The sequence below is a fragment of the Silene latifolia genome, chromosome X (genome assembly GCF_048544455.1).
Source record: "Silene latifolia isolate original U9 population chromosome X, ASM4854445v1, whole genome shotgun sequence".
Classification (NCBI taxonomy): Eukaryota; Viridiplantae; Streptophyta; class Magnoliopsida; order Caryophyllales; family Caryophyllaceae; genus Silene; species Silene latifolia.
Genome location: NC_133537.1, coordinates 341,025,912 through 341,258,450, shown reverse-complemented (window position 1 = coordinate 341,258,450; position 232,539 = coordinate 341,025,912). Strand labels below are relative to the sequence as shown.

Here is a 232,539-nt window from a genome sequence, read left to right as displayed (position 1 = left end):
GAATTTCTCGATTAGCTCTGCGTCGGCCGGACCGACACACTTCAAGAGTGGTCTTATTACGGATCTCCTATACAGTTCCCCTTCGAATACCAGGTACCTTGCGGCGATCCTTTTTATTTTGGCCGAGGGATTGCGGCCCTCCGGCAATTCACCTGTAAGCTTGTATCTCATTATAGGGGTCATCCACGTTGTCTCGGTCTCTACGTTACCCACCATGCCGACGGTCTCAGTGATGCTTTTCGCATTCCTGATATCTACCAGCACGGTTCGGCTGACATTCTTGATGGTTGAGCTGGCCAGTTTAGAGAGAGCGTCGGCCCGGTTGTTTTCGGATCTGGGAACACACTGGATTTGGAAGGATTTCAATTTTGCTACGTCGGCTTTTACCCTCTCCAGGTACCTTACCATTCCGTCGTCCCGAGCCTCATACTCCCCTCTGATTTGGTTGGTAACCAACAGCGAGTCAGTCTTCAACACGATGTGTTCTGCTCCGGCAGCCCTAGCTAGCTCGACTCCGGTTATCACCGCCTCGTATTCGGACTCATTGTTCGAGGCCGAGAAGGTGAATTTCAGGGCGTACTCAAACTCGTCCCCGTTTGGGCTGATGATAAGGATGCCGGCTCCTGAGCTATTCGTCGTGGAGGAGCCGTCGGTGTAGACCTCCCATATGCCAGGGTTTGGCTCTTCCTGATATGTGCACTCGGCCAGGAAATCTGCGAGCGCTTGCCCCTTTATCGAAGGCCTTGGTTTGTACTGAATGCCGAAGCCAGAAAGTTCCACTGCCCATTTGATGAGCCTGCCGGATTGCTCGAATTTTTCCAAGGCTTTCTCCAACGGCTGATCGGTCAGGACCGTCACGGGGTGTGCGTCGAAGTAGGGTTTTAACTTCCTTGTGGCAATGACAACGGCAAAGGCTGCTTTTTCAATTAGTGGGTAATTTTTCTCGGCGGGCAACAGTGTATGGCTGACGAAGTAGATTGGGTGTTGCTGTTTGTCTTCTTCCCTGATGATCACGGCGCTGACCGTGGCCGATGTAACTGCTATGTATAGGTATAGCGTCTCCCCATGTCGGCACAGGACAGAGTTGGGAGAGTCGAAGGTGAGCTTTTAGTTGTTTGAAAGCTGTGCTCTGTTCCTCCCCCCAGGTGAAGTCTTTATTCCCCTTCAACACTTTGAAGAATGGGGTGCTCTTGTCGGCGGACCGGGAGATGAAACGGGCGAGAGCCGCCATCCTCCCGGTCGACATCATAACCTCTTTTCGATTCCTTGGTTCCGCAGTCTAGGATTGCTCGGACTTTGTCTGGGTTGGCATCTATGCCTCTGGCACTGACAAGTACACCAAGAAATTTACCTGCCCGGACACCGAAGTTGCATTTCATCGGGTTGAGCTTCATCTTGTATTTCCTTAGCGAACAAAATGTTTCGTGTAAGTCGGCCAGATGCTCGCTGTCGGATTTGCTTTTTACAATAGCATCGTCGACGTAAGCCTCAATGTTTCGCCCTTTTTGGTTTTGGAACACTTTGTCCACCAGCCTCGTGTACGTTGCTCCGGCGTTCTTCAAACCAAACGGCATCATTTTGTACATGTATGTGCCGTTGGCGGTGATAAATGCACATTTAGGCATGTCTTCTTCTTCCATAAACACTTGGTGATATCCCGAGAAGGCGTCCGATGAGGCTCGATGGTGTAGCCCGCCGTGGCGTCGATCAAACTATCTATTCGAGGCAAGGGATAACAATCTTTGGGGCATGCTTTATTAAGGTTTGTAAAGTCCACACACATTCTCCATGCCCCCGATGACTTCTTCACCATTACAACGTTGGCTAACCACTCGGGATAGGTACAAGGCATGATAAAACCTGCCTCTAGTAATTTATCTACTTCGGCTTTGATGGCGTCGTCCTTCTCGGCGGAGGAGTTCCTCATTCTTTGCTTGACTGGGCGAGCGGCGGGGAGCACGTTCAGCTTGTGAACAATCACCTCCCGGCTCACGCCTGGCATTTCGGCCGCCGAGTATGCGAAAACATCTTTATTTTTCCTCAGCAGATCCAGGAGGTCGGTTCTGAATTTTGGTTCCAGGTTGACACCGATGGTTATGGTGCGGCCTGGGTCAATCTCTACCTCCTCGGTCTCTGCTTTTCGACCATGCCGATGGTCCGGTCGTTCCGGATCCGGGGTGTCTTTGTCCGGAAGGTTTTTAGTTCGAAGCGACGGCTCTCACCCTCACCGAGATACCGATTGCCCCATAGTCCTGGGCTTCGCACTCGCCCTTGATCTGGTTGGTCACTAAAAGTGAGTCCGTCATCACTACGATACGCTCTGCTCCGGCGGCTTTAGCTAGCTTAACTCCGGTTATTACCGCCTCGTATTTGGATTCACTGTTCGAGGCCAATGAGGTAAGCTTCAGGGCGTGCTCAAACACGTCTCCGTTTGGGCTGATAATAACGATGTCGCCCTTCGAGCTATTAGCGTGAACCTCCCATAAATCGGGGTCTTCGTTTTTCGAGGTGAGCTTCTGCGCTTCCCCCCGGTCCGAGACATATATCAGTGTTAGGGCCCTGATGGATACCACAGCGTCGATCTCGCTCAAAGTGATCCGGCCTACGAGAACGTTGTGGGCGGACACGCCGTCGATGACTATGAATTCAGACATAACGCTTTTGGCTGTATTCCCCTCGCCAAACTTCACCGGCAATCTAACCGACCCCAGGGGTACCAGACCGTCCCCAGAAAAGCTGTACAATGGGTCGGTGCAGGGGTTCAGATCTTCGATCCTCAGTCCGAGGCCGAGAAAGCATTCTCTGTACATAACGTTTGTGTAGGCGCCCGTGTCAATCAGGCATCGCTTCACCAAATGGTTGGCTATGTCCAGGCGGACTGTAAGTGGGCTGCTATGAAAAGCGGCGACTCCATCGTAATCTGCTTGTCCAATGGTCATGTCGGGATCTTTGGAAGCGGGGTTCTTTGTGTTGGGCACAAAGTTGATGGCCGGATGAGGCTCATCCTGGGGCCGTTTGTGCTCATGAGCGGACCCGCTGCTTTTGCTGTCTCTGATGACGACGTTGACTACTCCTAACCGCTCAGCGGTGGACTTGCTGTTCGATCCGCCGGTGTCTGGTTTTCGGCCTTTGGCAACATATTTGCCGAGGCTCCCCTTTCGGATCAATTCCTCAATGGCATCCTTCAGGTGTCGGCAATCGTTGGTAAGGTGTCCGGTGTGGCCGTGGTACTTGCAGTACTGGCTCGTGTCACCGTCACTCCTCGGCCTAGGGGGTCTCTCCCATTTCTGGCCCTCGTTCTTACTCAAAGCGAAAACTTCGGCGGCTGATATAACCAGAGGGGTGTGATTTTCGTACTGTTTTTTGTAGTACGTTCCCGAGCTCCCCCGGGTATCCGCCGGGCTGTGTTTCCAGGCAGGCTTGTCTGACCGTGTCCTATCATTCTTACGGCGTCTTTCATCGGACCGTGACCTGTTGTTGCCACGGCGTCTTTCCCCTGGGCGCTCGGCTTCGCTGGGGCCTACCCAGGCCTTGTGATAGTCTTCTACTTTGATGGCCTGGTCGGCCAACTTCCTGGCGGCGTCCATGCTCAGGCCTCCGCACTTGATGAGCTCATTTTTTAAATCTCCCTTCGGGAGGCCCTTCATCAGCGCGAAGGCCGCCAGCTCGGGATTGATTTCTCGAATCTGCTGGACCTTTTCGTCAAACCTCTTCACGTAGCTCCGGAGAGACTCGCCCCCCTCCTGTCGGATAGTCAGGAGGTCAGATGTCTCTACGGCCCTTCTCTTGTTGCAGGAGTACTGGGCTAGGAAAGCGCCTTTCAGGTCGGCGTAATAATACACCGAGCCGTCAGGAAGCCCTTTGTACCAACTCTGAGCCATCCCATGCAAAGTTGTTGGGAAAATTCGGCACCAGACCTCGTCGGGCTGCTCCCATACCGACATGTAAGACTCGAAAGCCTCAGCGTGGTCGACTGGGTCGCCATCTCCTTTGTACGACGGGTGGCGGCTTGAGCTTGTTCGGCACCGGGACTCTAAGACGTAGGCGTTGAGGGGCTGTCTAACCATATGTCGAACGACACGCGGCGATCGGCTCCTTGCGTCCCTAACCTGGCTTCTTCCCACGTGACGGGAGGGGCTCCTTCTTCGACTCGGGCTTCTTCTCCAACTCTGCTGAGTCGGACTTCTCTGGCTCCTCCGGGGTGAGCCTCGTTCGTGTGGCGGGGACGCTGTCCTCCCACGAGTGCGGGAAGGACTTAGGTCTACCGCGCCCACTTTGGGCTCCCCCGGCGTCTTGACTGGGTCGGCTTCTCCTAGTGCTCCGTTCAAATTTTTCGGAGTCACATTTTGGGCCCTGGTCTCCCGGACAGTTTCCGCCGCTCTTGTCGGCGTGACAGTGTGAGCGGGCGTATTACTAATTAGGTCCAGGAGCATTTTCAGCTTTGCTATGTCAACCATACGTCCCATGATGGTGACCTGGTTGGCTGGCAGCGGCGTGTCGGGTATTGGTGGCATCCCGAACTCCGGTTGGATTACACCGCCGGTGGCGGGCTGTATGACTCCAGAATTGTTGAAAGTATCATCTTGGTAAAATGCGGTTTCGTCAGTTACGACTGCATCTTGTTGTTTCGACATTTTCTTAGCTTTTTGGGTGGGTTCTTGTTGGTTTTTTTTTTTTTTTTTTTTTTTTTTTGGGAATGAATGTGACTAGCTTCTAGTGTCGCTTCCCACAGACGGCGCCAATTGTTCCGGGTGTAATTCCAGAGCAAGTATCGTTACCACCCGTGGCTTGTAGAGTAATGTCTTTGGTTGGATTCTTCTTGTCCTTATCGTTCCTCTCGGCCTCCTCCAACAAATGAACGAACGAGGGCTTGGCTTTGTGCCAAGCGTACTCACTCCGACGCTCAAGTCAGTAAACTCAAAGGATTAAGTTGTGTTGCTTGGCTAGGTATGTATTGTAGAGAGATGAGGGAGATATTACCAGATGAATAGTGTATTTAGGTTAAGTTGTGGGATCCTTTCCTCAATGAAGGTTGAGGAGTATATATAGGCTTTCACCTTTTGTCACGTAGTGACCAAGTGGCCAAGTGGTGATCGGTGGAAAGACCGTTCTACCCTCAGCCGATGGACCTACGGCGGGCCGGCCGAGGGTCTTGGATGTGAGTACGCGGATATGTGCCCCTGCTGGCGGGTTGCCATGCCGATACCCTGGCTAGCAGGCCGATGGGCTGCATCGGCTAGGCGGTCTAAGTCGTTGACTTGCTGTGGATATCTTTGACCTCGTTCAATATGTTGACTTGGTCAGCGGTGCAGAATATGCCCCATCAGAAATATTATGGTTTAAAAATATAACGCAATAAAAAAACAATTTTTAAAATATAATTTATTTTTAAAAAAATAGGTAATCCTCTCAAATCTATACAGAAAGTCGTTCCACCGAGGATTTACTTGGAGCAAAGGCGAGGTCGAAAAGTGGCAATGATAGGCTACCGAGTAATTTCTACTTCCATGTGCAATCTGCAAATAAATCCATAATAAAATTTCAAAATTTAAAAATCAGAAAATAACAACGACTGTCGACTGGTGACGTAATCAGAGAAGCCGTGAAAGAGCAATCTCCTCCGAAACCCGAATCTGCAATTAAGTATAAAAGTTACAATTCATAATAGGAATAACGAACATCCATGCAAAATAGAATATTAGTTTACATAACCAACATGTGAGTCAGGTCGGGTTAGACGCATGTGCAGTTTGGTTAGATTAGACCCATTAAACTAGGGTTAGGTCAGACTCATTGGGATCGAGTCGGGTCGGGTTAATTCACGTTTTTCGGGACAAGTAAAACCGAATATTATTTAATTTTATAAAACAAATTAAAAAATAACTTTTTTTAATGATTTCAATCAAATAAAATTAGAAGTAAAAACCCGAATATGCAATTAAGTATAAAAGTTACAATTCAGAATAGGAATAACGAACATCCATGCAAAATAGAATATTAGTTTACATAACCAACATGTGAGTCAGGTCGGGTCACAGCCATGTGGGTTGGGTCGGGTCGGGTCAGACGCATGTGCAATTGGGTTAGATTAGACCCATTAAACTAGGGTTAGGTCAGACTCATTGGGATCGAGTCGGGTCGGATTAATTCACGTTTTTCGGGACAAGTAAAACCGAATATTATTTAATTTTATAAAACAAATTAAAAAATAACTTTTTTTTAATGATTTTAATCAAATAAAATTAGAAGTAAAATATCCTATTTGTTTAAATGAATTAATTAAAAAGTCCACATGTGAAAAAATTCAATAATATCACCCTAGATCTATTTATTGTGTGCATTAAAATTAATAGAAAAATTAATACAAGTCGCAAAATTTGATATAAATTAAGAATCAACAATAATACATCAGATCTGAATATTGAGAGCATTAATCCATAAAATTTAAAAAAGTATAATTTTTTTTTTGTTTTAATTAAATTAACAATAAAATTAAAATGTGTATGTATATAATAGATATATGATTTTTTTTACTTGGTAAAAAAAGGCACAAATAGGATTATACATCCAGTTGTACCATAAGCAAGGTATAAGAATCCGAGCTTATATGTATTTTTTCTGAGCTAATTCAAAATTTATGGTTTTAATGTGTAAATAGACGAGTTCAATACTTTTTAATAAAGCTCATATTATTTAACATAAAGCTCGGATACTTTATCACAAAACTCAGATTCTACACCGTACAACATATACAACTGGTTGTATAATTCATGAATTGAAAAAAAGGACCCTCTCTATTTAGTAAAAAATAAGACCCTATTTTGAAGGAGTTATGTCTAAAATATACATTGCATGCCGGAATAGATCGTTATTTTCAACTAAAGTGATGGTAAATTTACAGATCCTTACTTGCATGTCATTCAAATATTAAAATTCATGTGAACAAATAATTAAAAAACGAAAAAGTTCAAAGATCTTAACACTAAGAATAATAATTACTCAGATCATTTTCAATCGTAAAATGGCATAAAATTTAAAAAAAAAACATCAAAAAATACAACTATATCCACTTTGCGTGTTATTAAGAATACAAATAGGCCGAGTATAAGATTTTACCGTCATCGTCTTCATCTCGATTTGATTGCACATCTTTTTTTTTTTCCTGCTTCATCTTTATCCCTTCATACATGGTTTGCGTTTTGTGAACAAAACCATGGAATACATCTGATTATATTGTTTAAAACAAAGTAATGATGTTTTTATGAGGATTTGTTGTGGGATGATACAAGAGCCGGATATTGAAGGGATGAGAAAAGAGGCCGACTAAGTTGACGATGGATGAATTGATCAGATTTGCGGAGTGTGTGAGTATGAGTGAGGCGGCGGAGATTGAGAGGATGAGTAGGGTTTGATTGAGAGGATGAGTGGATGACTGTTACGGAGAAGCGTTTGGCATATGAGCCTTTATATAAGACGAAAACGGAATGGGCATGATTAATGGATTGATTGTAGGTTCCTTTGTCAGAGCAATTCAAATAATCAGACCTCCGAACACGCATTTCCGCCCCAAAAATATTCATCTCAAAGCCATAATTTTTTACTTAAAACACTAAGTTGTCAAACTAAAAACGATAGTTATCAAACTAAAAATCACATCTTACAAAAATAGAGTAGAACTTTAAATGTAAAGAACTTAAAATCTGAAGTCTTCATTATAATACTTAAAATTTTCAAGATAAATTCATGAGTTTAAAAGATTAAACTTATTAAATTACAAGATTTGTGTGCAAAATTTGAAATAATTTAAAACCCAATTTTCAACTTAAATTCAAGGTTCTCTACATAAACCATGACTTTTCACTTGAAAACAAAATATAAGTTCTCAATATAAAAACACAAGTATTCAAGTTAAAACAATAGGTTGAAACTTGAAAGTATGATTGAAATTTAATTTTAAATTCTGGAATTTTAAGATCAATACAAATCCGGTAGTTGGCAGCACCGGCAGCGGCTAATCAACCTTCTTTAATCTTGGTTTTAATCGTTGGGTGGGAGTAGAGAAAGGGCATAGTAGGTGGCGACAACCGCAACAATGGTGAATTGGGACGGACATAACAATCGCGAATGAAGGCGACGAGGAGGTAGATTGTAAAGGGGGCAAATTAGGTGGTGATGGTGAGGACGTGGGCTGCAGAGGCGGCGCGAAATCGGCGTTGACAATGACGTGAGTTGGAGTTGTGGTTGAAGGGGTGGTTGGCAGTAGAACTCTGAAGTATGCTTATTGGATGTTTTTTGTTTTTCGTTTTTATATAACCATTTTTTATTGGGCTCTTCTCTTTTATTGGGCCCGTCCTATGCTATAGGACGGTCCTATAGGAGAGTTACTGCAGATTAAATCATGTTAGCATATTTCGTTTATTAATTTAATCGGGCTTTTTTACCAATATTAACATATATTCGGGTTATAATTTTTTTTTTTCATGCAAATCATCATTTAATTTTGATTATTATAGTTGATTCGAGCAACCAAATAAGACCGGTGATTGGTGACACAACTCAATACCCGTGCAATTTTGCACGGGTTGAAAACTAGTTTAGTTTAGTTCAAGTATTCCGTTAAAGAACATGGAACTCCTCTCCAAATATCTCAACCACAAAAAATATCTAAAAAGAACGACCACCTTAAAGAGGGAAAATCATAAAAATTAAAAAATGATTACATCTCAATTTCATTTTTCATTTCCCCCAAATTGATCCTCGTACAAACCCTAAAATCACACACACTTGACATCATTTGCATAAATCTCTCAACTTTCCGATTTAATACAATCTAATTCTTCCCCAATTTTCAATCGAAAATCCAAAATTAACGATGCTCTCGAATTACAACAATTCTTAGCAGTGACAATTCAAATAATGGTAAACACAGCTAAAAAAACCCCCAATTCAATTACCAATTGTATATGGAACAACAATTATGCCGGAGTTTCGAAAAGGTGAAAATCGTCGTCGTATTTCACCAGCAAAGAACCCTAGAAATCAGAATAAAGCTACTGTAGTTGCCGGGAATTGTATTCGTACACGCGCTGCCGCAGCTCGTGAAGCCGCCGCCGTTGCAGCTGTCCCCGCCGTCGCCGGAGATCGGGGAAGGAAAAGAGTAGAGGTGAAGAAGGGGAAGAGGAAGGTGAGTGAAGTTCCGGTGATTGTTATTTCGGAGGAAAAGAGTTCGTCGAAAGCGGCGGATTTCGACGAGGAGGAGGAAGAAGAGGAAGAGGAAGAGGAAGAGGAAGAGGAGGAAGATATGTTGGGGGATGATAGTGGTGGATTGAGTGCTAATAAGGTTACTGGTCATGATGATGATGGCGGTAAATCTCCGTTTCCTGAAAGGGTAAGAGAATAGAGATTGTGTTAATTTGTGTAGTTTTATACTTTTATTAGTTTATTTTGATTTGATTGTTTATTAGACTTTAGCGGAACCAGGATTTGTAGTTACTAGAGGCGAGAATTAGTAAATGCAATAAGGGAAACTAGAAAAAAATCGGAAATTTAGATTAAAGTTTCAATTTTGATGCTGTTTTGGAGGCATCCGCTACTACCAGCCCCCTCAGTTCTGCAATTGGGTTTAGTAATTGACTAATTGTGGTAGTTTGGTTAGGTTTGTTAGTATGGTTGTTTGATTTGATTGATTGTTAGGTTTGGCGGAACTAAGATTTGTAGTTAGGAGGGGCGAGAATTTTCCGGGATGAATTAGTGATGCAATAAGGAAATCCGGAAACTGTGTACAAGTAGAAAAAGTTAGCTCAAAGTAGCAATTTTTTTGGTTGTTTAGGGGTGATCGTCCCTATTAGCCTCATTAGTAATGGTGGTAGTTTGTGTAGGTTTATTAGTGTGCAATTCCATTTTTTTTTCCAAATTCTTTTATTTTACCCTTGTTTTCTCCCCCTTATCCTTAATTTTCACTTTTAAAGTACATGATCGCCCTCTATAAAACAAAAAAGGTATTATTTTCGCACAAAATTTGATAGTAAAATATGGATGTTCTGAAAAATCAGCGCGCCTCGTGTGCAGAAGGCGTGCGCCTTCGCCTCCCGCCTCAGTCCCTTGGGACTCCATCACCTCAGTGCGCTTTGCGCCTTCTCAAACTAAGATGTGGATATTGGTGAATTAGGTCAATGATATACGTGAATTTTGTATGGTTATTTCAGGTTCAAGTGGGGAGCTCTCCTGTGTATAGGGTGGAGAGGAAATTGGGGAAAGGTGGGTTTGGACAGGTGTTTGTCGGCCGGCGTTTGAGTGGCGGGAATGATCGGACTAGTGGTCCAGGGGCTACAGAGGTAATCTACTTTGTGTGTATAAATGATGCGAAACTATGATTGATATGTTAATTGGTTTATGCATTGCCTGTCAGTGTACGTGGCCATTTGGGTGGATTTTGATGTGTGTTAATGAAGATTGTGTATTTTTTGAAAGTGTCATTGCTGAACATCTTGAATAAAATATTATCAGTTTGACGGTCATTTCTGAGTTATTGGATGCCTTTGTGCTGTGATTGTGATATAACCGCAGTCTCTAGTTTATCAACATTACAAATGCGGGTGTGTTTGTTGATTGTCGACTTGAGTTAGATGCAAGGCTTTTACTAATTTGAGAATAAAAGTGGACATTGATGATTGATGTCAGGTTTGTTTGCTTGTTGTCAACGTGAGTGTTAAAAAATGTTGTGAAAGATACATCCCTATATGTGTGTCATACTTATCTGTGATTGACGTGGCTAGTGGCATGCCTTAATAGACATTATACTTGCTGAAAGGTATTACTGTCCAGCAACTCGAATTCAATGTTCTGAGCCTAATGTCTCACATTCGCGTCCACAGTGTTATTTATTGTAGTTTGCGTGTATTTTTGTGGATATTATTCATGCTCGCAACTTCTATTGCTCAGGAAGTTGGAATGAATACAAGATCTGTATTCAGAGTGCAAGATTCTAAACTGCTAGAGTTCTGTCTGTCTTCTGTTATTATAAGTCAATAGGTTGATTCATTACCCTTCATATAACATGTTCTTATTTCTGTTAAAGGTGGCTTTGAAGTTCGAGCATAAGAATAGCAAAGGGTGTAACTACGGTCCTCCGTACGAGTGGCAAGTGTACAAGTATGTGTCCCTGTGTTTTTTTTAATATGCTGTTTTCTTTTTAAAACAACAGTTCCGACTTCGAATGACTCCAATTATTAGACTCATAGTGACAAAAGTTTCTAAGAGTATACATTTCTCATTATGTCCTCACATATTGGGATATGTAATATCCAATTGAGTGTCTTAAAATGTGGAGAATAACATGAACATAACAGAAAAAGTACTAGGATTTATAGATTTATTGTTTTGTGGGTTTTAAGTGCTGTACTGTGCTTTGATTATGCTTGCAGCACCCTTGGTGGTAGTCATGGAGTACCCAAGGTGCATTACAAAGGAAAGCAAGGAGACTACTATGTTATGGTACCATCACTTTATCTTGCTCATGTAGGTTTGTTGGTATGATCAATGTTGACCTTACCAATACAAGTCCCTGTCTGCAGGTTATGGACATGCTTGGACCAAGCTTATGGGATGTATGGAATACTTCTGGCCAAACGTTAGTACTCTACATCTGTACACATGAAGAGTGCATCATTGCTTTTACTTTATATTAACATCATATTTAGGCCTTCAATGTTTAGAAATCTGTATTGCTGCTGCGTGGTAGAGTGTACATCATTATGCTTATGATGATGGTGTGAAACACTTGGATTTGTCTACTGAATTTAGTTGTTTTGGTAAAATGTTGGCCGTTTGGTTTCAATATTTGAGTATGGCTCATGTTTGATCAACTTTATTCTTTCCTACTCTCGGCAACCATCAAATGTGTTCAAATTTACTGTTAGTCAATATGGTACACTCATAGCTTCGTGGAGGGTGGTAGACTGGTAGTTCACGAGATTTCTAGCATTGTCGTCAGGTTAGTTTGTAATGATGATAAAAAAGTTATATGGCTAGCTAGAAGGAAAAGCTGTTTTATTGGCTTGAAATGACAGTTGCAATAACGTCATTCATTTATGCTTTGTGATGAGTGCCTGGAATTTTTCGGGATAATACATTTTGGGAACAGCAGTCTCTTCTATAAACCTCAGTTGGTTGGTGGGGATTGCTAATTGTAGAATGGAAGTTCGGTCTCAACCCAATCATTTTTACTGTATTGGGGGGTTTGCTTGGCTTCATGCTCTCAACATTCCAACACATTTTCTCATCAGCTCATGATGAGGAACAACTTTTTGTTTGAGAACATGAATATTAGTGAATTTTTTGTATGTTCTAGATACCAGGTTTGATTTTGAGTATTTCTATTTGAATCAATTCTTACTTTTGATGTGCCTGCAGGATGTCAGTTGAAATGGTCTCCTGTATTGCTGTTGAATCTTTATCAATCCTTGAGAAGATGCATGCTAGAGGGTACTGTGTTTGTAATATTTGCAAACAATAAAAAGCTGTTTCATTCCAATCCCATCTTGTCAGCGAATTTGATTCTGCTACTTGAGCTTGTGTGAGACAAGATAATTGATTATGTCATGTTTTATGTCGATGTCAGTTATGTACATGGAGACGTGAAACCAGAGAACTTTTTACTTGGTCAGCCATCCACTGCTCAGGAGAAGAAATTGTATCTTGTTGACCTTGGATTAGGTAATTTGTCATCTGTGGACACTCTTTTGATGATTTTTGTTCACAAGTATTTTTTTGATCTATTTAGCATTTTCAACTTGTTGCAGCGACCAAGTGGAGGGATACCTCAAGTGGGAAACATGTGGATTATGATCAGCGTCCTGATATGTTCAGGTTAGCAAAATTCGTTTTCACTCATATTTGTAATCAATGCATCATTGGTTGTTATTGAATTGTGTCGTCTTTTACACAATACCTCAATGTAAAAATGAACAGGGGAACCGTTCGTTATGCAAGTGTGCATGCCCATCTTGGTAGAACTGCAAGCAGAAGAGATGACTTAGAATCTCTTGCATATACACTTATTTTTCTTTTGAAAGGCAGATTGCCCTGGCAAGGCTATCAGGTATTTTTTGATTACTGTGGTTTTTAGTGCCTTAACGACCATTATTTATAAAAGGGCCGTTGCATAATTTTCATTATTGCTTTTCAGGGTGACAACAAATCTTTCCTGGTCTGTAAGAAAAAGATGGGAACATCTCCAGATGTGATGTGCTGTTTCTGTCCACCGCCTCTTAAACAATTTGTTGAAGAAATTGTGAATATGAAGTTTGATGAAGAGCCCAACTATTCCAAGCTAATATCTGTGTTTGATGGATTGATTGGACCAAACCCATCCATACGACCAATAAATACTGATGGTGCTCAGAAGGTATTATTGTTCCTAGACAGAGATTTGTCTTAATTTCTGTTTTTTTTGGCCAATGTTCGTTTATACTTACTATTTAAGTTATGTTAGATTATCTACCAAGTTGGACAAAAACGTGGAAGGTTAAACGTCGATGAAGATGATGATGGGCAGCAGAAGAAGAAGGTCCGACTAGGAGTTCCGGCTACGCAATGGGTTTCTGTTTATAATGCTCGGACACCTATGAAGCAGAGGTACATTTGTTTTATGGTTATAGTAATCCGGAATCTGTAATTAAGCATCTACACATACCTATTAATCTAAATCTAATTCTGTGTTCAATTTCTTTGTCCATGTTGTGGTTTCTCTGTTCTTTTTCTTTGTTAATTTATTGTCATTTATTAGAAAAGTTTAAGTTCATCCGTGTGGTGAACTGAAGATAGGCATACAAAACCTTAAAGTGCAAATTTTGGTGTTTTTATACATCTTGATAATCCTTCTATCCTTCATTCTGTGTAGGTACCATTACAATGTTGCTGATGCTAGATTGGAACAACACGTGGAGAGAGGGAACACTGATGGTTTACTCATAAGCTCTGTTTCTTCGTGCTCCAATCTTTGGGCTTTGATCATGGATGGTGGAACTGGCTTTAGCCACCAAATTTATGAGTTATCACCCCATTTCTTGCATAAGGTGGGTGCTGTTATGTGATGTATATTTTTCAAATTAAGCTTTTGTTAAGTTAATTATTTTCTGAACAGTTTGATGGTTGATATCTCTTAGGAGTGGATCATGGAACAATGGGAAAAGAATTTCTACATCAGTTCTGTTGCTGGAGCTACCAATGGAAGCTCTCTTGTGGTGATGTCTAAAGGTTTGCTATAGAAGCATACTTTTGATCTTGATGAAATTATAGTACTTCTCAGAGGCTCGCTTGGAATGGGAGTAACCGAGTAATTATTACTGGAGTAATAGAGCTTAAATGAACTAAAAAATGGAGGAAAGTGATGGAGGTTGGAGATAGAAATGGGGGAAGATAGTGTAATGGTCCCTCCATTAAGGGGGTAATAATTACCCACCTCCCCTAGGGGTGGGCACCGGTCCAAAACCGGACCGGACCGGAACCGGAATCGTCAAAATTCATGGTCCGGGACCGGATTACAAAAATTCCGGACCGGAAAAATTCCGGTCCAAGACCGGACCGGACCGGTTGGACCGGAATTACCCACCTTTTCAAATTCCGGTCCAAAAATTCCGGTCCATTGGACCGGATCGGACCAGTTGGACCGGAATAAAAATACAATTTTAAGAAAAAAATGCAAATAACAATAATTCCGGGCATTCCGGTTCAAACCGGTCCCGGACCGGACCGGACCGGACCGGAAACCGGAATCTTGGAAAATGGTGGACCGGAGACCGGATCGGAATTTTTAATTCCGGTTCCGGTCCACTAGATTCCGGTCCGGACCGGTCCATTTTTCCGGTTCGGACCAGATTATGCCCACCCCTACTCCTAAGTAATGCAATACCTTCATATGGAGGTTATAGTTCCTCCCTCACCTCCTCTTTCCACCCTCCACGACCACCAATCTCCTTCCATTTCTTCTTGTTTTAGCCTCTATTACTCCAGACCTCCAGTAGTAATTACTCTCGTTCCAAGCGAGCCCTCAGACTTAGTTGTTTCTGCCTGTGTTGCTATTACTTAATTAATTCATGTTGTCTCTAAATTTTTCTGTGTATAAATGTTAGTTAGTACTGTAGAAAGGAGGGTGCTGTGGTGTCTATGTTTGTTCTTGTTTGTGGTTTCTTGTAGATATGGTTACGAGCAAGGATTTGATTTTTGGACGTTTAAGGCTCAATCTTTATGTTTTCTCTCTAAGTAGAACTTCAAATATCTGAAAAATTTTCTTTTGATGTTTGCCGTGTTCTGTGGAGCGATTGAGATTTTTACCGTGTGATACTTGTAATGTATGAATGCTGGTGGACATAACCTATTTGCCGAGCACCTGATGTCTGAAGGTACACGTGACTTCTGTTGATCACCAGGTTGCCTGATGTATATGGTCTGATATCACTCAGTTACTGTAGCCACGTACTAGACTAGTTGTAGTACTAGGATCTTTCCAGATTCATTAAATGGATAATACTTCCCTCTTGAGGGATGAAATTGAGACTTAACACATGAAGCTAGCAAAAATGTGACATTTTATTATCTCTCTTCTGTTGTTCTTGGCTTAACTTTTTCCCTCACTGTCTTGGGCTTATCATGTAGAGCTTATGTTGCCTGATTGACTAGGCTTGTGTTTTTTTGGGTGCGTGTTTATGATATGCTGCCCTTGGTGCTAATGTTGTTAGATTTTAATAAAGTGACTTCTAAATGGGCTTGCTTTCTGATTGCTGTATCATTTTCTCCCTTAGAGTTGCAATGCGCTCGACAAACCTGCCTTGTGCCTTTTCTGTTTGCACTGAATCACTGTTTGAATTCCAATAACTTTGTAGGTACTCAGTACACTCAACAGTCATACAAAGTGAGTGATGCCTTCCCCTTCAAGTGGATAAATAAGAAGTGGAGGGAAGGTTTTCATGTCACATCTATGGCTACTGCTGGATCAAGATGGGGTGTTGTCATGTCTCGTAACGCTGGTTACAGTGATCAGGTTGATTTCTGGAACTTGGAAGTGACGTATCTTTACATGTTCGCATGTGATCTGTTCTTTCCTTTTATTCCCTGAGCAGATGACGGTTGCATATATTATTCACGTCACGCGACCCCAATCATCTTGGGGTTAAGTCTGTGGTCTATGTCACTTTTCCTTCCGTAAAAGAGTCAATTTTTCTGGCCGATTTTCTAAATTTCCTTCAAAAACAAATTTCGTTCTTATTTTGCCGCTACCCTAAATTTCTTTTATCTCCAATCCACCCAACCACCCACATCCCACTCAGTCACCCTAGGCGTCATTGCCTCCACCCCAGCCCAATATGTACTGTCAACCACCTACTCACCCCACACCCAAACCACTAGTGCTCCAGCACCAGCCGCCATAAACTCCTCCCATACTCGCAAATATCGAACCCCACCCTTCAAAACATCCTGCCTCATCCCCGATAAACTTTCCCCCACCCTTGAAAATCTACAAATGATGATTTTCAAGGGTTGGGGAGGGGATGCACCAGAGGATTGTTCTGGAGTGATGTTTGTTTTTGTTTGAGGTGGGAGGTGGTTTCCAAGGATTTGGGTGGTTGGTGGTCTGAGGCAATACAGGTTGGAGGTGTAACTCACCCTTTTTTCCCAGTCGGGATTGGCTTTTGGTAGTGTTTACTAACGGTGGTAGTTTTGAATTTATAAGTGTAGTTAATTTGAAAGATTTATAAGAGTAGTACCTGTTCAAAATTCAAAAATATAGTATATGATGTGTTTTGCTTGCATACTCCGTAATATTTTCATTGCTTCGTTCAATGTGAAAATATTTTTGTGGGGTATTCGGAATCTATTCCTCGGACCACATATTGTTGCATTAGTGATTGATCTGCTATTCTGTTTTTAATGCAAAGGTGATATGATCAGCTGCTAAGGTCCTCTTTTTTGGCGTTTCCGTCGTTTTCTCTGTAGGTCGTGGAACTAGATTTTCTCTATCCAAGTGAAGGTATTCACAAGCGCTGGGACAGTGGCTACCGAATAACATCAACTGCGGCTAATCTTGATCAAACCGCATTAGTCCTGAGTGTGCCAAAGCGCCGACCAGGTGATGAGACTCAAGAAACTTTGAGAACCTCACAATTTCCAAGCACCCATGTTAAGGTAAGTGTTTTCCCAATCCACATTCAGTCCCCGACCTTGAACGAATTTAAGGATCTAAATAATTAGTTTATTTTTTCTTCCTATTGGAGACATGATGAGTTGATGATCGTCTCATAAGTCATAAGATTATGGGAGACTTGAAATCGGTTCTGAAATGTTGTGGGTGGTGTGAATAATGCATGAATGAAACATTTCTGAACCCTTTTTTTTACGATGCAGGATAAATGGGCAAAAAATCTGTACCTGGCATGCTTGTGCTATGGAAGAACAGTGTCATAAACCTGTATTACATACGAAAGGTATCTAAATATCATGTAACATATCATGTAGCAGGTTGTAACCGATGATATGCAAAATCAGAACACAATATAGGCATTCCCTCGCCTTGTAGGCACAATCTTCATTTATGGAATAGAACCAATAGCTTAATTGCTCCCATAAGGGAGCTTTTGTTTCCCAGTAGTAATTCGGGAAAATGTTCCTGTAAAGTATTGTATTGCCATTTGTTGGCGCTCTTTGTCGAATATTTATGCAGTGGATTGATTTCAGATTATGTAGTGGATTAAACATCAACTGTGTCAAGTTGCCGCTTTTCATACTCCAGCAGTTGAGAACTGACGTTACTGGTCGGGGCACATTTTTCAATGGTAACAGTTTCATAAAATTAAACTGTGATGGTACACACTGATAGCCGTCCAATCTATTGGCATGGAATATCGGTGAGTACACATTGAAAATAATGACGTTTCAGAATGCAACCGATGGATTTGCTAAAACTATTCTGATTTCTTTTTTTTTTTTTTTTTTTTTTTTTTTTTTTTTTTTTTTTTGATTTCTGAGTAGACAGATAACTGAGATGTGTAATAATAATTTTAATAAAATAAAGCAGTTATTATTATTATTATTATTATTATTATTTATTTTATTTATTTTTATAAAAGGATGCACGCAGCTTTTATTAAAAGAAAAATAAAAGTTTACATGAAATTCTTCTTATTATTATTATTATTATTATTAAATTCTTTAAAATTTGTTGGAAATCAAGTACAGATTAAAACTGGGAAATAAAGACCGTCTGTGTAACAATGAGACCTGAGTTATCTGAAATTGAACCCAATAGATAGAAAAAATCCGAGGCCAAATTGACGATCATTGATGATCTGTTTTGATTCGATAATGACTTCCCTTGTTGATAAGGCGGACAATTAATAACACCGGCACAACATAACTTGATAGTTTTAACTTAAAAGCAAATATAGATAAACCTGACTCGATAATATTTTGAACAAAACCCGATCCAAATGAAACAAATTGAATCCATCTTAATAACGTCCCTACCAGATGCCGAACTTAACTAAAAACCGATGCTCCATATTAGCCTGTCAAAACCCGATTGTAATATGTCCGGATAAAAAAACCGACCCGAATGACTTGATCGCCACCTGCACCTATAGAGCCAAACGAAGAAAAAAAAAAAGAACTTTTGAGGAGTAGATAGATAAACGAACAGAGTAGTAAAGTTGGGAGACGGGTGGTGGTGATGCAATAGCTCTTGATTTAGTAATTACACTTCAATGGGGGTTTTGCCTTATCTTTCTTCCTCCTTTTGCTCACCCCTTCTATCTTCTCCTTCTCATTGTATGTCTCTCCTTCTCTCTTTTATGTTTCCTCACTTACCCTTTTCACTATTTTCTCCTTTTTCTCTGTTGCATGTCTCTATGCTCTGCTGGGGTTTTCTTGTTTATATGAATGTTTTCGTATAGCTTAGTGGGTGTTGGAGACTTAGGAGTATTCAATACGGGTACGTGTCCAAGTATCGGAATGCTGTTTTATGAAAATAAGCATATTTGGCTTAAAATGAGGTGTTCAAGATTTCAAGTGTCATATTAAGTACAAGAGTCGAGTGTGTCAGACACATGTACTCCCTATATCTCGATCATTTGTTTACCTTTAATTAAAATACCGTTCACAAAGAATCAAAATCTAAACAAATGATTGAGAATTTGAGATGCAAGGGGTATGTATTGTTCAGCAAGTACTCCCTCTGTCCGGTCATTTGTTGTTCTTTTCCATATTGGGTTGTCTCAATCATTTATTTGTTGTCCTTTCTATTTTAAGAATGAACTTGATGAACAATTTGATCATTCTCACTCAATTTGTTCCACTTGTCATTTAGTAATTGGCTCCTTTCTCTTTCCTTGGTCTTTGTGCCAAAATCAAAGGACAACAATTGACCGGGACGGAGGGAGTATATAAATAAGGGGCATCAAAACATCACCACCGCACCCCAGTGTTTCACGTGGGTTTGTAAATGGTGGGTCGGATGTGTGCAGCATTACCCTGCAATAACAATACATAGAGCAGTTGCTAGTTGGGGTCAGTTTGTGGTTGTTAATGAATGGTGTGATCATTTTGTTGCATTAACAAATATGAATTTTGCTGATCATTATTTATTAGCAATAAATTTGATGTAGATAGGAGGAAATCTGTTGGATTACGTGTGAGATCGAGCTTGGAGGATAAGGATGTTGATACTGGGACTTCAGATGCCTCTACAAGATCAAGTTTGGAGGATAAGGTTACACAATTTACTCTAATTGTTGATTTGATTTTTTAGCGATTCAAAGGTCGCATATTTAATCTTTCGTATAATATTCTGATGTTTAAGATTAGGTGCAAAATCGCAAATGGCTTCACTGTTCATATGTTTTATTTTTGTGAGTTGCAGGATGATGGAGTCGTAACATCTCGACGACTGTGCCTTGCATGCTTATGTTCAACAGTATCTCTAATAACCCCCCATAGCAAGACTTTTGTCAGACAAGAAGCCATGGCTGCAGACGGAAAAGAAAGAGCAGTTTGTCGGAATTGTGGTGGGATCGGTGCTATTATTTGTAAGTTCATCTACCTACATTTCAGTCAAAACAAGACGCAAAAGGAAACATTGACTGATACGCCTTTTTTATCCCTTGTAATTTTTATTCTGTAGAGGATTGTCCATCTATGGTTATGGTGTCACTTTTGAGGAGTTTAATTCTGAATAGAGATGCATGTTTTCCGACTTTCCCCTGCATGATTACCCATTTACCAGATAAATTTGATCATAAAGGTGAAAACTTTGTTAGTTGTGGTGTTTGTCGGACATTGGATCTGTTAAACCCGCGAGCATATTTAACTTAGGTGCTTACTGTTCAGTAATGTCCTTTTATATGCTTTAAAACCTACCGCGGGGCAGTACTAATGCTTGTTGTCTTTTATATAGGTGATATGTGCGGTGGAACAGGAAAATGGAAGGCACTAAATAGAAAGCGTGCAAAAGATGTATATGAGTTTACCGAGTGCCCTAACTGCTACGGTAAGATTTTCACGGTTCAGTTCACCTGCCATGATCTAAACGTTGTTTCTTGCCATTTCCGTTAATGAAATTTGTTTCTTCCCTATGCCGTTGATTATATGTTAACTTTTAAGACGTCATCTTTACTTGCCAAGTCCCTTTTTCTGCGCAGGTCGAGGGAAGCTTGTTTGCCCCGTGTGTTTGGGTACTGGCTTACCCAACAACAAAGGTCTACTACGAAGACCTGATGCAAAGCAGTTGCTCGATAAGATGTATAATGGCCGGTTATTACCCGGTTCTTAAGTAAGTTCCATCGACAATTCTGGTAAATGCAATGAACCGGTTGTTCTTATTAGGGATTGTTGATTGGATAGTACCTTCTTTTCAGGAATCATTGAAGCGCCATGCTGCCGTTGGATGACAAAGGCCGTTTTCTGAGGGTTTTTCGAATTTTGTCTGTGTAAAGCTTTTGGAGCAGGATGACAACAATAGATTATAGATGGTCATATTTTTACTGTTTACAGAACGACTGCGAAATTGAGAATGCAAATATGTATAATGTTGAATTTTGATCAACTGCCTCTGTAAAATCGAAATTTTTATTGCATCTACCAAGCTCTGTCTTGTTCACAAATGTTCAAACATCTTCACACGAGATCGTGTTGCACAATATTTCTTCAGTTACTATTGATTGATCTAATTTACAATCCTTCTCCTTTAAAATGTAACAACTTCACTAAAATTGTTCTTATGAATAGTGTTGCACTATGAATAGTCCTTAGCAATAGTATTGATGTTCAATCCTAGCCACTCCCTAATGGATGGTGTTCAATCTCAGCCACTCACTTATATATTGTGCATCATCTCAGCCGCCCAAATTCTCTCTTAATCTCATCTCAGCCGCTCAAATTATTCGTTGCCGACAACACACACAAACGCAGCAGCAACATGGGTCTCAGCCGGCTCACCGGCACAAAACCCGCTGTAAACTTGAGGTGAAATTGATAGGATTTAGAGCCGGTTGAGGGTGTCGGCAGACGGTTGACCGGCTGAGAGCCATCTTGAGAATTGTTGCGGGTTGGGAGCCGGTGGGCCGTCTGGGAAACAATTGTTTCCAATTTTGATGATGAATCATGATGATGGAAATGAGTCGTGGTTGCTGGTTGTTGTGAATGGTGAGCATCGCGGTGGTGGATCGAATTGATGCGGGTTGTTGATGTGGGTTGTTACCAGCTGCTGCTTGTTGTAGTTGTTGTGGGAAGGAGATTAGGTTCCGACATGGTGGTGAACGGGTTGATTGGTGAATGAGATGGATTGAATTGGTGGCTGTCGACGTTGTTGACGCAGATGACGGGTTTACTGCTCAATTGTGGTGAGAGCGAGGTAGATGACGGGTTTTCGGCAAAAGTGGAGATGCAATTGTCGTGGTTGTGGTGATGCGATGCAGGGGTCTGCGCGAGTTTGAGGGAGGAGCAGGTGCGATGGTGATTGAATTGGACTCGGGTTTAATGGTGGTGAATGGTGGATTGATGATGGTGAGCACGGAGGGTGATGGAGGTTGATGGGCAATGACGATGGAGGTGAAGGTGGCTGATGCGATGCAATGGTGCGATTTGTGACGGAAATGGAGGTTGATGGTGTTGATTGAACGGTGGGAAAGAGCCATTGCAGCTCGAGCGTGGTGCTGCTGATGGTATGGAGCTGCAGCGGAGTCGGGCCCGCTTGAATTGAGGACGTGGTGCACTGAGGGTCGATGTCGAGTTGAGAATTTAGTGGTATTTTAATGTTGATTGGTAATGGTGAATTGAAAGAATGGTGAGTTGATATGGGTGATTATAGTTTGATTGGTAAGGGAAATTTGGAGTCTGATTTTGGGGAAAATAGAACTTTAATGGAGGAGGTTGGGTTGTTGGTGATGCAGGGCGGAGCAGATGATGAAGGGTGCTGAAATGGTGGTATTGAAATTGCAGGAAACGAAGAAGCAGGGAAAGAGAGTGTGATTTTGTTTCCAAAGGTCAAGGGTTGACTTGAAATGCTTCTTTATTTTATTTCCTTTGACCCGTCTTGATTCCGTCTCGTTTCACTTGCTCAAATCTCCACTTTATTATACGTCTCACCTACAAATTATATTTAATTAAATAAAAGTAATAATAGTAATAATGCTAATATGATATAAAACCCGACTAATTATTAAATATGACTAAGATGACTAATTATTAAATTAGTAAATAAATGATCTATTATGTCATTTAACGCACACAAAATCGAGTTGAATAAGAGTTAAAGTATGGGTAAAATACGACTAAAATGCTACTTATCAGATATTGATTTGAGGAGATATTAGATCTGATTTGAATTGGGGCCAAATTTCACTTTATGTATAAGTATTGGGGCTAAATCACTCCAATGTCATACCTTAGAAGAAATTTGTGGTCTACTGAAATAATGGAAGCATTGTTGGTGTTGTACTTTATAATAAGGAGTAAGTCTTGCTTAAAACGGGTTGGATTTTAAGACGGGTCGTTGTGTGAGAGGAAATGGGTAGAGGGGACAAAGGTGGGACCCCCCATGTGCTTCTCCACTCACCCTAAAAGGGTATTTTGTGAGAGAATATAGTATCCGTCTTATTAATAAGACGGATACCTTGGTCTGAAATAAGAATTGGGGGTATAATAAGCATCTTCTTTTCCTATTCCTGTTTGATAACTTCACCCCATATGGGTATTGCACTTTGCAATGTGTGTTAACCGCCAACTGTGACCATTGTTAGTCCTTGAACTTGCTATTTACAAAATTACAAGCCAGTAGTAGTTTCAGACTTTGGGATGAACCCGAATGATTTCTTGTGGCCTACATCTACGATTGGTGTGTAGTTCGGAACCGATTTAGCCTGTGAAATAAATCTGAGAGTTTACTACTTTCCTATCCTTTACGCTACAAGTTACGATGAACCCTTATTTCCACGTTTCAGTACACACGTAGAGGGCAGCCAGTGTTACTGACAGTGCCAAAAGAACTGGAAGACCTGGGTTTCGTGCGTTGTTTGGGACTGACTTAGCATGTGAGCTATATCCTTGCTAACAACAATGTTCCGTTATTCCTTCCCTCGCCAAAGCACCTAACCTTACTAATTCTACTACCTCACATCTACCTAGAGCAACTTTCCTTAAATAAATCTTAACATCTACTACCATTTACTTACTTTCCTTCTTTTAGTATGACATGGTGACTTTTAGTATGACGGGATCGGGAGTAGGCCCCGCAGAGGGGGTGACGATGGTGAGTATGACATGGTGACTTCTATGTTTATCTTGGCTCACGCTCGCATGAGGTATGTCAGTTGGTGTCCGACAAGTTACTAATGCAATTCCCTTTTTCCAGTTTTTGAACAAGTACATCAGTTTAACCATTTCTTATAGGCATGTATCCATGGTGTTAATCAAATTTCGATGGAAAATCTAGAAATCGTGGATACAGCAACGTCTCCGCTTTCATATGGTTAAGACACTCCAAAGGATTATATGAGATGCATCAAGAAGGAACCGGCAATAGCCTCCCTCAAAAAAAGAAACCATATACTAACGTAGCCGGTGCAACATCACAATCTACCATGGCCATAACATGTTCAGCAAGCACCGGTTCCAAAACATATGAAGTAGCATAGTACCGATGGATACAAGTGCGCGAAAATATCAGATGTTTGGTTAATGCTTTTAATTTAAGTTGGACCGTAACTGGTTAGAAATGATGTTTTCGTTCGATGCCTGAACGAAGGACAATGAAAAACATGCATAGGTTAATCAGAATGAAAGCAATGTTTTTTGCAATCAATTTATTTGAACTATTTATTACTTCAGTACAAACAATACAACAACGATTAACAACATGAAAGTAATACATTTCATGAAGAATTTCACAGCTACAGCGGAATCGACAAACAACTTCTTCATCTGCAAAATATTTTCAATAGTTAGACCCACCGTCCTAGAAACTTCATCTTCAGCAACCCGTACGCAGCGAGTTTGAAAATATTGTTGATTGTGATGTGATCTTCAGACAACCACATTACAAATTCGTTACAATCTAAGCATTTGTGTTTGAAATATGGCTTTCTAGGGTTGTTAACGGAACCAGAAATCTTAATAATTGCATTATTCCCACATTTTAGGCACCTTTGATTCATAAATTTAAAACCATCTAATGGTGAATTTTTCCAAGAGGATGAAGACGACATAACCAAATCAAATGAAGGAGAGAGAAAGGGCGCGCAAAAGCAAGGGAAACGTAAATTACGAGGAGAGTTTCTCTCCATTTCCTAAAAAGAAATGGAGAGGCCAGTTCCTTTCGGTGGTCCAGATCGAATTCTTGCATCATCCAACGACTCAAAATTTATGAGTAAAAATAAAGGGATAATGAGGTTTTGGAGGAAAAATATTGTTAAATAAGTTTAAGAGAGGAAATGGAGGGGAAATGGAGAGAAAGAAATGGAGAGGATCCATTCTCGTAAATTACAATGGAACTGACAGAATGTCAGAAAGGAGTACAATATAAAGAGAATTAATAAATAAGTGTAGAAAGAAATTTGGACTTTTTGGAGGGAAATTGGGGAGATTTTGGAGGGAAAAATTAAGAAAAATGCAGGGATCTATTAAATGGGAAAATTGAGTAATTGTTTATACAAGATAGGCCATATGTTAAATTCTACCCAAGTTAATTATAAAGATTAGACAATTACATTCACAATCTCGGAGATAAACGTCAAAGTAACGTCATAGGATACCGCGACCGTTAGGTCGCGGACACCCAACTAGTTATCTCAAAATTTCAGTCACACGAGTGACGAAATATATACTGGTTCTCTCTGGTAGTAGCAAAACGCGGCAAAACACTTCAGCTGAACTTTCATGATCTCATGATCTGCAACTGTGAAAACATAAGCGAACCATCTAGCAAAAAACTTGTGGTATTGCCATCTCAGGCTGAAAAATCAAGCCTCGGTATTTGGCAGCCTGCTCAGAATCGTGTGCTCAGGTTTGTGATCACATTCGAAATCTAAATGAACGAAAGCTCGCTCTACTTCTGGGAGTTTCTCCAGTTTGTCCTGAAGCGTCTCGCCTATGGCGTGTGCATCTTTCAAATGAATTTCCTCAGGAAGCTCTATGTCAACCTAATTCAGTAATATACCAAAATGAGTTTATTCCAATCTCAAGTAAACCATTTAACTACTAGATAAAAAGAAAAAAGCGCGTAAAAAAACTAACTAGCCACCTCAACAAAGTAGAGCGCCCCGAAAGTGTAAGCACGCACTGTGTCTATACGCTTAACTTGAGGGTGACGTAAAACAAGGTATGTTAATTTTTGCAAAACCTCTGGAGGAGCTGTCTGTCCTATTAGCGAGACTGCAGAAAAAAAATTCATGTTAATACGGTACTGAAGATGGAAACCGACTACTATGGCTGAAATTGTGTCGTAGCTCCATTTTCAGTAGAATCTCTCTGAAAATATGAAAAAGGCGGTACCTGCATTCTCCAAAACAGTCCCGGACCAATTCACAATCGTGTAAATTGCAAGGATAATGGCGCCAGTAGGGTCAATCCACCAGATAATCTTGTCTCCAAGAATCGCAGCAACTAAACCGACTACATTAGTAACTACATCAAAGTAATGATCCTGCAGAAAAACGAGCATTATATCTCTTAACCCTAAATGACAGGAACTCACTCATAAAGTAGTACAGAGAAAAACTGTATACCTTGGCATAAGCGCGAACAATCTCATTTCCGGAGCTTCTGCAATACAGGAATAGGACCATCTTTACAACAGTAGCTGATATCATAATTCCAAACAGCCACACAAACTGGCTCCTGTCCATTTTCTCATTCGCCTCGCTTTTAACGATCTGTTCTACAGCCTGAATTAGCACTTGAAACCCTACAGAGAAAAATAGGAGTCTCGTAAATTTTTTTTTATATGGAAATTGGAATCAAGTGATATTATTGCTTAACGGCCAAAGCGTTAAATACAAACCTAGAGTAGCCATAACAGCTGCAAAAACGATGATGCCCACCGGCTGCACTCTTAATTTCCCAATCGGGTACTTGTAGATATTGATGTTCTTCATTGAAAGATGTGTGAACCAAAGTATACCACCCGCTAATAGGTCTAGCAAAGAATCTAGGGTTGATGCAGCAATGGCCAAAGATCCCGTCTTTATCGTGGCATAGATCTACGAGTAACAGCCCATTTTGGTCAAATTCGCAAATTCTTTATTTTCTTTTCCGATACAAGAAGAGGTAGCAAAAGACAGGACGAAGCTAGTCGATGTCCTAGATATTCCGCTTCTATCAAGTTCGTTCTATGGCCATCATGTGCTAGTTTTATGTAATACGACTAATACCTTGAATATTTATCTGTATAAGAACTTTTTTTTACGGCTGCCAAAAAAAAAAAAAAAAGACTAATACCTTGAATGCTAAAAGTACAACATTCGCGTAGTTAGAGATCTTCATAGCTCTCTCTTGTTGAGCTTGTTCTTCATCATCTTCTTCGGGAATTTCTGACTGTACTACAAGATCAACCTCCTCGAACGACTTGAGTGTCGCGAATTGTCTCTCATAATATTCCTTTTCTCCTGAATGACACAGTATCAGCTTAATAACAGAACATCAATCAGAAATTTCAGAAATCTAACAATTTCAGCTCTTTCACTCGGCAAGTAGGGGCGGTCGCCCCCGCTGGCGTTTGAAAATTTCGAAATTTTTAGTTAAAATTTTCGAATTTTTTTTAGGCCTCCTTATAATATTACCCTTTCTCCCCCGCTGAAAATTTTCGCCCCCGCTAACTTAAAATCCTCGCTCCGCCACTGCCCACTGGTCCAAACAGTTGCAAATGATCATGACCCTCAACCAAATCCATCATGATTACCTCATCTAATTCAAGTAGGATGATAATGACTTCGGATTATTAATGAAACCCGAAAATTATGCAACTAAACAGATATAAGCTGCAAATCTCAGGCAAGACCGTAGCATGCTTAGGAGTATTTTTAATTCTTGGTACGAGTATTTTAATCAAACGTTGATTGATCCTATATCATATTCCCTCCTCCCTTGAGATTTGTTATGCAACATTAAATAATTTAATTAAACGTAAACAAATGATTTAGACGTCTCATATTCCCTCCTCCCTTGGGAGTTGGTATGCAAGATTAAATAACTCCGTCTCATACTCCCTCCTCCCTTCGTTCCATTCATTAGTTTATTTTCTATTCTTTGTACGAGTATTTTAATCAAACGTAAACAAATAATTCACACGGAGTTAATAAGGCTAGAATGATGATTGCATTGATTCAAGATTTAATCATCAGTATCACACATTTAAAGCCTTAATATAGACACAAAATCTCATTGAAGACGGCGATATCCGTCACAAGCTTGTGACGGATACCATTTTGTCTCGCAAAATACCCATAAGAGGTGAGTGGGGAAGTACATGGGGATGCCCCACCTTGTCCCTCTCCTTTTTTGTGAGAGGTCTTCAGCTTAGCCCGTCACAAGCAAGACGCTTTGTAATATAGAAAGAACAATTCATGTAAATAAAGAACACCCCTTTTTGCAAGATTCAATCAATCAATTAATCAATCAATCAATCAATCAGCATACAGAAAACCCACATAGCAAATTCAAATTGGATGAAATATCAAAAACTAAAATTTTTCAGCATACTGCAACAAACACAAGTAACAACTTCTCACTCCGTCTCAATCATTTGTTAACTTTGATTAAAATATTTCTTACAATTAGTATAAAAGCTCGCAATTAAATATAAAAGGTAAAGAAATTAATAACCGAGACGGAAAGACTAATTAACAGACTACCTACTTAAACGTCACAGACCTAGTATTTATCGTTACGGGGCGAAAAAATCCAAGGGAAACAAGTAATAAATTAACTAGCAACAAAATTCGGAACCTGTAACTAAAAATTTCAAAATTTTCATTGTCAGGCTTATACTTTACATTCAACGATACCAATAATGGGACGTATAACACGTACTTAAGTTATTGTAAAACCGTCTTATAGTATTACGTAAATAAAGAGAGGAATAAAAACCTGGAGTTAAATTTGATGCTTTAGAAAAGTCAACATCATAAGGGCACTCATGATCAATACCAGGACGAAGTTTATCAGGCAAATTCGAAATGAATTCGGTTCTCAACGAGTTTACCGAGTTACGTCGACTCAGTCGACCGTTTCGAGTCGGACTTTTTTGCAATAATGGCGAATTTTGCCCTGAATTTCCCTCCATTTTTTTGATCTAACAAATAATCTTACTTCTCAACTAACTCAAGAAATAAAGAAAAAGAAAAAAGAAAAAAGAAAGGTAGTTATGGTGTATATTTTGACTTTCTAAGTGTATAGGTTTGTTGTTTTGTTGTGGATGGAGTTTGACATGTGTGAGGCTTGCCTATTATAGCCTTATAGGTATCTTATCTCATCACATTTGAGCCCACACATGTTCATATTAGTTTTGCTTATGTCATTTATCATATCGATTCCGTTCAGTTGGTATTACTTAAAACCGTCTTAATTTAAGAGTTTTATAAACTTCTTTTTAGTTATACTTTTATTTTATAAAATGTAAAAATCGTTTTAAGTTAAGACGGTGTTAAACAAAAATTATTATTGGTCTGATTTATCAATCATGTTATAGTTTATTAGTTAAAACAGGGATATAATAATAGATATATAATATAATCTCAGGTTTGACTTTTTCCTCCTTGGAGCGTTATTATACCTTATTTGTAAAAAAAAAACAAGAAAAAAAAGTCTTCCCTTCAAGGAAAATACATGAGCTTTATGTAAAAAATTCGTTTTAATAAGTGTTAGAGACTCTTACTCGGTAAAACATATTTCCTCAAAAAATTACTTCTAAATCTGAATTTGAGATATAAGAGTTGTTTCATGTTAGGGAAATAAAAGAGGTTTAAACCCGGGCAAAAAATGCATGGGTCGTAATAGTATGTTGTATGCACTATCATTAGATATAGGAGCATACACATTACAAATATGCGTGGTTAAGTGTTCAAATGTCATGAAAATATAAATAAGCGCGGTTACTGATCACCACCATACGATCAAATTATGTTAGAAAGTGTGTAAGTAATCTAAAATTTTAATTGATATAAATGTGATTTTGCGATGTATAAAATAATATTTAACCTATTTGAAATATCTATCTTTTAATTGGTTTATGACTTCTTTTTTTATCATAGTCAAATTTAACTTATATATATTTAAATTAAAAATTATACTCCCTTCATTCATCAAAAGATGGATATTTCAGATAATATATAATTTTAAATGATAGATAATAGAAAATTGCAATCAAAGTTAATGTTACTTGAGATTTATCGGGAAAAATTAATAAAGAAAACGGTATATTTACATTTAAACGTGACAAATGCAGGGAAAAAATAAAATATAGATAATCATTTGCCCTTCACATTATCCACTTTCAACTAATGCAGTAATGCGTAATGATTTGTTTTAAGGAAGGAGTGATTGGATATGTAATGAGAGTAACAGGACATGCTAGTGGTTAAGCTGTCTTATTGAAGTTGGGATTGGAATGTGGGTAAGCTGTCTCGACTTGATTCAAGACTGATCAACATAACCTGTAATGGTTCAAGTTTGGATCATAAGAACACGAATTTGTCCGCAGGCTGCTCATGGTCTTCTCATAGAATGGCGGGTATTCTCTCCAGTATCGAATTACCATGTTTATCAATTATACAGAATTACAGATGAGCAGTCCAACATTCAAGCCACTTAGGCCTGATCCTTAAAGGGAACTAGTGCTTTGTAGCCCTCTGGCGGGCAGAAGTCGATATCTCTCATAAAGTCGGAAAAAGCAGAAAAAAGGAAATTTGCTGATTTTTACTATGAGATGCTAATTGCAAGGGTACATTTCTTTGCCAGCAACTATGAGTCAACATTCCGAAGCTCAACCCCTAACTCATCAACTTTGTAATACAAAGGAGTTCAATAACTTCGATAAAGAATGCCATTTAGCTGATATTGAAGTTAACCTAACCGTGACGGGAATTAAATCGTCATCTAATGATATTGAAGATAACTATGATGAAGGTTGAAGAGGTTGATGAGTATATCATCAATGATTTTCTTGCAAGTACGAGAAATAAAGTGATGTCATGGTTAAGCTCATAAATGTGGATGATGGTGTTGGAATAAGACCATACAAAATTGACCCGAGATCCGAAATTGACATGATTGACCTAAATTGACGGACCCGAAATGACCCAATAGAGCCGAACTGACCTATTCAAAGCAAAATATAGTCCTAAAAGACCCGACCCGATAGCCAACCCAATAATAAATAACCCGAAGTGACCCAATCCGAACCTGGTCCGCATGAACCATTTGACAGGTCAGGTTGAAGTTGGAACTACAAGGTCAATTGAAGAACATGTTGATTTGGTGTTAGTGGGCCGGTGCCATGACCCAAACTCCTAAAGATGTTAGCCAATTGGATTGTTTGGCCTGGCTTGGGCCAACGGCCATGCTTGCTCGGATTTGAATTTTCATTTTTTTAGTATTAGTTATTTTCTTTGTGAATAGTTTACATTTACTTTATTTTATGAGAGAATAAAATAAGTGTATATTATTGATTGGGATAAAGGGAGTATATAATAACAACAAACCCACATGACATTACTTTCTGTAAATGATGATACTTAAAAGTATGTCTAATTTGATCACAAAAATTGCCAGGAAAACACGAGTCCGATAATTCTGGATGTAGAGTGTCGTCTTATTCTTTCTTTCTTGCTTTTAATATCATCTAGGTTGGTAGGGTGACAGACCCGAAGTTTAAACTTTAAACTAATACCACAAAATTGTTTGGGCTCAATCTTGACAACCCGTAATTAATAGCATTCTTTTTTCACAAATTGTTTAATGAGACGGTCTCTTAGCATAAGACCGGCCTATTATCTAAAAGCCCAAAACTTGATAGCAAATCACAATTATGCGTTCTCCATTTCTCAAACTATTTGGCTACCTTCCCCAAGTCCATTTACAGTTTACACCCAGTCCCTAATCCCGCCACCTACAAACGACGACTCTAAATGTTGCCTCGAACGTCAACTACACTCCTCCCTAACTCCTCTACACAAACATCATCTCCGGGCAATTAATTAGTTATTAAAAATATTCAATTTTCAAACTAAAATAGAAAGTTATCAATCTAAAAAACGTGCTTGACAAAATCAAAGCATGTAATACAGTAAACTTGTGTATTGAAAAGAAATAGAAGAAATACCTGAGTTTTCAAAATTAAAACTTTGTGTTTTGAAGTTACAACCTATGTTGAATTATGTGTATTGTGGACCAATTATAGTTATGAGTTAATTATGCAAGAGTTTTGAGTTGATTTAAACCTCATAATTTTCAACTTAAAACCCAAGTTCTCAATCTAAAAGCATGAGTATTTAAATTAAAAATAGAATAAAAATCTAAACCTCATAATTTTCAACTCAAAACTCAAAGCTCTCAAAATAAAAACATGAGTATTTAAGTTAAAAATAAAAATAAAAATTAATAGAAGTTTAGAAGTATGAAATCTCAATTTTTAAATCTGAGATTTGAAGATCAAATCCCAAATTGATTTGTGGAGGAGATAAAAGATGGAACAATGTTGATGAGAACGGCAACTACGGAGTTGGTGAAGATGTGGGTTAGAGTGGTGATGGAGTAGGTGACGGTGGCGATGGAGTAGGTGACGGTGGTTGGAGAAGTGGTGGAGTAGGTGGCGGTAGATGAGGAGGTGGACTGTATAGGCGGTGGAGGAGGTGGCGGTGATGAGGCGTTAATTATAGTTGTGGTAGAAGGTTTTGTGGTGACAGTGGAGAATGAAGGTAGTACGAATTCTTTACTTTTCTATTCTTTAACCTCCTTATATTGGGCTATATTCTCTTCTATTGGGCCCGTCCTATGCTATAGGACGGTCCTATAGGAGAGTTGCTGTTCTTTTTTAGACGCCTACTATTTGATGTTCATCATGAAGAAATGGCAAATTTAACGAAAATAACCCAACATTTATCACGTTTTCTAAAAATAACCCAACCTTTCCACTTAAACAATAATAATCCAACCTTTGTATTTTCGTCACAAAAATATCCCATTACTCAACTAAATTGCATTTTCGTTAAATAATGATATTTTCTAAAAAGAAAAAAAAACTTTTATCAATCCTTAAAATCTGATGTTAAGTAAAAAAAAGTTTAATTAAAAGTAATTTTTTTTTATATTTCTGTAAAAGGGAAAAAAAAGTAAAACACACCATAACTTGACACTCATAATTTTTTACTAACTCAATTGATGAGAAAGCCGGCAAGTAATGAACATTCATCCACTCGACGGTACCATATGAAATTTCATGATAACAAGTACGGAGTATAAATTTAGTGGAGATGGACTTCGATTTGTAAAACTTATAGGTTTACCTTAACTTTTGTATTTTGACTTTTGTATTATGTTTCACACTCCCATTTGTTTTTCATTTTTCCTTTTCAATTTTGTTCGCATTTTAAGGTGTGCGTTCACCCATACACGATTCCAAAGGATGATTTATGTCAGCCGACCCAAATTATTTTGGGATTAAGGTTCTAATATTGTTGTTGTCGTCGTCTCTAGGTGGGATAAAAAATGAGGGGGGGTTAAATTTGCAATAATGCGAAAAAAGTGCACGTTTTAGTAAAATTGTCCGCGAAATTTAATAACATCATACCTAATAAATACACAAATAATAATATCCGAAAAAGACTATCCATACAAACATTAGTCTCTCCCTGCAAGCCTCGGATACAAGCGACCCCAACCCAAAACCTTGCCGAAAATATTAAACGGTAATACTCTCCGCCCTTCTATGCTCGTTCTTAGTTAGGTTTTTAATTTTGACTTTATTATACGATTTAACAAGGGTTTTAAGTTGATTGCTGTTAGTTAGGGTTTCAATTTTATACTATATAATTAGGGTTTTAATTTTGACTATATTATAGTACGATTTAACAAGGGTTGTAAGCTGATTTTTGTTAGTTAGGTTTTCAATTTTGAACTATATAATTAGGGTTTTAATTTTGACTATCTTGTAGTACGATTTAACAAGGGTTTTAAGTTGTTTGTTGTTAGTTAGCGTTTCAATTTTGAACTCTATAATTAGGGTTTTAATTTTGACTATATTATACGATTTAACAAGGTTTTAAGTTGATTGTTGTTATTTAGGGTTCTAATTTTGAACTATATATTGTACCATTCAATTAGGGTTTAACTTGATTGTTGTTATTTACGGTTTCAATTTTGAATCATCACTTTGTAGTTATTGATTTTCAGGAATTCTCTGAGACGCCATGCGTTCGGGTTGACAGTGGGACTATAATGTTCCAATCGATATTGGTCAATTGTTTTATTTCGGGTTTTTCTACTTTTTAACCATTTAAGCACCGTCAATTATGAAATTAGTGGATAGTTATATGTAGGAAAACCCTTAATTTCTCCATCTACTTGATTTGGTGTCCGATTATTTGTTATTTTCCATGCTCATTAACATTTATTTGCAGTTGAGAAAATGATACCTCGTGAAATACCTACACCCGAGGACGATGCTGCATATTCACGTACATTTTACTCCTATTTTCATTTATTAACCACATTACTGTTTTCAAAACTTATGTTATCTTGATTTTCTGTTTTTTTTTAATCAGTCGCTGAATATTATGGATTGTATGATTATACGTGTGACACCGACGATCCTTCAAACTCAGCGTTGAGAAGGTTAGCCTGCACAGTTTCGTCGTCTGTGGTTGGCGATTCTTCTTTTGGCCTAGGTTAGTAAATAACTTTCTATCATCATTTTATTATTTTTGTTACAAATATGTACCACTACTATTGTTTTTCAATTAAATCTAGTATAAGTAGTTCATTTAGAACTCATATTATGTACATAACTAACTTAACAAAAGAAAATTTCTCGTTATTTTCAGGATTTAGACCAAACCATAGCTCTGGGATTATCTATATATATATATATATATATATATATATATATATATATATATATATATATATATATATATATATATATATATCTGTATATATACAGATACACTACACCATTTTATATTACATATACACATTTATTATTTTTCGTACCATTTTAACTTTTTATTTTTGGGTACGGTGGTATCATTATAACTTTAAACTAGTTCTATTACCCTTGAAATGTATATATGATTAACTATGTTGTTACGTTATTGGTGTTATGTAAAACCGTATTTGCGGTCGCACTGAGCCCGAGCCCTGATAACAAAAGGGACTTGTAAGAAAAAAGTTATTAATCAATACCTATATTGGCATAATATATCGTTAAAGTATACTTTTCACAATTTACCAAACTTTTATCATGAATTATTAGTATTTTGCCACGATTTATTTGTGTTTTATCACAAAAAATGTTTTATTTTTTTGCAAGAAAGTTATACTCACTCGTATTCATCAATGTAGGGATGAAAAATGAGAAAATATATTACAAAGATAGAACCTACAAACAAATCCAACAAAATGATAAGCACCCTACACTAACGAACTATTACCAACCACACTTTTTTTATAAGGAAATGATTTATACTGCTAATAATCTCGTATTGCTTTAACGCTTTAATGTTGTTAACACAATTACATACATTCAGATACAGTATAAGTAGTTTTATTTGGCACTCATATATTACAGATAAAGAAAGAAAATCTCTTGTTATTTGCAGGGTTCAGACCATACCATAGCTCCGGGTTCATCTTAACTTCCTGTTATATCCTAGGAGATCGATCTAAAACCCTTTCTAAGGTTATCTTTCATTTTCTTTCTTTTATTTTATACATACAAGTCATCAAATTTTGTAACTCTCCCTCTGTCACTTTTAGGCCTTTATGTGAAAGTCTTTTGGTCTAACCTTACTACTTAATTCTTCTACTTTAAAAAGTCACACTTTATTTGGTCTTTTGCAAAATTTTATCCATTTTTCCCAATTTAAACAAGATATTTAAAGAAGTAAATGAGAAATGTTTAAAGAGATTTGTTCATAATTTCATTTCTGTAGTTCAATTATGTGTTGTAGTCTATGAAATCGATAAACTAGTGTGATAAGAAATGTGTTTGATTTGTAAAAAACTATGACTGCTTTTATTAATGTTTTGTAAAGTATGCTAGATTTTCAAAAAAAAATCAATTTATTAGGTCTAAATGTTTTAGTTTCTTTTATTGCAGGTTACTATTTTTCTGTGTAACAAACAAGGTGTAGATGATGATATTACGCACATTAATGTGGACCACAACATTGTACTCCTCCGTGCTAAACAACAGCAACAACTAGATGAGACTACTACTGCACGCTTCATTACTGATTTCCGAAAGTCAGGTACTCTAGTGTCGTCCGTGGTTCGCAACTACGACTATAGGCTCATGGCATCCTCCGGGACGATCAATGTTAGAGGGGATCATTTAGAATGTGATGACCTTATGTCATCTAGTTGCAACATCTCTGAGGTAGTATTATTTCTTGTGTTTCCTATTTTTTTCTAAAGCAAATAATTTCATATTGTTTTTTAATACCAAATGCATAATTTACATGTTACCAATGGTTTTGAAATCTCTCTTTTGAAATAATGCTTACAAAAATTATTTATTATTTTGGGTCGATTTTGAAAGTATTTATCAAACTGATGTCCACGTAATCTCGTGGAAGACATGAATAAACACGACTTTGTTAATGATGTGTTTATCCTAGTAATGGAAATTTCATGTAGCAATTATAAAATAAACACGCAATTGCCGGTGGCATGTCTTTTGAAGGACACATGGGTAATTGCATATTCCGTGTGTACAACAATATTAAAAACCAAGTCAAACAAGAACACGCCACTTTCAATGGCGTGTCTATTCCGTGTAACGTATTGTGTGTTACACTTGTTCAAGTCATTGTTCCACCACACATAACCATACCATTACATGTGGTGTATTTCTTTCAAGTCACACATCGTTGTGTGTGAGGTGTCTTTTCTGATCACTTTTTTTCTTCTAAATATGTTCTTAATTTTCCATTAATTTTCCATTGTGTGTGAGGTGTCTTTTCTGATCACCACACATAACCATCCTTGTCTGGCCGTCGCTCTGACTTCCTCAGTCCACTAGTCCACGACCACACCCACCCCTTATTCAAAATCCACCAACCAACCCCATAAAAACACAGCAACAACCCCAAAACCCCTCCCCAACCCACTAAAACACCACCCTTCGTGGGTGGGGGGAGGTTTTTTTATTTTGTTTTGTTGTGCTTTTTATGGGTTGGTTGATTATTGGTGGATATCGAAATGGGTGAGGACTGATGGTGATGTAGGGATGGCATCGTCGGCCAATGACTCCAGCGAAGGGACTAAGTGGGACGCCGGTAAAGGGACACAGGTGGTTGTTAGTGGCGGCAGCAAGCGTGTGGTGGTGGTGGTTATAATTTTGGTTTATTGTTTAATTCTCTTACCTAGTAATCTAGTATAAACCAAACAATGAACTATTTCAAAAGGAATTCTTTTTTTACCTTTTGTTTCCCTTTCCCTTACTTTCAAGTTTTAACAGCTGGAATTATTATTTTTTGTGCTTTGTTTTTAATTTGAGTTACACGTTAATTTCAGTGGGGTATCGGTGGACCCTTGGTTGATAGATCAGGAAATGTTCTTGGCATGAATTTCTTTTCCAAGAAAGGGTATACACCTTTTATGCCGAGTAACATTATAATGAAATGTGTGAAACACTTGATAGAAATTGGGTAAGTTTTTAACTTGTCGCATATAATTTAAAATCAATTGTATGAAATAATATATAACATGTGTTTTATTTGGAAAAATTATTGTATAGATATGTAAGCCGTCCATGGCTTGGCTTGAGAACAAGAGTCTTGAAGAGTTAGATATTGATGAGTTTGAAACTATCTATCTTAAGTTTCAATCAACCAATGGTCTTGTTGTTAAAGAGGTTTGAATATTGTTTTGCATAATTTTTTTTTTCTATTGATAGTATCTTTTAGCTACAACTTGGATTTATATTCTAGCATTTTCAGTAATTTTCTAGAGGTTCAACTTATGTATTCTTAATCTCTCGTTTTTTATAGCTGTTCTCTATGTCGTGATTTGTTTTATATAGAAGTTGAGCCGTTGAGCAAGCTTTGGTTTTTTCGTTTGGTGAAAAATATTCATTCTAATTGATGTCATTTTTAATTTGAACGAGTCAACTTACATATACACTTTGTTTTTTATTCCAGTTATAAGTAAATGTATTTTGAGTTCGTGTGTATTTTGTTTTTGATAAAATCATCTGAATTTCAGGTGACTAAAGATTCTCCGGCATATAAGGCTGGAATCTGTGTTGGTGATGTTGTAACATCATGTAATCGAACTTCTCTTAGTTCACCACCTCAGGTGATTTTTGCATACTCGCTTTAGTATTCAATAATTTTTCTAAGATTTTTCAATAATTTGCATCGGTTTTTTTCTCTAAGGATCTTCAATAATTTGCATCCGTTTGCAACTCTTGTTAGTCAAAACAATTTTTTTTCCACAATAACACCAACGTTTAATTTTAGGGTCAAAGATTGTGATTGTATAAGTCAAATTGACTTTGCTCTTCTTTTTTATTTTGAAGGCATTTGATGTAATTTTAGGGTCAATTTTCATTTTGGGTCATCCGGCAACAGTCTTACGAAGGTTGCGTACTTCCTTATCTTGCTACTTCTGGGAGCCCATGCAGCACCGGGTTAATGTTGGGACCAATGTGATTGATGTGATTTAAATACAAATTGTTTTTGGCAACTGACAGTGTGTAGCTATATACGTTTACACAAATTTTTAATATTTTTTTGTCACCTTAGTTGTTTTCGTGTTACACTTGTTTCATGCGTTAATTTTAGTATTTTATTATAGTTTGCAAGAGTGTTATTTAGATCAGTTGAATCTAATCGAGGTAATCTGATTACTGCTGAAAAGAGAGAGACCGTAAAAGTTCAGGTGAGTAAAATTTTGGTTAGTTAGTGATGTAAAGTTATACTACATTCTGCTTGTCCAATTCATTGATATCTAACCATGTCTTAACAATATTGTCAATTTGCAGCTCTTTGTGAAAAGGGTAGCTGATGGAACACAGGAAAATAGGCTCTTACACGTTGAAAGCTTCACTCCCCCGGTTAGTAACATATATGAAGTTTTGTTTTAAATCCTAATTATTATTTCATTCGAGTTTTCGGTTTTTCTTTCCAGCCCCTCTTAAGATTTTTTTTTTTTTGATTTTTTGTTTCTTTTGCTTTTGCAGTTGGCCTGTTCTACCTCCACCCCAAATAAATAATTTTGCATGCATTTAGGTGGACTGCCACGAGCGGAGGCTGATTTGTGTCTTTTTTGTACGGTATCATGAAAAACAACATAGATCTGTTCTGTGTATACTTTACTGATATGTGTATTTCCTACTAGACAGCAAGTCAGCAGCTTCAGCTTTCTTTTTGATCCTCATCTGATTGATGAAACGGCCTTATGTGTATATTAGATAGGCAAAGTACTAGATGTCATCTAGCTGAACATTATTTTCGAATTTCTTAGAACAAGTTATAATATTAGTTGACATCGCATAAATCTTGTGGTATAAATTGTAAGTCTATATGTTTTTTTCTTCTGGTAATTATTAAAAATGAGACGACATTATCGGATACCACCCTCTCCTTCCTTGAAACAAATCATTACTGGGTGTTGGTCTTGGAGACTAAGTACCACCTTCTCATTTGTAATATGAAGGTTTACTAAGTTCACATTTTCAGTTGTATGAGACGGTGGTACAAAGACTCATTTACTGGTACCCTCCGATAATGCCCTTCACATTATCCACTTTCAACTAATGCAGTAATGCGTAATGATTCGTTTTAAGGAAGGAGTGATTGGATATGTAACGGAGTAACAGGACATGCTAGTGGTTAAGCTGTCTTATTGAAGTTCGGATTGGAATGTGGGTAAGATGTCTCGACTTGATTCAAGACTGATCAACATAACCTGGAATGGTTCAAGTTTGGGTCATAAGAACACGAATTTGTCCGCAGGCTGCTCATGGTCTTCTCATAGAATGGCGGGTATTCTCTCCAGTATCGAATTACCATGTTTATCAATTATAAAGATGAGCAGTCCAGCATTCAAGCCACTTAGGCCTGATCCTTAAAGGGAACTACTGCTTTAATTTGCAGCCCTCTGGTGGGTAGAAGTCGATAGGCTCAACGTATTCCTGAAAGTTTTTAGGCACAATATATCTCTCATTAAGTCGGAAAAAGCAGAGAAAATGAAATTTGCTGATTTTTACTATGAGATGCTGATTTGTGTCTCATTCAAGCCTTTTTTTTTCTACTGTTTTTCTACCACGTGTTCGAGGACGTTTCAGGAGTCACAATGTTCGATTCCAGCCTCAAATATTAAGTACTAATCCATTTTTCATGATTATGCAAGTTTCGGCCAAGGCTGTTTTATCGCATACCGACACCTTCAAATGCTCTCTGTTGCTTCTCAAAATTTGCGTGGCCGCTTTATGTGACTTGAGGAACGTTCTTTGTGATTTCCGGAGAATTTATTTCCGAGACCCTCGAATCCCGAAAATCGTGTAGTATATACTTCAATTTGAGCCGTTCGGAAAGTCGTACCTGACAAAATTTCTTTTTCTCCCCGTTTTACTACCATGTGTTCCTGGACGTTTAAGGAGTTACCCTGTTCGATTCCATCCTCAAATAATAAGTACTAGTCCATTTTTTATGATTATCCGAGTTTCGGCCAACACTGTTTTATCGCATATCGGCACCCTCAAATGTCCTATGTTGCTTCTCAAAATTTGTGTGGTCGTTTTATCTTACATGAGGAACCTTCTTTAATTTGTGATTTATGGAGAATTTTGTTCCAAGACCCTCGAATCCCGATAATTGTGTTGTATACACTTCAATTTGAGCCGTTCCGGAGGTCGTACCAGACAACCTTTCTCTTTCTCCCCGTTTTCTACCACGTTTTCGAGGACGTTTCAGGAGTTATCATATTCGATTCCATCTTCAAATAACAAGTACTAATCCATTTTTCATGATTATCCGAGTTTCAGCTAATGCTGTTTTATCGCATACGAGTACCCTCAAATGTTCTCCGTTGCTTCTCAAAATTTGCGTGGCCGCTTTATCTGACCTGAAGAACCTTTTTTTTATTCCCGAAGAATTTTGTTCCGAGATCCTAGAATCCCAAAAATCGTGTAGTATAACACTTCTATTTGAGCCGTTCGAGAGGTTGTATCGGATAACGTTTCTTTTTTGTTCCCGTTTTTCTTCCACGTGTTCGAGGATGTTTCAGGAGTTACCCTGTTCGATTCCAGCCTCAAATAACAAGTACTAATCCATTTTTCACGATTATCCGAATTTCGGCCAAGTTTGTTTTATCGTATACCGACACCCTCAAATGTCCTCTGCTGCTTCTCAAAATTTGTGCAGTCGCTTTGTCCGACCCGAGAACATGTTCTGTGATTTCCGGAGAATTTTATTTCGGGACATTGAAATCTCGAAAACGGTGTGGTACACTTCAATTTGAGCTTATGTAAAGTAGCTTTTTAATCACACTGCAACGTTGACTCGCTAAAACATATTCTTTCAAAAAAAATAACTTCTATATTTTGAATTTGAGATGTAAGAATTGTTTACGTTAGAGCATCCACAATAATAAAGAGTTTTTATTGTTTTTTGTGGGTCCTCAACCTATCGACATAATTTTATCATAAAATGATATTTTCTCCAAAAACTTTATATAATAACAATCAGTAAACTTCATATCACTTTGACCAATAAGACGATAAAAGACAACCATTCTCTTATTGTGAGCACCTACAACAACAAAAATCTAGAGGTGATCATGGGCCGGGTCGGGTCGGGTTTAGGCCGGGCCCAAGCATTAAATTAAGCCCAAGTGCGCGGGTCGGGTCGGGTCGGGCTACAAGTGCGGGCCTATTTTGTCGGCCCAAACCCGACCCATGCGGGCTTAAGCGGGCTTTCGGGCCAATTCGGGCTAAATATTTTTTCTCTTGAAATAAGTTTAGAAATCCCCATATGAAGTTATAATACTTTGTGTATTTGTTATCAAATTCCGTATAGAATTGTCTTATTTTTTTCGAGTATTGCAATTAAGAAGTAGTAACCTAATGTAGCTTTTATGAACGTACTGCTTGAGATGACTCATACAAACTAAATGCACAATTTTTAGTAGTGTAATGATATATTTTAGTGCGGTGCTCACTGTATGTTGTTGTAATTTTGTAATTGATTTGATATTTGTTTTTCTTTAGGCTCAAAAACATTGACTTAGCACGCCGATAATGGTAAATAATTTATCGGCACTAGTATGATACAAAATCATTAGCTCATTTTTTCTCATATAAATACTGGTGAAGGAAAATACTAAGCCTTATCAAACTAATACATGTAAACAAGTTATTACGGCTTATTTACAATACAACAATTGATTGGTTAATTATTTTACTTAATGCTTATTAACATTCTTAAATTGTACATATTCGTAAATTTTGCATATGTTCGGGCCGGGCCGGGCCAAAGTTTGGGCCGTAAAGGCGGCCCAAACCCGGCCCTATTATATTGAATCGGGCCATGGGCTTCGGGCCGTGGGCTTTTCGGGCCTAAAATCGAGGCCCAAGCCCGGAAAAAAATCGGACTGGGCCGGGTCGGGCTAGCGGGCCTGGGTCATATGATCAGCTCTACAAAAATCACTTTTTCTAAAGTTGATATTTTCATATCCATCGATCCCCCACAACAATAAAAAAGTTTTTATCATAAAATAAGTTTTTGTGAAACTCACCCAAATATGATGAGTTTCACAAAGAGTCATTTTATGATAAAAACTTGTTGTTATTATAGGGGGATTATTGTTAAAATATCAACTTTAGATTGAGATCTTTTTGTTGCCGTGGCCTTGTGGGTGGTCTTAGGGAAATAAATAAGACGATAAGGTTGCTATTAGATAGGTAGGCACTTAGGCCTCATTTGGTTGCCACATTTAAAACAGGGAATTGGAAAATCCAATGAATTGGGAAAATGAAAAAGAGTTGTTTGTTACCCAAAATCACATAAATTCTATTTTTCTAGACATTCTCAACTCCTCCATAATGAAGGTGCATTTATATCCAGTTCCGTTTTACACAATTATTATATAAAACCGTCTCATCTAAAAGTGACAGTACATTCTTGCATGTATACGTTACCTTTTTATCAAGAGAGTTAAAGTTCTATATAATTGCGTTGTCCTAAGGGCACATGATAAAAAACTAAGTAGGAAAAGATTTTCAAGATTATTTCACTAGTTATGTTAAATATGAGTTTCAACTCTAATTTATCATGATATATTTCGAAAAATTTCCAATAAAATATGTTGTTCCAGGTGTTTGTATACATGCTTCACTTGTTTGATCATGTTATTATACTGTCAAAAAAAAAAAAAAAAAAAAACATTCGTGTAGTGTATGTTTAGCTAAGAGATCATTCCCTTGCCACATAGCAATTTGACCCGAGAATTATTGCCACCTTTTGCTTAACTCTATTTTATTTGTACAATTTTAATATACAACGTGATGGGGCATATTCTGCACCGCTGACCAAGTCAACATATTGAGCAAGGTCAAGGGTATCCACAGCAAAGTCAACGACTTAAACAGTCTAGCCGATGGAGCCCGTCGGCCTGTCACCTGGGTCCCGGCCAGACAACTGGCCAGCCGGGACACAAATCCGCGTACTCATATCCAAGGCCCTCGGCGAGCCTGCCACAGGTCCATCGGCCGAGGGTACAACGGTCTTTTCACCTGATAGCCACTTGGCCACCTGGCCACTACGTGACAAAAGGTGAATGCCTATAAATACTCCTCAACCTCCATTGAGGAAAGGATCCACAAATTGACCTAATAACCACTATTCATCTGGTAATATCTTCCTTATCTCTCTACAATACACGCTTAGCCAAGTTACAGACAACTTCTCTCTAAGTTTACTGACTTGAGCGTCGGAGTTAGTACGCTCGGCCAAAGCCGAGCCCTCAGTTTGTTAATCGTTTCAGGAGACCGCGAGGAGGATTCAAGCAAGGACATCTTTCCACTAGCTACGAGTGGTATCAAATATCTGCTCTGGAATTACACCCGGAACAATTGGCGCCGTCTGTGGGAAAGCGCACTAGAAGCTAGTCACATTCATTCCCAAACAACAAAAACAAAAACACAAGAAAAACCCACCCCAAAAGCTAAGAAGATGTCAAAACAACAAATAGTCGTGACCGACGAAACCGAGCTACCCCAGGATGATACATTCCACCATTCTGGAGTATTGCAACCCTCCACCGGCGGAGTAATCCAACCGGAATTCGGAATGCCGATAACACCGGACACATCGCGCCACAACCAGGTCACCATCATGGGACAGGTGGTTGACGTAGCAAAACCGAAGACACTCCTGGACCTAATTGGGGGTGCACCAGCTCACACAGGCACGCCGACACGAGCGACGGAAGCCATCCAGGAGACCAGGGCCCAGGGCGTGACTCCAAGAAACTTGAACGAAGCGCTGGGAGAGGCAGACCTTATCAAGACGCCGGAGGAGCCCAAGGTGCTCGTGGTAAACATAAGTCCCTCTCGCACTCGGGAGAGGACATCGCCGCCGCAACACCGACGAGGCACACCCCGGGAAACCAATGGGCCCGACTCGAGAGTCGGAGAAGAAGCCCAAGCCGGAGAAGGAGTCCTTCCCGCTACGAGGAGAGAAGCCGGACTAGGAATGCGAGGAGTCGGTCGCCGCGCGTCATTCGACACGTGGTCAAACAGCCCCTCAGTGACTACGTCCTAGACACCGCCGTGCCACCCAAGCTGAAGTTGCCGGCGCTCACTTACAAAGGAGATAGTGACCCAACCGACCACGTTGAAGCCTTTGAGTCACACATGTCGGTATGGGAGCAGCCCGATGAAGTCCGTGCCGGGTCTTCCCAACGACTCGCATGGGGTCTGGCTCAGAGTTGGTACAAGGGTCTTCCCGACGGCTCGATATACTGTTTCGCCGACCTAAAGGACGCCTTCTTAGCCCAGTACTCTTGTAACAAAAGGAGGGCCGTGGAAACATCGGACCTCCTAACTATCAAACAGGAGGAGGGCGAGTCCCTACGAGGCTACGTGAAGAGGTTCGAGGACAGGGTACAGCAGATTCGGGAGATCAACCCCGAACTGGCGGCGTTCGCACTAATGAAGGGCCTCCCAGAGGGAAATTTAAAAGACGAGCTTATCAAGCACGGGGGCCTGGGCATGGACGCCGCACGGAAGATGACCGACCAGGCCATCAAAGTAGAAGACTACCACAAGACCTGGGTAGGCCCCAGCGAGACCGAGCCCTCAGAAAAGAAGAGCTGCCGGGAGGACAGCCCCGATGAAAGGCGCCGCGGCGACAACAGGGCACGGTCCGATAAATCCACCAGGAAGCAGAACTCGGCGGGCGCCGGTGGGAGTTCGACACCATACTACCGAAAGCAGTACAATGATCACACCCCCCTAGTCGTATCCGCCGCAGAAGTCTTCGCCATGAGCAAAAGCGAAGGCCAGAAGTGGGAAAGGCCCCCTAGGCCGAGGGGCGACGGTGACACAAGCCAATACTGCGAGTATCACGGCTCCACCGGCCACCTAACAAACGATTGCCGACATCTGAAAAATGCCATCGAGGAACTGATCCGGGTGGGGAGCCTAGGCAAATATATTGCCGGAGGCCGAAGAACAGATGCCGGCGGATCGAACAAGAAACCCGTCTCGGAACGGAGAGGAGTAATTAATGTCGTCATCGGGGGCAACGAGAACAACGAGTCCACTCGTAGGTACAAACGGCACCTGAACGAGCTATACCAAGCCGTCAACTTTGTGCCCAACTTAGCAACCCCCGCTTCCAACATCCCCAATATGACCATCGGGAAGAAGGACTACGAAGGAGTCGTCGCTCCTCACAAATGACCCACTTACGATCCACACCGGACATAGCCAACCACTTGGTGAAGAGGTGCCTAATTGACACAGGCGCTTACACAAATATTATGTACGGAGAATGCTTTCTTAGCCTCGGTCGAAGGTTGAAGACTTGACCCCCGCACACCACCCGTTGTACGACTTCTCTGGGGCCGGCATGGTACCCCTGGGGTCAATCAGGCTGCCAGTAATGTTCGGAGAGCGAGGTGCAGCTAAGAACGTTATGTCGGAATTCGTGGTCATCGATGGTTCATCCGCCTACAACGTCCTCATAGGCCGAGACACCCTGAGTGAGGCTGATGCGGTGATGTCCATCCGGGCCCTGACATTAATGTACGTCTCGGACCGGGGGGAAGCGCATAAACTCGTCTCGAAGAACGAGAGCGATGAGGTGGTGAATATCCAAGTATCCGCCAGAGGGTGCAACCTGCAATCCTTCAAAGCGGCGAAGAATTCCGAAAAGGGAAAGAGCCCATCCTTACGACGGGATGGCAAACACACGGATACCACCATCGGCATGATAGAGGGAGCGGAGACCGAGGAGGTAGAGATTGACCCGGGCCGCACTGTGACTATCGGTGTCGACCTGGAACCCAAGTTCAGAGCCGCTCTCCTAGATCTGCTGAGGGAAAACAAAGACGTCTTCGCCTACTCAGCGGCCGAGATGCCAGGCGTGAGCCGGGAAGTAATCATTCACAAGCTAAACGTACTCCCCACCGCACGCCCTGTCAAGCAAAGGATGAGAAACTCCTCAGCCGAGAAAGATGACGCCATCAAGGCCGAGGTAGATAAATTACTAGCAGCAGGCTTTATCATGCCTTGTACTTATCCTGAGTGGTTAGCCAACGTCGTGATGGTGAAGAAATCATCGGGGGCATGGAGAATGTGCGTAGATTTTACCAACCTTAATAAAGCATGCCCCAAGGATTGTTACCCTTTGCCTCGGATAGATAGCTTAATCGATGCCACGGCAGGATACACCATGCTGAGCCTGCTAGACGCCTTCTCGGGATATCACCAGGTATTCATGGATGAGGAGGACATGCCTAAATGCGCATTCATCACCGCGAACGGCACATACATGTACAAAATGATGCCGTTTGGTTTGAAAAACGCCGGTGCAACGTACACCAGACTGGTGGACAAAGTATTCCAAAGCCAAAAAGGGCGAAACATTGAGGCTTACGTCGACGACGCTATTGTGAAAAGCAAGTCCGACAATGAGCACCGGCCGATTTACGGAAACATTTTGTTCACTAAGGAAATACAAGATGAAGCTCAACCCAATGAAGTGCAACTTTGGTGTCCGGGCAGGTAAATTCCTCGGCGTACTCGTCAGTGCCAGAGGCATCGATGCCAATCCAGATAAAGTCCAAGCAATCCTAAATTTGCCGGAACCAAGGAATCGAAAAGAGGTTATGATGCTAACCGGGAGAATGGCGGCTCTAGCCCGCTTCATCTCTCGGTCAGCCGACAAGAGCACCCCATTCTTCAAAGTGTTGAAGGGGAATAAAGACTTCAGCTGGGGGGAGGAACAGAGCACAGCTTTCAAGCAACTAAAAGATCATCTTCAGACTCTCCCCACTCTGTCCGGCCGATGCTGGGGGAGACGCTATACTTATACACATAGCGCGATTACCTCGGCCACGGTCGGTCTTGTGATCATCGGGAAGAAGAAAAACAAAGAACACCCAATCTACTTTGTCAGCCATACACTGTTGCCGGCCGAGAGGAATTACCCGCTAATTGAAAAAGCAGCTTTCGCCGTCGTCATTGCCGCAAGGAAGTTAAAACCCTACTTCGACGCACACCCCGTGACGGTCCTAACCGACCAACCACTGGAAAAAGCTTTGGAGAAATTCGAACAATCCGGCAGGCTCATCAAATGGGCGGTAGAACTCTCTGGCTTCGGCATTCAATACAAACCAAGGCCTTCGATAAAGGGGCAGGCACTCGCGGATTTCCTGGCCGAATGCACATATCAAGAAGAGCCAAACCCAGGTTTATGGGAGGTTTACACCGACGGCTCCTCCACGACGAACAGCTCGGGAGCCGGCATCCTTATCATCAGCCCGAACGGAGACGAGTTTGAGTACGCCTTGAAATTTACCTTCTCGGCCTCGAACAACGAGTCCGAATACGAAGCGGTGATAACCGAGTCGAGATGGCCGAGCCACGGAGCGAACACATTGTGTTGAAGACAGACTCACTCTTGGTTACTAACCAAATCAGAGGAGAGTTTGAGGCTCGGGATGACGGGATGGTAAGATACCTGGAAAGGGTAAAAGCTGACATAGCCAAATTGAAATCTTTCCAGATCCAATGTGTCCCCAGGTCCGAAAACAACCGAGCCGACGCTCTCTCAAAACTTGCCAGCTCAACTATCAAGAACGTCAGCCGAACCGTGCTGGTAGACATCAGGAACGCTAAAAGCATTGCTGAGACCATCGGCATGGTGGGGGACGTGGAAGCCGAGACGACGTGGATGACTCCGATAATGAAATACAAACTCACAAGTGAGTTGCCGGATAACCGCAATCTCTCGGCTAAACTCAAAAGGATCGCCGCCAGATACTTAGTATTCGAAGGAGAACTGTACAGAAGGTCCGTAATAAGACCACTCCTGAAATGCGTCGGTCCGACCGACGCAGAGCTAATACTGACAGAGATTCACGAGGGCATATGCGGACACCACATGGGGGCAAGAACACTAGCCCACAAAGCTCTCCGAGCCGGCTACTTCTGGCCCACCATGCTTCAGGACTCCAGAACGAAGACCAAGAGATGCACAAACTGCCAGATGCATGCCCCGGTGATACACGCTCCTTCCCGAGACCTGCAACCGGTGCTTAGCCCCCTCCCTTTCGCACAATGGGGGATGGACATGTTAGGGCCATTTCCAACGGCCTCCGGTGGAAGGAAGTTCTTGATCGTCGCCGTTGATTACTTCACCAAATGGGTTGAAGCTGTAGCAGTACCGGCGAAGACCACAGCGGCCGTCAGAAAGGTAATCTGGGAGAACGTTATAACCCGTTTCGGATTGCCCCCAAGTCATGGTATTTGACCACGGCCGAGAGTTTTGGAGTGACCTGATAATGAACTGGTTAGAAGAGCTTGGCATCAAGTTTGCATACTCCTCCGTCTGCCACCCGCAAAGCAACGGACAGGCGGAGGCAGCCAATAAGACAATCCTCAACGGTTTGAAGAAGACAAAGAAGACCTTAAAGGAAGGTGGGCCGATGAACTACCCGGCGTCCTATGGTCCCTACGAACCACGGAGAAAGAAGCAACGGGGTACTCCCCTTTCCACTTAGTCTACGGATCCGAAGCAGTCCTACCAATTGAAGCGACGGTGCCGACGTTCAGAACGGCTACCTTCAACCCGGTCGAAAATGAGGAAGGCCTAAAAGCCTCCCTAGATCTGGTCGAAGAGAGCCGGGATACAGCACGCCTCAACTTGGCAGTATACCAAAACCGTATGAGAAGAACCTACAACCGAAGAGTCCACAAAAGGGACTTACAAGTAGGAGACCTAGTCCTAAGAAAGTCGGCCGCCACCAACAAAGGAAACATTCACGGTAAACTGACGGCCAACTGGGAGGGTCCCTACAAGGTGGTTGAAGAAATGAGGCCGGGTACATACCGACTGACAGACATGGAGGGTGTGCCTCTGATGAGCCATTGGAACACCGACAACTTGAGAAAGTACTTTGTGTAGCGGCGGAGGTGTCAAAACCCAATGTGGACACCCCAACGCGTGATCTTAAATAAAGAAACAACCAAGTTCTCCATCCAAGTGCTTGTCCCCTCCATAGTTGCCACCCAAAGAGAAGAATTGCTGCCGAGCCATAACCCCGTTACCTTGGCAATTGGCCGAGAGCGACGGGGACACAATGACCGGTACGCTAGAAGAATTGCTGCCGAGCCATAACCCCGTTACCTTGGCAATTGGCCGAGAGCGACGGGGACACAATGACCGGTACGCTAGAAGAATTGCTGCCGAGCCATAACCCCGTTACCTTGGCAATTGGCCGAGAGCGACGGGGACACAATGACCGTGCGCTAGAAGAATTGCTGCCGAGCCGTAACCCCGTTACCTTGGCAATTGGCCGAGAGCGACGGGGACACAATGAATGATGCGCTAGAAGAATTGCTGCCGAGCCATAACCCCGTTACCTTGGCAATTGGCCGAGAGCGACGGGGACACAATGACCGGTACGCTAGAAGAATTGCTGCCGAGCCATAACCCCGTTACCTTGGCAATTGGCCGAGAGCGACGGGGACACAATGACCGGTACGTTGGAAGAATTGCTGCCGAGCCATAACCCCGTTACCTTGGCAATTGGCCGAGAGCGACGGGGACACGATGACCGGTACGCTAGAAGAATTGTTGTTGCTGCCGAGCCATAACCCCGTTACCTTGGCAATTGGCCGAGAGCGACGGGGACACATCGGTCAAAAACGTCAAAAAGTTACAGTTAAAGACATGCGTTCAAATCGCCTCGGCCATACCAAAGGTAAAAAAAAAACGAAGGCACTCAATTAATAAAAGACAAGACGAAAACTTTGTGCCCAACTTAGATCAAAAGAAGAATACAGACGACGGCCGTCCCCACAGGGGTAAGCCTAAACACAACCTACCAAGAGAGTTTTTACAAACGAAGAAAAAAGGCAAAAGATTACAAGCATATCAGTTGAAGCGCCAAAAGATGGCAGGGAGGAAAGGCTCAATAGTTGGCCCCCGAACAGCTGAGGCTATCCGAGATGCCGGGTGAGTCTGGTGACGACCGCCCGTCTCCCTATGCCTGTGGCTGCCCTCCATCGGGAGTAGCAGCATCATCTTTGGTGGCCAGCTTTGGAGAAGGCTCGTCATTCCCGGCCTTCTTGGCCTCCTCTGCATCATAGGCCGCCTTGGCCAGCGCAATCTGAGCCGCCTTCGCCGCCTCCGCCTTCTCAGCAGCCGCTTCTTCGGCAGCTTCAGCCATCTCATCCATGAGCTGGTCATATTTATCCCACGGGAAGCCATCGGGGACAGAGCCTGCCTCCACGAGCTTTCTGATTGCCTCCTTGGCCGCCTCCTCGGCCTGGTCCCGGAATTGAACGCACATTTTAGGGAGGAGATCATCTTGAAGCATTTCAATATCCTTCTCCTTAAGAGCAAGGATAGCCTGTGCGTCCCTGAGCGCCTCCGCCTGCTTCTGGAACAGACCCTGCCACTCATCCCTTTTGGCAACCACGGCGTCATAGGCACCCTTATACCTCTCCAGCTCATTCATCATCTTGGCCGTAGCGCCGTCAGCCTCCTCAACTTTGGCCCTCTCGGCCTTCAGCAGCTTCTCAGCCTCCTCCGCACGTTTCTCGGCAGCGCGAAGATCCAGCTTAGCCTTCTCGGTTTCCCTTCTCGCGGCAGAGAGATCAAGCTTGAGCTTTGCAGTCAGCGGCCCAGATTGGGCCGCGGCCTTTTCCTGTTCCATGGCGAGGGAGCCGGCTAGACGGATCCACATCCCCAACTTCTTGTATATCCTCTCACCCTCCGCCACGAGCTCGGCGGGAGGAATTTTCTGAGCTGAGGAGTCAACGGTGATATTTCTATCACTCGCCTTCTCAATGACCTTCTCAGGCTGCTTCCCTGATTGCCGCTCAGTTAGGACGCCGGCTGCCGATGATGGATCTACAAAAAATTTACACAGAGCATCCATGTCACCATGCATTGATACATCGGAAAGCCTGTCATCAGGAATGTCCAACGAACCGGCTAAATCCGAACCACAAGTTAGATCCGTACCAGTTCGGACCCTCTTATTTTGAGGGCTGGTGGAGGCAGGTTCCTCCCCGGCAACGGTGGAAGCAGGCGGTGGATCTTTCCTCTTCTTCGGAGAAGGGACCTTATCAGCGGCCACCTCCTCCTCAGTAATATTGATCACCTCCACATGATCAACCTGGACCACCGAGGTCGAAGAAGGAGTTGGCGTCGATACCGCCGCCGACTTGGACGCCGCCTTCTTCGATCTCTTCGGCACGCCTCCAAGAACCCGTGCCTGGGCCGTCTCCCGATCTAACCCCCTCGTCTACTTTTCCATGATTTCGTTGGGGGATAGCCTGCGATCTTTCGAATCAGCCGTAGGATGCCGGGTAACAACCTTCCCGTCTTTATCAAGCCCTAGCCTCTTCAAGTCCTTCTCAGACAGATCCCGCCCAAACCGATCTGCAAGAAATCAAACAAAGGTTACGTAAAGGAAGTAAAACAAGGCTCTAAAAATAAAACATAACAGGCAACGGTGGGCCTCACACCGACCCCACTCACCCCAGTTGAGGGCCGGTATGAGGCCGACGCGGCAAAGCAGCTCATCTTGGAGAATAATCTGAGTCGGGGGGAGCCATCCCTTCTCAGCGTCAAACAGCTCCATCGCCCTCCTTTCATCCGAAGAAAGAGGCACAAACGAAGCGTCCATCTTAACCTTGCTACCCCGGGAGACGTGTTTCTCATACTCTTCCCGGGTCTCACACCGTAAGTGAACGGAGCTCTGGAAAGACCGAGGCAATGGGTAGTCCTCCGGCACTTGGACGTACACCCATCGCCCTTGCCAGTCTTTGCAAGAAGAAAGTTTGTTCACAGAGACGTAGCCCGGCTCCGTTTGTACGCTGTACCACCCCACTTTGCCGGATTTTGACGGCCGAAGACTATGGAGGCGGCGAAACAAGTTGACCGATGGGACCTCCCCCCTGAAGAGACAGATCCATACAAAGCTGACTATCGTCCTGATGGCCAACGGATGCAGTTGGGTCACGGCAACGTTCATAGCTTTAACGATGGCCATGACACGTTCATCCAAAGGAAACCGGAGCCCATACTCCAGGTGCCGAATGTGCACGCCGATATGACCCGGGGGAGGACAGCAGACCGCCTGACCCTCCTGAGGGATAACAATCTTATACCCCTCACCGAAGAAGAAATGATCTCCGAAAAGAATCTCCCCGGAGCTGCTAGCGAATTTATTTGTAAATGCACGGTCCAGGCCAGTCGTGCAGGCCTCACCGTGATCCAGGATAGTCGTCCTTCCACCATCAACGGGAGCCCTCCCATCACCATCATCATTAACAACATCAGCATCATCCTCATCCTCCAGCTCCTCCACGAGGGGCAAATCGGCTACGGGAGAAGGAGACCTAGGGCCCCAGTGTCTTAACGGGACGGCCTCTAGCATCCCCTCCTCGTCGAGACGCGGCGAAGAACCCCCTGGCACCGAAGCACTAGTCCCGGCATCAACAGAAGACATGTTCACAACGAATCTAACGAAATAAAAGGAAAATTGTTTGATTACCTTGAAGAAATACACTCGCCGGATCGAAGACCGAAGATTGGAAGAAAACAAAGCCCTTGAAAGTTTAGAGAGATGAAGATTTTGGGAGAAAATTTTCGAAAATTTGAAGAAATGAAAGTAATGGCCAAAATCACGGAATAAACTGCCCTATTTATAGGGAAAAGCCCACAAAGAGGGACCAATCAGGGCACAGCCCATGAAGCGTCAACCAATCAGCAAGCAGACACGTGTCAGACATGCAACCACGCTTGGCCTTCTTGGCCTTCTTGGCCGGAGGAGGCACCTCCTCGCCGGCGGTAGAGGCTGTCTTCTTCCTCTTACGAATGAGGGGAGATCCCTCCGCATCAGAGTCCCCCTCATCAGGAATATCAACAATCTCCACCTTCTTAGGGGAGGGGATAGGAGGTTGAACCGGGGTCGATGCCGTCTTCCGCGTCCGACGCACTACACCGCTAACGACCCTCGCTTGAGCCTCCTCCACGCTCAAGCCTTTCACCCTTTGTTCCAAAAGATCACTCGGCGACTTCCTGCGGTCGTGGGCTAGAGCCTTGGGATGTAAGTTAGCAACGGTTCCATCTTTGTGCAGTCCCATTCTCCGGAGAAGATCCTCAGACAAGTCCTTTCCAAAGTGATCTGCGAAAGAAACAAAGCAAGAGTTAAGGTAGGGGAAATAAATCGAAGCTCGAGGAACAAGAGCGTTAAGAACGGCGATGGGCCTCACACCGACCCCACTCACCCTGTGCTAGGGCCGGTATGAGGCCGACATGGCAGAGCGGCTCATCCCGGAGGATGATCTCGCGTCGGGAATCCATCTTTTCGGCACCCCACTCTTGTCCACCTCAAAGAGCCTCAGTGCCAGCCTCTCATCCTCCTTGAGATAGACGCTGCTGGCATCCATTTTGAGCTTCTTCCGGGAAACCCATCTATCGTGCTCCGCCTGAGTCTCACACCGCAAGTTAACTTGGTGCTGGAAGGAGCATGGAAGCGGATAGTCATCCGGCACCTTAACGTACACCCACTGGCCTTGCCAGTCCTTGCAAGAAGGAGGTTTGTCGACAGAGACATAACCCGACTCTTTTTGCAAGGACTGTACCATCCGACGCGGCCAGAGAATGGTTTGAGACAGTGAAGCCGGCGGAATAAATTCACCGTTGGGGCCTCTCCTTTGAAGAGACAGAGCCAGACAAAGCCAATTATGGTCCTCACAGCCAACGGGTGTAGTTGTGCAACGGCAACGTTCATAGCCCCAATAATGGCCATAACATACCCATTCAGCGGAAACCGGAGCCCATACTCCAAATGCCGCATATACACGCCAGTATGGCCCGGTGGAGGGCAACAGACGGCCTGACCCTCCTCAGGGATAACAATTTTGTATCCCCTACCAAAGAAAAAATGGCCCTCGAAAAATTTGTCGCCTGAACAACTAGCGAGCTTATGAGTCCAAGCACGGTCAAGACGGACCTTGCAAGCGTCGCCGTGATCCAGGACGTACTGCCTCCCCTCATTAGGACGAGGCCTTTCCACTTCATCACCAAAATCACCATAGGAATCAGAATCCTCCCATTCCTCAAGAATTTGAGGATCAACTTCAGGAGAAGGAGACCTAGGGCCCCCCGACGCGGGTTTACTAGGTCCAGCATCAACGAAAGACATGTTCACAACAAATCTAGCGAAATAAAAGAAAATTTGTTTGATTACCTTGAAGAAATACACTCGCCGGATCGAAGACCGAAGATTGGAAGAAAAGAAAGCCCTTGAAAGTTTAGAGAGATGAAGATTTTGGGAGAAAATTTTCGAAAATTTGAAGAAATAATAGTAATGGCCAAAATCACGGAATAAACTGCCCTATTTATAAAGAAAAGCCCACAAAGAGGGACCAATCAGGGCACAGCCCATGAAGCGTCAACCAATCAGCAAGCAGACACGTGTCAGACATGCAACCACGGAATGTCAATCGTTGCAACAGTTGAATGTCAATCAATGCTACAGTTACCAAGCGTATTCAACACGCCCATTCACATCTCTTCGCCTGTTCATCTCCCACAACAAATTCCTAGGCACCTGCTCTCCGCCGGCCACATGATCGACCAAGCCAGGAAGCACCGGCCGGGGGCAATCAGAAATAACCGGCACTCTCAGCCCTGGTCTCGGCCGGCATCACATTCTTTCCCACATCGGATACCCTTTACGCATCCGTGTGGAGGGGGGATATGGTAGGCCTACGAATGATCAAGCCGACGCAGAAAAATTTTGCATAATACTTGCGCAGAATATACGCTCAACATACATCGGAGCCCATGCCACGGCATAGACTACGCTGGGGGCAAATTGATGGGGCATATTCTGCACCGCTGACCAAGTCAACATATTGAGCAAAGTCAAGGGTATCCACAGCAAAGTCAACGACTTAGACAACCTAGCCGACGGAGCCCATCGGCCTGTCGCTTGGGTCTCGGCCTGGCCACTAGCCAGCCGGGGCACATATCCGCGTACTCATATCCAAGACCCTCGGCGAGCCTGCCACAGGTCCATCGGCCGAGGGTACAACGGTCTTTCCACCTGATAGCCACATGACCACTTGGTCACTACGTGACAAAAAGTGAATGCCTATAAATACTCCTCAACCTTCATTGAGGAAAGGATCCACAAATTGACCTAATAACCACTATTCATCTGGTAATATCTTCCTTATCTCTCTACAATACACTCTTAGACAAGTTACACCAACTTCTCTCTAAGTTTACTGACTTGAGCGTCGGAGTGAGTACGCTCGGCCAAAGCCGAGCCCTCAGTTTGTTCATCGTTTCAGGAGACCGCAAGGAGGATTCAAGCAAAAACATCATTCTACGGGCTACGAGTGGTAACAAATATCTGCTCTGGAATTAAACCCGGAACAATTTGTTTTTCTTTAGGCTCAAAAACATTGACTTAGCACGCCGATAATGGTAAATAATTTATCGGCACTAGTATGATACAAAATCATTAGCTCATTTTTTCTCATATAAATACTGGTGAAGGAAAATACTAAGCCTTATCAAACTAATACATGTAAACAAGTTATTACGGCTTATTTACAATACAACAATTGATTGGTTAATTATTTTACTTAATGCTTATTAACATTCTTAAATTGTACATATTCGTAAATTTTGCATATGTTCGGGCCGGGCCGGGCCAAAGTTTGGGCCGTAAAGGCGGCCCAAACCCGGCCCTATTATATTGAATCGGGCCATGGGCTTCGGGCCGTGGGCTTTTCGGGCCTAAAATCGAGGCCCAAGCCCGGAAAAAAATCGGACTGGGCCGGGTCGGGCTAGCGGGCCTGGGTCATATGATCAGCTCTACAAAAATCACTTTTTCTAAAGTTGATATTTTCATATCCATCGATCCCCCACAACAATAAAAAAGTTTTTATCATAAAATAAGTTTTTGTGAAACTCACCCAAATATGATGAGTTTCACAAAGAGTCATTTTATGATAAAAACTTGTTGTTATTATGGGGGGATTATTGTTAAAATATCAACTTTAGATTGAGATCTTTTTGTTGCCGTGGCCTTGTGGGTGGTCTTAGGGAAATAAATAAGACGATAAGGTTGCTATTAGATAGGTAGGCACTTAGGCCTCATTTGGTTGCCACATTTAAAACAGGGAATTGGAAAATCCAATGAATTGGGAAAATGAAAAAGAGTTGTTTGTTACCCAAAATCACATAAATTCTATTTTTCTAGACATTCTCAACTCCTCCATAATGAAGGTGCATTTATATCCAGTTCCGTTTTACACAATTATTATATAAAACCGTCTCATCTAAAAGTGACAGTACATTCTTGCATGTATACGTTACCTTTTTATCAAGAGAGTTAAAGTTCTATATAATTGCGTTGTCCTAAGGGCACATGATAAAAAACTAAGTAGGAAAAGATTTTCAAGATTATTTCACTAGTTATGTTAAATATGAGTTTCAACTCTAATTTATCATGATATATTTCGAAAAATTTCCAATAAAATATGTTGTTCCAGGTGTTTGTATACATGCTTCACTTGTTTGATCATGTTATTATACTGTCAAAAAAAAAAAAAAAAAAAAAACATTCGTGTAGTGTATGTTTAGCTAAGAGATCATTCCCTTGCCACATAGCAATTTGACCCGAGAATTATTGCCACCTTTTGCTTAACTCTATTTTATTTGTACAATTTTAATATACAACGGTTTTACACGGTAAAACGATCTCATGGTAAAATGATCTTCGTTCCAATGTGAGGGTCAATAATTACCATTTGGTTATCATAATAACTCTATTTTTGTAAAAGAAAATGAGATGAAAAAATAAAATAAGATTTCTTTCAAGTATTGAAATTGAAATGTTACTACGGTTTTTCTATCCTATGCCCAATGGGCATAGATTAATTTGGATAACTCCTCCATTTTAGGAAACAAATTACAAATTAAATCTACTTCAATATTTTAAGAATATTTTCATACCAGCACTACCCCTCATTATATGAAGTACATACTCGTATTTTGCCGCTAACATGGCTTGGCCACTGTGCTGCTCACGCCGCCGCCACCACCACCACCGGGCATCTCGACCATATGCGAACCCATGGTCGCTATACTGGCAATACTTTATAGGATTAATTGTCGGAACTATTTTACACCCTACGAAATTTTATTAACCTAATCTGAAATTCGGGGATCTTCAATCAGAGTACTCATTTCATAAACTTAAGCGCAAAGGGTTCAATTGACGACTAATCAAATTTGATAGATATGAGATTGGTGTATTCGGTGGGCGTTCGCATTTCTATCAAGGTAAAGGGGAAATGGGTAATCAAAATTTCTTCAATAAATTAGTATGCATGTGGAATTGGGAATTGTTTAAGGTGGTGTTGAATTGTTAGATGAATACTAGTCAGATGTGCGACGAAGAGAAGACAGGCCTGGAAAAAATATGAATAGAATAATAGGGGTAGTTTAGGTATTTACAAATCACCATTATTTTTGGGTTGAAATAATTTGTAATTTGTTTCCTAAAATGGAGGAATTATCCAAATTAACCTATGCTCATTGGGCATAGGATAGAAAAACCGATGTTACTATACAAGTAAAGTTGTCCACACGTAAATACATGGCTTTTATAGATGACTATGTTTTTGCATATAAAGTTTGTTGTCAATTACACGATGTTTTGTCCGTTGTTTAATTGGTCTTTTATGAGGCAGTTTTACGTTTTTGTTAGGTGAACGAAACTCTCACGCTATATAAAATGTATCCCACAAATGCTCAAAATTATGAATAATATAAAATATATTTGTGCACGATAGCGTCTTACACAAATGTTTGTAATTTTCGAGGACTTCATGAGACCAAAGTAATTGTTCTTTACACCAAATAAACTAATTCTTTTACCCTCTATTTGAATAAAAGACAAATTTAAAAATGATAAGAAAGAATATAATTTATCTTGTAAAAAAAATCATCTTTTTCACATTTAATTATATTTTTTAAAAAATAATTTCATCTAAATAAAGAAAATTTGTGACCGGGAATAGAATAAGCACAAATTCTTATTTCAGATGGTTATTTTTGGCCGAAACAATAAGATGAGATTTTGTGACAATTTTACGATCGAATATAACCACAATGGTCCAAACAGTGTTACAGCTTATATAACTTATTTTCCAGAAATGATCACATTTGGCTATCAAATGGTTACAAAATCCCGTCTTACTATTTCAAACCAAATGACCCGTCTTAAGAGAGACCAACTCGAGAATAAAAACCCATAGAAAGGAGCCCCACCTACCTCTACTTCATTTTTGAAATGCTTTCACTTTTTTAGTGTATAATTCACACTCTTTTATTCTTCCTCAAATTCTCATATTTTGTTAAATTCAAATGTAATTCCAGAAAATATTGTAAGAAAATTTGAAAATTTCTTATATTAGAAGATCGATGCATGCATGCCATTGTTGTTGCTATTTTAACTGCTGCATGAAGGACATTGTATAAGATTTTAGATCAAAGAAGCGTTTTAAGGTAAGTATATTGAATGAAATTATCAAATTCATAGTATGTTTAATGGATTTGGAGTATCTTTTTTTGTTATGATCATTATTCGAGCTAAATTTTACTAGCTCGTTTCTTTTGGACTTAATTTCAGTTCAATTCAGTTCAATTTACTTTTCAGTTAAGTTTAGAGAGTTTCAGTCCAAAAGAACGAGGCTATAGATGCAGCTTTTAGACACAATTAAACTTAATTGTAACATGTTAGGTTGTTATGATCATTAATATTCGAGCTAAATTTCACTGGTTCGGTTCTTTTGGACTTAATTTCAGTTCAATTCAGTTCATTTTACTCTTCAGTTAAGTTTAGAGAGTTTCAGTTCAAAAGAACGAGGTTATAGATGCAGCTTTTAGACACAATTAAACTTAATTGTAACATGTTAGGTTGTTGTTGCTTGCAATTGTGTTACATTCAGTTGTAGAGTTGGGGGCTAGCAGAAGCGGATGAAATTTGCGAAGTTTTTAATTAAATTTTTCGAATTTTTTTTGGGTGTACCCTATGAAATTAGGCATTCGCCCCCCTAAGCTCAAATCCTGGCTCCGCCACTGGTTACATTCAGTCAAATACTTGATTCAGAAATGGAAATAGTCAATTAAATGTGTAAGATTAGCTAAACTTTAATGCATGTGATTTCTGTCAATGATATTGTGTTGCATCTTTGATTTTATTAACGGAGTATTATGGTTTCTAGGTTGTTTAGTGTCAGCCTTAAAGTCCTAAATTGGTTGTCTTTTGAGTAGGATGTCAACTGAGTCCGAAACTAAACCAAACCCGACTTGACTCGAAGAAAATATTCGATTCAAACCCCATCTTTTGAAACCCACATCTAACAGATTAACACTTAAATATCTGCAACCGAAACCCATTATCAAATACTCCCTTGGTCCCGGTCATTTGTTTACCAATTCCACTTTAAGGTTTCTCACTGAATTGTTTAACTTTCTATTTTAGGAATGCCTTTGATGACCAATTTAACATTACACACTTAATTTGATTTACCTGTCATCCAATAATTAGTCTTCTCCTTTTTTATTGGTCTTTGTGCCAAAATTAAAGGTAAACAAATGACCGGAAAGGTGGGAGTAACTTGTACCAAATCCTTACCGATCCAAGCAAATCCAAATATCAAGTTTTCTAGCTTTTGTTAGACTTTTGGTCTTTTGGAAAAATTGTTTTGAATTTGGATCACATGAGCTTTGGATTTGGATTAAAGATCTGGATTGGCTTTTATAATGCTAAGCCCATCTGAACTAGTCCATCCTACTTTTGGGTCATCTCGTTCATTATTCAGGCCCAGTCACTTGTACCTCGGACAAGAATTTGTTACCGCTAATAACTCGTACTCACCTTGTCTCAATTATTTGTTATCTTTGATTAAAATACCCCTCACAGTGAGTATAAAAGATAAATGATGGAGACGGAAGGAGTACTCAGTAGTTTGTTCATTATTCTTGTATAACTTCATCTGTCCCAGTAAATAGTTTATATTTACTTTATTTTATAAGGGAGAAATAAAGTAAATGTAAATTATTGACTGAGATGGAGGAAGTAATTCTTTATGTGCAACTGAACCTTGCCCGTCCAATAAGCTGAGTATGTATAGTGCATTTTAGAAAAATGTACAATTATTTTGAATATTCACTTTGTAGTTATTGATTTTCAGGAATACTCTGAGACGCCATGCGTTCGGGTTGGCAGTGGGACTATAATGTTCCAATCGATATTGGTCAGTTGTTTTATTTCGGGTTTTTCTACTTTTTAACCATTTAAGCACCGTCAATTATGAAATTAGCGGATAGTTATATGTAGCAAAACCCTTAATTTCTCCATCTACTTGATTTGGTGTCCGATTATTTGTTATTTTCTATGCTCATTAACATTTATTTGCAGTTGAGAAAATGATACCTCGTGAAATACCTACACCCGAGAACGATGCTGCATATTCACGTACATTCTACTCCTATTTTCATTTATTTTCCACATTACTGTTTTCAAAACTTATGTTATCTTGATGTTCTGTTTTTTTTTTTTTAATCAGTCGCTGAATATTATGGATTGTATGATTATACGTGTGACACCGACGATCCTTAAAACTCGACGTTGAAAAGGTTAGCCTGCACAGTTTCGTCGTCTGTGGTTGGCGATTCTTCTTTTGGCCTAGGTTAGTAAATAAATTTCTATCATCATTTTATTATTTTTGTTACAAATATGTACCACTACTATTGTTTTTCATTTAAATCTAGTATAAGTAGTTCATTTAGAACTCATATTATGTACATAACTAACTTAACGAAAGAAAATTTCTCGTTATTTTCAGGATTTAGACCAAACCATAGCTCTGGAATTTATCTGTATATATACAGATACACTACACCATTTTATATTACATATACACATTTATTATTTTTCGTACCATTTTAACTTTTTATTTTTGGGTACGGTGGTATCATTATAACTTTAAACTAGTTCTATTACCCTTGAAATGTATATATGATTAACTATGTTGTTACGTTATTGGTGTTATGCAAAACCGTATTTGCGGTCGCACTGAGCCCGAACCCTGATAACAAAAGGGACTTGTAAGAAAAAAGTAATTAATCAATACCTATATTGCCATAATATATCGTTAAAGTATACTTTTCACAATTTACCAAACTTTTATCATGAATTATTAGTATTTTGTCACGATTTATTTGTGTTTTATCACAAAAAATGTTTTATTTTTTTGCAAGAAAGTTATACTCACTCGTATTCATCAATGTAGGGATGAAAAATGAGAAAATATATTACAAAGATAGAACCTACAAACAATTCCAACAAAATGATAAGCACCCTACACTAACGAACTACTACCAACCACACTTTTTTTATAAGGAAATGAAATTAGGTTAATCTAAAGATTAACCCATAAAAATATCCTTACGGATGAGAACGGTAAAAAAAATTTAAAAGGAATTCTTTCCTTACCGTTTGTTTCCTTTCCCTTACTTTCAAGTTTTAACAGCTGAAATTATTATTTTTTGTGCTTTGTGTTTAATTTGAGTTACATGTTAATTTCAGTGGGATATCGGTGGACCCTTGGTTGATAGATCAGGAAATGTTCTTCGCATGAATTTCTTTTCCAAGAAAGGGTATACACCTTTTATGCCGAGTAACATTATAATGAAATGTGTGAAACACTTGACAGAAATTGGTTAAGTTTTTAACTTGTCGCATATAATTTAAAATCAATTGTATGAAATAATATATAACATGTGCTTGAGAACAAGAAGTCTTGAAGAGTTGGATATTGATGAGTTTGAAGCTATCTATCTTAGGTTTCAATCAACCAATGGTCTTGTTGTTAAAGAGGTTTGAATATTGTTTTGCATAATTTTTTTTTTCTATTGATAGAATCTTTTAGCTACAAGTTGGATTTATATTCTACCATTTTCAGTAATTTTCTAGAGGTTCAACTTATGTATTCTTAATCTCTCGTTTTTTATAGCTGTTCTCTATGTCGTGATTTGTTTTATATAGAAGTTGAGCCGTTGAGCAAGCTTTGGTCTTTTCGTTTGGTGAAAAATATCCATTCTAATTGATGTCATTTTTAATTTGAACGAGTCAACTTACATGTACACTTTGTTTTTTATTCCGGTTATAAGTAACTGTTCATATACATCTATCACGGTTTTGAGTTCGTGTGTATTTTGTTTTTGATAAAATCATCTGGATTTCAGGTGACTAAAGATTCTCCGGCATATAAGGCTGGAATCTGTGTTGGTGATGTTGTAACATCATGTAATCGAACTTCTCTTAGTTCACCACCTCAGGTGAGTTTTGCATACTCGCTTTAGTATTCAATAATTTTTCTAAGATTTTTCAATAATTTGCATCGGTTGTTTTTTCTCTAAGGATCTTTAACAATTTGCATCCGTTTGCAACTCTTGTTAGTCAAAACAATTTTTTTTCCACAATAACACCAACGTTTAATTTTAGGGTCAAAGATTGTGATTGTATAAGTCAAATTGACTTTGCTCTTCTTTTTTATTTTGAAGGCATTTGATGTATTTTTAGGGTCAATTTTCATTTTGGGTCATCCGGCAACAGTCTTACGAAGGTTGCGCACTTCCTTATCTTGCTACTTTTGGGAGCCCATGTAGCACCGGGTTAATGTTGGGACCAATGTGATTGATGGGATTTAAATACAAATTGTTTTTGGCAACTGACAGTGTGTAGCTATATACGTTTACACAAATTTTTTATATTTTTTGTCACCTTAGTTGTTTTCGTGTTACACTTGTTTCATGCGTTAATTTTAGTATTTTATTATAGTTTTTAGGAGTGTTATTTAGATCAGTTGAATCTAATCGAGGTAATCTGATTACTGCTGAAAAGAGAGAGACCGTAAAAGTTCAGGTGAGTAAAATTTTGGTTAGTTAGTGATGTAAAGTTATACTACATTCTGCTTGTCGAATTCATTGATATCTAGCCATGTCTTAACAATATTGTCAATTTGCAGCTCTTTGTGAAAAGGGTAGCTGATGGAACACAAGAAAATAGGCTCTTACGCGTTGAAAGCTTCACTCCCCCGGTTAGTAACAGGTATGAAGTTTTGTTTTAAATCCTAATTATTATTTCATTCAAGTTTTCGGTTTTTCTTTCCAGCCCCTCTTAAGATTTTTTTTTTTTTTTGATTTTTTGTTTCTTTTGCTTTTGCAGTTGGCCTGTTCTACCTCCACCCCAAATAGATAATTTTGCATGCATTTAGGTGGACTGCCACGAGCGGAGGCTGATTTGTGTCTTTTTTGTACGGTATCATGAAAAACAACATAGATCTGTTCTGTGTATGCTTTACTGATATGTGTATTTCCTACTAGACAGCAAGTCAGCAGCTTCAGCTTTCTTTTTGATCCTCATCTGATTGATGAAACGGCCTTATGTATATATTCGATAGGCAAAGTACTAGAATGTCATCTAGCTGAAAATTATTTCCAAATTTCTTAGAACAAGTTATAATATTAGTTGGCATCGCATAAATCTTGTGGTAAAAATTGTAGTCTCCATGTTTTTCTCTTCTGGTAATTCTTAAAAATGAGATGACATTATCATACCACCCTCTCCTTCCTTGAAACAAATCATTACTGGGTGTTGGTCTTGGAGACTAAGTACCACCTTCTCACTTGTAATATGAAGGTTTACTAAGGGGCTGTTTGGTTCAAAGTGTGGGAATGGAATGGATTGGGATGAGAATCCAGGGTAGAATGGAGTTAGAACCCCATACCTTTTAACACTTGTTTGGTTCAATTTTGTAATGGATTGTAATTCAATCAACGGAATATAACTGGTCATAGACAATGAACCCTACTATTCAATCCTGCGAAAATAATTCAATCATGTGCATATCTCAATATTACTTATACAGCAACACAATTTTTTAAGACAATTGTCATACGAGTCGTCATACAACCCGTAAATATTGTTTAAAGCAATAGACACATGTATTATTGCAACGAATCATGTATACCAATGAACAATCACAAGCAAATTTTTTATAAAAATAAAAAAATTATTATGAAAGTAGAAGATGAAGACTTACGTAGAGTAGAACAACAGCAATTTGTTTTTTTGCTTTTCTTTCTTAATTTTAGGTTTTGTATCCAGGGGGATTGGATTTAGAAACTTGAGGGAGGAGTAGAGTATGAGATTCCAAGGGATTGAGGTGGATTGAGAAACCCTTGGGTTTCTAAATCCATTCCAAAAGTGGTCAACCAAACACTTGAATCGGTGATATCCATTCCAATTCATTCCATACCCCCCAACCAAACACCCTCTAAGTTCTCATTTTCAGTTGATAATGCTCTATGTAAATACGGTGGTACAGAAATAAAATAAGATTTCTTTCAAGTATTGAAATTGAAATGTTATTTATACAAGTATGTAAAGTTGTCCACACAATGTAAATACATGGCTTTGGCTTATGTGTAAGTCTTGCTTGCGACGGGTCGCGGGTTGCGACGGGTAGTTTGTGAGAGGAAATGGGTAGAGGGGACAAAGGAGGCTCCCCCCATGTGCTTCTCCCACTCAAGGCAAATGGGTAATTTGTGAGGGGATATGGTATCCGTCTCTTATTTGTGACGGATACCTTCCGTCACAAATAAGAATTTGTGTTGGCTTATATAGATGACTATGTTTTTGCATATAAAGTTTGTTGTCAATTACACGATGTTTTGTCCGTTGTTTAATTGGTCTTTTATGAGGCAGTTTTACAGTTTTGTCAGGTGAACGAATCTCACGCTATATAAAATGTATCCCACAAATGCTTAAAAATATTATCTATATTAATACAAAAGACAATACTCAATCCTTAGCGCGCCACGTCATTATTGCAGTTTTTTTTTTTTGGAAATTCATGTTATGGTGGGACCCGTGAGTGTGCAATGTATTTATTTCTTCATATTTCCGTCTTTTCAAACATGCGATAAATTCTGCCTTACATCAAATTCTATGAAATAATATTGTGAAAAAATTCTATGAATTAATATTATGAAATAATTTTATACATTCCGTGTAAATAAAATTAATAACATATACGCAGAATGAATTACAAATACGAGTAAATGAAATTGAATTACATAAATTTTAAAACAAAATTACATAATAATAAAATTACATAATTTCAAGAAGGAATAACATTTATATACGGGATCGAACATAAAACGCAAATGAATTATATACATATGTTAAAATTGATTATATTAGATTATATTTTTCTTTATCCGGATGTAAAGTTTTTTATGTATGCAATTTTTATTTATAAGAGTAGATTACTTTATTTCCTTATAAACCACTGTATGTAAACACGTGTTTGTAACAAATTTAAACATAAATTATGTAGATCGTAGATTTAGACCAACTAGATAAGTACAATAGAAATACAAAAACAAATATACATCTAAAAACATTAATACTGGCCCAAATACATACCCGTGCAATTTTGTACGGGTTTAAAACTAGTATGAATAATAACAATATATTTGTGCACGATAGGGTCTTACACAAATATTTTTACCCTCTATTTGAATAAAAGACAAATTTAAAAGTGATAATAAAGAATATAATTTATCTTGTAAAAGAATCATCTTTTTCACCTTTATTATATTTTTTAAAAAATAATTTCATCTAAATAAAGAGAATTTGTGATCGATAATAGAATAAAGACAAATTCTTGTTTTAGACGGTTATTTTAAATATTAAGACGAGATTTTGTGATTATTTTATAGTCAAAATATAACGACAATGGTCCAACCACGTGGTACACCTTATAATAGCTTATTTTCCAGAAATACTCATATTTGACTGTCAAATAACTACAAAAGTTCGTCTTATTTTTTTAAACTAAATGACTCGTCTTAAGAGAGACCAACTCTAGAATAAGAACCCATAGAAAGGAGCCCCACCTAACTCTACTTCATTTTTGAGATGCTTTCACTTTTTTAGTGTATAATTCACACTCTTTTATTCTTCCTCAAATTCTCAAATTTTGTTAAATTCATATGTAATTCCAGAAAATATTGTAAGAAAATTTGAAAATTTCTTATATTAGAAGATCGATGCATGCATGCCATTGTTGTTGCCATTTTAACTGCTGCATGAAGGACATTGTATAAGATTTTAGATCAAAGAAGCGTTTTAAGGTAAGTATATTGAATGAAATTATCAATTCATAGTATGTTTAATGGATTTGGAGTATCTTTTTTTGTTATGATCATTATTCGAGCTAAATTTCACTGGCTCAGTTCTTTTGGACTTAATTTCAGTTTAATTCAGTTCATTTTACTCTTCAGTTAAGTTTAGAGAGTTTCAGTCCAAAAGAACGAGGCTATAGATGCAGCTTTTAGACACAATTAAACTTAATTGTAACATGTTAGGTTGTTGTTGCATGCAATTGTGTTACATTAAGTCAAATACTTGATTCAGAAATGGAAATAGTCAATTTAAATGTGTAAGATTAGCTAAACTTTAATGCATGTGATTTTTGTCAATGATATTGTGTTGTATCTTTGATTTTATTAACGGAGTGTTATGGTTTCTAGGTTGTTTAGTGTCAGCCTAAAGTCCTAAATTGGTTGTCTTTTGAGTAGGATGGCAATTGAGTCCGAAACTAAACCAAACCCGACTTGACTCGAAGGAAATATTCGATTCAAACCCCATCTTTTGAAACCCACATCTAATACACAAAATCTCATTGAAGACGGGCGATATCCGTCACAAGCTTGTGACGGATACCGTTTCCTCTCACAAAATACTCATTGAGAGGTGAGTGGGAAGCACATGGGGTGCCCCACCTTGTCCCCTCTCCCCTTTTTGTGAGAGGTCACAAGCTTGTGACGGGATTAGCCCGTCACAAGCAAGACTAGCTGCATCTAATAACACTTAAATATCTGCAACCGAAACCCATTATCAAATATTCCCTTCGTCCTGGTCATTTGTTTACCTATTCCACTTTAAGGTTTCTCAGTGAATTGTTTAACTTTCTATTTTAGGAATGCCTTTGATGACCAATTTAACCTTACACACTCAATTTGATCTACTTGTCATCCAATAATTGGTCCCCTCCTCTTTTATTGGTCTTTGTGCCAAAACCAAAGGTAAATAAATGACCAGGAAGGAGGGAGTAACTTGTACCAAATCCTTACCGATCCAAGCAAATCCAAATATCAAGTTTTCTAGCTTTTGTTAGACTTTTGGTCTTTTGGAAAAATTGTTTTGAATTTGGATCACATGAGCTTTGGATTTGGATTAAAGATCCAATAAGAAATTGGATTGGCTTTTATAATGCTAAGCCCATTTGAACCAATCCATCTTACTTTTGGGTCATCTCGTTCATTATGCAGCCCGTAATTCAGGCCCAGTCACTTGTACCTCGGACAAGAATTTGTTACCGCTAATAACTCGTACTCACCCTGTCTCAATCATTTGTTTACCTTTGATTAAAATGCCCCTCACAGTGAGTATAAAAGATAAATGATGGAGACGGAAGGAGTACTCAGTAGTTTGTTCATTATTCTTGTATAACTTCATCTGTTCCAGTAAATAGTTTATATTTACTTTATTTTGTAAGGGAGAAATAAAGTAAATGTAAACTATTGACTGAGATGGAGGAAGTAATTCTTTACGTGCAACTGAACCTTGCCTGTCCAATAAGCTGAGTATGTATAGTGCATTTTAGAAAAATGTACATACCCAAATTCTTGTTTCAGACCGACATATGTGACCATTTTATGGTTAAATGTAAGCACAATGGTACAACCAATGTTACAACCTATGATAACTTGTTTTTTCAATAGTGGTTACATTTAGCTATAAAATAATTACAAAATCCCGTCTTATTGTTTCAGACCAAAATAGCCATCTGAAGCAAGACCAACTGCTAAACATATCCCACATTTGAAGTATTCAGTGTAAGATTACGTTCTTTCGGACTTAATTTCATTTCATGTCATTTTATGTTCTTCAATTACTTCAATACCCCCTCCAATCCAATCCAGCGATCGTATTTAATCCGTCTACTTATCTAACCCAACCCGTATTCGACCACTCGAAATTTGTATGCAGGCAAAACTCCAACCCCACACCGGATAAGAGATTAACTTTCACCACCTCCAAAAATGTCGCAAAGCCCACACAATCCAATGTCCTCAATCATCAATCAAATGGCCCCCACAAAACTCCAATCCTATCCTCTTAATTACTCGACACCTCGGTATTACAATACCGATACTAATTCTCGTATAAGACGGTCTCACAATACCCGCACCCGCTCCCGCTCCCATTATAATATAAACCACACAACCTGGAAAAGTAGAATTGAATCAACAACAGATATTCACCAAAGAACAACAAAGGAGAATCCTACAATCAAGATCAGTAGAACAACCTTAGAGAAAATGGCGTCGAAAACGCTGAGGAAAGTCGAGGTTATGTCGCCGGTGCCGGCCGATATCGATATTGCTAATGCAGTGGAACCGTTACATATCTCCGACATTGCTTCCGATCTTAATCTTTCTCCTAATCATTATGATCTTTACGGAAAGTATAAGGCGAAGGTATACGTCTTCTCTTCTCTTTTTTTCTTCATTTTTCGGTTTTTGTCGTGTTTGATGTTGTCGTTGTTAATTAATTGTCGTTGTTGTTGTTGTTATTGGATAGCTGATGATGAATTGAAGGTTAAATTGATTATATCGTTTGATTTTGTTGATGTTAATGATTTGCGTAATTAATTAATGATGAAGGAGTTTGAGTTTCGAATGATTGTGGATGAATTGAAGTTTAATTGATTATCTTATTTGTGATGTAATATCTTGTTTGATTTCATTAATGTTAATTAATGCGTAAGTAATGATGATGCAGTGATTAAAGCTCAAGGAGTTCAATTTTTCAAATAATTGTGAATCTATTGAAGTTTTATTAATTTTTCGATGTTTGATGTTAATGTATGGTTACGACTGTACGAGTAGGTAATAATCAATGATGATCTAGCAGTTATGAGTAAGGAGTTTGATTTTGTAGTCGTCATTTAATAACTGAGAATGAATTAAAGTTTTACTGATATGTATCTTGTTATTGATGTGTTTTTATTGATTTTTCGATGTACATTTTGTTTGCTTTCGTTAATGTCAGTTGTTGCGTGATTAATGTTTAAGGAGTTTTTCATTTTAGTCGTCAAATAACTATAAATGAACTGAAGTTTTGTTCATGATCGTATTAATGAGTAGTTGTAATTAGTTGATGAATTGGAAGATTTATAATTTGTTGATTTACGTTGTCACCGTCAATTGCCTTCAACACTTGATTTTTGATTTTTTATTGGATTTCAGTATCTGTCCAAGTCTGGTAATGTATCTTGTAAGTTCAAAATTGTATGCAGTTTTTGCGGTTTAGTTAATTTGACATAGATTGTAACTTTTATTCGGTATCACTCTTACTCTTTCTGTTAGAGTAATAGTGTAGTGCTACATGTTTTCAACGATAATGATGTACAACCAAAACGTATATTCAAAATTCGACTTTATTGTCTCAATTTGGCTTTGCTGTAAATCAATATCGATGTAACTGATATTTTCTCATAAATATATACTCCGTTAGATACAACTTCTAAAAATGATAATTTGAAAATAGTTTGATTTTAAAAATTTCTTTTTATGTTGTATCCGTGCAAATACTTTGAGAAATTAGTGGTTAAAATGGCGATTGTTTGACCAAAGTTATCAAGTGATAATTAGTTCAAAAGGGAGGGAATATAAATGTGTGAAATTCTAAAATATTTTTCAAATTTCATAATCAAACAAATGGGATGGACAAAGAAAAAATATGTTTGTGATTTGTGGATGTGAAGCTTTGTAACGATGTTGTTTTGCTCGTACGATAGTTTAGGCGCTTTTTTATTGGTGTATTAGCTACATATTTGTGGTATTTGCCAATTGTGCTTGTGGCCTAAACAGTCTGTTTTGTACTCTTAAATCATTGTAGGTTTCAGTTTGTTGTAATCCAGGAGCGTTAATATTGTATAAGCATTTTTTAAATGAAATTTAGTCGTTTGGGCTTGTGGATTTGACCTTGTCTAGGATGGTTTCACAATCGGTTTCGATACTAAATCATGTCCTATGTTGTGGTTATTTAATTCACCTTCTACTTGCGGTTGGTTGCTTATGTTTGTGTGTGGGAGATTGACAATTAATCAAACGTGTACAAATTGTGCATTTTTGGTTATATATATTTAAACAAATAAAGCCTTTTCTTTTCTAGATTCATCTTTGAATTTTTAATCGGGTGTGGATTTGTGGTAGATGGAGGAAATTGAAATGTACTATATGTAGATTTTAGTTGGAGTTTCATCTTCGGTTTTAAATTTATGGCGCTAGGTTCTACTTTTTTTTGCTCCACATCTCTGATTGAGTTTATACTTGAAATAGGTTTTGCTGTCTGCGTTAGATGAATTAAAAGGAACGCAGGATGGATATTATGTTGTCGTTGGTGGGATTACTCCAACCCCTCTCGGAGAAGGAAAATCTACAACTACCGTTGGTCTTTGTCAAGCCTTGGGAGCTTACCTTGATAAAAAGGTACCTCGAATTTATTTGCACCTCTAAGTGGTGTTTTGCTGTCTCTCTTGTTATAGAGTTTGTTTGGATATATAAAGAGGAGGTATGGGGAAGGGTGGGAAATGAAGCATGTAACTTTCCCTTCAAAATTTTCTTATGTTGAAGGGATTTATATTAGTCTGGTTGTTGGGAAATGGATGGATTCATTTTCCATTTCTCTTCACTCTTTTTAATATGAATTACCTCTTAATTAACTAGTTTTTTTAAAAATGTGATTCTTGTAGTACATTGCGGAATTTCTCTGAGATAACAAGTCATGAATCATCTGACATAATTGATTGTTTCCTTTTGATGTCACTGATCAGATTTGATTTCTTACAGGTTGTTACCTGCATTCGTCAACCTTCACAAGGACCCACTTTTGGAATAAAAGGTGGTGCAGCTGGAGGTGGTTATAGTCAAGTGATTCCAATGGACGAGTTCAATCTACATCTAACAGGAGATATACATGCTATAACAGCTGCAAACAACCTTCTTGCAGCTGCCATAGACACTAGAATATTTCACGAAGCCAGCCAATCTGATAAGGCTTTGTTCAACCGTTTGTGCCCTCCTAACAAAGAGGGAAAAAGAACCTTCAGTGAGATTATGTTTAGGCGGTTGAAGAAGCTTGGTATTGAGAAGACTAATCCTGATGATCTGACACCGGAAGAGGTCAAAAGCTTTGCTAGGCTTGATATTGACCCTGATTCAGTTACATGGAGGAGAGTTATGGATGTTAATGATCGTTTTTTGAGAAAAATTACCGTTGGCCAGGGGCCTGAGGAAAAGGGAATGGTAAGGGAAACTGGATTCGATATTTCAGTTGCAAGTGAGATAATGGCTGTCCTGGCCCTAACAACTTCTCTGGCAGACATGAGGGAGAGGCTCGGAAAGATGGTAATTGGAAATAGCAGAGCTGGTGATCCTGTAACAGCTGATGATCTCGGTCTTGGTGGTGCATTGACTGTATTAATGAAGGATGCAATTAACCCCACTCTTATGCAGACGCTTGAGGGAACTCCAGTTCTTGTCCATGCAGGGCCGTTTGCAAATATTGCTCATGGCAATTCCTCTGTTGTTGCTGATAAAATTGCCCTAAAGTTAGTGGGTCCCGGTGGATTCGTGATTACAGAAGCAGGATTTGGTGCCGATATAGGTGCTGAGAAGTTTATGAACATAAAATGTCGGTACAGTGGTTTGACTCCCCAATGTGCTGTTATTGTTGCCACTATAAGGGCTTTGAAAATGCACGGTGGTGGACCAGCAGTTACGGCTGGAAAGCCTCTTGATCGTGCATACTTGACGGAAAATGTTGGTCTTGTTGAGGCTGGTTGTGTAAATCTTGCCAGGCATATTTCAAATATGAAGGCTTATGGTGTCAACGTTGTGGTGGCCATAAACATGTTTTCTACCGATACCGATGCTGAACTCAATGCAGTTAAGAAAGCTTCAACCGATGCTGGTGCTTTTGATGCCGTAATTTGTAGTCACCATGCTCATGGTGGTAAAGGAGCGGTGAGTGCTAACTTCCTTTTTAATAATTTGATAATCTAATCCAATTGTCTTATATGAAACTAGCTCTCAATGGAGGGGAAACAGAGGAAAGTTTTATGATGGTTGCTTATAACCTCCAAATTATTTGCCTCTGTTATATGGCCGTAAAACAAAGTAACAAAAAGAACTGAACTGAACTTATAGGATCTGAACTGAACTGAATTGAACTTATAGATCTGAAGTGAACTTAAATTAAGTGACGTATAGGATCTAAACTGAACTTATAGGATCTGAACTGAACTTAAATTATAGGATCTGAACTTAAATTAAGTGACAAGTCCAAAAGAAAAGGGCCTAAATACTAATTTCTATGTTTTCAGTTTTTCCGTTATTTGCCTATAATGCACTGTCACTGTCTATCGGTTATTTTTCAATTGTGAAGGACTACGGTGTATAGCTTACGACAAAGTCGTCATTCATTTTTAAAATTCAGTATGTACCTGGTTTATACAGTTATACCAAGCACACTTGTGTTTCTGCTGTGTAATACGGAGTATAATTCCACGTTATTGGGTTTCGTCAAGTTTTGCTGAAACTGAAGTGGAAGGATTCCATCAGATGATTTACCCGACTTTGTTGCGTTACAGGTGGACCTTGGCATTGCAGTTCAGAAAGCATGTGAGAGTGTGACAGAAAAAATGAGGTTCTTATATCCACTCGACATTAGTATTAAAGAGAAAATTGAGGCGATTGCAAAGTCTTATGGTGCTGCAGGAGTCGAGTACTCGGAACAGGTCAGCCAATTTTGCCTTTTTTGGTCATTAAAATGTTTGGTGGTTTCTTATATACTCCATACTGCCAAAAATAGAACAAGAAAAGATGCAAATACCCGTGGCATGCTTTTTGCAACCTGCGAGTCTATCATCAATTCACTTTGATTGCAACGCTTACCAACCCCGTGGATATCTTGGTTAAATTTATTCTTTTGGTTGATTTATATACTTCGGTAATTCACAGTGCAGCGTAAAAAAAAAAAAAAAAAAAAAAAAAAATCTTCAAACACTCGCATGGGTGACCATTTCTAGTCTAAAGTTTGACCAAGGTCTTATGTTTTACTATACGTGTACCCCTCGTTTTTCACAAAAAAAACTTTGACCGACAATAATTCTCTGTTACGAGTTCAGAAAATGGTAATTTTTTTTTCTAAGCCAATTATCTCGTCAAGGCCTTGAATTTGAAAAAAAAAAATCACCGCTTTTTGAACTCGTAGCCGGTTGTTATGGTTGGTCAAACCTTTTTTAAACCTTTTTTTAACGAATAAACTTTGGCCGACCATAATTCCCGACTACGACTACGAGTTGAGACATCGGTGAATTCTTTTTCAAACTGAAGACCTCTTAAAGACAGTCAATATGAAAAAAAGGTTTTATCATATTATGAACTTATAGCCAAGAGTTATTGACGGTCAAAGTTTTTTTGCAAGAAAAGAGGGTTACATCTTAGAAAATGAAAAAGTTGAGGGGTACACGAGAATCTCATATATTATATTAAAGCAATAACCGGCTATTCCTTTAATCGCCACGTGTCACACCCCAATTTCTTGCCATGTGTCATCCAAATATTTAAATGGCCAATACAATTTACAAAATATTTGACAAAAAAAAGGTGTGAAAAATTCTAAGAGATATTTATGGAGTCATTTTATATTGGGGAGAAATTTATGGAATCAATTTATATTTTTTAATTTGTTAAACTGTTTTATTATTTTACGCTAATCAAATATAATCATATCTTTACAGTATTATTGAATGATAATAATAAAAGGAGATTAACGCAGTAAGTTAATAGCTAAAAAAGATGTACGCTCAAATTTCACTAAAAGGCGTGACAAACTAATGTTGTTAATAGTCATTGTTATGTTTATGTCTTTAGAAACTACGAACGAACATCATCTACCACCACCAAGTAGCCATCATTCACGGACAATACCGTATGAGCATTTTTTTTTTTAAATTTGGAAATATAAACTGATTTGCTAAAATTGGTGATTAAATAAAATAAATTTGTTTCTAGGAAATGATCGAAGTTAATCGCGGAAACAAGTTAATTAAGGAATTTTTAGGGTAATAATAAATCTCTTAATTGCCATTTTTAAGTAATTGATCAACCCATTTTGGGATTTGGAATTATTCGAATTTTAAAAGAAGATATTCGAATTTTAAAATATGACAAAAGATTAATATACAACCATATTTGACTTTACTAGATTATTATACCATTATACTAAATTGGCATAGCATCCATGCATATAAATCTTGAAAACTAAAAAGAGACAATTATAAAACGTTATCAATTAACAAAATAGAATTCTAAAATCTCGCTTAGCATAATTGAATCAACTAATATAACACGTTATAAATTGCAAAAATAACTCCCCAAAATTAAATCCTATAATCTTCCCTAAAATAAAACGTTATCAATTAACAAAGACGTTCAGTTGAATCCTTGATTACGTAAATTAACCTCCAAATGTAACAATCTATAACAAAATAACAGCAAAAGCAATTGAACATTTTGTTATTCAACATCTTTACAATTGAAATATCATGCAACTTTTTTCATTTTATATCAAATTGACATTCAAGTGTCGATCAAGTAGAGATGAGACAGTTACAAACGTACTCCCATGGGTATATGTCATTATGCGTCGTTATACTTGAATTAGTGATTAAAATGGTTTGAGGCCTTTTATTATGTGTGATAAGTTGTAGTATAGACTACAATAGATGAATGAAATGATTTTTTGGTGCAATTTTGGCTGGAAATAAAAAAAAAGGATTTAATTTCTGTAACTCAAAGTTACGAGGCCAATTCACTATATTTGAAACTTAAGAGGGTTAATGTCACAGCTGGCCATAGTCATGGAGTCTAATCGTTACTTTCACGCTATCCTAATATACACGACTCTTTTTTCTTACAAAATATTTAAATTTTATAAAATATTTTTTTCATAAAGAATCTATATATTTATAAGTTTCGTCTTTCAAATTTCATGTTTTTAGCAATATTTATGGTCAAATTTTTAAATTTTGGTTGTCGAAAAGTGAATGTAACCTTTAATTTGGATAGAAGTGAGTAATAGTCATCACAAATTCTTAAGAGATACGGTCTTTCATTTATGATAGTGAATAGTCATAATGCGTTCAAGCAAGCGAAATCCAATAAGAGTAAGAGTTGTCACAGAATCAAAATTCAAAGTTCGCGGGAAATATAAATATTTCACCCAATGATCATTTAAACCAAATTAATCAATATAAAAATTAAAAAAATTCAATTTTACCTCTTTTGTAATAATGTACAAATAAAAAAGGGTTTTAATAATGTTGACAATTTGTAGACCATTTATCATCAATGTAAGAGTTTTTCATGAAAATTAATCAGATTTTTATTTTGTCTATTATAGAAGGATGTAAATTATTCTCAGATGAATAATATTGTATAATAATCAATAATGTTGAAATAATTACAAAAAAAATTGCTACAAGTCGTGTAATATCAGTATGAAATAATTTTTTGCGATAGTTTAATGAGGAAAAAAAATGGGTTGCATTTTACTCTTGGTTAAATTTATGGGCGTTAATTGCTATAAATGAAACTTACAAAGCCTAATTTCACAAGTGTTCAAAGTTAAGGGGTAACTGTCACTTTCAAGAATTTAAACGAAAACCATAATGACTCAAACTCGACTCACGACATGGTGACTTGGTGAATGGTGGGTCGTGAATCATGACGGGTGACTGGTGGACATGGTTCATGACTGGATGGTCTTTGGTGGGTCATAGACGCATTGGGGTTGGAAGTTGGTCGGTCATTGTTAGGTAATTATGGGGTCTGTTGAGAAAGTTGGAGGAGGAGAAAATTCGATTTGGGTCATGACTCCTGAGTAGTTGACTGTTAGAGTTTGCATATTTAAGGAACTAGAAGGGGTGTAATGGTCAGTTAGGTCTGGTCTTTTGGATTTAATTTCATCAGTTCTTAGAAATTCAATTTAGTTCACTTCAGGTCGATTCAGCTCAATTATAATATAAATATTATTTATCATCTGATGTTTGTTATACAAATAGTTGTTTGTCCGTACTCGATTAAATGCACATAAATGGGTTCATATATAAATTATGACAATTACAATTATAATTTAAAGACTATTTATAATGCAATTTTGAAGATCGCCCGTGCGAGCACGGGTTCAAAAGCTAGTATCCCTTAATTATATATCAATTTACGGAGTTAACACGAATTCCTTGCCATGTATTAGGCCGAGAAACAGATAGAGATGTATACTAAACAGGGGTTCACCCATCTGCCAATCTGTATGGCGAAAACACAATATTCCTTCTCCCACAACGCCGCTGAAAAGGGAGCTCCAAGCGGATTCACTTTACCAATTAGGGATGTAAGGGCCAGCATTGGAGCCGGATTTATTTATCCGTTAGTTGGAACGATGAGCACTATGCCCGGTCTTCCGACTAGGCCTTGCTTCTTTGACATAGACCTTGACACCTCAACTGGAAGAGTTATCGGTCTATCTTGAGGTTCTTTTTATAGCCTGTTTAGCGCCTTGCGTGCGTATTGTCGGCAGACGGCAGTAAGGTAGTCTTTCCTGTTCCAGCTCAGTCTTGGACCATATGTAATTTTCCATTGTTGTATTGATCAATAAACTTGTATGATTATATAATTCGAGAACAAAAATGTTTTCGTAGAATTGACTCTCTCTCTTTTTAAGTTCATAATTAAAAAAAGGTCCTCTGAGCTTTGATGTGATGAGATTTACAGGAATAAAAATGTATAAAAACGTATTCTCTGTCTCACCTTTTCACTTTTCATTTTTCTTTTATACTCAGCTACTCCACAGTCTCTTTCATTTGTTTACATTTCTATTCTTTATTTTTTTATTCTTTATAAGAAGTATTTTAATCAAAGTTAAACAAATGGCTGAGACGGAGGGGTAGTACTTTTCGAGCCAAAATTCTCTCCATTTCCTAAAAAGAAATGGAGAGGCCATTACCTATCAACGGTCAAAATTCTATCTCGTTAACATCGAACGGTTCACGATTTATGCATAAAAATAAAGGGTTAATAGAGTATAAATGAGATAATATTATTAAATGGGTTTGTGAGAGGAAATGGAGAGAAAAGAAATGGAGAGGATCCTTGTTGGTACTTTTCATTCCTCTGTTGCCATTCTATTGTTCAGACTCTGCTTGGGTTTTCATGCAGCTATAACTATTACTCCACAAAAGGGTATTTTTTTTTAGAATTTTTTTTTTTTACCAACATAAATTAACCCTTTTATATAACATTTTCAAAATTGTGCTTTATTGTACATCAATCAAAGTACATGCATTGACATTCTAAATTCATCTATTCACCATATATATTTCAATTCATTTAACATAAATTAATAGATTACTATGGAAAATACAGATCAAATATGGCAGATTCTAAGCTAAAGACTAAATTAAAGAAAAGTTAATCCAAACTCATCAACACAATACTAAAAATTATCTTTACTTGAACCAAGCCTAATAATATATTGGTGAAATAAATTCAATTCTCAAATCGAATATAAAAATTCACTCAAGAAAAAAAGAATTACTATAAAACCGTATTAGTTTAATTTCTTTTAGTTACTATTATAAGGCAAAGATTAATTTCTGTATAAACACGTTATCTACACAAACACGCCTGATTTTGTATACTGAACACCACACACATGTGAAAAATGTGAAACATCATCCTCGTAAAACCAGCTAAAACAAAACAAATAACACTCGCTCCGTCTCATTCATTTGTTTACGTTTTTTTTACACTTTAAAAAGTATTTTAATCAAAGTTAAATAAATGATTGAGACGGAGGGAGTATATATACCGTATACGGTATACATACAATATTACAACACAAAAAGGCTTTCCTAATTAAGGATAAACAACAATCACCTTAACAATAGCAACTGTTTGCTGTACTTTATCCTTGTTTTCCTTAAAAAACGACAACTGTTTCTTGTCACCTTTCCTTCTTCATTCTTCAAGCATCAGAATAAAACTTGCAGTAAGTGGTAACAATGGCAGACCATTCTTCTATACCGAACTCATTATCGCCACCGCCACCACCACCGCTTCCAATACCCTTTAATCTCGTACCAATTTCACACAACAGAAAACCTCAGTTTTTTGCATATGTTTTTATATTCATTTTCCTCATTTCTACATTTTTCATTCTCTTTAGCCCTTCTATATATTTCTCTTATTCCTCGTCTTCATCGTCTCCTTGGCTCCTCAAAAGCCTTGTTTATTTCAGAAACCCGTCTTTCCTCTTATCTCATCATTTTCCGAATTCAAATCCTGTTTCAGGAAATAATGTTTCTGATGCACAAAACAATACATTTTCCACTAATGATGGTAACTTTCAATCTCATTCTTCCGATATATCATCTGCATCTGAAACCCGGAAATCTGATGAATATACAGTTAGAAGGAATGATACAAGTGAAGTGAAAAGAACAAAGGAAAGGAATACCTCGAAAGGATCATTGTTAAATTGCAATATATATGAAGGCGAATGGGTGAGAGACGGGTCATACCCATTATATGAACCCAGTTCTTGTCCTCATATTGACGAACCTTTCAACTGTTTTCTTAATCATAGACCTGATAATTCTTATGAAAAGTATAGATGGCAGCCCAGTGGATGCAACATTCCTAGGTAACTTTCCGAACTTTGCTTTGTCGATTCTGTTCTTCTGTATTCTGTTGAAATTTTAGGTTCCATTAATGGTTGATTTGCGTTCGTTAAATTCCATGTCGTTTATGACCTTACTTGTACACGAGCTATTCTATAGACTCGTACGGTTATACCTTTGAGATCTACAGACAGTGACGGAGCCAGGATTTTAAGTCAGCGGGGGCAAAAGGGTAATATTATAAGGGGGCCTCGAAAAAATTCAAAAATCTTAACTAAAAATTTCGAAATTTTCAAACTTCGGCGGGGGCGACCGCCCCTGCTAGCCCCCCCTCGCTCCGTACTGTCTACAGACAGGTATAACAGTACGAGTCTATAGAACACCTCGTGTACAAGACACAGGAAAAAATTCCACGGATTTGGAAGGAAAGGAAGCGAGACTAATGTTTTATGAAACATCTCCTGTCATTTCTTTCTTTTCAGTGTTTTAAGAGCACATGATAGCGTGTTTTTTGGCTGATGTGATAGCGATAAGTGATGAATTTATCCTGCAGGTTGAATGGAAAGCATATGCTAGAAATGTTGAGAGGGAAGCGTCTAGTGTTTGTCGGGGATTCATTGAATAGGAATATGTGGGAGTCGCTTATTTGCGTACTCAGAAATTCATTGGAGGACAAAAACCGGGTTTTTGAAGCATCTGGTAGTCTGGAATTTCGCAGCGAGGGCTTCTACTCCTTTTTATTCGTTGTATGATTTTCGCCCTTTTCATTTCCGCACTGGTGGAAGCTTGCTTTTAGCTCTCTAGAATTGTACTCCATAATATTTTGTGATTGTTTGGATACATAGGATTACAATTGCTCAATCGAGTTTTTCCGAACCAACTTTTTGGTTCAAGAATTGGAAGTCCCTGACGAAAATGGGTCGAAGAAGGAGACACTGAGGCTTGATCTAGTCGAAACTGCATCGGATAGATATAAAGATGCAGATGTTTTGATATTTAATACTGGACATTGGTGGTCTCATGACAAACTTACAAAAGGGTACATTCTTTAAAAATTTCATTTTTTTCTTTTTTTTTGAATTTTCCGAGCCAGAAATTGAAACTTAGAGACTTTATGTGGATGTGCAGGAAGAATTACTATCAAGAAGGTAGCCATATTTACAGAGAATTAAATGTCGAAGAGGCTTTTCGTCGAGCTCTAACTACTTGGGCAAGATGGGTGGATGCTAATATGGATCCTAAGAAAGTACAAATATTTTTCAGGGGATACTCAGCTTCCCATTTTAGGTAAGTTGTTTGTTTAAATAAGCGAGCCTACTTGTCAAAAAAAAAAAAAAAAAAAAAAAAAAAAAAAGTATGTGCGCGCCTAAGGCTCAATGAGCCTCAAGCCACCAAAGTTGGTTAGTGTGAGTGGTAAGGGCTCTCATCTCTAGAACAAGTGGTCAGAGGTTCGATTCCCGACTCTTGCGAATGAAAAAGCCAAACTTGGGAGGGGTCAACCCATTAAATTGCCTTCAGTGCCCTAAAGGAGATTGCCCTAACTGTCGGTAGGGGATACTCCTGGTCAACAAAAAAAAATAAAAAAATAAAAGAGCCTCAAGCCAAAACGCCTAGGGGCACTTTAAGTGCGGCTTGTAGATAAGCCGCAACCAGCAAGACGTACTGCTAAGCAGTCTCTAAATGTCATTGGTAAAATTGGCAGCGTCAACATTCTTACGTTTCTTAATATACTTCTCTAGATCAAACATGGACTCGAAACTGAAAATTGACGTCTTCTTTATGCAGTGACGGAAACTGGAATACAGGTGGTAAATGTGACAATGAAACCAAGCCGTCAACAACTGAGACAGATTTAACGACTTACCTTTTCAATATAAAAGTTCTGGAAGACGTACTGAAGTGGATGAAAATGCCGGTTTTCTACCTCAACATCACAACGCTGACTGACTTGCGAATAGATGCCCATCCGTCAATTTACAGGGGTCAGGACTTAACTGATGAGGAGAGGCGCTCGCCACTGAGATACCAAGACTGCTCGCATTGGTGCCTTCCCGGCGTTCCTGACATATGGAATGAATTTGTTTATGCACAAATGTTGATCAGACAACGTCAGTTGCAAGAGGAAGAACAACGTGAGCAACGGCAGCGTAAAATATCATAGATAACTCAAATAATAAATATTTGTGCGGTTTTAGGTGCATCTTGCAAAAGGTACTAACTTAGTCGCTGAAAACACAAGGACTTGTGTTCTCGTGATGCCATGACAGACGAGTTTTGAAGCTCTGTAATGGGACCGTGTTCAAATACCGTAAATTGCATACTCTCTGGTTTGTAAGAAAGTTATCAAACTTACAAGTCATCTCTATAAATTGATTGGTTCTGGTTTATTGTTCTGAATTTTCGTATAGGCCAAAATAACACAGTTCATTGTTTCAAAAAAACTCGTCTATTTACATGTTCCTAACAAAAAACATTATGTAAGTAACGATTATTAACAATGATCAAATTATTGCGAGACCTTTACTGTACCGATGATTCAAATCCTCACAAGGACACGGGAATGAGACCCAACTATTACGGAGTCGTTTGGTTCAAACTTCAAAATATTACTCCAACCAAACACCCCCTAAGAACTTTGGTGTATGAGCAAAGCCAAGTTTTCAATTTTTCAATCCTTCCGAAGAACATTTTGATTAATACAACGACGACATCAGAGCCTTAATCCCAAAATGATATGGGGTCGGCTGACATGAATCATCTTTTGGAACCGTCCAACACCTCGAAATGCGAATAAAATAAAAAATGAAAAATGAAAAACAAAAGGGGAGTAAAACATAATACAAAAGTCAGTAAATTTATAGGTTTGAAAATCGAAGTCCGGACTTCTTTTATAAAAAAAACTTGGAAAAAACTGATAATAGGTGCATTAGTGTTAGTTACAAAGTTCAACAACAGCAGCAATCCGGTGCTGAACGTACAAAGCCTAACAATTAACCCCCTTCGTTGAATAAAAAGAGTTTATGTTTCTAGAAGACTCCTAATTAAAATCTCATGTCAACCTGATGAAGAATCGGAAATCCCTTGACAGCAGCGTAAAACACACCTGAATTGCCAACGCCAGAGATGGAGGTAGACTGGTAAGCGGTAGAGAAGATGCAGGAAGTCATTTGGCAGTGACACCCCCGAGGATTTCATAGCGATGAATTTTAGATAGGGAGTACAAATGATTTATTTTTCCAGAAAACCGACCTGAATTACCACCTGAGATTTTCAGCAAGAAAACAAGTGCGTCAGCCGTGAAGTATGCTTTGTGTTGCGTCAAGTACACAACAACGCCATTAAATGCATGCACAACGGCAGTGCAAGAGAAGAAGTAAATCACTAATGCCATTTTGAGACAATTTCTACTCAGACCAGTGCCGAGCCCTTATAACAGCATACTACTGTAGAAATCATGCTACAAATAAGTTTACTGAACAGCAAACATGACCTGTAGAATTGTTTTGACAAAGATTTATGCAAAGGCTGACCTAGCAAGGACCAAAGATCACTGCAATGTATGATTGACATATGTTTCTTCATCGCATCTAGAATGGAGGTGCTTAGCAAGCTTTAAAACGCTAAATAAAAACCAAAAGCATAAATCTGCCGAACAAGAACTCCATGGGCATGCTTAACAAAATTGATACACTAACAGATAATGCAGGGATGCAATACAGGAAGCAAGGAAACCATTACCATCTTATTAATTATTCACAAATTCTCATTATAGATGGGAGATGTCCATCTATAGTTATAGACAGGCCAAATATCCACCCACTTTCAGCATAAGACAAGCAACAAGTTGCATGGTTGGGCCCAAAAATGTCACCACTTTAAGTATATTTGACCCGTCTTTCACTATAGACGGATATATCCGTCTATAGTGAGACTAATTGAAAATTATTAGTATAGCTTATAAAAAGACTTTGTAGCTGTCTAGCTGACATAATGATTAATGTCAATTATTCGAGTAAGTAAACCAAAGAAAGCTGGTAGTCTGGTACACCAGCTACAATAACTTTCGAACTTGAGTAGGTTTCTGCCTGCCTTTTACATCAAATAAGCTTACTGAGCAGAAAACATATGTAAAATTGTGTTGACAAAATTTATGCAAAGGCTGACCTAATAAAGACCAAAGATCAGTTCAACAGATGTCCAGCATATGTTTCTTCAGCTCGTCCAGAATCTGCCATTAAAAACCTCAACGGAAGTGCTTAGCAAGCTATAAAAAGCTAATAAAGACCAAAGCATAAATCTGCCAGAAAGAGAAATCCATGGGCATGCTCAGTAAGCAATGGAACACTCACAGATAATACAGTGATGTAAATATAGAAAACCGTCTTGCTAATTACTATAGCTTATAAAATGATTTTTAAACTGATAAGACAATAAACGATAAACTTGGCAGCTGACATAACGATAAAATGTAAAGTATTCAAGTCAGTAAACAAGAGAAAACTGGTAAACCAGGTACATTTCATTTATAAACCTGGGTAGATAATAACGGTCATTTTCTACATCAGATATGTTCCTATTTGATCAACGATACATGTCAAACCCTACCATACGCATCTTCTACTATTAATCACCTAAACGAAACTACAGAAGACAAATTAAAAACAAATGAAACTAAGATTATTCAGTCGACAGCAAAAGAACCATATACAGCAGTAGAACACTTCTCCGTGTTCATTGACAAATTGGAGACGTTTCCCTGCAATCAGAGAAGAACCTATCTATTAACGCAGGACAACTAAAACAGTCACCTCACCAATGCTCCTCTCTGAAAGCCGATTCTATATTTCCTCAATCATCAGATTTATGATCTCCAAGATCATTGTCAGTCGATACCACGTCTCCCATGCATACATCTCCAGCAACTTTATTGTCTAATCTGTTACTAGTGTCTTCTGCTTGAGTTTTGTATACCATTATCTCATCCTCCTTGAAGATGACCTCGGATTCATTGTTGACTACACTCGCTTCCCTATCATTATGATTGACCTCATTATCAACTGCCATAACAATTCCAGTTTCATCATTATTATCCCTTTTCTCCTCGTCTCTAGGCACAAAGTCCACTTCCTCATTCTCCCTGTTAACAAGCAAGGGACCATTTCTGATCTCGTCACTATAATTTTCAGAGTCATTCTCCACAACCTCCTCGTTAATATCTTCGACAACTTGATTCTGCCTCTCAAGACACGACAACCTCCTCCTCATATCCCCAAGCTCTCTTTCCATGAAGTAAACCCTATCCTTGAGCATAACATTCTCTTCCTCCAACTGCGCAATGTGAGTATCCTGATCATCCACCCTACTCTCCAACAAATTATGGTGATCAACACCACCACCTGCATTCGGATAAATCATCTCAAACCGACTCAAATCATGATCCAACCTCCTCTCAACCTCCACATGTTCCTCCACATCACTATCACTCGACCCACACCCACCAGTTTCGTCCTCCTCATCATAATCATCTTCCCTCTCATCAGACCCGGGTGACCTCAACCTTATCAAACCCTTCATCGACCCATACCCATCCACACCCCACTCCTCTTTCGCCATATCAACAACCGCCTCCTTAGACGGTGAAAACACCGGCGTAGGCAACACTGCAGGAGTCACAGGGCACGGCGACACCAAACTAGCTATTCCACCAGACTTCTTAGCTCGAATAATAAACGAAGTAGTGTTCCTAGGAGCATGTGCATAAGGTCCCATCCTATTAATAAACTTCCTCTTAGGTTGATAATACCTCCTAACCTTCCCCCTATTCTGCTGTTCTACGTCGAAAACCACACTATTACTCACATTACTCGCATTCATACTCCGACTACTCATATTTTTCGGTTTATCCATTGGTTTCTTTCCCTTCCAATTGTTACGCCCCATTTTTGAACCACTAACAAACACCGGATTCAAATTATTTGCAAAATTCATACCATTCATAATTCCCGGTGGCAGCGGTGGGTGCGGCCACTGACCGTAGCTCGGTTGCATCATATGCGGTGGCAGCACCTGCGACGAGTAATTATTCGTCAATTTACACTGATTCATACTATACACATTCATCATCGCATTGTCATGTAAATTATTATATCTTTGATTACGATAAAAATTACAATTACTTATACTACTCATATGATGATAATCATGAGTTTTGATTACCTGATGATGCGAATTCATCATTTGCGACTGTTCATTCATCGTTTTCTCTCCTCCTTCGCTGTAAGAACACCTAAATCAAATTAAACACAGAATTAGTTGAATTTCCGATCAAAAAAACACTCAAATTACACTATAATGTGAATATACTACCAAATCAACAACCTAGAAATTCAATTCCTACTCAGAAATGCGACTTTAATAGAAGAATCAAACGCGAAATTAACTCAATTTGACGAGCAAAAAATCGAATAACGAAAATCAATGAGTTTCACTAAAGTTCCAATTTCTACCAAATCAAAACCTAGAATATTCGATTCACACCTAACTCGAATCAAACACAGAATCAACTGAATTCACCTTTCAATTTCTACCAAATTAAAACCTAAAAATCGAATAAAATACAGAAATTAACTCAATTTCCGAACAAAAAACAACAAATAATCGAATTATCAAATTCGACGAATTACACTACAATATCAATTGCTAGACCAAAACGAAACCTAGAGAATTCGATTTACTACTAAATGAAACCTAAATCAAATCAAACACAGAAACTAACTCAATTTTCCGAATCTAACTTTCAAATTCGACGAACTACGCTACAATTTCAATTTCTACCAAAACGCAACCTAAAAAATAACGATTTTAATCCTAAATGAGACCTAAAAATCGATTCAAACACAGAATTAACTTAAATTCTCGAACAAAATAAATTGAATTATCAAATGATCAAATTCGACGAGTTACACTACGATTTCAATTACTACAGAATCAAAACCTAGAAAATTACGAAAGATCAAGAATTAGACGTACTTTTAACCACAATATTATTGCGTGTATCTTGTATTCTGGTTCTTGTAACGTATATTAAATTTAAATTTAAATCTAATATTTATTTTTTTGCGATTTCCCTCGGAAATTTGTGAGCTAAGTAATTGAAGTTGAAGGTTTCGTTACGTCAGTGAATATTTGATTGTTTTCTCTCTCTAGAAAAATGGAGAATATCTGAAAATAGGAAAAGGGAAAGGGGTGAGGGGGGTATTTATAGGGGTGTGGAGGGTGATGGACGGTTGGATGTTGAGATTAGATATGGAGGGTTGAGATTTGATGTAGGTGGCGTGTGGTTATGTATGTTGGTTTGTCGTCGCGTCACTCTACTAGGATTAGGATTTAGGAGTTCGAGGACTTATTTAAGTCGGAGATAGGTCTCACTTGTGACTAGGGATGGCAATGGGTAGGGTGCTGGTCGGGTCCCCACCTGCACCCGGGGCCCGAGATTTTTCCTTTGGACTCGATCTCCCTGACCATGGTCTAAAATTTGAGACCCATACCCGACCCTACGTAAGGGTGGGCTGGTCTAGCCACCCGAGTTTTAGCCACTTTAATAATATGATTAATATCTATGGGGTCTATAATATTAAAAAAAAAATCATACTACTTTAACATTATGAGTTTATTAATCTCTATTGTACACTTCTAAATCCAATATACATACCAAAGAGATTAAGAAAGATAAAGAAGACCTAAATTAACCTCTAAATACATGTGAAAGAATCAAACTCGGAACCCTAAAATCAATACCGTACTTGATAGCCGTCTCCATCTGACCGTTGCTGGCCGCCGTCAATGGTGGTTGTCGGTCAGCGCCTATTAGAGAGGTGGTTGCCAGTCGCGTATCAGTGCTGTGCTAGTATGAATTCAGAAAAGTTGTGATTTTGATATATTTTTTTAAAGGGTCTAAGGGTCGGGTATGGGTCTCATAACTTAGACCCGGACCCAAAATATTTTCTTAAGACCCATACCCGACCCATACCCATTGGGTCTGAAAAAATGAGACCCATACCCAACCCATACCCGACCCATTAGGGTCCGACCCTCAGGGTCTGGGTTGGGTCCCCGACCCACTGCCATCCCTACTCATGACGGATATATCCGTTACAAGCTTGTGACGGATCAAAAATTATTCACAGATAAGACAAAAAGTATAATGCATAGCAAATCACAAATGACTTGTCTTTATCTTTCCATGTGAGTTTTATTTGACCCGTCACAAGCTTGTGACGGATATCGACCGTCACAAATGAGAATTTGTGTTCAAATAATACATAAATTCTCATTTGTGATGGGTATATCCGTCACAAGCTTGTGACGGGTCAAATACTACCCATGTGAAGGTAGATAAGACAAAAGCAAAGTACATAACGAGTACCAAACTGTTTTGTCTTATCTAACTACATGAGTAATACTTGACCCGTCGCAAGTTTGTGATATGTCCGTCACAAATAAGACTTGCTGTAAATAATAAAACAAGTTAAATAGATGGATAAAAAGGAAAACAGATTATTTTGAAAGGACAGAATTCTTGTTTCATCCATCTATATTGTTAGAGTAGATCTTGAAACTCCGACCATCAGCTTAAACTTTATATTAAAATGGTTTCTTGACATGAAGTCACAGGTTCAAATCTCACCACTTGCAGTTGCATCCACACTTCCAGCATTCATGTATGAGAAGGCGTATTAGAGTATAAAACCGATCTTGCGACTCCAACCATCAACTTGAGATGGTTGGTTTCTTGACATATACATGGTAGTATTTGAATCGTTTTACCCTTAATACGGATATTATAATTTGATAATAATAATGAAGAATCAGTTGTTTCAATAATATGTCACCAGTTAAATTAGGAAAACAATTATGTAATTGGTTGTGCAAATAATTAGATTAAAACTATGAAAAATTACTGTTTTCATTTAGGATGTTAGTTAGCTAGTTTTATATTTGAGCTCAATAATTTTCTACAGAAATTGAGCTCCTTGGGATTTATTAAGTACTTGAACATTTTTTTAACAGCTATAAAAATAAATTTATAAGCGCAAAAAAAGGAATAATAATACAAGTATCAAGGATTCTTGTGTAAAGCTATTTTACACAATTAATACTCTAAAATTATATGTTAGTTTACCTAATTACCCAATTAAAAATAACTTCCATTACTAACATGTTTGGCTGAAAAGGGACATCAAGGTATTTTATAGTCGGTTTTATAATTTTTATTGAAAAACACTTTTATAAGAAACTTACCCCACTAGTATAGATTTCGATATAACTTCCTTTAGAATATAACTATGTGGTTTTTTGAATTGCACTAAAACTGATTTGACAACTGACTCGACTCAAGAACCCTACCCAAACCGCAAACCACCGAAAAAGTAGAAAATTAACCCAATAAAAACGTGAGGTTAAGTGTGTTTGGCCTAGCTTGTAAAAGTGTTTTTACACTTGAAAACACTTTTTGGCCAAACACAACATTTTCTAAAAGTTAAACAAAAATTTCTCAAAAACTAAAAATCCATATTTTTCCCATAGAAATAGAAACAACAATTTGATGTTTCTGCTTTTAAAAAACACTTTTAGAAAATTAAGCTTGAAAAACAAAAACTCATTTTTAAGAATCAGAGCCAAACATGCTCTAAATTGAAATCGACAACCAATAACAATCCTATTTGTCCCAACTCAGCCCAAAACAACCTGACCCAAATTGACCCATGACCCAATAATGACACAACCAGATAAATGGGCCCATAGCATTTTAACTTTTTTTTTTTTTGGTGCAAATGAGGGGCAAGCCCCGAAAAACATAAACAACTAATTGGCTATTACACGGGGAATAGCCACCCCTAGAATGTCTTCACGTAAAATCTGACGAAGAGCCGACGGTGGAGCATCAATAAAAATTTTAGTAGTACTTGACCCTACTCCTTGATTAGCTAGCCAGTCGGCCGCCCTATTAGCTTCCCTGAAATTATGTTGCAGCTCCACTTTCCATCCACTATCGAACACAAGATCCTTACATCTTTTGACCAAAGATCGTAAGTTATTGCTAACCAGCTGCTCTTCTTTTATAAGTTTGATACAAGGATTATTATCCATCTGAACAAGAACCTTTTCGAGATGCAATTCACGAGCTCTTTCCAGCCCTGCTTCCAAGGCTAGTAACTCGGCCTTCATCGAAGTACAGTACCCGCCCGAGAAAAAATATGCATCGATAAAATTTCCCGTTTCATCCCGAAGTATACCACCACAACCTGCCGGTCCCGGGTTACCTTTAGAAGCCCCATCAGTATTCAAAAGGAACCAACCATGGGGTGGGGGGTGCCACCTAATAAAGACTTCTTTTCGCCCCTGACCAGGTATAGGAATGAATAACGAATATCGATCGAAAGCGTTTTTAGAGGACGCAAACTGCTGGAATAAAAAAGCTCTAGGGTCTATGGGATTGTCCTCGTCATGGCCGAAAACGACGTTGTTACGCCATCTCCAAATCCACCAGCAAGTAATAGCAAATTGCATCGACCAATCTTCCGATGAATTAGGAATGCTATTACTCGCATTGTAAGTCAGCCAGTCAGAGTAGGATGAGTTATAAAAGTAGTTGTGGGAAACCAAGTCACTTACTTGGCTCCAAATGTTGCGAGAGACAGGGCACGAGCGGAGGAGATGATCGGAGCTTTCCTCTTCACTGTGACACCTAGGGCAGATTGAATCATCTCCCATTCCGCGACGAACGCGATTCACGTTATGCATCAGTCTTCCATGAAAAGCTAGCCATAAAAACATCTGAATCCTTTGTTGAACTGGTAGGCGCCATATGACCTTCCACATTGGAGAGTCGGGTTCTATTCCACCTTCCCAAGATTTGATGATAGATAAAGCGGATTTTAAAGAGAAACGACCTGATGTCGTACCTTTCCAGAAGACCGTATCTTCAAGACCAATGTTGGGTCGTAAAGTGAAGGCAGCTATCTTCTGTAATTCAATTTGAGGAAGGTAATTAGCAAATAAATCCCATTTCCAACCTGCATCTTCGTCCCACATCTCACTGACTGTTGCACCAAGAATATCAATAGGAATAGGCGTGGTGGCTTTGTCGGATAGACACTCATCATCTACCCAACAATGATCCCAAAACAGAGTATGGCGCCCGTCTCCAATTGCCATGGCCGAACCCTTTGAAATTGTTTGAGCTTGAGCCGTGATTCCAGCCCATACATGAGACATATTGTTCTTTGGTTTGAACATGTCTATATCGCACCTGCCATTACAATATTTGAACCGTAAAACTCTAGACCACAGGCGAGTATGTTCTGTTAGCATTCGGTGACCTAGCTTCGTTAAAAACGCAGCATTTGCCTGCCTAGCCGATGTAATTCCAAGACCACCAGCCGATTTCGGTCGTTGAATTGTTTCCCATGAAATTAAATGAACTGGCTTTTTATCATCATCACCTCCCCATAAAAAACGCCTCGACTTTCTGTCAATCGAATCGCATACCGTCCGAGGAATTTTAGCAGATTGCATAGAATAATTGGCAATAGTTGAAAGAGTAGACTTGAGCAAGGTAGCCCGGCCAGCAAGAGATAGGCGCTTTGTAGCCCAACCTGCAAGTCGTCGATTAATTTTTTCTTCTAAGTGAGCATAGGTGCTTCTTGTTATACGTCCATTGATGGTGGGGACTCCCAAGTAAATACCCAGGTCAAGAGTTTCCTCGAACCCGAGAGCATTGCTAACAGAATTTCTAGTAATCAGAGGGGTGTTACTAGAAAAGAAAACCCTAGATTTGGACAAGCTAACCTTTTCCCCGGAGGCGCGACAGAAATTATCGAGGACTTTTTTAATTGTTAATGCTTGCTTAATTGTCGCTTCTCCGAATAAAACCATATCGTCAGCGAAAAAGAGGTTATTAATGGCGGGCCCATTACGACAAACTGGTATTGGACGCCAATTACCCGCTCTAAATTCTGCATCAATAGCTTGTTGTAACTTTTCGAGGCACATAACAAATAAAAATGACGACAGTGGGTCGCCTTGCCTGACCCCTCGAGATGGTGTAAATTGTTCCGTTGGCTCTCCGTTCCAAAGTACTTGCATCCTTGTAGAGGTAACACATTCCATTATAGTATCTAGAAGAAGAGTAGGGATCATCATATCAGTGAGAGTATGTCGGATAAACTCCCAGCCAAGTCGATCATAGGCTTTTTCAAGATCGATCTTAATTGCCATGAAAGAAGTCTTTCCTGTTTTTTTTTTCATTGTATGGATAACTTCTTGAAAAATAACAATATTATCGGTTATTTGTCTTCCCGGAACAAAGCCGCTTTGAGTTTCTGAGATGCGAAAAGGGAGAATCTTTTTTATACGATTGGCCAAAACCTTGCTAATAATTTTATAAGCCACATTGCAGAGGCTTATGGGACGGAATTGCGATACAAGCTCAGGACCGGTTACCTTAGGAATAAGGACTATATGAGTATCATTCAAGCCAATCGGGAAGCCCTTACCCTCTAGAGCGTTAATAACCATATTACACAGAGAAGACTCAATTACCGGCCAATTTTTTTGATAGAAGAGAGCTTGAAATCCATCTGGTCCCGGAGCCTTTAACGAGCCCATATTGAGTATTACATGTTCAATTTCCGCCACAGTGAAAGGTTTAGTCAGCCATTCCCAATCTTTGTTAGAATAATCTTGAAATAAATCGTATGGGATATCGGCTCCATTGTCGCAAGGTGTTTCTTCTGTATAAAGATTTTTAAAGTAATCAACAACCAAATTCTTGACTTCATCCGAATCCTTAGTCCATTCCCCTGTATCTTTTCGAAGTGCTGTAATTTTGTTTTGCCAATGTCTTACCAGTGTACTAATATGAAAATAGGACGTATTCCTATCCCCGTCTGTAATGAATTCCACTCGCGATTTTTGGTACCAATAAATCTCCTCCTTTTCGAGAACTTCGTCAAGCTCTTTGCGTAATTTAGCCTCAAGGACTATAAGGCGCTTCTCCCTTGTAATTGCGAGCTTTTTTTGGCATCCTTCGATCCTCGCCTTTAAGGATCTCTTAGTTCGAAAAATATTCCCGAAAACATTCTCATTCCATTCTTGTAGGGATTTTGACAGACCCTCTAACCTGCTAGGGAAAGTACCACTTGTTGGCCAGTTTTCAGCAATGAAATTCGAAAAGAGCTCATGAGTCATCCATGCTGCCTGGAATTTGAAAGGTTTATGAATGGAGGCCAGACACATATAGCATTTTAACTTTAACAATGACATTTTACTCAACAGTCTAATACCAAACACATATGCAACTAAGAATAGCTTCGACACGAATTCATCGGTCCAAACTATCAGGATTTGTTGCTCCTTTAATTTGACCTAGGCCATATCGTATAACGTAGGATTCAACACGAATTTCTATAGTAACACGTAATTTCTTTCCTTTTTTTTTTTTTGACAACAAACGGAATAACTTCTGAAGGTTTCAAGTTTAAACATCCCTGTCTAAACTTGTATACAAAATGCCATCGAATGCATTCATATCAGACAATCAAAAAAGCTGTCCATGTATACAGAAACCAACTGTATGCAGTTTTACACCAACAAGATTTGTAGTTCTAATCCCTGGAAAAAATACACTCACCTCATTGCACACAAAGGCTAAACTCGAACAAAATCAATGGCGCTCGCTCGGGACTAGGCGTAAAACTGAAGGATTGAAGATAGAAGAAAATTACACTATTTACAAGCCTAAATATGTTCAGAGATGTTATACTCCAGAATTAGCGTTGTTTCCAGCAAGGATAAGAGAGATTTCCAACCCCCGGCTGAACGCTTGATTGAACATAAGCCTGGTCTGGAATGTTGACATGAAAGGAAACCACGAGAAAAATGCTATCGGAATGAATATGATCATTCCCATTCCAGCGTCATAAAGACGTGCAAGTGACCGGACAGATTTCCACATCCCTAGCCTCTTAATTACAGGCTTCCATGCTATTGCAATCTGCAAATTTCCAATGGTTATTACAAACAGGAAAGAGTATCACTTTTACATCCCAAAAATCGTCGCATCTACTGGAAGTGACAATCTAACTTGGTGACTGAATTACGAATTCACTAAAACTTGGGAGAGACAGTCTTTCAATACGTTATTGAGAGACCAGTCTTTTGTACCCTTTTATTTGTATTTCGTGACCCTTTTGTTGTTGATCGTGACATAGTAATTTCGTACCTATTTACATAATAAATGTATTTATTTTATTTCTAATCATGATTTGTACCTATTTTATTACCTTTAGTACCACTCTTTCTTAAAATTGTAAAATAGTCTCTCAATAAACTTATTGAGAGGCCGTCTCTTAGGAGACTTACTCGAATCAATGTATGATGGTTTATTCTACTGGAAGTGACAATCTAACTTGGTGACTGAATTATGAATTTATGATAGTTAATTCGACTCCCACTGTGGTTGAGGACTTGAAGGGTCATTGAGGAGAATGGGAAACTAATTCTTTTACCAAAGACGGGAAGGAAAGACACTTACTGAAAGGATTCCCCAACCAGTGGGAATAAATGCTAAGATGCATGCAAATATGTCGGGCAGAGACAAAGATGTTAGTGCCACAGCCACGGCAATACCAGCCAAAGCGATTAAGAAGGTAACACCTTGCACAAAACGCAATATCAACTGAAAGTTCACTGACGCCTTCTGACTGAATGTGAAAACCTACATTAGAGGGGTAGCACAGTGGTTCAGCTTCATCTCAAATAAAGAACCAACAGAATTATAAAAGTCGAGAAAGATCCAAACCTTGAAAATAAGAATGAGGACCGCAAGTGCAGCCCAGGAGAACCCATAAACCTGTCAGACAACCAGACTTAGTCCATTGGATCTTCAAAACTTCATTTTAAAGTGGGTCAAATCACCTTATGACATTTTTCCTATCATAATTCCATCACAAGCTACAACTGTAACCTTTTGTGAAGGAAAAAGACCACTGTCAACCGGTCCTAAGGGTAACGCCAGTTTAACGATTACTATCGTTTACCATTGTCATATGAATCATTGTTTATACTTATTTATCAGTTATCTTTTCTTTAAGTCATACAGAAAAGCCACATTTTCCAGTTGACTTCAGTTGTTGGGCCTTACACAGTTATCTCTACCACTGGCTGAAAAAGGAAAATACGAAGCAAAAGTTGAATGCAAATTGAGCAGAGTTGTTACCGCCAATGACGTGTTTGTTCCTTGTACATGTAGCTTATAAACAATGCCATACTGGAATATAAAGAATCTTAGGCTCAAAATTGTCTCAGCTATCCTTCCACTCAGTGTCCGGATATGCGCCTGTCAACATCGAGCTTTAGTACACCAAGTGCAACTGAAGATTACAAATATCACATACCCTAAAGGGGAAAAAACCGCTGGATGTAAAAAATATGCAATCAAGGATGAGGAAACGTGATACATGTTGGATGAATAATGAAGTTCAAAAATTTACCAGTTCCTCTTCCCACCAAGCTTCCCAACTTTCCCCTCCCTTAACTCCAATTCCACCCCTATAAAGGAGCCAATTTGTCCAATCCCTAAAGTCTTCAACAGTTCTGTAAAGAGAAAAGATAGATATAACAAGGATTAGTGAAACTTCTTCCATTTACAGTTACTGGTCAATAAGCAAAAATGCTGTTGAAGGTAAAAAAAGATAAATTTATGAGCGTGCACTTACTTTTGCCACTCAAAACCAGATGGATTAAACAAGTAGGGAGCGAAGAGCCAGGAGAGAGACATAAACCAACTGCTGATAGTAAGCAGAATATAGCCTATTGTACCACTCTCATTATAGCCATATGCAAGGAATATGATCAATAAAAGCACGACCTCAAGCCTACAGCATGACAAACAATTAAGCTCAGATACGTTTTTTGATGTCAAAATGCAATCGAAGGAAGGAGAGGAAATAGATAGCGAATACCCTTTGACAAAATGACTCCGAGAATAAAGCCTGTAATTTTCACTGAATTTTATATGGCGGACAACAAAACCTCGACCAGTTGCTTGATACTGTGACAAAACATGTATCAAGAAATCACTTGAGGCTAACTATGCATTCCATAACCATGGTATTAAGTAAAAAGAAGACAAACCCTTGCACCACCATGTAGAATCGTACGGCCGAAATAATGTGTCCTTGTTCCCAAGGAAAACGTGAAAAAGACAGAAGCCATTTGGAATTGCATAGTGATAAAGGTAACGATGGCCTGCAAATCGATTAATATCACTGGTAAACAAGCGCAACCAAAAGTCTCAAACCGATCAACAGTATCAAACATACAAGAAGAGCTTAGCCACGACCATGTCAATTTTAGGACCGAAACTGAGAACCTAAAAACTTCAAATAACTACTTTCAGCATTTGCGAAACTCAAAAGGCCTACAAATATAATACTCCGCTTAAGAAATCTGAGTAAGGAATACAAGAATAGGTAGGCCTTAATTGAATGAAGAGAGTGCTCGAATCTCATCTATAACACAGGGACAACAAAATATCTCCTACTCGCCTCTCACCCCCACCACCTCACAAATGCAAACTAGACAAGTATGCAATGCTCATTATGGCTTTCCCTCATTTCCCAACCAACAGTATTTCCTAATCTACCACATGTTCAACTCCGATTTCAATACTATTTGTGGAATACTTTATGTAAAGTGGCCTAGATTACTCCGACACTTCACTTTGGAAGCGCTTTGTGTGTTCAACACTTCAACATCCCAAAGTGACATGAAACAACACAATGACACATCTTTCCAGACCACACGCTTATATAGCAGTATCTGACATTTGCAACCAAGTCAGAATAGCATAAAATATAAGTACAACATTATGGATCAAATAACATACCTTAAAAAACCCTTGTTCCAGGATGAAGCCCAGTATCATAGGGATAGCAGTAAATACTCCAATCTGAATCAGAAACTGGGTATTTAGGGCTGCACTCAGTGCAGTGTTCTGTGATATGTGAGCACGCAGTTGGATTGTCTCCCCAACACCCGACAAAGCCTGAAAGAAAAACGAGGAAAAAGAACAAATGCAACAAGGTCATTGGATGGTCAGAGAAAAAGAGCCCATGAAAGAAAATAGACACGCATAGTATATCCACTAAAAGAATATTGATCATACCAGATATGTCTTCCCATAAAGGAAAATATACACGGTCAGCACTGTCAACTGCAGAGGAAGGAAATGAGGGTGCTTAGAAATATAATCATTGAACTTTAGGCCTAAATAACTAACTGATGTTTAGTGAAACACAAAACATAAAAACAGTAATATAGATTCCTATTTCCTTTAGAAAATTTGAAGATTGTGTTGGACGCAGATCGAAAACAATTGCATGGACAAAAGCACATAATTGACTGAATGATGTAAGCAAATAATCCTCAAGAAAAAGAGACTCCAAGAAATTATAAAATTCGACAGTAGCACCATTCACAGATTTACTCCTTTCCACTTCTAAGCCAATCTCTAGCCCATATTGACAATTTTTTTTGCTTTAATGAACCTACTTGTTTTTAATTCATCAGGCAGACATATAAGAAAACAATTCCGAGAAAAGAATCACATCAGTCTAAAGTATCCTGTAATCCAGAATTTGAAAACCAAACATGTAATTTAATCTATTAGCTAACAAAGCAAAAGTGTGAGCTATGTTTCAGGTTTACTGGCTTGTGTAGAGTTAGAAATATTTAATATATAAATGTATAGACATACGATAAATGATCAATCATCATGGAAAAAAAACACATAAAACAACAGAAATGCAGACTTTTATTTAACAAAAAAAAAAAACAATCCATCATTCCATCAACTCTATCAGCAAAAAGAAAAAAATCCACACCACAGTTTTAGATACAACTATTAACCTATTACAGCTTAAATACATGAATATGCTTCTAAAATCATCCTAAAGCATCTATTGGGTTATTCAAAACACAACGAATGAATAAAATATTTGAAAAAAAAAAGGTTCACTTGAACACAAAATGGCACACAATGACGTCTACAATGGTGCTTCTAAGAGCCTACCCTGCAACATAAGGGATTCCGTAAACAAGTGAACATACTACGCAGTACACAGTAAGATGGAATTACAACTAGTTTCATAACCTCATGCAGATGTTCAAAGGGAATGTCCTACCTTTAGTTAAACTCTATAAGCAAATAAACTTACCATTGTACAAAAGTAATATCCAACAGTTGTGAAATAAAATGACATCATTCTGAAAAAATCAAAAAGCTGTCCCAGCCGGTAAATATCTCTGCTAAGAACTTGTTCACCATTTCCACCAGCAACTTTCCCCTCAAATATAGCAATCTGGTTGAGCCCTACATCTCGTCCTTTGCCCACCTATAATTTTATAATAATTAAGTACCACCTTTTAAATGTTGAGGAGTACAGGTTCATACAAGTGGATTGTACCTGAATGTACTCATGATGTGTGATATTTCCTTGCCTTAAAGTGGAGTTAAAACCTGCAGCGAAAATCCATTAAGAATTGTATGACAATTTTCTACAAAACTGACAATTTCAAGACAGAATAAAAGCAAAAAGTGGAGTGTTCCATCCAAGAATAATTACTGCCTTACACTGGCAAAATTTCAGGATAACAAGAATCAAACAATGAAGGTGGTGAGATAATAAAGGAGATCCTCCAAATATGAACAGAGTTCTATCTTTTAAACAGTAAAACCAAAATATGTAGTCCAGTTGAAGAAAGCAACCTGCAAATATATCTTCACTAATGTTGATAACACGGGATGCCTTACTGATACCACCGCGTGTAATATGGAAAACTCTATCAAAAATATCAGGGTGACCATAGTGCATGCGCACCCTGCACAAATAGCACAAGTATGTTACAGAAAATACATGTATATGATGTATTAAATTGAAAACACATACTCTAAACGACCATAAATTGATCATAAAGCACGTGGACAATTTGAGATGAATGAGGCTAACGAAGCTAACAAAGAAACACTGCATAAATGACCTTAAGTTACAGGATAAACTTACTTCAGAGGATTAGCAAGGACTCGTTGTCCAAGAGTTACAAAACTTGCTTCTTGATTTGACATGAATGAAGCTAACGAAGAAACACTGCATAAACGACCATAAATTTATCATAAAGCACGTGTTCGTAAGGTAAGAAATACTATAAGCATTTGTAAGCCATTACCTTCCAGTGAATACATGTTCTCTAACACCAAGAATAGTTGGGGGACGAATTCCATAATTATCACTATTGAATTCTTCAAGAAGATTCCTCACCTTTAGTGCTTCTTCAAAATAATTATCCTGAAGATCGAACAGTCTAAAGTAAAGCTCCACTTATAGGAATTTTTTGAGCTACTGCCAAAAGTTATTATAGTAGCAAAGCAATCCTTGGGATCCAAGAACAAGTTACTATAGTAGCAAAGCCTTAAACAATGTCTCAGCAAGATTGAGATCACAAATTACAATAGTAGCAAAGCAATCCTTGGGATCCAAGAACAAAGTTAACATACAGCAAAATTGTTACATTGCAACGTTTCCTGACCTAGGTATAGCTTTGCATCTTTGCCTCCTTATACTGTACTCTCGATATTGCTATGATTTGACATACTCCCTCTTATTCTAATAGACCTACCTTTTTTTTTCCATTTTTTGGATGATCAACCCACTATCAAATGTCATCCCACTCCCTCCCTCCACCAACTTATCACCCACACCCATCACCAGACCTAACACCACTCACACCCTCGCCATACACACATCCACATACACACCATCAAGGCTTCAACCTAGACCTAAACCCACGACAAGTGGTGGACGGTGTGGATCGTCATGGGTCAATGGCGGTAGGTGTGGTTTGTGGTAAGGTGTGTTGGTGGGTGGCTGTGGGTGGCTGAGAGACAACAGGGAATAGGGGGAAGATTGGAAAAGGGAGGGGGATGGAGGAGTAAAGCTGTAAAACCATAGAAAGGCTTGGTCAAATGAGTAGCTCTGTTAGAACATAGAAGCGAGGGAGAAGAAAGGAACTCCTAGTCTTGACAAAAAACATAACAGGGAACACAGAGAACTAAAACAATTACATTACTTAGAACTTAACGAGCCAAGATTTAAGAATGGGTGGAAGAAAATTTTTGTTGGAAAATATATTTTAACCAGACCTGTAGTAGGAATCTGTATGCAAAATGCACGAGAAGGGGAATAAACAGGAGTACTGTAAGCGAAGGAAGACAATAGAAGTAAACATGTAAACAGAAGTATTGCAAGCGAAGGAAAACAAAAGGCCAAAGTGCTGTAGTAGATATTTTCAACTTAGCAATCATATTATCTGGAAAAAAACCAATCAAAGTAGCAACTGCCAAAAGTTATATTATGTGAAATACCAAATTCTTAAATAAGCCTTGAACAACCATATGGCTGTTTACCTGATTCATATCGATTGTCTGTATGGCATGTCCACGAGTGAATATCATAGCATGATTTTGGTTCTCAGGCTTCCCTTCACCAAGCTTAGGATTTCCAGGCAGTTTAATAGAATAAATTTCCTGCGCATAATAGAAAAAGTTTTACGCACATCAAAGCAATATCAAAGAAGAATGGTAACACGAGATAATTAAAAAAAGAAAAAAAAAAGATGTCTCAAGAGCCACGCTCAAGTGAGCTTGCACTGGAAAGATACCAGAGAACGCAGTAACTAGAGCATTCACTAACTCACTAAGTTTTTACCAACTATGAGACTAATAAAGCAAAGATTAGAGGTTGACCTTATCCTGCCCATTGATATCACCTTTCACAAGTTTAGAGTAGTACTCAGTCTGCACCTTTCCGTCCTTCAGAGTTTCCACCATGTCAATATATGCCACACGAAGGCCTTCATTTCTAACATAACAGAAGAACAAAAAAAATATATATCATACCAAGAATGTAAAGTAGTCTACCATATTTACACACCTATCACCTCACCCCAATTAAACTACCCTAAGACACCACCAATTCAAAGAAAATATTTTGGGTACCTTTGCATGAGCAAAGCAATATCTGCAGCCTGAGGCTTCCCTTCTTCCTTCTGTTTTCCATATATTTGACAAGTAACTACATATGTAAACTTAAGATCTGCCTGCGCACGAGCTTCAGGTGATAGCTCAAATCCTTCAACATTAAGTGCGTCATTGCTGGATACTGCTGCTTCCGAATCTACTTTTAGGCAGTGTCAAAGAATATATGTTACCCCCCACAATTACACTTACATAGAAATAAATCCAACAATAAATTTAGATACTACTAAATTTCAATAGGAGTACCTCCAGAAGCAAGTCTCTCCAAATAAGTCTGAAGCATAAGGGCTTTCCGGTAGTACATCATTCCGCGAACTGAATATTTACTCCATGTCAAATTGAGGTTTATGATAAAGGCAATGTACACAAGCGACAAAAAGCAATGCATTGATTTAGAGAAAATAGGCAATAGGGACGTAGTCAGGTCCATTCATGGATGCCTCCAGGTATTCAGAAATGACAATTTAAAACATCACACAGGTTTGTACCGTAGGACATAGATATCACAGACTTACAGATGACAAAAAGGTTTTGAATTTAGACACGCGTTATCATTTTAATATTTTATAACAAAACAATATCGTATACTCAGTACTCACACCCCAAATGACAAATAGGAGAGTATCACAGGATGAACGTTGAGGGAATTCGACTTTTAAATATTACGTGCCATGGTTTTAAATCAAGGCTGCGATACCGGAAAAGGCCAATCTGTAATTTTTTCGAAGATCACCACGACTATATTGTAAGGTGATATTGGCAACATTCAACTATTCAAGGAGATTAAGCCACAACAGGTAGTAACAAACCCATGACCAAAACTGAGATTTAAAATTATGATACGTGCATCTTATTTTATCAAGTATAATTGCTAACAAGTCCTTATACTTAAAAAAAATATGTATACTATAAATATGAAGTGCTTGTACGTAGGACTCCATTTAAAGATTGCAATGCACAACAAGCCTAATCGATGAAATTTGGTAACTCTTACCGGTTCTTGCTAATGTCTGTCCACGGTAGGATGCCCAAAATCGGAGCTCGTCTACATCAGGACTATTAAAGAGTTCTGATTCCTTCACAGTCTCTTCACGGCCAATTCGAGCAAGAAAATTCAACCATTCATCTGCAATATCCACGAGTTTATATAGAATCTCCAATTCACACATACAGATATAGTTTCAAGAAAATGATGATGCAAAATTTACACAAAAGCCTCGGCCAGAACGTCTCAAGTGTCATGACAAGTTAAAAGAATAGTGGAGCCACAAGAGCAGTTTACATTATGCCATTAATAACAGGAAAAAGGTAAAAAATGTGGAAGTCCAGTATAATCCATTTGGTTCCCAGACAGCACTAACAATGTGCCAAAAAAGTTTGAAAAGAGGGAAGAAAAGAATAATCTTGGCCACTTTGTACTTCCTTACCAGAAAACTAACAAAAGACAAGTACACAAGAAAATTACAATCCAAATATATGATTGATTCTACCTGGATAAATTTTCTGGAGGTAAAATAAAACCGATATTCCATCTTCATTTTTCTCACGCAGTTCATCCACACTATAAAGGACAGTCTCTGAATAATATGGAGTAAACACACTGCAAGTATAATAAACAGTAAACTAAGCATCCATCAACAAGAGAGAGAGAGAAACATACAGAAGCAGTTAAAGCCGAAAGCAAACAATTAACCTGAAGGACATCATCTCACGAACAGGTTTTGCTGGCGGCATGTCCATCATCAAGGAATTTGTAAAAAATTGCAGCCTTCTACGAGCCTCAAGATTAGTTGGTACATTTGCAGCAGAGTCTTTGATAGTCAATAAGGAATACAGTCTTCTGATTAGAGCTTTCTGTAATTTTTTTGTAGACATGAATTAAGCAAAACTAAAATCGCACTGAACTAAAACATTTTTGAAGAGAAGCACAAATAATAATAAATATATAACAAATTAACTTTGAAGTTTGACCTACCAGTTCTGGATCCTTGGGCCATTTCAATTTTGAGAAAAGAGTGCCTTCAGCTCGTGCTTTAGACAGCATATTATATGTCTCCATATGATCCCTGAGAATACAAACACGATGTGACCAGTTTGCACGATAGCCTCTCTATACATCATACCATTTGTTTCCATATCACTTATTCTAATTCCAGAGACTTGAATAGTGATCTCAGGGTGGAGGACGAAGGCATAACAAAACCAGAATATCATAGGAGCCCAACCTCATATTAACAGCAAGGACATCGTGACGTATGACATCATATAGATCCTGAATAGCTTTAACAGCACCCTTCTCAAGATCAGGTGTCTCAGCCCCTTTCTGTTTCAAAAGATGGAAACTACATTCATAAATCACACGGAAGGTACATGACAGTATAAGTACACGACAAATGTCTCTTTGCAGTAGGTACACCGAAAGCCTTATCTATGTCATTACGCAACAGCTGAACTATTGTTTAAATTCACCTTAACCCTGATTATACTAATCAGATAAAACTCCAAGCACTGCAGACCTTACAAAATCATCTTATACAGTGATATCAGCCAAGAATAAATCTCAAAACTACAGGGCTCTTAAGTCTCAACACTAGCACTTGTAAACACGAAAGAGAAAAATGAAGTTTGGAATTAAAAAACAAAGAAAAAAAAATGGAAGGCTTTATATAGCCAGAAAAGGACATCCAGAATCTGACACTATAAAAGAAGATGCAAAAGGTCAAAACAGCACTACAATGTGGAGTTCAGGGCTTCCAATAATAAAGCAATCCAGTCATCATCATTAGCCATTACCCCCTCACGTTCAAAGAAGCTATTCTAGAGCAGAAGCATTAAAAGAAAGGATGGATGATCCCTCAAAGGGTTGAATATGCTATGTAATCTGGAGGAGTTGGAAACTCCTTGGAAAATTAAATTCCTACATTTTGTCAAAAAATGGGCAACCAAACAAGTCCCTATTTTCTAATTCATGGGATTTTTCAACTCCCATGATTTTTAAGGGGCAACCAAACAAGCACTAAGTATGGTATGGAAGGATATCGTTATCTTAACTCTTAAGTAAACTATACGACTCTGTTCTCATATCTACTAAACATAAGAATATTTCCCAATGTTTTGTCATCCACATAACACGTCCTAACTCCCAAGTAGATTGGAAAACAAGAAATAAGCACACAATTCAACTTGCATCCATTCAGCTCTTTCAGCTTCACTAGCCATTCAAAGAAAAGTACGAGGGACTGTATTATTAAAAAATATATCTGAAATCTTCAAATCTAATGCTCCAGCAAGGGAAGCTCCGGCTCAGTTGCTCAAAGTAGGGTACGGGGTTGGGCATGCACAGCCTTCCCCCTGCAATTAGTAAGATTGTGTCCAATTGACCTTTAAGTGACTGTAGGACGACCATTACACACTTCACTGAAAAAAGCACAGAGTTTTATGAGGCATTTTGATTTAGTACTCTTATCAATGAATCTTTGGCTCCATGGGAACTTGGACGTGGACATAAAAAGGCACTCCATACACCTTTAGAAATCCATCGCCAAGCAGGTTAAACATTGACAGCATGCAACCTCTGTTGCTCAGACTCTTCAATATAACTCGTGTACCCCTGTCGGACACTCCACCCACGGACATGAGTAGGACACTCAAACATTTCATTTTAGACCAAAAACATGAATTTTTTTCCATAACAGACGGATCCGACACTTGGACACGCACCCGAGTCCGAGAAACATAGCATGCAACTAAAATTGACATATGAAAAGAGTAATAAAATACAACAAAAAGAATTTCGGCATCAATAAAGACATCACAGCTGGGAACATGGCAATGGCTTCGATCCAGAAACAGAAAGTAAACATACCAGTACTCCCATAAGGGCTGTAACTTTCTGAATAACCTGAGATAGCTTATTAAGCTCAAACTCAACATGAATGGACTTCTTACTTATCATTTCTTCAATATCTTCATACACCCGCTCCACCCTGTAATAATGTAAGAGGATTATAGCTCCCAGCCACCCAGTAATAACTTGGACTTATTTCACAAGAAATTCCTGTGTGTACTAACCATTTCCTTCCATCCTCTTCCAGGATAGCTGTCAAAACAATCTTTATTGAGTGATAGCACTCTATAACAGCATATTTCATATACTCGTCTCTTGAAATTCTATCCCACAGCTCCTCCTGAGAATCTCTACTTTCTGCGGCAATGTCTCTGGCTAAAAATATCTACAAAAACAATGATGAAAAATGAAAATGAAAAATGAAAGCGTAAGAGGGGATGTGGGGAATGAAAAAGGCACACAAGCTATGTCATCTACCTTGCTAGCAAGAAGGAAAAGTGGCCACTGAACCAATGGCAAATTTCCAGTATTATTAGGCATGAGGAGCAACTCCATTTCCCTGAAAAAAGAGAAATAAAATACACAATTAGAAAATTTATAGCACAAAACTAGAAGAAATTGAGCAAGATAACTAAATAGAAGAACGAGGTTGATAACTCATGAATGTTGCGATGATAAATTAAATTGAGAAAGGCAAGCCAGGTGAAGACAAATACAAGTTCGTGATGTAATCTTCTTCTCGCAGGTTCCTTATAATTTCGTTCCAAAATGGTGAAAATCTGGAAGCATCTTCCTTGTTCGTCTCAATAACCTTGAATAGATATATAAACACACATGAATTTCTTAAACAGTAGAATGCTAAAAAAGATCAAAGTTTTCACTACAGCAAAAGGCGGCCAGTTATGCACTATTTTTTTTCCTGATGAAGAGTCAATTCTGCACTATATACTTATCATTATACGTCATCCAGAACTACTCTGTGTGATTTTTAATGAGGGGTAAAGCCGCGTAGATGTGAGTATGTGACCCCTTTGCCTTGCTAGGCAGGAGCCTTTGAGGTCTTGAGGATAATGGGATTGTTGTTGTTTGTGATCCCAGAGGCTACTTATTAACTGCTGGATATTTGTACAGATATAAATGAAGCATTCTGGTTTGAAAAGAACAGAGAGTGACGAAATGCATAGGAATTGAAAACTATTCGGACATGCGATAGCCACTTGCTGATATCAAGAAGACATGTCTCAAATAGACTACATATAAAAGAGGGCAGGATACTGATGAAAGGAGGTTGCTGAAGACCCTTCTTGAGCTTCATAAACGTAAAGCTTATAGCATATAAGAGATCACCATACTCGTAGTTGATACAAATGATACAACAAACTATGGCTCTCTTGATTATTAAAAACACATGAAAGATTCCCACCTAGATCCAATACACAAGAAGAGATCGAGGGAAACCCAAAAGTTATACAGCAACAGTTAAGATTGTTGGAAATGATAGTCTCCAAAAAGGTTCGGGATTTCTAGAACCGGATTCAAGTTTTTTTACATAAGGTACGCATGAGGCAGCCAACGTCCGTTAGAAGAACAAGTGTGGGTCTATGAGGCCATTACACACCCTAGCATTCTGCCATGGGTATCCAATTTCAGTCCTTGGGGTTTGGGTATCAAAGTGAGACTACATATATTTGACCACCCTTTACCCCGCCATTGAGACACTAGAGTGCTGGTGAAGGAGTCAGATTCTAATTTTGTTTTTGTCGGACGTGTTTATGTCAAGATTCAGAGAACTTTGAATCTGATTTGGTTCCAAATTTTATATCGTCTGGACTTCGTCAAATAACTTTCGGCTTAGTTCGGACTTCGGACCACATTTTCATCAGTCATAAACTCATGTATCCCGCTCATCAAATATGGGTCATATAGTTAACCAAAGCTGGAAAAAAATTTCCATTCTCCAAACAATTAAATATCAATATAGGTAAATCTGAGAGCAAAACTACTACGGAACGCTGCGTATCGCAAAACTAACCTGACCGGATGCATACTGGGGATTGCTGCATACAGAAGCAAGCAACTAACATTAGTGATAGTGTGGAAACAATATAAGTATAAATTTGAGAGCAAACTACACGAAGAATTTCAGGTGAACAAATGTAGAAACCTTTTGAAAGGTGAAGCATAGAGATTCTTAATAAAAGCTCGGGGAAACTGCTCAAATAATTGATGAAGGGTATCCAACGATCGTATCTGAAATGTTAAATAAGAAGAATACTTTTAAATATTAAAAAGGAAACCTTCCAAACAAAATTCCTAAAGTTAAAAAGCAATAATATGTCATACTATAATTGCAATGAAAGTGGCATTTGACATAGCTCACCTCTCCTAGACGATCTCTTGCCCCTAACAAGAATCCCCACACAGCAGACACGATGGTATAAAACACATAGACGTCCAGAAGATAGATCTGCAACCCAAAAGAAAGCTCCGGAACAATTAGACAACTAACTAACAACCACGTTCCAACTTTCAACCAATTTCAATCACACAATAGCTTGTTATTCTCAAATCTCACATAGCCACATACTGTGCAAGGATGACCACCAACTTCATTTACAATAGCGACTAAAACCCTACGAAAAAACATTATATAAGACTAGGAGTACTATCTACGCTAAACCTGCAGTATAATCAGGAGCGTAGCAATTGACATGGTAGATCAGTTCTTTAGTGATCCCTCTAGCTGAGGAACTAGCATTACTGCGAATACATGCAATATGTGCAGGTTACGGCACATGTCAAGCATGTGTACAGCTACAGGTCCAAGATTAGAGCATAGACATTCAACTCGAAAAAGTTAAAAAAGGGTTGATAATAAAAACTCTGAATAACTATACACAAATAAATACAACTCTCAATATGAGCTGTGAGGAAAGGAGAGCTATGAAAACTCACACAAAATACAGGGGCCCAGATACTGAGGATTGTCAGAGCATTGTAGTTATCTGCAAAGACAAGGCCAAATAACCGAACTAAGAACCTTTCTTTAATACAAAATGAAATGGGAAAGATGCTCCATTATATGTAGCTTTTGCGATATATGCACCAAAGTTCACACATCAAGGCGGAAATTTCTCCTCAAAACACGATTTTGGTAGAAAAAAGAAGAGAGTATCCAATTGAATTTTAGTTCTCAATTTCCCATTTCTTTCTCTACGATAGTCACTTTGATAAGCTCTTCATTAGAAACCATGTGATCTCCACGATCACATTGACAGACAGGGAACGAGACAGAGCAAGAGAAAGAATCATATCACCAAATGAGTCAATGATGATGTTACATATAAACATTCTAACTTACTTCGAGATACAAAATCATGCCACGAATATACTATATTGTTCATCTTCACAATCGTCTTGGTCGGTTCGACCAATGGTCGGACCTGTATAATACAAAAACTACCAAGTTAAACAAAAATGATGGAACCGTACCCCCTCCATTTCGTTTTATAAGTCGTTTTAGGAAGGCACACAAGTATTAAGATAAATAACTGGAAATCTAACAATCCTAGTTCTGTGTAATAATTACCCTTTGAAAAATTGAAAAAGGAACATTAATCTTTGTGACAAGTCTTTATTTAAACCATAGACATTTGCTCTGGTTTGTAAAATACGCACGAGAATTCGCAGTTGGAGATAGAAGTTCATTGGAAATGTATAACGAAAACGACTTATAAAACAAAACGGAGGAAGTATAATGTTGATATACAAAAGCCAAAACACTGAAAATGTGACTCTGAAGAGCATACTGGAAAAAGAATTTTCACAACCACTTGCCTGGAGAAAATATCCAAATGAAAACTTTCCAGCTAAGACAATAAGCCAGAAAATCATATACCTGGACAAAGCACATCAAATTGAATACCAATAAACTGAAAAAAATATGGTGCAAATACACTTTCATCAAAGAAATATTTCTGTCATAAGAACTTGTGAACCCAGAGAAGCCTCAAAATAGCTTTTAAAATTAATGAAAAATCTGTGTTATTTATAATCGCTTTAAGAAATGCTTAGCTTAACTCGAATTGCCTTCGCTTAAAGGTAGTGTAATACTCCCTCTATTTCAAATATTTATCCCCATTTGACTTTTTCTGAGAGGGAAAAAGTCCAATGAGGCTAATTGAGAGCGATCGAGAGAGTAATTAAATTCAAACCGAGAACATCAATTTTTTTTAAAACAAAAGATGACCTTCTTCTTCAACTTAGGTCAAAATGTTTCAGACTTTCTCAAGATGGCCCGAATATGTGTTCCATTTCATTTTTCTGTTCTATTTAAAATTCTCTGGTGCATAGCTGCAAAGTAGCAGATTATCAGCTATACGCAAAATGAAATATTTCCTTCTGTCGGTGATCATCTAGGAGAAGATGCAACAGACACACTAGTCACATGCTTAAGAACTCACACATCGCAGAACAGCATAACCAGAAAAACTCTTCCTACTATGGTTGTTTATAAAGCAAGAGACATCTGCCTAGTATGGGATTTTGATTAGCAAAATCTAAAAACCAATGTAGTGAATGTACGCAAATCCACAGGGAGAAGATTAGCAATAGTGAAGATTACGGACTTACTTCAGAAAATCAAATGTGCTTTCATACATTCCACGGCCAACATAATATCGCTCCTTTAAGAAGTAGCAACAAGGAAAGAAATCAAGAAGTGACAAAGGAAAAGTCACTCATATCTAAATAAACCACCCAAATCATAAGGATAAAAGTTTCACAAAATTTATTAATTGACAAATTATATACCTGACGCATCCATTTCAAAAACCGAATCACTGCCCAGTGATCACATTGGTCAGTAAGTTGATGGCAAGCTGGTATTCGCATGAGAAAACTAATAAAGAACTTGAAACCAGCGTATATGCCTATTACAAGAACATATATTTTGTAAAAGGTTTCTGCCCCTTGAAGAGATTTTCTGCATTGAGCACAAGTGACATGTCCTTAAAAATTTTAAAAGATGCAAATACTTCAAAAAAAAAGTAAGACAAACTGGATAATGTTAAAAAAAGAGTATGTGTAGACAAGAACCTACACATAAAGGAATGTTATGATAGCTGAAGCAAGTGTAAACCAGATAAAGCGAAGAAATATTCGAGAAACAGCCATGTGACGTGTGGTGGAATAAGCTCCATACATCATGAAAATATCCAGAACACCTACCAGAAACGATAACATCAACACCCAGGTGAATTTAAACATAAAAAATACGAGGGAAAACCTGTGAGGGGACAATGATACAGAATAATGACATAAAAATTTGAACCAGGCGAAGGGTCTTACTCTCAATGAACTTCATAACAACAAATGTCGGCCCAAGACTAAGGATTTGTTTTATACACGTCGGAGTAAATTTGCCATTATTAAATGCAATAATCGTCAGAGCCTGCACAAATGAGACACGGAATTCAAAACATTACTGAGTGCATGACAAGAAGCCACTTAAACAAGAGAATGAAGTAAATCGTTTATTTTGTATTGCTACTCTGGCTGCACATCTACGCGGACGAAAAAAAGGATGAGATGTATGTTGCTTATTGGTCGCAATGATCCAACAAGAATGAATAACACTAAAATTCCAGCATAATTGCAAACAGCTCAACAATACTACCCATTAGTTTTTTTTTAACAAAAAAAGACTATTGGAAATTACCCCTTGTCCATTAGTTTTTTTTTCCAAAACAATCAGCAGCAGTCAAAGAAGAAGAGTCGAAGGAAGATATAAAAGAACAAGGAAATTCACACTAAAAATGATTAGTACCTGAAACATCATGATAAGAAATATCCAGAGGCGATGAAAGCTATGGTATAAATGTAAGAAAGTGCGATGCTCGACAAAAGAAGTTTTGCCCCGTCGCTTCCCTCCACTCGACTTCAGAATATTCTAAAAAAGAAGCCAGACAAAACAAGATGAAAGCAAGAAACAAATCACATAATAATAAGGTGTTTAAAGAATGTCAATCAAGAGAGCAAACAGAAATGGGACTTGTATGATTGGACAATATACCAAAGGTAAGAAGACGCATCTAAATGTCAAATAGCCAATTAAAACTTGGAGCTACATATGATTGCAGAAGAATCTTACTTTAGACCTGGATTTTGGCTCCGTAAAGAATGCCGAAGATAAACGCCAAGGCCAGCTCAGCTCAAAACAATGCAGTGACCTGAAGCATAATAACAGTGGTAAAGAAGACATAATTTAAACACACCAGCATATCTGTAAGCTGTAACTACTATTCAGAAAACCTCACCAAAAATATTCATTAAAATCGTCATAATTTCTCCATGCAGAATGAGGAGCTCGTCCGTTATCATTGTTATTTGCCTCCTGCCAGCTCATGCACGCCAATCAAAATCATGAAAACATGAATGCAACTGATGTTACAATTTAACTACTAGATGTGATGATTTTATTTTAAGAGCACAAAGTTCATTCTTTGATGCCAGAAGTTGAAGAATTTTTGTTTTATTACTCAGATATAGTATTAATCAATAAACACCAAGGAGTGACACCCATGTACAAAAGATATCATAGAGGTGGCGTCAATCTACAAAAGGACGCGATGGGGGTGACGACAATATAAAATACCCTAAAAGCGAAGCCAAAAAGATATCATAAGTGCCTGGTCATAGGCTTCACACAGTAAACTCCTCCATGTTGGAAGTTCCTTTTACCTACTCTGCGTGGGGGTCTTTACCGATACAAAAAGGTGAGCAACATCAATGCCATCTACCTATCAGATACTTCCCTGATTAAACAGAAGTGAAAGCTAATAGGCTACAAGTGATTAAGGTCGCTATAAAAAAACTATTGTATGATTCAAGACATGAGTAGGATTTCTCCAAGAAAATTCAGTCAGTCTACGTAGTTAAAAGCAAAATAACAGGAAACTCAATTTTGTTGTCTCGGCAAAGTTAACCTACCGCTGCAACAATCTTATATAAAGGGTGGATAACTCTGGACAGAAATGAAACACCAGTTTCAGTTTTGCAACTATCAGCTTGCTTCAGAACATGCTGCCTCAGTATCTCATCCATTTCTCTTGCCATCTACAAAAATCACAAAAAAAAAAAAAGTGGTGATGTTGTAAATGAAAGCAGACGGGATACGATATGTAATGCTATATCAGAAAGAATATTGTCCAGGGACATCACTACACTTTAACCACTTCTTTTAAATGCAAATGAGGATATCCTTCAAGTAAAAAAAAAAAAAAAAAAAAAAAAAAAAAAAAAAAAAAAAAAAAAAGTTGATGCCTACGGCCTCACGTAGACCTGTCAAACAGGTCGGGCGGGCCGGGCAGAATACGGGTCGAGTCATACGGGTCAAGAAATAATTTTTAACGACTTTTTTTAATCAAAAAAATATTTTTTAAAAATGTATTAACATATTTAAAATTAATATTTTAATCATATTCAATGTTTACATAATTATATTGACACAATTATTAAAATTAAGTATTTTTAATAATATTTTATTATTAAATATTATAAAAGTTAAAAAAAAACTAACTTTTTAATGTGTTTGTAATTTTAAGTAATAAAAAAAGTAATTTTTAACTATTTTTTCAAATATAATATATAAATAATAATATTTTAATAAAATTCTTGATTTACCTTTGACCCAACGGGTCGACCCGTTCGAGTTGGGTCTCGACCCTAAAATAACAAATAACAGGTTGTTTTGGGTTCGGGTCAAACGGGTCGACGGGTCCAAATTTCCGGGTCTTGGTCCTGAAAAATCGGATCGGGTTTTTGGATCGGGTCAGAATTTGACAGGTCTAGCCTCACGTCGTGTACAATAGAAGAGCAAGATAGTTATGCTCTCACACTACCATGGGTAATTTTAAGAACAGTCAAGTACCAGGCAAAAAGTAGCCCTTGTCACCAAACTATATAATAGCTTCAATACGAAAAACTCAAACTCTTCGACAGCTAAAAGAAACACCACAAAAATTACAAAGATTATTTTCATTACATGTTCACTAGACTTTGATCGCTTAAGATGTAAGAAGAGGACTAGATTCAAATGTATCAACCTTGGAGAATGTATCCATCTGATATCCATCTAGTCACAACTTCAATATAGATTATAAAGTTCACGTGCCACACATTGATACACTAGAACGTTGACTTACATGATGAAATATGTAGCACAAACACTCTGGAAGAAATCTGACATTCGCAGCTTCCCCCCAAATAAGGTAATACAGTGATAAGAACAGCAGCTTCTTTTCCTTGCTAATAGAATCCAAACTGCACAAAGTACCATGTATCAAACTCTTGTGTAAGGCAGTTTTACACAAATACTTGTGTAGAACCACTTAGTAATTTACTAAAATGTCCTTATACAGTAGTTTTTGCTAACTACTGTTGGTTATATTAAAGATACAAATGTCCTTGTAATATGGTTTTACAATAAAATTGTATTACACACGACTTACTATAAGAATAATATACATGGCCCTAAGGTAGACAACAACTCAAAAGAGTCACAGCAACAGCAACAGTCAATACATCAAGGTCATACACTATGGGTTACTATATTCAAGCATTAACATTACAAGGAAAGAGATATTAGTAAAGACTAAAAATGCACCAGAAAAAAACTACCAGAAGTAATTAACACGCAAAATTCGATGTGGACATGTTTCACAGCAGAAACAAAGAATTTAAAAAGAAAATGATTATCTTTAAAGAAAAATTAAACCAATCTCTTAACAGCACAAAAATAAATGTCTCAGCTCATACTTGCTCCACACTGGCTGCAGAACCAAGTAGTTGCACCACTTGATATAATTCTCCAAGGACTTCACAAACACCCGTTGTACAGCAGCCTCGTCCAATTTCTGATGCAAAAGAATGGCATAAATTGTAGCTCACTTCAACTCCACAGGAATAACATAATTCACTTTATTTGTTATACTTGCCAGAGATAAATAAATCTATTCTTGATTCTCAAAAGGAGGGAAATGAGGAACATGTTAGATTATGGGAAGATGCATGGAGAAGCTAAGTGGAGGAATATTCAAAAAGGCATCATATAGGTGATACTCATAAACAAAGACACCATGAAGGTGACACCAAAATACCAAAGTTGTGAAATTCGGATTCCTTTACTGCATCTTTATTGCCATAATAAAATTCAATTTTTTTTATAAAAATCAAAGAAATAAGTCAAGGAAAGGAATTTGTTCCTCCAATATCACATAACTAGCAATTGACCACAAACAAGTTCACATGCAAGCTAGGTGATAGTCGTGACACTACTTCCAATCCACATCAAAGTAACCATATTCCGAAAATGTGAGGAAAATTTAAAATATGGGTACTTTAGTATATATTAGAGGGAGTAGTAAACATTTTAATTAATAAGATAGTCTCATAACATGTTAATAAGCTATAAGCTACTGAGAAACTACATATTCTTTTGAACATGCTTAGGATTCCCAAACGTGAAAGGAAAGAGCTGGGATTAATCATTGACCATATACAAAATTACTATGTCAGGGCATCAGGCTAGGATATAGAAGTTATTATGCGTCGTGCATTTGGTAGATGAAAAACTTTCAAGGTTTTCCCAATTTGTTTCATACTAAGAATTTCCTTCAGGGAGGGTAATTCTGTTGGCCTCTTTATGGGCGGGCTTCTTTGGGGGGTGGGGGTGGGGGTGGGGGGACAAAATATCTCCAACATAGAGATTTGAAAGGAAAACTCCCTTCCTCAATTATTCATATTAAAAAAAACTTCACAGGAGTTATAGAATGAAGGAGCCATTATAATTCATTACAAAAACACAATAACTACCTTGCTTGCAAACATAAAGATATGGAACTTACTGGCTCATGTTCTTCGGGAATTCGAAGACGAGATTGCTCATTTGCAAGGAGATGAACTATATGCTCGCGCTGATTGTTGACATTATCTTTCTGCGTAGACGGTAGGGTAAATTACCAGAATGTATAAAATAACAACAGAAACCAATATACCAACCATGGTTACTGAATTTACTATGGATACGCCATTTATTGATTCGTGATGCGCTATTATAGAATGTGTTTTATATGTATTTTCGGTGAGTGAGGGAATAAAATTCGCTCTTAACGGTTCGCGATTCGTAGGGTACACAAACGAACCTGGTAACCCTGATACCAACCGATGACACAACAACAACAACAACAACAATATCAGAGCCTTAATCCCAAAATGATTTGGGGTCGGCTGACATGAATCATCCTTTCGAACCGTCAATGGGTGAACGCACGCCTCAAAATGCGAATAAAAAGGGAAGATGAAAAACAAAAGGAAGAACGAAAATGTAATGGAAAGTCAAGGTAAACTTAGGAGTTTTAAAATCGAATTCCGTCTTTCTTTTATAAAAACTTCAAATTTAAATCGAGAGAAAAGATTAAAACGATTTTTAAAAACCGAAATAGAGTTAAGGATCCGGAATGAGCCAGGTAAAATCTATAAGAAAGGTAAAATCTATAAGAAAGTGGTTTGTAAAAAAGTGTAATAAAGGAGAGAAGAATAAAATCTGTCAAAAAACATCAAATACTAAAAATCCACGTGTATCCTTTCCCTCCATTGTGCCCTCTCCGTCACCATACTCTCCTCAAGCCCCAGAACTCTCATATCGTGCTCTATCACTCTCAACCATGTCTCTGTCTCGGTCTTCCTCCGCCTCTAGGGACCTTTTCGATTCTCCAAGTCTACTGACCTCCTAATCAAAAGGCGTCCATAGGTCTCCTTCTCACATGGCCAAACCATCTTAGTCGGTTTTCCATCATCTTGTCCTCTATTGGCGCCACTTTTACCTTTTCCCTAATCACCTCATTCCTTAACCGATCTTTCCTTGTATGTCCGCACATCCACCTCAACATGCGCATCTCCGCCACACTCATCTTTTGAATGTGACAATGCTTCACGGCCCAACACTCGGAGCCGTAAAGTAGGGCAGGCCTAATTGCCGTGCGATAAAATTTTCCCTTTAATCTTTGGGGCATATCTTTATCGCATAGAAACCCTGAAGCACTCTTCCATTTCAACCATCCCGCTTTAATTCTGTGAGCCACATCTCCGTCTAACTCCCCGTCTTTTTGAATAATAGATCCTAGATATCTGAAGAAATCCGAACCCTCAACAACATTCCCATCGAAAATAATACTCCCCGTCTCTGTCGATCTCAATCCCGCCACCTTAGTGAACTGACACCTCAAATATTCAGTCTTACTCCTGCTCAGTCTGAACCCACGAGTCTCTAAAGTCTGCCTCCACAATTCCAACAGAATCGAAAATAATACCAACCGATGACACAACAGAAATAAAACTAAACAGAAGCGAAGACCAGACAAGAGCGATCGATCACTCATGAATATGGACTAAACAAGTAACAGTGATGTTATTCAATTGTTACATTCACGAGAGGCCAAGGAAGAAAACAAATGGAAACAAGAGTGATACAGAGCCTACAGCTAAACCTAAACCTTTACCGTACTGCCACCTCCTTTAGATTGTCAGTACAGTAAAGGTTTAGGTTTAGCTGTACCTCTTGTTTCATTGGTTTTCTTCCTTGATCACTCGTGTCAAACCTTTACCGTTCTACCACCTCCAAAAGACAATCTAGTGAATACAAGGGAAGCTGTTTAACCCAACACGGCCAGTATAACCAAGTAAAACAATTTTAGCTTGTGGTTGGTTATCATGGGGAAGGATAGAATAAACAAATTCTATAGTCAAACTGCCAGATCATAATGCGTTATTTCTAGACCGTAAGTCTCTAACATATCCTAACCAAAAGCATCCATGCCCTGGAGACCAGACAGCCTGTTCCTGATCAACAAGGTAAATGATATCATGAGACATCAGGGAAAGTTTTGGATAGATGATGGTAGTCCTTAGCCTTATTTTTGCACAAACCTAGTTGGAGCCCATTTACATATACCACGGTCGTAGTTTTTCTTTTGTATAAACCGAGTTACAATACAGAGCAAGAAAAAGGCAGAAATAGATAATAGAAAAAATATTAGTATGCTAAAGAAGACCAAAACAAGCTAATGCTATAAGAAGAGACAGATAATAAATACCTGAAACCCAAAAACATAGTGTAGAACATCAAGCACATCAGGGCTCCTAAGAGGAGAAACAATATCCCCTGGCAGTTTTGGTAGACCTCTGGTATCCTTCAATGCAGATACAGCTGCTCTCACCTGACACAAAACCAATTGGTACTCAGAAGAGCCACCAACACATTTGAGGCCTTCTGGGTAAATTATATTATAACACCAACACTTGATTATTATTTGTACCAACTGACCTCGGTCAAAGCAACAATCCTGTTAGTTGTACTAGTTGTATCCAAGGGAATAATATTGTAAGCAATCAGATCTTCTGTCATAGCCGCATCCGACTCAATAACACGCTTAAGCTGATGAGGCAAACAAATCAGGTTACTTGAATGGCTAAATAAGTTGCTTACAGAATTACACAAGATATCCAATACAAGGAGGACTTAGTTTAGTACAGCTTATATTCTCATTCACACCCATATTTCAATCAGGAACAATTATACTAAACATATAGTCAAGGAATAATGCAGTATCTCTATATGTAAATTTATAGATTTTTAAGTCGTACGTATAACTTTTTTGTGTCAAAGGGGTAATATACTTGAAACTCTCCACATGTTTTGATGTAAGTTGCGTAACCAAGTATGAACCCTCAAAAGGTCACATACACATCTGGCTCCGGAAACTAGAGATATCTTTCTCAATATTTTAAACATTACACTTTCACCAATTTCTTATCAAAAAAATTTACACTTTCGCAGACGCCAGTCACATCATATTCAGAAAGAAGATACGTACGGGAAAGGGGGGGAAACTGAAAAGTAGACTAATTGCAAGCCTAGTACACTGAAGCAAAGAATTATATAATTCATCAGAAAGAATATATAACCTCATCGGGGAGCAACCTTTCTGCTTCTTCAGGAGAGACCTCCCGGGTCATCTGTTCAAGAACATCACCCAACACCTTGAGTGTTGCAAAAATCTTTTTTCTTTTCTTAGTTTTCCTCTCGAGTCTGAAGTAACAAAAGACCAAGTAACATTATTGAGAGAGTATCTCAATAAAATTATACTCCATATCTTAGTATCTTACTTACATTACTAATATTATTATTAAACCGTACATAAAAATAAAAACTCTAAAATTCAGCTCTCATCCCTCACACTGTCACACATAACATCAAACTTTCTTAGAATACTGAACAGGTGAGCTGACATTATCTAAGATGTAGAGGCAGGCAACAACAAAAATCCACCACATTCTAATATCTAACAGAAGCAGCTTGTGATGCCATAGATACTTAAATAACTACACACATAACATCAAGTAACAGTAGAACAGCTGAAAGCAAAGAGAAGCTTTGGTAGCATGACTACATCATCCAATGCCATCTACGAGATTTTGGTGGCCCTGAGCAAAATTCTAAAATGGGGCCCCTTAATATTATAAAACACAAGTATAAAATCCATCACACAAGTTCTTGTGTTGTGTAAGATGGTCTTACACAGGAAATTGTGTAAAATGGGGTTTTAGCAACTCCTTTCGATAGGATTTTGTAATCATCTTCTTTGTTTGTGAACACGTTTTATTATATCAGCATAAAATTACTTGACAACCAATTGAATTCATTATATACTCCGTATATTTTTTATACAGCTCTACACAATTAAGAACAAAAACATGACACATAACGATGAATTCACCCAAATCAAAGCAAAAAAAAAAAAAAAAGCCACTCGAAATTTGTTAATACAACTATACAAACTGAATATTATACTAAAAACATACAGAGTAATTAACAAAGTTCACCCATGAGTTTTCGGAATAATTTTCACATGGGGTTTAATGGAGTTTTCGGAAAGGGAATTTCAAGGAGTAATTATTGATTTTTGGGAACGTCGACGAATTTAGGAAAATGAATGAGAAGTTAAAAGACTTGAAACGGAACTTGGGGAAGATTGAATAGGTGGGGATGGCTTGACATTTTTTCATGATAATTTGGGCTGGCTGACTTCCATTGATTTTAGGCCCAAAATTTGGGGGCCCTGTGTGACCGCACGTGCTCTTAGACGGGCCTGACATCATCTAACCTCGGCCACCCTAAAAACTAGGCACATCAAGGGCTGGAGAAACCACTTCAGAGCATAATCAGATAACAGCATATAAGGGTTTTATAAAGAATGGTGGAATGCTAAAAGAACAGTGCTCCAAACATGGGAATGGCAGACAAAAGAGGATAAACCGATGAAGTATTCAATTCCCTTAGTTAAAACGACGGCAATACTAAAAACAGAACTAATAATAGTTCATTCAATAGCGTAAAAGGCTAGGAGCATACTCTCCGAGGTTCCCACTAAAAATAGCAGACTCCCTAAGCTTTGTTTCATCTTCCATCAGTTGTTCTACATTATGCATCTGTCTATATTTTCGATAAAATTCTCGCAATAGAGTGATATCTTGGCTTCTATCAATACTACCAGCTTCCCTTTTGGCCAGTTTTTGCTGCATCAAAGTCAAAAGCATACATATAATGATACCGAAAGAAACAACACACAAATTTTATGCTTTCAGAAAGGAGAAAATAAACAAACCACTTAAAGAAAACCACAAATAATAGCCTTTAGCTGGACAAAGTAAATTAGTGTGCATTCTAAAGTTCCACTATATTAACTAAATTCCCGAGTTATGCAAGTCACAGAACATACAGGACCTAGAAGGGATAATAATATTTAGCTCATGGGTTGATCTAGAGTTTCACTGAATAATATATAGTGAGCAAACAACAAGGACTCCTACAAACAAGATCAAGGGGAGAACAGGGTGCATGTTTTACATCACCACATGAAAAATGGAAGACATGTATAAGACGGCACAGAGAAAGCAATACGGAGTAGCTTTTTTATCCTACTAAAAACTTCATAGCTAGAAATCATATTTAATTAAAGCCAATCAGTCTTCTCAAACCACAAAACCTAAAAGATAGATTAGTGAGACTGACAACAGAAAAAACCTGAATGACCTAAGTAAATCTTTAGCCCAATTATATGTATTTTAGTACACTCTCACTCACCTAGGAACTATGAAATGTTTCAGTACTACGATTAATCTGACATAGAAAATCTTGGTAGTTGCAACTTGCAAATAACCAATCCCTATAAACAATGCTAAGACCCATCCTTATTAGCGGGTCTGAGTAGGGTAGGGGCTTAGCAGGTCCAATTTAACGAGGCTTTACAAAAATTCTGCATTCACCTAAATGCTAAAAAGTAAACTTCACGTATAACAAACACGGAGCCAGGAAAATAGCAATAGCAACAACACAACTCCGGATTTATAAAACTGGAAAAGGCATAAAATGTACCTTGATCACAGACATCAAACCAGTCTTGAATTGTAAAACACCTCTTCCCTCACTGTTAGGGTCAAGATTCTGAGCCATTGCGTACCCATGCTCACATACTACAAACATCCAAAAATTAATCAACCAACAAGGCCATTTAATACTACTTAAAAAATGCACCAATGTTTTTATAGAGATTGAAAAATAGTAAACTGTAAAAGAAAGGAAGGAAGCATTACAAATTCGAGCAACATTAGGATCATCATCTTGAATTTCATCAGCAGCACGGAGAATATCATCAATAATCCGACCATTAGCGAGCGAAGCCGGAACATTCCCGGCGATTCCGGTGGTATGTCTACCATAACCATCTGTAACACCCCTTGCACTTCTCAATGCAGCCCTTACTAGCCTCTCCCACAACTCCTCCGCTCGAGACATCTCCTATAATAATTAATCACGCTCAATTCTCAATTCAAAAAAATATATCAACCGCAGTTTAGGTTTTCATTCATTAATTTCCCAGACTATAAAACCTAACTACAAACTAAATAAAAGTATCAGAAGAAGATACAAAGAGCCAAAATCATACTCATTAATCAATCAAATTCAATTCTAAATTTGCAAAGCTATATCAACGGCATTCTCGGTTTTTATTCATTAATTCCTCATACTATAAACCCTACCTACATATTGATTGACAAAAGTATTAGCAAAAAAATCTAAAGAGCTGAAATCATACTGTCATTATGAATCACACTCAATTCTCAAAACTATACCAGGCACCAGCCGCATTTTACGTTCTGATGCAGTAATTTCCCTAATTACAAAACCCTAACAAAATTATCAGTAAAATATACAAAGAGCTCAAATCGTAGACATTAATCAATCACACCCAATTCTAACTTAACAGGACTACATCAACCGCATTGTACGTTTTTCATGCATTAATTTCCCCAATTACGAAACCTTAACTACAAAATTGATAGAGAAAAGTATCAGAAAAAGAACTAAAGAGCTGAAATCATACTCTCGTTAACCAATCACACTCAATTCTACACTCACAAAAACTACATCAACTGCATTTTACGTTTCGATGAACCAATTTCCACAATTATAAAATCCTAACTACAAATTTATAGATAAAAGTATCAGAATATTATACAAAGAGCTCAAATTATACTCATTAATCCATCACATTCAATTCTGAATTCACAAATCATTCATCAATTCCTTAAACTATAAAACCCTAACTACAAACTGATAGATAAACAATTCTGGCAAAAACTATAGAGCTGAAATGGTACTCTCATTAATTAATCACACTCAATTCCAAATTCACAAAACTAAATCAACCACATTTTACATCTTCATGGATCAATTTCCCCAATTATTAAACCCTAACTACAAAATTAATAGATAAAAGTACCAGTAAAAAAATATAACGAGCTGAAATTAAATCATATCATATCATATCATATCATATCATACCTTGGCGCGGAGATCTCGAAGAGAAGAGATCGATAAAGTGAGAGAAATTCAATAAAAGTTGAACTCAAAAACCCTAAAAATCGAAAATTTAGGGGTTAATTGAAATTCGAAAGTAATCGAAGAGAGTGTCAAAGTGAATCTACAAAAGTGTTTGTTTTAATTTGTTTAGTTTGATTAACGTGGGTGACGTGCTAGAGTTTACGCAGAGAGTAGACTATATTAAAGTGTTAGACTTGACTTGATCGACAATAAACAGCACACCAAGTCGATGATGCTGCTTGGCTATGAAGGAACAATAAGTCGCGTTTGCGACGGTCAGAAACTTGTAAACTCTAACAAGTCACGATCCCTTCTCCACTTGTATTTTGTGAGAGGTGTGACGGAAAGTCACCGTCACAGATGAGAACTTGTGATGAATGAATTAGGAAGTAAGAATTGACTCGTAAGATTATTATTATTAACGGATGCAGACAGAGATGTTAACTACTCCAACTAATTATTAGCCGTTTATTTCTGTGTAAGAGCATTCACGACAATGGAATTATATTATACGTCATTGTTGACGATGGACACTCGGTTTACACTCAAGGAAAAAGTTTGAGAGGTGATACTACAATAAGTCTTGCTTCAGACGGTCTGAAATAAGACGGATCAAATGTCACTATTTTTTTTTTTGAAGGGAAAAACCCGAAGGTTTTACTGAATTACCGATAAATCAAAAAGTACAGCATTGTTCACAGATGGAGGTAACGCCTCCGCTCCAACAAAACTACTAGCTACTCTAGGAACAGGATGAGCTAATTCATGAGCCACACAATTGTTTGCTCGACTGACAAAAGACCAAATGATAGAAATAAACGAATTGCAAAGAGCTAAAATATCCTCTATAACAAGCGAAAAAATACTCCTTACCACGGCCTTCCTCTTCAGCGCATCAATGACAGGTAGGCAGTCGCTTTCCAAAATAATCCTCGTATGGCCAAAACGTAACGCTTCCTTAACTCCTTCAAGAACTGCAGCCGCCTCAGCAACCTGTGGATCCCAGCTTTGAACCTGCACAATCGAGGAACCCCACAAAACACGCCCCATCTCGTCCCGACAAACCAGTCCCATTCCCACACCCTCACCTTCCTTAACCCCGGCATCCACATTCACCTTCACATACTCCCTAGGCGGCGGTGTCCACCCCTTGTCCCTTGCCTTCTTCGACCTTCCACCATTGCCCCACGTTTTCGGCCTCAAAAAACCTCTCCCTTCAATCTCGTCCATAACATCACATGCCCTCCGAATAACACTTTCAGGATTAACGCAATGACAAAATGACAAAATGTCACTATTTTTTTAATAGAATGTAACCATTTAATGACAAAATGTTCCAACTAAAGTTGTCAGTTTTTACCCTGAAAATGATGGTAACATTTTATCGTAAAATGACTACATTTTGTCCGTCTTATTCCAGACGGGAAATAGTATGTCTGAACCCGTCTGAAATAAGAATTTGCGGTGATACTAATGACCTGGGTTCAAATCTTGCACCGACATATTGCACAAATATTATCCTACAACCGGTTGTATAAGAGCTATGTACAACCGCTATAAGAGCTATGTACAACCGCGTCAAAGTTATCGAGTTCTCACCCAAAGTTGTTGAGTTATTTTACAAGTTATTGATCTTAATAATTATTCTGTTAAACTCAACAACTTTGTATCATAACTCGACAATTTTGTTAATAGAGCTCGGCAACTTTGTAACAAAGCTCCACAAAACTGAATAAGTTGTATATACAACGGGTTGTATAATCCATTAACTCGACATATTGCCCTGAGTATCATTAACAAATTAGGATCTTGTACATTTCGTAAATTAGACACCTCATTAATTTATACAGAATGTGCGTTTGCTTACCCATATTCAAAAGCTTACAAAGCAAGAATATTAAGTAAATTTCCACATTTTTTCAGCTCAAGCTACCAGCGAAGAGAAAAAGCATCAGAAGAAATGCGTCCGCAATATGGTACAATTATTTACGTTGCATTACCAATCAAAGCATTGGAGAAATAGCGCTTCTCAATTCAAGTATCATGTTATGAAGTAAATGTAAATCCTTGTATAGCAAATGTATCTTGGATTCAGAACAAGGACGTCAAAATTGATATTTAAATGAACACAGAAGGCAAAACTTGCGAGTCGCATATAAGAGCTGGAACATCAACATGTCATAGGGGTAGATCGTAGAATAGAGTTGCAGTGTCGGATTGTTTGGCGAAATGCTTAGGTTGGAGCCTTGAAAATACTCTAAAAAGAGTATATATATACACATCAATTACCAAATAATTTTAATTTCAATTAGGAGTACAAAACAGTTCTGACAACTAATTTAGTACTGAATAAATAAATACAAACTAGTCCTTGTTACGAGAGGATCGATCTTTACGATGGCCACCAAGGATACGAGAAATCTGCAGACCTCTACTGAAGGCTTGGTTGAACAGCATTCTAGTTTGAAACTCCGAAACAAACGGAAACCAAGCGAGGAAAGCCACCGGGGTGAACAGAAGTAATCCTATAACTATTTCATACCCACATGCAAGCGTCCTCACTGAACCCCAGAATCCGGCCTTGTGAACTATTGGTTTCAACGCCTGGGCGATCTGGAGTAGAGAGAAATAGATAAACGGAACTTCAATGAGGAATTACATGGCGATATAATGTATAAAGACGTAAATGAGTAAATGAATCCCTAGTAAATTGCATGTTTCAAACAAAAAAATGGACCCTGATCACGAAAGCATAAATTTTAAGGGTTATTTGATCATAATAATAATAATAATAATAATAATAATAATAATAATAATAATAATAATAATCCAAACTATACCTAACTCTTCTTAAGTTCTTATATTAAATTAAATCTATACTATACTTTAACTCGGAATAATCTGAACTACGCCCTCATTTTTCTCACAATGCACCGGGTAACCGGCTACCTATTGATCAGGTCACATTTTAAAAAAAAAATTAAGATCTTTAAAAGTCATCTCCCTCCTTCCTCACCAAATGTAACTCCTTCCATTACCATCTCCTGGGTACCAATCTTATCGACATCCATTAATAATCAGCCTCAATCTTCATTGCTCTACTAATCTCCAATCTTATTGACCTCCATTAATAACCTAGATTATGAACCCAGAAATCGATTATGGTGAACCCAGATTGTAAACCCATATTTGGGGGGGGGGAGGGTTATCAACAAATCCAAATCGATGGGAATGCTAACTAAAAGCAAGTCACAAGAATATTCACATTCGGTCCCAAACCTTGGTAATCATTATTTTATATTTAAATACTAAAACGAAGAATACAAATGTTCAACAATATTCAGCGAGGAGGCGGACAACAAAAACAACACCACTGTTTAACTACTGACTATTTGAGAATATAAAGCGTGAAAAGGGCAGAAGAAGAATGTGGAAATGCAACAAACTGCAACAACCCAATATATGACACTAAGTTTTCTTACCTAATAAAAAAAAAAAAAACATATATGACACTAAACAAAAGTAATTAGAGCACGAAAATTAGACAATATACTTAATTAGATAATGGCAGCAGCTCTCCCATGTAAAACTCATAACATCAAGCTTCTGGTGGGCGCCGTAGGGGTGGTGGGTGGTAGAGTGAAGTCGGGTGAGTGAAATTGTGGACAAAAGTGTTTATATGGATTGGTTTGATGATTATTGATGCTGGTAATATTTTTAATTGATGTGTAATTGTATGAAAGCAAGAAAAGGAAGTCGTTACAGAAATGAGGAGCAATCCTAATTCAGTTAGCATGAAAGCAGAAAGAATTTAAGCTCAAGTAGTCGAAGAACTTGCAAAAGAAAAGTTAAATGAGTACTTACCAGAAGCAACCCCCATCCAGTCGGCATAAAAGCCAGAATGCAGACAAAAATATCCTTCAATGTCATACCCGTAAATGCAATAAGAGCAGCTAGGATGCCAATAAATGCCAGGAAGATCATGCCTTTAATAAGCCGAAATACAAGTTGCAGATCTGCACTAAACCTCCGGCGTCCAAAAGAGATCATCTGCACATAAAGGAACAAACATATGAGAAGATGAAGCAGTCACAACTCACAAGAGCTCATAGCTATGAAAGATTTCAAAACTTACTTTCATTACAAATAATACCACCATAATCACCAACCACGACAAGCCATAGACCTGCAAAATCGCAGATAGTATATAACCCCAGAGTTTGCTGAGAATTTTAAGAAATCTAAAACTCTACGAAAAAAGAAGACATACCAGGAAGCTTTGCTGTAATTTAAATGTCATCTTCAAGTGATAAACAAGCCCATATTGGTATATGAAGAACCGTAAAGACAACAAGATCTCGGCAACAATGCCTCGTATACCAGAATGGCGAAGATGCTCTTGCTCCTCCTCCCACCAGGACTCCCAACTTTTCTCTGGTGGCACACCGATACCGCCTCGATTGCTTATCCATTTATTCCAATCGGTCCAATCATCCACAATTTTTTGCCACTCGAAACCAGAAGGGTTGAAAAGAAAAGGAGCAAATAACCACGTGCCAACCATAAACCACATTGATACAGTTATAAAGATGTAAGCAACAGGACTTCTATACGTCTCACCAAATATTTCGTATACAATGAGTAGAATCATCAGCTCGATTCCCTTCACAAAATGGCTTCGAGAGTAAAGTCTATAGTTGTCAGCAAACTTGGCATGAAAGACAACAAATCCTCGGCCGGTAGACCTATACTTTGCACCGCCATGAAGCAATGTACGTCCGTAATAATGGGTCTTGGTCCCCAGCGAGAAGGTGAAAAACACAGGCGCCAATTGTAGTTGCATCAGTATAAACTCGCTTAAAGCAGTTCGAAAACCTCTTTCAAGACCAATTTCCATGAGCATAGGCAAGGCCATCAAGAACCCAATCTGAACGAATGATTGAGAAGCAAGCGCAACTTGAAGAGCCTTACTGTTTCGAAATCGTGCCTTACTGTTCAAGGCTTCCTCAATCCCACTAAGGGCAAGATATAGGCGTCCATAGAGAAAGAGGTAAACAGTAAGCACTGTAATCTGCCAAGGACGGTTAAAAGGTAAAAGTTAGAAAATCAACTCTATGTTCAACTAACTGTACAACCAGTTAAAACCAAGTTGCATAAGTACCAGAGTGCTAAAGTAGAAGCCAATAGTGGTGAAATAACACGATGACATCCGAAAGAAGTCAAAACGATGACCAAGCCTGTATATGTCGCGGCTCAGTGTTTGTTCACCATTCCCATTAGCAATTTTTGCCTCGAACATAGATATCTGATTGAGGCCCACATCTCTTCCTTTTCCCACTTGAATGTATTCATGATGAGTGACGTTGCCTCCACGCAGGGTGGAATTAAATCCTATATTTGAAGAGCCAGTTAGATAATTGCAAATACTGCCACGAGATATATTAACGGAACTACAAAAGTATGACTATATAGAAATCCTTACCAGCAAATATATCCTCACTCAAATTAATGACTTTGGAAGCTTTACTTACACCACCTCTCGTAAGATGAAATAGCCTATCAAAGACATCTGGGTGACCATAGTGAAAACGAACTCTGTTCAAGTGTAAAAGACAAGCTATTAGTTACAGATTAGTATCATGCATTTTGCGTAGCAATTAGTAAAGGGGTTCACTAAGTTTAAGAGTATGAATGATTCCTATATCTCATTTTTATGTGCAAGTTAACAACAGTAACACAACACTAACAGACAGTGAGACACCTAATGTGACATCCTTGAGCTATGAGTATTGTAAAATAAAAAACCCATAGCCCCATAGTAAGAAAGAAGATGCACGAAATATAGAAACTAAGTACCATGTCAATTATTAGTTCCTAGCCTTAAGAAATACTACCTCCAATTCTTTGGATCTGCCCCAACTATCCAAAATTTGCGGCGGGGATTTTCAACAAATGGGGAAATTCCAAACAATTGGAAGGAGTACTATAAGTTTCAGTTATTACGTAGTGCTAAACAGATGTCTCTTGAAATTTCTGCAAGAACCTTCATTTTTTTGTAGCAACAAGATCTGTTAGAACCTAATTAGGATGATGAAGAAAAAGAAGCAATATTTTGATGAAACTCGTAGAAAATGTGTTTCTGAACATATGGAACAGGCCATATACAAATAGGAACAAAAAAGTAGCAATAGAGCTCTTGCTTAAACCAGCATCACCAAAGAGACTTACTTTAATGGATTCGCTAGCAATCTTTGACCAATGGTCACAAAGCTTGTCTCCTGATTTGACATGAACCACGCAAGAGATGAAACACTGCAACGAAAATCAGAGGAAATTTGATCAACTCCCAACCAGAATACAACTACATCATCTATATTAAGGGCAATTCAGAATGAGTTGACAAGCACACCTTCCAGTGAATATATGCTCTCTAAGTCCAAGAATTGTAGGGAACCTCACACCGCCGTGCTTTATTAGAAATTCTTGAAGAAGATTTCTCATTTTCAGAGCTTCTTCCATATAGTTATCCTAAAAATAAAGAAAAATTATCATTTTGTGAACAAGAACCTAGCAGCAGGAGGGAAAGTATAACTACTGCCAGCTTCTTACCTGATTCATGTCTATCGTTTGCAACCCTTCACCGCGAGTGAAAATTATAGCATGGTTCTGATTCTCAGGCTTCCCTTCACCTAAGATAGGCTGTCCAGGAAGTTTTATCCTATAGATGACCTGCACATAAAAGGTTCAGCATAATATAAGGCTTTTCTTGGTCCAGAATGCATAAGAATCACGCACACAAAAATTTCTGGCAGATAAGATATGCAAACATGGAGTAAGTGGACAATAGAATGGATTCTGTGATATGTATTTAGGCTAAAATCTTACATTGACATAATTTCTAAGTTAACAGTCAAACTTTTTAGTCACTACATAAGTAGTACTTGTGTTAAGCTTCATGTGCAGTCGTCCAGATAGTGAAGCTCCCAAACTTATTATTTTTTGACGCTGCTACCAAAGACTTCAACAAATTGATAATGTACCTGATCTAGAGTTTGCCCTTGCTCATTTGAATTACTAGATTTTGGTAAAGCTGCTTTCACAAGAACAGAATAGTACGAGAACAGCTTATTTGTCTTTCTCGACCCATCTTTACTTGGATCTTCTAGCTCATCAACATAAGCCACGCGTAGTGAAGGGTATCTGTCACCACAACAAAGATAATTCAAACAATCTATTGCACCAATCGACCAATAGGATTTGGTCAGCATCAGGGTGACAAGTACGATAAGGGAATGTTCATACGTTGTCATAAGCTTCAGTATGTCCTGAGCGCGTGGATTACCAGATCTTTTATCAATCCCATATTGCTGACAAGATACCACATATGTGAACTTCATATCAGCAACAGCTTGACATAGTGATCTTTCACTTTGTGAGTTCTCCTCGGTGTTCAATTCCAGAGCCTTGTAACCTTCCATTAAAACTATTCAAGAAAGGAAAAAAAAAAAAACTCTGTAAATATTCAAGAGCCTCGTAATCTTCTATATCACCATATTGGACATCCAAGAAATTAGTTGCTACGGTACCTTTGTCATTGGCCATATCAAGAAAGGCTTGAAGCTCCAAAGCTTTGCGATAGTACATCATACCCCTCACTGTCATTCGTAAGAGATTAAATGCAAGAAAAATAAACGACAATTGAGCTAGTGCCCAAACAAGATAACAACAAACAATAAGGATGTAGAACGTAAAAAAGATGTGTACCTGTACGTGTCAGTGTTTGACCTCTGTATGATGCCCAAAGACGAAGCTCTTCTTCCAACTCCTCCGAGTCTCTCAGCTCTTCCTCATTCTTGCAATCGGCACGTTCCAAGAAGTTATCCCATTCATCTATTTGCCATTGTTGAGATCAGAATATCAATATCCCCCGAAACACAAGAAAAGCACTAATGACTTCTTTATTTACATCTAATATTATAAGCAAGCAATCCCTAAGAAACCTGGAAAAATCTTCTGCAAGTAGAACAGGATTGAGACTCCATCTTCATTTTGAGTTTCCAAATCTAGCGATGAGAAGAGGACCTCCTCTACATAATAAGGTGTCAAAACACTGCACAGATCATTGTAGAAAACAGAAATTACTTACAAGCGATTCCGACAAATGCTCATGATAAAAAAAACATAGTACCTAAATCAGCCACAAAATGACCAAAAGCATCTTATCTAGTAAACCATTTTTTATTTTTATTTATAGAAGTTCCATAAAAACTACTTCGGTCCATGAAAATATTTTCTTGTTTATTTTGCACAAAACATCAAGAATGTAGCAAGTTATGAAGGAGATAAAGTGGATGAAAGAAGTGGGATACCAAACCACAATGGCCTCGACTAAGTAACGGAGGACAAAAGATCCCAAGAGTGAAGTTAATTCATGGACCAACGGATTTTTATCACAAGCATGCAATCTCTGTCTCACAGGCACTAAAACACTAGATTATAGAGTAATAATAACCATGTAACAGTCTAAAACATACCAACAAGCCAACAAACTATGTGAAGTAGCCGTCGCCTTCACAACATCAATGGCTCAAACTTCTAGGTCTAAGTCGGTTGGCAACAACTTAGCAACTGCACACTACATTCTTAAGGAGCAGCAAGGCCAGGAACTTACCGTCAGCATACTACATTCTTAAAAATTGACATATTCAGCTTAGAGGCCTGCACGAGGCCGTAACATAAATAGGATGAAGCGAAATAGCAACATTCAAGGAAGAATCTTCCTTTGGGAGGTGCACGGTTGGAAAAGTCAAAAAGCCATACCAACAGAAACAAGCCAGAAATATTGACTGAATCTTAGATGAGGACATCACCAGTGGTCATTTGATCTAGCTAACGATGGTCATTTGATGAACAAAACAAAGACCTATAAATAGCGAATGATGGATACAAGCACTACACCTTTCTAGGTGCAACGTCTGGTCATAAGGACGTTTGTACTGACGAGAAAAACTACACTAATGTATACATGCCTTGTGCTTCAGAATAGTCACACGCGTTTTTACTTACGAGAAAGAAAGCATGTTGCGGACTTTGGGTGGAGGTGGCATATCCATAAAGAGCGAATTTGAAAAGAAAGAAAGTCGGCGCCTAGCATCCAAATTGGATGGCACATCCATTGCAGATTCCTTCACAGTAAGAAGCAGGTACAACCGATTGATCTGCCTCAACAAAAAAAATGATTCAGAACTCAAGGTACACATTATTATTTTCTTTGTTATTTACTTTTACAACTTAACACTACCTTCTCTTTCCAGGCTTCTGTTACTGGTTCAATAGGAAATCTAATTGCACCAGGCGATGCAAATAACTGAGAATGTTGCTCGAACGATGCTACACCGTCATGAGCTGATCCACCATGAATTGACTCCAGCACGCTAGTGTCCTCCATTATATCTCTAGTCACAACCTCCAACATGTCTTGAAAACAAATGACAACTTTTTCTCGATCTCTATCCTCGGGTTTATTCTCTAACTGGATAAGCAAATTGATTAGTTAGGCAGAACTCAGAAACAGCATGTAACACACCAGAAAATAAAACAAGGATTATCATGAAACACATACTAAGCTCTCCATCAGCTTAACAAAATGTCCATACAGACTAGGAAGAGCGCTCATTTTATAGTCTGTAACCAAGTCTCCTGCTTCTATATGCCTTTCAACTTCAGCAAATATATTCTCTATAACACTGTAAAATATGAAACACAAGGATGTAAGAAAATACAGCACAGCCAAATTGTACACATTTAAGAGACATTAACTACTCCAATCCTGACCCTTTGTTAGAAAAGTAATGAAGGATAAAAAAGGACATCAAGGAGGTAAAACCCATGTACGTGAAGACGCCAAGAGGGTGATGCACTGATTCCCATAAACAAAAGGAGGGCAAGAAGATTAATAAGCTATCATGAATAATTTTGTCTATAAGGAGAACAAGAGTTAACCAACCAACGTACATTTTCTCGGCACGGCCTTGAACCATGAACCTAATGATGCTTTTAAAGGAAGCATAACATTCACGGACGGCAGATGGCATATAGGGATCAGAGAAAATTCTTTTCATCAGCTCCTTGTCCTTCCCGGTGCTATCCTTTGCCATATCTAGCGCGATTGGAATCTGTGACAACATCCATTAAATAAGAAGGCAATTAATTAGCTAGGAGCTTACTAAGGTAAGTAACAAACCTTGCTAGCAAGCAAAAATGGAGGCCACTGAATTAGGTCTATGTCTGTGTCAGCCCAATATGGAACGAGTAACAAGTCCCTTTCCCTGAAAGAAACAAGCAGCCAAACTTGTCAGTAATGGAGACCGCTATCTACCACATGACACCATAACACTAAGTAGAAGATAAATTTCAGGCATTTCCTTCATAAAAAAAATCTACATGAGTGATATTACCTATTGCTTATGAGATCTTCCTCTCTAAAAGTTGTTATAATTTGATTCCACAATTGAGCAAATCGAGCAGCTTCTTTCTCCTTATTGGAGGAAAACTGCAAAGGCAGAGAAATGAGGTGGCATGAGTATACCATTTAGCCTCTAGTGAAAAACATCAAACAGTGAAATGAACAAGGCAGTGTGCAGGTTCCAAAGTAACAAGAGTATCTAATAAAATGTCGAAAGTTGAAATACATAAATCCACTAAACAACTAAAACGAGGTTAACTAAAAATAAAATATAAAAATATATACAAAAAAACAATTCATGCATTTTGCATGTCTCTTTCCTTACATTGGGAAATCGCATGGAGAAAGTAGCCTTCAGACCTTTCTTCTTGTGTTCTGTTTTCTCTGCTGGAATGAGACGTGCATTGAAAGCCCCAGGCAAAGACTGAAACCGAGATCTAAGCATACCCAACGTTCGTATCTGGGAGCAAAAGATTACATAAGATGTAAGAACTGAAATTGAGATACCCCGTGAAAGAAGCCCCAGTCAGCCCACATCACCTTTAATTTGGGCAAAAAGCAAAGCATAGTAGAGACTCTGTTTACCTCTCCAAGACGACGGAACGCACCATATATACCTCCAAAGATTGTGGAGAATATAGCATACCAAATTTGAGTGTCCATGAAATAAACCTGATAAAAGGAAGAACAGTAAGCAGTGTTGGATGAATACAGTAAAACTAAAACAATACAAAGTTAAAAAAAAAAAAAAAATTAGCTCCATAGTCGTACAAAAATAATTGGAGCCCATAATGCAATCACAGCACCAAGGTTGTGTCTGGCTGCAGAAAAAATACAGATTAATTCGTCGTCCCAGTACAAGTTGCAACACATTGACAAGTTCGAACAAGACACAAGAGTACATTACCTTGAGGAAAAAACTCATGCCATTTGTAATGTGTTACGTGAACTGACATAATCTGTTTGGTTGGAGATACTAATGGTTTAATCTGCAGTGAAAACACACTCTAAGATGGGAGTAGACAAAATAAAAATGACATAATGTACATACAAGGAGAAGTAGTTGGACACACTACCACCTAGCAAAGAAGACACTCCTCACAAAAGTACCATTAAGAACATATCCTACATATTAAAGTTAAAGGTCCAGAGAGAGGCCAAGTAATTGATGATTAAAGTAATACCAGAAACATTATTTACCATAAAACCCTAATAGCAAGTCCAATTAAATTAACTAGAAGCCATCCCCGCTAAAGTGATCACGGATGCTATGTTTGGAATTTGGATAAAATGGTTACTGATTGCATGCATTTTCATTATTTCTGACAACAGCATATAACAAGAGAACATTAAATAATATCAGGATTCACACCTCTACATAGAAGCTAAATGCACATTTTGTTGCCAAAAGAGAGACCCAGAACAATGTGTACCTACAGAATCAAGAAAAAACACGTGACATATCAGGTTTCGAATTTATAATATCATCACAAATACTTCCTTATAGCAATTAACTCCTTACTTGAAAAGAGAAAAGGCACTTTCATGCATTCCCCTCCCAACATAAAGCCGGGGCTGCGAAAATTTAATTAAACAAGGGAAAAAGAAAAAAGTCAGCAAATACACTAGAAACTTAATGTGGCCTAAAAGAGTACGAAAGAAACAGAAGATACTTGGATTATTGATAGAACTCGGAATACCTGAGACCACCACATCATTAGCATCACAATCTTGTAGTCAGATCTTTCAAGAAGACGACGAATGAAGGGGAACAGGAACAGCACAGCAGAAAGCATATTTGGTGACAAATAGATGACAATAGCCAGAAAAAATAGTGAAGGTTTGCTTGCATTGCTACCAAACCAACTTTTAATAGTATTAGCCAATCCAGGAGAATTGTCCCATGAGTAAGCATATGTCACCGGTAGGACTACCACCCACGCAGCAGAAGTAAGGAACTTCAATATGTATCTTAGCTTAACATGAAATGACATACTCCTCCTTGATTTCCAGCTAAGAACTACATCAAGGACCGCTGAAAAAAGAGAATAACCAGTTTAACTGACATGACATGCACGATCATACAATTAAAAATGAACAACGCTGAGACAAAGTCTAGGTCCCAAAATCATTTGACTTAAGCTAAACAAGAATTGTGAAGTTGTTGAACAATCAATCAACATGAGATAGAACCAATGAAAAATTGAAAAGAAGGAAGCGGGCTAGGAGAAATAATGTGTGACTAAAAGAAAAAGAAAATACAGAAAACTAGAAATCCCTTTGAAAAAGAGCTAAGAATAAATTCAAATGCAGTTAACCTACTTTTCTTGAGGCAAAATTCACACTTGTGTACAAGATAAGGGATCTCTAGATTTCTAAATATACATTAAAAGAACATATATTGCGAACAATACAGGGACATGTCTTGTTCCCAGTTTTAATATGAGTGTCACTCTCCAATGTCCCCTGAATTCGATTATATGTCAATGGATGAAATAACTTCCTACATATAGTCATATATCTACATTTTCCATCAACAAGTAGATGACTGCAACAATTCATGTCCTCCCTTTTTATGGGAAATCTTCTACAGTTGGTCTGCTTGATAATTACACTAGCCTTTTTGAATTTCCAGCATTTCTATGTCAACTTGACGGCCACTCACTTGCCCAGTGTGAGCTCAGTTAGTATTAAGCAAAGTAGCAAACTAATACTCAATTCGTTTCACTATGATCTTCCGATACTTTTGGGCACAATATTTTAGGGAAGAGGAATATGTGGTTCTATTTAAAGAAGGATGCGTGGGGAAGAGATAGGGCAGTATTAGCGACACATTGTGTCAAAAAGGAAAAGGAATATCATGGTAACATACCTAAAATGGAAAGAAGGAAAATTATATTATAGTGACAAGGAAGGAGTATGTGTTACTTACCCTGCACAAGTTTTAATATTGAGGCTGTTATAAAGATGCTTAGAACTTGTTTGAAAACACGAATTTCAAATATTGCACTAGGGTCTCCTGAGCCATTCCAAGCAAGAATTATCATAGCCTGAAAACCACGAGAACAACAAAAGCATCAAAGGTCAAAAACCACCGCAAAACATATAAAGAGAAACAATTGACAAATACAGAAATAGTAAATTCCACTTGCCTGCAAGGCTAGAATAAAGAAACTCCACATCCTGTCAAAACTTCTAAAGATGTGCAAAAATGACCTAATCTCAACAAAATTAACTTTTCCGACCCATCGATCTCGGCGAGCAGGTACTCCTTCCTGAGAACCACAAAGGCATTACATTTGAATATGAATAATCAAATACTGTCAAGAAATCATCCGGCAGTAACAAAACCTACTTCAGGTTAGAGCATGAATCTATATCAATATAGGAAATTTAATGTTTTTGTGTTAAATGGACAGAAAATTGTAATTCTAACTGACAGCGCGTAGATGAGCCTTTCCTAGATGTTAATCCCTACTTTGACTAAACACGTACAAAGACCTACAGATCTACCATGCACCAAGCTATTCGACATTAGGCATTTACCATGGTTATCCAGCAATCCAGATAGAGCAACTTCAAATACAATGATCTGAACTAGGGAGATAATTGAGAACTAATATTTGTAAAATTATGATACAAGAGATAAATAACCAAATTTTACCCCATTTCTATCTTGTGAAGACTCCTCTGTGGTCAAACAAAAGAAATCTGCATCAGCACGCATTGGCCAGCCTAAACGAAAGCAATCAACTGACCTGTGATCACAAAAAAGAAACGAGATTCAACCTCACAGAGTATGCGCAATACACGCTAAAACACATGTTAGAGCATGTGATATGAGAAAAAGAAACATTTTATGAACCTAATTACCAGAAATATTCATTCAGATCATCATAATTTCTCCACTGTGAATGCTTTGATTTTCCCTTTTTACTCATTTCTGATTCCTGCGCATCAACAATGTTCAAAATTTGCACGTGTTTGAAGGGTTACTTTAACATCTTCATACATAGCAAAATTAACAATGTAATACCTTTGCTATAACTTTATATATGGGCGTTACAACTTTTCTTAAAAATGCCTCTTCTTCACCACCATATGCTGGCTTCACGTTCTCACCGGTCATGGGACTCACATTTCCAGCAAGCATGCCATACAGCTCAAAAGCCATCTACAAGAAGCGTTTATGAAGAGAGATCAGGAAATTCAACATCACTTATTAAAAATGGCTAGTTTACGAGGGAAAAAGAAACACCCGGAATTAAAATATAGTGCTGCAGAAAAGTACATGATGATAAATGTAGCACAAGCACTCTGGCATGAATCTCAAATTTGCAGCTTCTCCCCAAATAAGGAGATAAAGCCCCATGTATAATAGCTTACGCTGTTGCACTTCCTGCTGTATTGTCGGCAGCCTGCAATTTAGGAAACAATTACCATACAACCCGAACAAATAACTACTCTGTGAAGCCCCCGAGTAAAAAAGAAAAGAAACACCTGAAATAATTAATTTTTGACTCAACATATTACATTGGAAGATGGGTTAGAATATAAATTACAGCTGCAAAAGGTTATCTACAGCAGTTATTGTTAGTATTTACTCCCGTTGTCCCATTCATTTGTTTACCTTTTCAATTCTATTTGTGAGGTATATTTTAATCAAAGGTAAACAAATGATTAGGAGTTAGGACCTTCACAGAGTAAGATAAAATGAAGCGTGATGTCTATTTCAAAACAAAAAGTCGATTCCTATATTTTAGTCTCAAAGATAAAAGCCCCAGCCCCCAGGCAAGAAAAAATATTATTGGAGTTCATGAAGCTCACCAAAGGCTGCTCTTGCGATCCAAGTACTTGCACCACTTCTTATAGCTCTTGAAAAGCTTTTTCATCACTTCAGTCAACGCCCGTTCATCCAACTGAAAACAAACTGTTGCATTAAAGCTTATCTGACAAGCTAATCACTACAAACTATGTCAATGCAGCCGCGCACAAAAGTTCACTGTGCTAATTATATGCGATCTCGAGGTGCAACAAAACTCCAAACTACAGCAAATTAACAGATATTGTACAGGAAAAGACCAAAAAAGCGTAATTACCTTTGGTTGTTGATCCGGCTTTGGAAACTGCCGTATATGTACATTAGCAAGCAGTAAAATCAGGTGTTCTCGTTGATTTGCCACATTATCTTTCTGGAAAAACGATAACAAAAATGACAGTCAACATCCTTGGAACCAAGACGAGTGAAGATAGAATAACCAAATACAAATAAATTTCAATGCAAGACCTGAAATCCAAACATTGCTCGAAGCCAATCTAAGATGTCTTCATCTTGCTTTTTCTTGTAGTCCTTAGGCCAAGGGAGACCTCTGGTATTTCGAAGGGCAACAATGGCAGCTTGGATCTGAATGAATATTTCTGGTAATTAGGTATAAAGGACAACTAAAAGGCGTTGTTAACTGCCTCTAGAGAGAAACAAAATATACAAAGATCTACAACTAAGGTATAAAGGAGAACTAAAAGGTCGGAGACAGACCTCCGGAAACCTCATAATCGCCTGATTTGCACTATCAGGGTCAAGAGGAAGGATGTTGTACGGGACATAAATTTCTGTTTTTGCGGCTACCTTATTGTGAGTATCCAAAACCTATATAAGATTGACCTCAATTAGGATAATAGAGTTATAACTGATTACATTAAATACCATACAAGCCAAAAATGTGCCCTTAAATGCAATATGCCCATGAATTAGTTTCTTACCTGAGGGTCAACTTCCATAGACTGCGTCAGGTTAACTGCCTTCAGTACCTCAAACAGAACATTGGCAGTTTGATACGCCTTCGTAAGCTGGGCGCTGCACATAGAAATCATAGCAAATATTCTAGATTAAACAACAACAGAGACACAATAGACATTTCTCAAAAGTTGCATATATCAAGCTACTCACCGGTCTGCCTTGTCGGCTGCATTTTGCAAAGCCTGAATATATTTCTTGTAGTAATGCTGATAAAAACTTTGCATTTCTCGTGCATCACTCTTTTTAACTCGTCCTTTTAAAGTTGGATCATTTTCCTGCATTGTTAGAAATTAGTACTGTATATTATATAAGGAACAGCTCAGAAGCCTTACGGCCATATACATAACCACAAATCCTTACAAGTTAAGAACAGCACGGTCCACAGCTGATACAAAAATTGATTCAGTAAATCAAAAACTCATGGTCAGCCATAGCTGCCACCTCCATACTACCAAAGGTTCAACATATCTATCTCAGTCTTATAGCATATTATCACAGCCAAAGTTCAAAGTTGTTAACAGTTGAGAAAACCCGAATGCCGAATTTCCTAAAGAACCCTAATGGCCTAATAAGCCAGAGACACAATATTAAAATTAGACAATTATTCAACATACAAAGGCCCAATCCTATGCACATCATTTATTTATTTTTGGTGAAAAGGTATGCATATCATTAAATGAGTAATAATAACTATGTTATACCATATACTGCTCACACCATAATATTAAAGGGTACACATCAAATAAATGTTAGTTGTGTGCATAATTATCGTGAAGTACCAGTCATTCGATATAGTTTTCGACGCAATTTTCATCTTTGGTCACTCGGAAACAATCTCTTTGTGTTGCTAACACAAGGGTAAGACTTCCCCTTACCCCGCAATTTGTGGGAACCATTGAGGCTGGGGTAATGTTGTTGTTATTGAGCGTATAATTATCTATCTAGTATCTGATACGTTGGAACAGATGCGTCATATACATACATATCCTAACCCTGCAAAATTTTACTACCTTTTCTAGCCTTTGAAGAAGAGCAGTTTTGAATTGTCGGACACCACGGCCGCTGGATGTTGGATCCAGTTTATGTGCTTTCTCAAATGCATAAAATCGACCTGGCAAACCAAATGGAAAACTTAAGACAAATTCTCAAATCAATAAACAAGAGAAAAGGGTGCCAAAAAGGGATTTGAGGTCTCCTCTGTTCAAAGAGGGCAAACATCCAAAAAACTACAAGGTAAGGAGAGCACGTACTAAAAATGATCCATATTGCAGTATATGCATTCGGCTAACTAAGACATAGTCACGACACTTTCCAAATAGGAAGTGTTAAGTGGTTCCTTAATATCAACTGTCGACCATGGATATACAACGTCTTCCAAAATAAGTTGATGAATCAAAGAAACATTCATTAGGCACTTCGAGCATTTGGCTACTCAAACACTCGCTACTGACCATAGTTACCTTTCCGAGCTACACAAACTATAATATGACGACTACAGCACCGTACACGATTCCATAATATAAACTACTGAGTACAGACCGAAACGATACAGGATTTACGAACAGAATCTACACGTCATTTCCTAAAATAAACAAAGAATTGTCTTTCACGGGATTTACGAACAGAATCTACCTCATTTCCTAAAATAAACATAAGAATTGTCTATCTAGCACTTTGAACACTCGGTTGAACTTGCAAACTCATTTACTAGCTGAAAACATATCTCTACCACTAAATTTCAAAATTTGACACACAAACAAATTAGGAAGCAAATCACACTTCAACATACTCCCTCCCATTCAACTACTTATTTACGCTTTATTAAAATCCTCCTCACGAAAGAATAAAAACAAAAACGCAATCAAAATAAAACGTAAACAACTAGTTGAATCGGAGGGAGCAACAATCAAAACAGTCAATCAATCAATCAATCAATCAACTAAACTCAAACCTAACACTAAAATTAGAAACATTACATAAATAAGCAACTCTCGGATTATGCTTTTCAACTTCATTAGCAACACGAAGAATCGGAGCGATTTCAACAAGAGAAGACGGAACAATCTCACTATCAAACGCCGTTTCACCAAGATTCCCTGCCGTCTGCGTTCGCATCAACCGCCGCGCCGGCGGTTGATCGCCACCACCACCACCGCCACCTCCTTCTCGCGATGCCGAAGCCGACATCGTTTCACCTCAGCTCCACCTACCAAAAAAATCAATAAAAAAACAAAAAAATAATAATCAAGCAAACATTTTTAACAGTAAAAAAATCAAAAGTACAGAAAAATTAAATTAAATTAAAGTTACCGTAGAGAGATGAACTTCCGAAATTTAGAAGCAGTATGGATAAATTAAGAGAGAGAAAGTAAACCCTAGGAGAGAGAAATTGAAGTGAAAAGAGAGAGAGAAAAAGTAGTAGAGAGAAAGCAAGCAAAGGGGGAGGAAGACCAATGGAGTAAGCAAAGCGTTTTGCTCACAAGTCACACAGTACTCTACTCTTGTGTCACTGTTTTCAGTGTGAGTGTTACGGGGTACTAGTCTATTTTAGTGGTGTGTTGGGAGTATTACGGAAATGCCCCTATGGGGAGAGAGTCCGGAGTCGAGTCGAGTCGAGTCGAGTCGAGTCGAGAACAAGTCGAGATTATCTGTCCGGCTTTTGTGTTCAACTACTTTTATCTTATGAGATATCGTCTCTCAAATATCTAAATTGATGATAATTTATGTAGAATTGATAATGTGTCACAAGGAAATGATAGCAGAATGGTCAATGAGATATGGATTGGGATAGAAAAGACGAGTGACGATAAAAGTCGCATTAATTTGTATCGAATTGATGATGAGTCACTCATAAGGAAAAAATAGTGGAATATTCAATGGGACATAAAAAGAGATAGGGAATTGCATTGACAAGAGCGGAGAGTAATATCTCTCGAATAGTAAAAATGGTGATAATTTACGTTAAATTAGCGATGTTTCACAAATTTAAGATAGTAGAACGGTAGATGAGGAATTAGATAGATAATCGGCATTGGCGTAAAACGGGTTGTGTAGTGGCATGGGTGAGTAATATTTGGTGGAATTGAGGGGTAATTAAGTAAGTGTGATTTAAAATTCAAAAAAGGTAAAAGAATCTTGGAGTACCAATGTTAGATTGAGACGACTGCGAGGTGAAAAAAGAGTGGCCGTTTTTAGAGGTGTGGATTGACCATTTTATCCTTGTGGATTTAGTGGAAATAAGGGGAAGTATTGATTGGATAAAGGAGGGTAAAACTGGAATTGAAGGGTTTGAGCCCCACGCTTGTTGTTTTACAGGCGGGAATATAGAGAAATGAGCAGGGTATCTCGGTATTTTCTGCTACAGATTTTTTTATTATTTTAATTGTTAGTATGGGAAATAATTGTCGGGTTGTTTGGAAGATGCTACGGTTACACTCGGTGTATAGAATCTTTTATACACCACCAATTAAAAACTAACATGTGGGGGAATCTACTAATAGTTATGGAGGGAATTGTGTAGAAGTTTGGTGGGAAAAAAATTTCATCTTTGTAGGGAAAGATGAAAAAAAATGGAGGGAAAATGGTTAAAGCTTTATTAATTTTGGAAACATAAATAATAATTACATTTATTATGGTTAAATATAATATGATATCTTAACAAAATATTTATCAATATCTTTTAAAATTTCTACCCTAAACTTTGAATCATACGTTACTAATTATTAAAAAAAAAATCAAAAACCTAAAATTCGTACGGTATCATAAAAAAAAAAATCAGAATCATACGTATCTACCCTAATTTTATAACCTTGTTTTTCCCTCCAATTTTATATTTCACTTAAAAATTTTCCCGCCATTTTTTTCATTTTCCCTCCAAAATAATATAATAAGAGTAAAAAAATGAAAACATAACACTTTATTATCGAATAATTTAGTTACATAATTGTATAGATCATATAATGGTTTTTTTTAATCAAGAAGCGCAATTGGAAAAAAAAATGATGGTCAATGACTCATAGAGGAATCAAACTCAGGTATTAAGGAGAACAATATCAATATTTGAGGCAAGCATTGTAACCAAGTGAGCAAGGGTATCAATTATCAACACATTCACTAAACTAAATTATAATCTATTTAGCTGTCTTAAACAATTACGTAAACTTTAGTAACGTTGAAATAATTATTCTAATATACGTTCATACGAGCACGATAACTCTTAATTCCCACATACCCGATCATTCTATTATAATTAAATTAAATGCTTGCGTTGCTCATTTAATCTCATAATATAATTACGCTTAATCGATTGCATTTAGTATTAACTTTCATAAAGCGATCATTCTGTTAATTAATGTTCCCGTTAAATCTATCACGTTTATCATTAAATCGCATAAAATGATTACATTAATATTGTAACGTTCAATCAAGCACATTATCTTTGTACCCCATAAACTGATAATTTTATTATTAACACGTTATATCAATCCCATTTAGGATTAAATTGCATATAGTGATCATTTTATTACAATTACATTCAAACTAGTACACTATCCCTTTTCACAAATTCTTGTTTGTGACGGACACTATCCGTCACAAACAAGAGACGGGTACCATTTTACCTCATAAAGTACCCACTTTTTCTCTCTCTGCAACACTATTCATGTGGTCCCCTTTCTCCACTAACCCATTTTGTTACCATTTTATTTCACAAAATATCCGTCACAAATGGTAACCCGTCACAAGGGAGACCAATTGATCCCTTTTAGAATAACATAAAGCGATCATTTCAAACGTTCGCACATTTGTCATTACGTTCATTTTCCTATCATAATTACGTTACGTCTTATTTTGCATAACCCTAAACCCTATTAAACCTAAACCCTGAAACTTTATAAATCCTTACACCCCGAAACCCTAAACCTTAAAAACCCAGAACCCTAAGCCTTCGAAACCAATAACCTCTAAAACTCTATAATAATTTTTGAACGCGCGAAATTTTAATCTGAAGTTGAAAACTAACATGAAAATCGTACGAGTAAGATCACAAATGTTCGTATCGTTCGATTAATCATGTCATTGTATGTTTTACTAGCGTCAATTTTTAATTAATAAGATTATATTTGTATAATTCAATTAGTAACACTATTTTATCTTTATTAACGTCAGTTTTTTTTACTAATAATAACGTAAGAATTGTATTGCAGCACAATGATTTGTATGATTCGATTTGGAGCAAGAATGTCCATATGATTTGATCAAAATTGTCAATATTTTCGCTAACGTCAATTTTTAATTAATAACGTAAATATTGTACACTTCGATTAGTAACATTATTTTTTCTCTACTAGGGGTGTTATGAATCCGACCCGAGCCCGAGCTTGGCCTTACTCAGATTGTTCTCATAAAGTAAAACTCGAGCTCGAGACGATCTCGAACTTACCCGAGCTTAAAAAAATTGTGCTCGTTATCAAGCTTGCGAACTTTAATGCGAGCTCGAGCAAAATTAGAGCTCAACTCGAGCCTATATATAGTTGTTGAATGTTCGTTTTTTTTTCCCTCAAAATTTTCAATAACAAGGCTCAAAAATTTTATATACAAATATTGAAAATTCAACGAGACATTTTTTATGTGTGATAAAAATATATAATCATGACAAAATATTTTTATAAAATATGAGTAATGTCTTATCTAATTATACAAGTTCGAGCCTGCTCACGAGCTTTTCGAGCCGAGCCAACGTTTGCTCTGCTTGACTTGTTAAGCTCTCAAGCGGAGCCCGAGCCCGACCCGAGTCTGAGCCGAGCTCACACGACCCGAGTCTTGACCGAGCTGAGCTCGAGTTGCTCGCGAGCTGTCTCGTCTCATTAACAGCCATATTCTCTATTAATGTCAACTTTTTACTAATAATTACGCAAGACTTGTATGATTCGATTAATAACGTAAAACTTGGAGCACGGAGATTTGTATGATACGATTTCGAGCACAAATATTTGTTGATTAGATTAATATTGCAAATTTTTTATCAATGACATTACGGAGTATATTTCTAGCATTTGCTTAATAACGCTAATTTTTGAATAATGACGTAAAATTAATAATCGTAATTTATTTTCGTAGTACGAATTTTACCGATTAAATACATTACATTTTACCAATTTTGTTCCATTTAATACCCTTACGCCTTAACCTTGCTCACGAACAAGGACCAAAATGAAAGAGTCAACCCCATCTCCGTTCAATTTCGATTTCGATTTCGATTTCTTAAATTTGTAAACCTAATTACTCAATAACACACAACTTTCTCAACTCAATTAAATTGTTGGATTTCTTAAACTTAATGTTTTATTTAAATTTCTTCATATTTAATCTGATTATCGATCAGATTACTCCTTATTTAAATTTCTTTAGATTTTAATTAGGGGTTGGGTTCTTGGAGGCTGTTTCGTGGTGGCAAAACCGCCGATTTTACAGAGTTCTTAGCGGATGACCGGAGGGCGACGTGATCATCGTGTCCAGGCTAGGGTCTTCGGCGTCATAGGTAGCCGGCACCGGAGATGTTGACGACAAAGAGGTGTCACGGCAAGCACGGAGATCTTCACGGCAGTGGTTGTACGGAACAAACCTTTTGATGAAACATGACAATGATGGCCAGAGGGTTCGCCGGCGTGATAATCACCGACGTCGGTAAGTATTTGACGGCGAAGTGGATGGAGTTCAGGCTTGACATGGACGATATTATGAAGTACAATTTTTGTTCTACTGTTACTAATGAACATGAGATAAAGAAAATAAAAAAAGGAAGGAAATAATAAGAAAATAAAAATAATAATATTTACCAAATTTGTTAAAAAATCTCATAACAAATTTTGAAAGTTCAAATTTCAAATTTAAATTAACTCCCAAAATGTACAAAGTTGAAAAGGATTCTATCTCAATTTCCATGATTCTTTCATGTCACAATGATGTTATCTGCAGTGTATAGAAGATTCTATACACCGAGTGAAACAAAATAAATAAATTTTTCGGGGTTGTTTTACATTTGATTTTGTTTTTTTAATTATGTTTACTGTTTAATACTACAACACTTTTTTTTGTTTAATACTCCCTCCCAAAACTATAACGTATCTTTCCCAAAACTAGATTATTCAAGTAATGTTAAAAACTTTCTATTTTTTGAAACTTTTACTCTTATTTTATTCATTTCTCTCTCCTATTACCAAACCCCACACAACTCTTTTACTCCTATTTTATTACTTTCCTTTATGTTTTGGCCCCACAATTCTTATTTAACTACTAATAATTCATCCTTCTCTCCTACCACCAACCCCACACAACTCTTTTACTAATATTTTAATACTTTTCCTTAAGTATCGTGCCCATATAAAAGGGGAACATTATAACGACTGGGAGGGAGTACTTCTTCCGTTCTAAAATAATTGACGTTTTCAATTTACGAGGTGAGCCTTTGAATTCAATTTGTACAAAAATATATTGGTCGAAAAATTATAAAAATTATACCATAAAATTCTTTACGAATAGAGCTTTAATATGAGTATACATTTCAACATATTTAGTCATATATTTTAAGAGATATTGAAGAGAGAAGTGAGTGTCTCAAAAAGTGAGAATGACAATTTAAAAAAAAAACAGAGGGAGTACTAGTACTTAGTTTATTTTTTCAGTTCTTGATATTTTGGATCATGCTCGAATCCATTTTAGGTGCCGAGTCTGTTTGCAAAAATAAACAACTTATTAATTCAGGTTTCCGGTCACGCTCAAGTCCATCTTTAATGTCAACTCGGGTACGAGTCAGATTATTCATGTTAGGTCAGTTTCATCAAGTCTGATATCACACATCTCTCAACTAACAAAATTGGTGATCATTTATATTAACACAAATTGATGATGTGTGACAAGGAAAAGATAGCATAATGGTCCATGAGACACAAATGTCAGTTATAAATGGAACAACACAGAGAAAAAGGAGTGTAAGACATTGACTAATAACACCGCCCTTTCCTAGTACCACATACGGAGTACTTATTGAAGAAAAACATTGATCTTACAAGGAAAAAGGTGATGGATTTGACGGAGTTTGCAAATGAAACATACTTTCTGCTCGTAGGAGATCTAAAACAAAAGATTATGGCAGTAGTGCAGAGTCGCTTCCATTAAATGCTTGTACTCGACTACCCGGCAATGAACAGCACAACCATTGCTGGGTGAAGGGTTGCTGTCGGAGGTGTGAGGCGGCGACGACAGACTAGCAGGATGATAAGATTGGTATGAAATTGGAAAAACGAATAAAATCATAGTTTTTCTTAAACTATGTGCAAAAACTAAATGTATACATTAATACACCGGTACAAGCGGAGTTGAAAAGAGGGAGTATTACCGGTTAGATAGATTTTTACATGAACGGTTTTCTTTGTCGCGGTACAAGTTAATAAGTTTACAACATGGTTATGAGAATACACTACTACAAACCACACTTCTCAAGCTAGCCTACCAAACCCTACCGGTGACATCAAAAGGACTAGGCTTCAAGCAGTTTTTCAGAAGCATGTCTGGCATTATCACCATCCGGACCTTGACATGCCCTACCGACTCCACGCATCTCAACATATTGCTGTTTCCTCCATGCTACTACCTCTTGGTCCATCACATTCCCTCGTGAAAAAGGATGATCTCCGTCATCTGATTTAGAAACATAATCGATAAAATAAATTAACTATCAGGAACTCCTAAATTCCTAATGATCAGTTACCGCCTACAGGTGATCAGACATTTTCACCGACAAATTGACTGAATAAAGTCTCCAACTGATAAACACAACATAAAGGAAACAATGAGCAATACAAGCTAGGTGGTAGACTATGAAGTCTATTGAACATTGATTCGGGAAGATTATGTAAAGATTCGTGCAATCTTAGTTTTTTGTTTCAAATCTTGCTAAAACCCGTCTTTTTTGCCTGTTTTGCTCTTAAAGCTCTTTCTTTAAGAAAAATCATAAGATAGCAACTTAGCAAGTCCCATTTCTATTGACCTTTTCGGAGTCGTGAAATGAGATGAAAAACAAGCAAGTCATTTCCCTGTTTGAGGCAAAATTGATGAAAAAGTCCCGGTAAAACTAAATTTAAATGGAAGAAATTTAATTACAACTTCCAGATAACTAACGAGGGAGGCGGGGAAGACTGAAGTAAGCACAAAGGTTCCTTTTAATCCTTAGAAAAATAAAAAGGCAGTAAGGTATTACCACTTTCACCATCAGATGGGACCTCAAGCCTAGCAATGGCTTCAATCAGTGCTTGTTCGTGCTCCTGCAACAAACAAAGTTCATTATGATCCTAAATCAGAATAATGACAAACACGAGTTTAATGCCCTTTGTTTTGTCTGATGAGTGATGATTATGAAATGTATACAAATTATCCTACAATATAAAAATGTAAAGGTTTTGAAAGTTGTGAATTGTTACTTTTAAGACTTTCTTGGCTTTTTCGACCTTCGTCGGATCAGGATGAGCACCACTGAATACTTTCTCCACCTGTGGAATGAAACATTTCAGTTGTAAACGTTAAAAAACTTGGAATATAGTGAATTTTCGAGGTCCAAATTCCCTCTCATGAATATCTCAACTGAGCTCATTCATCACTCACCTCTTTAATTAGAGTATCAGTATGTAACAACTCAATATCTGCTGACCCTTTTCTCCCAATACCATTTTGGGGATGAAATTGATCCTTCTTGCTCGAACTCTTAAAGCTACCACGACCTCTTCCTATACCACCTACAGCCCCTCCACGGATCATAGGCCTCTTTGGTCCGTGGCCTTGACCAGTCCTACCGCCACTTTGTGAGACTCCCGGATCCTCGCCTTCCCACCTGATATCTTGAGGCGATATCTGAGGAAAGAAGTATTTTAATACATTATCTAGACTCTATAAAAAAGAGTGTGAATTTTTTGGACATTGGTATAAAAGTAACAATTAAAAATTGAAAATCCACAGCTGTAAATCACACAAATAAAGAATGGGAGCAAACAATAAATGTGTGCTCCTTTCAAACATAAAAGCAGGATAAACAAAGAAAGTGCTGCCACATTCTTGCACGAATACTCATCCTCGACATTGGCATTTAACAGAGTCTCTCCCCTGTCTCCACCATAGTACTTATTTCAAAGTAACTTTAACTACTTCAAAAAAAAAGATGTTATATTTCTTAATAATGGTCCTTCCCAAATCTTACATCATGATAAGTACCAAAAATATACTCAATTAAATTTATTAACTAAGCTCACTCCAACACCTAAAATGCAATGGATCCCACACGAGACCCTGAAGCAATCTACTACTAATTTGGCTACACCTACATGAGAGCTTAAAACTACAGTTTCTGACACACACAAGAATCCAAGAGATGATCAACGGAAGATTGACATGTTCATAGGTCAATGGTATGAATACCAAAGAGAGACATCACCAGCTTGGAAGCAGACATAAAATAAAAGCACAATAAAGTCGGAATCACTTCATCACTGTAACGTATGCTATCAAAGTAAAAATGTTGCATGTATAACAGATTAACAGTTCTCGTAGCGCACCTCTTGGCCATTCAGAACAAATGTGAAGTAAAAAGAATAAAAAACGAAGCATGTTAAGCAGGAGACATCCATGATCAGAAACAGATATAGTGTAGATCAAACGGCATTAACACACTCTAATTTTCGGTAAAACTGAGCAGAGCCTTTGGGCTCCAAGGGTGACAAACTGGAGAAAACTCATGCATCAAAAGTAATAATTTGGAATGTAGAAATGAAAGGTAAAATCTCCCCGAATCCTCTGGTGGGCTACTGCCCCAACATCACTAGTAGACCTTTTGAATTGTAACAGACTCAAAATACCCTTTTGTTATCAAGCATTCAAATAAAAGATTAAAAATAAGCTTACGTTTCTAAGGTTCACCCATTCCCACGCTTCTTTCGGTGTGTTGACATCATAGACTAGAGCATGCCGTCCCTGGAAAATGTAAACGAGATCACCGGGTCTGTAGTCAATTATAATCTGTACTGAAAACCTCCTTTAATTCTATTTTATTTTTCTCTCGGATTTTTTCTTTCATTTTCTGTTGTTGGAGTAAAAACTGTACCTCTTTAAAATCCCTTATTACCGCCTCGTAGAAATTATTATCTGCAGGCCATCTTGTCCACACTTTCCTACCAATCAATGGATCAGAATCTGCAGCTTCAGCCGGCTCACCGACTCCAAAAGCACTGCCACGGTTTACACTCAGAGGCCGGCCAGCATGAGCTACAGGCTGATATGGCAAACCCTGCAGTACAGAATGCTACCGTGAAAAAGAGATGATACCAGCATGAACAAGAAACGTGCAAGTAACTATTAAGCTGGTAAACATAAGCTCGATCAAGCTCTAGGCACCCTAGACATCACCGTGTCATCTAATTCTTTAATGCTATAACTAAAGTTCTACCTAATTCTTGCATAATAGAACTAAAGGTACACCTATAAAACGTGATAAATATGAACGAACCAATACTTTAAAAGATAAGTAATATTCCACTGCATAAAGACGACAACTTTTATTAGGCACCACTGCACCAGTCAGCAATCATATCTATGGAGTACTTCCTAATTTTGAGACTCCAGTGGGCACCACTGCACCTACCATACTTGGTTGCACTTTCAGCAAACTTACAGCAATCATAACTGCCCTTCTCGAAATGAACTTACTTTGGATTTCTTGCCTCGGCCTCCGGTGGATGGACCTCGTTTCAATGCTGCTGGGGGAGGCTGCAAAGGGGAGTGCAGGGGAGGAGGTGGACCAACAGATAATGAACCTGCTGACTGTCCTGTTTTTTGCTTCTTACGTGATGCTGAAACAGTTGGGCTCGGTAAAGATTCATGCACAGGCTGAGAAGAACTCATCCCGCCAGATAGAGGCCCATTTGCCTTTCTCCACTCCCTTCAAAGACATACATATCATTAACATAAGAATGGCATACACATTCAAGCTTATGGAGAGAAAAGAAGATGACATATTCAAACCTTATCCTCTGAATTGTATCATCGTTATTGACCCTCGATAAAAGCTCTCTGTGATCATCATCTGACACCCTCAGCTCTTTCCTGAGCTCCGTTATTAAACCCTCCTTCTCCTATAATGTATACATGTATTAGGCAACTAACTTTTATGCTTTTACTGGTTAATCCTTTTTTGGGTTTAGGATGTGAGGGACTGAGGGGAATAAGAAACTAGAAATAAACATACCCAAGTGATGGCATCAGATTGAGCTTTAAAGGCGCGTAGGACATGGTAGTATGCCTCGCGTTCAATATTTTGGATTTCAGGTTCCATGTCATTATTATGCATTCTAGGATATGAAGCGGAGCCAGCAACTGCTGATCTCCCATTACCGGCAACCCGTGCATTTCTCCCATATCTATTTTGATGGGTAGGCGGTAAATCATCATCAGTACCTGTGAATACATCAAGCACATACACTACAATTAAGCATCAAGATCACAGCTTGAAAGAAACCGCAACCACCCCAATAACCAGAAAAATCTTCAAAGACGGTAAATATTTGAATTCACAAGATATTGTTCCCCACATAGCACTTAATGACAAAAGTATATATATAGAAGTTCATAGCTTTATATGGAAAATCACAGGTCACCGCAACATTAACAACTACTCCATATAGATTTAAAAGGAGGGAAACACGGCAAAAAATACTCCGGTAAACCCCTAACTGCCACTAAATCCCATACCACTTCAGCTCTACAGATCACCACAACATAAAAACTAAAACTTCGGGCGGAACCGTGTGAAAAAGTGATACAATTATACAACAGTGCACTAAAAAAGATTCAAGAAGTACAATTCTTGCTTTAAATAATTCTCATTCAGGCACTGTAACAGCATTCATAGTGCTTCGAAAAACTAAAAAGACTAATACACCTGCACAACCCTGATATTATCCATGGCAGAACAACAGAATCAACTTCAAAAACATAACAATAAACACACAAAATAACAATCAAAAAGTCGAATTTCAAATTTTACTTCAACTAATCAGTGGCAGGACTAATGCAGACAGCAGGAGCGGCCGCGGCCGCTCCCGCCCCAATTACTAGTTCGCTCGCTAACCAAAAATCCTGATTCCGCTACTACAAGCAACTAAATCAACCAAAATCACTTCCAATTCAACTCAAAATCCCCAAATAAACAATCGCCAACACAATAACAATACAATCACACAAAACACAAACCCTAACTTCACAAAACATAAACAAAAAATCTTGATTCCGCTACTGAAAGCAACTAAATCCACCAAAATCACTTGCAATTCAACTCAAAATCCCCAAATAAACAATCGCCAACACAATAAACTATAAATCAAACAGAACTAAAACCCTAACTTCAAAATTCACACAAAAAAAACAAAAACAAAAACAAAAACAATAAATGAAAAAGATCAGATCTTTGAAAATCAGAAAACCTCACCGCTGCTATCGGTCATATTATAATCCATTGAATGCAGAAATTAGGTCAACAAAAAACCCCAAAATCGACGAATTAGGGGTCAAATTGGGAAATAATAGAGAGATCTAGGGTTTGGGGTGGTGAAATTGAGGAATTGATTGAAAAATTGAAGGAATTTGGGGATGAATGAGGAGAGAGAAGAAGGTAGTATTGGTTGATGTTCAAGAGTTGAAACAACGTGGAGTTGAAACATTGTTTAATTTTTTGATTTATTTTGTTATTGTTATTATTATTGTTTGTATTTTGTTTTAGTTTGATTTAAATTTTGTGTTCCCAAACTTGATTATTGTGTTACTACTTGCAATATAGAGTACTCCCTATTTGTTTGGTTTTTGTTTTTCACACTAGTCACCCAACACATACAATGATACATACAACTATACTACAAGAGGCATCAAGAGGCATGACTCATGAAGTCATCATGAATGGATGGAGTTCGACGTCGGGTCAGGTCGGGTCGGGTCAATTCAGATCACGTTGGGTTGGCCAGGTGTAGGGTTGTGGTGGTGACCCTTTCCAGGGAGTTCGGGACTGGCCCACGTGAGGAACAGGCAGGGTGGGGTGTGGCCGACTTATCTCATGCTTGGCCATGACAAGTACGTAAGGCGTCGTGCCTTGGCGGAGGAGTCGAACATACCCGTTTTTTAATTTGTTTTTGTTTTTCGTTGGCCAAGTGGGATCGAGCTCTCAAAATTTGAGTCGACCCGTCTCAAGTTGTGGACCGAACTCGATCTAGATGAGGTGTGAGCTCATGGGCTAGCCAAAAGTTAGTCTAAATGATGGGCCAAGTTGAGCTGGCCCGTAGTTTTAAACCCCTCTAGTCCTTTAGGCTATGGCGAATATGCAAGCCAGGTTTAATTTATTTGTGTGTTTAAGAGCAAATTAAATGACGAGTTTTGTATACTTTAGCTACCGCTCTACCTATGCTGTGTTAAAATGTTTCTCAAATCTAGGAATAAAAACATAGATATAACCCTCATAATCATATAACTGTAATACAACTGATAATTAAAAGCATGTTTTTGTTGTTGATCGTACAAAATTTTACAAACTCAAATCAACATGATAAATCCGAAATAATACTCAAACTAACGGAGTTGTTTTCTTACATATTATACACATAGTAACATAAGTATATTTTCATCCCTTCAATTATCATAAATGGAACTGAAACATGACATCATATTGCTGTAGACTTGTAGGCAATGTTGTTGGTGGTTGAAGACAATATTACTAAGCAACATGTCCTTAGTGAATCTTCATGTTTCACTAAAAAAAAATACTTCAATCAAATAAATTGAAAGAGAGTATTTGTGAATCTTGTGATGTTTCATGCTTGCGCCGATACTCGTTGACAAAAAAAAAAAATTAGTTGAATAATAAGGTCAATCTTGAGTTCGTTACTGAAGTTCCAACTTCCAAGTTCCCAATGTTGGGACATGATTAATTTTTCAATATATTCTAAAAGTCATCCTTATATTTTGTTGGACGGTATTGGGCTCCGTCCCGATCATATATTTACCTTTTTTTTACATAAAGACCAAACAAAGAGAATAAACTGCTCTGTATGTATTTGTGATTATTGTAATAATATTGTTATGGATGACATGTGCACTACAGTTGATGTGGAAAATCAAATTATTCGTTAGAAATATTCATAATTTAGAAAGGATAGGTAAACAAACGGGCGGGACGAATGGAGTATATATCAACTAGTCTTGCGTAAGACGGCTTTTAGTGTAAAAATGAATCTAAAGACCACCTTATTAATGGGTAAAAACAGCTATTAAGAAACCTGCTGTTTTACAATATAGTTATATAAAATCGCTTTAAAGTATTTTTTCAATATCTGGAAAAGTCAGCCTTGTATTTTATTGTACATGGAGGATTAAGTTTGACGATGGACGTAGTAGTATTTTAACAAGTCGTAAGCCATTAAAAAAGTAAGGTGTTGACATTCTCATTAGTTGAACATAGACGAGGCTTGTTTGACCTCCAAACATACAAATCTTTTACGATCTTATTACACTTACAATTATTGCTAAGACTTACTTTGGCACAAAAATATGGAAACTTGAACAGCTGTTGTATGGATAAAGTTGTACTTAGAGTTGCAATGTTCTTACCATCACATTATTATCTTAATCTTAATTAAATGTTTTTTGACTTTCAAATACGAAATAATTTTATATGAGTATTACAATACAATAGTTTTATAATCCGAAATACAGCTCTGTTGTTGTATGTTACACGTCTTGGTCTCGAAAAAAATGATCGAAATGGATTAAGTATAATAATTAATACTCCGTATCTATTTGAAGTGTTCATTTGAGAATGTCTTATTTTTTGTGTTTGCATTATGATGTGACCAGGGATAATATTTTACAAGTTTAATTTACTAGTTACTTTTTTTGACAACAATAATTTACTTTGTTACTTGTACTTCGCTATCTATTATAATAGCGTATCTTATTGCATGGACTACTTACAGTTGTATTGTTGCAAACGATCTTCATTCTTCAATTGAAAATGTTAACTTGTCAAAGTTTAAAAATGTACAAAATAATATCAAAAGAAGTGTCATTTTGAAAACGTAGTTTGGGAGATATAAATTTTCACGATTTTCTACTCTTTTTTATATATTTTATTTTAACAAAGTTCTGGTTTTGTTGCCTTAGTCACAAATGACTCATTTAGAACACGTATAGAATCGGTGATTTTGAGTTAGGATGTATATTGTATTAAATACTACGCACTTTTGATTCGACTCAATAAATACGACACACTTATAATTCGACTAATGCATTAATTTGATTCGATTTATTTCCTTTAATTTCTGAATTTGAATTATCTTTTAATTAAATATTAGTTTTAATAAGTTCATGAATTTTTCGCTATTTCTTTCAAATTAAATCGACCATTGAGAACAATATCACACCCAGTCACCCACCAAGATTAAAATAAAACTAACACTCGAAACAAGGCAATTCATTTTATTAGTTAGGATATTTTAATTAACCTTTTAATATGTGCTCTAAAGATACAAGTTAAAAAAAACCGCACATCTATTTACGAGTTATTCACTTATTTGTAGTGGTCAATCATATTGGTCGGTTTTACAAAGTCCTTGCCGAAAGAAGAGTCATTTTCTTACAATGATTGGATTACGTAGTTATAAGTACAACCACATCCTATATGCTTGTAAAACGTAAATTAATAGGTTGACGCTTATATTCTTTTGTATATGATGAGTTCTAAATTAATTATTTGTTTTGATTCGTGGACTAACATACGACACATCAACTTCAATTATGATGATTTTATCTTAATTAATTAAATGATAATTATTTTTGCATGTATGATAATATATGAAATTTGAAGTTTCTAGTGCAACCACCATTTGACCTCATCTTGGCGGTTCAACATAAAATAATCTTCTTCATGTTTATAGCTATCGTAGTTTTATGTAATACTTAGGATTATTTGATGGGAATACTCTGAAATATGGGGGTGCTGCTCATAATACTCCAAACTCTTGTTTAACTACCAATATAACCAACTAATGTCCTTCTTCGCTTTTATTACACTATGGCGACTTGCTACCTGCTAAGCAGGTGAATAAAATTAGAACACTCCTTTAACCCCTCTTTTCTTTTAATTTCTTTGTTAACCTTCATATTTGTTGTACTTTTTCACTTAATCACCCTGAATCCCTCAATATTCTACTACAAAGCCATGAATAATTCTCACCAACACCTGAGATCCATCAAATTAATTTCACTACAATTTTTTTCCTACATCTCGTAGCATTTTCTGGAAAAAAAAAAGAAAGTGAATTGGGGGGAGTGAATGACTAATAGCTTACATCAAACAACCTTTTTCGTCCATCTTCCCATTGTTTGATTGTTTCTACCTATAAAGATCTGTTACGAGTACATTTTCCTGCATAAAATAAGCCACAATGACAATATTTGTTTTTCACCAACCTGGATTAATTATGTGCGGTGGTGAAATTATCAATGTTTTGGATTATTCACATTATCAATTCTGCATTGATAATTGCATTTAGTGCTGGTCCGTGCAAATTCAAGTGTGTTAGTGTAGTGTATGCTTGAATTAGGGTGATCCTAGAATTTCAGGTGGATTTTGCTGAAAAATATGACTAATTTTTTCACCTAAACCATTAAATAAGTGGGATTAACTCTTTATTTTAATTTTTTTGGGTAAATTAATTTGATTTTTGATTGTTTGTCAGTTTGTGTAATTGATGACCCTAAATTTTTCTTACTCGTATTATTTAGGGTGATAATCAAGGTGAGTGAAATGGAAAATGAAGAAGATGGAAGAAAGAGATTTTTTTTTAAAAAAAAGGGAGATTAAGAAATTCGAAAAGGAAGAAAGGAAGAAAGAAGATGAAGATTATAAAAGGAAATGACTTGGCAGCGTGACCCAGCGTCAATTACCTGCCATAATAGGTTAAAAATACACCAATTCTATTTAAAGTGAAGATGTATATTAGTTGGTTTTATTGGTAGTTAAACAAGAGTTTGGAGTATTATGAGCAGCACACCCATAGTTCAGGGTATTCCCATCAAATAATCCTAATACTTATTGTTGATATACAAGCTAGCTAAGCTTAAAACTCATAACCATATTATTTTAAAATACAAGTAAAATTAGAGAGGGAAAAAAAGTTTATTAGAAATCCATCTAACATAAACTTTTGTATAAGACGGTTTTACATTTGCAAAAATTTCAGATTTTTTTTTTACGAAACATTTAGGTCAAAAAAGCATTTACTCAGTCTAAGATAGGCCATCGGTCTCTTTGAGAATTTATAGCGATATTTATAGATCGTCTACCATTAAGGTCAAATTTTAACATAATCGAAATCGAACTAACCTCAAAGATGTATGTATTGTTGGATACTTATTATCGGAGTTTGTGTTTCTCCAACATGGTATTGTGTCTAATATGTGTCACAGTGTCGAATGTTATACTATAACTATATGCTGCGAAACTTTTTATTTGTAGCCTAAAAAAATGTGTCGCATTGTCATGTCGATAAAATGTAATGTCGGGATAAGATAGATCACAAATTTTCATTTATGACGGGTCATGTAGGGTAGATAAGACAAAAGCAGAGTGCCTAGGGAGTAGCGATTTGTTTTGTTTTATCTACCCACATTGATAATATTTGATCCGTCACAAACTTGCAACGGATATACCCGTCGCAAGGGAAACTTGCTGAAAATAGAGTAATCATTAAAGCAAATTAAACCTTTTTTATTCAGAAATGTCTGACTCTTAAAAGGTCATTTGTGTTTATTTTATCATCAACGTAAAGCATATAAATAAGCAGAACAATATTAAAAAGCGTACTTGTAGCGTACGAAAGCATATGGAATTATATATGGTGGGTCTTAAAACTTGAAAGGTAGGAAGTATACTGAAAAAGAATAGTCAACTTAGATTTAGAATTGAATTATTTGGGGGCCTAAACTCACATGCACTCATCACTCTCCTTTGCATTAACTGATTAAAGGACAAATAAGCATGTCATGTTTTAATGTAACTACAAGACTAAGGGTCCCTGACTTTAACATCATAGCCTACCAAATTTTTGGATATGTCAGTTTGGTACAAGTACTATTTTGTACCTAAAATACTTCAATCTAATTGGGATCAATAAGTCTTATTTAAACGGTCTCAAATAAGACGGATTAAATGTAAAATATTTCTCACCTAAAATAAGAATTTGCGAATTGGGATAATCTCCGCTTTTTCTCAATGTTCTAGAGTTCATTTGTAATGATTTTAACAGTTTAGGCTGTATTATGAAAAATAATGTAACGAGTTGCAAAAGGAGAATGAATGAATAGGATTCCAACTCAAAAATATCATCTTGGTCAATCGTTATAATTTTGAATTGTTAATTCCCGACTTAAACTTCATCAAAACCCGGATTTAAAACTATGAAATAACCGAGATATAAAACTATGTAATCTCAATCAATATGACCAAGTTATTAAAAGATCATAACGAAATTGAGATATTTACAAATTAAAAGTCATAGTGCTATAGTAGACAAACTTGATTATACCGACAATTTTAAATGTTCGGTTTATTCAAGTAATGATAAGGAGTTGTCATATCTCATAATATACATATAAAACATCAATATTTGGGCGCTACCGAGTAATACCGAGTCTCGGTACTAGCATTTCACATGTCTTTATGTAGAGACCATCGTTTTAATAGGCCCTACTTTTTATCTTCACCCCCCTTATACTAAAAGAATAAGGAATCTCCAAATTTTCCCGCCTAAATGAATTTGATTATAATTGAGCTTTCTTTATATCATATCTGTAATTGGGCTTTTACTATATCATATCTATAATTAGGCTTTCATTATATTATATCTACAACTGGATTATACTGAACTTTCCCTTTTCCACCGATTAATACAAAACATTAATAATAATAAATTTTACTTACAATTAAGTATCAAATTGAGTTAAATATCAGATTTTATAATTGTTACTTCGTATTTTCTGTAATATTCCTATCTAAAAACCGCGCATTCGCGCGGGATCTATACTAGTGTATATGAAAAGGCGATAGCGAGATTTAATACCACTTCTTGGATAATTGAGGCCAAACTAACAAAGTTACTTGGAGTAAAAAGTAGAGCACATGCATCATACAAGGAAGAAGCTTCAAAAATCAAAACAGTTTGTCTAATAAAACACCATGAATATTTCTCTTAATAATTGTATACTGTATTCAACAATTTCATACTTATTCAAGCATCACAAGAGTACAACAACATTAATACTACACTTATAAAGACGAAAACAAAGCCTAATAACCCATCTCGAAAACTCTGTAGGAACTTCCGATATCTTTGAATACAACTTATAAAGGTCACTACCGGTACCAAGCCGTTGCACCACCTTGCAAATCATCCATGAAATCAATATACGGGATTTCAAAAGGAGAAGCAGTCGAAGAATTTAGACAATTCTCCTGGAAATTATACTCGAAAGCCTTGGACCCGTCTGCCAATTTATAAACCTGATTATTCTCCTGAATTCCTGTCTGACCGAACACATTTTGCTCGAAAACTCCTCCTGGAATTTGAATTTGATCATTATTATTAAATCCCAATTGATCCACTGGTGCTTGGATATTATTGTAGTCATACATTGACATTAGCTCACCAAGTCTCTTCTGCCCTTCATCAGAAATCCCGATTCCATGTACGCCTCCTGATTCAACATAAGAATGTTGAAAATTAATCTGTTTAACTTGATTATTAGCCTGGTCATTATTGAAAATTCCAAACTGTAGGCTGTTGTTTCGGTACAGACACGTAATTTGATGATTATCCCGGGATATCCTGTCATGGAACGCAAACCCGGGTTGTTGATGAGGACATCCAGAAAACCCACATGTATAAATTTGGATACGGTCATCTATTCCAGCAATCATTTTCTCGGCCTTCCGCTTTCCATTAAAATCATCATCAAAAACCATCTCTCCCTTAATTTGATTCGGCATTTGAAGAATCACAGACTGATTTTGTTCCTGCAGTTCGACATTGGGTTTTTCGACAGTACCTTCAACATCATACTCGCCATGGTCACTAATCACATAAGAACACTCATCTGAAACTCCAATCAAAAGCGGGAAAAGATGAGGGTAAAGTTCACGAGCAAGGCTTTCCTCGTAACTAATGATAGCAAGCCAAGTCACACTCTCCTTCGCTGTCATCTTATCTTGCAAACATTTCGACTGTCTGACTAACTTCCGAATCTTAGGAATGTCAGGAGATAAATGCTTGATCACCGCGGTCAAAACACTGACTTTCCACGCCTTTTTCAAATCGTGAGGCTTTTTATACGGTGGTGGGCCATGATTCTTTGCCAAACCCAACTCTGACCACCATTCCTCGTTCCCTCTAGGCCACCACGGAGGAGGAATACCCTTCTCCAACGGGAACCGTCTCTGAGGCGGGTCACAATGCTGCATCAGAGCAGATAACAAAGAACCAAGAGTGGTATCCTGAAGTTCTTGAAGCGAGACAGGAGTACACCGAACTGAATCACCACTATTATTATTCGTATAAATTAAATGATCAGACTCGTACTTAGCAACAGCAGCAGGACCATTCCTGTCAAACCGAACCTTCTCCTTCCACCACTCTCGAAGATTATCCGATGCACCAGTGACAGGCTTCCCATTTTCCGGAATAATCCCATAAACAAAACCCTGAGCCTTACAAACCTCCATCATCTTAAGCATGTACTTCAAAATCCCGTCTTGAGCCCTCGACATCTTCTTCCTCCGTGCTTGTTCCTGAGTCGGACGTAGCTTCACCCCATCCAGTCCTTCCCTAGCCTTATTTTGCTCCTTAAGCCTCTTAAGACGCAGCCTGTCCCGCCACATTCGCCTCTCTAATTCTTCTATATCCATATCATCGTCACTCAACTCGTCCCCTATACGAAATTGGACCCCTCCGTTCGCTCCCTCGGGAATTCCACCAAAGTAATGCATCTCCTCCCCATACAAACCCGGTTCCTCAGCAATCATCACCATTAAAGATACCCTCCTTACACAAATGTCAAGTCAAACCTAAAAAATAATATAAACAAACAATTAGTTCAATCAAATGGTCCCCTATTCTCAAAATCAACCAAAAAGAGTAAAATCAATAAAATAAAGTTGTTAATTAGAATACCCTTTTTTCTCCTTTTATGTCATCAAATAAATACAAAACACCATTTAAAAATATGAAATTTGTATTTTTTACACTTTTATTCACTTGTGAGGGTATTTTAATAAAACGTAAGGAATCTGTTGAGTCGGGATCGAGGCTAGTAGTCTAGTACCAATTTAACAAAAACATCAATTACAAGTTTACAACATAAAAGTTACACTATCTCAATTTCTTAGAAGAATTTTATGAAAAAATTGTGAAATTTGTGATCATGCTATAAAATTCAATGAAAATATCCACAAAACATCATCAATTGACTCGAATCAAATAAAATTAACATCAAATTAGTACTCCTTCCGTCTCATTTATTTGTTTACTTTGTTTTATTCATTGTGAGTGTTGTTTTAATCAAGGTAAACAAATAATTGAGACGGATGGAGGGAGTAATATTTTTCAATCCACAAGGACCATGATCATAAATTTACAATTTTGAAGAACAGGGAAAACACGCAAAATGAAAAGGGTAAATTGGCGAAAATTATCTTTTATGTACACAAAAATCAAAAGTACTACGAAATAATTTAAAGTATGCAACTTTTTAAAACTTCAAGCATTGCAAAATTGCAAATTGTAATCCATCAATTTCAACTAGTTTATCACTCGTACATTTCTATTCATTAGCGAGAATTATTTTAATCAAATGTAAACAACTAATTGAACGAGACGAGACGACGTAAACCCAAATCATATTTCCATAAAAAAACACTCAATCAAAAAAAACGTTCAACATCAACAACACAAAAAAAAAAAAAAAAATCACCCAACAAAATTACTCAAAAGTCAAAATCAAATATATAAAATGAGATATAAAGCAACAAAAAGTGAGTGAAAATAACGTTACCTTAGTAAATTTACACTTGTGTTAAACTTTGGTCCCCTTTACCAAAAATGGAAAGTATAGAGAGAAAAAAGAGAGGGAGAAAATAGAGAGAGAAAGGGAAGTCCAAAGATTACATGAAAAGGTGTGAAAGTATTTATGGTGGTGGGAAATAAAATGTGACAAAATAATGTGTTGGTAAAAAAATTGTCGGTTTTTTGGGCTTTTTAATTGGTGTTTACTTCCCACGTTTGAGGGTTGTATGTGTTAAGATGACAACTAATCAACATTACAACATCTTCTATTTATATTTTGTATGCATGTATTAAAAATAAATATAAATAGATAAATAAATCAATGTAAATTGGTTTATTGGGAAGAAAATAATTGGTCTTTGTTTTGTTCTATTTATGTGTATTTTCGAATTGAATATGTTGATACACTTTCCTTTTTGGTAAGTCGATCGGTATTTGTCCGTTGTAATTTGTTTCCGTAAATTCGGTTTAGTTTGCTTTTGTCGATAGTCGGGATTGTCGTGTTTGATGAAAGGTTGTAGGGTACGTAACTTCGGAGTATATAACTAATTAGAAAAGGAAAAAACGACAATTACGTGAAGATTTTATAAATCAGTTTCATTTAGTTTCGTGACGACTACGTTATGTAAAATAGATAAAACAGAGTTTGGGATCTTATTTGTGTATATGTTAATAAACCCAAAAAAGCATAGAGATTTGTCATTAAGGAAACAAATTTGTAATTTTAGGATATCATATTTTCGACTAGAAATGTGCTCCACCACTTACAAAGGTTTTATTTCGTTGTCTTATCATGTATTTATGGATGAATATGTTTAAACCATAACTAGTGATATTACCCGTGAAAATTCACGGGATGTTTTATTTCTAGTATAATGTTTTTAGTGTTTCTAATAATTAGAATTTTATAAAATATCAAAATGCATAGTAAAACCACTTCATGAATAATTCATGATAGAACGCGTGGTGAAATTACGGACATGGAACATATTAATATAAATACCAAAGTCGGAAAAATTAAATAAGTTAGGTAGGTGAAGAGTGTATTTGTTTTCAAAGTTTTTTTTTTTTTTTTTTTTTTTTTTTTTTTTTTTTTTTTTGACAGCGGTAAAGAAAGGTATACCTATATAAACTTCGGGTAAACTACGCCCTTATTACACTTGTAATTAAACATTACTACGATACAAATATTAAACAGTAGCAAAAGACCATGTTGGGCAGTAATATCAAGTTGGTGGAGTACGAAAATTTTGGCGCAAGTTTCCTTGTCCACGTCGTGCAAGTAGCTAATGTTTCCTGAAAGCCGCCTTTGATGCATGTGAGTTGTGGAGTGACGAAGGCGTGGTGTACTTACGCCACAAGAGCGTAGAAATGAAAGGTGGATGACAAACATGAGGCTGCTTCCGATGGAGCATGAGCTCCTACACCAAGACAAACGAACTCTACAGTCACACGAGCGGCGGATCAACAAACCCACCATGCACACAAACCACATCAAAGGATTCCCCTCGACCAATCTTTTGTCCATAGTTGCTTTAAAGCACCGTCTACCGACGGATCCAACCCGAACCAGACACATCTATTTTATTCTAGCAAGAAGCACAATAGCATTGACCAAAACCCCAAGGTGTAGACACCTCATTTCTGCACCTCCCGCAAACCACCCGGTGATGATTGGGCCGCATGTTTGATTCGCGGAACGATTTGTGACAGTTCGTAAGATTATCGTCAAGTGATTGCTCAAATATTAATGTCAACCTCTTAGTTGTCATCTACGTCCTGATACGGTCGTTTTGGCAGTAATTAGAGTACATTCGGAGTCCGGGTCAAAAAACCGTCTCCATTTTCTGATAACTGTTAAATCCCGAGTCAGAATGTTCTGGAATGTTCCGGATATTTCTATTCCATATTTTACAAGTTTTATCTTTTGGCAAATAATATCCCGTAATATTCATATTAAATATTAAGGAAGATCGGATTATTTCCGTCCTACCATAACTCAAACGCGGAAATCTTTCTTTAGCAGGAGGAAACCTCCTGGGAATAGACGCAGCAGGTGCTGCGCCTCTTCCAAGAGACGCAGTGGCTGCTGCGCCTCTTCCCAGGCCCTTCTCTGCATGTTTCACGTATCTTTTTTCATATCTTTCCGAGATTCACTTCCAAAGGGTCTCCGAAACCCTATTCCGTTCCGTGACAAGTATAAATAGGAGCCTTCGCTCCTCATATTTCTCACGCGAGTGTCCGCCCTTCTCTTCTCCCTTTGCATTCTAGACTTTGTTCTTACTAATTGGCGCCTACGTGCTTGAACATTCGACCACGTAAGCTCGGATCCTTCCGGGTACCAGCCTCTCCGTTGCATGACCGACCAATTTGACCAACTACACAATAATCAATCAATTTAATCAATCAACTTAATCGTTTTCCTCTTACGAGGGCACTTTCTTTACATTCGCGTCGAGCATCACTAATCGATTTTCTTAGTCCTTCTCGTTTCGTCAACATGTAAGTCTGAGGGTGTATAATCCTTATTTACTTATTGTATTTAATTATTGTATCACAATTGTAAGGTTTACGTCGAAAATACCTCATTAAAACCGATTTCTAAAACCGTCTTTAAAAATCTCTTTTTACGGATTTCCAGTAGACAGACGTTGAGAAAGGACGCAGCAACTGCTGCGCCTCTTCGAAGAAGCGCAGTTCCTGCTGCGCCTCTTCGTGAGGCTGCCGCAGTTCCTGCTTCTTTTCTTCTTCTTCGTCCTCTGTATTCCGTCGTTCTTATTTGTTTTCATATGTTTGTTTGTTAATTCGTCATCATAGCATATAATTCACATGTATATTATAATTCATAATTCATTCACATGTTTAAATTGTCATAAAATCCGACCTTAAATCCCAAATAATCAATATTTGCGGGTTTTCGTCATTAAATTCAATTCCGGGTTGTAGAGATTCAATTTGTTCATATTGGGTTTCTGGAATTCGTCTTTGATATAGTCTTCGTCTGTTTATTCACATGTTCATCATATATTCGTCATAATTCATCATGTTTAGACTAGTTAATTGATTTCAATAGAGGACTCATTAATCATTCGTTCATTCATGTAAATAATCCGCTTGCATCCGTCTAATTCATGTTTTACTGTTTTTATGACCCATTCATATGTTAAATAACCTGTTAATCACTTTCATCCGAGTAAATATTATCAATCAACCATTAAAATCATCAATCGACATTAACGGCTCGCAATTACGGCTTCACAGCCAGAACTGAGCCAAGAACAGACGCAGCGACTGCTGCGCCTATTCAAAGGGACGCAGCTCTGCTGCGCCTGTTCCTGGCTGAGTTCTGTCCCTGAATTCCGTCTTTGCCTTGACATAGTTTAAATAGCTTATATATTAATCTACTATTATTCGTATTATCACGCTAATTCCTGTTCGTTAATTTAATTTTTATTCTTTCATTCTTTTTCCCAAATTATCCGTTTTAAAGGTATTTTCGACATAAATCGCCTATCTCAATGTAATTATTGTAATTTTCATTATTGTAATTTATATTTATTATATTCATTGTATTTCTTTTTTTTTTTTTTGATGACGAGGGGGTTGAGTCCCCTCCGGGCCCATGCATTCCCGCACCACCACATGGACCATGTAAGCCACCCCCTTCGGGGGCTGCAGTGGCCAAGTGATCATCGCCCCAGCTGGTAGTCGAACCTGGGACCTCTCAACTCCTGCATTTCTGCAAGCTTCAAGGTTTAACCCAGCTACCACTGGACTAACACCACTTGGTTTATTCATTGTATTTCATATTCATTTGTATGCTTTCCCATGTAATTGAGCATTAAATCCAACTTCGACCCAATTGTATGCTAAATTACTTGTCTCACCGACTTAGTCTAATCTTCACATGTTAGGATTAATTTATGGATGTTGCATTGCATGCATTTAAGCCGACGATATATCGAGTATAGAAAACTTCCCTAATCATTAGTAGAGGCCGCTATCGAGGCGGGCGGGATTAGGTGTTCGATCAAAAGAGCTTCCTAATACGTACCCTCACCCCTTACTCCAGATCTCCGTGAGCACCCGTGTTCATTGGCATCCACGAGAGTCATTCTAGACATAGAATGCTAAGGGTAACGATTGCTTAGTGTTCATGTCACTACTTTATGTCTTGACATGACATGAAGTATTCGAACGGTTCCAATTTCCCATAAAAATTGGTGGCGACTCCATACAAAATGCAAACGCTTGTTTTCGCTTCTCACCAAGCGCCCCGTGGGCGGCCCGCTCCACGGTTTGGCGACTCATGGGAAAATACACTTACGTGTAGCTAGGGTGAAACTCGAACAAGGTTAGGGAATAGTTTGTACAAGACAATTGTCGGTTTTCATAACTCGGTCTTCCTAGATCGTGTAATTCGGCCTTCCTAGGCCCAACCCAACCCATTCGACCAATCGTCCCGTCTAAACGGTCCTAATTCTTATTTGGGCCTAAGGATGGATAGCGATTGACGTCATCCATACCATGATGCTTACTCTTGTTTGTGTCAAGGGCCTTCACTACTTGAGGAAATGGACTAGGAATCGGCCTTACTCTTGTTTGGCACGAGCCTCTCCACAGACTTCGGGTTTGATGGTTCGGTATGGCAACCTACCCTTTAAACCAAAACCCTTCTAAATGCACTCAGCATCCCGTTATAATGCCTGTATAAATGTGTGAACCCTACGTGATCACCACTTCTAAACAAAACCATGACGAATTTTCAAAAAATCAAAATCCTTTTTTCAAACAAGAATTTCGAAATAGGCCTTTAATTAGCGCAAAATCCGGTCAAAACTCCGTCCGTTTGTCGCGTCAAAATTCGGGCCACAAGCCCATTTCAAAACCTCACTTCGAGTCCACTCCTACAACTACACTACAGTTGACTAGGACACACATTTTCAAAGACCTTGTCTTTCTTCAAAACTCACTCAACACAAGTGGCACACACCCACTTCACGAGTCAAGACTTTTCTTCTTTTAGCAAGTGTGATGGAATGGTCGATCGTGTTTTGATTCGTCGCCGATCTCTTATCCAGTTTCCAAGATGCCCGGATCAAGTGATGAAACAAACCTCCAGCAAATTCAAGATGGTAATGATTGAATCCTAGCCGCGCTAGCCCAAATGCAAATTACTCAAGAACAAACCTATGACCGCCTTGAACTTATCGAAGGCCGTATCTTTGATGTAGAGGGAAGGTTGCCTCCCCCTAAAGGTGAAGTACTACGTTTTTCCGATGACGAGTCTAAAGATGAGAATCCTATCATAGGGACGATTGCAGCTGAGAAAAGACTCCAATACCTAGAGGAGCAATTGATGTACCTTAAGGGGGATGACATTTATAGGGAAAACAATCGCAAGTATGAAGCCGTCAATTCCAAATTACCAACTAACTTTAGCATGACGGATATCCCTAAATTCAAGGGACATGAGAACCCTTTGAACCACATCCGTGCCTTCAAGGATTACATGTCTATCAAAGGCATCAAACCCGAGATGTTCTTAAGGATCTTTCCTTCATCTCTTGACACCATCCCGAAGCAATGGTTCTACACTTTAGATCACAAGAAGGTCGCTACTTGGGAGGACGCCGCAATCGAGTTCTCGAAACAATATGCGGATAATGCCGAGATCCAAGTCAACATGCGTACTCTAGAGGTTCTTACCCAAAATGACAAAGAAGGATTCACCGACTTCCTAAGTAGGTGGAGGAAGACTATTACTCAACTAGTTGAACGCCCGGATGAGGCTACTCTTGTGGAAAAGTTTGTGGATAATCTCAAGCCCATATATGCCAACCATTTGAGATATCAAAACATCAAGACTTTCAAGGACTTAACTGTATTAGGGACACGAATTGAGGATGACATCCGTAAAGGACTCTTGTCCAAAACGGTAGGTAGAGGATATCAAGGGTCCACGAGTCGTTCATACGGCTCTACTAGCAAGACCGATGAGGTTAACCTTCTCGAGCCATCCAAGAAAACTACCCCACCAAGGAAGTTCACAAACCTTGGGGATACTTACTCCAACGCTCTAAAGAGGCTAATGAAGCAAGGTAAACTCCAACCCATTGGACCTACTCCCGAACCCGAAAGGAAATCCAAGTTCTGGGATGAAAATTCCTACTGTGAATACCATAGGGGCAAAGGACACGACACAGAAAAATGCTACAAGTTGAAACACGTGCTTCAAGATATGATCGAAGATGGTCGACTCCCAATACCACCAGGAGGCAAACCCAACAACACTCAGAATCCTCTTGGAGTTCTAGTGATTACAAGTGATGAATCTACCTTAGATTGCTCACACCTCATTTCTCCCACCGAAAATGAAATTCATGCAATTGAGAAAGAGGGGTTCTACTCTACTATCTCCCCTACCATTTCCGACTTCATCACATGGGCGAGGAGTGTAGATAGACAAGTTTGGGAGCTAGAGAGCATGGTAACAACCTTACGCAATCCCAACGCAATACCCGAAGAACATGCGCCACTAATCTTCTCTCAAAATGCCACTATGCAAGAAGTAGTCACCATGGTTGATAAACTAGTCGATCAAATCATACGACTAGAAAGTGACATCATGAGAATGAGGGAACTAGCTGCAATCAATGGGGTTTGGGCCGATAATGATGAAGACGAGTATCTCATTGAAAACTCCGTAGTCAAGGAAATAGTCCAAAATGGTGAAGACCAAGATGTGGATCACCTAACTCGTTCGGGTCGCCCATATCAAAACACTACTCAAAACGGTCCAACCAACGTCATCACACCAAATGACAACGAAGATGACCCCACTGATCATTTGCTCAAGCAATTACAAAAGACCAAGGCTGATCTTTCAGTCTGGCAATTAATAGCAAGCTCATTCCCACATCGCCAAGCTTTACTGCAAGCTTTGGCCAAGCTAAGTGTAGCACATAACTCCACTCCTGAAGATGTAGTCAACTTGGTCTTCCAAGAATCACCAAAGCTAAGTAATCCTATTACTTTCTCAGACGAAGATTTGCCACCTTTTGGCGCTAGTCACAACCTTGCTCTATACATCACTGTCATTTGTCTAAAGAAGAATGTGCCAATGACCTTGGTAGATGATGGCTCCGCGGTCAACGTCATACCCCTCAAAACGGCATACAAGCTAGGCATGAAAGAGTCGGATTGGACTCCCACCAATCAAGGTGTACGTGCATATGACGGTACACGACGAAAAGTGGTTGGACTTGCTAGCCTAACCATAGCCACGGGACCAATCGAACGAAAAGTTAACTTCCAAATAGTGGACATCGAAGCTTCATTCAATATACTTCTGGGAAGGCCTTGGATTCATGCTTCCAAAGCGGTAACATCCACCCTTCATCAAAAGATCAAGATCCCACTAAATGGCAAAGTAGTGACGATCACTTCGTCACCCATCAAGGCAATAATCGAGAAACAATCAAACAATCAAGTCCTTGCGGATCCCGTATACGAACTTGGGGGCTTCCAAAGTGTGAATGTCATAGAAAGTGAGTTGGCACCCTTATACTATAATCCCTACTCCAACTTAGTGGTCAACCACATACTCAAGTCCCAGGGATACTTCCCTGGAATGCCTTTGAACCCTATTCGGAAGAATACCTTCGCACCACACAAGAAAGACAACTCAACAAGGATACCACTTGGGCTAGGGTACAAACCTACAAAAGAGGAAGTCCTCGAAATGATGACCCAAGTCCAAAACCGCAAGCACATAGGAGTCCAAATGAGACCTTATCTCCCTACCTTAAATGGATACTTTGTTCAAGAAGGAAGTTCGGAGCTCTTTCATGGATTTCCCGAACCTTGGCATTACCTTGAGAGGAAGCTAGCCGGAATCGAGATCTTTCACGATTGCTACTTCATTCCTCCAGAAACGGTTCCTACCGTCAAAACCCGTCAAGCACCTTGCTTAGACGAACAAGCTGTTAGCCTATTATTTGGAGAAGACAGATTCATTAGGGCCGCGCAGGATGAGATCATTACCATGATACTTCAGGACGATCGCTTCAACCCCACCGCGTTGATCACAGAAACCGACACAAAGCAGCAGAAAGGATGGAGAAAGTCAATCAAATGGACCAACAACCAAGGAAGACTCTTCAAGCTCACCACTGGAGAAGGAGAGATGTTCAAAGAAGAACCAGAAGACGATGAGTTCGAGTCGGAGTCGGAGTCAGAGTCGGAGTCTAGAGAAGTCATTAGAGTCTACTCCTGTTGTCATCCCCACTCCCTTCGTCTCTCCTAGCTTAGCCTCGAGTAGTCACAGTAGTTCGGGAAATGCCCCAACCACTGTCCCTTTGCCGCCACTGACCATGGATCAGTTGGCTTCTTTGTTTCAACTTTACTCAAATTTTAATATGAATAAATCAGGTTCTGCTTACTCTCTGTGTTCTTTCGAGTGCAATTCTGTTTATGATGATACTGAGGATGACCAAGACCCAGACTTAACCGAAATACCTCCCTACGTAGCCAAAGAAATATTACAAGAAGGGGAAGGGGGACCAGTAATAGAGGATACCGAACCCATCAACGTAGGAACCGAACTAGAACCCCAAGAACTTAGGATAGGGACTACCTTGAGCTCTACCGAAAGGGCCGATTTCATAGACCTCCTAAATGAATTCAAAGACGTTTTCGCTTGGTCCTACAAAGACATGCCAGGGATCGACAGGGATATTGCCGAACATAGGATTCCGATTAAGCCAGGTTTCAAACCTGTGAAACAGAAGCTTCGACGAATGAGAACAGAATGGGCTCTAAAGATTAAAGAAGAAGTTGATAAGCAATTCAAAGCCGGGTTCATCAAAGTTTCCGAGTATTCTGACTGGGTAGCCAACATAGTACCCGTACCCAAAAAGGATGGGAGAATCCGTGTTTGTGTTGACTTTAGGGATTTGAACAAAGCGAGTCCAAAAGATGACTTTCCTCTACCTCACATCGACATATTAGTGGACAATACTGCAGACCACGCATTACTATCCTTCATGGATGGATATGCGGGTTATAACCAAATCAAGATGGCCATGGAAGATATGCATAAGACCGCATTCGTCACCCAATGGGGAACCTATTGCTATACAGTAATGCCGTTTGGATTAATCAACGCCGGAGCTACATACCAACGCACCGCAACTACACTCTTACATGACATGATGCACAAAGAAGTTGAGGTATACGTAGACGACATGATCGTCAAATCCAAAGAAAGAGAGGGACATATTGCGAACCTTCGCAAATTCTTCGCGAGGCTACGGAAGTACAACATGAGGCTCAATCCTTAGAAATGCACGTTTGGGGTAACATCTGGCAAACTCCTGGGATACGTGGTTAGTCAAAGAGGAATAGAAATAGATCCTTCTAAAATCAAAGCTCTGATCGAAATGCCACAACCCCAAACAAAAAAGAAGTCGAGGAGGATTCCTGGGAAAAGTACAATACATAAGTCGATTCATATCGAAACTTACGATGATTTGCGAGCCTATCTTCAAGAAACTCAAGAAAACAGACCACACCATGTGGGATGATGATTGTCAAAAGGCATTCGACCGAATCAAGGAGATATTGGCTAAACCACCAGTGCTCATGCCGCCACAACGAGATCAACCTCTTGGTTTATATCTCACAGTAACCGAAACTGCCATGGGTGATATGCTGGCTCAAACTGTAGGAAGTGAAGAAAGAGCAATTTACTATCTAAGTAAGAAGTTCTTGGAATATGAGTGCAAATACTCACAACTCGAAAAGACATGCCTCGCTCTTGTGTGGGCAACGAAGAAGCTACGTCACTACATGCTTAGCTACTCCATCAAGATATACTCCAAAATGGATCCAGTCAAATACCTCTTCGAAAAACCCGTCCTCAACGGACGTCTGGCAAGATGGACTCTGATGCTCTCAGAATTCGACCTCAAATATGTGCCACTGAAAGTCATAAAAGGTCGCGCCGTCGCCGAATTCTTCGCGGAAAATCCTATCAACGACGCACAAACCATAGACACTTGGTCATTTCCCGACGAGGATATACTTCAAACAGATGTAGACTCCTGGGATCTATACTTTGACGGAGCATCAAACTTAAGAGGATTCGGAATAGGAGTGTTGCTCATTTCTCCTGAAGGTGAGCATACACCGATTGCTGTCAAACTCGACTTCGAGGTGACAAACAACGCTGCAGAGTATGAAGCTTGTCTCATCGGACTACAAAGCGCGATAAGCTTAGGAATCAAAAACCTCCGAGTACATGGGGATTCATCACTGATCATCAACCAAGTTACAGGATCTTGGAAAATCCGAAGTGAAAGCCTTGCACCTTATCAGGCTAGGATAGACCAAGTGGCTCAATTTTTTGATCACGTAACCTACTTACACCTACCTCGAGAGGAAAATCAATTTGCAGACGCTCTTGCGAAACTTGCATCTTTGATAAATATGCCAGACCACATGATGGACATGCCTTTGTGCATCGAACGACGGTCAGAACCGGCTTGTGTCCACCAAATCACCAATGAAGAGGAAATCGCGCAGGAACCCTGGTTCCAAGCAATCTTGAACTTTAAGCTCAATGGTACCTATCCACCGGATATGGACAAAAGGGGACAACGTGCTATACGCCTATTAGCTTCCCAATACATTCTGATGCAAGGAGAATTATACAAAAGAACACCTCTTGGTGTAGTCCTACGTTGCCTTGATCATTCACAGGCACGAAAGGTGATGGAAGAAGTCCATGATGGAGAATGCGGTCCCCACATGAGTGGGCCTATGATGGCAAAGAAAATCACACGTTTGGGATATTACTGGACCACAATGGAATCTGATTGCATCAAATACGTGAGACATTGCCACAATTGTCAAATCTTCGGAAATGTACAACATGTCCCTCCTTCATTGCTCTATACAATGACATCTCCTTGGCCATTTTCTGCATGGGGAATTGACATAATCGGAAAGATAACCCCAACCGGAACAGGGGGTCACTGTTTCATTCTAGTAGCAATTGACTACTTCACCAAATGGGTAGAAGCGGCTTCCTACACTGGTCTTACGGCTAAAAATGTGGCAAAGTTCATACAAAACAACATCATCTGTCGATATGGTTGCCCACATGAGATCATTAGTGATAATGGGTCACACTTCCAAGCTGAAACCGAGCAATTGCTAGCCAAATATAAGATTAAGCATCACCACTCTTCGCCCTATAGACCACAGACTAACGGCGCGGTAGAGGCAGCAAACAAAAATGTTGTCACAATTCTCAAGAAAATGACTGATAACTACAGAGATTGGCCAAGCAAGATACCGTTTGCTTTATGGGGGTATCGTACATCAGTTAGGACGCCCACTGGGGCTACTCCTTTCTATTTGACCTACGGCATGGAAGCCGTACAACCAGTCGAACTAGAAATACCATCCTTGCGTATTCTACTCGAAAGCCAAATCCCTGAAGTCGATTGGAAGAGGGATAGATATGAAGAACTCATCCTCCTGGATGAACGTCGGCTACGCGCCTTGCATAATGTCCAAACATATCAAGCACGTATCAAACGAGCTTTCAACAAAAGGGTTAGGCCAAGAAACATCAAAGAAGGAGACTTAGTACTCAAATCGGTTAGAGCTCTTTTACCTATCGACCCAAGGGGAAAATTCAAACCTAATTGGGCCGGACCATATCTAGTCAAATCCATACTCCCAGGGGGTGCGGTTAGAATCACAGACCTAGATGGGAATGAGTTTTCAAACCCCACGAACCTTGACCAATTGAAGCGGTACTATGCCTAGAATAGGACCAAACACGCGCCTCGCGTAAACCCATGTGTCGCTCTTGTGGCACTAAATAAACGGCCCCTGGCCAAGCTGAAATAAGCTAAGTGTCACTATGCTCTTGCATTTTGACAAATTTGTCATCCTCATATCATCAAATAAACTAAATTCGCACCTTGAGAACAAGCAAAAGCTCATGCCTATTTTCTATGTTCATTACAAGCTCTTGCTTAGAACAATTATTCTTTTACATTTACTCGAACTACGCGCAAGGGTTTGATTTCGCTTTTTTTAAGTGAATACGTAGGCAATCCTTCACAGGATTCAACCCATTATACCTAAAATGTAAATAGAAGGACATTTGCATTGCATTTGAAATTCGACAAGAATAATAAAAGAAAATCACAACGGTTTCATAACCATTTAACCTTTTTTATTCCATTCGCTTTCTAATAATAATAGTACGTTACATAATAAAAATAGAATAGGCTAGGATTCTAAAAATCCCTCCTTTTTATTACAACGACAATAATAATAATAATCAAATAGTAAATAAGGACTCGGGCTATTCTTCCATCTTCCCTTTGCCCTTGTCATTCTTGTCATACTTCTTGTCACGACCTCGAGCTGGGCGCTCGTGCACCACTTCAGACCTAATCACCAACGGTCTTTCTCGAGGCCTGACTCTTCCATTCTTGCCAACCACCATCTCTGCAACAGGAGTAGTCTTTGATTTCTTTGAAGGACGAATGACCTGAAGCCCGGCTTCTTCTTCTCCCTCGGTCAGATGCTTCTTCTTCTCTCCCTCGCGCACCTTGTAGTCAACAGGTTCGCGTTTCCTCAGTCTCTCGCGCTCTTCCGGAGTTGCAGCCTTTCTCCACCTCAGATAGGAATCCGACACCCATAAAGCATTAGCGGAGAAGTTCAAGAACCACATGTTTCTTTGGGCCCATTTAATAGCCCACTCTCTTCGGCTCTCGGTAGTAAGCGCCATAGCAGTCTGCGGGACGGTGTCAAGCCTCGGGATCGTCTGCCTTCACCCAACTTGCCTCATCAATCTTTCCGGAAAGATGCATACCATGAACTCCAATCCCGGAATGCGCACGGACCTAGTGGGATCCAAAGAAGACACTCCAGTAACAGACTTGAGATGCCACCACGGTACGATCCACCTAATCAACGGACCATCATCACTCTTCAGCTTGTTCTTCCAATAATCGCAGACCCGGGTGAAGTCCACCATGTACAACCGTGTCCTCATCGCAATCATACGGGAATGATAGGAAAGTGCATGAACTGGGGGCTCGATCAATCGGAGCCGTTCCATAAGCCAAACCTACCAAAGGCAGGTATTAGACACCAATCAAAAAAAAAAAAAAAAAAAAAAAAAAAAAAAAAAAAAACGAAAAAAAGAAAAGAAAGGAAAGGTGTCTTTTACCTGCAAAATGACGGGACTCCCCAAAAACGGCAGATCGCGGTTGGATTTCCTATTATCCAAACCCAAAATAATCTCTCCTAAGCATAAGCAAGCTGGGCTCCTGCGCAGCTCCATTTGCTCGATAAGGCACAAAAGACGAGGATCACCTCTCAAGTCTTCATCAACATGCCCTTGGAAGACGTACATATGCAACAAACAAAAGCCAAATGCTCTTCTCCTAGCAACATGAGAGACAATAGGGTCGGCCCTGTTGATGAATCGATCAATAAAGTCCAACATTCTCACGCCTTTCGGGGTAACTAGACGATCCACCTCAAGTCTGGTCAATCCAAGCAAGTCTCTGAATTTGCTCTTATACCCTTGTGAAGTGGAAGGAATGGCAGGTAAATGTTCGGGATCCCACCCACCAATAGCAGCTATTTCTTCAGGAAATGGGCAAATGTCACCTCCTGGGAACGCGAAAACATGATAATTCGGGTCCCAATAGTTAAGGCAAGCATCCAAGAATGGTTTTACAATCTTAATGAGTTTCAAACTCAACAAAGACCCAAGGTTATAAGCACCCATGTCATGCTTCTCCATATTCGAAAATTCATTAGTCCATTCCTTCAAGCGGATCTCCAAAGTATTCATGATGATAATTTTCTTTTGAAAATTTATTTTGGGAATTTTATGTGAATAGACGAAGAAAAGACGGAAGATTTATGTGAATTAAAACTCCATCGACGCTTCTATTTATACTAATTGCTGTTTCCAAAAATCCGCCAGAACGGACCAGCTTGGGAACAGGCGCAGCACCTGCTGCGCCTCTTCAAAGGGACGCAGCTCATGCTGCGCCTCTTCCCCAGTCTCACTTCTGTGATTTCCGCGTTGGATCTTTCCTAATTCTATAACGCATGATTTCCTATTTCTGCGAGGATTTATGTTGGTAAATACGGGAAGATTACCATGTTTCGAGTTTCCTAAATTCGCGGGCACGCATTTCGAGGCGACATCGACACCTTCGCCATTTCGTCACACTTAATCCCTTTTCTTTTTTAGGAAATAAATTTCATCTTCTTTTTGGAAAATAATTTTCTTTTGTTTTCAACATTTCATTTCTACACTTATAGATTTCTCTTTTTTCTTTTTTTAAGGGGGTAACCCTCCCTACCGTCCGGTCATTTCCGGCAAAATTTTTGCATTTTTGTTCTTTTGAGTCTTTTTTGCGCTAATTAAGGCCATATGTATAAAATGTATGTTTTGCGTGATTTCCATGTAAATTTCGGCAGCATGACGGCGTAAACCGTTATCTACCAAACCTGTTCAAGAACTAACCTGCAGATACAAGCAACACAACCCAGCAGCAAAGGCACTCAGGCCGGCGTATATACACCAAATGAAGCAAATGTACAAGCAAACTGGGGGCTTGCGCCCCAAACAAAGTCCAAAAAATGTTCAAAATCAGATGTCCAAATGTACAAATCTACAAAACTACACAAAACTACTGCTGGGCACCCTCCAACTCAGCAACCCTCGCCGTAAGAACGGCGATCTCGGCATCCCGAAACTCGAGCTCCCTCAACAAGCGAGCTGTCTCCTCCCGAGACTGGGTCAACTCTCGCTCCGACTCACGGCCAGCCTATAAACAGAAGTAAATTGGCTCATGTCAATCAATCAAAAATCAAAAGAAATCAAAAGAGGTTCATACCTGACGACCTCGACCACCGACGAGTGCCTCGATGGCAGTAGCTCGCAGCCGGTTGGCCACCCTCCATAGTGCCACGAACCGAGACGGCGCGACCTGCATTTCAAAAGAAGTTCTCAGTAAATTGAACAAGTTCAATCAAATGTGTTCTTACACGAAAGGTATATAAGCTGGAGGCTCACCCTCCGAATCGATCTTGCCGCGTCTCGTCTAGGCCAGCATCCGTCACAGCTACGTCAAAGTCACGCAGCTCGGAGATCGTCGTCCTCCCGGTCGCGTCAGTGTACTCAAGAGTCTCGGGGTACACTGGGGGCTCGATGCCCGCCGCCTCGACCTCCTGCAAGGACAAATAGCTCTCAATAATCGATGATCTTTCGTCGTAAAATCAAAATCAAGGAAAAGAAAAAATACTCACCACTACTGGCCATTACGCCAACCTCCCGTAAAGGAACGCCGAGTAGTCCTCGCCAGGGAGAAGAAGGTCGTCGCCACTGGCACCAGCCAGGTCCGCCTCCCTCTCAGCATCAGAAGGTTCCCTAAACATCGTCCTTGGAGGATCGACGGGAACCGTCAACGCGTCCCGAGAGCACTGACGAGCCAAACGCTCGCCCAGATACCACACAGGACCCATCGACGTCCACAACAGCAGCCGACTCGGGCTCCTGAGTCGAAGGACCTCAGCGACAAAAGGAGGCGCTCCAGCGTACTCCGCCCAAGGTCTGGGCACCCACTGCGACAAGATAAGGCAAAGATCATTCCTATGATCAAGTGAAGGCAAAGGATAAGAAATATAAATGAATACGAGTGGGATACTCACGCTGCTCAGCTGAAGGGCGTTCACGTCCCGCCGATAGACGTTGTGAGAAGAACGCTTGCTCTTCGTCCGACACATCACCCAATCCCTCACCACGGGATAGGCCTTCTCCAGCGGCTCCGTCCTCTTAGGCGCGAGACTCGGGAAGTAGGAGTACACCCACGCCTGTAAAGCAGAATAATCAATGACGATCTTTCGTGATTCGATGAAGGAAGGAACTTGCTTTGATCTAAAGGAAGGTTCATACCTCCAGCAGTAGTCCAGGTCCGACAACACCTGGAGAAGTCCCCTTCTCCATCAGCTCTGGACGAACCATGGCCCTCATGAAGCGGATGAGGACCGCAAAACCAGCAGTGACCCAGTCCCAGCGCCCTAGGGAACTCAGGTCAGAAAGAAAGCGAAGAAGCTTCGTCGACAGCCTCTCGCCCTTGTCTCCGAGATAAATCGAAGACATAAACCACCAAAGCCACAGGCGAGCCCTCTGCTCAGTTGTGCAGGGAGGAGGAGCCGTCTCCCTCCCATCGATCGTCACCAGCGCCGGGGTCTTCCCCGCAAAGTAATCTCGAACGTAAGTACTGGGTACCAAACCCGGCACTGCAACAGCCTTCGGCGACAAGTTCCAGCCGATCAACCTCCTCGCCTCGGCCGAGTCCGCCCTCATGGCAGTCTCCGGCCACACCATCTCCTCGGTCCCGCACGGCACCGTAAATCATGCCGTAATCCTCCAAAGTGACTCCCACCTCACCGAAAGGCGGGTGAAACGTGGAAGTCGTATCCCGTAGATCGGTCCAAGAAAGCGCGGACCAGGCTAAGGTTAGCCCGCAACTTCCTCTTCACGATATCCCTCCAGACCTGAACCAGAGGACCGAACGCTCCACGCTCGATCATGGCCCTCTCCTCCGCCGACAGCCGCTCGTAGTGCTCCATCGCTGTCGTGTAACCCGAGAACGACCTGATGTTCCCGGCCTCCTATTATGATTTGAAAAAAGCTATCTTTAGTTTTGAATGAAATGTGAACAAAAGAATGAAAGAGGATGAATAATGAGTAGTGAATTCCTATTTACCAGACTCTTCACCGTCCTGTAGGACAGGTGACCCTCTGCGGCCCACACGAGGTGCCTACTCTCCCAGGTCTCGACCCACGCAGGAGCTCCCCTCAGCAGACGACCCCCTCGCCCGACGTTGGCTCGTCTCGGGATCTCCTCCTCCTCGACAGCCTCCTCCTCGTGAAACTCAGCAGCCATCACCGCAGCGGTGAAGGCCTGCTCTAAAGCCTCCTCAACAGTAGCGGCGTCTATCTCCATGGGAGTCCTCCCAGAAGTGGAAGCCTCATCACCTGCAACGTTAAAATAAATTCAGGCCGCGTCACATGACGACAAGCCTTTGTTAAGGAGTTTTCGAGCCTTCAAAGCCCTGAAAACACCCCTTTCCATGCCATCTTTGGCCATATTCCCGCCAACCCAATCACTCATGTGATAAATTGGGTCAAGTAAAGTCCAAGTCGAAGCCTAGTTCCAGGTTCGAGTCGAAAATTCGGCAGCATTTCGCTATAACGGCGATTATGCCCTAGAAAGGTGTCCCGAAAAGTTGTTACAAACCAAAATTCCGAGATGGTAGGAAATTTACCCATCATCCAAGGATTCCAAATATCAAATTTCATCACAAATGGGCATTCCTAAGGCTATTTTCGAAGCAATTTACGAATCAGCTGTAAAACCGTCTCAAATTTCACTCAAGAGCTCAAAACTCGACAAAAATTCGAAGCAAACACATGGTTATGTTCCTAACATTGCCTACTATCCGTTTCTAACATCAATTTGGCATGGCAAATCCATTTGGGGGAAAAGCCCCAAATTTTTGATCAAAAGGGTCGAAAACCCTAAATCTCGCGGCTCAAAATTCAACAAATGTAGATGATTAATGCAAGATTGGGATACATACCTCGATTAGTCATGTTTAATGCAAGCTTTTGGATCAAACCTCGACGGAAATGGTGAAGATTTGAGAGAGAAATTGCAAGAATTGTGTTTCGAAATAATGAACACAATCCCTTCTGATTTCGCGTTTTTTACGCAGAAATAGCCAATTGGGGAAAAGACGCAGCAGGCGCTGCGCCTCTTCCTTGTGTTCCCTCCATACGGATTTTCAAAAATTCGTTATGAGTTCGTTATTTGTGGGCCCATCTTTGGTGCGCCTCTTCCTTGACGATGTTACATTCTTTTGGTCCGTTTCGATGATTTTCTTTCGTTCCGGCCCGCATTTTATCCAAATAAGAAGAAGATTTCGAAAGATTGCTCAAAATCCTTATATCCAGTAAGCGCAGCAAAGATTTTCGCATATTTTGCAAAGATCGCTCACTCAAGATTTCTCCCATGACGATCTAGATGTTCCTAGTCGTCAAAATATTCCCCAGCAAGAGTTTGTTTGAGACCGACGCAAGCAGATTCAACCTCAAGTTTTGCCAGAGTTCGCTTGAGACCGACGCAAGCGGATTCCCCAGCAGTTTCTACTGACGTCCTGCTGCTTTCAATATTTCTTGTTTCCCCGTGAAGTTCGATTAAATCTCAGGTATGGTTTCTTCTTATGGCTGGCGAGCTTCCTTACGTAGTCTAATGGACTTTAAACGACCCTCCCCGATAGTCGACAGACTCTAAAATGTTCCCGACGACAGTCCTTGGTTCGACCCCTTGAGCCGCCTCGCGTCGCCATAGTCGTCGGGTTGTAATCTTCGATTGACCTGATGGCTATACTTTGACTTTCGCCTTGTCCAAGCCTCAGTCAAAGTGGGGGCTCTGTAGACACCTCATTTCTGCACCTCCCGCAAACCACCCGGTGATGATTGGGCCGCATGTTTGATTCGCGGAACGATTTGTGACAGTTCGTAAGATTATCGTCAAGTGATTGCTCAAATATTAATGTCAACCTCTTAGTTGTCATCTACGTCCCGATACGGTCGTTTTGGCGAATTAGAGTACATTCGAGTCCGGGTCAAAAAACCGTCTCCATTTTCTGATAACTGTTAAATCCCGAGTCAGAATGTTCTGGAATGTTCCGGATATTTCTATTCCATATTTTACAAGTTTTATCTTTTGGCAAATAATATCCCGTAATATTCATATTAAATATTAAGGAAGATCGGATTATTTTCGTCCTACCATAACTCAAACGCGGAAATCTTTCTTTAGCAGGAGAAAACCTCCTGGGAATAGACGCAGCAGGTGCTGCGCCTCTTCCAAGAGACACTACAAAAAGAATTAAAACAGGCGACTGATTTTGGCGACTGAAATCAGTCGCCAAAATCAATTTGGCGACTGAAATCAGTCGCCAAACGTCAGTCGCGGACCTTAGTCGCCTTTTCTAGCAAGAAGCACAATAGCATTGACCAAAACCCCAAGGTGTAGACACCTCATTTCTGCACCTCCCGCAAACCACCCGGTGATGATTGGGCCGCATGTTTGATTCGCGGAACGATTTGTGACAGTTCGTAAGATTATCGTCAAGTGATTGCTCAAATATTAATGTCAACCTCTTAGTTGTCATCTACGTCCTGATACGGTCGTTTTGGCAGTCATTAGAGTACATTCGGAGTCCGGGTCAAAAAACCGTCTCCATTTTCTCGATAATCCGCAAATCCCGAGTCGAATGTTCTGGAATGTTCCGGATATTTCTATTCCATATTTTACAAGTTTTATCTTTTGGCAAATAATATCCCGTAATATTCATATTAAATATTAAGGAAGATCGGATTATTTCCGTCCTACCATAACTCAAACGCGGAAATCTTTCTTTAGCAGGAGGAAACCTCCTGGGAATAGACGCAGCAGTCTGCGCCTCTTCCAAGAGACGCAGTGGGCTGCGCGCCTCTTCCCAGCCCTTCTCTCGCATGTTTCACGTATCTTTTTCATATCTTTCCGAGATTCACTTCCAAAGGGTCTCCGAAACCCTATTCCGTTCCGTGACAAGTATAAATAGGAGCCTTCGCTCCTCATATTTCTCACGCGAGTGTCCGCCCTTCTCTTCTCCCTTTGCATTCTAGACTTTGTTCTTACTAATTGGCGCCTACGTGCTTGAACATTCGACCACGTAAGCTCGGATCCTTCCGGGTACCAGCCTCTCCGTTGCATGACCGACCAATTTGACCAACTACACAATAATCAATCAATTTAATCAATCAACTTAATCGTTTTCCTCTTACGAGGGCACTTTCTTTACATTCGCGTCGAGCATCACTAATCGATTTTCTTAGTCCTTCTCGTTTCGTCAACATGTAAGTCTGAGGGTGTATAATCCTTATTTACTTATTGTATTTAATTATTGTATCACAATTGTAAGGTTTACGTCGAAAATACCTCATTAAAACCGATTTCTAAAACCGTCTTTAAAAATCTCTTTTTACGGATTTCCGGTGAGATGACGTTGAGAAAGGACGCAAAGAATCGCGCGCCTCTTGAAGAAGCGCAGCCTCTGCCGCGCCTCTTCGTGAGGGCCGCCGCAGCTTCTCGCTTCTTTTCTTCTTCTTCGTCCTCTGTATTCCGTCGTTCTTATTTGTTTTCATATGTTTGTTTGTTAATTCGTCATCATAGCATATAATTCACATGTATATTATAATTCATAATTCATTCACATGTTTAAATTGTCATAAAATCCGACCTTAAATCCCAAATAATCAATATTTGCGGGTTTTCGTCATTAAATTCAATTCCGGGTTGTAGAGATTCAATTTGTTCATATTGGGTTTCTGGAATTCGTCTTTGATATAGTTTTCGTCTGTTTATTCACATGTTCATCATATATTCGTCATAATTCATCATGTTTAGACTAGTTAATTGAGTTCAATAGAGGACTCATTAATCATTTGTTCATTCATGTAAATAATCCGCTTGCATCCGTCTAATTCATGTTTTACTGTTTTTATGACCCATTCATATGTTAAATAACCTGTTAATCACTTTCATCCGAGTAAATATTATCAATCAACCATTAAAATCATCAATCGACATTAACGGCTCGCAATTACGGCTTCACAGCCAGAACTGAGCCAAGAACAGACGCAGCGACTGCTGCGCCTATTCAAAGGGACGCAGCTCTGCTGCGCCTGTTCCTGGCTGAGTTCTGTCCCTGAATTCCGTCTTTGCCTTGACATAGTTTAAATAGCTTATATATTAATCTACTATTATTCGTATTATCACGCTAATTCATGTTCGTTAATTTAATTTTTATTCTTTCATTCTTTTTCCCAAATTATCCGTTTTAAAGGTATTTTCGACATAAATCGCCTATCTCAATGTAATTATTGTAATTTTCATTATTGTAATTTATATTTATTATATTGATTGTATTTCATATTCATTTGTATGCTTTCCCATGTAATTGAGCATTAAATCCAACTTCGACCCAATTGTATGCTAAATTACTTGTCTCACCGACTTAGTCTAATCTTCACATGTTAGGATTAATTTATGGATGTTGCATTGCATGCATTTAAGCCGACGATATATCGAGTATAGAAAACTTCCCTAATCATTAGTAGAGGCCGCTATCGAGGCGGGCGGGATTAGGTGTTCGATCAAAAGAGCTTCCTAATACGTACCCTCACCCCTTACTCCAGATCTCCGTGAGCACCCGTGTTCATTGGCATCCACGAGAGTCATTCTAGACATAGAATGCTAAGGGTAACGATTGCTTAGTGTTCATGTCACTACTTTATGTCTTGACATGACATGAAGTATTCGAACGGTTCCAATTTCCCATAAAAATTGGTGGCGACTCCATACAAAATGCAAACGCTTGTTTTCGCTTCTCACCAAGCGCCCCCGTGGGCGGCCCGCTGTCCACACAAGGATAAAGGGACAGGACACCCAAAACATCCATGAAGAGACGGCGATAGCTAACACCCCAAGGATAATGGGATAGGACGCCCAAAACATCCTGGCGGCTAAACTTATTTGGAGTAACCTAAAGCAGTTTATTATTTTTGATAACAAGAAACACGATAAACAAGTATTAACCATCAAACAGAAATTTTAACCACCACATCCGACCCAATCAACAACACAGCCAAACCCTGACTCCACTCTACCAAGCACATCTCAAACAGACAGAAAAAGCCCCAACCGCCATGACCTCACTCCACCTGAAAAAAGCGACAGACACAACAGACCACCGCGACGGACACCACAGACCCTTCACGCGAGTCGCAACTGGCCCGACACACATAAAAAAACAAACAAAAACCAATTCACCCAAAGCAACCTCCCAGGACCACCGCAATACATGCAACAAGACTAGTCAACAGGACACCAAAGACACTACCTCCTGATGCTGATTTTGAGAAGCAAGGGGTTCACTGGGAATCCGAGAATAATAGTGCGCTTTATGAAAGCACCATTCGAAAGAGATCAGATTGATCGATATCACTAGGATGGAGTGATTACTTACTCAAACTCCTTCCGTTTCAGTTAAAAATTTACATTTGCTTTATTTTTCATTTCTCAGAAAATAAAGCAAATATAAACTATTCACGGAAACAAACCAAATATTTCTTATTTTGTGCTCAAAATTATGTCTTAGATAAATTATTATTATTTAATAGAAAGTGGATTGTTATTGTTAGGAGAATTATTTTATATTGATAATTTTATAATGATTATTATAATAATCGTTTGACTAAGATTTCATTTCAAACGTAATCGAGAAATTTATTTCAGGTTGTGCTTATCTTCTTTGTTTTTATACTCCAATTCGGATATTATATTATTGCATGCTCCTTCTACCTTCCATTTTCATACAAAATGATGTCATTATCTTTGGTCATTTTTCGTTCCTCTCCGTTTTTCCTCAATCCTAAGGTAGAGCCGAGTTAATTTAATCTTAAGGTGGTGAACCAAATTAAAAAAAGAGTAAATTATACTCTAAGTTACTTTTCACAAATTCTTTTTTAAGATCACTTTATACATTTTGAAAATGGTTAGTATGAGAAATCATTTGAGAAAAAGGGCTAGCTAGCTTGATAAAAAAACATATATAAACAATGCCAAAATTAGTTCCAAAACAATTCAACTGCACTAGAGTCTAGAACCCCGTAATATACTTGGGTTTAAAGTCTCAAACTAGTTTTATGCCAGTGCAGAAAATGCACGGTTTTAAGATTATAATATACGAAATATGTTATATTAATTAATACAAATATAATTAGACGTAATACAGTTAATACACATACGTGTTCCATATTAGATAATTTCAAATTTCAATAGTTAGGTAAAAGCGTATCGGATAATAATGTTAGTGACATAAGATAATAATAATAATAACTTTTCAGTAGTTATTGCATGAGACAGTCGCACACCGTAAGACACTCCCATTGATAAATAGCTACAAATATTGACCGTCTTACTACCCCTTCTTATTCTATAATAATTTGTGTTTTGATAAAACCGTCTTAATCTTAAGATCCAATAACAAAATATGAGCCCAAATCTAAACAAAATTAGATGAGCCAAAAACAACTCATCAAACTAACCCATTATTCCATTAAGACTCCAATATGACTCCAAGTCCCCAACCTCTTCTATTCTCCTAATACTAACTAACCCTATACTTCCGCCTCCTACACTAACATAACCCCTCTCTCTCCCAAACATTAATACCTCATCTAGTCATCTCCCTCATATCACTCCCTCCTGGTATTTTTGTATAAAAATTAAAAGCCACCACCATTGATAAGTGATAACGTGGTACATTAATTTCATGCCTTTCGATCATTAGCCATTTTATAACGGTTAATTTTCATTTACATCTTTCAATTTAATATAAAGTTTTGCATACCTTTTTTAGAATATACCCTTCTTATTTTTCTTCTGGATTATTTTTAGTTATTTTATTATATATCCATCTCCTTATTTGCTAACAAAATTATTTTTGTCTTTCTCCTCTTTAATTTTGTAGGTCATTTTCTTTTATTAGTATTCAAGGCATCCCTAATTTTTTTTTCCTCAAATATTCTTGTTAATCGTTGTGAGTTTGTTTAAACGACTTTTCATTCTTTTTTAATTATTATTTTTTTTAAAAATGTTTTAAACTAAGTATTATTTTAGTTATTTGTCAGAATTAATTTCCAAAAAATTTACTCGTTTATAATTATTTCGGGTCTTATTATTTGATGTCGTCTTCTATTTTTTTTTAGAATATATTTGTTGCGATTTTTACGTATCTACAATTTTCCCATATTTTTCCCAATAGTTTCAATATTTGTAGGCTTTTTCTTATTTTTTTGTAATTTATTATTTTTTAATATTTTGAATTATTTTGTATTGTATTGATTACTGTAAGTTTTCATAGTTGACGAGACCCTAAATTGTGGAGAGAGAGTAATTAATTCCCCAAAATTTCGTAGGGGCCCACCACTCCTGAATATAAGGAACCAATATGAATCAAAAGAAAAACTTAGCTTTTATACTAGGTAGATACTTAAATGTCTGAAAGAATAAAATAAAACGTCTACAATAAGGGCGGCCTCCTAGAAAGAGAAGCATACAAGGTTTCCGCAATACCACTGCACTAGAACTTGCCCTCCTACGTATGATATTATGAGAGCCTTAGACTATCCGTCTTTAACTTATAACGCATAATAGTAGAGTAGGTTATGTGCCGTGCTCGGCCGGCCCCTTGTGCCTTCCTCCAAAATTGGCCCGGCCCAGGCACAGATATTGGGCTCCTCGGCCGTGTCAGGCCCAATGATCCAAACCTACGCCGTGGCCCGCTCAAGGCACGGTCATTTTCGTGCACGGGCCGTGCCTGGCCCATGGGCTTTTCGTGACTTGTTCGTGGGCTGACCCGTGTGCTTTAATATTTTTTTATTTAAAAATAATGTTATATAATTGATATATTTTTAGTACTTTTTGTTTAATAAATGATGATTAATGGTTTAAATATATATTTTATTAAATATTAATGTAATTTTTGTTTAATAAATGATGATTAATGGTTTAAATATATATTTTATTAAATATTAGTGTACTTTTTGTTTAATAAATGATGATCAACGGGCTATTCTTCGGGCCAGGTCGGGCCTGTTGCATGCCGGGCTCCACCGTGCTTGGACCGTGTCGTGCCTGGGCACGGATTTCTGAAGAAAATCGCGTCGGAGCCCGTCTCAAGCCCAGTCGTGTCGTACCCGTGCTTTCTCGATTTTCTCACCGGGTCGGGCCGTGTCGTGCCTGGTCGTGCCGCCCACCAGCCCGCGGCCCTTTATACCAACTCTAAATAATAATGTCGGTCTTTAGTGAGATAAGCTGATAAGTTTATTGCAATGTTCAAAACTGAGCAGGAGCAGTAACAAACAGTCTTGATGGGTGGGTCTGCAGTCTCGATTTCATGGACCATTTGCATGGTTTAAGACTTTAAGTTCATTGCAAGGTTTCCACAATTCCGAGTTAACACTAAGACAAGGGACTCAACTTTACATTTTTTTTCCAATAAGGACCTGAACTATTTATTTTTCCAGTTAAGGACCCGCCCTCCCTATTCCCTAATATTTCCGTCAAATGTAACGGTTGTTCACTCCATATTTTATGTAGGACCCATCAAAGCCAATTAAAGAGAAGATTCATTTTCTTTTCAAAATGGTTTGCCAGGAATATTAAAAAAATAAAAATAATAAACAAAATCCCTATTATTGACCCAACTTAAAAATAAAATAAAAAAATCGACATGATCAAACACGATTTTGACTGTTATTTGTGTATGGGGTTTTAAGGATCAAGAATCGGGGATTCTTTCGTCTCATTCATTTGTTTATCGTTTATATTCTTTGTACACAAATTTTTGTTAAGATAGTCATATCCGTCTTAAACTTAAACATAAAAAAGATCAGCAGGTCTTCCTTCAAGACGGTTTTAAGTTAAGACACTTTTCATTTTAACATTATTTAAATTGATTGTGCGTACGTCTTAACTTAAGACCGTTAAGACAAGAATTTGTGAATAAAAGATTGTCTCATCTTTCCAAGTCGCGTGTTAATTGACTCGTTTTAAATCTTTTAATGTCAAGAGAGACAACTATTTTTTGTGAGGGGTATTTTTTATAAAATAAAAATAAATAATTATAACGAAGGGAGTATAACCTTCAAAAATATAAATATGGCCGAGTCCGATTTTTCAATCGAGTTTTTATTTTAGGAGTTTAGCATTTTTATATATTTTTATATTATTTGAACACATGAGAATAAATTAATCTTAACTTTGGGTTTAATGGGTCACACATATCTTGTAAAATATTAGCAAATACTATGAGTGTGATTAAAACTAACGGAAAACATCCAAGAGTTCCTTAACTGTAAAAAGTAATAGTTCGGGTCCTTGTTGGAAAAAAATTGGAAAGTTGAGTCCCTTATCTTAGGCTTAACTCCCACAATTCCACTACCAGGACGTACACATCAGTTTTTCAAAACTGGGTGGGGCACTAATATCATCAAAAACACAATTTCTCATTGATGATATTCCGGTCTTTTCTATTTGTTTTGTCTTATCTAACCACATGGGTAGTACTTAAGCCGTCGTAAACTTATGACGGATATACATGTTACAAGGGAGACTTTCTTCATAAAAAAAGGCCGGATTTTGACATTACAACTTTAAATGAATTAATTATCTATGTGGGTGATACTTGACCCGTCACAAGTTTGTAACAGATATACCCGTTAGAAAGGAGACTTACCGAAAAATGAATTATTCCAAAATTAAATTTAAAGTCCCAAGTTTCTTAATTTAGATTACTCACGGATGTAAAGTTAAAACCAAGTTTAAAAATTAAGGCAGGTGTTCATTTAACTTGATATTTGGCACTAATATCATCAATGTGTAATTTTCAAGCTAAAATATTGGGTTCTTAATTTAAAATAAGTAGAGTTCAACCCTAAAATGCCTAATTTTACGTTAAAATTAAAGTTCATAAAGTAAAGTATTAAGTTTACAACTTCTAATTGGAAGTTTACAAAATGATATTCAAGCTATACTTTGAGCAAATTGTAAGCGTAAACTAAGCTTCTTATTACTTCTTACTAATTTTATAACCGTACAAAAATGTATGGGCCCGTTGCAGCCGGTGATGGCGGTAATAGCAATGGATTTCTTAAGCACTCAGTGTAGATGAAATATTACCGAATCCAAAAATTTCAAAGGGCAAATGAAAATGAACATCGTCAATAACGTGGTTATAGCGCAGGAATGTCTTATAATGTCCGGTAGCAGGGTTCCAAAGAGTAAACGAATCTAACTCCTCAAGATTATCCTGTTCCAATTACCGACTAGATGACATGGATAAGATTGTTCATCAGCAAGAAAATTAATGTCTAGTTGTACCAAATAACTCATTATTTTTTTGAATTCATCGTAATATAGCAAGAATATCTCGCGTTCATCATGTGAAGAATGTAATATCGTCTCAAGCTTCTCAAACCGAGTCAAGCACATAACCGCCCAAAACGAGTTAAACCGTGACTCCTTGGATTCTCTCCTATTATCTCTAAGTTGTTAATAATCTTAGTCAAATGTAATCCTAACTTCTTGTTTGTTAGCTTAAGAATAGGTAACTTAGTTCATGTAGTTCTAGTATAATACTAACCTCTTGTTATTTACCCAATTAATTATAATCATAATTTATAACTCAGTCTGATACCATGTAAAAAATGAGTTTAAAGTATTGAAATTTGTGGATATATAAAATATAATTGGATTTAAACTCTCAAATGTTGTTGTCGTAAAAAAAAAAAGTCTCAAATGCTTAATGTCTAAAAGAACAAAATAAAACGTCTACATAAGGGCGGCCTCCAAGAAAGAAACAAGCATACAAGGTTTTCCACAGCACTAGAACTTGACTCAACTGAGCAGGAACTAGCCATGGCCCATGAGCTAGAAAGTACACATCACTTTTTCAACAATAAATCTTGCCGGACGGTTTTAAATAAGACGAACTAAATATCACTATTTTCCTTATAGAATGTTCTTATTTAATGATAAAATATTATAATTAAAGTTGCATTTTTTCCCTTGAAAATAATGGTAATATTTTATGAGAAAATAGTAATATTTTATCTTAAAATACATTTAAGCTCCGTTTGGCACGACACTTCAGGTAGCTTATTTGACCAAAGTAGCTTATTTTACCAAAATTTCAGCTACCTGATTTTTTTGCAAGTGTTTGGCCAATAGCTTATTTGGTCAAATAAGGTACCTGAAATGAAATGCTATCTCAGGTAGCATTTGAGAAATTATGTACCTGAAATGACTTATTTTCCATTTTGTACCCCTTTATTCTATAATATTAAATCATTTTCATATCCTTTTACGTCATTTTACCAAAATCAGCTACCTTTTCAGCTAGTTTGGCAAACACATTTTTATATAATCGCTATTTATCATCGGCTCCTAATTTTCACTACCTTATCGCTAGCTTTTTCAGTTTCGATTAGCTTTTTATGTTTCAAATTACCTTTTAGGTTTCAAATTTCCTTTTCGTAATTTTGTCAAACAGAGCCTTAGTCCGTTTTATTTCGGACGAAAAGTAACCGATCTAAAAAAAATCAACACAAATTCTTGTTTGTGACGGCACATATCCGTCACTCTTGAGTGACGGATACCATTTTACCTCACAAAGTACCCACTTTTTCTCTCTCTGCAACACTATTCATGTGGTCCCCTTTCTCCACTAACCCATTTTGTTACCATTTCCACTCACAAAATATTCGGCACAAATGGTAACCCGTCACAAGGGAGACCAATTGAAAAAAAAGAATGTGCGCTTTTTCAAAACTGGGTGGGGCACCCACACGGGGTCTGCCAAGTGCCAATGCACTACAGGTATCAGACTATCAGGCAGTTGCCCCACCTTGCAAATGGTCATGAAATCAATTATAGAGCCATAGAGGCAGTTGAAGAATTTATACTCGAAAGCCTTGGACCCGTTAAAGGTTAAACTTACCATTATTCGTCTGCCAATCTATAAACCTGATTACTATTCCCCTCAATAAAACGTCTACAATATTTTTGTAATACTATACTTGTAATCCATTCAAACTCAAACCTGACTGTTTTTTTGCCCCGAAATGTTATTTTCCGACTCTGCCAATGCTCCCCTTATGCTTCATTACTAATTGATTCTTGTCCATGGTTACAGTTCGACAATGGTGTTCGAAGGAGTTTAGGTCAAGTCGAATCGCATCTTAACTCTGGGGAAAATAATAAAATATGGTAACATAGTATCAAGACTCATATCACTCAATGTAATGTCACTCTTATATGGATCTGTACATCTCAATCGGTATAATAATTTGGTCAATTTGGACTATATAGTTTTAAATCTCGGTTTTCAAAAAGTTTAAATTGATAATTAACAATCGAACTACATAGTATTAAATTTCAGTTTTGTTAATGTTTAAGTCAAGAATTAGCGGTCCAAAAATATAATGATTGACTAAGGTGATATTTTTGGGTACAAAGAACCAAACTGATAGTGCCCTACATACAAACATGTGAAATGGTAATATCGAAACTCAATATCAGGATCGGCCCTGAGGGCTGTTTGGAGGGTGAATGGATAGCGCCCAACCCTGAAAGGGCCCCAATGGCAAAACTAGAAGTCTAATATGTAAACTGTAGCCCGAGGTCTTTTCTCAGTTAGAATTGTTACAGGTAGAATTCACAATTAAAAAAGTAGTCTAGTGATTAAGCATCCTACCAAATTTTTGGAGGTCTCATATTCTATTCTTCCTAGTTGCTTACTCGGGTGATTTTATAAATCAAACTTTGGTTCATGTTCGATCCATAGGTCGCGGACCAAAGACAAAAATGATTTACATTAACGTACAGGCCTTTCAACTCATATCAACACCAGTACACCACGAACCCACACTCTCACAAAAGTTATCACAACCTCAGTTCGACATTAACGTATGTGTCTTGTTTGTTATATACTATGTCGATGAACAAAAATAATATCTAGACGGGTATTATCTGTCGTAAGCTTAAGATAGATTAAATACATACCACACAAAAACATCCCACTTATTATCTAGGAAAACTAGTTTAAACCCGTGCAGATTATAACTAGGATTCAAAACTCTCTTCTTCATTGGGCCAACACCTTCCTCTCTTATGCTGGTAGGATACAGATTCTTAACTCTGTTATCTTTGGACTGGCTAATTTCTGGTGTGCTACAGCCTTGCTCCCCAAGACTATTCTGAAAAGGATTAATAAACTTTGCAAAGATTATTTCTGGAATGTTGAGCCTGATAGAAGGAAACTTGTTTTCCATTCTTGGAACAGCATCTGCAGACCTAGAGAAGAAGAAGGATTTAATATCAAAGAACTGCTCTCTTGGAATAAAGCACTCCTGGCTAAATGGCTATGGATGCTTGACCATGATTCTGTAGGGAGCTGGGCTCAGCTCAGTGTAATAGAGCCTACAATTTCCCTGCTAGTTCCATTTAGCAGCTGGGCATTAAAGATAGATACCCTGAGAGTTTGTGCAGCATTATAAAAGTGAAGGATGAAATCTTGGCTAGGACTGGTTCCATTTCTGCTGGCATAGTAGCTGTGACAAGTTGGTATAAACATGGTAAATTCAGAGTTGCCTTGGCTTATGACTGGTTCAGATCCCATGGCCCTCCTGTTTCCTGGTTTAAAGCTCTCCAAGGCCCAGCTATTTTACCTAAGCACAATGTTACTGCTGCCCTTGCTGCGCTAAGGAAGCTACCTATTGTGGATCTCCTCATCAGTAGAGGCCTGATTCTGGTTAACAGATGCACTCTTTGTAAGCAGATGGCTGAGATTCACATGCATCTCTTTTTCAGATGCCTCTACTCTCAACAGGTCTCGCAGGGACTGGTGCATTGGATGGCTTTACCTACTCGAAGTAATGATCTAGCCACTGAACTCAACTGGATGGTGCATTCTAAGGGCAGATATCACTGGAAACATAATTGGAGGAGATGTTGTTTAGCTGCTACTATCTCCTATATTTGGCAACAACGTAATGGTAGAATCTTCAGTGGAAAGGAAACACAACCTGCTGCTCTTCTTGAGCAAATAAAAAATGTTGTCAAGATTAGGTTACTAGCTTGTATGTCTCATACTTGTATTGAACTTGATAGCTTGGTTCCTTTGTGCCCTTTTAGGGTGCTAGTGGATAGTCTTTGTAAGTTTTTATCCTCTTTTTAATAAAAGGAGGTATATCTTTTTGCAACAAAAATAAAATAATAATAATAATAATAATAATAATAATAATAATAATAATAATAATAATAATAATAATAATAATAATAATTGATGGGGCATATTCTGCACCCGCTGACCGAGTCAACATATTGAGCAAGGTCAAAGATATCCAAAGCAAGTCAACACCTTGGACAGCCTAGCCGACGCAGCCTGTCGGCCTGTCACTTGGGTCTCGGCTAGGACAACTAGCCAGCCGGGATACATATCCGCGTACTCATATCCAAGACCCCTCGGCCGGCCTGCCATGGGTCCATCGGCCGAGGGTAGAACGGTCTTTCCACCTGCTAGCCACTTGGCCACTTGGCCACTACGTGACAAAAGGTGAAAGTCTATAAATACTCCTCAACCCTCATTGAGGAAAGGATCCGAAATATAACCTAAACCACTCATAATCTGGTATAAACTCCCTTATCTCTCTACAACATACTTTGCCAAGTATCACACAACTTAATCCCTTTAAGTTTACTGACTTGAGCGTCGGAGTGAGTACGCTCGGTACCAAGCCGAGCCCTCAGTTTGTTCATTGTTTCAGGAGAGGCCGAAAGGAAGAGTCAAGCAAAGTCATCATTCAACAAGCTCACGTGGTAACAACACTGCTCCGTAATCACACCCGGAACAATAATAATAATAATAATAATAATAATAAGACTTAGCTTATATTTTTACTAGACTTAGCTTTGCTGTTGCTAAAGGTGTGGGAGCCCAGATTGTCTCTCGGCTCCCCACCAATTTCATGTAAACCTTTTATTTTTATTATAATGAAAGCTGCGCGCATTTTATAAAAAAAAAAAAAAAAAAAAAAAATAATAATAATAATAATAATACCAGCGTCGCCACCCAGAGTTACATGGCGACATCTGCTGGTGCAACAAGGGGAATAGGGACAAGTAGGCCTAGATCAAGCACATCTACGGACTCTAATGTTGGAGGAGTTTCTGAGAAAGGTTATATGACGAGATCTTCAAGTGCTGGTGCAACAAGAGGAAGAGGGATTAAAAGGCCAAGTTCAAGCACATATTAGAGGTGATCATGGGCCGGGCCTTTCTAACAAAAACGACCCATTTGTGTGGGCCGGACTGGACCGGGCCAAATGTGTGGGCTTATTTGGCAAGCCCAAACCCGGACCTTATGCGCTAATTTGGGCTTTTGGGCCTAAATGGGCTTTTCGGGGCCTAAAATTTACGACTTATATTAGAAAATAATTAGCATAATAGCTTCAATTACTACTTTAAAAACATACGTAGTTTATAAAATTGTACAAAATATGATGAAATGCTCTCCAAAATAAAATAAAGACAAACACCCCCACTTTAGAATGCTTAATTATGCATTCGTGATATGATTTATGTTATATACACATTGTTTTATAAATCTAAAATAATATACTTGAATTTTTAAAAAGTTGTTTATAACTTCAACACTATTTTAATAGGTTTTATAAAAAAAATATTCATTTATTAATAAATATTGGCCGGGCCGGGCCAAAATTTGGGCCGAATGCTTGGCCCAAACCCGGCCCAAAAATATGTTGGGCCTTTTTAGGCCAGCCCATGGGCTTTTTTGGGCCAAAACAAAAGGCCCAAGCCCTTCTAAAAACGGGTCGGGCCGGGTAGGGCCAATGGGCTTGGGCCATTTGATCAGCTCTAGCACATATATGGACTCTAATGGTGGAGGAGTTGCTGAGGAAGGTGCTAGTACAACAAGAGGAAAGGGTACAAAAAGGACAAGATCAACCCTGTCTAAGGATTCTAACGCTACAGGAGATATTAAGGAGGTTGTTTCGCGACATCTTCAAGTGCTACTGCAACAAGAGGAAGAGGGACAAAAAGGACAAGATCAAGCCTGTCTAAGGAAGACGAGGATATCAGGTTGATCACGAAGAACAAAGACTGCACTTTCAACGTGAAGGGTTCATATAAGGATGATATAAACTGGTTGACCGGAAAAGGTACACCCGGCGGGATTAAGATCGAAAAGAAGATTCATTGGCAAGGCAAAATTGTCTCTACTCGAATGTATTATCTAGCTAAGTAGGCTTTGTGGTTTTTACATCTAAGGTGGCTGTTTGAAAGTCGTCTTTGTAGGTTGTTGGATTAGTGGGTCTGTACTCAATTACCTATTTATTAATGAAAGATCCCTTGCATTTCTGCAAAAAAAAATAAAAATAAAAATAAAAATAATAATAATAATAACAACACCAACAATAATCGTGATAAAACACTAATAAACGTAACAATATTCGTGACAAAATATTAATAATCCGTGGCAAACGTGTAGTAACTGTGAAAAATATATGTTAACGATATATTTTGGCAATATAGATATTGATTAATAAACTAATCATAAACTACAATTATTGTTATTATCTCTACTTTTCTTATGCTTAGTCCATAATCTGAGCTTTATAAAGCATAACTCGAGCTTATACTTACAAATTACGAGCTTTATTTGAAAGAATCTGAGCTCCATTATAAAAAAATATTGAACTTAAAAATTGTAATGAAACTCAAAAATAATATATGTAAGCTCAATTAGATTTTAATGTTTGACATAAAAAAATTAAAATATAAATGAAAAATTTTAAAAGCTCGAAAAAAATACACAAAAACTCATTTAGAATTATTATGGTTGTAAAATGCGTTCAAAATACCCTTATATGTAAGCTCCACAACTTTTTACACCACAAACCAAAAGTACAAAAGTTGATTAGAGTATCTAGATCATATGATTTTTCAAAAATATTCATATTAGAGTGTCAGAAGAGCACAAGCTGTTTAAATCAAAGGAACCAAACTTGAGAAAATTTTCCCATTTTAAGCATTTGTATCTGAAAAAAGCAGCAAGCAGCTGCAAGTTAACCAAACCAAACAGATTGACGGCAACTCAGCGAGAAGGTGGTGGCAATTAAGTTTAAGCAAGTCACATGATTCCAATTTTTATAGCAAAAATTACAGATTGCAGATTGCAGATTGTGTGTAATGATTAGTCTGTATTATTGTTGTTTCTAATTAATCGTGTTTCGAAGAACTGTTTTCGTCTTTCTTAATATTAATCGTGTTTCGAACTGTTTTCGTCTTTCTTTATAAGTAAGTGTAGTAGTAGTAGTCTACATTACATTATTGTTCGTTCTTTCTAAATATGTTAACTACTCAAGTGCTTGTATTAGAGACAATTATTTTCAGACGACACAACACACTTCTTTGATGATTTAATTTGACTATAAAAGAGATCGAGCAAACCATTGTTAAACAACTTCATCTTCCTTTTGTTTCCTAAACACAAAAAATATGAATTATTTAATCTCTCTGATTTTCTTCACTCTGTTTCTTATACCAACCAATTCATGTGGCGACGACTGTAACATTCCTATTGTTCTACCTCCTCCTCCTTCGCCATCACTACCACCCTTCACAGACTGCCCACCACCACCACCACTACCATTCTTCCCACTTACACCCCCACCCCCACCCTTCATTCTTTCCTCCCGACCACCACCTTGCCACTTTTTCAGAGGCGCATGTATCCCTAAGCCCGTTGACGAGTCGCCCGACAAGACTCCCGACGACCCTGCTTTGAACAAGCTAAGCCTCAACCTCGCTCAGTGGCTCGTTATTGGGTCTCTTCTAGGTACCCTTTCTCTCGGGCTGACTATCCTCTCGATAAAATGCGGTTTCAAGATCATCATCAATTCAAATTGTTTCCAAAAACATTTACATATAACTTATCCCAATTCGTCTAATGTCTAGGGGTTTAGGTTATTTTCTAGCTTAATTACTCTAGTCTTTATCTATATATAAAAGAGAGTTTTTTCGAGCGATTTTAGAGCGTCCACATCATCAAAAATTAATTTAGGAAAGTTTCATAAATAATATTTTTCACATAAAAAATAAAGTGGAGCATCTTTTTATTATTATAATATCTATATTTCCTATTTTATATTAATGAGAAGTTTCTAATTTTTATATAAAAACCTTGACATTTCATTTAGCAAAAAAATATCGTTATAAAAATTATGAAAATAATATAATTAGATTCGTGATAAAAAATGTTTTCATTAGAGTATAGAGTTCATATGATTTGCACATATTAAAGATGGTGCACTTCTTAATATGTTATATGTCCCACATTGAAAAACAATGTTAGTGTACTGTGGTGATTATAATACTTATAAATTATAGAATTGTCCCACATCGAAAGATTAACATAAGGTGAGTCATTCTATGATTATAAATAGGAGTCATCATTGGAACGTATATACCAACCAAAAACCTTTTGAGTCTCTTAAGTATTGTTTTGGAGAGATCTTAAGGGTTTATATCATTATCTTCACAGTATGATATATATATTTTATATTATGTATTATATTCAAGTGATGTTTATAATCTTTATATGAAAACTTATACATCTCATTTCCGAAAAAAGTATTATAAAAAAAATTATGAAAATTATACTCGTATTATAATAGATTTTTGGTAAAAGAAATGCTAGCATTAGAATATAGTATCATATTATTTGCATATATTTTTAATTATGGTAAATAATTAAAAACAAACGTACAAATATTAATAAATAGTACTCTCTTCATTTAAGACAAAATACAACATTTTCATTTACACACTTGTTAAGACACAAATTACAACATAAATATCTTTAAGTTTACATTATAAAAAATTTAAAAATTTGATATTCCCATTGTACTTTATAGGTGAATCAAATAAGATTCCATATGACCATATTTTGTCTTACATATTGCAAGGATTCGTAAAGATTCTATTCGTTCATGAATAGTGTAAAAAAGGAATGTTGTATTTGTTCTTGAATAGAGGGAGTATAGTATTTGCTCATTATTATTAACCCGGATTAGATGTCGAATTATGTGCGAAAAAGATGGTGTATTTCTAAGTATGTTATTTGTCCACATTGAAAAATATGTTGGTGTGGTGAATATATTACGTATAAATAATAGAATTGTCTCACATCGAAAGTTTAGCATAAGGTGAGTGATCATATGATTATAAATAGAAGGCATCCTTAGAACCTAAATACCAACCCATAACCTTATGAGTCTCTTAAGCATTGTCTTGGAGAGCTCTTAAGAGTTTATATCATTATCTCCACGGTATGATATATATTTTATATTATGTCCAAGTGATATTTTTAATTTTTATATAAAAACTTATACATCTCATTTAGCAAAAAAGCAACATAATTTTTTTTTTTTGAAAAATTATATAATTTGATTCGTGGTAAATAAATGCTAGCATTAGAATATAGTGTCATAATATTTGCACATATTTTAATTATGATAAGAAGTTAAAAAAAAATGTACTATATGAATATTAATAAATAGTATAGTATTTGCTTATTATTATTAAACTGGGTTATATGTCGAATTACGTGCGAAAAAGATGGTGTATTTCTAAGTATATTGTTTGTTCCACATTGAAAAATAATATAGGTATGGTAAATATACTATATATAAATAGTTGAATTGTCCCATATTAGAAGATTATCATGAGGTGACGTATCACATGAGTATAATTAGAAGTTATATTTGAAACTCAGGGGTATCAACCCAAAATATTTTGAATCGCTTAAATATTATCTTAGAGAGTTCTTATAAGAGTTTATATTAACGGCAAACCTTAGTTACAACAATACCATACAAATATTAATCGCGTAGATATTTATAAAAGCGATTATATATTACTATATTAGTGACATTATAATGTTTATTTTAAGACAATCGATAGTATAATAACTTTATTTAAGACAAAATCATAATTAAAAAATAAAATAGGTGCTAAATATACATAAATTGGTTATTAATGTGTCATATATAATGATAATCTCTGCACTAAAATAGAAAATTTATGAATAATAATATAATCGAGTGTTGCATAAAAGGATCTTGAATCCACAAACAAATCAATAATGAGTTTTTTTACTTTGATAAATAGTAGAATTAAATCTTTTTAACTTTCAAATATAGGTAATTATTATGCCTTATTACATTTGAGTAACTAAAATACATCATAATTTTTAACCATTAATCAAAATCGCACCAGAAAAAAGAAAATATTTTGCATTTGTTTATACATTTTATTGCTCCCTCAATTACATTTTAAAAGTTGTGTTAGGAAAAAAAATGTAATTTAAATCATATCATTTGTACATATTTTAATTATGACAAAAAAATGGAAAAAAACGTACGAATATAAATAGATAGTATAGTATTTTCTCATTATTAAATCGGGTTGGATATCGAAATAGGTGCAAAAAAGATGGTGTACTTTTTCGTGTGTTATTTGTCCCACAATGAAAAATAATGTACGTGTGGTAAATATACTACATATAAATAGTTGAATTGTTCCACGTCAGAAAATTATCATAAGGTGAGGTGATCCTAAAAATTAATTTAGGAAAGTATCATAAATATTTTTTGATGTGACAAATAAAGTGGAGAATCTTTTAATTATTATAAGGGTAATTTGATAACTTATACCTTCAATAAGTCATTTTTTCAAATATTATACCTAAGATAACTTTCTGTCAAACCTTATACCAAAAATCCTATTTTTTTCCAAACTCAATACCAAATCTCACGAATTGACCAATTTACCCTTACTAATTACTCATAACCACCCTTTGGCCACCCCATTAACCCATCCCTACCATATTAACCTATTAACCCCCGACATCCACCACATCACCTTATCACCTCATCCCCCATACGATACCACCACTGGTGTAAGGTTGTCCCGGCGAGTGCAATCCCGTCTTTGCAAGGTTGTGAGGTATGGGTGTTTAACGAGGGGTTCGCTTAGGACGACCCGCCGGCGGGAGGGTACTTGGCAGCAGTGGTGATGATTTCAGGGGGAGGAGGTGGGTCGTTGCGGTGGTGGTTAGGTGTTTGTGGTGGAAGTGAGAGTTTAAGGATTAATGTTGTGGGGAAATGGTAGTGATGGGTAAGTTAGTAAGGCTAAAATCGTCTTTTTATGTCTTTATTTGAGATTTGGTATTGAGTTTGGAAAAAAATAGGATTTTTGGTATAAGTTTTGACAGAAAGTTATCCGAGGTATAATATTTGAAAAATTGACTTATTTAAGGTATAAGTTATCAAATTAACCTTATTATAATTTTAATTATATATACTATATTCAAATGATGTTTCTAATTTTTATATAAAAATTTTTACATTTCATTTGGCAAAAAAATATCGTTAAGAAAGTTATGAAAATAACATAATTTGATTTGTGGTAAAAATGTTATCATTAGCGTATAGATTTCATATAATTTGTACATATATAAAATTGTGTACTTCTTAGTATGCTACATGTCCCACATTGAAAAATACTGTAGGATTATATTATAAAATAATAGAATTGTTTCACATCAAAAGATTAACATAAGATGTGGTTGTCTTATGATTATAAATATGAGGAATCCTTGGAACTTAGGTAACAACCCAACAGTTATTACTATTTACTTATGTACAGTTTTATTTATTTCCGTCTGTTTAATCTCTCGATCATTTGTTCGTATTATATAGTACTCTGATCCCTTGTTTGGTATTTTATTCTTAGTTGTTAATTTGGTTTAATTGTCTCTTTTATTTCGTGTTTTATTTTAATTCTACCCTTGTGCTAATTGTTTAATTGGTGACGCGAATTATTAACTTTATAATAGTCTAGTTTGTTAACGATTTCAATTGTTATATTTATCAAACACGATAACAATTTCATATTTTATTTTCTAATGAGACTTTCGACCACAATCAATTGTCGTTTTGGATATCCAATTCTTCGTCATCGCTGCATTGTCGTTTTTAATAGTCTAGTTTGTTAACACGGCGTTAGCCTTGATTTTTCTCATACAATGCAGTAATTTATTCAAATGTTTCACTGAGCTATCTTATATTGTTGCATATTAATGTTCTAAATCGACGATCCAACAGCAGACAACACAAATACACACTTGCTCCCACCTCTCTTTCGAGAAATCAAGGGTAGTAGGGTACGATGGAGTAAAGAACAATACACATTTCTTCAACCCATCGTATTTGTTTTAACTTTTACCACCCTGCACACAGTGAACAACACTATACTACTGATGCAGCAATTGATCTCAGGACTCGGTTTCACGACATTACCAGATGGCTTACTCGGATATAGACTGCTCGGAAAAAGGTATGCTATATCATAGAAAAATTTAAATAAGAACAGTTCATCCGTCTAGAATCAGGCTATATACAGAGAAGATGATATCCTACTTCTGGATAGAGTTGGTGTCTTACCTACAATTATAACACCTAGGGGCTCCGCCAAACCGGAGAGTGATGCTAGCTTAAATGCTTGCCACTTGCTGCAGCACATCAACAAACGGATCTTATCACACTAGATACAGGAAATTCAGAAACTCGACATTGTTGCACATTTTTGATCTTTGACCATCTTTTAGATCATTGTCATCAGTTTGAGGCTCGAGGACATTTCCACAAACTCTTATTTCTCCATAATTGACCATTAACAGCATTAAAAAATGGCAGTCACTAATTTTTTTGCTACCCAATAATTCATAATTGACCATTAACAACATTTCCACAAACTGTTATTTCCATTGAACTCGGCCTTGCTTCCGCCAACTAACTACTTTGTACCAGGAGACGATGCAATGCAAGAGCCCAATTTTTATGTCATATACAAAGAATATAACAAAGACAGTCTTGAGAAACTAAGGAAGAGGGAAGCCTGATCAAGCTTGGACAAAAAAAAAATTAAGAATATGAATTGATGTACGATGCAAGCAGTAATGTTCATCACGCGATTACACACGAACAAGCTTTTTACCGCGAAACAGATTACAACAACTGAAATGAACCAGAATGTTGAAAAATAAAAAAACAGTAGCAGCAACATCTTCAGTAACAGTTTAGATTTATTCAGAATGTTAATTCACAGGAAGAACGCCATCAAAACTCGTACCAAAACACTTCTGTAAGGATGGTGCAGTGCTGTATCAACTGCGAATTTTGAATGACACGATCCTTTCCGATCTAAAAGGAGATGAGACTCTCAACATACTTATTTGCCAGTCTCTGAATCTCATCATCACAATCAATCCCGCTTTTCAAATAATCAGTATCCTTCTCATTAGGATCGATTAATTTGAGTTGTCCTGAATGCTGCACCAAATACTTGCCATTTTCAGTGAAATCAATAACAGGCGCGAGTCTGCAATCAATAGAGAACACTTTCATCCAAGTTTTTGTACCGCCTCGTTGCTTCAACAGCCAAACATCAGAAACAAGATTCCTGCCTTTACTACAGCACAATGACAAACACCCTTTCATTTTAAAGATTTGATCCACCTTACTGTAGTTACATAGCCACGGAACTTTTTGAACCTTATTCATTCGTTCACGGACTAAGTTAAAACCGATTATACCAACCAAGACCCTGGTGTCTTGATTTCCGAAAGGCCAGTACAAGGTATCATTGATACACACAGCACGGTTATCAGCCAATGAACGCGAGTAGTAAGTCCCGTCTAAATCCTTTATCCTTCCCCATGTCCCAGTTTTCAGCGAGAACACGTACCAGTAACCATAATCATCATGTCGCTCGCTCAAATACATAACAACAATTTTATAATCATCGGTAGATGAAACATAACCGAACCCAAAAAATTCAAAAGGCGAAAAATAATTAACATCGTCAGTGACGTTGTTAAAGCGTTGGAATGTCCTATAATGTCTGGTAGCAGGATTCCAAAGAGTAAACGAATCTAATTCCTCGAGATACCAACACAAGATCCCGTTCCAAGAACCGACTAAGTGACAAAGATAAGATTGTTCAGTAAGAAACTTGATGTCTGGTTGTACCAAATTAGTAACTGTTTTCTTGGATTCATTATAAGATAGTAAGAATATCTTGCGTTCATCATCGACATGAAACAGAAGAAATTTAGGGGACGAAGACGAGAATTGTAAATGGGATTTACGAAAGTTGGTAGTGGTTATTGCAGAACACCAGGTTTTGCATACGGTTTTGAAGCGAAGCAGGGATTTTACAGGAAGTCTTGGCAAAATGTCCATAATAATTAGATCGCGAGGCAAGATTTCGAGTTTGTTGTTCGTATTCCTACTAGATAATTTAGCTTTCTTCATATTGGATATTATCGAAATTGACGATCGAAATTAGTTATGAAAATTCTTGGGTTTATGGATAGTTGGATATAAATAAAACCTCAAAAGAAACAAGACTGAAAATGATGAAGACGGAACAGACGACAAATAATGAGACGTATAATAATAGAAAGAAGTGGCGCAATAAAAGAAGAGTAATGCTAAATCCCGCCTATATTAGAGCAAGTTTTCGTCCATGTGGCAACGATTTAACCGCTACTCCCTCACCATTCGAGGTAGATCTGTACTCGGGCCGGGCCGGGCTCTCCAAGTTAGACCCGGGCTAAGCCAGGGGAAATAGATGGGCTTGGTCGGGCCGGGCTGGGATATGCTTGCCTCGGGCCAGGACGCGAGGCGGGCCAATGGCGGGTCGGGCTAGCGAGCCTTACCATTTTATTTTGTTATTTTTGGTAAAATGGTGGGCCAAGCCCGGGCCGGGCCGGAATTTCAGGACCCGGGTTAACGGCGGCTAAGGCCGGGTCAGGCAAGTTGCATAAAATAAGGGTCAAGGCGGGCTGGGTCAACCCGTGCTGATGACCAGCTCTAATTCGAGGTAGTCTTGTGTAAGGCATTCGAGGTAGACTTGTACTCGGGCCAGGCCGGGTTGGCTAGGGGCGGGGCGGGCTCTCCAAGTTAGACTGTTAGACCTGGACCAGGCCAGGGGGGGAAGAGGTGGGCTTGGTCGGGCCGGGCTAGCATATGCTTGACCCGGGCCAAGACCCGAGGCGGGCCTTATCATTTCATTTTATTATTTTTTAGTTTTGGTAAAATGGTGGGCCAAGCCCGGGCCGGGCCGGAATTTCAAGACCCGGTTAGCGGCGGGCTAAGGCCGGGTCAGGCAAGTTGTATAAAATAACGGGTCAAGGCGGGCCGGGTCAGTCCGTGCTGATGACCAGCTCTAATTCGAGGTAATCTTGTCACTTGTGTGAAGCATTTTTATACTAATATAGTTGTAAAATGAATCAATTTTCACTGGCCTTTAACGTTGGTTTGATTTGTTGGAGGTCTGTGAGTCTCTGTTGACTGTTGCTCTCTACATACTCCCTCCATTCAACTCTACTTTGCAACATTGTTTTTTGCGCGGGTATTAAGAAACGGATTAAAAAAACTATTAAAAGTACATAGGGAAAGGGAATGGTGGGGTTAAAGATATTAAAAAAATATAAAGGTGAGTTTTATGGTGGATTTGTGTGGGGTATGAATGACATTTTTTGTAAATATAGATTTTCAATAAAGATAAAAAGGTCTTTTACATGTGCAAATAAGGAAACCTGTAAAGTGGAGTTGAATGGACGGAAATAGAATACTTGTAAAGTGGAGTTGAATGGAGGGAGTATTAGTGATAGTGTTAGTGATATTACTCATTTCTCTGCGCTCCACTCACAACTTCATTAAAAAAGGTTTTGTTTTGGGTCGTGCTCTTTCACATACGAACTTTACTCTTTCACATACGTTTTTTACGATTTTATCCTTGTCATTTTTTCTCATCTCACCCACTCAAAAGTCAAAACAAATTACCCACCCTCCCTATTGTAACGTCATCTTCAATGTCTTCAATGGAGTAATGTCTCCTATGTATGGTCTATAATTAACATGTACCAACTACCAAACAATTAGTGTGACACATACGAGAACTGTGGTGTATAAGCAACCTGCAATATCATAGATTCGTCTCAATGTCAGTGCATGAAATGGTATGTGCGAAAATCACCAACAGATTGGAATGCTAGGTATTTGGCGGAATCCGGCGAATGGTGTGTTCGTAGCCAGTAGCGACACATTAAATCCCTAGTAACAATATAATTACTTCGTATCTTATAAACCCTAATTTTAATAATTATAAACAATTCACAAAAAAATCTTAAAGTTGAAAAAAAACAAACACCACATCATAGCAACGATTGATAAACAAGTAAATTACTTCATTGATTAGTGAATTAGGAACCATTGTTTAAACCTTTGAGCAATTAAATTAGATTTCGAAAGATAGAAGTAATGGTTAATTTGATTAGGTTGGAGGTACAAGGGTATGAGAAGGAAAGCTAATGACAAAGTGTATGTGAAAGAGTAAAATCCGTATGTGAAAAAGCAACTCCGTTTGTTTTTGGGGGATTTGACCGTTTTGTAGTTGAGTGTAGGACCGACCAAATCTTGTAGGACCGGTTTTGTGGTACGAGTGAAGTTGTACATGGCCAATGAAAATTTATCATATCTATATAAAATCAATAACATTTTAAGGATTCTCCTAAAGTCATGTAATTACATACATATTTTTATTTGGGTGCTGATTTTCGCAGTACACGTTTTACTCATTACAGTACATTATTGACAATTATATCCCTCTCATTTTCCTCACACTTTCTCTCTAAACTATTCTCTCTACTTTCACCAACTCATTCTCCTCTAATTTCATGTACTACATTGATAAATTATTTTTTTGGTCTAAACCATCCGATAATCCAAACCACATTGGGCCGACTAATCCGGATTTCGGGGCGTGTCCAAGGATTACGGTATTTAAACCCCTCCCAATCGCAGTTGTGGGGAATCGATCCACAGACCTCCTTACCAAGCGCAGCCTCATGCTACCACTGTGCCAACTAACGATTGGTTACACATGTACATGTAATTAGGTCCTGCGTCGTCGACGAATTATGTACTTCGTTGATAAATTATTTTCACACACATTTAATGCATTGCTAAATTATTTTTAGAAATATTGCATCTAATAAATTTGCCGAATAAATATACTAGGTAGTACATGGATTAAAAAAAAAATCTATATGAAATTATGAACAAAGAGGCGTACTAGTGTACTACCCATCTTCCAAATTGATACCAACAGCAGATACTACGATACATGTTCCTATTACCAACACCAATACACCATCACCATTACCGCCAACACCATCACCATCAGCGCCGGTCACCGATGCAAACACAACAGCATTCCACTAGCCCTACCTCCCACGCATAACCCAAACCTCACGCACAACCCCGTCTTCTTCATCACACACCTTTCCGTCGAGGGGCCACCGGCGATCACCTGTCCCCACACCCTCCCCGAGAACCGATTCCTCTATCCCGCTCCTCTCACCAGCGACGCCCACCACTCTTGTCGGCGACGCGGCAGGCCGCCACCAACAACCATCATCCCTCCATTATAAATTAAAATAAACCCTAAGTAATTTTAACATAAAAACCAAATCAATTAGGAAAAAAAAAGCATTGAAAGAGTGAGAACGATTATTTTCAGTATAATAAAACAATCAACGAATTAAATACTTGTTCAACACTTGAATTATCATCCAATCGAAAAGAGTTGGTTTATTTTGTGAAAAGGTGGTAGTGAACAATTGAGAGAATTAGGTTTCACATTTTTTTTGGGTAGGGGTAGGCAAATGGAAAATAGGAGACAAAAAGTACTGAAACGAGTAAAAAATGTACTGCGAAATTTTTACTTTTTTTAAAGAAATGTGAGACCCATCGGAAAAAATTGCAATTAGTTGCTGAAAAACCTCCATATTTAAGTTTTAGATGTAATCGTTTACGTTTATATTTTCTACACGTAAATATTAGTGAATAATAACGAATAATAAATAATTTAAAACTAAATAATTCAACCCAAAAAATTTTACTAATAAATTAAAATATATTGCACCAACTGTTAAAAACTCAATCCAAATTTTTACTACAATAATAAATTATAATAACAATCAAAATAAAGTACGAAAAAATACATCAACTAATACAATCAATATTGTTACAAAAATACTAAATACTAAAAATTTAAGTTTAAATTAACCGTAAATGGAGTAAGAAATTAAAGAAAAACATACTAGAATTTCCTTTTTAAAAAATAAAAAATAAGCTATTATCTCATAAATATACTCAGTCATATATAATTTTTCTATATAATAAGCATATTGTTTTATATACATTGCATTTAATATACTTTATATCATCTTTTGACAGTGATTTTGGTTAATATTTTTAAATGTTAATTATTTACGATAATCTTCATAAAAATATAACCATGCAATTTTGCACGGGTTGAAAACTAGTACACAAATTAAATGACGGATATTATCCGTCTTAAAATTAATAAAATACATACCAAATCACATAATAAGTTGTCTAAAAAATGCGAAAAGTTATCTTTATTATCTTCATGTGGAATGAATGTAGTATTTCAAAAGGTCTCCCTTCAAACGCTCATTTTCGTCTGAAGGCTTCAGACGGATCATATGTGATCATTTACAGCCAAATGTAACCACTTTTTGGCAAAAAAAAGTTACCTCAGTAACAAAACACTAATTACAACATTTTATGTTAAATACTGACATTTTAGCATAAAAATGATCACATAAGGCTGAAACCTTCAGACTATTAGTCTGTCTGAAATAAGAAGTAGTGAAAGTATCTTGCGTACTAATTATATTTGTGTTGCTTAATACAGTGGTTATAAATATACCGTGCAATTTTACACGGGTTGTAAACTAGTTAATTATTTATAAAATAATAATTCTTCATTAATAGGAGTAACAATTAACAATCGATCCCCTAATACAAGTAAATAACTGTCTTAGAAACACTAACAATAATAACCGAGGAATGCACGACTATATAGAGCAATTTGTGTCCGTCTTCAATGAGAATTTGTGATATAACAAGGTCTTTGAAATTGTTAAATATAGTACTCCCTCCAATTCTGCCTATAGTTCCCTCTTTCCTTTTTGATGATAGTCACGTTTTGTACCCTCTTTCCTTATTTGGTAATCTTTGTGTGGTCCAAATTCATTTTCATGTGGGGTAGGGTGTTTTGTGTGGTCCATATTCATTTTCTTATTTTTGTGCCAAAAAGAAAGGGGAACTATAGGCAGAATTGGAGGGAGTATAATATACAACTACTCCGTAGCGTAAAGACTAAAGAGTAATATTCATGATCACTAAAACTTGGGAGAGACGGTCTCTCACTAAGTTATTGAGAGACCAATCTTTCGTACCATTTTAATTGTATTTCATGACCCTTTTGTTGTTGATCGTGACGCAGTAATTTCGTACCTATTTACATAATAAATGTACAAATTTTATTAATCATGATTTGTACCTATTTTATTATCTTTAGTACCACTTTTTCTTAAAATTGTACAATGGTCTCTCAATAAAGTTTATTGAGTGACCGTCTCTCAGGAGACCTACTCATTCATGATTACATGGGTGTTTTATCCTACACTATTTTGATTTGATGCTTCTGGCTTGTTTGTTGACATTATATGGTCCCAACAAATTGACATATGAAACTCCTAATATTAATCTTTTACTGTATATATTATATTATAGTATGTAGTCTGTCTTGCTTTTAACCGCCATATTTCAAACCGTAATAAGACCTCTCACAAGTGAGAAATACATAGGTGGTGGGACACCCCATGTGCTTTTCCACTCACACCCTAAGGGTGTGTTTGGATAGCAAAATTGGAGGGAAAGGGAGGGGAGGGAGAAGGAGGGAAGAGAAAGGGATGGAAGGGAAGGGGGCAGAATGGAGGAGGTCATTTTCCCTCCAAATCTTGCCTTTGTTGGAGAGGAAATAATTTGGCTTGGAGGGGGGAAGTGGAGGGATTCATTTTCCCTCCCCTCAAAATCCCTCCACCTCCATTTTGCTAACCAAACAAAGGATTTATCATTCCTTCCTTTCTCTCCCCTCTCTTTCCCTCCGAATCCTCCTATCCAAACAGACCCTAAATGGATTTTTTATGAGAGGAAATGGTATCCGTCTGACTATTTCAAACGGATATGGTGGTCTGAAATAAGAATTTGGGTATAGTATGAGGTAAAAGAGTAGGCTCTACGAGTACGACTTTAAAATGAACATTCAAAAGTATTGGTATAATCGAGTTTAATTGAGCATGGGGATGTGCCAGGTCATTTGTTTTAGCTGTTGGAGCAAGATGCCGAGATGCGAGGGGCGTGTCTTGGCCGCGTTCCGTTCCGTTGAACTGTGAAATTAAATTGTGAGGACACTAATATATAACCATATTTGGAGCACCAATTATTATATAAGACACACATCTTAACTTAATACAGTTCTCGTACCCCATTAGAATAAAAAAGGAGGTCGAGAAAGGATGGTTAAGGCAAGACGATTTCAAAAAGGACTTAGTTTATCTGAAGAATAAAACTGGAAGTTGGAGGTCCACCTGCCCTTGCACCTTACATGTGAGTTGCTAGTTGCTATTGTTGCTAATTTGCTATATATATACTCGTACATTGAACATCCCCCTATCTCCAATCTTTCTTTCACACTCACTCACTGCAAAACCATGAAATTCTCTAACATGATCAATTTCTCTCTTATTCTTCTTTTTTCTTTTTTTCTTTTGGCTTGCGAGCCGGTCCGTTTGCACTCACCTCCGCCTCCACAACCGCCTCTTTCACCGTCAGCCGGCGACTTCTCACCTCCGGCACCCGATTTACCCTCAACCTCATCATTCTCCGCGTCTCCGACACCTTCTCCTTCACCACCTGACAACAATAAAACAACAATCGTGAAAATAATCCTGGTTGTTGTCGGGGCGGTAGCCGGTTTGATGGGGGGTGGCGCCACTATCTAACTGACTTGTTGCAACCGAACAAACACTCATACACTTACAAAGACGAAAACAACGAAAACAGTTCGAAACACCATTAATTAGAAATCACAACACGATTAATTTGATTATTTAGAAATCACAACACGATTAATTAGAAATAACAGCAAATTATATTCTTAATTTTATTATTTTATTTTCTTGAGTCAAATGGATTAATTTGTTTTAAATGAATTCAATGGTGTTTGTAATGATCCATAATATAAGATGGCCTCACTTAAACCAGTTCACAAAAGCAAAGCCATTAACTGATTTTTTTAAAGATTTGGCCGAGGAAATGAAATACAAGTTTAAGTAAACTTAATAGAAACTTGTAGTAAATTTACTCCATTTAATTCAGTTTAAACAGTTTCACGCCAAAAGTAATACAAATTTAAGTAAACTTAATAGAACTCCATTTAATTCAGTTTAGACAATTTCTATTAACTGATTCTTTTAAAGATTTCCATTCTTTTATTTGTAAACTTAATTCAGTTTAGACAGTTTCACGCCAAAAGAATAAGACTTATAACTCTAAAAGTAAACTTAATAGAAACTTGTAGTAAACTTAATAGAAACTTGTAGTAAATTTACTCCATTTAATTATATTCAGTTAAGACAGTTTCTATTAACTGATTCTTATAAAGATTTCCATTCTTTTATTTGTAAACTTAATTCAGTTTAGATAGTTTCACGCCAAAAGAATAAGACTTACAACTCTAAAAGTAAACTTAATAGAAACTAAAGTTATCCGAACGAAATACTACCCGCGAATTCACTATGCTACAACAATAATAACCGTAGTTGATAATCATGACTAAATAAACATAACAATAGTTATGATAAAATCAATATAAATCGTGGCAAAATTTTAATAAATTGCAGTAAATTTATATATATTGTTGCAATATACATATATTAAATATATTGTGGCAATGGATTTTTTTTGTCTTACGGGGCTATATATTCCCGGCGCTCTAGGTCAGATTCGGCCTTGGTTACCAAACACTGACTGGAATAATGTGTTTAAAATAGCAACAAATAGGAGGGTCTGAATCATTCTAGATTTCTAGATTCCTCCGCCTACATATAATTACGATAAATTCAATTATAACCAATTAATCTAATTAATCTTCCGAGTTCCGACTCACGTTTGGTTAGGAAACATAAAATGCCAAAACAAAGATCTGCAGGTAATCATTTTCTTAGGTTAAGTAGTATTATTATACGAGGAGTGGACTGTACGGAGTATAATACTCCGTATAATATACGAGTATACGACTATCTCATTTATATTACACTCCAACATCATACACAAGTACACAACCTTCTCAGCTTTTTCTTCCTAAATTTCAAAACATTTTATACAATGTCAATCATAATCTCAGTTGTAAAGTAATGTTACTCTCTACAATGTCAGTTGTTGTCGAATCGCAAGAATATCCAACCTACCTTTCACCACCACCACCAACACCAACACTCCTTCCATCTTTTTATTTTTCACCTCCGCCACCAACACTACCACCAGCAATACTCCCTCTTTTTTACTATTTACCTCCACCTCCACCACCAACACTGCCTCCTCCCGCCTCTTTACCTCCACCTACCACGTTTCTTCCTCCACCTTCGCCTCCATGTTCCCCGTTGATGTTTGGCTCACCTTGTCTCCCACAAATTACAAACCAAATGTTGTGACTTGTGATCACACCATTTTTGTTAGGGGGGCAGAGAGCTGCTGCAGGTAATCATTTTCCTGGACTGGTGTTGTATAACAGAGTATGCTACTGTCTCCGTTTCCGTCTCCGTCTTTATAACCTAACCATTACTCTCAGAATCTCACATTTCAAACACAGAGCCCTTTTCTCTCTAGTTTTCCTCTGTATTTCCAAAAATTACACCATGTCTTTCCTCACTCTAGTCTTAGCACTCTCCATAATCTCACTTGCCGAATCCCAAGAATATACCTACCTTTCACCACCACCACCAACACCAACCCTCCTTCCTCCTTTCTATTTTTCACCTCCGCCACCAACAATACTTCCTCCTTATTACTATTTAGCTCCACCACCAACACCAACACTCCCTCCTTTTTACTATTTACCTCCACCTCCACCTCCACCACCAACACAAACATTCCCTCCTTTTTACTATTTACCTCCACCTCCACCACCAACACCAACACTACCTCCTCCCGCTTTTTTACCTCCACTCACCCCGTTTCTTCCTCCACCTCCACCTCCATGTTCCTCTATCATGTTTGGCTCACTTTGCCTCTCTCTAGTTACCGATCAACCGGACCCGCCACATCCGCCAGACGACGATCTTATTTCTATTCATGTTAAACGTCGCTTAAAGGGTTGGGAGATAGTAAGCATTGCCGATGTTTTTGCGATCACACTGGGTGTAGCAATTTATGTGAGTTTTTCTTCCAAGTGTTGCACCCACGACACTTACAACATTTACAAAACTCGCTCCTCCTCCTCATCCTCCGACTCCGATGATCTTGACATTGAAAATGTCATCGGAGGCGTTATGCAAGCAATGGGCGCAATTACTACTAATTGAAGTTTTTTTTGAGAAAAGATCATTATCATTAATAAAAAGTCATACGACATCTACAACATATGCCAAGCTCAATCGGATACAAATCGATTACAACCATAGGAAATAAATTCTTGTTCAAAGAATCACTACTACAAAAATCATCAAAGGAACCAATGATAAGAAACTTGTTAGATTTTAGAACCGGTTTCTTAACAAAAGAAACCATTGATTTGCTAAAACCGGTTTCTTAAAAAAGATAACAAATGTGTTGAACTTAAAACCGGTTTCTTATCTTTTCCCATTTTTAACCATAAAGGTCGAAGGATGCCATTTCTTCTTTTAATCATTTTTAATTAAACTAAGGTCCCTACTTCCCTTACTAACACATCAAACCTTGCGATTGTTCCCCTTGGTCTTGCCCAGTTCGTCCACCGCGGGACCTTGCCATTCACCAAGCCGCACGCCGATCATTGTCGTCTCGTGTCGTGTGCTCCTCCATTCATCCGATTCCACCATAATACTCTTAATAGGTACTCATCTTTTTTCACTTGATTTCAATTTAATTAGTTAGGGTTTTATCGGTAATTTGATTTGTTCTTATTTAGTTGCATTACAATGTTAATATAACGTAAGTGTTGTTGTGATTGAAGCATTTGGCTTCAATTCATCAGTTTATGCAATCTTATTTTTAGTTTCATCGATCGGTATCATAATTCATAAGTTACACCTAGATTTTAGTGAATTTACAAAATGCTCTTCTTCATCTTGCTAACATTACGGAGGAATCTCTTTCATACTCATTCTAGCTGTTATGTTAAAATAGTTGTCGTATTTCTAGAATCATATCGATATGACGGAGGTCTTCTTTGATTTTCTTTTGATAATTGAGGCGGTTCCATACCCTGACTCGTACATGAACAAGGAATGTACTATCCTGTCATTTTTATATACTTGGTAAATTTTTTTAACCTTTTTATTTGGAGTGCGATCTAATGTTGTTGTCCATCTGTTAGTTATAAGTAATCATAGTAGCACTACAACTATGCGACACCTGATGTTCATTGCTCATTACTCATTAGTATGAGTATAACTTTAAGCATCTAACAAGCTAGGTAGAATACCGAGTATTTTTGGATAAATATTTAGTTTCCTGGGTTCACGGGAGAACCTTATTCAAGCTCAGATTCTATTTTTCACTTTTTTGTTTAAATGTTGGCGTGTAGATATGAATCAGAGAAAGAGTGAGTGTAAGAGCATATCCGTACTTTGTTCCGAGCTCTGATGATAAAGTCATTAGGACTGACCACCGAGCCGAGATCAATTTTCAGAATCCTAATTCGCATCCTTCGCAGGTTATTCATCTGGATTATATACGACACTTATATGCATGGGTTGCCTAAGGTATGAAAACGAACTATAAGTTTTTCTAATATTACTTTGAAAAGTATGATCTTAAACAATAGTATGTTAAGCTATCTGCACGGGTTTGCTTTATTTTGTTCACTAGGAAGTTACGCTAATTTTGGTTTGAATTAAGCTTTGAAACTAATGGATGCTAAATAGCTTTAGCAAGAATTGTTGGCAGTTCAACGAAATTGATTCAATGTTAGTGACCTTAACACCATTGTTAGAAAGTGGAATGAAGACAAAAAATCAAGCTCTACCTTTGCAAATTAATGTTCACTAGTAATGTCAGTGTTTTCATCTTTCGTTTCATACTAGTAATGTCAAGCATAATGACTCACCAAACTTTTTTCTTTTCTTTTTATTGTCAAATATCTAGTATAAATTATTCGTTGCATTTCTTTGCCTAATTTTCATCATGAATCACTCGAAAACAATATTTGTAATACACGGGCTAGGCACTCAAATAATGTCGATTGTTGTGTTTCTAGACTCTTTCGTGTCGAACAACTATAGCATTCACATTCTCCTTTTAGTTGCTGTATCACAGAAAGATGATTGCATTTCAAACATTTCGTTTTTTCGTCCGAGACAGAATGAGGCAAGAATGGGATTTGGCACTAATAAATGTTCTAAGCGTCGCTGCCTGCAACTCACTGGTTGTTTGGTCCCTTGCTCCTTGTTGCTCATTTGCAAATACCTCCAGATTCAATTTGCATAAGCTCCCAAACAATATCTTTGAAGCAAGCTATCGTCACAGGCGATTTGATGTTCGTTAAAGAATTCATTCATTTGTCTGCAAAGATGTACAACTCAGTATGGTGGGATTCATAGGAGGGGCTATTCAATCTGCCTTGGCGAATCTTTGTGCCAGAAATAAGCAAGTAAGGTTAGTTTGGGTACTTCGTTTTTTAATAGGCAGAAGGCTTTGAAAAATTCTTGTGATTCTAGTGCTATTTTGTATGGATCTTGAAATTTTAGATTGAATGAACATGCTTTCTGCGCAAATACCGCCTATAAACACGAATGCCCTTGGTTATGGAGCTTTCCTCGACCTTTACACAAACTAGTGATACTAGATGGTATACGGGATGGACAAAGTTTTTAGTAACAGTTTTGATGTGATCCGTGTGAACCTGTTTTTCACTGCCGCTTTCAGGTGTGTTTCAGCATCTTGTGGACTAGAAATTTATGTTATGGACTTGAAATTTATTCAATATCAGTAGTCTCATCTTCTGTTTTATACTTAAAGCTAATTCACAGGTAGCAAGAATTTTTCATGTTATACTAATTTTCGTTTGAATGAAAGGTTAAGCAAATTGCACGTGCAATAATGTTAACTAATTATGGTCTCATCTGTGAAGTTACTCTTTGAACATCAGGAGTACTAGAAACTCCTCCCAGTCACTAAACTTTAAGATGAAGTACAGTATCATTTCATTTAATTAAGTTTTTTCATTTTGAAAATTAGCTCTACATGTTTAATATCATGTTGTAATAGGTATCTACAAGAATTTTGTTTTTGCTGCTTGTTTTTTTTCCCCTTCGTGCAGGAGCGAGGCTAGCGTGAGGCTAGTGTGATGACTTCGAGTTTGGGTACAGATTAGCTGATTTCGACGACAAAGTTGACTTGATAGTTATTATTTTGCTAGATTTATTACTTTTATAATTGGGGATTAGTTTATACAAATCTAATTATAAATATTGTAAGATTGGTTGCTTTGGGAAGTTGATGGTGATTATGTAATCTAATAATTGTAACATTTTATTTAATAGTTATAATTTTTCATTAATATTTCGTACGTCTTGACTTTTTACAATTCTATTTTTTTTTTTGTTTTTAGATAAAATATAAGAGACTGGTTTTAGCCCAAAACTGGTTTCGAAGATAATATCAAAGAGACCGGTTTTAATCTAAAACTGGTTTCTAAGATAATATCAAAGAAACCGGTTTTCACCAATAACTGGTGTCCCACCCACTAATCAAAGAAACCAGTTTTTAGTGCCAACCGATTTCTTTGGTATAACCAAAGAATCCAGTTCAAATAACCGGTCTCTTAGGCTAAGACACCTTTGAGATATAGACCGGTTATAAACCGGTTTCTTATGCCATTTGTAACCGGTCTCTTATGCATTTTTTGTAGTAGTGAATGAAACACTGCAACAGAGTCTTTATCATCGATTTGACGCAAAAGGCTTTCATCCATAAAAGGGTCTCCGAATCTTCCTTAACGAGTATCCATTTCTTATGACGTGATTGATTGTAGCCATGAATTGGACAAAATATGTAAAACCATATAACGATCTATAACAACGTTGATCTTCTGTTGACTTATTAGAAAACTGCAAACGAACCAGAAAACGAAAGTTCTCAAACTGAGAGAAGGACACCACCGATAGACGGGGACAGAGCCCTCGGAAAGAGAGACGAAACAAAAACGAAAGCGGAAACTAAACAAAAACATAAAGAAAACAAAGCGGGACAGAGGAAAAAAAAACGGAAGCCCTCCCTACCAACCCACAACACCGCCAGATCCAAGCACCACCCTGCCACACCATCTCAACAAAATCGTCCGATAAGACCCGAACAACCCACATACACCACGCAGACCGAGAGGAACGGGCAGAGCCGTACGATCCAGAACCGGGTGTGGGTAAGAAAGGGGAGAAGGGTTAATCGGAAGAGAAGTGACGGGTCGCCGGAGAAAGGTCTTGAGAGACCCCATCCCGGCGACATGGTAGGGGGTTGATGGGTGGCGGTGGGAGGAAAGAGGAGAACGGCGGCAGCAAAGGAGGAGGATTTAGGGTTTTGTTTTTTAGAGAGAAGGGGGAGAGAAAACTAGAGAGAGAATACTACTACTAATTGAAGTTGGTTTTACCTTTTACAGTAGTGGATTACGGATTATAATAATATAATATTATGTTGTTTAGTATTTAATTAATCTCTAATTGTGTTTAGGGATAATTATAATAAGGGTTATTTCATAAGATTAATCCAACCTATGCCTCCCCTTCCCAAATTACCCCAACCTACATTTTATCTAATATTAATCTCATATTTGTACTCATTTTTCTTGTATTAGACCAGCTTAAATTTTACCTCTCATAACCAGTAAAGTTATAAATCAACCAGTTTCTTTCTTTATTTTAGAGGTTAATTCATCTTCTCCATCCATTAACCTTCTTCCCCTTTCTTTTCTTCTTTCTTCCTCATATGCATCATTTTAGGGAACAACCGAAGAACAACTCTTGGAAAACCCCATAATACACTCAAAATTAAGGGCTTAATATTGAGCTTTCAAAAATACAAAAACCCATACTTCAGATTGATGATATTATCTTACTTTATCAAATTTGAAACCCAAATGCCATATTATCAATTCATCATACTCTCCAAACATTGGGTAATTTTTCAACCCAGCATCACCTCTGCTGCCACCAGATAAGCACAGCTACTCCACCGTCACACACCAATTGACGATTCCCTTGCTCCCCTTCTCACAATTAGCAGCATCGTCGGCGCCGATTCCGACACAAGTCCCACGCCAGGAGCAACCTCGTTCGTTCATCTCGATAACCGGCAACCGTATGTCAACCTTGCTTCTCCTCTAACTTCGTTCTAGCAGCTGCGACCACTAGATATTCTGGGTTTGCCACATACTCAATTTGTGCTTCTATATCAAAACTTGTGCTTCAAATATTAACATTATGGGTTCTTTTGGTAGTGTTAGATTAATTCGTTATATTTGGAGATTTGGGAATTGATACATAAGATGATGATCGATTTGGTCTTAGGTTACTTGAAAAGGGGAATTTGTGTATTTGTGATTTGGTGGTGTTTAATTGAAATGGGACTAGTGTAGTTCCCGTGCTATAACACGATATTTTTAAGATGAAATTTATAAAGAGGAACTTTTAATAAAATTATTTACATAAATTAAAGCTACTTTTAATTTAATGTTATAATATACTCAATATAATAATAGTAAGTAGATAGAAAAGAAAGCTTACTATTAATAATAACACTATAATGTTAAATCGATAAGGGGAACTAATTTATGAAATTAAGTTAGATGTAAAATCTAGTTAAAAAACCTATTAGCCTTATTAAGAAAACTGGTAAAAATAATATACTACGCGTCTAAAAAGACAATTTACAAATTATTAAAACTAACATTTTCACTTTCTATTTCCTATAAGAAAATACTTGTGATACATTATTTAAAAAATACTCCATACTCCATATACTCCATATTACTAAAATAAAGATTTTATAATTCGAGAGTGCAATTGATATGTTGTAAAGTTGCATAATATATTAGGGGGGTAATTGATTGTGATTGCATATTTTCGGGATAATATTGTAAAGATTGCATAATTTGAGAGGTTGTTTCCATGTATAGGATTGCATTTATTCGAAAAGTCAAAGCATACATTTGTTTCCATTTATAGGTTTTCAATTGATTCAAATCATACGTTAGACTTGACGCAAAAGCAAATTTGATTTATTAAAAGTCGACGGCCCAACTTAGATTGACCCATCAAAGAATAGTGTAAGTTAGGCGGGAAAACTATTTGAAAATTTTATTCTCTTAGTAGTAGGGGAGATTTGGTATTAGTATAATGAAGAGGAACTGATTACAAGAATATAAATAGGGAAAAAAGATTGACTAAGAGTTGAGGGTAACCTGTTTAGGAGGTTGCCCTTCCAATGGAGTAATACGAGAAAGATGAGTGTAAAGATGGGATTAGTATGGGATAAAGTATAGGTTGGGGTAATTTGAGAAGAGGAGGCATAGGTTGGATTAATCCCATAAAATAACCCTTATAATTATTAGTATTAGGGTAGTTTGTTAATTTAATTAATCTCTAATTGTGTTGCAATTTGCTAATTGAAGTTGGTTTGTAGTTTCTGTTTCGATCCCAAAAGTTTGGTCTTTTTAATTAATTACTCATATTTTTGGGTGTTTTAGTCAATTGGTGTTATTTCTATTTTAGGATTCATGCTCAATTTGGTTCAGTTGTATAAGATCTTTTCTTGGTTTTGTGCCAAAATAAAAGACTAACAAATGACCAAGACGGAGGGAGTAAAAGTTGTGAGGCTTAGGAGGAAAAATTGGATTATGATTTTTTTTTTTTTGGGTCATGTTTTTTTAGCCAATAACACTGATTATTCACTTGTGTAGCGAGCTGTCTCGAGTTTTTTCTATGTAAATCAAATTGCTAGATAACGTCCTCTCATTGTTCTTTCGCTCTTACTTCTTCAACTCATTATTTGTCCACCTTTCTATTTCTGGGTATCTCACTCATTTGTTTATATTTCTATATTGATTCTGAGGCGACGAGGTATTCGAATAATTTCAGTAGAGTCGCTGAAACACCTAAGGAAAACGAACAGCCAGAAATAAGTGAAAAAACTGTCACCTTGGTTGGAAATGTGGATTATGACTTAAACGAGGAAATGGACCTAGTCTCAAGGAGAAGTAGATTAAATGCAAATTTAAGGAAAGACTATCTGCTTTTGGATGAAGACTGTCCCCCTGGTTTCCAAAAAAAATTAAATGCTAAAAAGTTCAACAAAAAATCCAAATCAGGTCTAAAAGAATTCCCCCATAATATTTCCCTCATCTCAAACAAAAAACCAAAAAAGAAAGCAGATGGGCAGAGTATAAGGGAAGAAATTGCAGATGGGGCAGGGATAAATCTGGATGATAGCATTGAATCGTGGTCTGAAGACGACTTTAAAAATGATAAAAGCAAGGAAGACAAAAGGTCTAAAGAACTAGGAAGGATTTTGGGTTTTGGGGTCGATAAAAGACTGGACATTAATGAACTCTTAAAATAATTGACCTGAGGAAATGAGGTGCGTGGCTTGGAATATTAGAGGCGTAGGGAGCAGAGGTAAGTTTACTGCAATAAAAAAGATTATTACAGAGAGACAGCTGCATCTTTGTGGACTCGTGGAAACCAAACACAAGTCTTCCCTGGAAAGGAGCATCAGAGGCTGGTGGAACAACTGTAATGTTCAATTCCTGGAAGTTAAATCTGTAGATAGAGGGGGGGTCTCCTCCTCATGTGGGATGCAAATTTTTTTAAGCAAGCAAGTGGTATTTGCGGAGATAGATGGATATTCGTATGTGGAAAATATGGTAATAATGATAAAGAAATTCCATGTTCAGTGGTACTTGTGTATGGACCATGTTGTATTGAAGGGAGAAGAAAGCTCATGAGGGAGCTGCTCAACATCAAAAATTGTTTTAACGGCCCTGTTCTAATTTTTGGTGACTTTAATGAAATTTTATTACCTGAAGAAAGGCTTGGTCAACAAAATAAAAGTATTGGTATGGATGAGTTTGAAGATTGGGTACAAGATATGGAGTTGTTAGCACTACCCCTTATCGAAAGAAAGTTCACTTGGGCGAATAGCAGGTCAGCAAGCCAGATTGATAGAGCGTTTGTAAACTATTCATGGCTGTCACACTTTCCTAATACAAAACTGTGGCCTCTTCCAAAGATAGTTTCTGATCATTACCCTTTGTTGGTCGAGTGTGACAAAATCAAGGGCGTGAAACGTCCATTCAGAAGTCTTGATGCGTGGTTACAGTGTCCAGGTTTCAAAGATTTGGTGATGTCGGAATGGAAGAACTTTGGAGACTTACCACTAAATGAAAAGCTGAAGGGGTTAGTGGGGCCTATTAGGAAGTGGAATCGCACGGTGTTTGGAGATATCAATGTCAAGACTGAGAAGTTGATACTAGAGTTGGATAAAGTGGACAAAGAATTGGAACTTCAACCTGATGATGAGTTACTCATAGCTAGAAGAAATGCCGTGTTCACTCTTCTTCAAACATGGTTAACAAGGAAGGAGCGATATTGGAAGCAATTGTCAAGAGTTCAGAACTTGAAATTGAAAGACAGGAATACGAGATATTTTCATATTATGGCCTCAATCCGGAAAAGAAGAAACTTCATTGGGGCTTTGCAGGTAGAAAATAGAACTTTCACGGATCAAAGGAGAATAAGGAAAGAAATTGTGAAGTATTTTAAAAGACTCTATAGAAAGGAAGCAACTGATGCAGAATCACTGGGTGACCTACCCTTTGCAACTATTTCACGTGAACAAAGTTTGATGATTGAAACTGTTCCTGATAATGAGGAGATTAAGGCTGCTGTGTGGGACTGTGACGGAGGTAAGGCGCCTGGTTATGATGGTTTTAATTTCAGGTTTGTCAAGAAGTATTGGGAAACTATCGGAGAGGAGTTTATGATGATTGTTAGGAAGTTTTTCGAGGATGGACATTTTCCAGAGGAGATCAATACCACTTGGGTAACACTCATACCAAAAGTGGATAATGCAATTGAGCTAACTGATTTCAGGTCAATTAGTATGGTTGGTTGTATTTACAAAGTGATCTCAAAGATACTGGCCGAGAGACTTCGAAGTCTACTGCCTTGTTTAATTGGTGAGACTCAGACTGCATTTTTGAAGAACAGACAAATATTGGATGGAGCCTTAATTGCGAATGAAGTAGTGCACTGGCTTAAGAAAAGTAAACAAACAGGTGTCTTGCTCAAATTGGATTTTCATAAAGCTTATGACTCCGTTAGGTGGGAATCTGTTATTTACATACTTAAAGTCATGGGCTTTGGTTCTAAATGGAGGAATTGGATCTATACATGCATGTCTACTGCCTCAATATCTATTCTTATAAATGGTACCCCCACCAGGCCCTTTAAAATGGAAAGGGGTCTTCGACAGGGCGATCCCATCTCACCTTTCCTTTTCTTGCTAGTGACGGAGGCCTTCAATCAAGTTATGCTGAAAGGCATTCACATGGGATTCATCCAAGGTCTGGAAGTGGGTAAGGACAAGGTCTTATTAAGCCACCTGCAATTTGCGGATGATACTCTTATTTTCTGTCCTGCCAAATCTCAAGTGCTGACAAATATAGGACGATTGCTTGACAACTTCCAACGTGCCTCTGGTTTGACTATAAACTTCAAGAAATCAGCTATTCTGGTAATGGGGAAGAGTCAGTACTGGGGTGAAACAAATGCTCGTAAGATGGGATGTCAATTACTACAATTACCTGTTAAATATTTGGGTATCCCTTTGGGATGTAACCCGAATAAAACTTCGGCTTGGGAATCTGTGGTTCACAGTATAAAAACAAGGCTTGCTTCCTGGAAGGTTGGATTAATTTCAAAAGCTGGTAGAGTGGTTCTCATTAAATCCGTTCTGAACTCAATGCCTCTCTATTATATGTCCATGTTTAGGATGCCTAAAGGAGTCTTGAAAAAGATCATCGGTCTTCAAAGGAGGTTTTACTGGGGCAGGAACAACGAGAGGGATGTTATCCCTTTGATTAACTGGAATATTATCCAAATGCCGAAGGTGATGGGTGGCTTAGGCGTGGGTGATTTACAGATAAAAAATGCCAGCATGCTCTTTAAATGGTGGTGGCGTTTTTCAATGGAACATGAAGCGCTTTGGAAAAGGATTATTTGCTCAATACATGAACTTAACCCTGACGGAGTGTGTAATAGTGAAGACAAAGTGGCCAAGTTTGGTTTATGGAAGTCAATATGCTCTATTCCAGACTGGGATATTCACATTGGAGAAGTCACCAAGCAAGGTATCAAGCTACAAATTGGAAAAGGAAATAAAATCAGATTTTGGGAGGATAATTGGATTGGAAATATAACTCTCAAAGAAGGCTTTCCCAGACTCTTTAGTGTATCAATTCAAAAAAATACGTGTGTGGCTGAAATGGGTGATTGGCAAGGCGACAATTGGGTGTGGCAACTTCAGTGGAGGAGAACGTTGTTTCAATGGGAGCTATCACTGGTCGACCAATTAAACTTGCTGATCGAGGATTTCAAACCCTTAAGAGACAAAGATGATTGCCACATTTGGTCGTTTGATAATACAGGATGCTACACGACTAAAACTTTTGTTGTTGCCTTCTATAAACTGAAGTACAATGGCCTAGATCGGAAGCATTGGTTCAGCAAAATTTGGAAAGGATTAGCACCACCAAGGTATGAAATACTTCTTTGGGCAATATTGTGGAAAAGGGTAAATACCAAGGATAGAATATTGAAGTGGAAGGCGATGACTTGGGAGGAGATGCAGTGTACTTTCTGTGGTGACGAGTTGGAGACTCCAAGCCACTTATTTTTGCATTGCAAATTTTCCTGACAGCTATGGACGGGTATTTGTGATGCGTGGGATACGACATGGATATGCCCCTTGGAGGTTGACGATGCATTTCTGGTATGGTATGACTCTCATTTTGTTGGTTTTGAAAGACGCCTTTGGGAAGCATTCTTCATTGCTATAATTACTCTTATTTGGGAATTGCGAAATGAGGCTATTTTCGAGAACAAGACACCTAACTGGCCGTGTATATTAGATAAGGTGTTTCTAAGAGTTGGGTTGTGGTGCAAATCATGGAAGGAAAATCTACCCTCCACCCTAGAAGATTGGTTAAATAATTTGAAAGAATGAGAGATCATGGAAAGAAAAAGGATAGCACAAAGAACGACCTTTCGTCTTGGTGTTTGAATACGTGTTGTTGTTCTCCGTCTTTGTAGTGTCTTGTTGTGTCTGTGTTTTCTGTGTGGGACTCTACTCGCTGTAGGTCTCTGGGTTTATCCCTACTTATTAATCAAAAAAAAAAATTCTATATTTAAATATTCTAAAAAATACGTTCCTAAACAAATGGGTGTTTTGGAAAAAATAAAAAATCTCTTATCAAACCGTCCTATTTAACGAGCCCAAATCAAGAAAAGTCCATTATGATTTATGAAACATAATTTTTCAGCTAAAATTATTCAGATTTGAGAATTACTTTTTGAGCTATTAACATTTAGGCCTGTCATATGTGTACACCTTATAATGTTAGTCCAACTTGAAAGTTGGGTCCAAATTAAATTACTTGGTGTTGGCAAATTATCATAGCACATTTATATCTTTGGCCCATATTAGGCCTGGTCAAACGTGTGGGTGAGGCGGCGGGATCGGGTTGACCCAAGAGTAGATCGAACATGACTAAAGGACCCGAACCGGCCCAGTAAGGCGCCAACACGGGCCAAGCACTCAGGCAGGGAATAGTAGAGGTGGACTTGAAATCGACCCCAAGGCGGGTCAGGGGGTGGGTCCAAGTCGAGAGCGGGTTGGGTGGAATTTACTCGACCTAGGCTCACATTGTCCCTTCCAAAACACGTACATTATAATTCATGAGATTTGCAAAATTAATTTAAATTGTTTATTTATCTAAATTCCATGAAAAAGAATTCAATAGTAATTCTAATTCCTCCATTATAAATCACTATGCAGTATGCATAACCTAATTGTCATATAAGCACTCCGTATTGTAATTTGTAAAGTAGTCTATGAAATACTACATTTGGTTCACAAAAATTAACCTTCTCGCTATAATAATTGTCTGGACTACTCCGTATTACTTATAACAACGCATTAATAGGTAACCGTTATACAAAAATAATTATTCAAAAACTTGATTAGCTCCTCAATATCATTTATCCATATTAATTAGGGTGTTATATAGGACTCGGTACACCAACTAGTATAAAAAAAATATGGAGAAATAAGCCAATAATCCCTCTTTCTCAAGTCTCAACCCATTTCAAAATGCTAAAAGTGTTGTGCGATATTGCCTATTGGTAGCAACAAGCAATGAACGTCAGCGGCGGTCAGGCGAAACATGAAATTTCACGTGGTTTAAAAAACTTTTAATCCATATTTATAAATAAGTTTTTTTTCCTGTGACAGGTATATTCGTGACAAACTTGCTAGTTAGTATTATTATGTGCATGGGTAGATAAGACAAAAATAATAATGTCTAGAAAATCATAAATAACTTGTTTTTATCCAACCGAATAAATCTTTTTAACTATCACATGTATCTAATGTATATTACCCTCACAAATGAGAATTTATGATTTTATATATTAATAATACTCTCCTTTTTACAACTAGGAATCTAGGATAACTCGATCTCCAAATTTTCTAGTCTAGCAAACATCCACTTAGAATCTGGCCTCATTTTTGGATATACAGTATTTCTAGAATAGCAAATCCAGAAAAATTAATTTCTGGGGTCCTGATTAATATTTAAAATTTATATACACATAAAAAAGTTCTAAATTTATTTTTTTTAGCCTGAAAATTAGACAAAATACGCAAAAAAAATTCTGTTTTCGGTGTCCGCACATCCCGAAATGTTGTTAATAGATCCGCAGTTGATTTCTAGATTGAGATATTTAAAAAGTCTAATGATACATTGATACATGCATATTTAAGAAATCGGACATACTCAGTCCATGATTTAAAATATTTTTCATAAACAAAATTATAGAATAAATAAAAATGTGATCATTTTACGATAAAATATAAATATTTTCGGATAAAATTTTACCGTTAATGACCACCTTAATTAAACATTTTATTATTAAATGGGTCACTTTCTTTTAAAAAATGTGAACGTTTTATCATCTTATGTTGAAACCGTTTCAAGAGAAACCTACTTTTTCCAGAAAAATACAGTCAAATATGATTTGTTTACCTAATAATTGTTGAAAAGAGAAGATCAAATAGCTTTTTAAGGAATCAAGAAATTGCAGGAAATACTGATTCATTTTGTAAGACCTGAAATTTGATTTCCTCTTATAGTTGTGTACCCTGCCCTCCTGCAACAAGGCAGTGGTGAGTTGGAGACTGGAGAGAGTCGGAGGGTACCTTTCGTAGTTTCATTTCTTTTGTAAGTACTCCGTATAGTATAATCGACAACTTTTGGTTCAGATAAAAAAATATCTTTTTTTTAATAGAATGTAATTATTTAATGGTAAAATATTATAAGTTTATAATTAAAATTGTCACTTTTAACCTTAAAATGATAGTAATATTTTATCAGAAAATAGTAACATTTTATCGTAAAATGACTACATTTAGTTCGTCTTATTTCTGACGGAAAATAACTCGTCTAAAATAAGAATTTGGGAATATACATATGGCCCATGGATAATGGAGGGAATCTTGACCTATGTTAACGTCTCGGTTTGTTGTAATACTCCATACCTTCATACAACACTACCGTCTCATCATTTTATTATGGTTTCAACTTTCAAGTTCAACTGTTGCACCGGAACACTTACAACTTACTCCCTACTAATTTATGAAATTGCAATATTTTATTAAAATATTCCTCATATATATTCCACCATTGTTGCAATCTCTAAGGGAGTATATAATAATCGCCCATCCTCCTCCGATGACAATGACTTAGAAAGTGTCTTGAGGGTGCTACAGACGAGCACAAATATTATCCTACAACTGGTTGTATAAGAGCTATGTACAACCGCGTCAAAGTTATTGAGCTCTCACACAAAGTTGTTGAGTTATTTTACAAGTTATTGAGTTATTTTACGAAGTTATTGAGCTTAATAATTATTCTGTTAAGCTCAACAACTTTGTATCATAACTCGATAATTTTGTTAATAGAGCTTGACAACTTTGTAACAAAGCTCCACAACACTCAATAAGTTGTATATACAACCGGTTGTATAATACATTAACTGTACAGATGAGGGTACAGTTGCTAATTGAAGCTTTGTTTTTTTTTACTTTTTACCGTAATGGTAAATATAAAATCAAATGGTAACATGCTCATCCTCCTCCAACAATTTTTTTTTTTAAAAAAAACTACTTTAATCAAAACAAATACTTGAAAAGGCATGCCAAACACAACCTTATGTGTGTTCATGAGCAAGATTTCTTATATCTTGTATTAATTTTAGAATATTACTAGTTAATTAGAACAATAAATGGTAAGTTGGTAACATGATGTCTATTAAATTAAATTATTTTATGTCAGTTTCATATGACTTCGTGAACAAAATGTATTTAAGTATGGTACTATTACGAGAAACCATTACAATAAGAACAAAACCATTCCCATTTCTAAATTTCAATTAACTTACCGCAATTCTCATTGATAAAATTCGTCAAGAGACATATACAAAAACAGTTATTGTAAGGATGCTGACTGATGATGGTGACGCATATTCGTACGTTATTTCTTATCGCGAAGGTGACATTAAGAGAGTCAGGTTACGCAAACTGGAACATAATCGGATTGAAATATTAGTGTATCACAAGACAAGATCGGGTTTAGCTCACTTATGTCTTGGACCTGTTACTAAAAGATACATCTTTTCTCTACCTCGCGATGCTGCTATTCAGAACCACGGTGCTGTCTGGTCATCCAAAAACAATGAAACTTCTGTCAAAATCACGATTAAAAAAAAATCGCGTTAATTACTTTCATCTACTTCCCGAGTCTTAATCAAAAGTCTTCTCTGTTTGGAATTCTACTCACAGAATAATCAAAAGAAGATAATTATTGATTGGACAAGAAAGAGTACCTAATACTTAATTACTTACTAGCTCTTATTTTATATGAAGCGCGACTTAATATTTATTTATTTATTTAAAAATGGATTGTTTGTTTTAGAAATATATTTTTAAGTAATAATATTTATTTATGATTATAAATAGTATTCTCTCCTATTCAACTTAATACTCCTCCATTATTATATAATACCCCTCACATATATAAGAGAAAAGACAACATTAGGCTAAATATGAAGGAGTATGATTGAGAACTCATTTTAAAAATAACCATGATTATTATTTTGAATGAATATTGTCCTCTTTTTGTCCTCTTGTTTATTTTATTGCTTCGCTTTAAATATTATCAACCCTTTCTAATTCCGTTTTCATACAAAATGGTAATTATCTTCCTTCGTTCGCCCCTCGGCCCTCTCCCTTTTCTCCCAACTCTCTCGATTCAAACAAGACGTAAGATATAAATAATCAATAATCATTGTATCGTATGTTTTTTTTTTTTTTTGAAATAACCCCAAAAGCGGGATTATGCTATTTCATTAAGATCGAGACTAACCAAATCCATAACATGTCGAGGTAAAGAACCGACCCAGGCACGCCTATCATTGTATCGTATGTTTGTATGTGTTAAATCATGCAAACAAGTCTCTGACACACCTAAATGAAAGAGAGAGAGAGAGAGTCCGCTTCATAAGTTCAAGGATCTCCCACTTTAAAACCAATTGGTTATAGAAGGAGTAACCTAAACTTATAAAGTAGTAAACACTTTCCTCTTCTATCAACGTGGACACTCACACAGTCACACGTGGGTTAATATTGGATTTCTTCACATTATGGTAAGTCGAGATTATACAAGTTTAGTTTTATGATGGTACACCGAATTAAAGAAACAGTAATAATGTAAGTTACATATTATTTTGTTGAAGACCATCTTTACTTGAGATTTCTCACAATATCCTTTTATTTCAACTTCTACTTTATAATTGGATTTGAAAACCGTCTTAAACAAAAACTGCTATAAAACTTGTTTATTCTTAGCTTTTGGGCTTGTTAAATGAACTGAAAACACAATGACATGACACCTTTTACTGAGCCCAACCAAATATATTATTATGGGCCTGTAAAAAGCTTTTTCAGTAGATCTGTGGCTTTGCGAGTCGATCTGCTTCTTACGGAATGTTTGTTACTTGCTCCGTTCGGGTTAATAATTTACAATTAATTTATACACACGATTATACAAAATCTCATTGAAGACGGCGATATCCGTCACAAGCTTGTGAGGAATAACGTTTTCTCTCACAAAATACCCATGAGAGATGAGTGGGGAAGCACATGGGGGGTGCCCACCTTGTCCCCTCTCCTTTTTTGTGAGAGGTCTTCAGCTTGTGACGGGCTAAGCAAGACGTACGCTTTGGCACGATTATTATGGTAAGAAGAGAGTAATAAATTTATAATTATTATAAAAATTAAAAGCAACTTGGAATGAGAAGGAAATGTAATGATCCTATCTCACATGGGTTGATTTATTTATTAGAAAAAAAAGTGTAAATTTATTTACTAATACACTTTAAATAAGGAAGGGTAAACTACTGAATCGGGGGAGGGAATAGTAGTATGCTCTATCGCCTATACCAGTAATACCACGGTAATGTTGTACAGTAGGTTGTAATAAACTCTTTTTTTTTTTCAATTGAATTAACTTTTATATCCTCATTTCCCTTAATCTTGTAACTAGTGTAGCTCCCAACACGGTTTTTCTAGATGGAAATGTAAGAAAAATTAACAATTAGACTATTGGTATTTTTCTATTTTCAATTATACAGCATATATTTGGCTACTTTTATTGTGTACAAAATCAGAATATGATTAAAATGAATTAGTGGAGTAGTTAATTAGAGAAATATACTAAGTACTGTAAGTAGTAGTTAGCGACGTGGGCGATAAACTTAGGCGGAAAAAGTTTGAGATTTGTTATTTTTTTTTTTTGGTAAAAAGGGGATGTCAAGTGATTCTCTAAAATAATAATTTATTGCATTATTGAAAAATTTAACAACTTTAAATTTATAATTTAATACTAACTTTATTTAGTTTTAATGAAAAAATAGTAATTATGAATTTAATAAAAAGATTAGAGTTATAATTATTAAAACATATTTATTGAAAAGATAATTTTATGATACTTATTTCCTAATTTAGGTAGATGTTTTTTGGAGGGAAAACTAAGAGAATTTTTATTCTCTTAGTAGTAGGGGGGATTCTTATCCCATTTATAATACTTAACTTAATCTTGTAATTCTTGTCCCATTTATAATACTCCGTATATATATACTCGTATATCGAGATTTACAATCTCAACTATTTCCCACACTGTTAGAGCGTGTGTTAACTCAACACGTGATCCTCACCTTTCGTAAAAACTAAAAACATAAGGATTATTTTGTTCGTTGATGTCAAACAATAACAACCTAATTAAACTTTTTCACGAATAATAGGAAATAGAAATGTCAAACCTTATTTTGTTCGTTGATGTTGAACGGGGTTACGACTTACGAGTTACGACCAACCGATAATGTAGAAGTACAAAACAACACCAAATTAAATACATTTGCATACATTTATCTTTCATCTCCCATTATTGTACATTTGTACTTAGCAGTTTTGTTAAATTCATGCAGCCGATTCTTTGCTTCTTTAAGCTAGCTTTTGGTCAACTTTAGCTACTGTTTGTTAATTTGTAGCGCGTTCTTATTGGAATTTGGAAATACACAAATTTTAGCATATTTATTGTGACATGTCACAAGCTTATGACGAAAAATTGTAAATGATTTATGATAAAATCAATCATTATCTGATATATAAGAATTTGTGAACGGTTTTACTTTTTTTTTTTTTTTTTTTATCACAAAATGGCCACATTTCTTCCATCACAATTTGTAATCCGTCACAACTTACAAGTTAGACCAACTGTTTAAAATACGCTTAAATCATTAATGTTTATGGTTTATTTTTGAAAAAAATTACTCTTGGATTAAAATTGAAGGTTTTAGCTTACCCATAGTTCTCTCTATTTGTGATTTAAACTTTAAAATGACAGTATAAAACAAAAGTTTTTCGGACAAATTAATCTTGGAAGTTCTAGTACTATAATATATTCCATCAATCGGGTTTTTTGTTTATCTATTTAGTTTTAGAGTGTCTCTTTTATTAGTTTATATTTTTATATTAGTCGGTGTAAAGGTATTTTATGATAACCTGATCGTCAAATTGCAACTAATGTTAACTACTCCTCTTGTCTTTCATTCCAAAACAAAAGCAAACAAATGAATGAGAAATATAGTGTATTTCTCAAACCAATTTTATTCTTAAATTGGGTTATTTTATTTTGAGGTCAGTTTTATGTTATAGATGATTTTATAGGAGAGTTGTTGATTCACAATTAACCAACATATAACATGGTGTATCCTGTATCGACATCTTGCTATCTTGTACATTAATTATTTATGAAATAATATTAGTTATGTTAGAGTTATAAATAATAGCATGTTGTGTATTAAAAATGTTATGCCACGAGCCATATGATTTTTGTGAACAAGGAGCATATAAATATTAAGAGGAACATTTCTAAATTTCAATTAAATATTCAAGAAAAAATACAATGTTATATGCAAAGAGGCCGTCAGATATAGGTGATGCATATTTGTATACATCTTATTACCGTACTGATTGCATTAACAATGTGGAATTACGCAAACTTGAAGGTACAATGTTACATCTGATTGAAATATTAGTGCATCACAAGGCAAGTACTAGCGGTCTTGGACATTCATATCGTGGACCGCCTATTATTGAAAGCATCATCGGTTTTTTGCCTCCTGATGCCGATTTTGAGAAGCAATCTATTCATTGGTCGTCCAAGAATAATCGCGCTTCTATTGAAATCAGGATTCGAAAGAAATCACGTTCTATTCCTTCCTAATCTTCTTAATCTAAATTCAAGAGTTATCTTCATTTTAATTTATTTTCATAAAATGTCAAATAAATAACGTTTGACTATGCGAAAGCATTACTTATTCTTATTTCATAGTATGAAGTACGAGTATGACTTAATTCTTCGTTTATTTATTAGAAAATGAATTGTTGTTAATGGATAATTACTTATAATTTATAGTATTATGATTATTATTATTGGTATGATTTTGGAGGTGTTTGTTAAACAGTATACTAGTTAAATTATTATATGCTGGAGATAATATGTTGTTTTACAATATGCTGATTACGATTATTAGATTGTTAGTTTTATTTCTAAACTAGGAAATTTTACAAATAAAACTAACAATCTACTAATCGTAATCTGCCAGTTACCAAACACTCAAATTAATTATGTTAATTATAATATACTAGTTAAACCTTCTGTTAAAATCTGTCATTTATAATCTACCGTTGCTATCTGCTTGTACTGAAAATAACCCGTTGTTTACCAAACAGGGCCTATAAAAGTAATCGTGAATTTTAGTTTCTTTCTTTAATCTAAATGTTACGCTTGTTTTGTGTTCTTTTCTCGTTCAATTCGAATATATCTACACTCTTTCTAAATTTCATATCTATATAAAATGGCAATTATCTTCGCTCATTTCGCCTCTCTCCCTTTTTTACTAGTACGGTCGTATGAAACGGAGATTCTCCGTAACTAATGACTAGTAATGGAGATTATACATGACTTTGTCCAAACGATATTAGCAATCTTGTAACTAATGACTTTGTTTCGGGTTTCAGATTAATCCATAATAAATCATCATTTTTTTCTCAAGAAAAAAAATACTTGGGAATTACTTGAATTGTAAAGAAAGAACATGAAGTATTTGGAAGGCCAAAAGGCCAAGGCTCTGTTTGGTAAACAGCATATTGGCCAAATTTTAGCATATTCAAGGCTTTTAGCATGTTTGACCAATCAATATGCTAATTTTAGTGTTTGTTAAAGAGCATATTGAAACAGCATATTTGGGGTCAATATGCTGTTTTACAATATCTTTCTTACTTCAAATATTGGTTAGCATATTGTAAAATAGGAATTTTTTCTCCATTTTACAAAGAAAACTAACAATCTACTAATCGTAATCGCCAATTACCAAACACTCAAATCAATTCTTGCTAATTATAATATGCTAGTCAAACCTTCTGATAAAATCTGCCATTTATAATCTGCTTTTGCAATCTGCTTATGCTGAAATTAATCCGCTATTTACCAAACAGGGCCTTAGTCCTCTCCAAATTCAAAGCCCAAATGGTAAAATATGAACAAGTCTCCTATAGAACCATTTATAACTCCTACTCGTATACCACATGATTGGTGCGATAAAAGAAGGGATAGCCCAAAATTAGCATTTCGTTTTATTATATTTTACCTTTATTTTAATATTCTGTTAGCATATGATAAATACTGACATATAAAGTGTTTTGTTATCAAAATAAAATATTTTTTCAAAAATTCATTAACTAATTTATACATGGTTCTTGTTATTGGGCTAGTCCTACACATAAGATGGTCTTACTAAAAAACCTCATCTTAAAGGACCGTCCTATGACATAGGACTGACCCAAAAAGAGAGAGGTCCAATTATAAAATTAAATTAAATTTCATTTATATTTTAATTTTATTTTAACAACTCGGCATTTTATGATAAAAATTAACGCATTTAAATATATAAGTTATCAATATAAAATTTTAGGTTATCGAAATAAAATATTTTCTTACAAATTTATTGAGTAATCTATTTAAACTTTTGATTAATGAACTAGTCTTATGAATAAAATGGTCTTGCACTACACAATTTGTGAAAAACAAAAGAAGGCAATTCTTTTATTCTTGTAAAAACTAATCCTACATGCTTGTGGATTTATGCTCGCAAGCTTAAAACTAACACAAATTCTCATTATAGATGGGAGATATTCGTCTATTGTTATAAACGGGCTAAATATCCACTCACTTTAAGCATAAGACAAGTAACAAGTTGAATGGTGGGGCCCATAAATATCACCACTTTAATCATATTTGAACCGTCTTTCACTTTAAACGGATATATCCGTCAATTGTAAAACTAATCCTACGACTTGCTCCGTATATGAAAAAGTGCCTATTTATGGATTTTAATGTATGTATAAAAGACCATTATATTGTATGACCTATTAAAAACCTGATTATTATAAGGTGAGTTGCGACCATTTTATATGAAAAGGTGACTATTTAAATTTATATAAAAGACCCCACTTTTTAAAAGTAGCAACTTTGTTTTCCTAATAATACAATCAAATATATACAAGAAAATCTATAAGTGTATTATTATTATTATTATTATTATTATTATTATTATTATTGGTGAATAATAATACAAGAATAATGATATGGCGTCACCCGGTAGT

The 232,539-nt window shown here is 37.7% G+C and overlaps 14 protein-coding genes and 2 long non-coding RNA genes across 20 annotated transcripts; 8 read left to right on the top strand and 8 right to left on the bottom strand.

Moving 5' to 3' along the window:
• Positions 1–8,635: 8,635 nt before the first annotated feature.
• On the top strand, positions 8,636–17,734 carry LOC141619484 (casein kinase 1-like protein HD16). Its single transcript, XM_074436502.1, has 16 exons — positions 8,636–9,388; positions 10,206–10,334; positions 11,078–11,151; positions 11,424–11,493; positions 11,574–11,629; positions 12,412–12,483; positions 12,620–12,714; positions 12,801–12,867; positions 12,970–13,099; positions 13,187–13,405; positions 13,493–13,635; positions 13,901–14,075; positions 14,166–14,256; positions 15,882–16,039; positions 16,993–17,181; positions 17,401–17,734. The coding sequence occupies exons 1-16, from the start codon at positions 8,978–8,980 to the stop codon at positions 17,458–17,460; spliced, it is 2,139 nt and encodes a 712-aa protein (XP_074292603.1). The 5' UTR covers positions 8,636–8,977; the 3' UTR covers positions 17,461–17,734.
• A 903-nt stretch (positions 17,735–18,637) lies between these two features.
• On the top strand, positions 18,638–21,202 carry LOC141619483 (protein PHOTOSYSTEM I ASSEMBLY 2, chloroplastic). 2 transcript variants are annotated; one of them, XM_074436500.1, is made up of 6 exons: positions 18,638–18,819; positions 19,656–19,759; positions 19,910–20,075; positions 20,444–20,536; positions 20,688–20,818; positions 20,904–21,202. In XM_074436500.1, exons 1-5 carry the CDS (start codon positions 18,756–18,758, stop codon positions 20,816–20,818), a joined length of 558 nt encoding a protein of 185 aa, XP_074292601.1. In that variant the 5' UTR covers positions 18,638–18,755; the 3' UTR covers positions 20,904–21,202. The 2 variants fall into 2 exon arrangements, with proteins under 2 accessions (XP_074292601.1, XP_074292602.1); XM_074436501.1 differs by lacking the exon at positions 20,904–21,202 and having other exon boundaries at positions 20,688–20,822.
• On the bottom strand, positions 21,099–28,958 carry LOC141619482 (metal tolerance protein 4-like). Its single transcript, XM_074436499.1, has 8 exons — positions 28,627–28,958; positions 26,980–27,146; positions 26,543–26,741; positions 26,268–26,446; positions 26,035–26,185; positions 25,784–25,914; positions 25,324–25,682; positions 21,099–21,224 (listed from the first exon to the last, which is right to left on the bottom strand). Exons 1-7 carry the CDS (start codon positions 28,820–28,822, stop codon positions 25,503–25,505), a joined length of 1,203 nt encoding a protein of 400 aa, XP_074292600.1. The 5' UTR covers positions 28,823–28,958; the 3' UTR covers positions 21,099–21,224; positions 25,324–25,502.
• Positions 28,959–35,380: 6,422 nt separating this feature from the next.
• LOC141621061 (uncharacterized) lies at positions 35,381–39,143 on the top strand. The gene is made up of 9 exons (XM_074437778.1): positions 35,381–35,434; positions 35,855–36,133; positions 37,273–37,406; positions 37,496–37,612; positions 37,963–38,055; positions 38,557–38,640; positions 38,744–38,833; positions 38,942–38,948; positions 39,100–39,143. Exons 3-9 carry the CDS (start codon positions 37,380–37,382, stop codon positions 39,141–39,143), a joined length of 462 nt encoding a protein of 153 aa, XP_074293879.1. The 5' UTR covers positions 35,381–35,434; positions 35,855–36,133; positions 37,273–37,379.
• Positions 39,144–62,332: 23,189 nt separating this feature from the next.
• Positions 62,333–64,219, top strand: LOC141622666 (uncharacterized). The gene is made up of 5 exons (XR_012533058.1): positions 62,333–62,421; positions 62,790–62,882; positions 63,385–63,468; positions 63,572–63,654; positions 63,772–64,219. It is a non-coding gene; the product is annotated as an uncharacterized LOC141622666 (long non-coding RNA).
• Positions 64,220–66,513: 2,294 nt separating this feature from the next.
• LOC141619481 (formate--tetrahydrofolate ligase) lies at positions 66,514–77,495 on the top strand. 2 transcript variants are annotated; one of them, XM_074436497.1, is made up of 7 exons: positions 66,514–66,746; positions 68,451–68,513; positions 68,668–69,158; positions 71,025–71,174; positions 71,535–72,710; positions 73,337–73,483; positions 77,005–77,495. In XM_074436497.1, exons 3-7 carry the CDS (start codon positions 68,721–68,723, stop codon positions 77,278–77,280), a joined length of 2,187 nt encoding a protein of 728 aa, XP_074292598.1. In that variant the 5' UTR covers positions 66,514–66,746; positions 68,451–68,513; positions 68,668–68,720; the 3' UTR covers positions 77,281–77,495. The 2 variants fall into 2 exon arrangements, with proteins under 2 accessions (XP_074292598.1, XP_074292599.1); XM_074436498.1 differs by lacking the exon at positions 68,451–68,513 and having other exon boundaries at positions 66,660–66,746.
• A 916-nt stretch (positions 77,496–78,411) lies between these two features.
• Positions 78,412–82,428, top strand: LOC141619478 (protein trichome birefringence-like 1). Its single transcript, XM_074436494.1, has 5 exons — positions 78,412–79,452; positions 79,983–80,175; positions 80,275–80,468; positions 80,558–80,716; positions 81,215–82,428. The coding sequence occupies exons 1-5, from the start codon at positions 78,812–78,814 to the stop codon at positions 81,588–81,590; spliced, it is 1,563 nt and encodes a 520-aa protein (XP_074292595.1). The 5' UTR covers positions 78,412–78,811; the 3' UTR covers positions 81,591–82,428.
• A 1,493-nt stretch (positions 82,429–83,921) lies between these two features.
• Positions 83,922–86,661, bottom strand: LOC141619479 (uncharacterized). Of its 2 annotated transcripts, none has more exons than XM_074436495.1 (3): positions 86,459–86,661; positions 85,646–85,715; positions 83,922–85,495 (listed from the first exon to the last, which is right to left on the bottom strand). In XM_074436495.1, the coding sequence occupies exons 2-3, from the start codon at positions 85,682–85,684 to the stop codon at positions 84,278–84,280; spliced, it is 1,257 nt and encodes a 418-aa protein (XP_074292596.1). In that variant the 5' UTR covers positions 85,685–85,715; positions 86,459–86,661; the 3' UTR covers positions 83,922–84,277. The 2 variants fall into 2 exon arrangements, with proteins under 2 accessions (XP_074292596.1, XP_074292597.1); XM_074436496.1 differs by lacking the exon at positions 86,459–86,661 and adding an exon at positions 86,167–86,259 and having other exon boundaries at positions 85,646–86,113.
• A 6,360-nt stretch (positions 86,662–93,021) lies between these two features.
• LOC141619475 (callose synthase 9-like) lies at positions 93,022–121,709 on the bottom strand. Its single transcript, XM_074436491.1, has 52 exons — positions 121,397–121,709; positions 120,145–120,349; positions 119,927–120,024; positions 118,904–119,067; positions 117,457–117,580; positions 116,816–116,926; positions 116,586–116,708; positions 114,339–114,428; positions 113,251–113,348; positions 112,638–112,755; positions 111,424–111,549; positions 110,751–110,827; positions 110,585–110,663; positions 110,261–110,383; positions 109,783–109,885; positions 109,535–109,658; positions 109,246–109,417; positions 109,066–109,118; positions 108,271–108,331; positions 107,795–107,876; positions 107,389–107,438; positions 106,814–106,900; positions 106,598–106,683; positions 106,466–106,490; positions 105,150–105,244; positions 104,911–104,992; positions 104,658–104,818; positions 104,452–104,572; positions 102,812–102,909; positions 102,562–102,652; positions 102,280–102,440; positions 102,077–102,186; positions 101,581–101,712; positions 100,833–100,901; positions 100,548–100,725; positions 100,296–100,410; positions 99,957–100,076; positions 98,720–98,838; positions 98,557–98,640; positions 98,262–98,374; positions 97,960–98,012; positions 97,711–97,887; positions 96,660–96,707; positions 96,381–96,539; positions 95,627–95,740; positions 95,455–95,543; positions 95,209–95,367; positions 94,984–95,086; positions 94,710–94,829; positions 94,293–94,343; positions 94,026–94,208; positions 93,022–93,485 (listed from the first exon to the last, which is right to left on the bottom strand). Exons 2-52 carry the CDS (start codon positions 120,344–120,346, stop codon positions 93,249–93,251), a joined length of 5,718 nt encoding a protein of 1,905 aa, XP_074292592.1. The 5' UTR covers positions 120,347–120,349; positions 121,397–121,709; the 3' UTR covers positions 93,022–93,248.
• Positions 121,710–122,092: 383 nt separating this feature from the next.
• LOC141621060 (uncharacterized) lies at positions 122,093–122,665 on the bottom strand. The gene has a single exon (XM_074437777.1). It carries the CDS (start codon positions 122,663–122,665, stop codon positions 122,093–122,095), a length of 573 nt encoding a protein of 190 aa, XP_074293878.1.
• Positions 122,666–123,655: 990 nt separating this feature from the next.
• On the bottom strand, positions 123,656–140,233 carry LOC141619472 (callose synthase 3-like). Its single transcript, XM_074436489.1, has 42 exons — positions 140,008–140,233; positions 139,674–139,903; positions 138,708–138,808; positions 137,848–137,972; positions 137,661–137,754; positions 137,437–137,547; positions 137,188–137,304; positions 137,000–137,092; positions 136,728–136,819; positions 136,192–136,318; positions 135,937–136,074; positions 135,774–135,850; positions 135,565–135,658; positions 135,053–135,175; positions 134,833–134,950; positions 133,601–133,935; positions 133,423–133,475; positions 133,273–133,333; positions 132,808–132,889; positions 132,672–132,721; positions 132,486–132,572; positions 132,226–132,360; positions 131,893–131,987; positions 131,679–131,763; positions 131,450–131,610; positions 131,058–131,181; positions 130,737–130,967; positions 130,502–130,653; positions 129,436–129,545; positions 129,200–129,325; positions 129,022–129,090; positions 128,738–128,918; positions 128,476–128,635; positions 128,045–128,164; positions 127,845–127,963; positions 127,664–127,747; positions 126,918–127,030; positions 126,597–126,826; positions 125,706–126,506; positions 125,571–125,621; positions 125,300–125,485; positions 123,656–124,048 (listed from the first exon to the last, which is right to left on the bottom strand). The coding sequence occupies exons 2-42, from the start codon at positions 139,882–139,884 to the stop codon at positions 123,800–123,802; spliced, it is 5,871 nt and encodes a 1,956-aa protein (XP_074292590.1). The 5' UTR covers positions 139,885–139,903; positions 140,008–140,233; the 3' UTR covers positions 123,656–123,799.
• A 5,765-nt stretch (positions 140,234–145,998) lies between these two features.
• On the bottom strand, positions 145,999–151,521 carry LOC141619471 (protein EMSY-LIKE 3-like). Its single transcript, XM_074436488.1, has 10 exons — positions 151,223–151,521; positions 149,984–150,192; positions 149,761–149,870; positions 149,446–149,677; positions 148,844–149,026; positions 148,645–148,713; positions 147,355–147,600; positions 147,174–147,242; positions 146,954–147,017; positions 145,999–146,394 (listed from the first exon to the last, which is right to left on the bottom strand). The coding sequence occupies exons 1-10, from the start codon at positions 151,248–151,250 to the stop codon at positions 146,234–146,236; spliced, it is 1,371 nt and encodes a 456-aa protein (XP_074292589.1). The 5' UTR covers positions 151,251–151,521; the 3' UTR covers positions 145,999–146,233.
• Positions 151,522–158,030: 6,509 nt separating this feature from the next.
• Positions 158,031–160,988, bottom strand: LOC141619470 (ETHYLENE INSENSITIVE 3-like 1 protein). The gene is made up of 2 exons (XM_074436487.1): positions 160,885–160,988; positions 158,031–159,898 (listed from the first exon to the last, which is right to left on the bottom strand). The coding sequence occupies exon 2, from the start codon at positions 159,860–159,862 to the stop codon at positions 158,192–158,194; it is 1,671 nt and encodes a 556-aa protein (XP_074292588.1). The 5' UTR covers positions 159,863–159,898; positions 160,885–160,988; the 3' UTR covers positions 158,031–158,191.
• A 26,747-nt stretch (positions 160,989–187,735) lies between these two features.
• LOC141621059 (uncharacterized) lies at positions 187,736–191,870 on the top strand. The gene is made up of 3 exons (XM_074437776.1): positions 187,736–187,766; positions 190,871–191,103; positions 191,145–191,870. The coding sequence occupies exons 1-3, from the start codon at positions 187,736–187,738 to the stop codon at positions 191,868–191,870; spliced, it is 990 nt and encodes a 329-aa protein (XP_074293877.1).
• A 9,112-nt stretch (positions 191,871–200,982) lies between these two features.
• LOC141621058 (F-box/kelch-repeat protein At3g23880-like) lies at positions 200,983–202,095 on the bottom strand. The gene has a single exon (XM_074437775.1). It carries the CDS (start codon positions 202,093–202,095, stop codon positions 200,983–200,985), a length of 1,113 nt encoding a protein of 370 aa, XP_074293876.1.
• Positions 202,096–211,659: 9,564 nt separating this feature from the next.
• LOC141622663 (uncharacterized) lies at positions 211,660–214,477 on the top strand. Of its 2 annotated transcripts, XR_012533057.1 has the most exons (4): positions 211,660–211,816; positions 212,510–212,687; positions 213,286–213,849; positions 214,244–214,477. It is a non-coding gene; the product is annotated as an uncharacterized LOC141622663 (long non-coding RNA). The 2 variants fall into 2 exon arrangements; XR_012533056.1 differs by lacking the exon at positions 214,244–214,477 and having other exon boundaries at positions 213,286–214,009.
• The last annotated feature ends 18,062 nt before the right edge of the window (positions 214,478–232,539 follow it).

Excerpts from the sequence above, each read along its gene's own strand:
- LOC141619471 (XM_074436488.1), bottom strand. The coding sequence starts at position 151,250 with ATGGATTATAATATGACCGATAGCAGCG. Across the intron at positions 149,027-149,445 it reads GCCGAGGCAAGAAATCCAAA|GGTTTGCCATATCAGCCTGT; the intron begins GTAAGTTCATTT and ends TCTGTACTGCAG. Across the intron at positions 147,601-148,644 it reads AATGGGTGAACCTTAGAAAC|ATATCGCCTCAAGATATCAG; the intron begins GTAAGCTTATTT and ends TTCTTTCCTCAG.
- LOC141619475 (XM_074436491.1), bottom strand. The coding sequence starts at position 120,346 with ATGTCTCGAGCGGAGGAGTTGTGGGAGAGGCTAGTAAGGGCTGCATTG. Across the intron at positions 102,653-102,811 it reads GTCCTTGCTGTTAATATGAG|GGATCATATGGAGACATATA; the intron begins GTTGGGCTCCTA and ends TTGTATTCTCAG. Across the intron at positions 102,441-102,561 it reads GGCCCAAGGATCCAGAACTG|AAAGCTCTAATCAGAAGACT; the intron begins GTAGGTCAAACT and ends AAAAAATTACAG.
- LOC141619470 (XM_074436487.1), bottom strand. The coding sequence starts at position 159,862 with ATGGTGATGATTGCTGAGGAACCGGGTTTGTATGGGGAGGAGATGCAT.
- LOC141621058 (XM_074437775.1), bottom strand. The coding sequence starts at position 202,095 with ATGAAGAAAGCTAAATTATCTAGTAGGAATACGAACAACAAACTCGAA.
- LOC141621059 (XM_074437776.1), top strand. The coding sequence starts at position 187,736 with ATGTATGGGCCCGTTGCAGCCGGTGATGGCG. Across the intron at positions 187,767-190,870 it reads CGTTGCAGCCGGTGATGGCG|CCTTGCTCCCCAAGACTATT; the intron begins GTAATAGCAATG and ends GGTGTGCTACAG. Across the intron at positions 191,104-191,144 it reads GGAGCTGGGCTCAGCTCAGT|CTGGGCATTAAAGATAGATA; the intron begins GTAATAGAGCCT and ends TCCATTTAGCAG.
- LOC141619483 (XM_074436500.1), top strand. The coding sequence starts at position 18,756 with ATGGGGGTTTTGCCTTATCTTTCTTCCTCCTTTTGCTCACCCCTTCTA. Across the intron at positions 20,076-20,443 it reads TGGGATCGGTGCTATTATTT|GTGATATGTGCGGTGGAACA; the intron begins GTAAGTTCATCT and ends TCTTTTATATAG. Across the intron at positions 20,537-20,687 it reads CGAGTGCCCTAACTGCTACG|GTCGAGGGAAGCTTGTTTGC; the intron begins GTAAGATTTTCA and ends TTTTCTGCGCAG.
- LOC141619478 (XM_074436494.1), top strand. The coding sequence starts at position 78,812 with ATGGCAGACCATTCTTCTATACCGAACTCATTATCGCCACCGCCACCA. Across the intron at positions 79,453-79,982 it reads AGTGGATGCAACATTCCTAG|GTTGAATGGAAAGCATATGC; the intron begins GTAACTTTCCGA and ends TTTATCCTGCAG. Across the intron at positions 80,717-81,214 it reads TACTCAGCTTCCCATTTTAG|TGACGGAAACTGGAATACAG; the intron begins GTAAGTTGTTTG and ends TTCTTTATGCAG.
- LOC141619479 (XM_074436495.1), bottom strand. The coding sequence starts at position 85,684 with ATGAATGAACAGTCGCAAATGATGAATTCGCATCATCAG. Across the intron at positions 85,496-85,645 it reads TGATGAATTCGCATCATCAG|GTGCTGCCACCGCATATGAT; the intron begins GTAATCAAAACT and ends TACTCGTCGCAG.
- LOC141619472 (XM_074436489.1), bottom strand. The coding sequence starts at position 139,884 with ATGTCGGCTTCGGCATCGCGAGAAGGAGGTGGCGGTGGTGGTGGTGGC. Across the intron at positions 136,319-136,727 it reads GATCGCAAGAGCAGCCTTTG|GCTGCCGACAATACAGCAGG; the intron begins GTGAGCTTCATG and ends CCTAAATTGCAG. Across the intron at positions 131,988-132,225 it reads TCTCCATGCGATTTCCCAAT|TTTTCCTCCAATAAGGAGAA; the intron begins GTAAGGAAAGAG and ends CTGCCTTTGCAG.
- LOC141619484 (XM_074436502.1), top strand. The coding sequence starts at position 8,978 with ATGCCGGAGTTTCGAAAAGGTGAAAATCGTCGTCGTATTTCACCAGCA. Across the intron at positions 9,389-10,205 it reads AATCTCCGTTTCCTGAAAGG|GTTCAAGTGGGGAGCTCTCC; the intron begins GTAAGAGAATAG and ends TGGTTATTTCAG. Across the intron at positions 11,630-12,411 it reads TGGAATACTTCTGGCCAAAC|GATGTCAGTTGAAATGGTCT; the intron begins GTTAGTACTCTA and ends ATGTGCCTGCAG.
- LOC141619481 (XM_074436497.1), top strand. The coding sequence starts at position 68,721 with ATGTCGCAAAGCCCACACAATCCAATGTCCTCAATCATCAATCAAATG. Across the intron at positions 71,175-71,534 it reads GAGCTTACCTTGATAAAAAG|GTTGTTACCTGCATTCGTCA; the intron begins GTACCTCGAATT and ends GATTTCTTACAG. Across the intron at positions 73,484-77,004 it reads GAGTCGAGTACTCGGAACAG|GCCGAGAAACAGATAGAGAT; the intron begins GTCAGCCAATTT and ends GCCATGTATTAG.
- LOC141621060 (XM_074437777.1), bottom strand. The coding sequence starts at position 122,665 with ATGGACGAGATTGAAGGGAGAGGTTTTTTGAGGCCGAAAACGTGGGGC.
- LOC141621061 (XM_074437778.1), top strand. The coding sequence starts at position 37,380 with ATGTGTGAAACACTTGATAGAAATTGG. Across the intron at positions 37,407-37,495 it reads AAACACTTGATAGAAATTGG|ATATGTAAGCCGTCCATGGC; the intron begins GTAAGTTTTTAA and ends ATTATTGTATAG. Across the intron at positions 38,641-38,743 it reads GAGAGACCGTAAAAGTTCAG|CTCTTTGTGAAAAGGGTAGC; the intron begins GTGAGTAAAATT and ends GTCAATTTGCAG.
- LOC141619482 (XM_074436499.1), bottom strand. The coding sequence starts at position 28,822 with ATGGAGGGAAATTCAGGGCAAAATTCGCCATTATTGCAAAAAAGTCCG. Across the intron at positions 26,447-26,542 it reads AGCTGTTATGGCTACTCTAG|GGTTTCAAGTGCTAATTCAG; the intron begins GTTTGTATTTAA and ends TTTTCTCTGTAG. Across the intron at positions 25,915-26,034 it reads GACTGTTTTGGAGAATGCAG|TCTCGCTAATAGGACAGACA; the intron begins GTACCGCCTTTT and ends TTTTTTCTGCAG.